We start from the raw sequence: 288,358 nt of genomic DNA on the forward strand, positions 1-288,358 counted from the left end.
CTCAAAGGGTTCAAACGTTACTAAAGACGCAGCAACACGTGCTGCCCCTCAGTGGAAGGCCCTCTGTAAAGCTTGATTGGTCACCATTCTGTTGCTTATTGCTATATTTTTGTGTTAAACCGGTGCTAATGAGGGTCCAGCAATGCCCAGGAAGTGTTAACAAGTGCAAAGATGACAAAAACATGCAGTAATACGATCGTAAAATGTGCCACATTAAACCACATCATTTGCGTTTTCTTGCCGCAAAATATGGTCCTTCCCTGCCGCATAATTCCAGTGGCCCTGATTACACATTGCGTCACAGGCTTTTTAGGGGGACCAGGGGCATAGCTGCCTTTGGTGTGGTGACAGGGTTGCCCATGGGCTTGAGCGGCCTATGCCCTGATAGTTGTTCACTTTTACTGCCCACTTGCAGCCAAATAGGTAGTTTTCCTTGCTTGCACCAGGACCATTGGCACCATTACTGATGGCATCATGCAGCTCGTCTCTATTTTTTAGACACCACATGCATATTTGTTGCTGTCCTCTCCGCTGTCTTGAGGGAGTAGGGTCCTCAGACATGCCCTCGCCTTGTGTGCTGCTTTCGCGTCCACGTAATTTTTTCGCATTTAAGTTGCTTGTTTCTGGTTCCAAGCAGCTTCACCTAAAAGCGGCTTTGGAATTTGTAAGTGAACTTCCTGACTGTGAGTGCGTACAGAGGTGGATATTTAGGTTTAGCATTGGGCCTGGGACCGGTTGGTTAACTGATCTGCATTAAATGGTTCTAAAAATCATAATGAGCTCTTGAAGGCAGTAAGGAATGGCGTGGCCGAGGGGGCCGCGGTGTCTACAGTCTACACACTTGGGGACAGAGGTGGGCTGATCTGTTTGCAAATGCATCGTGCGTCACGTACATCGACTGGGCTATAGGCGTTTTGGGGCTGGCCCGAGTCAAGCATATATGTCAGGCATGACTCCCTACTTTGGTTTCCTATGCGGTCTGAGACTGAGGTCTGGGGACGGAAGTGAGTCCGAGGGTGGCACGGGGTCGGGGAGCACTAGAATGGATAGATTAGGTCCTGGGTGTGTCTGGCAGGTCGGTTGGCAGTCCGAGAATGGATTGGAGGCTGTGGTTACCATGGATGGACTGGAGGTCAGAGTTCAGATCCTCTCAGTGATGGCAGGGGCAGGGCATATTTGAGAACATCACAGACATGCATTGCAGATTCTGGGAGCATCTCTCCCACACAGTATTTTGGAAGACCTCGCCTGCAGATAGTGGCCCGAATGTTCTCCTTTCGTATTCCACCAGTAAATGTAATGTAAATGTACAGGAATTTATATAGCGCAAATCACCGAGCGGTTTCTAAGCGCTTGCTTAGGGAACCCGTCCTGGTATTCCCCTGTGAGATAACCCCGGCAGGGTATCCGCAAGGTGAAAGCCAGGCATCCCGCCGCGAGGGGCCGTTGTGGAGATTAAGCAAGCTATTGCCCAGAGTCGCAGAGTGTGAACCCATGAATCGAGTAGGCACCGGAGCGAGAATTGGCGAGTCCATGGACATTTTAGGACTCAAGACCCCGCCGAGCCGGGAATTGAACCCTGGTCCCAGGCTGACCTCTGCTTCCAGGTCTGCCTCCTCTAACCAGTGAGCCACACTTCTCCACGTACATGGATAAGAACAGGTTATAATGTACGGCAGCTTTCTATGAAGCTCTGTTTTATAATGGCCTCCATTTATGTGCAAACCGGCTCTGTTAAAGTTATTTTTAAACACACGTAAAGGGCGGAGCTCGGTGACCCGCAGCATCAACAAACATACATCATTGTGACACTGACAGTTTTCCTAAATACACAGGAGAAAATAAAGGGCATTGCAGTTGAATCAAAACAGAAAGAAAATTATATACACCCCTACCCCCATCGTACTGTCTACCTACCATACAAGCGCTCTATTAAAGTTTGCCATGATGAATTCTGTGGTGAGATGGTGGTGCTCTCCTTATTGGTCCTTTTGAGGGTCTCTTCGTTCACGAAGACTCACATGCCTGTTTCTTCGCTTTCTCAAAGGACATTTCACTCACTGGTGATACGTGCGACTTCCAGTATCTACAGCTCTTTCATCTTCAACTCAACATGCGAACGTGGAAGTGGAAGTGGATGTGTTTGTCTTGGTTTTGAAATAGGGTTAGGGAGACTAGATTTCTCTGGTCGTTTGTGGGGGTGAGGGTGCTGGTTATCATTGAGTTCAAAGGATTTTTCCAATCTTAAAAAGGCAACTTGTAGCACTTGTAGGTAGTACTGGGCAATGTTGAGGTCTGCACTAAAACTGGTTTCACTTCAGGAAGACTGATTTTTACACTTAGAAGGTTGCAGATTTATCTGCCCCGCTCCTCCTTTTCCCCATACCCATCCTGGCTAGATTTAAGTCTGGAAGGGACTGTTAACGTGTTAATATGCAGAGTTGGTATTAAGATTTGTTTCTTTGCTTATCCGAGTCTTTAGAAATGTTTTTTGAACGGTTTACAAGAGCTCGCCTTAATCTCTGTATCTTGTCCATCTATACTAGATGGGACAGGAAATCTTGCAAAAAGTTTCGTTCCTGCGCTTTAGGTTGGGAATTTTGTGAGTAGTGTGCCTACTTGAAAACACTACCTACGTAACAACCTGCATGTCCGTTGCTTTTCGCTAAGCTACAAGTCTGCAGTGTATTGAGTGTTGGCTAGATATTTATTTGTGCCTATGCCAGTGCTGCCAACTGGGGATTCTCCTGAACCTTGGATGAATAATTAATATTTAAAATATTTTGTTACTTTTTACTGCACAGCCTTTTAACTGCAGGGCATCGACAGGAAGGAAGGTTACCGTTAAACCTGTAGAAAAGCAATCGGCCTCATTAAGAGACCTGCATTGAATTCTCAGTTTCCCACTAACTGTTCAGGCAGTTGGTGCAAATTAACATTCTGCCACGTCCTGGGCATAGTTCCCAATATCTATTGGCCCTTAGTTGCATTGCCCTGATCCCTTCAGAACAGCCCTGGTCTTGGGGTGTAGGGCAGGTTCATGCTGTCTCATATACTGTGTGGGTTCATGCTGTCTCATATATAGTCCCGGGACAGGAGACATGCTCTCACATATTTCACCCATGCATTCGCACCCTCTTCTCGCCTGATGGTCCTTCTTCCTGAAGGACTGCGAGTGCGCACCCCCTTCTCACGAGTGTGTCTCAAGCCCCGGGCCCGCAACCTCCCTGATTCGGTCACAGACCAGCGGCCCAGGCCGTTTTTCTCCTAAGCGCTGCAGGAGTCTGTTATGAAGCTCTGTGGTTATACTGAATTTATTTATTTATTTATTTATTTTATATTCTTCTATAGCGCAAGACTAGACCCCCGGAGGGGTATCTCCGCGCTTTGCCAGTGAGAATAGCCTTGGATGGTAGTGAAGAGTTGTATGGTGCGTTATGAGAGAGGGGGATCAGTTACTGGGGAAATAGGTGTGTTTTTAGGACCTTACGAAAGGTCAGATGGTTGGTCAATAATCTCATCTCAAGGGGTAGGGCGTTCCAAAGCTTTGGTCCAAGATAAGCAAGGGCTCGCCCTCCTTGTCTGGCCCTTTTTATTCTAGGCACCTGCAGAAGCTGCTGGCTACCAGAGCGCAGGGTTCGCCCAGGGGCGTATGGCAGGAAGATGTTGGTCAGATATTTAGGGCCTTTGCCTATCACACTTTTGTGGATTGTGCATAAGGTCTTGAAGTGCACTCGCTTCCTCACTGGTAGCCAATGGAGTTTAGTCAGCAGTGGGAGGGAGGAAGTCCTGGGGGGGGACGTTGAGGACAATCCTTGCTGCCGTGTTCTGGATTACCTGCAGTTTTTTAAGCTGCCCTTCATTTGCTCCCAAAAGAAGGCCATTGCAGTAATCCACTCTGCTGATAACTAATGCCTGCACTAGTGTTTTTCTATGGCAGTCTGGCAGGTAGGGAAACACTCTCCTTAGCATTCCGATGGCTCGGAAGCAGGTGCTCGCCACCTGGTTTACGTGGTCCTTGTAGGTAAGTGTTTGGTCTAATAACACTCCTAGGTTTTTCACTGTGTTTTTGGGACTGGGAACAGGACCTAGTTCCAGGGGCCACCAATCCGGTGTCCAATGTGTTACTGCTTGTCCAAACAGCATGACCTCCGTTTTTCCTATATTGCATTGGAGACAGTTTGCTGACATCCAAACAGATATTGCTCTCATTCCCTCTGCGAAAGATTTTTTTATCGCAGGTGTCAGTTCTTTAAAGGGAAAGAGGAGTTGGGTGTCGTCAGCGTATGACACTGGTGTAAACCCAAATGTTCTTGCTAGGTTGGCTAGGGGGGCCACATACACGTTGAAAAGTGTAGGGCTTAAGCAAGAGCCCTGTGGCACCCCCTTATTGAGCTCCCTGTGGATGGATTTATGGGAGCCCAGCCTAACCTCTTGAGAGCGTCCTGACAGAAAGCTTTCCATCCATGCTAGTGCCATACCCTCCAGACCTACGTCTTTTAGTCGCTCAAGAAGTACTTTGTGAGACACCGTATCGAAAGCGGCGGAGAGATCCAACAGCACCAGAATCATAGAATTGCATAGAATAAGCAGCTACCTATGTTATATGACAGCTCTTTAATAATGTAATACCTGCACTTTCACAATTGCTTTATTAACCTTCCTGCTTCATCAAATTTGCTTGAAAATGCTCCATTTTCCCACTATTTTTTCAAAATTTTCTCGCGGGGAAATCCCCCGCACCAACCTTCCTTAAGGGGTTCGGGCTCGCTCGCTACGGTGCAATATGATTATCACTTTCGGCCTCACCCCTTTCAAATGTCACCAGTCGCCACTGCACATGTGTAGAAAGCTATGCCATGTAAGGTGTCTTCATTGTGTGCAAGCTATGCCATGTAAGGTGTGTGCATGGAAGGGTGTGGCCTCTTTTTTTAGATCCTGGGAAGTGCTTGCATAGTGCGAGTGAGGAAGAATGGAGGATGCTGTGGCTTCAGGGTGGGATGCGGTGATGGCCACAGTGAACGCTAAGAGTGCTGTGGTCTTCTGGTGAGAGCGGTAACGACGGTGCAGGCTGGTGTGAGAAGTGACGTGGCGGATATGCGAGGCGGCGTGTGGTTGGCGGGCGGTGACGTACCATGGGCTGGCACGGACGGGAACCACGGTATGGCCTGGGGAGGCGTGGTGACTGCTTACGTCAGCGCTTCCTGGTACAGCCGGTTGCGGGGCTCAACGCTGGGCGTGTGCGCGTGACTCTGGCTGTGGACCTAGCAGGCGGCGCGCGCTAAGTGCGGCCCGGCTCCGAGTGACGGTTTCTGCGGTTGGAAGGGTTAGAGGGGCGCGCGAACAGGCACCATGTTTAGCTGGATGAATAAGGAGAGCGCGGAGAAGCCCGACGTTCTTCAGACGGTGACGGGCGGTTTGAAGTCGCTGTACAACGGGAAGCTGCTGCCGCTGGAGGAGCATTACCGCTTCCATGAGTTCCATTCACCCGCCCTGGAGGAGGCCGACTTCGAGAACAAGCCCATGGTGTTGCTGGTGGGGCAGTATAGTACGGGCAAGACCACCTTTATCAGGTATGTACTGTCTCGACATTACTGCCACAATCTCCGCCAGGTCCCTGTGCACATAGTAGCCAAATCGTGTGCCCTTTAAGGTAGCCCTGGTGTAAGATCCTATCACGCTGTAATCAGGGATTCGTAGTTTCGATTTTAACACTGTTAATCAATATACAGCTTAGTATGCGCAGCATTGGGTGAAAATGTGTCTTATGTCATGAGAACACTTGATGAGTTTTTATTTATTAATGGCCAGGTTCCCAGAGGCGGCTGGTGAACTTTTGAAGTGGAGTGGCATAGACTAGTATGTAGAGCGTGGAATTACAATACATCACATGATAATGGGAATGCCCATTCTTTATGTACTTTGTGTAATCCTGCCGCCATATCATAGAGGGTGCGTGGTTCTGAGCTAACCACTTAGCGATCTATGCTTAAAAGTGACTTTATAAAAGGAGATGCCTCATTTAATGCACATTGTCTTTGACAGCTATTTTGCTTATTTACTTTAGACATGACCGCTGACATATCTTGGGGTGGGGGCGGGGTCACGCCAACTGTGAATCTTAAGAACAATGATATTTCACAGCAAAACGTAAGGCTTAGATGAGGACGGGCAATAAAAGTTATCATCAAGGTTAAAGCGTTCCTGAGGATTTAGGGTTAAAAACCAAAACTTTAGATTGTGCTATATTCTCCTCAGTCAATAAACATGTACATAGTGAAAAAAAGCACTAAGACCTGAGAAACAACCCTTTAATTTCTACCCAAGACATGAGAACAGTGTAAAAACACTAACTACAAAAAACGTTTTGGAAAGGCTGTGCTGATTGTATACAGATTATCCTGTATCTCGCTCCGAACATGGCTAACAGAGTTAAATGGGCAAATTGAGGGGGGGGGGGAGAGTTTCAGCTTCAATGCAGTAAAGGAACGGATATCCCTTGCACTCTCCCTTAGGAAGACTTCCTAGCCACTTGAGTTCAGGAAACTGCTCAAGACATGGCTTTTTAGAAATTAGCTGTGCTTGACTCAGCATGATAGACCGTGAACGCCTAGACACCTGCGGGTATTAGTGCGCACTACAAATTGTTATAACATTAACATGGCTTTTCAAAACTATTGTTTGTTACAGCCTTGGCTAATTTCAATCAAGAAACTGGTGCCGCTATCATCAAGCATGCAGTAAGAGTTATATTTTAATTTCAGCTGCTTCGTTTCAATCCAGTTAAACGCACTCGCATTGTTTACGCACCTTCTGAAGAGGGAAAAAGGAAACGTTGGGAGTCTAACTGGAGTGACATGAAGCCTGACGCTGGGCTTCTCTCTGGAACTTCCGATGACCGTCAATCTGCTGTGCTGCTGCTTGTTAGCCTGCAACACCCACCCACTATTATTAAAGTGAAGGGCTGTAAAATGACGTCAATGCATCATTCGTCACTGGGCCCTGCGCACTGGCACTTCAGAGAATGCCTGGCCTTTACTACGAGTGAGGCTCAGGCAGCAAAGCATTTACCATTACTTTACATATGCCCACTGACTGTCAGTTATATTTATATAATAAAAATGACAATGGGATTGCCAAATAGGTGAGTGGGCGGAGCCCCAATGCCCTAATCAAGAAACCGCTGCTGGGCCAGGAGTATTCATCAAGTTTGCGCAGTTTAAAGTGTGTGGATCGAATGTAAGACTCGAGTCTGGTGACATTTTTACAGTATATACTTGTAACTTACAGCATTCTCCCCAGTGTTTCAAGTCATTGCTGCTCAGCCTTTATGAATGTTGTGTAGTGGCATGCTGCCGTGCTTGGTGATGTAATGAGATGCTTGAGTGTCTGGTGAGATTGAGGGTGTAAGTTGGACTGTGTGAGCTGAGCAGCAGGGAGGTTTCTCCTGGTGGGGCTGAACTTGGGTTTCCATAACAGCTTAGCTATCTACTTACTAACTTGTAACTAACATCTAATAAACCTTCTTTTGATAACCTACACTATGGGGCCTGGATTACTTCGTTTTACAGCAGTGCTGAACAACAGAAACCGTCAAAAGTTGCTACTAATAATGTGCATATCTAACTAAATATAAATCCACAGTAATCGGGTTTCAGCTGCCCAGACTTCGCCAGTGCTTTCTTGTCAGGCGCCAGTAATTTATTCAGCATTGGTTCTAATATTTGCATTCGTTTACTTTCAGTTTGCTTCTAACCTTAGTCCCAAAATGCAAAAGGAAAAATAAACAGAGCTGAATGAGTAACTTGAACCCATCATAGGCATCTTAAGGCATTTAACAGCCCTGAATGCCTGGTCAACAGGGACAAGCCAAGTTTGTATGCACGCATTGTCAAACCATCTGAAAGGGCCCGAGGTTCTTTGTGGTGGATGTGTGAAGGCTATAACTTTGTTGTCCTTGGCTGGGGCATGTGTTTAAAACATGGCATCTGTAGGAACAGTTCTGGTATTATGCTTGATGACCAGAGGAGTTCTTCTGTGGTGTCGTGTATAACTAGCGACAGTAATGTACATCCTTCAGTACCTATGTATGAATGAAACGAGCTTAATCAGGTTTGTTGAGCAAACGCATATTCACTGTATTGCCGAAAGCTGCAATCTGTTCTTCAGACAATAGTGCTGGCTACGTTTACCCTACGGTCAAGACATTGTTCACCAGTGATGCAAATTGACAGAAAGTTTTGCTGTAAATTATATTACTTTTAAGGCTTTTGCATCTGTTCCCTTGGAAATCAGGGCAGAGATACTTTTTATGCTTCTGTCATGCACTACGCTTACTTGATCGTTCAGTGACTATTGTACATGTTACTGTCAGACAATTGTTTAATTTAAGTTCTAATAGACTGCTACAAATCATCGGAGGCTTACAAATAGAGGCAATATCAGTATGTATTGTTGGAGAGTGTACGGCTAAGCAAAGGATTCAGCTGGTGCTTCAGCAAATAGAGGCAATGATATGCTCTCGTTGTCTGAGATGAAAAATTATCAGAGTATTAATTGGATGTTGGAGATGTCTGTTTGAGGGATGGTGTTCAGTATTGTCTTGTATTAGTAAAACCTAGAGATTATGTATGTCAATTGTGTAATAAAGTTTTTGGCATAACAATGCATTGTGGTAAAGCTGTAAGAGGAGAGTTCTCTGTTAAGGCTCATGGCTAACTTCACACCTTTTTCACTTCTGTTTGTGGAAGTCTTATGGATTTAGACCAGGTTAATGGACATGGTTATAGTTAATTGTCTAATTGAGCAATGTTTGTTTTCTGGTCTTTAAGACGTCATACATAACATGGAATATGCCCCATGGGGTTAGACACTTCTGGCTATTTTTTTTTTTAATATGCTGCCTTGAATTCAGTAACATCTAAATGGTATGGAATATCCGAAGTATGTAATTTATGCCAGAACGGTGTCCAAGACTTGAATCATGTTTTATTTGTTTGTTCCGTAGATGGTTGAGACTTGTCTTTTTGAAACTGTTGGTAAGACCATCCTTGGAAGTTCTAAAGCTCTTAACTGATCCCACTAATTAATTTTTTTGTTGTCGAATTTTGTAACTTTTTGAGAAGTTTTTTTAAATTTATAATGATCTTACTGGGAAATTCGGATTCGTGATATTAATACTTATATGCCTCAATGAATTTTTTTAATGATTGTATGAAATATTGTATATTAACTCGTTTGAAATTGTTTTATGTGGACCTCTTCAGAGTTTCGAAACATGAATAAATTAAACTTACCCCATGTTTCATATAATTGTAAGCTTCTGCTGCAGTGCAAAACCACAGCCATATGCTATAGAATGCGAAGCGACAAACATGATTTAATATTGAGGCATTGATTTTCTGAGTACGCACACATCATGTCTCTCTTTTATAATTCTGTGCATGATTCAGGTTTCTAATGAATATTCTGAATAGAATGTACCTTTGCCTCTATGTAATGTGATCGGTTGAGCTTCCTTCAAGCACCCACATTGCCTTTATTGCAGCATCACTATATAGAAGTGTTAAATTGCCACATGCCTTTTGATGCATGAATGCATACTTTTAAGAATAGACAGTAGGAAAACACACATTTGTTAACTCTAGCTTTTTCTTGTCGATAATTAGGATAAACAGATGCAGATTATGTTTGTTGGGACTGATAATTTGAAATAATCAGTTCTTCCTCAAAGGCATGATGGGTAATTACATCTTGGGGGGAAGTTTAACAACCTCTCCGAGTGCCTTATTGTGTCTTTCCAGAACCATGTCTACTCGCATACAAAAACACTGGCTTGCTAGTTCTTCACTATGGTAGGAGTTCCCTGATTGGATTATCTGTTTTCTGCCTCCACCCACCTGATGTATTTCAGCCCACACTTGAGGAGTAATGTTACTAGTATGATCTGGAAATATTGTATCTAGTGTTAGTATAAACACATCTCAGTTTATTAGGAGTCTATAAGGTAATCACCAGGACAAATGTCAATTGTGTGCAATTTAATTCATGTAAGGCATTTTTGTTTGGAATATATTCTGGAACCAACATGAATATTTCCACCAATGCTGACCAGATTTTTTTCTTTAAAAAAAAATGTGGTGGATCTTAAAATCTGTCTTTATTACTCAGCTGTTTAGAACCTTCCCCCACCTTGTGACCTGTGTGATCCAGTGCATTATGACACTTTTCACTAAGAATCTAGGAAACAGACTTCAATAGCTCTGCAGTGTGTGGTTTCATGAAATTCTCTGCCCATTCCAGGATGTTATACATTTCGGAATTTCCTCGGACATCACAAATCATACCCTGGATTATTAGGAACATTTTCCCCATTTTGGTTATGTAGGTAAAAGTCTTCATTTGTTATGTTATGTTAATTTCGATTTATATAGCGCCAAATCACCGACAGGTCTCTTAGCGCTTGCTTTGGGAACCCGTCCTGGCTTTCCATGCGAGATAACCCCTACTGGGCATCCCCAAGGTGAAGACCAGGCATCCCATCGCAGTGGGGCCGTAGTGGAGATTAAGCAAGCTATTGCCCAGAGTTGCAGAGTGTGAACCCATGATTCGAGTAGGCACCGAGGCGAGAGAATTATCTAGTCCGTGGACATTTTGAGCTCAAGACCTCTGCATCTGGGTCTGCCTCCTCTAACCAGTGAGCCACACTTCTCCTTTTGGCCGGTTTCTGGCATTCCAGCCGTCTTCAGCAAGCCGGGCTGAAGACGGCTGGAATGCCAGAAACCGGTCCTCGGAAGCTTGTTTCCGGTCCAGGGAAGACATGGCTTGGCAGTTCGGGCTGGACTGTTCCCATGAGGCACAGGGTCAGACTGATTTGCATATAGCCATGTCTGAACCGGGGTGGCAGAGTGGGCTAAAGAACGGTGATGGATCGAACCCAGATCTTTTGACTGGGTGTGAGTGTTTGATTGATTCAGATGCTCCGTCCATCACCACCCCCTTTTGTACCGCTTTGGCCGCCATAAGTGTGGCAGGGTATGCTCAGACGTGAGTCCCTTGCTCACTTTGCCACTGGATTCAAGCAAGCCGGGCTGAAGATGGCTGGAATGCCAGAAACCGGTCCTCGGAAGCTTGTTTCCGGTCCAGGGAAGACATGGCTTGGCAGTTTGGGCTTGACTGTTCCCATGAGGCACAGGGTCAGACTGATTTGCATATAGCCATGTCTGAACTGGGGTGGCAGAGTGGGCTAAAGATCGGTGATGGATCAAACCCAGATCTTTTGACTGGGTGTAAGTGTTTGATTGATTCAGATGCTCCGTCCATCACCACCCCCTTTAGTTAAAACTGTATAATGGCAAGGCCTTATATTGAATATTGTGAGAAAATATCTATTAGGCGTGGTTATTCCAATTTATGTGACTGAGGCTTCTGGTTTTTAAATTCTGCACATTAGAGCACTGCTGTCCAGTCCCCAGTTAATGTGCTCTGACCCCTAAACATGGTAAATTGGCTAACCCCCAATTTGGAAAATGTAACTTTCCATTCGTCTCGTACTACATGGTGCAGGAAATACACCAGTAGCTTGAAAATTAAACCACTTGTTTACTGTTGCATGTATTATCCCATCCACAAGACTGAACAGGCTTTCAGCCTACATGTGTATCCTGACAGCTGCAGCTTTTATTCCTACAATCATACCTGTAAAAGTACCCTTTTTGACAGCAATGAAACCCTACTTTTAAATATTATATTCACCACCCATTTGTAAGCCTTGTAGCCTACAAGATGTAGGCATAGCATTTGAAGGTGAAGCCTCCATTTAAGGTTGACATGTTTCTACAGTGACCAGCCCCCCAAAGCTATTTTCACTATGTAGGGATGTAGCTGTTCCTATGAGGAAAAACTAAAGTACAGTTGAAATGCTATTTTGTAACTGTTTAGTTTAGAATAAGCAACAAGATCCATTCAACCACTAAGAATATAGTTCAGTGATGTAGTTAATTTTTTGATCAGTCTACAGGAGAATTGGCTGTTAACAAGCTATGCTTTTTTTGCCAAAAGCTGTAGTAGGCTTTTTAGCATTAGCATATCTGCAGCTGTCCTTCCATGCTTTCCTCGTGATGGGGTGTGAAAACTTCTCCCACCACAGAGACATTTCCATAGTCGTTTGACAGAAAGACCTGGGTGTGAGATATGTACTTCTCTTCTCTCAGGATAGACAGTTGGAGAGGATTGAGAAACTTCATTAACTTAGAAGGGACCAGGGTGAAATATTTCCATTCATAGTTATGTGTAAAGTGGAACCTGGGAAAGAAAGCCTTTTTGATACCAGGGAACATTGTAGCCATCCTGGCTCCATCCAGTGGGAGGCAAGTTGGTCTAATAACTAGTTTGGAGTGGTTGAATAGGAGGGAACAGCTCATTTCCCTGACACACCTGTGGATGAGCCACTAGCCTCCTCCATGGAAAGAATGGTTCTGTCATGGTGGATTTCACTGAGAATCGTGCATTGCGGAATAGTTCAGCACAGTGCTTCCCAAACATTTTAGAACCACAAACCAATTTTTAGAACAATAAATATTTGCCTCCGACCTAGATTTTATAGACCTGAGGTGGGCAATTTTTTATGTAACAAAAGCATTGTCTGGTAGTACACCTTCATTTACAGACTGTACATTTTCCATTCAAATGACCACTACATTTGCACAGACATACCGTTTAACTGATAAAACTATATCCGACACAAATGGTAATGCACCGAAATCAGGTTTCTGTGAATATATATTATTTGTGAGTCACCAAGTAAAATGTCTAATTTGTTTTGATCCTATTAAAATCTTTGTTTCCATCACACTTCAGAATTACAAAAAAAAATTGCTTTATTTTTGCTATCCTAATTGCTGAATGTGTACAGTCATTTACAAATATTTACTTTCTGTTGTGCGTTACAAAAGTGACATCCTACAGCTGGAGTCTCCAACCTTTTCTGTAATAAGAGCTACTTATGTTCAATGAAAATCCTCCTAACCTACTATTCGAGATGTAGCAAGAACCACATCAGATAAGATTACATTAGTGGCCACCATTTGCAAGATTACAAGATCACCAACGTGCATCAGGCATGGTTGTCAGCAGTTTTGTATAAAATGCTTAGTCAATGTGGAATGTCAAAATGAGCGATACATAACCGCTATAACTGCAATACCCCTAGCACAAAGTTAATAATAATAATAGTCTCCTTAACACCATTTGATTTGTATCAATCAAATATCATCTTTAAATATATTTTGGAAATGTAACTGTTTTTCTCTAAACATCAGCATATGAATTCTGTAAATACATACATTTTATTGTCAGTCAGTCAAAGTAACATTTATCTAGACCCCAGGTCTTTAAACAACATAAAAACATAACATGTTATATAAATATTCTAAAATCATCACAAATTCATCAACAGTTACCATTACAATAGGCTGATTTCTCTACGCTTCATTACAGAATGGCAGGGTACTCCATGTGTAATCCTAGGCATGCCTGTGTATAAACACAAATACATTAGAAGTAATAAAAATTCACATAAAAAATCATCTTTCTAAAAATGTATATCAGATAAAACTATCTAAAACCCACTACTATCATAACTTTTAGCCTTCCATTTCGTTTTCCAAAAAAAACCTTTTTACAGCAGTCATATATCTCCCAATAGCTATTGCAGTTTCAAGGTTTGGCATATCTGTAAGAAGGTCAGTGGCTTGTGCACGTGATACGGTACCGTATTTTAAAAGGATGGGGCGTAAGAACTGTTTCCACAGAGCTAACACCAATTCAATTTCAAATGCATACTTCTCAATTTTGGGATATATATTTTAATGTGTGTAAATATATACCTGTGTATGTGTGTGTGTGTGTGTGTGTGTGTGTGTGTATATAATATATATATATGCTGCAAGACTCGTCTACTCCACAACTTCTCCAAAAGACTTGCAATGAGACGAGGTAGACCCTGTTTGGTGCTTCTTTTAATTTAATTTATTTTCCAATATGCGACCATATCATCACCATATATATATATATATATATATATATATATATATATATATATATATATATATATATATATATATATATATATATATATATATATATATATATACCGTATTTTCTGGTGTTTAAGACAACTTTTTAACCCTTGAAAATCTTTTCAAAAGTCGGGGGTCGTCTTATAAGCCGGGGTCATTTTATGAGCAAGCGAATAAAGCCCAAACCCTATATTTAAAAGGAAAAGTAGGAGGTCGTCTTATACGCCCAGTTGCCTTATACGCCAGAAAATACGGTATATATATATATGTCAAACTGTGTCGGCGAGAAAGGGGAATGAGATAGGTTTTTCCTGTTCTCACTAGCTTGGGGCATGGGTGCAGAGAGACGCTTGACACTCACTACTTTGGTAGTACCAGCAATATTTAAAATGAAGCACCTTGGAGTGTGCATATTTTCCAACAATGACTGCAGTGCTAAACATATTGGAAGAGCATTAACAACATGCACTGCTTCCCATTCCAAGTATTTACATTTTGCTCCGTGGTGCATTCCGGACACAGAAGGACCCCAAGACAGCAAAACTACAGAGGTCGACATGCAACAGCTGAGGTCACTTTAAATTGCTGGTCTATGATTAATATTGATTTAGATTCGAAAGACGTCAGAGAAACTGCCTTTTGAAATATGTAATAAAGCACCTGTGTTTCCCAAGTTGTTTCAGCATTTCTCTGTGTATATATATATATATATATATATATATATATATATTATAATTACACACTTTTCTTTCTCTGACTGCAAAGTGAGAGGAGTTTGTAAACACTAACCCCCATGTTGAAAAATAAGTAAAAATACACAGCAATTTGTCAGAAGACGTAGCCTGACGTTTGATCTCTGCCTTTGAAACCTAGCACGTGACAAGATGAATACAGAATTTAAAGGTATTTTTACTAATTACTTGGACTTTTGCGACTCACCAAAAATCGGCTCTCCCACCATCAGTGGGTTGCAACCCACAGTTGGGAAACACTGGTTTACAGTAAGTCGAACATGATGGTTGACCCGGGGAACTTATCGGATAGGGAGTGTCCAGGAGTCGCCCCACTTACTAACCAGTGAATTCTATAAATGTGGCACCTCACCCCTGCTCCTCAGAACACATCTGGAGCTGTAGATCACAAGAAAAGGAAAAGCCTACTGTCCGTGACCTGTATGGAGACCCGAACAGCTGGACCAGCTCCCATTCATAACCCAGACTAAGAAGTGGACCCAATGGATCAGTTGGCTGACCTGTGTGCCTCAGGAACATGACAATCTACAAGTCTTTCCCTGTAGTGCTCAGTGGACCATTTTTATAGCTGGATCCTTCTGGCTCCTAAGTACTTCTACCTGAGGTCATGGGAACTTTAGAAGCGATTTAAGACACTTATTCGACAAAGACGGGAAAAGGGATTGAGTCCAAGTCTAAATTGTTAAAGCTGTGTGTATAACCTAATAGGTTTGTGAATTTATTTCTGCTGGTGGGCTGACCTCTACCTCAATTAATATCCAACTTTCTTACAATTAGTGAAACATGCTGCAGCCAGCTCGGGTCACCACTGTATCATCCAGATATTTGCACAATGTAAATAAAAACAGCCAATCATTTTTATAATTTTCTGGCCTAAATACCACAGTGCAATTTAATGTACCCTCACACCTCAACTATGGGAATTCCCTTCACACCTGCCACTCGAGAAAAGTCTGGTTCCTTCAAAGTTTCTCCATGCTACAGCTAAGTCTGTAAGAACTATACATTTTAGAATATCACACCGGTCCTTTCCTCTCTAAAGCGTCTTTCAAATGATTCAATAACTGACCGGTTGACATACAAGGCTGTACACCTAAATACCCCTGAATATCTTGCCGAAGCTGACCATCTGAATGGTTGAGGTGCGGATCCTACAAGGCTAGAAGCAAAAGTAAATGTTGTTTAGAGAGCCACAAATTCAGGTAAACCTCCATGTCTCGTTATCACAGGCCATGCCCGAGAAGTATTGGCAGTCGTTAGACCTATCCATTGGCGTCGTTCGCTTCCTCAACCAATTTCAGCGAACCCTCAGAATGCACCTTCTGAAGTCCAATGTCACGACTCCTATTCCTCTTAACATCAGTTGCAAATCTGGATCACTAAATGTCACCAAAAAGTGAACTACCATATCACATTATCGTCAAGACTGTTAGTCGCATATTCTGAATATGTAGAATCTTGCAATGTCATTCAGAAAGGTTAACACAAGTCTAAATCTTTGGAAATATAAATTAACTGAACATGCAATCTCTTTTCTTTATTAATTGCAATCCCACAGTTATTTTTTTTTAGAATTGCTATAATTGTATCAAACTTGTCTCTGTAAACTTACTCACACTATTGCAAAAGTTTAAAAGCAAAATAAAGGAAATAAGGTTTCTTCAGATTTCACAGTTGCTAGTTTTTACTAAGGTTTTGATTTTCAGTCATTTTTTGCACTTATTTATGCAATTTCACTGGTGTGGTTTTATGTTAACTTTAAGTAACAAGAAAACATTAACATTTTAAAACAGTTTGTGTCAGCACTGTATTTACAAATGTGTGTAGAAAGAAGAAGGTGTTTATAGTGTGTGCATAAAAACTGTTATTCACCAGAATGTATTGTTTCGTGGTGCTGAATAACGGATGTTTGTTACCCAACTCAATGTTACTCATTTTATCAATCTGAGAAGGATGAAAGGCTGAGTGGACCCACAGACATTTGAACCTGTGACCGTGAGGTCAACACTGACCCCCACAGTGGATGCATTCGTCCACTGAGCCACCAGACACAGCTAATGCTCGTTCTTCCTTCACTTTGCCTATTTTGAAGAGTTCCTTCATGTTTGCCATTGTTTTGTCCCACTGTCCTCTTCTGGTATAAATACATTTTAATAATCGGTCTGTGAAAAATAAGTTGACGAAAACATGATTTTAAATGGAGATAAGGGATTTAAATTGGTCAGTTTGGAGGAAATATTAATATTGGTAAAACCATTATTTATTTATTTGATAGACAACACATTTCGAATAGCTTTTCCAGAGATCTTATGAGTACATAGTAACTCAGAGATGGTTGTCAGGTTGAGTATTGAAGGTGAACATAAACAAGCCATTTTCAAGCAAAAAACAGGTGTGTGTGTGTGTGTGTGTGTGTGTATATATATATATATATATATATATATATATAGTGTGTATATGCACAAAAAAAGAAGCAGAGAACTATAAGTAGTTCCCAAGTTTAGGTGGAGAGTAGCTCCAGTTTAGAGCACCCTACAACACCAGCAACACTGAATTTGCTCACCTCAAAAGCCTGCTTTTCTATCAAAGTTTTTTAAGCATAGGGTTAGCACATTGCCATCCACACCAAGCTGTAAAACGACAAAATCCGTTAATCACTCCAGGCACAGTATCACAGCTTTGGATTAGTGGTGTATTAGTATAGGGAAATATGAAATTAATTAGAGCGGTGGATATCTGAGTCTGTTAGTTGGATTGAAAAGGATAGAAGAGGAAGGGTCTAGAAAGTGTTTATTTGGAGATCATAGCAGTGGAGGGGTTTGGGATGAGTAAAGGAGAGATGGTGATGGTGGTGGGGGGGAGTCTCTAGAAATGAGTAAGGGAGGAAGAAGAGGTATCGGATGAGACTAGGAGGGATTCATGAGGGGAGGATTTAGAAAGACTTGTTTGGGAGATCTGAATAGTAAAAGAAGTTTGAGATGATGCACGGAGCGTAGAGGCGGGAAGAGTCCAGAAAGGGTTATTTTAGGGATCATAGTCCTAGAATGGGTTTTGGGATGAGTCTGAGAGTGGAGTTAGAGGATATATTGAGAGAGGTATGAGTGAGAAATAGCATGCATTGGAGAGAGTAGCAGAATGAGGTTTGGAGTGAGTCAAAGAGTGGAGGTAGAAGATATATTGAGAAGGGTATAGGGTGAGATGGAGAGTAGTGTATTGGAGATGCTGAAGTAGGAGTAGAGTAATACATATAAAGATACATAGAAGGTATTAATGTATAAATAAGGTAATAAAACTAGATTGAAGTTGTATTTAATAAACTAAGACTTTCAAGTGTTGCTGTGCTTTAATCCAATTTATTTGGTTTTATAATTGTTTTTAAAATGGAAGTATACTCAAACTGAGTCTTCAGGGTGCCTACCACTAATGTAAGGTGACTGATGACAATCAACTTGAGACGGGACATTTTTAGGCTGTGTCGGAGATACTTTGTGAGCTTAAGGAGGATGGAGAAGTGCAGCGATAAACTGTGCCACAAGCTGCGGATAGATCAAACAGTACAAGAACCAATGATGGAATGTTTTGATGAGCTAATGTGAGAGCCATTTGCTAGGGAGTCAATTATGTTAAGTTATGTAGAGGAAGAAAGTGGAAGGAGGTTAACGACAAGGTATTCTAGAATATTAGATATGGTAAGTTGCTGGGACACTAAGCAGTAGCTAGGATAGAATGGGTGTGTGTGCTGTCGGTGTTTATAGAAAATGTGCGCCTGGTGAAGGGCTCCCGAGTTTTTGTGTTATTTAGCTGTTTGTGTAAAAAGCACTACCCCTTTAAAAAAAATATTTCCTCATTTACTTGGACGGTTGTCCTTTTTAAAACCACTTAAATTGTACAAACTCACCTCGGACTTGCTTGCGTGGTCCCCCAGTCCACCGCGGTTGTTGCTGTTTGTGTGGAAGGAACGTTACGCATACAGGAAGCACCTGGGGGTAGCTTCCGGCAGGGACACAGAGGTCAGCGCTCTAGCGGGACGCCTCCCCCCATATAATGATGAGGCCTGCCTTAACGCGCAGCGGATACGCCAAAGGCAAGCCCGTCTGCGCCCGTCCGCTGCCTTCCGGGGCCGGGGACCAGACCCCCTGGTCAAACTCTGACATATTCCAAAGCCGACCTGAATGCTCTAACATCAGGCAGTCAATCCCTCAATGAAAGAGTGGCAAACTGTGCGCTGAAAATCTGCTACGGGTCATCCACACTAAAACTCCGGACTCACCCCCTTACGCCAATCCCATGCCCAAAAACATCCTTGGCCTGAAAATAGCAGTTCTAAGTACTCGTTGTCTACAGAAACACCACCTAGAAATATTCACACTCCTCCAAGATGATGAGGTAGACATTTTAGCCCTCACTGAAAACTGGCTTGAGGACTCTTCAGTCCCAGATATTATCGCCTCACTTCCAGAGAACTATGATGTCCTTTGGCATAATAGACAAGGAACCACCCAGGGAGGGGTAGTAGCCATTTTCTTTAGCAAACGACTACAGGCCACCAAAATAGTAGCAGAAAGTATTGACCAGGCAGACATTCTAGGGGCCAAGTCTCACTTAAATCATCTTGCTTCTTACTGATAGTTGTTTACCGTTTAGCTTTAACAAATGATTTCTGGGAATTGTCACCGATTTCTACTCTCGCTACAAATGGCTCCTTATCACAGGGGACTTTAACTTTCACTGGGACGTTGTCCCGAAGGAGTCACACGCTAGTCAGTTTGATATAGAAATGAACGCAATGGGGCTTCATCAAATTGTAGATGCCCCCACCCACCAGTAAGAGCACACCCTCGACCTCATCTGGACTTCACAGCCCGGGCCAGTCTAACAGAGGTTAGCCCCTGTGCCTGGTCGGACCTCACACTCTTAAGGTGCTGGGCCCCAATGGACTGCCTAATATCACAACAACCCCCAGAATGGATCAGGGGGCGCAACTGGAAGAAACTTGATGCCGCCAACCTGGCAGAAGCTCTACTCAGCTCCCCTCAGGCACCCGTGCTCAAATCAGGAAATCTAGACCTAGAGAGCGAAACCCTGACTAACACTTTGCACCAAGCCATTGATAAGGTAGCCCCAGAGAGAACAATCAGAGCTAGAAACAAAGGAATGGGAGCGCCCTGGTTCAATAAATCTTGAAGAGTTCAAAAACAAAGCCTCCGCAATTCCGAGTGGCAATGGTGGAAAGCATATGAACCAGAGCAGCTGGCAATATTTAAAATCCAACTCACCCTTTACAAAAAATCTATCACCGATAGCAGGAGTGTGGAATTTTTGAAAAACTGTACTTGTCCAAGGGACAAAGGGATACAATAATCTTCTAGCCCTTTAAAGAAATCCACTAGTCCCACACACTCTATAAAACTAAAAGCTATACAGACTAGCAAGGACTTGTTACTAGTCAACTATAAAACCCAAAGTATACATGACCATCTCTGCCTCTTTGCCCTTGCAAACTCTCTTATTATAAAGTATTACCTTCCACGCTGTTTTCTTGCTATCAGTAATCGTTTGCCTTTCCGCTAACTTGCCATAGGTCCCATACCAATTCCACATCTTCATCATAGGGTTCATAACCCGCCTGTTCTCTTTTCTCACAAGGGCTTCACACACTTACTGTTAAATTACACCACTCTCTTACTACAAATATACCTTCACACTACATACATTGGAATGGATATCCCTCTCACTACCCACCCCATGACCTTCTCTCCACTCCCTCATCACAGGCTCTGTACCCCTTGCACATTTCACTACAAGTTCTCCTCCCCTCTCATAAGAGGTTTTATTCCCTCTCCAGTTTCACCATAGGCTTCATCCCTTCCAAATATTTCTCTTGTCTACTGTTGCTACTTTGCCTCTGCTTATCACAGGCTGCTCAGCCTTCTTTACCCTCCTGCGCGATCTCATCTAAGCGCTCTGAGCAACTCTTTTACCTTAACCAGTTCACTTTGCTTCCTGCCTTCTATCAGCCCTGCCAACTGCCTCCACAGAAACGGAGGAAGGAGTCAAAATTGAGAAGCCGGGACAATACAGCTCTGAGAGTAGATATTTCAATAGCATAATACCCGAATCAATGAAGGGAATGTTATGAGACTCACAGATGGCACTGAGGTAGACCTCAAGGCAACTAGGCTGGATTGAGGTGGAGAGAACAGACACCCAAGCTGTGAATTATTGAAAAAATCACCAGGCAATATTCAGTGAGCTATAAACTGGCATCAAGCACCTGCATGTAAACTGCAAGACATGGGTTTAGAACCTTGATTGTTCTCAATCTGTTATTATAAGGCTGCTAAAGTTTTTTGAGCATTATTAATAGACCATCCCAAACACTGTTCAGTTTAAACCCCGACTTTCAATTTCTACCAGCCATACAATCGTGGCATGTAATCCCTACCAGTAAAGACTGTTTATGATACTACACACTTGTATGACTAATAGTCAGTGTATAATGTGTGTGTGATGTAAAGCTCTCTGACACCTTACAGTTGGATAAGTAGCGCTATGAAAGTATTACATTAAAAAAGTTAGGAATTGGTATTTAATTTGTTATTCCTATAAATACTCACACTTATACAGCTGAAATTTTTACAGTGCATGCATATGTGTTAAATATATAGGAGCTACAGAAAATCAAAAACCAGACTCCAAATCTTAGCTTTTTTTTCCTTAAGTGATAACAAGCTGTGTGCCTTTGTTTCCCCATTACTTTGGCTTTTAGGTGTTAGGATCTAGATAGATTCTACCCAGGATTATACTCGAACAGAAGGAGGGATGATGACACTTTAAATGTTCTCTTAGTTTTGGGCTCAAGCTGGAAGAGAATATTAGTAAAACCCTGGCAGGGCAGCCTCCGCCATTCAGCCTTCTAAGGTCGCTGATTAGCATCTGATTAAGTAGTGGTAAAGTCTGTATTTTTAGTGCTTGAAAAGAACACGAGTGGAGTGTGAAGCACTATAATATCAACAACCAGTACTGGCTAATAGGGGAGAACTTGTGAACGACTGGGATATAGCACTGTAGAATGTGGTGCTAAAAGTTCAGTGAGTGTGGTGGAAGGAAGAGACAGGCTGGGCACAAGCAACTGAAGGATTCAAAGCAGATATGTGGGCACTTGAGAACAGCTTGAGGTGGGCATTTATGATTATGGTGTGACATTAAACAAAGGAGGTATTTAGAGAAAAGGGTCCAAATACCTGAGGAAAGTGGGGGAGAGCACGCAGAGCAGGTCAGACTACTAGTGCTTCGCTCGGGGAGCCTGATAATCTCCATGAGAGTCTATGCTCGGGCTCAGGGTAAGCGAGCCACGTATGGTGAAACACAAATTGTAGCAGCTGATCAGATAGGTTACTTGAACAGGAACAGAAAACAGTGAAGTTAGAAAACTGGGGAAGACAGGGAGAAGGAGGAATGGGCACCTTAGGGGACACAGAGGGTGCACTTACCACCAACAGCGAGCTCCCAGTGAAAAAAGGTCAGTACCACCTCCATTGGAAAACATATGCCTTAAAGACAATGTAGTAAAAGAAGCATTGAGCATTTTGAAACACACCCAATGTCCCACTCCGTTGCTTGCTGCCTGCCTCTTGGATGGGATTTTGTTCCCACTAGTTGAGTTTTTAGCGCTTTCAGTAAGTGCCTCCTGGAAGCTCCTGCATTTCATATTTATCAACCTTGAATCTGTTAATCTCTAGCTGCCTGAGTTGGAGGCCCTCATCCTCCCACACATCACCTGCTGCTCCGTATAAGCCAAGCTGAATACCAGGCCGTGAAAACTGTTGGAGCCATAGATGCCAACAGACCCGATTCAGACAGGAGACTCTTGGTTTAAAACCGTTTTTTTTGGCAGTCTTCCACCTTCAAATAATGCATCTGCTTCAGTGAATGTCTATGAATAAAATACAGTCACACGATCTTTTTTTATTTATTTAATTTAAATCACCCTCTTCGGTGCTTACTATCGGCTCATCGTTTTGCCAGCAGGGGCAGGTGAAGAATGAGGGGACTCTTGTACTCCTATTCTTTGGCTTTGATGGGGGAGCTCAGAAAGACATGCTAAAAGTTTATTTGTGCAAATGCACATGCGGGGTTAAATACGCATGCGAAGGGGAGATCATCCCGATGGGGAGATTAAAACGACGGCAGATCTCCTAAAAAGGCGCATTCACTAAGATTTCATATTCTAATCGGATACTCTGGTAGTAATAGAGCGCGTTATAAAACAGCTAAAATAAATAAATAATAACTGGTTTGTGATTATATTAGATGCACAAGGGTTAAAGAGAATGTCTACTTGTCCGGAGGACTAAGTAGACATTAAAACTTCTTGTCCGCAACACGAATCCTCATGTCCAGGGCGTCGGGCGATACAAATTCCCCACACCTGCAATAGGAAGGCCGAATATTACGAGGCAAGGATTACCGCTGCTTCTAATAAACAGAAAGAGACCGTCAAAATATTGAGAGAACTAAGCCAAAAAGCAGAGATGAAAACGGCCAATGTCTCGTTAGACTGTAATACCTTCCAGTCCTACTTCCTGCAAAAAGTCAAAGACATCATCATTGAGATCGACAGCATCCCAATCAATCAAAATGTGACAGTCCACTTTCAGGCAGATCACCCCTCTGGCCATCAACTTACAGCTTTCCCTCCATTGGACCATACCTCACTAACCCAATTAATGAATTGCACTAAATCAGGTTCCCCTGCCGACCCCTGTCCCCCAAGGATCTTCCGTATGGCTGCCTCTGGCCTGGAAAACCAGTTTCTGGCACTACTAAACAAGTCCTTGGAGACTGGCTACCTTCCTTCCAATTTAAAGGAAGCAAGAGTAACTCCCCTCCTAAAAAAACGGAAGCGGACGCTGCCTGTCTAAAGTATTATAGACCAATCTCCCAAATTCCCTTCCTGGCTAAAGTGATAGAGCAACACGTTCTAAAAACTTTCACTTTTCCTGGAGGAACACCAACTACTCCAACTGCAACAAGTGGGCTTTAGAGCACACCACAGTACTGAACTAGTGATGCTCTCGGTCCTTGATGACCTAAGAATCATGACGGATAAAAAACGAGTGCCCTTATTCCATTAGATCTATCAGCGGCATTCGATACGGTCAATCATTTACAGCTCTTGGACCGTCTAACAGCCTTAGGTCTTCAAGGATCAGCTTACCAGTGGTTGGAATCCTTCCTCACAGGGCGATCCCAGAGGATTTAGCTGGCGGAACAGATATCAAACAGGGGTGCCCTCACTTGTGGCGTCCCACAGGGCTCTGCCCTATTCCCGCTCCTCTTTAACATCTACCTACCACCCTGGTAACAGCCCTGGCTCACATGGAATGTTGTGTCTTTAATTATGCAGATGACACCCAGCAAATCTTTTGAATTAACAACACCGCCCACGCCCAGGAAACGGCACAAAATATCCTCAGATTCACCACAAATTGGATGACCGAAAATTATTTGAAAATTAACCCCGAGAAAACTGAAGTTCTTGGGATCCCCACAAAAAGCAACCCATGGAATGATTGTTTTTGGCCCCAGGAGCTTGGTACTACTCCCACTCCCGCTGCCGCCGTAAAAAGCCTAGGCATACCAAGAGATCTCCATGACTAACCAAATCACCACGTTGGTAGGCACCTGTATAGGGCTTCTAAGACAACTACGGAAACTTGCCCCACTTCTCTCCACCACTTCCCTACAAATGCCCCTAGCCTCGCCTCCTCAAAGCGCTTAGAGACCTGCCGGTGATTAGCGCTATACAAATACTAATTCAGAATTGAAACATTCTATTGCATATGGCAGAACTAAGAAACTGAATGAAAGAGAAGTATGGCTAAGGAGCTCTTCAGAGGAGAGTGTCAAAGATTTAATAGTTTGCACTAAATGGATTACTGTGAGTGGTAATAAGGTAGGAAAACAATGCATGGGAAAGCTGAGAGTAGTTGGGGAGCAGTGAGTAATTTATCTAAGGGAAAACATACGGTCATGATTTCAGTTGAGAGGTGTGATACAAAGTCACTAGCCAAGATTGTCTGATTGATTCATGTGGTGTAGCTCGTGGACTTTGTGGGTGAGGTCGACTTGAGCATCTGAAACTTGAGAAATATCCATATTTTACATTATCAATGGCCAGGCCTTGCTCGTACCTATCAAAATTTTGACAGACTTGGTTTTATGGCATTTGCTGAGGATAGCTCTCGTTTTGGTCCGTTACTGTGCTGTTAGGTGTGGCCGAAAAGAAGCATGGGTTTCTGAATCAAAGGCATGTTCAATGGTAATGTTAAGTTGGTGAAGCGTGTAAAGTATTGTAAAGGTGATAGGTCTTTGTAGATTTAATTCAGGATAGTCGCTGATAGGAGTGTGTGAACTTTGGTAAGCGAGGGTAGGTGAAGTAAACAGAGTGTTTGTGGCAAATGGGATATTGACCAGGATTGCTATATTCAGTTATGTGCAGCCATATGCCAAGTCAGTCTGGTGCTGCTCAAATGTTTCTAGAGCAGCACAATCATTTTTTGGGTATACTTTGCTGTCGAGCCACACCAAAAAAGAAGCAAAGCGGTCTGCAAGACCTATTTTACCAGTTCTTTAAAATATACATATAGTGGGCTTTTGGCTCCACCCAGAGGAGTGTTGGCCTCTCACTTGATGCTGTTGCTTGTATTGCCTATCATTCCACCTTCCAGGAAGTGCTATCATTTAAATAGCTAAGGGCCTATTTTATATTTGAAGTACACTCAGTCATCATACATTGTCACAATCAGTTCTTTATCTCCTGTGCATTCTATACAGAAAACACTCCTTTTTTCTGATATTTTAGCTGCAAAGCCAATAGGGCAGGGTTCAATGACAAAACAGCGTTTGTCCATTCATTAAAGCCAGACCTATTTGCTTTGTCAGTGCTTTGTTGCTAATGCTGAGAGGAAATCGAGAAATATAAAGTTCATGCTGGTAGTACCCATACAAATCCCATAATGTTACATCGCGTTGTATTGCCGTTTTTTAAAAAAATACGACAGCTATGGCACTTCACTCCACTCTTCTCCTTTCCACTTTATGCCACTCTGTGCTTTCCGCCACTGCTCGGCACTCTCCTCCACTCTACTTTCCACTTCGCCACAACACCAATGTTTAGCAATGATGCCCAGCAGCCACACTGCTGTACAACATTGCTAAAAGACATTGGCAAAGCTAATATCTCTAACATAGGCACGACTGATTGGCTTTGCCAATGCTTGTTTGTTTTTGAAACCATGAGGACAGGGACTCAGGTAAAGCTGCACCTAAAACTCTTGGCATTGAGGAGGGGCAGATGAAAGGAAGCCTTATCAGAAAAGAGGGTGAGGGCTTTAACAATTGACAGGATTAGCAATGCGAAGCGATTAGTTTTGCAGCCTATTCTTTCTGAGATTTGTTATCATATGAGGCTACGTTGCTTTGTCTTTCGTAGTTGTGGCTTCTAGTACAGCTCTGAGGACATGACTGATCTATTCTTAAAGTGTCACTGCTAAATTAGAATCTGTTTGTAGCCCCGTTTCAAAGAAAAGTCATGTAAGAGCAGGAGAACTGGAGAGCAAACAACATTTGTTTTGCTGATGCAACAATGTCCGGCGAGCAGGGAATTGCTTTCGGTACTTGCTGGGGCTACACAAGTCTCATGCATACAACACATTATGAAACAACGGTTTAAACTATGCCAGAGCTACGTAATATCTTTTTACGTTTACAAGTCTGTTCATTTCCGCGCAGATAAAGTTCATAAAAACGACTTCATGTTGAAACTTAATCAGTTTCTTTTCATTTTAATTTTGTTAAACATCGATTTATCAGCTTAAAGCAAGACTTGTATATAAGTTTATGATACGCTTCTGTGGAAAATTTGCAGTCAAATGCCAAACACAATCTATTTTCTTCCAAATCTTCTTTTCGCTTGTTTGTGGAATGTCGGCATAGATGTGTTATGTTAACTCTTGTACACCATCGATATGACCTCGTAACTCTTTTGGTGTTAAAGGTGTCGGTATGTGGCAGGCTGGAATCTCACGTGTAGCAAAAGAGGGCATGTCTGTGAATGAATGGATGAGTTAATATTGGACTTGTAGAGCGCGAACTTAGCCCAAGGGCATCAAGGCGCTGTAAGCGGAGCATAAGGGTGCAGGCAGAAAGATATGCTTATACCGAGGGCTGAGAGAAAAGCCAGGTCTTTTAGGCTTTACGGAAAAGAGAATGAGACGCCTGACTCGAGAGCTCTTCTGGGAGGGAGTTTCACAGTTTAGCAGCAGCAGTGGAAAAAGCTCTACCTCTCCATTTGACCTTCTTAAATCTCGGTACTGTTAGCAGATTCTTATCTGCAGACCGGAGCCGCCTGCTAGGAACATAGCAATGGACAATAGCCTTAATCGCTTCAGGGCCTGAACCGTAGTAGGCATGGTGAGTCATGCACAAAGTCTTGAAAAGGATCCTACGGTCCATAGGCAGCCAGTGCAGCAACTTGATGGAGGCTGGACTGAATGAAATTTTGGTAAATTCATCACCAGCCTGGCCTCAGCATTCTGCACCATCTGCAGACGTCACACTAAACCTTTGTTGATGCCCAAATAAAAGGCATTACAATAGTCCAATCTGGACGTTACCAGAGCAATGACGGCCTGCTTACTTGCATCAAAGGAGAGAAAATGGGAGATTTTTCTAAGGATCCTAATGATCCCGAAACAAGTGGAGACTATGCTGCTAACCTGAAGACTTAGTGACAGTGAATTGTCCACCATAACCCCAAGGTTTTTCCCAATGGAAACCGGGCAGGGACAGACACCAAGCGCATCCAGCCACCAGTCACTGGACCAGATCTCCTGTTTACTCCCAAAAAGCAAGACCTCCGTCTTCTCTCCATTTAATTTCAGAAAATGTTCCACCATCCAGGAGGAGGCTGCCTGCATACAGTTCCTAAAATTGAGGGCTGAACCGCTTATACTGTGCGAAATAGACACCATTATTTGGGTGTCGTCCGCATAGGACAGCACCTCTAACCCAAAGGATCTCACAACCTTAGCAAGAGGAGCGTCATAGATATTGGAAAGAGTAGGGCTCAGGGAGGAGCCCTGAGGAACCCCGCACAACAAGGGTTTGAGGACTGAGTAGAATTGACCAAGCTTCACCGTCTGTGCCCACTCACTAAGAAAGGAAGCAAGAAGCCCCAAGCCTTGATACCTATCTCTCTAAGGCGATCAATCAGCCTGTGAGGAGACAGGGTATCAAAGGCTACTGTGAGGTCTAGTACAACAAGTAGGGTGGTGTGCCCTGCGTCCACTTGAGTCCGGATATTGTTAAATCAGCCGTCAGTGCTGTTTCCGTACTATGGTGGCTTCTGAACCCATGTTGAGAACCATCAAGTAGGTGGTGATCTTTTAGGTAGGTGCTAAGATGAAAGTTTAGGTAGGTTTCCAGGATCTTAGCTGGAACCGTGAGCAGAGAGATCGGCCGATAATTCTTCAGTTCACCAGGATCCAAAGAAGGTTTCTTCAAAAGTGGCTTCACTACAGCTGTCTTCCACTGAGTGGGATATTGCCCCTCTGAGATGGCAACATTCAGGACATTGGTAAGATGGGAAATTATGATTTCACGGCCAATTTTTAGCACCTTGAGGGGACAAGGATCCAGTGGGGAGCCCGATTTGACCTATTCTAAAAGCCGATCAGTCACCTCAGAGGACATGCAAGGAAAGGTGTAGCCTAGTGTTCGTTATGTCGCCAGCAGATACAGTCGCACACTTTGATCACAGTGCTAGTTGTGAGAAATCGTGGAGCAGGTTTATCCAATTGGTGCTAGGGTGTTTGTGTCCACTCAGAGTGATGTGTTGCATTACGCCGCATAATTTACCTTTTCTTGCTGCGTAATATAGTCGGCACTAGCACATAATTTAGCCCTACTTGCTGCTTCACTTTAGCTGCCCTGCTTACTATTCTGAGTTGGTACTGAACTGAAAATTGCTATGGAAGAGGTATGTAGAAGTGGAATAGAGACATGCTTGGTTTCTAGAGATGTGTGACTGTTTTGCTGATATCCTAGTGCTCTTGAAGAAGTTTCAGATAATCCTAATCCTGAAATGTGATGGTCCAGTACCTTAGGTTGGTCTGTCTGCCTGGTTTCTGTCCTCAGGTTAGCACCTGGAGAGATGGATTGAACCCCCGTTTTATTGCTTGCTTGAGATCTAGGGAATATTTCTAAGTAGTCATTTGAGTTGGAAGCCAGTTACATCCTGAGTATTTTAGGTAGAACACAGAGCGTTCATCAATCCTTTCATTGATGATTAGGGTACGTTGAACCGATCTGTGACTCGGTTCCCTTCATTTGTATCACTACTAATTGGTCCTTGACACACAACTAGCTTGGTGCTTCATGTTGCAAAATATATATGAATATCCATATAAATTCATTTGCATGTACTTCCAAAGATTTCATGCTTATATAAAATCACATTAACATGAGGCCTGGAGCTCAAAAGGGCTTCCTATCTGACCTTGACTGGAAAAGCTTCAACAAGCTATTCTGTACCCCCTTACAGGTCACCTTGCTTGTCTTGACTATATGATATGCAAGTGTTACACAGTGAAGAGCCTGCCTTTCTGGTCTACCCATATCTGGCTGTTTTGCATGGTGCAGACATTGCACATCCATGTCAGCCATATTTGGCTTGGTGCCTTATTCTAGTTCAGCTGACATGGCAATACTTTAGGTATATAGCACCTAGAAATCTGTCACTCTGGGAAGAAGCAGTCTGAGAGCCCCTAAGGTGGCAGATCTGACTTCTTCCTTGCTAATTAGCAATGATGCATGCTTTTGGTTCCATTAAATAAATGTCACTCTGTTTCTGAGCAAACCTGCTATGTCTGGTGAGTTTCATTCATATGCTCCTGGGAGGGTGCCTGTATTTCCCCATCAGAATGGTGTCAGAAGTGGGATATATTGGAGGACTGTGATGTCACCAGTTGGTAAGTAGGATGTAAGCTAAATAACTAACTTGCCTTACTGCAAGTGACCTTTCAGTCTTTCAAATATGTATTTAACACATAGTATTAATAAAAGGGGCATTGACTGGCATTTAAAATAGACAGGGGACTGTGGAGAATGTTTTAAAAAATATTCTCTGTATCAATAAACTAATTGATATGTGGATACACTGCAGGAGAGCCTGGGTTAGAGAATAATTTATGTGCACCTACACATATAAGAAGTAGTGAAGCAGGTGAGTGATAAGTAACTCAGTTACTTTATGTCAATAAATATTGACAAATGGCTAGACTCTTTGGGAGTTTTATAAAATCCATTTCAGGAGACCCTATGCTAGGAGGGGGTATTGATTTTACCCACAAAAAAGAAACCCTCCCAGAATATAGTGAGTGGAGCTTCGATTTGCTGGTTGCACCGGAACACAGGGAATAATTTTGAAATATGCATAGTTATGTCATGGATGAATGACTGCATTTGAATAGGTTATTGATCTTCAGTACTGAACCTCTGTGTTTCATGATTTATATAAAAATTAGGTGCATTAGTGCATGAGAGAAGGAAATTGACCTAACACTTTTCCCTTGCAGGAGATTTTTTGAATTTACCTTTCAGGGTGTAAGGGCACATTGTAAGTACAAAGCAGACATCACAAGACAGGATCTCAGATGAAAATCACGGTAAGCGCACTAGAAAGCTGTTTAAAAAACCGTCAGGAGAGAAAAATTCAAATGAAGTTTTAGGTGTACTGGAGCACAGACGGTGAACCAACGCCATGAATGGATTGAGGGGAGAAGATGCAAGGCTGCGCCCCAATGCCTGAGAGGACAGTACCAGAAAGTGATGACCATCTGTCACCAGAGGACCTGAGCAACACAGCGGTCAAGAAGAGGACAGACCAGACCATTTCCACGATCCATGAGGGACCCTCATAAAGTGTCAGAGGGACACGACATCTACATCTACTGATGCTGTTGAGTGAAGTACACATGACGGTCTGCATCTGCAGAAAAATAGACTGAAGAGGACAACGCAGGGCAGGTCTGTGCCACTTCCCCTGAACAAGACGACTGCGGACCAGGAGGAGAAGCAGATGACCGCTCACTGCAAACCTTTAAATTACTGACACGTGCAAAAAGTGCCCAGGAACTGAGTGACTAAAGTGTCACTGTAGCACTATGCATTGCACAGAGAAAATATTTGTTGGACACTTACTGCTGGTATCACAACAGCCTGCTGATATAATACTGATCTAATCTAGATGTATCAATGTGACAATACATGCATTGTATGCAAACACTGTGTAATGCCATCCAAAGATATGTAACTAATGTTTCCTTTTTGGTTTTACACTAATGTTGGATAGGTCTATCTAAAAGGGGGGATTGTTACAAAATATATATGAATATCCTTATAAATTCATTTGCATGTACTTCCAAAGATTTCATGCGTATATAAAATCACATTAACATGATGCCTGGAGCTCAAAAGGGCTTCCTATCTGACCTTGACTGGAAAAGCTTCAACAAGCTATTCTGTACCCCCTTACAGGTCACCTTGCTTGTCTTTGACTATATGATATGCAAGTGTTACACAGTGAAGAGCCTGCCTTTCTGGTCTACCCATATCTGGATGTTTTGCATGGTGCAGACATTGCACATCCATGTCAGCAATATTTGGCTTGGCGCCTTATTCTAGTTCCGCTGACATGGCATTTCTTTGGGTATATAGCACCTAGAAATCTGTCACTCTGGGAAGAAGCAGTCTGAGAGCCCCTAAGGTGGCAGATCTGACTTCTTCCTTGCTAATTAGCAATGATGCATGCTTTTGGTACCATTAAATAAATTTCACTCTGTTTCTGAGCAAACCTGCTATGTCTGGCGAGTTTCATTCATATGCTCCTGGTAGGGAACCCGTATTTCCCCATCACTTCAGACTGGGAGCTTATCCAACCCTCAATTACAAAAGGTGATGGGAGGAATTCTTGCAAAGAGACTAACCACTGGTAACTGCTCGCTGTAGCATTCCAACCCATCCTTCTTTTGCCCACCATGCAACGTCTTTTTGGACCTCCTGCTGCCAGGCCAGTCCTGTTTAACTTAAAAAAAATAATAATATTTACTGGTACAAAATTGGAGGTTCTCTTCCAGGGGATCCTCATCAATAGTCATAAGCACTGAATATTCCCGCCCATGTGCGGGACCCCGGAAACAATATAAAAATATATATGTAAAAAACACATATATCTCGCTCCACATATATGTATGTACATATATCATTTTTCTCACAGCAATGCAGCTCCACAACTGGGGCTAAAACAATGTAAACACCTATACATGCACTGCAATTAGTAAGGAAACAAAAAACACATTAGGTCAAATAACCCTTGAACTTTGTGTTTTAATGAGTAAAACCACTCATAAATCCTGAAAATTGCTTATGAATAGACATTGTTAGCCCTCAGGCTGCATTGTAAAGCAATAGCATAGAAAATGAAACCATTTTCAACAAAAAACTGGCACCGTGCGTTTAAGGCAGCCATGACCCCAGGCTTCCCATCATGCCTCAGGGGTGACAGTTAGGTCAGTTGTTCTTTTCGGCTCCTTCAGTCAGGACCCTGGTGAAACAGCTCCCTTTCTTTTTGACTTTTTGTCAAAAAATAATTTTGTTAATCTACAATTTTTGCTTTCACTCGACGTCTTTTAGACCTAGGGTGCTACTACTACCTTTTTTAGGCTTAAAAAAGGTGTTTTTTCTGTCAAAATGCCTTCCCTCTTTGACAAATGCCCTTCATGTGGAAGGAAGATGGCCAAGACTGACACTCATTCAGTGTGTATCCTGTGCCTACCAGACTCTCATTCTTCAAAAACCTGTGAACACTGCCAGGTTTTATCATCCAGAACTCTCAAAGACCGAGAGAGAATTCGAGTTTATGGACTTTCTGAGAGAGGAAGATCTCCTAAGAAGCAGAAAAGTCGGAAGGCGCGGTCGACGTCGAAAGAAGCCCCGACTTGTTCACCTTCGGCGTCGGGATCGGCGTCGAAGAAGCAGTTGACGGCGACGAAGAAGATGTCTTCAGCGTCTACATCCAAGGTACCTCCGCTCCAGACAGCGTCTAGGGATAGGTCACCGTCGAAGCAGAAGCGCTCGACTGCGAGCCAACTGACGTCGAAGCAGCATCGTCATGCTGTGGCGTCGAGGCATTCTCCGTCGACGCCTGGCCACTGGCGTTCGGCGTCGAGACAACCTCCGTCGACGACTAGTCGTGGTCATTCGGCATCGAGGGAACCTATGCCGACACATCGTCTATCGACGTCGAAGCAGCCCACGTCGACGCGCTGTCAACGGCGTTCGCCGTCGAGGCAGCCTCCGTCGCATTCAGACAGGCGGCATTCGACCTCAAGGCACCCTCCGTCGCCGAAGGAGCACCGGCGAGCGGCGTCAAAGCCGCCTCCGTCGTCGTCGAGCAGGCATCCTTCAACGGCGAGACGCTCTATGGCGCAGGACAGTCATCGACACTCGAGGTCGGCGTCGAGGAGATCACGGTCGACGTCGAGAGAGCGTCTATCTACTCGGCGTTCGGCGTCTAAACAGCCACCGTCGACGGATCAGCGGAGATCCAGGGAGCGGGGCGATTCGCAGCCAGTGAACATCTCTCCTTCAAGATTGCAGGAGAGGTCGCCTTTGGGGCAGGTGATGCAGGAGATGGAGAGTGAACCATTGGACCAGTCTCAAGTCCTAAGGTCTCAACTGGGTTCCCCAGGATCAGCATCGGCTGCGGAGGTGGAACAATCTCCATTACAGGACCCTCCTGCCAAGAGAAAGAGGGTCTCAGAACAGAGAGGTCGGTCGAGGTCTTCCTCTAGACGGTCTGTAGTGAGCCTATCCTCATCCTCCTCGGCATCTCGAAGTGGCAGATCCTCGGAGGGGGAACACAGCGATTCGGATAGGGAGAGGTCAAAGTCCCCTGCAAGGTTGCAGCAGGATCAGGCGGATCAGCCTCCTCCACGGTCACGTTCGCCAGAGAGGGGTCGCACCCAAAAGTCTCCTCCTGTTCGTCTTTCCCCAAGGTGGTATAAACCTCTTCACCACGGGGCCAAGGACAAGGAGACAGCAGATCGGTTGAGGGCGTATCGGGATCAAGCCTCCCGCCGCAAAGAACAGTCTTGTTCTAGAGGACATTCAAGTAAAAGAAGATCTAGTCACAGAGAGCGATCTCGTTCTAGAACGCGCTCAACTAGAAGAAGATCTAGGTCCAGGCGGACTCATAGCTCTTCAGGTTCATCAAGGACCCGATCTCACAGGAATTATTCTCCGATTCTAACAAACAGTCCACGCTCGAAAATATCCCCAACTGAGGATATTTTCTCGTTCCAAGACAACTTGGGCAAGGGAGCCCTGAAGTTAGGAGTGCCTATGACAGCTCCGCAGATCAAGACGACGGTCATCTTCGAAACCCTGCAACATAGAACGGCACCAAACCCTTATTGCCGTTGGTCCCGGGTATAATGGTTACAGTGAATGAAGTCTTCCTGATTCCGGCGACGGTGAAGTCAGTCCCAGTGAGGATTCTCAAGAAATATCGTCCTCCTGAAGAGGATCCTCTGTTCCTCAAGTCCAATCCCCCGCCAGATTCAGTAATCATTGCGGCGGCTAGAAAATCCAATGCGGTGGCTTCCTCATCCACGGTACCGCCGGATAAGGACAGCAAGGTACAAGACTCATGGGGGAGAAGAGTTTGTAACACCTCGGCTTTTTTCCTCAAGGTCTCCAATGCGGAAGCTCTTCTGGGCAGATATGATAGATCTCTGTGGGACTCTCTTCAGAGGTTTTGTGAAAAACTTCCACAGGAAGATAGAAAGGACTTTGAGGAGATTCTGATGGAGGGCGGTCAAGTCTCCAATCAGATTATAGGAGCGGTGGCAGATGGAGCAACGCTGGCTGCGCATGGTTATGCGATGGAATCACAGCGAGGAGATCCTCATGGTTGGGCCTTACAGCATTGAAACCCGAGGCTCAATCCAGAATACTAAATCTTCCTTTTTCAGGCACATCTCTCTTTGGGGCGAGTGCTGATGAGGAGATGCAACGGATGAAACCGGAGTTAGACACACTTAAAGCTGTGGGGCTTGAAAAGATGAAGGAATTCCGGAAGAAGTTCCCTTCTGACAACAAGGGCTCTTCGAAGCAGAGGGTTCAAACCCCTCACTGGCAGAAGGGCCAGAACCAGCAAGGCCAACAAAAATCGCAATATAAAGGCAAGCGCAATTCCAAAGGAAATGGAAATCAGCGCCAAGGCAACAACTTCAATAAGCCTCAGCAGAAGCAATGAGTCTTCACTTCCCCCGGCACCGTTGTCCACTCCAGTGGGGGGAAGCATTGCACATCATAGGACAGAGTGGCAGGCCATTACGAAAGATCAATGGGTGTTGTCTACGCTGCAGAATGGGTACTGTCTTCGTTTCCATCGTCTACCTCCACCCGTTCCTCCGATGTCAACGTCAAGCCACCAGCTACAAATGTTAAAGAAAGAAGTAGCGACACTCCTCGAGAAATCAGCCATCGAGAGGGTGCCGGTGGCTCAAAGGGGGAAAGGAGTATACTCGAGGTATTTTCTGGTCAGAAAAAAGGGCCAAAAGGCGGAATACAGGCCTATTCTGGACTTGAGAACACTCAATCTACATGTACGAAAAGAAAAGTTTCGCATGTTGGCGCTTCACCAAATATATCCACATCTCAGGAAGGGGGATTGGATGTGTTCGGTGGACCTTCAAGATGCGTATTTTCATGTCCCGATACGGCCCGATCACAGGAGATTCGTTCGATTTCGGGTGGGGACCTCCCACTGCCAGTTCAAAGTCCTTCCGTTTGGGTTGAAGTCGGCCCCCAGGGTGTTCACGAAGTGTCGCAGTGGTGGCGGCAGCTCTACGCCGCAGGGGAGTCTTCGTATACCCATACTTAGACAATTGGCTGTTGAAAGGTCCAACTTCAGACAATGTAAGGAATCCATTCCAGACATGCATAGAACTTTGTCAACGTCTAGGCCTGCATGTCAACTACAGCAAGTCTGTCTACCAACCCACTCAGAAGATTCACTTCCTAGGAGCTCTGCTAGACTCCAAGGTAGGAAAAGTGTTTCCTTCGGAGGAAAGACAGTTTTCGATAGCGCTCAAGTGCCAGCAAGTTCTTCGCAACAGGACTCAAAAAATGCGAAAGATAGCCTCCCTCTTGGGGGTCGATGGCTTCCTGCATATTCTTAGTACCGAACGCCAGACTTCGGATGCGTCCTCTTCAGCGGGATCTGGAGGCCAAATGGGACCAGCAATCGGATCGCTGGGACGATCAGATCACTTTGTCGGAGGTAGCTCGATCTTCCATCCTGTGGTGGACAAAGAAGCAGAACATGCAAGTGGGAGTTCTCTTCCATCAACCTCCTCCTACACAAACGATCATCACAGATGCGTCGTTGCAAGGCTGGGGGGCGCACATGGGGCCTCTTCAGGTGCAGGGTCTGTGGTCGTCCAAAGAAAGCACCTACCACATCAACTTGCTGGAATTGAGAGCAGTCCACCTGGCTCTCAAAGCGTTCCTTCCCTCACTTCAGGAGGAAGTGGTTCTAGTACAAACGGACAACACCACCACGATGTACTATTTGAACAAGCAGGGAGGAACCCGCTCAAGGACTTTATCACTAGAAGCTCAGTGCATCTGGCATTGGCTTCTGGCTCGCAAGTTGTCTGTTCAAGCAGTCCACCTCCCAGGAGAGCAGAACGTGAGGGCAGACGCACTAAGTCGGCACTTCGAAGACAAAGAAGACTGGGTTCTCAACGACGAAGTGCTAGAAGACATTTTCCAGTCTTGGGGTCGTCCTTCCATAGATCTCTTCGCGGACGACGTAAACAGCAAATGCTCAAGATTCGCCTCAAGGTTCTATCGACCAGGAACGACAGGGAATGCTCTTTTGATCGACTGGTCAGGGGAATTTGTGTACGCCTTTCCACCCCTTCCGCTGATCCCGAAGGTGGTGAGCAAACTGAGCCACTCGTGCACAACAATGATCCTGATTGCCCCCGACTGGCCGAGGCAATGGTGGTACACTGACCTACTTCACCTGTCCGTGTCTCCTCACAAGAGGCTTCCATGCAGGCCGGACCTGTTATCGAAGATGAATGGGAGGATTCACCATCCCAACCTTCCGTCACTGAACTTGGCAGCATGGCTCCTGAGGTCATTCAGTACTGCCATCTAGGACTGCCACAAGACTGCATGTCCATTCTGAGAGAAGCATGACGTCCTTCCACAAGACATTCTTACGCATGCAAGTGGAAGAGGTTCTATATGTGGTGCATGCAGAATGGTCACAATCCGGTGAAGAGTCAGGAAGAAGCAGTTCTTCCATACTTGTTGTACCTGGCTCAAGCAGGTTTGAAGTTTAACTCCATTAAGGTGCATTTAGCCGCTATTATAACTGCTTATAGGCGATCACCTTCGCAAACCTCTTTTTTCCAGTTGCCAGCAGTAAAAGATTTCCTGCAAGGTCTGAAAAAGGTGTACCCTCCTGTACGGCCTCCTTCTCCTCCCTGGGAGCTGAACCTAGTACTATCAAAGTTGATGGGCCCTCCTTTTGAGCCCATTCATAAAGCTACTTTACAGCATATTTCCTGGAAAGCGGCTTTTTTGGTAGCGATTACGTCAGCCCGTAGGGTGAGCGAGATTCAGGCCCTCTGTACCAAAGAGGCTTATACAGTGTTTCATTTGAATAGAGTGGTGCTCAGAACGCACCCTTCTTTCTTGCCGAAAGTGGTGTCAGATTTTCATGTTAATCAGTCGATCTCTCTGCCCACTTTCTTTCCCAATCCCTCTACTCCAGCTGAGAGGGCTTTACACTCTTTGGACCTGAAAAGGGTTTTAAAGTTCTATCTGGACAGGTCCAAGTCTATTCGACATTCTGATCAATTATTTATTAACTATGGATCGATCAGAACTGGTCATGCAGCATCGAAACGTTCTATTTCCAGGTGGATCGTTTCGTGTATCAAACTTGCTTACCAATTGGCGCAGAAACCTCTGGGGTTTACCCCTAAAGCGCATTCCACTAGAGGTAGAGCTGCCACGGCAGCTTACCTGCATAATGTGCCCATGTCTGAGATTTGTAAAGCGGCGACCTGGAGGTCTGTCCATACATTTACCAGACATTACTGTCTAGATTCGGACACGAGAGCAGATACCCAGGTGGGCCAGGCCTCCCTGAGGAATCTGTTTAACAGCTGAGTTATTGGCTGCTATGGCTTGGTTGGGTCATGTACTTCTCATTTACCTGCAGGGGGTTGATGGGCTTGCTATTCTATTCAGTGCTTATGACTATTGATGAGGATCCCCTGGAAGAGAAGGATAAGTTACTTACCTGTAATCCTAGTTCTCTTCCAGGGGTATCCTCATCAAAGTCATAAGCAACCCACCCGCCTCCCCAGGTAAATGAGATTCGGTACTATTACAATCTTGTGGTTGAGCCCTGTCTTCAGGGTTATGCAAAGAACAACTGACCTAACTGTCACCCCTGAGGCATGATGGGAAGCCTGGGGTCATGGCTGCCTTAAAGGCACGGTGCCAGTTTTTTGTTGAAAATGGTTTCATTTTCTATGCTATTGCTTTACAATGCAGCCTGAGGGCTAACAATGTCTATTTATAAGCAATTTTCAGGATTTATGAGTGGTTTTACTCATTAAAACACAAAGTTCAAGGGTTATTTGACCTAATGTGTTTTTTGTTTCCTTACTAATTGCAGTGCATGTATATGTGTTTACATTGTTTTAGCCTCAGTCGTGGAGCTGCATTGGTGTGAGAAAATTGATATATGTACATACATATATGTGTTTTTTACATATATATTTTTATATTGTTTCCGGGGTCCCGCACATGGGCGGGAATATTCAGTGCTTATGACTTTGATGAGGATACCCCTGGAAGAGAACTAGGATTACAGGTAAGTAACTTATCCTTTCTCGTCTTGGAAATTCAAACTGGAGATGCGGCAGGAATTGTAGCTTTAAATTGTGAGCCACAGTGTGCTGTGCTTTTTTGTCTATTTACTTTGCTGATAAGATGACAGTTTAAGTGCTGATTTATGTTGTTTGTATTTAGGTAGTGCATGCTGTAAGTAACCTTTCTAAGGCAAAGAGGCAAAACTCTAAACGATGCATCTGAAGCCCACACAGGTTATTAAAATGTCCAATCCTTTGCGTATCTCATCTCGTCATTCCTCACAATCGAAAGAACCATGTTGGAATTTTCTTGGAGATAAAACTGCAAGTGCCAAAAGTAAATGCTTTTAAAGTGATTGAAAGGCAAGCATTAGTAAATAGGTTTGTATCTGTAGTGCATAAACCACTGGCACATTTGTGGCACACAGCTCAATAGACTTCCAGCCCCACATGCAGGCAGACCAATAGATAAACAGATGCCCATGTGCACAGACCATGAGTAATTGTCTGCTGTACAACTGGTTGTAGAGGGTGATGCACACATGGGAGAGAACTGGTCTTTTGATTCCTGTCAGAGCACTGGCTGATGCACTACTGGCAGAGCATTAGCCAGTGCATTCCAGACCATTACTCCTCTGGGGTAGCACTGGCTGCTGCTCCTTTGGGGAACCACTGGTTTTGCTCCTGAGGGACGGCAGTGTGCATTTATGGGGCACATTAATGACTTGGGGCACAGGATGGCAGCAAAGGCCACATGGTCATATTTAGCAGGGGACAAGGGTTACGTACAATGATGTCAGACTCTGAAGGGTGGTACAAGGCAAAGTCTCCGGAGCATTAGAAAGGGAATCTTGGGCTAAGGTTAGTTTTTCTGTTTCAGGAACCATGTAGACCCTTTTCCTTTTGTTATACAATTCCTGGGAGATCATTATTAAGATATATTAAGAAGCAGTGCTTTTTCTAACTTCTGGTTGAAGTCAGTGGGTCCACAGTTTGACCCCACTCTCATGAAGCAGAATTTCAAAGGAACAGGTTTTACTCTGGAGACCAATATCCTCATTGATGCTTGCATCATGCCACGACCACCTGGCCACCCGCGAAAACAACCAATTCTCCCTACTTTGTGTACTCCTTCAACCGGAAAGTCCACACATTCCCTGCTCCCATTTCTTCTGTGAATCCCAGTTCTCAAAACTTTGACACCTTAAAGTGGAAAAGATTCTCCATTTGATGTCTGGGGAAGTTGATTTACCCAAGGAAGAGTCAAGAATTTGCATCCATGGTTAGGTTGGATATACAGAATATGCCTTGTAAGGTGGCTTTTGTAGTTGCAATGTAACATCTGCTAGCCCAATGCTTTTGATTCAAGCTTTAGGTGATCCCAAATCGGACACACTAATCCACCACGCTTGTATGTCTGTATTTTGCATACAGAAATATTAGGTGATAAATATTGTCCTAAATATCGTTAACAAAATTATTGTCCAATTAGGTGTAAATTTTATATTATTCATTCCTAATGAGTTCCATTTTTGTAGACGATATTTATGATATTTGGTTCCACACTTCACCACAATAGGGAGGAGTCAGAATTGATATCTTCCAGGGGCAGGGAGAATCATATTTTAAATTAATCAAAACATTTACATGCACATTTCCATAGTCTAATCTCTTGAGTGGAAGTGTCATGTGTAACATAAATGTTAATTTGGAGCACATGCTCACAGCCCATCCAGAGTGTTTTTAGAATTCTCAAGACAGCCTATGACTAAGTGTGTGGTGTTGTGCATTACTGCTTGCCTCAAAAACCACCATCCCAGTTCCTGATAAACACAAAGTTTAACTCACAAGACGTAGATCAGCCACTTGAGCCTGAAAAGTGTTTATATCTCTGCGATTAGTTGACCGACTGGTTAGAGATTGGTCCACACTCTTACCACACATTGCTGTGTTGGCTCTGACTCCAAAACTGAAACATTTGCTTTTCCCTTCTCGCTAATATTATGATTTTCCTCACTTCTGCAATATAGGGATGAGCTTGTTGTATTCTAAAGATGATCTATAGCACAGATCTTACAGGGGAGATGGGCAAGTTACTAGTAATTATCTTATACAGGTGATTTTCCTTGGAATGAATCGCCTAGCTAACCTAACGGTAAGTTTCAATTCTATTAAGGACACGGAGGCGAGGATTATGCTTTTCTTCCTTCGCTATTTATTATTAATTCAAAACACAGCAGCCTTGGAAAAGCTTCAAACAATGCTTACATGCAAAAAACAAAAAACAAAGAAGCATTTAGATTAACTCATCGAATGTCAACAGACAAACTACAACTCCCATGAGTCCACAAAGGGTAGATATTCAGTCCCTCTTCACTCTTCCTCCTCTTTCATCGCGCAGATTACGCTCTCCGTTCATTGGTCCTGTTTGGAACCGTCATTTCCTAGCAGAAAAACGACAGCTTAAGCGTTGCAAAATAACCCCACTTACAGCCATGCAAACCGAGGAACAGCATCAAAACCGGCATGATGCATGTACAAATTGTAAACCTAGTTACTTACTGCCATACGGGTGGGTTCTTAATCAGCGAACTCCTGGGTGGGACAATCCTTGCCTCCGTGTCCTTAATAGAATTGAAACGTACCGTTACGTTAGCCAGGCAAATTTCGATTCTATGGCAGGACCGGAGGCTCGGATTATGCTAGTTTAAAGCTTACTCACCACTAACTGAGTGAGATCCACCACTGGTTTAAAGTAAAACCTCTTGAACGTGGAATCTGAGGACCAATCTGCCGCTCGCATTAAATCCTCCAAACGAGCTCCTACAGAGAAAGCCTTAGAAGCCATGGCTCCCCTGGCAGAATGCGCTCCAAAACGCTTAGTGTCAATGCCTGCTTCTTGCATGACCCATCGCACCCACCTGGCAATGGTGGGGGAAGAGACTGCTCTGTGTGGTTTACGCAAGGCAATTAGTAATTGTTGTTCGCTCGGAGGACGAATCTCTAGAGTCATATCCTCGTAAGCCTTTAAGCACTGAACAACACACAACTTGGGGACGTCTACAAAGGCCTGGTACGAGATAGTTCGTGACGCGATTTTGTGCGGCGCCCCACTGTGAAAGTAACCCCCTCCGGGGGAAAAAACCCGTGCTGAAACGTTCAGGGCACGGACATCCGAGATTCTCCGGCAAGATACCAGGCACAAAAGCATAGCCAACTTAGCTGAAAGTTCTTTTAGAGATAAATACTTGTTAGGTTGCCAGGGCAAAAAAAGGTTCAAAACCACATTAACGTCCCAAAGGACCGAATACCGAGGTTTCGGAGGCAACGAAAGACGAATGCCCCGCAGGAGCCTACAAAAAAATGGATGTTCCACTACCGGTGATCCATCCACCGGATGGTGGCCCGCTGAAATCGCCGAACGCATAGCGTTAATTGTTATGTATGCGAGGCCCTTGGTTGCCAATTCGGCTAAAAAATTTAAGATGGGAACGATTCCTGTGACCAGGGGATCCAGGTCCCTTCGACGACATCAACGCATCCACTTAGTCCAAGCGAATTTGTAGCGCTTCGCCGTACTGGTTGCCCAGACTTTTGACAACAGGCCCTCAGCTGACCTCGAAAGGCCCGGGAGCGACCAGCGGCGCCAGAAAGTCTCTATGCCATGAGGCGGAGAGAACCCTGAATGATGAGAGGATGCGACTCCCGATCCGGATTGAGCAGGAGAGGAGGAAGCTGGGGGAGTCGGATTGGAGAATCCCAAGAAAGTTCCAGAAGAACCGGAAACCAGACTTGAGACCTCCAGAGCGGTGTTATCAGCACCATCTCCACCTCCTGACTGCGAACCAGGGCCGCCGTCCGCACCACCATAGAGAAAGGGGGAAACGCAAAGGGTCTCTCTTGACTCCAGTCCTGTAGAAAGGCATCCGTGGCCTCCGCTAGAGGGTCCGGCCTCCAACTGAAAAACCGTGGAAGCTGATGATCCATCCGAGACGCAAACAAGTCCACGGAGAACGGACCCCACCGACCGTTCAACCACTGGAAAACCTGAACGTTCAGCATCCACTGACTGGAATCTTGCAGATATCTGGAGTGCCAATCCGCCACTTGATTGGCTTGACCCTGTAAGTATTCTGCCGTCACAGATATGTGATGCGTGAGGCAGTAGTCCCAAAACTCCTTCGCCAAATTCGCCAGAGCCCGGGAACGTGTACCTCCCAGATGGTTGACGTATCGAACCGCTGAGACATTGTCCATTTTTAAGAGCACACAGGACTTCGCTGAATCCTTGGTCCAGCAGCGTTCTGCGAAAGACTCGACCAGAAGCTCCAAACAGTTGATGTGCATCTGCTGTTCTTCGGATGACCACGCGCCGCCTGTGGAGAAGCCCCCGCACCGGGCACCCCAACCCGACCGGCTGGCGTCTGATTCTTTGATCAGGTCCGGGACCGACCCGAAGATTGCCCGACCATTCCACGCTTCCATGTGGGATAGCCGCCACAACATTTCCTCCTTCACTTTCGCCGAGAGGGGTACCATCTGATCGTAGGACATGCCCCTCCGAAGATGTTGGGCCTTGAGCCGCTGGAGCGCTCTGTAATGCAATGGCCCTGGGAAAATTGCTTGGATAGAGGACGACAGAAGCCCTACCACCCTGGCCACTTGGCGCAGAGAAGTCCGGTCGTTCGTAATCGTCTGGCGTAACGTATGCCGGATCTTGGCCATCTTCCGCGAGGGCAGACTGAGAGAAGCCTCGACGGAATCTATGACAAACCCCAGAAAGGTAACTCTCTCACACAGAACCAGAACCGATTTAGAGCTGTCGATGACGAAACCCAGTCTCTGGATAAGCGAGACCGCTTGCTGGAGTTGAGAGTTCAAGATCATTGGGCACTGGGCCATCAGAAGGATGTCGTCCAAGTAGACGATCATCCGAATGCCCTGCCCACGCAGGTATTCCTCCACCGGATGCAACACCTTCGTGAAGCACCACGGGGCCGAGGAAAGCCCGAATAGAAGGGCGGTGAATTCGAACACTCTGTCCTTCCAGCAAAACTGCAGGAAACGACGATGAGGAGGGTGTATGGGGACCACCAGGTAAGCATCCTTGAGGTCCAGTTGCACCATCCAGTCTCGAGGAAGAAGCACGTCCCTCAGAAGGTGAATCCCTTCCATTTTGAAATGTAGGTAAACAAACCACACGTTGAACTCCTTGTGGTTGATCACCGGACGCTTGCCCCCATCCGTCTTGTCCAGCAGGAAAACGTTGCTGAGGAAACCCGAGGGGTGACGCGTTGATTGACGAATGGCTCCCTTGCGAAGCAACTCGGAGACCTCCTCGTCTATCAATTGCGCGTCGGAATCAGAAAAAACTATAGGGCGTGGGGACCCCACCTGGATGGGCATATCGTAAAACTCTATGTGAAAACCACGTACCGTTTGCAAGACCCAAGCGTCTGCAGTAAGCGACGCCCATTCCTCGTAAAAGGCCGCTAGCCGACTGCCAATGAGCACCTGATCCGCAGGGATAACACTCACCGTTGGGATTGTTAGATCCAGAATTCTTCCGGTAACCCCGAGCGCCGAAGCGTTGTCCTCTCGTGGAGTAAAAATTGTTGAAATTGGCTGAGGTTTGATATTGGCCTCTACCGGAGCCTTGCCCTCTATTATTGGCATTCTGTCCGCCACGGCTGGTCGAGCAGCCCCTACCACGACCGGCCCCTTGGGAGAAACGTTGCTGAAAAACACGTTTAATGTTGGACTGGGCTTTGTCCAAAGATGTAAAAGTGGACACAAATTTATCCAGTTCCTTGATAAATGGTTCTCCAAAGAGACCACCTTGTGCCACAGCGCCCGCCTCTGAGGAAGCCAAATCCCCCAACTTTGGGTGCAGTGGAGACGCTGTCAGCTATGCGGCGCTATCTGTCGTTTGTCTGGTGCTAAACGGCAGCATTTAATGGTTTTTTAACTCTGTGGCCAACTGTTTGTGTGATTTTAATTGATCTCATCCACCTTCACTCCTGGGCCCCGGTCCGACACGGCTGGTGCCGATTGCTCGGAGGGCCACACAGGAGGCAACAGCACTTCCGGCTGGGGTAGCGCTCTAGCTTTTGTGCTCCTACCGGTACAAAAAGGGAGCCTGAAGCGCACGTACAGCAGACACGCACACGGCGCGCCAAAGGCAAGCCCGTCTGCGCCTGTCCGCGCCTGGCACGGGCTGAGGGCCATAAACCCTGGCTCCCTCACTCAGACCCCTGTAAGCTATTACAGAGAGGACTTGTTAAGATTGGACCCTGGGCTGGCTTCCTCCTATTGCCATTCGCTTAATCCCTAAACGGAACCGCAGGCATGCGTACACTGCAAATTGAAGTTGGACTGTATGACCATCAAACAAGTTAGGTCCCCAACTGCCCCAGTGCTTCCCAATGCTTGGGAACTAAAAGCTATGCTACTGAACGCCCGCTCACTGATTAAGCATAATATAGAAATGGCCGAAATGATCGAAAGTCATAGTCTAGATTTAGTATTTATCACAGAAACCTGGGTCAGTCACTCCTCAGACCCGGATCTGCTTCTAGCTCTTCCTGCATGCTTTCAGATCAATAGGGCATACAGAGCTGGAAAAAGAGGGGGCGGGCTGGCCATTATCTCAAAGGAGGAAATATCCACTATAACATCTTCTTTGGGTACTTCACCGGACTGTGAGCTTCTATCATTTCAGCTACAACTTAGCTCTACTCAAGCATGGAACGGCCTTTTGATCTATCGCCCACCAAACGCCCATGCCCCGCTGGTAGATAAACGTAACCCTTTTTTGGAAACCAGCTATAACTATGCCAACTATACCATCTTGGGCGACTTTAACCACCATCTAGAGCTCACTTTGGATCCTAAAAACATCCATCTTATAGATACTTTGGCCTGCCTAGGGCTGGAATAACTGGTCAAAGAAAGCACACATAATGCAGTACATACTCTGGATGGCCTATTTACATCCAACCGTATGATCAAGGTACAGGAGATCTTGCCGGTACAATGGTCTGATCATAAGGCTGTCATATTTACATTTAGAGCCCCAGCCCATAACAAGACAGGGAGTAAGCCTCTCAATTTATCCACATATCGGGACTGGTCCAAGACTGACCCCCGACCTCCTGCAAACTGCTTTAAATATGAATCTACCAAGTGGAAAGGCAGAAATCAATCTGGCAGCACAAAATATCTCATTGTGGATCACGGAGGCTGCTAATATAGTAGCCCCCTTAAAAACCGTTACCACTAGAAGGAGTAAGCCTTTTGAACCTTGGTTCTCTGACAAACTGAGGTTTCAGAAACAACTGTGTAGAAGGACGGAAAAACAGTGGAGACGTAACTATGACAAGGATGCAAAAACGAAGTATGCCCAGACATTAGCTGTTTATAGAAGACTAATTATGGAAGAAAAAAGTAACTACTTCACTAAGAAAATATTGTCTGCTAAGAACTCGAGTAAAACGCTCTGTAATACTTTAAAAACACTTGCTAAACTCCCCATTTAGGAAGGGACAGATAATAACATAGAATTCTGCAACGTTTTGGGCCAGGCCTTCACTAATAAGGTGGATTCAGTATACAAAACATTCTCTCAGCTCTCTGCTGAACCTGAACCTATACCGCAAAGGAATATTCTCGCGACTCAAGCCCCAGGCTTCTCATTCCCCCCCCCCCCATTGCTGGACCAAATCACAAAAACTATAATGGGTACCAAGTATGGGGCCCCTTCGGACCCCTGCCCTCCTAGGGCCTTCCATCTCTTTCCAGAGACCCTGGGTAAACAATTGAGTGACCTATTTGCAGGAATAATACAGCAGGGAAAATTCCCTGACCCCTGGAAACTGGCATTGGTTCTTCCATTACTGAAAAAACCCCACCTGGACCCTGCTGAGCCTAATGATTACCGGCCCATTTCCAGAATTCCATTCTGCGCCAAGGTCTTGGAAAAGCTATTAAACACCCAGCTCGCCACCTTTGTCTCAGCCCATGATTTGTTGGACCACTCCCAATTTGCAAGGCTTCTTCAGGGCAGGAGGGCCCTCACCTGAGGGGCCCGGGAGACCAGTAGGTACTCCGGTATGGGCTTGCCCGAGTTTAGCGCACTCTTCTACAATGCGCGCTGAAAGCCGGTCCTCCATGGGTCCCACCACTTCAGTGACGCAACGATAAATCGAACTGTCCACCGCCTGGTAAAACTCATCATCAGTTAAATAGGAGTGTGACCCCTCCTCATAATAATCATCCTGGTCCATGGTCTTATTATGAATGCGCCACAAGTGTCCCCTTAATCACTACCCACAATAGAGGGTGTCGGCAGTTATGGGCAGAGCAATTATCTTTTGGGCCAACAAACTTGGCAATCAGGGCAACACCAAACCCCCAAAACGCGCCGACCCTCCTCACCAGGACCGGGTCTGGCCGCCCCATCGCGCGTTTTCCACACCAGAAGCTCGCGGTGCCACACCTGCCTGCCAGCGGTATACGCGGTCAAAAACCGCACTACAGACCCTGAGGTGCATACAACGATTCAATTCTGGGCCAGATACAGACCCGGTAACCAGGCGTTTAGTGGGGCGGTTGAGGGCAAGACTCCGTCTCGACAGGCACCTCAGCGCGGTTCCTCAGAGTGAGGAGAGCGCGCCGAGGAGCCGATGAGACGTGCAAGCGCCCTCTAGTGGGTGTTTATGCACCGCAACTTAAATGTGGCCAAAAGTCGCGTGAGGAGCAAACGCTCCCGCAACTGCGGGGCTCTGAAAAGGAAAACAACAGAGCCCCCGTCCCCCCGACTCCTTAAACGGACGGCGAGGACATAATAAAACAAGCAACAAGTCAAGAAAGTAATGAGGCACTTAACTGGCTGCGTGAGCAGCGAAGAAAGAGGAGGAAGAGTGAAGAGGGACTGAATATCTACTCTTGGTGGACATGGTGGAAGGACTACATTATGGACTGTTATAGCGGGCTCATGGGAGTTGTAGTTTGTCTGTTGACATTCGATGAGTTAATCTGAATGCTTCTGCATTGTTTGAAGCTTTTCTAAGGCTGCTGTGTTTAGAATTAATAATAAATAGCGAAGGAAGAAAAGCATAATCCGAGCCTCCGGTCCTGCCATAGAATTTCAAAAATGAAAATGTTATAGGTTGACGCATGTTTCAAACATGTATTTTTATTCCCAAGGTTAAAGTAACAGGGACCCCCTAATTCCAAATGGAGTTCCTAGGACAGGGTAAATACACTTGTAATAGAAAAATTCCTAGGCAACAACTGACCTGTCGAGAACCAGGTTGAACATGAGCCCTTGATAAGGAAAAGGCTCAATATACTGACCAGCACCACAATTTTTATATTACATTTTTTTATATATTTATTAAAGATATAAACAAAACACATCAAATATTCAAAAACATAATTTGTAAAAAAGGGGGTAGCAGCAAAACTTATGATATAACCACCTTAATTGATTAAAAACATTCATAGAAAGTATCGAATTACATAGGTACAGTGGTACAATGGTAATCCAGTGAATTTAATGTCGCAATCAACCTCGACGCGCGTTTCGGCGATGGACCGCCTTCTTCAGGAGAACCACTGGATGTTCTAGAATATTAGTAAAATAAATTTCAGACTGACCAAATACAAACTATAGTATATTGAGGCTAATTGACTAAAATTAGACAAAGGTACACAAAGAACCAAGGTGGGCAATATACTGTGATTTCACAATTTCATGCAGTCGTGTGTCAAGGATATAATGTGAGACATGAAGGATTAGAAATAAACGTGTGATATAGGAAATCACTGAAGACATAGGGGTGAATCTGTATGATAGATAAGAAATAAAAGAAAAAGAATACTATAGCCTCCGTGCTCATAGAGAAGACATAATACCACCCAAAGTGTAACATCCCAGCAGTTACAAGAAAGGGGTACATAGTCTTACCAGTACAGAACACTATATCTGTGCTCCAAGCGATGAAATACCAAATTAAAAGAAGCTGGATAGCTACAATCGTGTAAGAAGATAAAGAGATATAATTAAGGAATGTAACTAATTGAGGGAGTGTTCTATAACCCTAGCTATACTAAAAGGAGAACGCAAAATTAAAGAAGATACCTACTTAAATACTACAGAGCCGCCTTTATCGATGGAAAGACCATGTAGTTACAACCATAGAGATAAAAAACTAAGATAAAATTATGCAGATCTAAAAGGGAGATAACGACATGAAGATCAGCTTTTTGCAAATAGTCATGCTTTCAATCACGAGTACCCTAATGATAGTACTGGTACCTGAAACGATTATCGGTTCAGTGCAGTAGAGTTGTGTGGACAGGTAAGAGCGTGGCGCTGTATTAGCCCATATGCAGATAAGTCTATAATAAAGAGAAGAGAACGGCATAACTACGGGAAGTGACTGACTAATAATACAAAGGTAAGGCCAGTGAGCTTAAGAAAACAATAATTACTTCTGTTTAATTTACTTGTTACTTGTCCAAAGTTATAAAGTGTTTATTTAATAAACCGGCCACTGGCATACATGTACCTAAAAACGGAAAACGAAGCATGCTTAGTTTTAGGAAAATAACTAAGCTGACTGTGAATTAGACAGCAAAATTATCATAAACCAATATATACCTCGGTAAAAGAAGAGAGATTAAAGGGTGTTCAAAGATAGATGAAGTCTCTACAACTGACACAACATGCAGGTGGCTGATATCCTAGGTACTTGAAGTCGATGATCTACCAAAGAAACATACGAGGGATGAGATACATTAGACAGGTTTGCTCGTCGCGATTCAGTTGAAACACAGTTAACAAGTGAGAAAGTCCGTAAAAAAAGTTCCCTGCTTGTACTTACAGGGGATGAATATGACTCCAGTCATTCTCGACGCGATGCCAGCTCAAAAATGCGATCAGAGCTGGAGCGCCAGATTTAAAACAAGTAGAAAGGTACTAACGTGACGTGATGACGTAGGCAGCCGTCGCGTGCCGTAATGACGAAAAAGGTCATCATGTGACTGAGAAGCTACCAAGTTACAGTTTGCAAGCCCCATGGATGGGGGCACTAGAAGGCTAACCGACTGGGTTAGGATTAAAATAGAAATTAACAATATACTACAACCTAAAAACTATGGCTTTATATAAATGTGTCGGGCGCAATCGCTAAAAGGGCTGCAGCGAAGATGAACTGCTGCCCCAGAATTATAAATTCTTATAGATTCAAATTTTTACATGTTAGTGTGAACGCTGATAAAGCTACAGCACATAACCTTTTTTATGTGCTGTAGCTTTATCAGCGTTCACGCTAACATGTAAAAATTTGAATCTAATACAATACGCGGCAGCCATGCCGCGGGATTGCAGCACTGCTTGAGAAGCGGTCCGGAGGACCGGGACGTCTGGAGCCAGTCCGGTTCATCGTGTTGGCAAATTATATTTTACGACGCTGTTTTGCTCCCCCTGAATAGCCCACTTATGGCTGTATTGATGAACTATTTTAGAGTGACTCTGTTGTTGAAACTGAACTACGGGGTGAAATTCAAAAAAACTGCTGTTCCCACAATGCAATGCTGCTAAACTTACGAGGCTCCACCTATGGCCTATAAAAGTGACATGTGATACTCAGCAGCAGTCTTGGTCCTTTATTGGGGGTCGCTCTAGCCTGTGAGAAAGGACGATTATTTTGTTTGAAACGCGTAAGGCAAATCTATGTTTTCCAGTGAGATGCGGATGGTGTTGTTGCCTTACTCTTGGACCGATGAAGAGTGTATCCTAAGCTTTGGCACCTGTGAACCTTAACACAATACGCGTCGAGATTGATTGCGACATTAAATTCACTGGTTGAATATCTTGATTACCACTGTACCTATGTAATTCGATACTTTCTATGAAATGTTTTTAACCCCTTTAGTGCTGCCGTCGGCGAACGGTCATCGCGAGCACTACCTTGCCAGTGCTGTGCACGTCCGTTGGCCGACGCGGCCGCACCCGTTCCTTCGAACATTCAGCACTGGCGCAGAACGTTCGAAGCAACAAACGGGTTAATCAATTAAGGTGGTTATATCATATGTTTTGCTGCTACCCCTTTTTTTTTTTTACAAATTATGTTTTTGAATATTTGATGTTTGTTTATATTTTTAATAAATAAATATATATATATAGGCCGTCCGTTATTTGATATATATATATATATATATATATATATATATATATATATATATATTGTGGTGCGTCTCAGTATATTGAGGCTTTTCCTTTTCCTCATCAAGGGCTCATGTTCAACCTGATTCTCGACAGGTCAGTTGTTGCCTAGGAATTTTTCTATTACAAGTGTTTTTATTCCCAAGGGCCCTGCTTCATTGTGTCGCATGTTTTTCACTAGGTAATAAAATTGTGGCTTTCAGGTTCTCTGCATCTAGTATGAGCATTGCCTACTTGATACCAGGTTCTCTTTGGACCTGCAGCAGTTCTTTAACCTGTCTGTTTTGTATCCAGGATAGGGTTCTAATTGCTGTCAATGTGCAGGATCTTACTCAAGTGCGTAAGAAACCTTGTGCAGTAAATATTTGCTGCTACAAATGGAAATGAGTCTTCATTTGAGCAGTATATCAGGCCCTTGGTTTCTTCAGAGAATGTTATGTATGTTTGCCTACACCTGGTTTTTGAAGAGCTTTTGTAAGTTATTGCTGTGTTTAGGGACTAAATCGGTTAAAGTTTTTTGTCTTCTTATGGAGCTGTTGAAGATGTGAAGTTGTTGTTTCCACCGAATCACTTAACAGTTCTTAATGTCTTAGAGACTGTGAGTCTCTAATGCATCCACATTCTTGGCTGACAAGCTTGTCTTGAAAGTTTCTGACTTGCAAGACGACCTTTCTGGTTCCCACTACCCCTGTAATGAAGGTCCATGCATTTCACGCCTACTGCTTTAACTGCCATTCTTTAGAGCAATGTACTGTTTAAGCCTAAATGAGATTTTATTTGATGTGGATCCCCATTTTTATTACTTTACCTGTCCAGTGTCTTGGTCATTACTTTCCGTAGACCTCCTACTTACAATATGAAGATCAGTATCCTAAAACTATTTATGAGAAGAGCTTTACATTGCTGTAAAGTTTAACTGTATAGTGCTGTGTGCACTAATTGAAGAAAACAAATCAACGGTTTACAGCTTTTAGGATTATGGCCAGGTGAGAACCGGTTTCAAAGGAGATAATATGGAAATAAGTGTTAATATATATTACTCCTTGGTATCCGGAATATAAATGACGACCCGCCCGCCAGATCCAATGGAGAATATGCCCAGTTCCTCAGGTTGAACCCTGTAAAGATTGAAAGCTGCATTTTACTTCCACCTTACTTAGACACTACTTTAGGAGTCTCCGGTGCGAGAACAGGCACAAAATCTGAAGCAGAACCTTACATATAGCTGGATTACTTCTACATTGTTCCTACCACCCTGGTGGACCTCTATTCTGCAAGTTGATTCAAAATGATGTTGCTTTGTCTGAGATCCACAGAAGTTTACGAATATTCTCACTTTTTTTTTTAAAGGTTTACTTTTTAGATGTTCATTATCCTTGAGGGTTGAAAAAGAACTGTACTATGTATTTGGTTCATAAAGAAACATTATAAGATCAGATTGTGCAGGTCTCTGTAAAAGGTAGGCTACTTTTAACATTTTCCACCCTTGTGTTTTAGAAAATATAGGGCCCATGTATTTAATTGTTTATTTCTGGTGCTTTCACAACAATAAACTCGGTTGTGCATTGTCACAGAGCAAAGGTAATCTTTTGTTGGTGCTCCCGAGAGCTCAGCCAGCACCAACCATTTCATCCAAATACATAGACCTGGACATAATAGTCCTTGGATGTAGTAGTCCTCTTTGGACTTTATCTTCTCATCAGACCTAGCCATTATTGTGGGATCTCCACTAATGGACCTTTGCAGCTATTATGTATTTATTTTATTATGTTTAGTTTTGTTTACTGCGTTTGTTGTGGTTATTTATATAGCACACGTACATCAAGACACCGAATGTTTCTAATGACCACAACATTATTCTGATCATGTTTCAGTTGTAGCTTGGAAAGCTGTTCTGTCTAGCCACTTATTACAACAAATAACTCGCCCCAGAAGAGGCTGGTTGTTGGACTTGGCCTTTTTCCCCCAAAATTTTTTCGCTTTTGACCCCCTAATTTGAATGTCTCCCCCATGGGATTAAACCTGTATAGGCCATGAGTGGTGTGAGACATCTTGTGAAAAATGTAATTACCTGAAGTAATGTGAGCACTTGTAAAATCCCCCATTTTAAAACTGCACCCCCATTTTGGAAATGTACCTGACTGAAATGTATTGCTTTTAAAATGGATGCCATGGTCATGGGTTTTGCCACTGGACTGACATAGGTCAGCGGTCTAGATAATATTACCCAGCTACCCCTAGCTTTTGGAGGGAAAGCCTGGCACCCAGGGTGCTCACCCCCTCCCCTAGAACCAGTTTAGGCTAGATGTGCCAACATTCTAGAAGGTCCTGGCACTGCCTGGGAGGAGGGTATAAATAGGGAGAAGTGTCACCAGAGAGTCAGTCAGCGCAGGGACAAAGAAGAGAGGGGACCTGCTGTGAGGTGCTACCGCCACATGGGCCTGTGAGCTGGGCCCTGCACCCCTATAAACCCCCCCGCTGCTGTCCCCATGGGCCCCTGACAAGGAAGGGCCCCTACCCAGGTCCCTGACACTGTGGGAACCGGGAGTTACGCCAGCGCTGAAGGAAAGAGGTGCCAACATGAGGAGGAATGCTGTGGGCTTGAACCCCCCCAGGAGGTGAGGAGTGTGCCCCTGGGGCTGGCTATGGAACTATTCGCCCCCCTCCGTGAGGTGCGCCTGTCAGACGCTGTTTGGGGAAGTTGGTGCCCCCAGGAAGCTGTGGCCCCCTTTGGAAGTGCTGGACTGGGAGGAGCTGCCCGGGGAGGATTGTGCCCCCGAGGAACTGTGCCTCACTAATCTGCCTCAGTCAACCTGCCCCTGGACTGCTGAACAAGCAGTGCGCTGTGAATAGCGCCATAGCGCTGAGAAGATTGTGAGGAGAAATAGCGCTGTGGGGAAGAAAAACGCGTTGTTCTGAGGGCCTGCTGTGTTCCCCCTAGGAAGCGCTATAATCTGGAAGCGCTAATCTGCCCCAGAACTGCCGTGTGGGCGCAAGGAGCAGTGCGCTGTAAATAGCGCTATTCTCCTGAGGAGAATCATACTGGGAGGAGCCTACCCTCGCGTCATCGCGCTGTCGCTAAATAAATAATTAATAAAAAGGGAGCCTACCCCTTGTGCCACCGGAATCACCGCCGCAACCCGGCGTCGTGAGGAGACCGTCCCCCGCTGGGCAGCGCATCGTTGCAGCGACCCCCGGTGTCAGGAGGGGGCCGCCGAGGTGGAAAGAGGGCCGCGCTAGGCCCTGAGGCCGCTGTGTCCTGCATCACGTGACGGGGGCGCCCGGCCGCGTCATCGGCCCGCCCCCGCCAACGCCGCGTAGGGATTGGCTGCCGGCCGGCAGCCCGAGAACAGGAGGAGTCGAAGCCCCGGGTCCCCGTGAGGTAGGAGGGGGACCCGGGTGAAGCGCCGGTGCGGGGCCCCCATGTCGAGGGGGAGCCTCGAAGCAGGAGTGACCGGAGCGAGAGCCCACCCCGCCGGTCTGTGCCCCACGTGAGGGGCCGGTGGAAGAGGCGGGGCCGGGGCACACTGTCGGTGCCAGCCCCGCCGCCACAGAGGAAGTGCTGCTGCTGGTGGGGCTCTCCTGAGCTGAAGAGAGCCCCGATTGTGCCGCATGGAGGCCGCTTGGAAACCCCGGGCCCCCTGTGTCAAATAGGGGCCCAGGTAAAGACTCGCACAGAGTAGCTGCAGAGGGAGAGGGAGCGTCGAGGCACAGGATCGGTGCCTGGCCCCTCCCCCGCATCTAGTGAGACCCCAGAGGAGCCGGAGCCCCACCATCCACCGCAGGTCTTTCGGTGAGTGGGGACTCAGTCGCATCGTGGGTTGGGGGTGTGTCGGGGCTTATGGTCGGTGCCCGCCCCAAGGATCAGACTAACTTCCCAGGTGCCCCGTCTGGCAGTGGGCACCTGCAACGTTTGGCCCCAGCGGAGTCAGTGGCCCTAGTAGACTGTGCCAGTTGTAGGAGGCCGATAACTAGCCCATAGGGTCCCCCAAGGAATTATTGATGCCCCCCTGAGACACGGCCACACCTTATGTCAATGCTGGGTGCTTAGGTTACTGCGCCCCTGCTTATGGTTGATACTACCGTTATGTACTGCCTAGGTGGTTTTATAGTTAAGGCTTTTGTGCCCACCGGGCAGGTGAAGGTGACTTTTCTTTTGCAGGTGTGTGCCGAATGTTAAATGCATTTGGGCTGTTGTGATAAACCCACAGGGATGATGGAGTAGACCGGGTGGTGCCCTTTATTGCAGGTGAGCCCAGAGGTTGGCCTGACATGTTGTTCCAGGCCCCTAGTCCCATCCCCTGTTAAGGAGCAAGCCTTGCTGAATTGTTACAGGTGCTCCTGTCTATTCTGTGCCATGATGCCCTGATGTTTCCCTTACAGGGGTCGTGTTGGAGTGATAGGAGGTTACTGATGCTAATGCATATTAATGCTTCCGACTGATGTTTGATATCCCTAATCTGATTTATTGCAGGTGTTCCTGTATGTTGGGATTTACTGTGATGCCCTGAAGTTTCCTTTACAGGGGTGGGGATTGGCGTTATAATACATGAGGTGTATTTATGCATAATGTTGTATCTTACATTTCCAGCCAACCCCCTAAGGATGAGAGTCTGAGTTGGCCCCGCCAGATTGGGCTTCAGATCTAATGACAATTTTAACCCATCCTTTTTCCCTTACAGCATGGACTTTGGACTCAACCCTTTTTATCCCATGTAAATAATCCCCCTCTGAAGTACTTGGCTCTGGTGCCAGTTGGCGCCGTGTTATGATGACACTGTTGATGCATTTTTGCCTTGCAGGTTGGAGATACTAAACTGCTTAATTTTCCAACTCAAATTGGTGTCCTGCCTCTTTTGTGCTGTGCCTGGTGTGTTGACTGAGGGTACTGCGTGAGTGCTTCACATGTCCTCGAAGTTTGGCCTGCCCGCTTGATGCCATGCTACCCCCTTTGAGACTTGGGCAACCCCCATTTCCAACACTGGTCATAACCTCTCAAATAGAAAAGGGATATCCAACTTCTGGCCAAGCAACAAAAATATCCTTCACAGGCTCTCCTAGAGAATGTACTCCAGTTTTAATGGCCCAAGAGAAATGTTTCCACATTTTGCAGTGTCCTGAAAGAGTTATGCACCAAGACGAGCACCTATGTTCAATTCCAAAATTCAGATAATGAAGGAGAATAATATCGGCTTGGATTTAAACCTCTTTTAGTGATTTAGTAATATCTGATATAAGAGTACACAGGATCAGTATCCTTTCGTTTCCAAAGTACTCTCCTCCTAGAGATGGGCATATTTATTTTCACTAGGTTTCACTTTGTTTAATGGTGAACTTGCTATGCAGATAAAGAGCATGTGGTCCTGCTTTATGCCATCCTAAGATGTAAGGTGGCATGGTGTAGTAGTGCACTGGGGGAATATGGCAAGCATGCGTTGCCCTGGGTGTGTTGTGTATAAGATTTGTATGTGACAATTCACTGTTGGAGTCTGAGGACTGCCTAAGGAAGTTATCAATGAATGGCTAAAATTAAATGTCAAGATTGGCAGAATCTTTTGAATATTTGGACGTGAAATTGCATTTGTATAGTTATGTTATGTTATTAAAATCCTATAGAGCGCACGCACACCCAGAGGTTTCATGGCGCTGAATCTAGCAGGTACCGGGCTAACACGGATTAAACATAAACCTGTGTGAATAGCCTCGTTTTAGCAGCTTCCTGTAGCTTCAAGTGTAGCAGATTGTTACAGGACCGTATCCTAACCTCAACTTTAAGAAATCCTTTTTATGTATTTTATGTATTTTGATTACATTGTAACTTGTGTTTTGATATATACAAATGTCTTTTATCTATAATTTTTACTAATGTATATTTGAAATTTATTTAAAATTTGCTTGTTTTATACCATACATTCACCTCAGTCCAGTATTTTCTGGTGTTCTGGTTTACGTTGCTACGTTCAATAGTGGTTTTGCCTGGAACGTTACTTGTCAATATATAGGGACTTGAAAGTGATCCAGGCTGTTTTGAAAATGACCCGCTGGGGAATTGGGAGCCAATGGAGTTTTTTTAACAATGGTCTGGCAGACTGCCAACGCGGTTGTTGATGAATGAGTCTGGCAGCCTGATTCTGGACTAATTGGAGGCGTTTGCCAAGAAAGCGTGGGAGGCCTAGATAAATAGAGTTGGCATAGTCCAAGTGCGACAGTACCAAAGCCCTCACCACCTGAACCAGGGCAGAGGAGGTGAGCATCCGGCTGATCTTCCTGATTTTACGAAGCTGGAAGAAACAGGAAGATACAACCGTGCCCACCTGAGTTTTAAGGGAGAGATCGCCATCAATGATCACTCCCAAGCTTCTAGCCGACAAGGTGGGTGTGGGAGGGGGCCAAGTTCAAGAGGCCAGTAATGTGGGCCCCAGAATATTTGGCTCTTGCCATTGAGGACTAACTCGGTCTTCCCGGGATTTAATTTCAGGTGATTAAGGTCAATCCATTGGCGGATGTGAAGCAAAGTATTCTGGAACTCGCAGATGGATTCTGCCGAGTTGTCTATAGTGAAAATTAATTGAAGGTCATCTGCATAATTAAAAGTCATGGCTTTGAATTGCTTCAGGGAGTGAATCAGAGGGGACAGATGCAGGTTAAATAATAAAGGAGACAGTGGGGATCCCTGGGGGACACCATAGGATGTGGACAGTTTAGGAGCAGAGAAGGGGGTTAGGCGGACTGCTTGAGTGCGCTCACTGAGAAAAGACTACGGGCCAGATGCATCAAGCTAAAAACCGGTCGTAAAGGGGCAGATTCTCAGAATCTGCCCCTTTGTGACCGGTATTTTTGCATTTGGGATGCATCATCCCAAATGCAAAAATCGCAAATAGAGAATTCGCTAAATTGCGATGGTTTGCATTTAAGGAATCTCAAATTGAGATTCCTTAAATGCAATGCATGAAAGTTTCAAAAATAGCGAATTCGCTAATAGGGCACGCAAATTACCACGAAGTACAACTTCATGGTAATTTGCAAAAACTTTGAAAAATGCACTTTTGTGCATATTTCAAAGTTTCATGTTGCGCACATGCCCTAAGGGCATGTGTGTGCGCAACATATGTGAACAGATCAATATCAGGGGTGCAACAGGGTGTCCTTTGGACACCCCTGAACCCTTGAACTCGCAATCTCAATTTGCGAATCGCTAATAGCGATTCGCAAAATGAGATTGTCTTCCCATTCATTCCTATGGGCCTCTGGGCCCATAGGAATGAATGGGGAGGTATTCATTAATTGCGACTCGCAATTTGCGAGTCGCAATTAAGGAATTCTAAGGAATCGCTATTTTTGTAGTGATTGCTTGATGCATTCCATTTTGCTATTCCTTATTAGCGATTCCTTATTTTTCGCTAATAAGGAATCGCAAAATGGATGCTTGATGCATCTGGCCCTACATCCAGCTGTAGGCTGAACCACGGATACCGGCCTGTCTGACACGGTCCATCAAGATGGTGTGATCGACCGTGTCAAACGCGGCGGAGAGGTCTAAAAGGACAAGGGCCTGTGGAATTCCTTTATCTGCATTTCCTCGGAGGACATCCATTACCGCGGTGATGACCGTCTCTGTGGAGTGGGCGGGGCGGAACCCAGCTTGGTGAGGGGCTAGGTAACTGGTCTGTTCTATGAAGGAGGATAGATGAGTGGTGACGTGGGCCTCTAGGACCTTGGCTAGATAAGGGAGAAGGGAGATGGGGCGGTAGTTTGAGGGCTCTGACGGGTCTGCTCCCGGTTTCTTCAAGAGGGGGACAACAACTGCCTCCTTGAAGGCTACAGGGACTGTGCCTTTGTCCAAAGATTGATTGAGGAGTGACAAGACAGGAGGCGCAAGGGTCGGGAAGATATCTTTCAATATATGTGGGGGACAGCAGTCCCTGGGAGAGCCGGATTTTACCCTAGCCAATAGGGCTTGCAGGGTGTGAGTTTCTATGGATGGAAAATAATCCAGGGTGTAGGGGCTGGGTGTCATACCGTGGAGTCAGTCTGAAGTCCAGTAATAGAAATGCTGGCTTTGACAGTTGTTGAGTAGCCGCGGGTTTGGGGAGGATTCTCTCACTATTGGACAGCTCGTTAACTATGGTAAAAATATCCTTAGATTTATTGTTAGATTTCTCGATTTTATCAGAAAAATAAGCTGCTTTAGGTAAGTTAATGGATTTTTTGTATTTAGAGCGGACGCTTAGATATATATGTTTGGTTTCCGAGGAGTAAGCTTGTCTCCATTTCCGTTCCTTTTGGCGGACATCCAGTTTTTGAGCCCTAAGGTCGGAGGAAAACCACTTTTGAGCTTCACAGCGGCGGGAAATTTTAGGTTTTTTAAGTGGGGCGTGTTTGTCGCTCGCAGCTCGAAGACAGTTAGAAATATTGGCTTCGGCTAGGTCCACGTCTGGGGTTTCTTGAGGGATGGAGCTGTCTAGGCTGTCCAGAAAAGCTGATTTATCAAGAATGCTCCATTTCCTGACCAGGCCTCTCTCCGCTATCGGGGGCTTGCTGCAGGTAGGGATGGAAATAGTAAAGTTGATCAAATAATGATCTGACCAGATGCAGGGAGATATAGTGGGTCCCGAAACTATGATGTTTGTAGTCCATACCTGGTCCAAAGTATGGCCTTTGATATGAGTGGCAGCAGAGATGTGGTGACTGAAGTGCAGGTTCATTAGAAGTTCCATTAATTCTGTGGCCTGGGGGCCTCCAGCATCATCGTTACACCAGTAATTGAGGTCTCCGAGGAGGAGTAATTTAGCGTAATCATTAATCAAAGGGGCCATCTGCTCGCTTAGTGCGAGAGAAAACGAGAGCATATGTTGAGGGGGCTATATATCAAAACACAGATAATTGGGCCTGTGCTTGAATCAGGCTTAATAATCAATTTGTCCACTGCAGGGAGATTTAAGGGGGAAATGGAGGTAAAAATATGATCTTTGTGGATAATGGCTGCTACTCCGCCTCCCGCTTTCCCAGCAGGCCGGTCGGCATGTAAGATGAAATAATTATCAGGTACAGCTGCCAGGATATCGGGGGTGGAGTCTGCGTTCAGCCATGTTTCCGTAATGAAAAACATATCTGGTTTATCTGATAAAAGAAGAAAAATATCTAGGGAGCGGGTATTGAGATAGAGTATACGTAGCGTGAGATCCTTAGCTTGTGCCGTGGTGGGCTTCTGAGCTTGGCGAGAGGTAGTCCGTAGGGGGCCTGGGTATACGTTGCGCTTTTGGAGAAGGTCTACATTTTTAAGGCGGGTTTTGGTGGCAGGACAGAGCGAAAGGTCTGCCTGATATAGTCTTCTCCGATAGCCCGAGGAGTAGTGGATGGTACGTGCAGGGGGACTGGCCCCTGGGTTCGGACGGGCGCAGACGGGCTTGCCTTTGGCGCGCCGCCGGCACGCCCGCTGCGCGCGTCCGCTGCGCTCTTGCGTTATGCGTGCCATAAATACACTACACCGCCTCTAACTCCTCCCCCAAACTGCGTGATACACTGTCTTCCATTGGTGAGCATTAACCACGACTTCAGACACTTGTAGGCCCAGCCCGTCTGGATGACACACTTGGACTCACTATTTTCTGATGCACTACACAAACTATTTTAAACTGTGTGCAATTGCATTTAAAAAAGTCTCAGTAATCTTGCCAATCTTTGCGGACAACTAGAAGCACTTAGATGTATCTGGTGTCGCAGATTAGTACATACCCTAACTGATTTAGTTAGAACCATTGTTTTATTACTTTCTCTTACGATTTTAGCAACATTTATCTTTGTTCGTATCCTGTAACTATTTTAAGTAATTGAACATGAATAAAAGCTTTATTACACTGGAAAAGCATTGAGTAATTGCGGTTAACTTTCCAAATGGTTCTACGGTGTTTGTCGCAGACCAGAGTGCGGCTCAGCTTTAACTAGAAGTCTCTGCAGCAAATTAAGCTGCTAATCTTTCTCATTGGAATTGGCATATTTGTCTTGCATGATACAATAGATCTGAGCAGCAGGCACTTTAACCCCTGTGCTGAATGCGATCCATAGAGTAAAGAGTTCCATCAAGCATCTTATCTTCTGGATGTATTTTGTGGAAAATGGAACATCTGAAATGCAGAATACACGCAGCTCCCATGCAAGCACTAAATGTAGGACTAATGGAGCGCCATTAGCATCCGCACTGGGTTTTGAATCTGGGTATTCACTGGTATGCTGTAGCAACAGTGGGACATAAAGATTGTTTCTTGCTGTTGCAATGTCCTACGGGAAAGTGCTTAAATCCCCGGTGTGACTTCTCCTTCCCCAGGTCTTCAGAGATCTGGGCAAAGCAGTGCAATGGCATCTCACTTACCTGTGTCTTCCTCTCTCAGGTCTCAACCTAGGTCAAACAGGATTACTTTAGAAGTCATCCCCACCTGTGTTTTGTTTAGTCTTTTCCCACAGATCACAATATTAGAAAAAGTGTTAGGTAATGTCTTACACACAAATGAAGGCAATTTCTACTGAATATGAGGGAGTATCACAAGTTAAAAGCCTCCTTTTGAATACAGTGGGTTTGTATTCTTGCTAATTCTTACTTCAGATTTTTTTTATATCTCCCAGCCCCACCATTCCCTTTTATCGCGCAGAACAATAAAGTATTTTGCCAAAGTCTTATTTAAATTTTAGCTTCTTATTAGTTTCTTAGAAATCATTGGACTGTATAAACAAGGTACATTAATTTCTTTCAAGCACAGTTCCCTATTGTACAGGATGGTACATAGGTCATGCACCTCAAAGTACTTGTTTAGTAACAGATTAGTCGATCTAAAGTACTTGGTGGGCACTGAATTTGAGAAGATGTGACTGTAAAATAGTCATCCAAACACAGTAAATATGAATTAATAATATCTTTTAATGGAGCTTGTAAATCAGCATCCACATTCATCTCTGTGCATCTATTGAATGTCCCCTGTGTATTCCTTCAGACCTAACATTCCTTTTAGAACCAACATTATGATGTCATTTACACATCATTAGTGACCATAGAATGTTCTCATGTCATAGAATATGCAATGAGTATTACAACCCTCACTCAATAATAAATCATTCATAGGTTACCAACAGCCATCATAATAATTCCTGGAATCCTCCAGGAGCAATTCACACTCCCCCTGCAGTTGTCATGGTCATCCTATAGTAAGGCACACTCCCTCTAAAGTTGTCATGAAGTCATCCTGGAGTAATTCCTAGGTATCCAAAAGTTGTCCTAGAAACATACTAGAGTAATCCACAGTCATTGTGAAGTTGCAATGGAATCTTCCTGTAGTAATTAACACTCATCCTGAACTTGTCATTTGGTGTTCCTTGAGTAGTAAATGATCATCATGCATATTCAATTGAAGTGATTAGGCCACCACCCCAGAGTAGTTTTTGTGATGACTCTAGAGTCGTCTCATTTAAATATTTCAGCCTATACACATACTTTGGTTTGGGATGACTTCCCCAGATAATTAAAGGAATAGCCCAGCTAGAGTCATCTGATGACTGCCGCATGATCTTCCTTTATGACTTGGAAACAAACCTGAAGGCGGAGGAAGCACACAGGCACTGTTTTTTTAACCCACCTGCTAAATTCCAAGTCGGCCATGGGTCTCAAGCTGAGCGGGATAACATGGCATCCTAACAAACGTCTCTCAGAAAGCTGCTGATATTGCAGCGCCAGCTTTGGGCTCGCAAAGTGAGAGCAGAGATCGCAGCTTTCTGTAGGAAGACTGGAGACAATGTGGAGATGGAGACGTGGTAATGTAGCAGTGCGCCCGGTAGGTTTTTTTCTTTATAGTGGCGCGTGGGAATGGTAGCAGCAACATTAATATTTTAACAATGGGGTTTACGCCGAGGGTACATTGGGTGAAGTGGCATTATCTGGTCATATGTGGCTCCCCCCAGACTCTATTGCCCATGTGCGGCTCAAGTGAGAAGAATGTTTGGGACATATGTAACAAAAATATAGATGTCCAACAGCAACTAACAAGGTAGTGTTTCACCTCTGGATTCTGAGTCGCATCATAGACAACCCCAGCCTCGTTTTTGTTGCCTATTTGATTCCACTCAGAAAACCTGAGGGGAAAGTTTCCCCATAATTCTACTGGGGTTGAAATTTGTGACATTCGTTGGGTGAGGTGATGGTGTGTTAGTCTCACACACACACACACACACACACACACACACACATGCATACTTGTCTTTCGAATTGGCTTACTGTAAGCCATTTGTTTATGCTGCAGTCTGATGGTTCTATGCCTTAGTTGAACTGATGGGCTTCCTTAGTACCATACTGTTTAGTAATTGAATATGAATGGTTGTGGTTCACAAACTAGAAGACATTATTCTAATTTCCTAGCACTCATATACTATTGAGTGATGTATGACAGGGCAGAGGTGCAACATGTCAGCACAAAGGTGAAGTATAATAGCTTTTGAATGTTTTATCACCTAATGACCAGTGGTCGGTACATGCCAAGTCAGATGTGTACCGAAGGAGCTCTCAGGTGACTCACTACTGAGATAGTGACTGTGATGTGAGTAGTTAGACCAATGAACTGTATCATGGAAAGAGAACTCGCTATGGTTTAAAATGTCTCCTATTTTCAATATTCTTGGGTTTACTATTTTTTGTATGTTTTGATTGAAAAACCCTAAAAATTATTATTCTTTGTATTGCACTCTTTTTGGAGTGGCATTACAGACAGTGCCCCAGGGGTGCAACAAAAGATGGAGCTGCTCATCAGTCAGCCAGTCTGTCTTTCACTAATGGGCTGCCCCCAGAACCAGTTCACTACTGCCCTGGCAGCAGCACATTGATGGTAATAGGGCATACTGTCCCGGTCTGCACCATGCACCCCTTGTTGGTGAGTGTGCCATTACTATAATACAGCCCCTAGAATCTTGCTTTGGGAGAACAGTTTGAAAGAGTGATGGAGAGGCCTGCTTGTGGAATAATTATCTTGGTCAGGGCCGGGCTGGCCGTAGCGGGCTTCCGGTGTTTTCCGGGAGGCGGGAAGGGTGGGAGCTGATTTTGCACTGGTGGGGGGCGGTTTTGCAGCAGTGCTGCAATATCGCCCCAGTAACAAAAGGAGCGATGCTTCACAGTCCTGCCCGCCCTCCTCTGGAGGGGGTGGGGGCGTGGTCCTTTAAAATTGCTAGGGCTGCTTTGGGTTCCCAGTCCGGCCCTGGTCTGGTAAATAGTTAGCTAAATGCCACAATTTGTTTGATTTCTATTTCTAGCGAAATACAGCTTTAGGTTTACTTGGTAACCAAGTGGTAGTAAGATGCATACGCTTGTCACTTGTCTGTTTTATGTAGTTGTTCTACATTTAAGATGCCGACATCTGAGGTAATGTAATATGAAATGGGTGTAGTACATTATAGATGTTTTTCTTCAGACGTTTAGGTATTTTGCACTTGCAGCAAAAATGCAAAAAATGATATTTTTAAATGTCCAGCAAAATTTGGCAAATCCAGATTTCAGCTTTTACCCACCTGGAACTGATAAGTTTGAAAGGCCACCTAATTGTAATTGTGACTGCAAAGTGTCCCCATAGAATACAGTTTTATGCCACTTAATTATAGTTGTCTGCCTTAAGAACGGGCAAAGGATTGTATGCTGTACCCTGTGACACAAAGGTGAAGTAGAAAATATGAGAACCAAAAGATGAAATGTATTAGACCTTACATTGTTGTTGGTAAGCATTGCTTAGTTTCCCTCCCTATGGGATTGTGTCGAAGATAACATCTTCAACGAATGTAGGGAGAGAACTGTTTTTGGAACAAAAAATCATGTTTTGGAACGTAATTGAAAGCATTCGTTGTGGCTGTGTTTCTCCAATTTGTCACTGATCAAATCCCTTTTTTGAGCCTGGCAAGCTATGAACTAGAAAGAGAAATGGCACCAAGTACTTAGCCTAATCTGTTGGTCTCAGAAGAATTCTCACCTTCTTATTGTGAATCTTTCCAGATACCTCTTGGAGCAAGACTTTCCAGGTATGAGAATTGGGCCAGAGCCAACAACGGATTCCTTTATTGCAGTGATGTATGGGGAGAAAGAAGGCTCCATTCCGGGAAATGCACTGGTAGTGGACCCGAAAAAACCATTCCGCAAACTGAACAGTTTTGGAAATGCTTTCCTTAACAGGTATGATAACGCATGGCTTAAAAATGTGAACAATTTAAAATGTATGCTTTATTTCTTTCTCTCTCGTGCGCTCATGCTCTCTATTTTTACATGTAAATATTAAATATGCAGTTTACCCAGTCACTCTTACCAATGTATCTTTATTTTACTAATATACGTATTAGTTAAGCCCAATCCAACTTTTTAAATTGCCAAAATAATTTTGATGCTTCTGTATATAGTGATTGGCAAAATGATTGTTCAATCCTTAGAGATTGCAAGTGCGCTGTCATATTGCATGGTGTTAGCAAGCGCCTACATGGAAGAATTCATAATAGTTGGTTGAGGAGGCTAAGATTAAAGAAATGGTAAACATGTTAGATTGTTTCTGAACTGAAGGAGGGATGGAACGATCTCCGCTGTATAGAGGGTAAAATGTTACCAACTTTGGGTGTATGGTAAGAACATGCTTGACACAGAGTTCGTTCTGTGGTATCTCTGCCATTATGGTAAATGAGTAAGTAATACTTTATTGTTCAGTTAATTAAAATTTACAATACTTCACAGTATGATCACCAGATAAAACATCATCAAATAAATAACATAATAAAATCCGTTATCAGTCAGTGGGAATGCCCAAGATATACTTCATTAAAACAAAACCCATGTTTGTAAAGAGAAATCGTTAACCTATTCCTAAGTCATATGTCCCATAATAATAATAATAATCCACATCTTAAAACCACCAATTATGGAATATAATCCTGCTGACTTTGCCCAATTAAGTGTTGGAGAGAAAGAGCTGTAGTGTTCAAAGTAGTATGGCATGGGACATGTTGTTCCAGTTTAGTATAATTGCATTTAAAATATCCCAGCAGGCAAAGTTGTTACCTTCAATGTCTAAATTGTGCTAAGTTGTCAAAGCATAGTGCTACGTGCCTTTCCTAACTTTCATACTTCGTATTAAAATTATTCTTAAGATGGTAGAGCCACAGGTACAAATTTCCTATTTCAACATGATCAATCATACTTTAATATAAGCGTTTACAATTAAGGGTAAAAACCAATAAAATTCATACTTGATTAGGTCACCAATTCATATTTTTTTTTCTCCCCCAAAATAAATGGACACATAGGTATCTCCCGTGCACTACATGTACCACCGACAACTACCGTTATAACTCCGACTTTGATAGTTTTGACTCTGCAAAAGACTTAAACTTCAGGACCTTCCTACAAAACATCAAGTCATCCCCTTGGGGACAGACTAACTGCATGCCGACATGTACATATGGTATTTCTAATAAAAAACTGTCTCAACATTCTCAGTCCTTTACTCTAGCCTTTACCTGTCCAGCCCTAATGGCAATGTGACAAATGTCTTCCTTAAAGTAGTTACAAAGACGACATGAAGAATCTCCTCCAAATGGATGAATTAAAATGAGAATGCAAGTTATCAAGTCGGTAATGCTGCAGCTTTAATTTTGACTTTCAAACATTCAATAGCCCTAAGTATAATTGAAATTTAAGGGGACCATATGATACTATTACCATCCATGCATGGCCTCTTTCAGACAGCACATCACTATTCTTTAGGGGAGAAATCTTTTTCCTTGATCCATTTATATTGAATGCAGATTGAGAGAGGGGTAAGGCCTAGAGCTCATGTTCCTTGACGGTGGTTAGGGGCAAGTTGAGATAATAATGTGCTGCAGTGTTTCTTGGGGTCACTTATCGCTTCCCACAATTGAACCTAACTGAAATCTTGGATAATGTTTTCGCTTTTTAGCAGAATTTCAAATAAACACCCAAACTACTTATAAACTACCTCCTAAGCCCAAACTCTAAGCAAATTTGGGCAGGCAAAATCTGCCTCTGTAGATTAAACATGCAACAAAGGGTACCTATTATTTTGTCCACTTTTCCTATCCATACCTCAACTTCATTTTTCTGAGACAGGTCAAGTGTATCGGTCATTACTTGCAGGATTGGATGTAGGGGCAGGCCTTTTAAAAAGTTCCGTAATAAAGAGAAAGCGGCAGATAGTGTATTATTTCTTCCTTGTTTTGCAGAACTCTAGTTCCTAAATGAGCCTATAGAATCAAAAATCACCCCCAAATATTTATACTCTGGCACGGTTTCCAAAACTATCCCTCCTATATGGTGTGTAGGTGAAGATCTTCCTCTTGATACAAGCATGGTTTTAGTTAGATGAACTCTTAGCCTAGGATCAGCATACTGAGAGGTTGTGTTGATTAAATGCTGTAGCCCAACCTTTGTATAGCTAATCAAAACAACATCGTAAGCAGCGTAATATGTGAAGCGTTAGAATTGACCCTATTTAGGGCAGGAGACATTTCCGCAAGATACAAATTAAATAAAAGCGGAGCCAGTACTCAGTCTCGTTTTAGTCCATTTCTTGTGTAATTGTTTGGGGAAATCATTACCCGAACTGACCCTTGTCCAGGTGCCTATGTGCAGCAATGGATAGCTCTTAATAGGAGAGGATGAATTCCCCAGTTCAACAGCTTGGACCATAAGACGTTTCTCTGCACCGCATCAAAGCTGAATGAAAATCTACATAGCATAGATGTAGATTTAGAGAGCGGTACCTTGCCTGTTCTATTAGTAAGGCCATGTTCTCCAGTATAGTATCTTTCATAGATTCACATGCTTGTATCTTCCCCGTCGTCATGGTGGGAGTCTCCCGGTAAAAGAATAACCATAGCAGTAGAAGAAAAAACTGCCTGGAAACCATAGAGTAGTAAAACAATAGGCAACCTCTCTCCTCATTATGTGGACCAAACTACAGCCAATCAGCTGCCAGCACCAGCCTACACCATTCCCAGCAGAGCCACCATACCTCAGATTTCCAACAGCCCAAGAGTGAGCATTGTAAGAAACCAGAGATAAAGATGGTCTACCTAGAAGAAACGGGGAGGTGGGCGGGCGCTTGTGAATCTATAAAAGATAATACTGGAGAACCATAGTGTACAGGTAAGTAACTCGTTTTTTCTCCAGTATAGTATCTTTCATAGATTCACATGCTTGTATCAGAATAGATAGCAGTCCTTTTCTAAGAGCGTTTCTAGGCTAGGCCCTCTTTGTCTCAGGGCTCTGCGCCGTAAGCTCTCTTTTAAAAAAAAAAAAATGTATAAACTCATTAAGAAAAACATGCAACAACTTTTGTCATTAAGAAACCTTTGTGTATAACCAACATTACAGAAAAGTAATTGTACATTTAAAAAACATGTACCTTATTTAAAAAGGTGTCGTAGAACTGCTTGTCCCACTGCTGCATCTGCTTTCCATTCTGTGTCCAGACAATAATGTTTGGTAAATGTATGGACATTTGACCAAGTTGCTGCTCTGCATATGTCTGGAAGCGACAAGCCTGCTATCAATGCAGTTGAAGTTGCCATCTTCCGTGTACCATGAGTACCTACTTTTGTGCACAGAGGTTTTCACGCTTTTTCTTGACAGAAGACAATGTCGGATGCAATCCATCTAGAGATGGAGGATCTTGAAAGAGCCAAACTTTTTCTAGATCCTGAGTAAGCAATAAACAACTGATTTGATTTACAAAAAGATTTTGTCTTTTCATTATAAAACTTAAGACATCTCCCAATGTCCAAAGTATGAAGAGCTTTCTCTGCTGCAGTGCTCGGATTCTTGAAATACGTAGGCAGGATCACTGGTTCATTTAAATGAAAGGAAGAAGGATTTTAGGGACACATTTTGGATTAGTTCTAAGCAGCACCCTATCCGATCTGAATTGCATGAAGGGATCTTGAATTGAAAAAGCTTGAATTTTGCTGACTCTCCTGGCTGATGTGAGAGCAAGAAGTAATGCTACTTTCCATGAGAGAAATTGCAACTCAGCCATGTGAATTGGTTCAAAAGGTGTTTTCATGAGCTGTGACAAGACTATGTTAAGTTGCCAAGGAGGCGGAGGACGTTTAATTTGCTTATGCCCCTGGGATTTGGCCCACCCGGGAGCAAATTAATAACGAAGCGCAGAAGCCCGTCTGTTGTGTTGCCTTGCCACCTTTTTCCACATTTGTCGTTGTTTTTGCACCTCGCTGAAACATACTTTCAGCTTTCGTTATTCTACGCGCTGTTCTTTCCTCCATCTTGCGTTGTACTTTTTTTGTCGATTTTCAAGCTAAAACGTCTTGTGGTTAGTCACAGCTGTATAAATGTTACACGTCAATTTCACGTGGTAAAGTGTGTTACTTGTTTAGAACATTAACGGTTTTTTTCAAAGAGACGGGTGATGTTTGCGTTAGCCCGTTGCGCGATTTGATTCTCCCACCCAAGAAAGGTATTATCGGAAATGATTTTCTATTTTCGAAGCTGCAAGGCTTCTGGTAGCTGTTATTTTTGCATTCCTCCTCACTGCGGCATCATCAGCACATACTCGCATGCATGCTCTTACCTGGGAGACTCCCGAACGTGTCCGCGTCCTCCGACTCAGCACGTTGGTGCTCTACCAGGTGTTCTGCGAGGTGCCGCGTTGTTTGTTTCCTCCGATTCCCGGCTGCTTTTTAAGATCCTTTCCTCAATCAACAGCATTCGTAACTTTGTTCGGCAGCTTATCTTTACTTTCTCGCGGGTTCACGGGTCTCGATGGCGGGTTCTCCTCTGTCTGTTTGGTTACTTTCTCTCACTTTGTCCCGTCACAGAGGGAGCACTTTCAGTCGGTGCCCGCGTTGAGACCAGGACAGTGTCTCATAAGTATTTCAATACAAAGATAGCGCGGCACACTTCTTGGTGGTTTCAAGTTGGTTTATTTCAAATTGCAAGCAAAACTCCTACGCGTTTCAAACCGTAGTCCTTGTTCACGGCAGTGTTCTACAAGTGTCCCTTTTCTATTCCGCTATTTATACTCTTACACCTCATTGTGTCTTACGCTGCATTCTGGGCCATGTAGTTTATATTTCAACAAACTTTATTATACTAATGCAAATTGTGCATTTTGGTGTCTAAATGGTGTTAGTGTTTATCAGTGGGGTTAACTATAGTTTTACTACACTCGCTGCGCTGATCTAAGTTTAGAAAAAACGCGCTCCAAACGTTCCTGGTGTCACCATGAACATACTGCCAATGACGCAGTAGCGTTTGCATTGGCTTAGTGAGTAATTTGCGACTTAGTGTCTGGATATGCGCAGTGAGTGTAGTAAAACAATAGTTAACGCGGATACTTGGCCCACCCCATATTTATCAGGAGATCTGGGCGATGCGGGTGGTAGAAAATGTGTGTCTGCCCAGTGAGCCCACAACTTTCCCTCGCAGAAATATGAGGGAAAAGTGTTTTTTGTTTTTAGCTAAATTTGAAGTTTGCAGGGGATGCTGGGTAAGAAAACATCGGGGGATCCTTGCAAGCCAATCCTACCTCAACTATCCCTAGTGTCTAGTTTTCAGAAATGTCTGGGGTTAGTAGGTTTCCCTAGGTGCCGTTAAGCCCGGGACCAAAAACGCAGTTGACTCCCTTCCAAAGCCTGGTTGTTTTGTGCTAAATAATTATGATGTCTCCACAATACGTTTTAGGCCATATCCTGTTGCAGGCACTGGGCCTACCCACAGAAGTGAGGTACCATTTGTATCTGCAGACTTGGGGGGATTCTGGGTGGGTTGAGGTTTGTGGTTCCCTGCAGATTCCAGAACTTTACATTGCAGAAATGTGAAGAAAGTATTTTTTGTTTTACAAACTTTGAGGTTTTTGAGGGATTCTGGGTAACATAACTTGATTAGAACCACACAATTCACTCCATCCTGGATTCCCCTGGGTTTCTAGTTTAAAAAAATTTACAGGTTTGGTAGGTTTCCCTAGGTGCTGGCTAAGCTAGGGCCCAAAATCCACAACTAGGCACATTGCAAAAAATGGTTACGTTTTCAGTGGAAAACTTTGGCAACTAGGCCTACCCGCACAAGTGTGGTACCATTTATTTTGTGAGACTTAGGAGAACACAGAATAGTACTTATTACCATTTGTCTTTCTAGGCACTTGTGCCTTCCAGTTGTAAGACAGTGTGATAAAAAAGTCATTTTGAAAAATACCCTCTAATTCACATGCTAATATGGGTAGTTACAAATTCAGAGCTGCACAAATAACCACTGTTTTTAAACTCCATATCTTGTTCCTATTTCATAAATACATAGGTTTCCTTGAGACCTATTTTTTTTACTCTTTATTTGACCGAATTAATTGCTGTATACCCGGTACACAATGAAAACCCATTGCAAGGTTTAACTCATTTATTGGCTCTGGGTACCTTGGCTTCTTGGTGAAACCACAAGCCCCATATATCCCCGCAACCAGAAGGGTCCCCTTGACGTAATGGTATATTGCTTTGAAAAATAAAAATCTACCATAGTTAAAAGAAGTTACGTGTGAAAATGTAGGCACAAATTGCTGGGTTTTTTCAACTTAATTTCAATATTTCTTTATTTCAACTGTTACTTTCTATAGGAAAGCCTTAAAGAATCTACACAAATGACCCCCTTGTCTACTTTCAGAAATGTATAGCTTTCTGGCATCCATTATTGGTTTCATACCCATTTCTACCACTAACTGGAAGCAGGCTGAAAGCACAAAAATAGGCTATGTCCCAGTAAAATGCCAACACTGTATAGAAATTTTAGATTTCTGACAAAAGTCTGCCTGTTCCTGAAAGCAGGGAAGATGGTGATTTTAGCACCACAAATCCTTTGTTGATAACATTTGCAGGGGAAAAACAGATGCTTTCTTCTGCAGCACTTATTCTCCATTTTCTCCAAAAGCTCACGGTTTGGCAAATTTCTCATGTAAATAATACCCGTAACCCAAATAAAAATACCAAACAGTGACATCTTCACCATTTCCCCGACCATTTAACACCTCTTGACGTTAGTCTTCAAAACTTTTTCTCAACATGGAAATAAATCACAGCAGACCAATGTGTGTTGGACATTATTCAACATGGTTACTATCTGGAGCTCATTACTACTCCTACTGATGTTCCACATTACAAATACAAATTATCAATACAACACTCGCAAATACAAATTATCAATACAACACCAAACCCCAACAGGAAATATCAGCTCTGTTGCTAAAAGGAGCAACTGATGGAGACATCTAGCAGCAGATTCCTTAACTTTTGAATTCTCCCCAGGTGCCAGCCTAGATCTGGAAAGTTTTCAGCAGTACCTCTGCGTCCTGGGGGATGGCGTTGCATGGCTCTGTGATGGCGTCAACTCCGGTCATGATGTCAGTGAAGCCATATAAGTCCCCTCCGGTGTGCGGACGACAGTTTATACTTTTGCCCTCATCCCCCTCTGGAGCGCCTGCGGGCCCCAAGGAAATCGTCGGTACCATAACTGCGTCGTCACCAGTGGGTTTGCCTTCGGTGGCAGTTCCAGCCTCGGACTCTGAGGCACCGGTCCTTTGAGGCCACCGATTGAGTCAGTCTACTCTGGCACGGCATCGTTTGGCTCCAGCACGAATTCGGTCGCCCTTATTGTCCCTGTCGTTCCGGCGCCAGTAGACTCCGAGCTGGAGTCGTTGTGCACTGTAGAGTCTGCTTCACTGCATCCGGATATCTGCACAGATACCGGCTGACGTCTCTCCTCCTTCCAAGGTGGATGTAGGCATGGAGTCTCCTTGATGCCGTTCGTCATCCTTGGAGCCGTTTGAGGCTTTGTCACCTCTGTGGAGGATCCACAAGTCCGGTTAGGGGAAGGTTATGAGGAGATGACCCCCTTGGAGCAGCCAGTGGCCCCTACTCGGTTGGACAGCTGGATGAAGTGAGCGGGCTATATTTGCCCCATGCTTCCTCCCCTTTGTGCCCTTCTGGCCCTGCCTCGGAAGCCAGCTCCTCTTTAGCAGAGGTTTTGAGGAGAGTGGCTGATGTCTTGCATCTCACTCTATAGGATACAGACCCCCTTAGTGAGGTCCTTCATTCCGGCTAGTCGGGGGTGAGTCGGTGCTACCTTCTTGTGAGGCCATTTTATTTTATTGGGAACATGGCCAAAACCTGAGTCAAGTGTGCCAGTGGACCTCATTTTTACCCACACATACCGTCTTGCCCCTGGTGACCCCGCTTGCCTTGTTAGGGAGCCGATCCACCACAGCGCGGGGTCCAGGCCATTACCCAGAGATGGAGAACTTCCCACATTCCCCTCTTGATAAAGAGTCCATTGAACAGGATTCTTGCGACTTTAACGCCTTAACCGCGGCGGTTTTTCCGCCACGGTGCGGGCGTTCTAAAGGGTAGGCGGGGCTACGTCGGCCGTTGTCAGACGGCAGCACTAGGGAGGTAGTCCTCCCGTCGGCCAATGGCAGCACGGAACTGGTTAAGCTCCATTAATACGGTCTGCATCCTCTGATGTTTTCTCCATACCTTGTGGGAGTTTTTGGACCAATTCTTACCCTGGGGTTGAAGGGGCGAGTTGGGTCAGTTAATTTCAGATGGCGGTCGGGCAGCCAGACTGCTCTTCAAGTGTGAAATGGATTACACTGACTCCATTGGGCGGTCCATGGCATCTGCTGTGGTATTGCGCCGGCACACATGGCTCCGGGTGTCTGGGTTTCGGAAGTTGTCCAGTCTGTCCTAATTGACATGCCATTTGATGGGATTCATCTTTTTGGAGCCCAAGCGGATGCAGCCCTAAGCAGGTTTCGGGCTAGTCTGGGAGGGTCAGACTCTGAGCATGTCTCCTCCCTCCCTTTTCAATTTGCATTGATGAGTGTACCCTTTTCTGCAGGCTTCCCCCCTTTTTTTCCTGAGTTGACTCATCTATTGATTTTTACACCACCACCAATTCTATTGGTGGAGCCATGGTTCATTCTGCTGCTCTTTGCAGACACACTTTGTTGCAGGAGTCTAGTTAGCTTGAGTCTGTTCAGGTCAGTGTGACCTTTGATGGTGTTCGTTTGACAGCCGTGCGGCTTCAGCATTACTATTCTTCATGGCTGGTTGCTTGTAGTGTAGCCTTTTCATCCATTTTAACAGCAAATATTTATGAGTTCCACAGTTAGTGAAGATGCATAAGAAAGGAAGTAATATATCAGGATGGCTTTACATGTTTTGCAGTGTATCTTCTCTATTACGGCCAAACCTGTAAACATCGGTCTATCAATACATATAAAGCTCAAAGTCAAATCAGAATATAACCTGTTGAAATAAAATATATTATTATAAAGGAAATGGAGAAAACGCAAGGCACAGTCGTAAAAGAAGCCCACATCAGTTACCCCTCACCCTACTAATAGCTATCCTATGTTGTACCTATCAAACCTACTTCCAGTACAAAGAATCTGGCTTAGGTAAAAAAGTCATAAGCAATCTGTTTAATTCTCCAGTATTAGGGGTGTCTTTCATAGATTCACATGCCTGAATCATTCCCCGTCGTCGGAGTGGGAGTCCCACGGTACATAAAAAAGCAATAAAATGCTATAAATATATAGTAATACCAATAGAAATGAACCAGGAAGTAAAACAGCCAATGGTACAGTAGGCAAAAACTTCCACATCTATGACCCTCATAGTCATTATGTATAGTCCAAACTACAGCCAGTCAGGCGCCAGCACCCACCAGAATGTTCTCCCCAGAGGCTCAGGCTCTCAGATTTTCTACCGCACGTCATGTGAAGGGAGTCTCCCTGAGCTCTGCTCAGTTTTCTAACTTCTAACTTCATCTGTGTCTTCTCTTCAGGATGTCTTCAAAGAAATCTCTCTTTAGAGCCTGTGACTGCTGTGGTAAGCCTCGGCTTTTTGAGAAAGATCCACACAAAAAGTGTATCTATTGTCTCTACCCAGATCACCAGGCCTCTGACTGTAAGATCTGCAGAACCATGCCTCAGAAGACTCTCCGGGATAGAGAGGGTCGTTTACTGCTGTGGTTGAAGAGGCTAAAGGATTCTTCTAATCCTGTTTCTGAAGTAGGCAGTGTCACCTCTGCTTCCACTTCAGCCTCCAGGAAGAGACCTGCGCCTGAGGGACTGTCATCTCCCAAGGCTAAACTGCCTAAAAAACAACCACCTGCTAAAGGACAGGATCAGCCTTCCACTTCTCAGGCTGTCCCCACCTCCAAGGGCATGGAAGGCGCTTCTGCTTCCACAAAGGGGAAAAAACTCAAGCTTTCCCTATCTTCTGACAGGATGTTACCACAGACTTCATCTCCGCCTCCTGTGAAGTCCTCTTCAGCTTCCTCGTCGACGAGAACGACGACTTCAGTGACATCTACGGTAACATTTTCATCTCCTAAACCTAGTATGGTTATGTCCTCGTCTACGGTGTCTCCAACGATGGTTTTTGTTTCTGTGAGGCCTATTTCGTCGACGTCGGTCGTCGACGCCTCGTCGTCGACGCCTTTAAAGGCTTTACCACCGACGAAAAAGACTCCGTCGACGAGCTCGTCGTCCGGCTCTACGCCGTCGACGAAAATAACACCGTCGACGAAGAGTGTCCCGTCCACGAAGAGTGTCCCGTCGACGAAGAGTGTCCCGTCGACGAAGAGTGTCCCGTCGACGGAGAGTGTCCCGTCGACGGAGAGTGTCCCGTCGACGAAGAGTGTCCCGTCGACGATGAGTGTCACGTCGACGATGAGTGTTACGTCGACGATGGGTGTTACGTCGACGAAGACTATCCCGTCGACGACGAGTGTCCCGTCGACGAAAGGTGTCCCGTCGACGACGAGTGTCCCGTCGACGACGACTATTCCGTTGCCGAAAAGTGTCCCGTCGACGAGAGGTGATCCGTCGACGACAAATCCATCGGGAGTTAACCCTCCGACGACGCCGCAGTTATCCTCATGCACGGCACTACAGGTGTGGTCTCCGTCGACGGTGTTTTTAACACCACGGCAAGCAGCAGAACAACTGCGCAACACTGTAATGAGGCTTTCACCCCTTCGTGTTTCACCTCACAAGGTGTCATCTGAAGTCCCAGACCAACTGCTGGATTCTGACAGTGTCAATGAGATGGTCCAGAATACTTTTGGGCAAGCCACTAGTCCATCGGAGTTACATATTAAACTTCAAGATGATGAATATGAGGTTTCTCACTCTCCTGCTGAGGTATCGATGCCTGTGAGTACCCCTGTTGCTCAAGTGCCTTTGGATTTAATATCCAACTTACAGGTTATGCTGGACGATTACTATCGGAGGTTTCCCCCTTCGGAATCGGCAGGTTCTGGACAGGCAACTCCAATTTCGGAAACGCCTCCACCCGTGCTCCCATCGGTGTGTCCACCTTCACACCCACAACCTGCTCACGAAGAGGACCCGCAATCCTCGGAAGATGACGACCAACGGGAAGAAGGAGAAGTGGATGATTTATCGGAGTGGGAGGACTATCAGGTACAATCTCCTTCAACATCTCCTCAGACTGCGTCGGCCTCCCCTCCTGTTGATGTAGCGAATTTTCATTTGCTGATGGAGCGTGCGACCGCACGTTTTCATATGAAAATGGAGCATACTCAACAAGAATGTTTTCTTTACGATTTTAAAGATCAACCCAGGCGACAAATTAGGACAATACCCATTGTGGAATTCATCTGGAAGGAAGGTGTTAAGGTGATGTCAACGCCGGCTTCCATTCCTCCAGTCTTGCCAAGAATTGATAAGAAATATAAAGCTCCAGACAAGACGCCTGCCTGTCTCATTGGACAAGCAAAACTTGACTCGGTAATTGTCCAGGCGGCTCAGAAAAGGGCCAGAAATCCGTCCTCTGCAGTTACGGCGCCGCCGGATAGAGATGGCAGATGCCTAGACTCAATAGGAAAACGAGTTTCCACCATGGCTGCAACGACTGTCCGTGCTGCCAACGCATTAGCCATCTTAGGTCGGTACGACCGTCAAATGTGGTCTGACATCTCACCATTTATTGATCTACTCCCTGAGCCATCCAAGGCGGAGGCACTCCAAATTCTCCATGAAGGTCAAAGGACCTCTGAAGAGATAATTGATTCAGCTGTTGATGTTGCATCTACAGGATTTCGCCAATTGGCAGGAGCTGCGGTTCTACGTAGACAGGGGTGGTTACGTTCCACTACCTTCAGACAGGAAGTACAAAACCGAGTTCTAGACATGCCATTTGATGGCGAATATTTATTCGGCCCCAAGGTAGAGGAGGCCTTACAGACTATCAAAAAGGATACCGAAACAGCCAGATCCTTAGGCACTCTACAATTCCACAAGCCGCCCTTTCGAGGAGCGAGAGGACGAGGAACGTCCTTCAATAGAGGTGGATACCAGCAACAACATCAACAATCCTCATACCGGCAGGGTAATCAGCGCTACCAAACTCAGCGTTACCAGTCTTATGGGCAGAAAAGATCTCAATACACCCCAAACAGGGGTAAGGCTACCTACCGCGGCAAGGACAAGCGACAATGACATTTTTCACCTGCCACCACCGTCTTTCCACCCTCTCAAAAGACTTGGCGGAAGAATATCCAAATTTTACTCCAATTGGCAGTCGATAACAACGGACAAATGGGTCCTGGATATTGTCGCCAGGGGCCATGCCCTAGAATTCGAAAAATTCCCCCCGAATGTACCGCCAAAGGGCCCGCCTCCAGCTCACCTGAAGGAGCTGCTTACCCAAATCAAAATGATGATACAAAAAGGAGCTATCGAGAGCGTTCCTCAGAGGATGAGAGGACTAGGATTTTACTCCAGGTTCTTCCTGATCAGAAAGAAGAACGGGGAGTGGTGCCCGATCCTCGATCTTCGTGCATTAAACAAATATCTAAGGAAATTGACATTCCGGATGCTCTCTCTTCAAGAAATTTTGCATCTTCTAACAGCAGGAGATTGCATGGTCACCCTAGACCTCCAAGATGCATATTTCCACATCCCCATCCTACCTCGCCACAGGAAATTCCTTCGCTTCAGGGTGGCTGGCAGGGACTACCAATTCAAAGTCCTTCCTTTTGGACTACGGTCAGCTCCAAGAGTTTTTACGAAAGTTTTAGCTCCAGTAGCTGCGCACCTCCGGCTGGAGGGAATACAAATTTTCCCATATCTGGACGATTGCCTTATAAAGGCCAATTCTCATGGCACCGTTCAAAGTCATCTTCAACAGTGTCTCCATCTGTTTCAGTCTCTAGGCCTGACAATAAATTTCTCCAAATCCCAAATGCAATCGTCTCAAAGAATAGCATTCTTAGGAGCAATGTTGGACACTCACAAATGCAAAGCTTTCGTCTCCAAGGAGAGACAAATGAAAATAAGTCGGCTAGCACAAGATCTCATGCAAAGAAAGTCAGTTTCTGTCCGACTATACAAATCCTTTCTGAGGATGGCATCGGCTTGTATTCCATTACTTCCAAATTGCCGGCTTCATATGAGGCCGCTTCAGGAGGAACTAGCCTTGCAATGGCAACAGGTTTCAGGCACTTTCGAGGACCTCATTCAAATCACACCACTCATGAAGGAGTCTCTTCTGTGGTGGACACAGAGGTGTCATCTCAGTCAGGGTCATGCGTTCCTTCAAGAACCACCAAGTCTCACCATCACTACAGATGCATCCCTCGAGGGCTGGGGGGCTCATCTACAAGGCCTCACGATCAGTGGCAAATGGACTGTGCAACAGAAACTGTGGCACATCAATCGTTTGGAACTGAGAGCCATTTTTCTTGCCCTCAAGGCGTTTTGTGCCATCATTCAGAACACCAATGTGTTGATAAGAACAGACAACACAACAAGTATGCACTACGTCAACAAACAGGGAGGAACTCGATCTCTTCTCCTGTCTCAAGAGGCGCAGGAATTATGGACATGGGCTCTTCACCACAATGTACAGTTGCATGCGGTGCATGTTCCGGGAACGGAAAACGTGCTTGCGGACGCACTCAGCAGGACAACGATCACCAACCACGAATGGGAGCTTCACCAGAACACAGTGGACCACATCTTTCATCAGTGGGGTTGGCCAGACCTAGACCTATTTGCGACAAGTACCAACAGCAAATGCCTGAGCTTCGCCAGCTGGCACCCCCACAAGAATTCTCTGGGGAATGCGTTCTCCATCGATTGGTCCCTGAGGTTTGCGTACGCTTTCCCACCGATTCCGTTAGTCCCCAAGGTTCTGCGGAAGATGAGGAAGGAACCTTGCCGACTGATCCTGATCGCGCCCAGATGGCCGCGCCAGTATTGGTTTACGGAGCTCCTCCTACTATCAGAGAGCAAACCAATTCAGTTACATCCAATCCCGAACTTGCTCAGTGTTCAGGAGGGTCAAGTCTTCCATCCGGACCCAGCATCGCTGAGATTAGCGGCTTGGCTCCTGAACACCATGAGTTTGCACACTTGAACATCCCGGCAGACTGTAAAGAGGTGTTGGCCAAAGCTAGAGCACCCGCTACCATCAAGACTTACAGTCTCAAATGGAAACGCTTCTGTATCTGGTGCCGTTCAGCAGGTGTTCACCCTTTTTTGGCAAAGCCTGAGGAAATTCTTCCTTTTTTCTTGCAGTTGGCACGAACAGGTCTGTCCCATGCTACTTTAAAGGTATTTCTGGCTGCAATATCCAGATATCGACAGGATGGGTCCAATTCTCTGTATTCAGCAAGAATTATCCAACAGTTCTTTAAAGGCCTCTTTAGAATGTTCCCTCCCGTACGTCGTCCACCTCCTTTGTGGCATCTGAATGTGGTCCTGGGTCAACTCATGCGTCACCCATTTGAGCCCATCCATCGAGCTGACTTGAAGTATCTTTCGTGGAAGGTATCACTGCTTTTAGCCTTAACATCCGCCAAGAGAGTTAGTGATATCCAAGCTTTCACTGTTCATCATCCTTTCCTCCAATTCACAAGCGATTCTGTCATACTTCGCACAAATCCCAAATACATTCCTAAAGTACCTTCGGATTTCCATCTGAACGAACCTGTTGTTCTTAAATCATTTTTTCCAGACCCGCAAACTCCTGCGGAAAGAGCTTTACACTCGCTTGACATTAGAAGATGTCTTAAATTCTATCTACAAAGAACTTCTACTGTACGCACCTCTGACCAGTTGTTCATTACCTACGGTGCGATTCGTAAGGGGCAGGCAGTATCAAAACAGACTATTGCAAGATGGATATCTGCTGCCATTGCCTTTTGCCATGCACAGGCTGGGAGACCTTTACCATCTGCGCCCAGAGCGCACTCTACAAGAGCAGTCTCCTCATCTACGGCCTTATTTGCTGGAGTCCCTCTTCAGCAGATCTGCAAAGCGGCTACTTGGGCGAGTCGCCATACCTTTACCAGACATTACTGTCTAGAGTCCATCAGCGAGGCTGATACTTCTGTGGGTCGAGCTGTTCTACGGAATCTGTTTCATTAAGGTGAGCCTCTGTTTCCCACCTCCTTGTTTTCTGCTGTCAGACGCTTCTTATGTTATGTTTTCACATATTTTCATGATTGCATTATGTTATGCTTTATACGATATGTGTATATTCACTTTGCATTGTTATTTGCATTACTAACTGACAAGCTGGGTGTTATGAGCGTCTGTTCAGCAAAGATATGTACTGCTAGCTACTCTGATTCAGGCATGTGAATCTATGAAAGACACCCCTAATACTGGAGAAGAACAATAGTTACTTACCTGTAATCTGTGGTTCTCCAGTATTGGTGTCTTTCATAGATTCACATGCAACCCGCCCACCTCCCCTCAGAGGCTTTTTAGGCTATTATGGTTTACCTTCACTCCTTGCGAGAAAATCTGAGAGCCTGAGCCTCTGGGGAGAACATTCTGGTGGGTGCTGGCGCCTGATTGGCTGTAGTTTGGACTATACATAATGACTATGAGGGTCATAGATGTGGAAGTTTTTGCCTACTGTACCATTGGCTGTTTTACTTCCTGGTTCATTTCTATTGGTATTACTATATATTTATAGCATTTTATTGCTTTTTTATGTACCGTGGGACTCCCACTCCGACGACGGGGAATGATTCAGGCATGTGAATCTATGAAAGACACCAATACTGGAGAACCACAGATTACAGGTAAGTAACTATTGTTCTTCTCATTTAGCATTTAAATCTCTCAACAACATGTCAGCAAGAATCAGTCCGGGTCCTAGCATTACAACAATGTTGGCCTCGCGTAATGGTGCTACTCCATTGCATGACCACTAGGATGCATGTCCCCTTACCTCTCTGTCTCTCCCTCTCTCTCTTTCTCACTCTTTCCCTTTCTCTCTCTCCCACCCCCTGCTGGCAACTGTACGTTTCTGCTGCCGCTGCTGGTTATTCAGATGTTGCTGGTTGCCCTCCGGGTTCACATCTCTTGCTGAGTGTAGAGAGACCTGTTTCCTTATTTTGTCATTATGAATAGATTTATATTTTTTGATGGAACGGTTTAATTACAGAATGTGTTTGAGCTTGGTTAGAATGTTCTTGTTTGTTTGTAAGTCTGTCCCGTTGATGAGCTGCGTGTCAGGTCGCTAACAAAGCATCGCGGGTGCACATCAAATGCGGAGTCTGCATCCTATGGCATAGACCTAGTGGGTACCCGCTTGAATACCACTATCATCATAGGGGTTACTACTGTGTCTGATCCTGTAGTCCGTTTAGGTGCGCCATGTCTCTGGCAGCCATGTGTGTGACGGTGTTGGTTACTATGGCTACGATTGGCCATGTATACCACTTGCGCGTGCTCTGCCCAGCCTCTACCAGCTAACAAGCATTGGCATAGCCAATAGGTCTCTCCTTTGGGACCTTATAAGTATTTAGTTATGCAGCACAATATCCTTACTGCAACAACATTAACTGTTGCTTGGCTAAACACTTATAAGGTCCCAAAGGCGAGACCTATTGGCTATGCCAATGCTTGTTAATTGGAATGTCCGTTCCGCAACTGGGATATGTCTACTTACTTATATGCTCATTAAGAAGTTGGCAGTAATAGTCTCGGTGATCTCATTCCAGAGTGTGCTCTGCAACTTGAACTTTCTGTGATCTCTAATGTATTCTTAGTAAACAGTCATGTGACATTGCATTGTTCCTGCAGGTTTATGTGCTCTCAGTTGCCAAATCAAGTCTTGAAAAGCATCAGCATCATCGATTCTCCTGGTATTCTCTCTGGGGAGAAACAACGTATCAGCAGAGGTGAGTTTGAAATATAGCTTGGATTATTAAGGAAATTCAGTTTATATTTAAATGGCTGTCTGATTTTTCTCTCTGCTTACATGTACCCTAACATGACTCGAAGTCTTGAGATACTTAGATTTTAGTTACCTATAAAAAGTAATTTTGTTTGTTCTGAGGGATCATGTACATTTTAAAGTAATGGATCGCATTTACAGTTTCAAAAGTGATTGATACTTATGAATTCTGTGAGCAGTGAAAGCTGCTTTTACGCAGTATGTGATGGTTGACTACTGTGATTGCAAAAAAGTTTAAATATTGGTTCCCCTTATATGTGTTCTTCGACAGAATTGTTGATATTTGAGAACTGAATTAATGTACTGATGGGCACATACACAATATTTCTGGTCTAACGTTCTTGTAGGTCTGTTAAGTAGTTAATCTCATGCTGCATTATTTAATGCAGCCATACAGTTGGTGGATATATATATATATTTATATATTTATTTATTTATTTATTTATTTATTTTCTCTCAAACTGCTCGTACAAGTCCCCGGGACCAAGAGGGTTGGAGCGCCCAGCCGGAAGAACCCACCGGCAGATAAATGCGATACAAATCACTTTCTTTAAGAAAACTCAGTTCAAGCATGTAGCACTGGCTTTACTCTAAAACAGGACGTGTTTCGGCCATTGCTGGCCTTCATCACATTCCGAAAGACGTCTTGTTTACGAGTAAACCAGTGTTTCACTCTTGAACTGAGTTAGCATCTTTTCTTCAGGAATGTGGTGTGTGTGTGTGTGTGTGTGTGTGTGTGTGTGTGTGTGTGTGTGTGTGTGTGTGTGTGTGTGTGTGTGTGTGTGTGTGTGTGTGTGTGTGTCTGTCTGTCTGTCTGTCTGTCTGTCTGTCTGTGTGTGTGTCTGTGTGTGTGTGTGTGTGTGTGTGTGTGTGTGTGTGTGTGTATATATATGTATATATATATATATATATGTATATATATATATATTTTGCCGCTTCGCTCTCCATATAATTCAGGATTTCCATCCCATATAAAGAAAAGCACTCGTGGGGGCCGTTCGAGTCTTTTTATTGACACAAACTAACAGCAACAGACTCGTTTCGGTAGACACCTTTCTAACACCATTCCGTCCCACACGATGAACAAATCCTTAGATCTGTTGATTGAGTGGTATTATTCATTTTACATAACTGTGCATAGTAGATGAACTGCAGTACCTTCTACGGCAATCGATATGCGGATGCACCCCCGCATTTGAAACACCCGCCTGAGAGTGCTCCACTCTATATGTATGTGAGTGTGTATATTATATAATGGTTTTAAACTTTAAAAAAACACTGAAATTCACCAGTTCTAGATAACGTGTGCCCCCACCATGAACAATCTATTCATCAATGATTTTATTTCAAATGTTGCAGTGATATTGTGAAAGATGTCCTAGAATATGTATATGGGGTAATTAGCAATGGTGCAAGTTATAGTTTACCTTAGGGCACAAATTAGTTATTTGAGATAAATGTCTTTTTTTTATTTGTTTAAAATTTTACATTCTCACCTATAATTTTACTTTAACCTTAAGTTTTTGAGTGAATTTCTAGTTTTTTTTAACATTAATATTTTTTTACCATACGTAAAGCTAACTCCCCACAGCTTTTGGCCATGCGCGGTGATCTGCACCCTGCATCCATGCCGCACAAGGATTTGGCTCCTCTACTAGAGCCTTTAATAGCCCCAGGGACCTCATCCCCTGAGGCTGAATTCCTTAGAAAAGGGGAGGCAGAGCCCCTCGGGACCCTTCCCTGAGCCCTAATAGACTCCCACCTCAAAGGAAATATTAGGTATCCCTACCCCTCACCCTTATGTCTTCTTTGAAACTGTTTTTTAAAGACTCCTTGTTGATGTGAGGACATCCAATCCGAGATCTGCCTGCCCACAGACCCTCAGCGGCTTGAAATATACAACGTTTTTCAACATTTATTATTCAAAAACTACTGAACGGATTTACATCAAATCACAAAACACACTCTTTATGAATCCAAATCTAGCTATCTGCCAAATGTAGTGCAGTGTGCAGCTTTAGCAAAATCGCCACTTTGTTGCCTTGAAAACTCCTGTGTCTTCCCAAGCACACATCGAGCATGTTCCACGCGATAGCTTTTTGCCCCCCTGGAGAGACATACCAACAACTCTCTGAAAGGAAAACTGTGAGGGATTGCAGGCTAGGGGTGTGTCACTTCCCTCCTGCAGGAAGCAACTGGCATGTTAGCCACAAAAGGCAGGCTTCAAAGGTGAAGCTGCCTTTGAAGAGCAGATGTTTAACACCAGGCAGGAGGGCTGTCCCATTGTTGAGGTAGATAATCTGGTACGAGGAACAGAGCGGGAAAACTGGTTGCCAAACCGGCTTTCCCTGGGCGTGTAACCCTGCGGTAGCCACACTCCTGGGGTGGGGTAGGAAGGTCTGAAAATGGAGAGCGCAGACTTGCCAACTTGGGATTGAGCAGAATGATGCATCCTGGGATAGCCAGATGCCACATTCTCCGGGAAGTGGTCACCCAGGTGGGAGGGAACCAGGTAACCCATTGGCTACCAACCGCATCCTGCCGCAAGAGCACTTTACAAGCATAAATAGGGCACCCCTGATGCCCAGACCTCAGACCTCGACCAACTTGGAAGATGGACCGAATGAGCACCAAGGGATCATCAAAGAGAGGCTGCACTGACAGACTGCATTTGCTGCACCTGGTGGTCTTGCTCAAAAAGAAACTGTCTCCAGAGCTCATTCAAGCCAAGGCCAGAGAACTCTCCTGTTCGCAGCACAGGGACACGCTGCCAAAGATGTATGTATCCCAAATTCTTCAAACCGCTACCACCTCTGTCGTTAAGCACAGAGAACCAAGACCCGACACACAGAATTGCACCAGAGTCCGCTGAGTCTGCGAGTGCTGTCGGAGAGTTACCAGGACCCTCAGAAGACTAGTTATGGGTCAGGAAATGATTAGCCTGTGATTGTGACTGGTAGTCCAGTGGTGACTGGACTTTGGACAGACCAGAATGGACTTTATGGGGCATTGACCCTGCAGCTAGGCAGCTAGGACCCCCTCACCATTTTTGTGGACCGACGAATCTCTGCAGGAAGACTCCTGTTGACCTTGTTGCATCCACAACATCTACAGAGCATCTTCAGCATCCTTCATCCTTTGCATCAGTACCACTCCATAGCAATCCATTGCAGTGCGAATAAAGTATCTAGAGCTGCTGGAGCACTGCTTCTGTGAAAGTAACTGTTCCTTGCTGGTCCCCCTGATTAGCTCCCTGCCAGAGTTTATCGCCACATGTACTACTAACTGACTGCATTGACACTCGCGTACGTGTTCCTTGAAAAAGTGTCCAGTTCATTGACTTTGCCAATGCTTGTTCGCGGTTTAGTAAAATTGCTTTGATTAATATTGCTTGTAAAATCTTTATCACGAGAACCCTCCGGTGCATCTTTTTTGTTATACTGTCTAAATTCCTATAAAATACAGTCTCTTTTTATAAATTGGTGCCTGATTTCTTGAGTGTTACGTCGATTTCCTCCTCGTTTTTTTTGGTGCTGTTTAAATGCTTAACACTTGTTAATCTGGGTAAGCCTTGCTGCTCAGTGCCACAGCTACCAAGGGTTGAGCTGTGGGTTGGACTGGCGAAACCGAAGAGTCCTAAAGGGGTTGGAAGCTGGAAGCACGCCAAGATCAACGCCTTGCTCTAGAAACAAAAGGCAGACCCGAGGGACCTCAAGAACTTCCAGCCCATCTCCCTGCTTCCGTTCTCGGCGAAGGTCATCGAAAAAAACATCAACAGACACTGAAACGGAAAATAATCGTCTTTTAAAAATTATCTGCTGCTCGCATTCTAGCACGCATCACACCATACTTCAGATCGGTGTACCTTTGCTTAGGAGCCGTATCTAGGACCGCTGATTCGTCCCCCCTCTGATTGCAAGGGGGAGGACACCACTTCCTGTTTGGAACTGCTTGGCGGTTAGCGCTCTAGCAGTTGGTTCTACCGGGGCTATTTAGCCCTCGCCCCCCAGTGAGCGCGCAGTGATCGCGCGCAGTGGAGCCGAAGAGGAGCCAAAGAGTAGCCCGTCTGCGCCCGTCCGCGACAGGACGGGGCCGGGGGCCACCCTTCTTGCCTCCTTCCGTGCTACTCCCCTGTTTACAATGGCTACTTCTTCTGACCTCCCACTCAGGTACTCCTCACAATCTTTATTAGCTCTCCGTCCTCCTGGTCCTAGGGAATGTGCCCACAACACCTGGCTATGTTCAGAAGGCCCTTTTTCCTGCTCTTTCTGTGGTTTCCAAGCCACCTCTAATACTATTACAACAGGTTCCTTACAAAACACCACGCCAGGAATAATAGACTGGAAAAGTTTCCTCCTAAATGTACGATCATTTCCGCGTCATTGCACTGAAATATGGGACACTATCCTTAGCATTGATCCGGAAATATGCTTTCTCACGGAAACTTGGCTAAAGCCACACACTGTACCAACTGCCACGGTAGGAATCCCCTTAGGGTATAAAATAGTGCGACAAGATCGCCCGGTAAAAACAGGTGGCGGTACTGCCATAATATATAAAGACAGCCTCCACATTACAATAATAGAACAAACTTTAACCCCCTCTATGGAGATTATGATCTTTAAAATTAACACCGGAACTAAGAACAATTGGAAGGGAGCCTTAGTATATCGTCCCCCTGGCCCCTATACCAGCTTCTCACTAACCTTGACTGAAACACTTGCCCCACATATGAAGGATGGAGAACGCTTTATATTACTTGGGGACTTCAATTTCCATGTTGATGAACCAGAGGATTCTGATACTAAGCTCCTTCTAGCTGACCTTGCTCTTTTAGGCCTACATATGCGGAATAGTGGCCCTACCCACAGGGGAGGACACACCCTTGATCTTATTTTTACTAACGCCCCATTCATTCACTGCCACTCTCCCAGACCTGTACACTGGTCTGACCATAGCATGCTGGAATTCTCCATTATGCAACCCACCAAACTTTCTGGCCCTTCTGCCAATCTGAGTACCAAACGAAGACCATGGCATAAGATCACCCCAGAGGCATTCGCTGAAACGTGGAGTACCCCGATTTTTACCGACTCTGATAACTCCGAGTCGGCCCTAGCCAAATTCAACAACACTCTGCTTGACACTATAAACCTTCTAGCTCCTCAAAAACAGGTCAAACAATCACTGACTAGGAAAAAAGAAATCTGGTATACTGAAACGTTAAAACTAGAGAAACAACAATGCAGAAAGCTAGAAAAACAATGGAGAAAGAATCATTCCAGTGAAAGTAAAGAGCTCTACCTACAGGCTGCCTCCTCCTATTATAAAAATATCAAAAAGGCAAGGAAAACCAGCCTTCAATCTCAAATAGATGAGGCCGATAATTCGACTAAAGAATTATATAAAATCCTTCGAAATTTTACTAACCCTCTAGCATGTGAAAGTCCTGACACTTTTTCTCAGGAATTGTGTAATGAGATCTCACAATTCTTTGAAGAAAAAATTGACACCATCTATAATAAAATTTTGGACAACCATCCCAACATCATTGAGATTTCTAGTGCCTCCGGCACACAGCCTAACTCCGAGACTTTCACCCACATCCCGGAAACCACGGTAGATGACATAAGATCACTCCTCAACAATATAAAACCCGGATCCCCCCTTGACCTTCTCCCTCCCCGAGTAATGAACACTCTAAGCACAGCTCTCTGCCCTCTTATTCAACAAGTCTTGAATCTCTCTTTCAAAGAAGGCAAACTCCCGCAGCAATGGAAAGAGGCAGTAGTGAATCCCATCCGAAAAAATTCCAGCCACCCATGGACAGAGCTCCCCAATCTCCGCCCTATCTCTCTTCTGCCCCTCCTTAGTAAACTGGCAGAGAAACATGTTAACACCCACATGTCCAGTTTCATAGAGGCGACAGGGGGCCTGGACCATTCACAATCTGGGTTCAGGCCCAACCACAGCACCGAATCAGCACTCCTCTCCGTGACCGATAACATCAAGATGGCACAGGATTGAGGAGGCTCAATGATTCTGGTGCTGTTGGACCTGTCAGCTGCCTTTGACACTGTGTCTCATAAGATTCTCATGAGCCGTCTAAAGGGAGTGGGCATTGGAGGACAGGCCTTTTCTTGGTTGGAGAGCTTTCTGTCCGGGCGCTCACAATCCGTCAGCTTGGGACCCTATCGTTCCTCTTCAAGGGTGCTCACGAAAGGGGTGCCACAGGGCTCATGCCTAAGCCCCACATTGTTTAATGTGTACGTGGCCCCCCTTGCAGAGATCGTGAGGAAATATGGATTCACTCCGGTGTCCTATGCTGACGACACCCAGCTCCTCTACCCTTTCCATTCTCTCAGTGCCAATGTAAGGGAAAATTTTGCCGAAGGAATGAGGGCCATTTCCAATTGGATGGCGTCTAACCGGCTCCAATGTAACGTCGGTAAGACGGAAGTAATGCTTTTTGGAAAATCCTCCATACTGTGGTCCCCTGACTGGTGGCCTCTGTACCTAGGTCCTGTACCTTCTCCCAAATCCATAGTAAAAAACCTGGGAGTTAAGTTAGATCAAAATCTAACTCTGAAAGAGCATGCGAATGCAATCGCAGGGGCATGCTTCCACACCATCGGACTGCTGAGGCGAGTATTCCCCTACCTCCCAGACAACTACAGAAAGACCCTTGTACAAACTATGGTAATAAGTCGCCTCGATTACTGTAACGGGCTCCTGATACAAGCTAACGAGGATGCCATAAACCGTCTACAGGTGGTACAGAACACGGCGGCAAGACTGATTCTGAATGCCCCTCCACGAACCCCCTCCAAGCCTTTACTGAGAGAACTCCACTGGCTGCCGATACGGCAACGTGTCAAGTTCAAAACCTGTGGCACCGTTCACAAATGCTTGTTCGGAAACGGCCCCAAATATTTGAGTCAAATACTGCATCCCTACAAACCTGAAAGATCCTTGCGCTCAAGTAACCAACTGCTGGTGAAAACCCCTCTTGTAAAAAAGACCAGACAAGGTGGACGTGCCTTCTCCTTAGTGGGGCCCACCCACTGGAACAACTTGCCCTTTAGCTTAAGGCAAACCTTGAACCACTCCACCTTCAGGAAAAAGTTAAAAACCTTACTATTCCTAGAAGAATAATTGGATCGTTTCTGCTTACCAGACTACAGCTCAGCCATTACACCTCCTCTCTATATACATTCTACGAGCATAGCGCGGAGATACTCCGTAAGGAGTCTATTCCTGCGCTATATAAGAAATTAAATAAATAAATAAATAAGACAGCTGACCCGCTACCTCGAGGAAAACAACATCCTGGACCTATCCAAGTCCGCGCATCAAACACAGTACAGAAACTGCCCTCATCGCCGCCACTGATGACATCCGGGTCCTGCTGGACAACGTCGAGACCGCGGCCCTCATCCTTCTGGACCTGTCAGCCGCCTTCGATACTGTCTGCCACCGCACCCTATGCACTCGCCTCCACGACTCAGGAGTTCGAGGCAAAGCACTGGACTGGACCACCTCCTTCCTCTCCGGCAGAACACAAAGCGTCCGCCTCCCCCCCTCCCCCCCCCTTCCGATCTTAAGCCTCCAAGATCATCTGGGTGTACCCCAAGGATCATCCCCCAGCCCGACATTGTTCAACATCTACATGGCCCCGCTTGCCCACGTCGCCAAACTACACGACCTCAACATCATCTCATACGCTAACGACACAGCTCATCCTCTCCCTCACCAAGGACCCACTCACCGCCAAAACCAACCTCCAAGAAGAAATGAAAGCCATCGCAGAATGGATGAATAATAGCTGTCTGAAGCTGAACTCAGACAAAACGGAGGTGCTCATCCTCTGTTCCACCCCCTCAGCCTGGGACGACTCCTGGTGGCCGGCTGCCCTGGGAACCGCACTGACACCCACCGACCACGCACGCAACCTGGGATTCATCCTCGAATCAACACTCTCCATGACCAAGCAAGTCAACGCCATCTCGTCCTCCTGTTTCAACACCCTCCGCATGCTGCGTAAGATCTACAGGTGGATACCCACCGACACAAGAAAAACGTTCACCCAGGCCCGCGTCAGCAGGAGGCTGGACTAAGGAAACGCCCTCTACACGAGAGCCCCGGACAAACTGCTGAAACCACTGCAACGCCTCTGCATGCCTGATCCTCGAGATCCCTCACCACAGCCACATCACACTCCACCTGAGAGACCTGCACTGGCTCCACATCAACAAGAGGAGCACCTTCAAGGTCCTCACCCATGCTCACAAGGCACTTGTTTGATAGGCTTAACCAGCATGGAGATGCTGTCAAAGTTGTGTATCTGGGTTGATGGGGAAATCACAAACTACTGCAAGTTGCTCATAGATGTCTCACTTGTGATGTCCTGGAGAGAGACAGTTCAGAAGTGGGGCAGTTAAATCTCCTACACATTAGAAATGTGGTCTAGGAATCGTGACTGGTGTAAACAGGTAGAATGAGTGCCATAGAAAAATTAAGGTGGTCCTAGTATTATTATTTATTTATAAAGTTTTATATAGCGCGAACATGACCCACGAGAGTATCAGAGCGCTTCACAATATATAGTAATTAAACATTAGATGGCTGATGTAGGATATAAACATTTGGTATTCGCCATTCAGTACAAAAGGGGGAGATGGTATATGGATAGCATAGGTGGCTAGTAGTCAACAAAGAATGATCCAGGAGGGAATCTGTGCGCTTCACAATATATAGTTTATTAAACAGTAGGAGGTTAAGGTAGTATACATACATTCGGTATTCGCCATTCAATACAAAAGAGGTAGAAAGTAATATATGGATAGCATAGGTGACTATTAGTCAATATAGAATTAAAGTCTTAGGATGTGAACTTGTTCATGAGGTAAACGATGAGATTCCACGTACCACTGGAGGTAGGGAGTTCCAAATCTTTGGTGCGATCCCTGAAAAGCTCTGCAACTAGTTCTCTTTTTATGGAAGGATTGTGGTTTCAGTAGTAGTGACCTCGCACTTGGCAATTGTCTGCATCCTCCCGATCGCTCTAGCTTTAGTGCTATGTAACTTGGGGGTATTGCTGTGCAGGGCTTTATGGGTCATGCAGGCTATCTTTAGGTGTAGTCTTACCTTGTAGGGCAGCCAGTTCAGAGCTTTCAAGGTTGGAGAAATGTGGTTATTTCTTTTAGTTCCTGAGACTTCTATCTTCGTGAGAAGAGGTCGCACCCCAAGCTCCCTGGCCGGACACAGCAGCGCTTGGCTCTGACTGCTTGCTCGAACAAGATTGCTGCCTGGGTATCGTAGTTGTGACTGCTTGGCAGTATTAACAGTGCAGATTGGTTATTTTGCGCTCGCATTGCTGGATTTAAAAAACAAATATCATTGCCTGATTGCATCGTAGCTCTGACTGCTTGCCTGTATTAAAATTGATGCTTGGTTATTTCTGCGCTCGCATTGCTGGACTGAATTATAACTAGTATTGCCTGATTGTGCTGGTACCACCGCCCATAGCGCCATCCATCTGTCTGCCCCAATCTCGTCCTGTATCAGGTTTGTTTATCGCTGCCATTTTGCCTAGAGCGAGGATCCCCAGCCCGCACCCGCCTCAAAGCTGCTCCTCCCTCGCCCCTCCCCCTCTACTATCCACATATGACAGATGCCTTCGCGCGCAGCGGTCGTGCCCCATGCGCGCCGAAGGCGTGCCAAAGGTAAGCCCGTCCGCGCCTGGACCGCGCCCGGCGCCAGAACCCCTGGTCCCCGCAAAATCCAATCCACCCGTATTACATACGACGCCACAACCCTCTCAGCACTTAACCCTGGCCGACTTCCAAACTGCTATCAAGCCGCCCCAGGACACACCCATGGTCCCTTCACCTGCCTCTCCTGCAAATTCGACTGCATCAGGACCCACACCAAATCCACAAACTCCAAACAAAACTCCATCACTAACCACCTAAAGTGCATCCTGATCAACACCCGCTCAGTCCACAAACACCCCATCGAGCTCTGGAACCTACTCAAAACTACATCGCCGGACGTCGCCTTCCTCACAGAAACATGGATGAACGACGCCTCATCAGCGCCCGACATCGCCATAGCCATCCCAGATGCCTACAACATCATCCGAAAGGATCGCACCAACCAAACGGGAGGAGGCATCGCCATCGTCCATAAGAACACCATCCGCATCACGACCAGTTCCGACGACAACCTCGCTTCCGCCGAACACCTTCACTTCCAGATTCACACCGACCACAAAACCACACTCAGAGGCACCCTCATCTACAGACCCCCAGGCCCCCGCACGCAATTCAGCGAAGACATTGCTGACTTCATCAGCCCACATGCCCTCCCCTCCAAAAACTACATTCTTCTGGGAGACCTCAACTTCCACCTGGAAAAGAAAAACGACAACAACACCACCACCCTTCTGGATAACATGTCCAATCTAGGACTCAAACAACTGGTAGACGCCCCCACCCACTCTGCCAGACACACGCTTGACCCTATCTTCACCTCCAGCAAGCACATCTCCTTCGATCGCACCACAGCCCTCCATTGGATGGACCACAGCTGCGTTCACTTCAACTACAAAAAGCCCACGACACACAACCCCCCCCAACCCATTCCCAGAAGAAATTGGAACAAAATCACCACCGACCAGCTCTTCACATCGCTTCTCCAGAACCCCCCTGCCATTTCATCCGACCCTAACCAAGCAGCCACCAACTTCACTCAGTGGATCACCCACAGCGCTGACGAACTAGCACCCCTGAAAAACCATCTAATCAAGCAAGGCAGCAAAAAAGCCTCCTGGTTCAACGATGACCTTAAAAAATCCAAGAAGTTCTGTCGTACTCTCGAGAAAACCTGGAGAAAAAACCCAACCAATGACAACCTAGCCACCTTCAAGAACGCCACCCGCAAACACCATCGACTGATCCGATTCACCAAGAAATCTGCATTCAAGGATCGACTTGACAACAATGCCCAAAACAGCAAGGAACTATTCAACATCGTCAAAGAATTCACTAACCCCACCGCCGGCACAAACGACATTTCTCCCTCCCAAGACCTCTGCGACTCTTTCCTCATTCTTCCACAACAAAATCGCCGAAATACATAACGGCTTCGACAACCAGTCCGACGACATGCCCACTCCACCCATTTCCGAACCAACACCGCCCTCTAACATCCTTTCCGCCTGGAACACAATCACCACCGAAGACACCATCCGACTGATGAACTCCATCCACTCAGGATCGCCTACCGACCCATGCCCCCACCACATTTTCAACAAAGCAGACTCTATCATCGCACCCCATCTCCGCGACGTCATCAACAGTTCTTTCAACTCCGCTACCTTCCCGGCAAGCTGGAAAGTCTAGTAAGTTTGAGAATATCTAAAGGTCTTGCAGTAATCACCTAAGCTAGAACTAGCATGACAAATATTGTGTGGTCTAATATCGACCGACTCTTAATGGTAATACTTTTTTATCCCAATCGTGTACAGGCAAATTCTCTAAAAGCTTTGATGAAGTTGTTATATTGTGTAACTCTAAATGGAGCTGATGACTGCTATCAATGAATTGTTTATGCTTTGTATTTGTGTAAAAATGAATCAAAGTTTTTTTCTACCATGTATTTCTTTGTTTTTCTTCTTACTAGGCTATGATTTCTGTCAAGTGTTGCAGTGGTTTGCTGAGAGGGTCGATCGGATAATCCTTCTCTTTGATGCACATAAATTGGATATCTCTGATGAGTTTTCAGAAGCCATCAGAGCATTCCGTGGTCAAGATGACAAAATCAGAGTTGTGCTGAATAAGGCTGACCAGGTGGACACTCAGCAATTGATGAGAGTATATGGTGCTCTCATGTGGTCCCTTGGTAAGGTGATCAATACACCGGAGGTGGTGCGGGTCTACATTGGTTCATTCTGGTCTAAACCGCTCCAGATCACTGAGAATCGGAAGCTTTTTGAAATGGAAGCACAGGACCTTTTCCGTGATATCCAGGGACTGCCAAGAAATGCTGCCTTACGGAAACTGAATGACTTGATAAAGAGAGCAAGGCTTGCAAAGGTAAAGACTTGTTTGTTACATGCAATGTATGGGAACTGCCCAGTGCAGTTGTGTAAATGTAATTCAATTGTGTAAATATAAGTTTTAATTAAGATGTAATCTACCATACATACAATCAATTAACAAGAACGGCAAAGCAGTAGCTAAGGCGATGGGGGATGCCAACCCAAGGAGTGCGTGTTATCCAGTATTGGGATACCTTTCATAGATTCACTTGCCTGAATTCTCTGTCGTCGAGATGGGAGTCCCACTGTTCCATAATCGAGCAGTATTTAAATAATGCCATAGGCTATAATGAGCCATGTTCTGTATAGCCCATATATGTCCTTTTTAGAAAAAGGGCGAATGTTGAATGCAGCCAAGCATCTGCTAGCACTCTCTAGAACCTTCCCATCAGAGGCAGTTTCCCTCACATTTTCAGCGCAAGTCGTGTGTGAAGGGAGTCTCCCTGAGTTCTACTCAGTTTTCTTCTGCCTGCTAGGAGATTTTTCCAAAAAGTTTTTCATCATGTCTGATAAGAAAGAACTCTTCCATGCCTCTAAGATCTGTGGCAGGAAAAGGGTCCATGGTGATGATCCTCACAAGGACTACATTTATTGCCTCCACCCAGCCCAGGAGGTAAAGCAGTGCAAAATTTGTCACACTTTCTCTTCAAAAACTACAGAGAGGCGAGGCTGCTTTTATGGCTATAGTCCACTAAGCAGCAGAAGTCGTCTGAAGAGGACAGTGATGTTTCGTCCAAGCCTCATAAGAGACCAAGATCTCCGGAAATGGCAGGAAACACCTTAAACCCTCTCCAGAGAGCAAGAGCTCAAAATAGGAGAGAGATTCTAAATTCTCCAGTATTGGAGTGTCTTTCATAGATTCACATGCTTGAATATTCCCTGTCGTCGAAGTGGGAGTCCCACGGTACATAACCTAGCAATGTAGCAATAACACAAGTATATATGCATAAAAGAAAAAAAAACCATCGAGTTTTTCATAGATAGACAACATATCACTTCTATGATATATCATAGTCATGTTTTGGTCCAAATTCCAGCTAATAAGGCGTCCGCACCCTCTTAGAATGTTCTCCTCAGAGGCTCAGGCCCTCAGATTTTCTACCGCACGTTGTGTGAAGGAAGGGTCCCCGGAGCTCTGCTCAATTTTTTTCTCATTTCTACTCAGAAGTCAACTTTAAGGATGTCTTCCACCAAGAAGTCGCTCTTCGGACCTTGTGGAGCCTGTGGAAAATAGAGACTTCATTCTGAAGACCCTCATAAAAGTGTATATATTCCCTATATCCTGAACACCAGGTAAAGGACTGTAAAATATGTAGAACCTTCTCACGGAAGACGCAGAAGGGCAGAGAATGGCATCTCCTTCTGTGGCTACATAAGTTGAAGACTTCAGAGAACCCTCTCTCAGATGTGGAGAGTGTCATCAGTCAAGACTTCTTCATCATTGAAGAGAACCAATGAATATCAAAAGGTTTCTCCAAAACCTAAAGTGGTGAAGAAACATCATGTGGATAAGCCCGCTATCCAACCTTCAACTTCAAAAAGGGTGATTTCTCCCCCTCCGAGTCTTTCTTCACCCTCTACGTCCCCCGAGATCTGACTTTCAGGTGTCAAAGACTCAATCTAGGCAGTTTTTACCTCCGAAACTGCCTATCTCGTCGACAAGCTCGTCGCCGCTTCCCCCGTCAACGAGAGCTGCCGTTATCACGTCTACGTCAACGACTTCAACATGAAGCTGGCTATGATCCTGTCGGCGGCTTCTTCACCGTCGACGTTTGTATCCATTAAGGTGAGGCCTATTTTGTCTACGGTGCCTTTGACCTCGTCGACGGTGTCAAGCAAGCAGAAGAAGAAGATTTTGTCGACGCGCACTTAGTCGTCGTCGGCTTCATCGACTGCGGGTTCGTCGACAGCGGCTTCATCGACGGTGACATTAATAGCTGCTTCCAGGGATCTGGTACCATTGAAATCTTCAAGCTTTTTACTTCAACAGCGACATTCCTCTTTGGATACCCTAATGCCAATTCAAACTCCTTCTCAACCTCCAGCTAAGTTATTTTCTTCTGATGATGAGGAATCTGAGGATGATGAAAGAGTCTGGGCTGCTCGCTACTTATAAAATGTCAGGACTCTGAGAATGAGGACCTAGAAGAAGAAGAGGATTTTTCTACTTGTGGCACGCGGCCTGAACCACAAATTCCTATGGCACAGATGCCTTTAACTCTTATTTCTAATCTCCAATTCATGCTGGATGATTATTACAGCCGTTTTCCGAGTTCAATAAGGCCTCTCCAGCAAATCTAGCGCCTATTCAACCTCCTCTTAATAAAGAATCAGTTGCAACACCTTCTACATCGACGGCCAAGGATCAACAACAGGATGCTCATCCGGTCATAGAGGAGGACAATAACGATGATAACGATGACAGAGAAGAGGGTGAGCTGGATGACAGATCCCTTCTTTCTGAGTGGGACAACTACCAGATTCAAACACCATCTCCTACTCCAGCTCCGACGGATTCTCCACCAGTGGACATAGGTAGTTTTCATTTACTCATGGAAAGATCTGCAAAAAGGTTCCAACTTCCTATGACAACAAGAGAAGACAATTGTTTCTTATGATTTTAAAGATCAGCCTCAGAAACAAGTTTGTTCTATTCCCATCATTATTTTATCTGGCAAAAAGGTCTCCAGATCATGCAAAATCCCAATTAAATTCTAGCTATTCTACCGAGGCTGGATAAGAAGTACAAGGCCCCTACACATTCACCTGCTTGTCTCATTTCTCAAACAAAGCCTGATTCTGTTATTACGCATGCAGCACAACGTCGGGCTAGGAATCCTTCATCTCCGTTATGTGCACCGCCTGACCGTTAAGGTAGACGCATTGATGCTATTGGCAAGAAATGTTCCACTATGGCGGCAACTACAGTTCGTGCGGCCAATTCTCTGGCTATCCTTGGTTGCTACGACCGACAAATGTGGTCAGATATATCAACACTTGTAGATCTAATACCAGAGTCTTCTAAAGCAGAGGCACTAAAAATTCTTCATGAAGGAGAGAAGAATTTGTCCGAAATTATTGCTTGTGCTGTGGATGTGTCTTCCACTGGTTTCCGCCTTTTGGCTGGTGCAGCAGTCCTCAGGCGACAGGGCTGGTTGAAAGCCACGTATTTTCGTCAAGAAGTACAGACAAAAATATTGGACATGCCTTACGATGGAGAATCTTTGTTTGGCCAACATATCGACAATGCTCTTCAAGCAATAAAGAAAGACACCGACACAGCCCGTGGTCTCAGAACTCTCCAGTTTTCGAGGGGCAAGAGGTCGTGGTTCCACTTCTTCCTTTCGAGGAAATTCCAATCAGTATAAACAAGGGCAACAACGTTACTCCTCCCAGAGTCCACAATCATACAGGCAACAGCATTCTTCGTCCTACAGACAATATAGAGGTAAATCCTCTTGCATAGGGAAGGACTTCCAAAAAACAATGACTTTCACCACTCACCATTCCGGACTCCTCCTGCTTTTTCAAGTGTTGGAGGTCGAATCTCCCACTTTTACTCAAAATGGTCACTGATTACTACAGTTCAATGGGTTCTGGATATTGTGCGCAAGGGACATGCATTGGAGTTTCTAAAGATTCCTCCCAATTCTCCACCAAAAGGTCCACCTCTTGCCCACCTGAAAGAACTTTTAAACCAACTCACAATTTTACTAAGAAAAGGTGCGATCGAAGTGGTACCAAAACTACAAAGGGGCAGAGATTTTTATTCGAGGTTCTTCCTCATACAGAAAAAGTCGGGAGAATAGCGCCGTATTCTGGACCTACGTGCCCTGAACAAATACATAAAAAAAAAAAACTTTTTGCATGCTGTCACTTCAGGAGGTGCTTCCTTTACTATCTCAAGGGGAGTATATGACAACTTTGGATTGATTTGATTTGATTTGATTTAGGATTTCTAAAGCGCGTAGCTACCCTTGGGCGTCCCAGCGCTAAACATGAAGCTTGGCAGAACTCCTGGGGCTGGTTTATTGGGGGAACAGCCAGGTTTTCAATAATCTGCGAAATGCAAGAAGATTGTTTTCTTTGCGGATGTTGAGGGGTAAACTGTTCTAAAGTTTGGAAGCATTATAAGAAAAGTGGCGACCGCCAGCACGAGCTTTCCTTATTCTGGGGACGCTTGCTAGAAACAGGGTGTCCGATCTGAGCTGACGGGATGATTTGTGTGGTTTGATGAGGGGTCTCAGTATTGGTGGACCTTTGCCTTGTAGGATTTTATGGGAGATGCACAAGGCTTTAAAGGAGGTGCGTTCTTGTACGGGAAGCCAATGAAGAGCCTTGAGGGAGGGTCTGGCTGAACATCTGGATTTTGTTCCAGTCAGTAGTCTTGCAGCAGCGTTCTGAGTATGCTGCAGTTTTTTTATGACCGCTACAGGTGCCCCTAGGTATAAGGCGTTTCCGTAGTCTAATCTAGACAAGATGAGGCCCTGAATGAGAATTTTTCTGTATTGGGGGGGGGGGGGGGGGGGATGAGCGGTAGGATCTTACGGGCTGCTCGCATGAGCCCAAAGCAAGTGCCGGCTGTTTTTCTTGCTTGGGCTCTGAAGCTGAGGTCTTGGTCTAGCCAGAAGCCTAGGCTTTTGATTTCTTGTTTTGGTATAGGAGGGGTGCCCATGCTAGCTGGCCAGGCAAGGGTTTTGGGGAGTTTGTTGTTTGGGTTGCCCAGAAGCATGATTTCAGATTTATCTCCGTTGAGTTTGAGCCTGGAGTCGCCCATCCATACAGAGATGTTATGCAGTCAGGAGACTAGATTATCCATTGATTGATCAGCCTGGTTGATGGAGACGACTAATTGTGTGTCGTCAGCGTACATGACCACTTTTATGCCGAATGGAGAGGCGATGTCATCAAGAGGGGCCATGTAAACATTAAAAAGAGTGGGACTCAGGGAGGAGCCCTGAGGGACTCCACAATTCAAGGGAAAAGATTTATAGTGGCCGTGACTTATCGGCCACTAGGAAGGTCCTGTGTTCCAGGTAGGATTTTAACCACGCCAGAGCGGTGTTCGAAATGCCCGATTTTAGGAGGCGGTGGAGAAGGATGGTGTGGTCCACCGTGTCGAAGGCTGCGCTCAAGTCCAGGAGATTACTGCCACTGATCCTCCTGCGTCTAGAATGGACCTTGTTTCCTCAGTCACAGCCAGCAGGGCGGTATCAGTCCCCTGTCCAGGTCTGAAACCTGTCTGTGAGTGGCGAAGGAGGTTGTTAGTCTCTAGGAAAGTTGAAAGTTGTTCATTTACAATTCTCTCAGCCACTTTGCAGATGCCTGGGAGGAGGGAGATGGGTCTGAAATTAGAAGTGTCCAGTGGGTCTAGGTGAGGCTTTTATAAGGGTGCACGCACTACTGCACTTTTCCAGCTGGCGGGGACTGTGCCGCGGGAAAGGGAGGCATTTATCAGACTCGTGAGATGGGGAGCTATAGTCGGGGCTACTAATTTAAGTTTGCTCATGGGGACTGGGTTGTCTGGGGATCCACTCTTCACCCGGTTGAGAGTGTCCATCAGCTTCTCAGTAGAGACGGGAAGAAAGGCTATCAGAGTTGGTGCGTCTGGGTCGAAGGGCCCATCTGGGGGGACGGTTGGGAGGTGGGTGGTGGGGAAAGTCATTATGATTTTTAAAATTTTGCTTGAGAAAAACTCCGCGAGTTGAGTACACCTGGCACCGGTGGGATCAGCGGCAGGCTGCGGTTCAGGGACTTTCAAGAGACTTTTTACCACGCGATAGGTTTCCCTGGAGGAGTTGGATGCAGCCAAGATTTTCTGTTCATAATAGGAGGCTTGTGTCTTTTTGATAAGAGTTTTGTATTGTTTTATAGCCGATTTATTGGTTTCTTTGTTGTTGGGGGACCAGTCTTTTCTCCAGATACGTTCCAGTTTTTTGCATTTTTTACGGAGGTCTCGTAGTTCCGAGGTGAACCAGGGGGATTTGTATGAGTTTCTCTTAATAGGGAGCTGTTTGGCGGGAAGAACTACGTCCAGCGACGATTCTATCCAATCTCGGAATTGGATGTCTGCTAGAGAAGGATCTTGGCTCAAAGTAGTAGTGGAGGCTATGAGCTGGTGGGTCCAGGCATCAGTGTTGAGTTTATTCCACGGGCGCGAAGGCGCTTGGGGTGGAAGGCTGGGCCCGGTTTGACTGGTGATAGGGTTACTGAAGAGGATACGATGGTGATCAGTCCAGGGTATGGGTAGGGGAGAGGAAGTGAAGAGTTCTTGGATATTTGAGAAGATGAGGTCCAAAAGATGGCCCTTTTTATGAGTGGGCAGTAGGTTTTTCAGAGAGAGAGAGATTGCAGCGAGATCTTCCTTGAGGTCATCCGCTGTTTTGTTCCCTGGATCGTCAAAGTGGATGTTGAGATCTCCTAGAACTGTAAAGTTGGGACAATAGACAGGCTAGGGAAGTTGCAGTCTCTACCAGAGAGTTAGGGAACTGTTCAAGCGGTCCCGGGGGTCTGTATATAAGTATACCCGACAGAGTTTTTTCCGGGGAGAGATGTAGGGAAAATTGAACATTTTCACAGTTGAGGATTGGACTGTCCTTGAAATGGCAGGTGAGTTGGACTTTCGTGATTATTGCCAATCCACCTCCTGATCCTTGCGGTCTATCCAGATATTTAATTGTGTAGCCTGGCGGAAGTGCTTGAATTATATCTGGGTCAGATGCGGAATTGATCCATGTTTCCGTGAGGAACAGCACTTCAATGTCATAATTCAAAATTAGTGAGTTTATTTCGGTGCTGTGTTTAGGAAGCAACCTACAGTCGAGCAGGGCCATTTTGACTGTCCGTACTTTAGGGTTGGGCTGCGGCGTGTGTTTGTAAGTACAGTGGTTACATTTGTTATGATACTCTTCATGAGAGATTGAATAAAGACAGAGATCCGGAGTGTTTGTTGCCAGTTTTCAAAGAGTGTCTGCCGAGTAGGTAATGGGTGCTACCGTAATAGGAACAGGGGGACTGGGCTCTGGGCTCGTACTGGCGCGGACGGGCGCAGACAGGCATACCTTTGGCGCGTCCGCTGCACGTCCGGTGGAGGCACATCCTTATGAGGACAGGAGGGGGGGGCTGGCCTAAGGGCGGTGGGCGTGGCTCACTTCCCTGCAATATGGCGGCAATTAGTTGGCAGGTCCGCGGCAGCGTTCAGCTCGGCTGCGCGGTGTGGGAGCAGCTCTAAGAAGGGGCGAGTGCTCAAGGATAAAGTGCAACAGCAGGTGATTATTTTAAAAAACAGCTATTAATTCAGTGCTCTTTAAAAAATAAACGGCGTTCGTGGCTCCCGGCTTCCGCCTCAGGAGTGTTGTGTCCGGCTAATGCGGCTTGTTTACACAGCGCGTCTTAAGTAGTCTCAGGGGGGGGGCGTAGCCTAAGGGCGGTGGGCGTGGCTCACTTCCCTGCAATATGGCGGCAATTAGTTGGCAGGTCCGCGGCAGCGTTCAGCTCGGCTGCACGGTGTGGGAGCAGCTCTAAGAAGGGGCGAGTGCTCAAGGATAAAGTGCAACAGCAGGTAATTATTTTTAAAAAAACGCTATTAATTCAGTGCTCTTTGAAAAATAAACGGCGCTCGTGGCTCCCGGCTTCCGCCTCAGGAGTGTTGTGTCCGGCTAATGCGGCTTGTTTACACAGCGCGTCTTATGTAGTCTCGGGGGGGGGGGCGTGGCCTGAGGGCGGTGGGCGTGGCTCACTTCCCTGCAATATGGCGGCAATTAGTTGGCAGGTCCGCGGCAGTGTTCAGCTCGGCTGCGCGGTGTGGGAGCAGCTCTAAGAAGGGGCGAGTGCTCAAGGATAAAGTGCAACAGCAGGTGATTATTTAAAAAAACAGCTATTAATTCAGTGCTCTTTAAAATATAAACGGCGCTCGTGGCTCCCGGCTTCCGCCTCAGGAGTGTTGTGTCAGGCTAATGCGGCTTGTTTACACAGCGCGTCTTATGTAGTCTCGGGGGGGGGGGCGTGGGCTAAGGGCGGTGGGCGTGGCTCACTTCCCTGCAATATGGCGGCAATTAGTTGGCAGGTCCGCGGCAGCGTTCAGCTCGGCTGCGTGGTGTGGGAGCAGCTCTAAGAAGGGGCGAGTGCTCAAGGATAAAGTGCAACAGCAGGTGATTATTTAAAAAAAAACGCTATTAATTCAGTGCTCTTTAAAAAATAAACGGCGCTCGTGGCTCCCGGCTTCCGCCTCAGGAGTGTTGTGTCAGGCTAATGCGGCTTGTTTACACAGCGCGTCTTATGTAGTCTCAAGGGGAGCGTGGCCTAAGGGCGGTGGGCGTGGCTCACTTCCCTGCAATATGGCGGCAATTAGTTGGCAGGTCCGCGGCAGCGTTCAGCTCGGCTGCGCGGTGTGGGAGCAGCTCTAAGAAGGGGCGAGTGCTCAAGGATAAAGTGCAACAGCAGGTGATTATTTTAAAAAACAGCTATTAATTCAGTGCTCTTTAAAAAATAAACGGCGCTCGTGGCTCCCGGCTTCCGCCTCAGGAGTATTGTGTCAGGCTAATGCTTATTTTCATCTTCCCATTCTGCAGAGACACAGAAAATTTCACAGGTTCAGAGTGGCCAGGAAAGACTTTCAATTCAGGGTTCTTCTATTTGGCCTTTGCTCCGCCCCATGTGTGTTCACCAAAGTCCTCGAACCGGTGGCAGCTTACCTTCGCCTGCAAGGAGTGCAAATCTTTCCATACCCGGACGACTGCCTGCTGAAGGCACGGTCATTCGAACAGGCTTCCAAACACACACTATTCTGCAGGTCCCTGGGCCTTACATTCAACAAAGAAAAGTCTAATTATCTCCCTGCCCAGAACAGACTGTTCTTAGGAGCCATTCTAGACACCACGCTAGCAAAAGCGTTTGTGTCACATGAGAAACGTCTGCGACTTTACAATCTGACGACCTCCCTCCTATTAAGAGTCTGCTTCTGTCCGACAGTTGAAATCTTTCCTAGGGATGTTGTCCTCTTGCATCCCTTTTGTTCCCCTCTGCCGGCTAAAAATGAGATCTATCCAGGAGGAATTGGACAAACAATGGGCTAAAATCTCCGGATCCTTCAACGATATAGTCAGTCACATCTCGGATGAAAAAAGCTCTTTTGTGGTGGACTCTCGAGAAAAATGTCTCTTTAGGTCGTCCATTCCTGGAGGACGCTCCAAGTTTCACTCTCACAACAGACGCATCTCTAGAAGGTTGGGATGCACATCTTCAGGAACTAACAGTAAAGGGAAAGTGGAACAGTCAGCAAAAAACCTGGCACATCAATCTACTGGAGTTACTGGCCATTTTTCTAGCTTTAAAAGCTTTCCGCTCCATCATACAAGGAGCATCGGTGTTAGTTCGAACGTACAACACAACGTGCATGCACTACATAAACAAACAAGGAGGCACAAAGTCCATCCTACTGTCCCATCAGGCTCAGCAAATTTGGGATTGGGCGATTCAACATCAAGTCATCCTTTCAACAGTGCACATTCCGGGAGCGTCAAACAATCTTGTGAATTCACTGAGCAGGTCTTCCACAACCAACCATGAGTGGGAATTACATCAACCCACACTGGATCACATTTTTCAAGTATGGGGTTGTCCGAATCTGGATCTGTTAGCAACACATCTGTACCGCAAATGCCTGTTCTACGCAAGTTGGCTTCCCCAACCAAAGTCATGCGGAAATGCTTTTTTGATGAACTGGTCGAAAATATATGCCTACACTTTTTCACCGATACCTCTGGTTCCCAGAGTTCTTCGAAAAATGAGGAAGGAATCCTGTCACATTATACTAATAGCTCCCAGATGGCATCGACAAGTCTGGTTCACGGAACTCCTGCTCCTGTCACAGTGCGACCCGATCATTCTTCGCCCTCTTCCAAATCTTCTGACCATGGATCAGGGCCAAGTCTGTCATCCCGACCCAGCATCTCTATGCTTAGCGGCTTGGAACCTGAGCACTATGAATTTATAAATTTGGACATTCCTTTAGATTGTAGAAGGTCTTGGCTAAGGCTAGTGCAGCTTCAACTGTGAAAACATACAAACGCAAATGATAAAGATTCTGTCTATGGTGAAATGATGCTCAAGTACATCCTATTCATTCCACGCCTGAGCAACTCTTGCCTTTCTTTTTATACTTGGCAAAGACGGGCCTCTCGTTTTCTACCCTAAAAGTGTTTCTAGCAGCAATCTCACGGTTTCGTCAAGATGGCTCTAACTCTCTTTACTCTTCCAGAGTAATTCAACAATTTTTCAGGGGGCTTTTTCGGATGTTTCCACCAATTCGTCGACCACCTCCTCCTTGGCATTTGAACATTGTATTGGCACAACTAATGTAACACCCGTTTGAGCCAATCCATTAGGTCGATCTTAAATACATTACTTGGACGACTTCTCTACTTCTGGCTCTCACTTCCTCAGTGACATACACGCGTTTACTACTAAACCGCCTTTTCTTAAATTTACCAAGGACTCAGTCTTGCTCCGCACCAATCCAGCCTACTATCCGTAAGACTGACCAGCTTTTTGTGGCCTACGGGCGAATACGGAAAGGGCACCCAGTCACCAAACAAACAATTGCACGCTGGATATCTACTCCGATTGCATTTTGCCATCAGCAAGCAGGAAAACCACTTACTGCAACTGTCCGAGCGCATTCTACCAGAAAGGTTTCCTCTTCTACTGCGCTATTTGCTGGTGTGCCTCTTCATCACATCTGTAGAGCTGCAACATGGTCCAGCAAGCACACTTTTACGAGACATTACTGTCTGGATGCTGCTGACAACACTGACTCAGCCATGGTGGGACAGGCAGTCCTACGTAATATTTTTAAATAAGGTAATAAGGTACACAAGGTACTTTTTTCTTATATATATTTCAGTCTTTCGTACTGTGTATTATTATTATTATTATGTTGAATAATATGTACCTTGAATTTTTTTAACGCCACTGCTCACTATTCTTATTCAAGCATGTGAATCTATGAAAGACACCTCAATACTGGAGAAGAACAAGAGTTACTTACCTGTAAACTGTGGTTCTCCAGTATTGGTGTCTTTCATAGATTCACTTGCGACCCACCCATCTCCCCTCAGAGGCTCTCTTTATCTCTTGGCTCTATATTACTCTTGTGCTACGAAAATCTGAGGGCCTGAGCCTCTTAGGAGAACATTGTAAGAGGGTGCTGACGCCTGATTGGCTGGAATTTGGACCAAAACATAATGACTATGATATATCATAGAAGTGATATGTTGTCTATCTATGGAAAACTCTATGGTTTTTCTTTCTTTTATGCATATATACTTGTGTTATTGCTACATTGCTATGTTATGTACCGTTGAACTCCCACTTCGACGACGGGGAATATTCAAGCATGTGAATCCATGAAAGACACCAATACTGGAGAACCACAGTTTACAGGTAAGACACTTTTGTTCGTCTCTTCTGAGCCTTCAATCTCCTCTACTCCAGTGAGGAAAGACCAGAAGCACCATAAAGCCTCCTCATCAGATCCTAGAAATTCAGATCTGAAAAATCCCCATCAAAGACGCCTCCATCGACCACAGTCGCTAGATGATCGACGACAATAAATTACACTATTGCGTCGTTGGTCCCGTCGATGGCAGGTACAACGACAGCGGCCAACTCTGGGCTCATACTGTCGACAAGAGCATCGTTGACGCCTTCGTCAATGACCACCCCATCTGTGCTGTCAACAAAGGTTTCATTGACTAAGATACCGTCAACGACTATACCGTCGACATCCCTAGTATCGTCGTCGCTGACACCGCCGACGACAGCTCTGCTGACTGCAACATTGCCTACAACGACACCGTCGACGGCAGCATGGATTGCAGCAACACCGTCTGCTACCAACATTCCATTGTCAGTGGCCACGATTCCGTCTACACCACCGTTGACAATGACTAAAGTGATGAAAAAATATTTTCATCCACAAATGTCAGCATACAGTAAGATCTCCCCTTTGCCTTCTTCGCACCTATTGGACCTAGAGGAGTCGGAAGAAGAGGATGGGGGAATATATTGAGTGGCGCATAGTCCATCAGAGTTGCACGTTAAGTGCCAGGAAGATGACGAGGGCTATGAAGAACATTACTATCAACCTTATCTAGCACTGCCACGTCATTATCAACACAGTAAATATACTCCTGAATTTCGCCCTAGGAAGATCATCTTACGCCGGGCTTGATTCAGGACCTTCAGGCTAGGGTGGCACACTACAAAGATTTCCATCTCAAAATGTTCACAAGGAGCCGTCTCAGGTTCGACCACAGTCCCTTGAAACATTCGTTTCGCCAGTGACACCTACAGTACCACACCCATCTATACAGGAGCCTGATCTGGTCGACACTTCCTCCTCGGATGAGGAGACAGTAGGTGAAATTCTAGAATCTATGCCTGCAGATCCTTGGGAGGACTACATCATTCTCACTCCCCCGTCACACCATCCAGCGGATACCCCTCCAGAAGACATAGGGTTTTTCCACAACGTAATGGAGAGGGCTGTAATAGATTCCATCTACCCATGGCCGTTAAACATACGGACTAGGAAATCGGTGTGAATAATACCAATATTAGACTACATCTGGCAAGAGGGAGTGAAGATAATGAAGACCCCGGCCACGATACCACCAGTGCTCTCTCGCATAGAGAAGCAGTACACGGCCCCAGAGGATTCACCTTCCTGCCTGACGGGCCACCCTAAGCCGGATTCTGTTATTTCCCAAGCGGCACAAAGGAGATCAAAGAACCAAGCCACCCTGATATCCAACCATTCCGGGCAAAGAAGGGCGTAAGCTAGACATTATGGGGAAGACTTTCTCATCTATGGCTTCAACTACCATCAAGGTGACAAACGCGTTGGCTTTCATCGGCCGCTATGATAGACAGATGTGGTCGAACATGGCCTCCTTACTGGACCTTATTCCTGAGTACAAGAGGCAGGAAGCCAGAAAAATCCTCGTAGAAGGAGAGCGGGCAGCCTCTGAAACGATCAGTTGCGCTATGGACATAGCCAACACAGGGTTTCGCCAATTGGCAAGTGCGGCAGTCTTGAGGCGCCAAGGGTGGTTGAAAGTCACCACTTTTAGGCCTGAGTTTCAGACAAAGGTCCTGGATATGGCGTTTGGCGACAATTTGTTTGGGAAACATAGATGAGGCGCTTCTATCCATCAAAAATGACACAGATACAGCAAAATCTTTAGACTCCCTCCAGTACAGGAAAATACCATTCAGGGAAGCAAAAGGACGTTGTTTTGCCACCTACAGAGGAAACTTCCAGAGAGCTCAACAATATCAGCCCTACCAGCCACAATACAGGCAAGCTTACCAACATGCTAGCTACCGTCAACCTTCCACGGCTGGTTTCTCTCGTTAAGGGGGACGAAAGAGAGAATCGACCCAAGGCTGAGATAACGGGAGAAAGCAATGTTCCCTTCCAGAGGATACTCATCAAAGTCATGGTTTCATGTCAGAATGCCAGTCTTATTTAATAAGTGCCCTTCCTGTGGGAAAAAGATGGCACAGTCAGACTTGCACTCGGTCTGTATTGTGTGTCTACCATCTTCTCACAGACCTGATGAGAGCTACTACTGTCAGCAGCTTTCCAAGAGAACCATTCGGGAGAGGGAGATAATCAAGCTGCATGCAATGCAGGAGAGAGGAAAGGAGTCAACATGTGGCCTGGAAGGACATCCCTCTAAAGAGCCCTCCTCTCAAAAAAGGTCAGAGCACAAGGAAAAGGATGGAAAAAGAAGACACAGGTCAAATTCGCCGTCAATGGACAGATCGACGTCGAAGATACCCTGTTGCTCACCTTCAGCATCAAAGTCGACGTTGAGGCCTCCTTCGCCGCCGAAGCGAACAACTTCTGGTGCGAAGTCTAAATCCAGGCCGAAGTGGACACCACCTCTTAGACAGTCCAGATCCGGCTCGCCTACGACGACGGGAGTCAGACGTTTGATGTCAAAATCTCATCGTCAACAGGAAAGATCGCCATTGAGGATATCGGTGCCGGCGTCGAGATCACCACCGACGTCGAGAGCACCTCAGACAACGAAGTTTACGCCGAAGAACTCAACGCCGGTAAAGCACAGCCGTTCAAGGGCGTCATCGCTGGTGGGCAGGGCACAACAAATCACCGCTGTCGAGATGATCGCCGACGAGGAGGTGGCTGACGAGAAGGTCGCCGATGAGAAGGTCCACGTCGAGAAGGGTGCAAAGGTCGCCCGGCGTCAAAGAGAAGGTCTCCTTCGTTGAGAAGGTCCCCAGCGAGGAGATTGCCGTCCAGGTGGACGTCGAGACTTCCCTCCATCTACAGGTCTCCACCTGCCAAAAGACTGAGATCAGATCGGTCTCCAATACCGACTTCGAGAGGTGCGTCCGACGTCGAGGGAAATCCAGATGCTGAAGTCCAGGAGTGCTTCTTCTTCCCCTGAACACTGGATAGTACAGATCACTCCAGAGGCCTCTCCAGCTCCAGAACGTCCTACTAACATCTCCCAGAGATGGTTGGAAAAATAAAGGACTGAAAGATAAGGAAATTCAACTTGGCACATTCCCGTTCTCGTTCTCCTTCTCATTCTCCTGACAGACAAGAGAGACGTGCCACACCTCAGAGGTCATCAGTCTCAAGGAGACACAGATCTAGGTCTCCTAGAAGTCGGTCTACAAGATTTCGACACCGCTCTCCTAGAGAGCGAAGACGCAGGTCACCTTTGTGGTCCTCTGACTCCAGACTACTCACCAACTCTCTCAGCTACTCCACCGACTAGGGTGTCACCAGTGGATGATATCGTGACTTTTATGAGGTCTTGTGCAGAGGGGCTACAAAGCTAAACATTGAAATGCCTTATTCTGCACCTTCAACATCTGTGATCTTTGAGACTCTGTATCACAGGCCCCCCTCTAGACTTCTATTCCCTCTGGTACTTGGATTGCGAGAACCGGCTCTCCATACACTCCTAACTCTGGCTTCAGTGGGAGCAGAACCTTCACGGATAGCAAAGAAATATAGGGCACCACAATAGGACCCGTTATTTCTTAGGTCTGATCCACCACCTGACGCTGTCATCGTGTCAGCGGCTAGAAAGACTCACACTGGGTCATCATCTTCTGCTGTTCTCTGATAAGGACAGCAAAGCCATGGACTCAATTGACAAAATAATGTGCAACACATCTGCAGCTTACATGAAGGTGGCCAGCACTTCATCGTTGTTGGGCTAATATGACCACTCTCTTTGGGACTCGCTATCACGAATTGCAGAGAAGCTACTGAAGGAAGACAGGCAGGATTTTCAAGAACTCCTACATGAAGGGGGTCTTGTGGCTAATCGGGTCATAAGCGCAGCAGCAGACGCCTCATATCCTGTGGCTCATGGTTATTCTCATGGAATCTGCACCCGTCGATCCTCTTGGTTAAGACTTACAGGGTTGAAACCAGAGGCCCAGCACAGGATTCTCAACCTTCCCTTCAATGGACCATTACTCTTTATCTCTCATGCTGACGATGATATGTCTCGAATGAAAAACGAACTAGACACCTTGAAGGCTGTGGGGTTAGAGAAGAGAAAAGATTTCAGGGGTCGCTACCGACCATATGATTGGCGCCAATACCAGCAGAGGGTTCAAACCCCTAACTGGTCTTCACAGCACCATCAAGCGAGATCTTACTACCACTAGCGTAGACTTGGTAGAGGAAGAGGAGGCTCAAGACAGACAACCCCAGCAGCTAAACAACAGGCTAAGCAGTGAGTGCTTGCTTCCCCCAACTCCGTTACCCACTCCGGTGGGGGGAAGTATAGGTTTTCACTTGGACAAGTGGACCAAAATAACGCAGGACAAATAAGTGCTCAATATCGTGAGAAATGGGTACTCAATCAGATTCAAGTCACCTCCACCTTCGGGACCTCCTCGGAAAATTAAGGTAAATTGCATAAGTATGCTAAGAGTGGAGTTCTCCACCCTGCTACAAAAACATGCCATCAAAGAGGTTCCCTGGCACCAACGTCGACCGGGTATCTATTCCCGTTACTTTATGGTCCCAAAGAAAGGTCCAAACAAGGAGTTCAGGCCTATATTAAATCTCAGACTATTAAACAAATTTGTACTCGGAGAAAGGTTCAGAATGTTGGCATTACACCAAGTCAATCCACACATTCATCAAGGAGACTTGATGTGTTCCAAAGAGCTTCAGGATGCTTATTTTCATCCCAATCTCTTGGAAGCATCGGAAGTTTCTAAAATTCAGAATACAATCAGACCACTTCCAGTTCAAGGTCCTGCCTTTCGGGCTAAAGTCTGCTCCTCGCACCTTCTCGAAATGCATGGCGGTGGTAGTGGCGTTCTTGAGGAAAATGAAGTGTGCGGTTGGGATTGGGAAAGTACAATTGTGTCTCTCTTGCAAGAGACTTCTTGAATTTGATATAAAAAAACAGAAGTCTCACTCACAAGCGAATTTACAAAACTGGGCCTGCTTCTCCACATTGGTATCCCCCTATTTGTTGAAGAGATCACAACGGTCTTGGTCAGCGTTGTTGCCGAAGGTCCCAGTGGATAAATGTGCAAGGGCAGGTAGGTCAACCTTTTGGGTCTTAGATGCCAGACTCTAAAACTACCTCCAAATTGACCTCTGTGCCATATTCAACTTTAACACAACGAGGGGTAGAGAGGAAAGCACCCGACACAAATACATTAACAGACATGTAGTGACAAAACTAGTATGTTTTGAAAAATGCCCTCACTCACACACAAATGAGTGTGACATGCTTCATCATCGGGTCTGCTAACAAAACGCACTGGCGTAGCCACGCACATGACGGAGCATAGGGAGGGGGAAACACAAGACAAACACAAAAGTGACAAAAACAGTGATAACAAAGGGAGTGTTACCCTGTGACCGGGTACAGTGATAGAAGAAAGTGCAGTGTTAGAAAGTGCTTAAAACTGGCTCATGGATACCTTTTGGACCTTTATTCATAGGTTCTATGGCCAAGATTAAAATAGTGAAGGATGAGAAGTTTTTATAGAGAATGTCAAGTTCCCAAAACACCCCTCCCTAAACTGCCAATGCCAACATGTTTTGACCGTCTTACTGTGCCTCTAGTGAACAGCTCACGCCGGTCTTCATCAGGACGTTTACCAGTCCAAGTCCACTCTCCCACCTTGCCTAAGTCCAGTTAATAGATGGGGTGAAATGATCATAGTCGATCAGAAACGTGTGGAGGTAGATCCCGCCTGACACAGGATATATATACTGCAGAGAAACACAAAAACGATATAGCCATATGCTGTGACTTGTTTATCATGTTGTTTAGAACATCCAATCACATAGGTATGTTTTTTAGTATGTCCCTACCTCCTAATGAGTTTCAAACTGTTAACACTATCAATGCTAAAGCAATTCCCGCTTGGTGCTGCCCTTTTTTGAATCCCATTGTTCATGACGAGCTCAGCTCGTCATGAGCACACAAGCAGTGTACTGCATGACGAGCTGAGCTGAGCTGAGCTAAATAAAAACAGTCCCTCACTTCAGCTTGTTATATAATAATAACTGCCCTCCGTGCCACAATATGGTTCTCCTGTTAATATTAAAATGTATTGCTGCTAACAACCTCTACATCCTCTTTTAGTCAAACCGATTATTGTTGTAGAAAAGATTTGTACAGGGGAGTATAAGCAATGACGTCCCCATGTACCGGCAACTTACCGAGTTTAATAGTGAAGTAAACTCGAACAAGCGCCAGGAAGGGCGAACTCCAAAGAACACAACCTGTGTTCGGGAAGACAAAGGAGCAAACCTGTTAATGGTTAACAAAAGGAAACCAGGTTCTCATGTTACTGAGTCACCCCACGGTCTTCGCCGTGCAATAGTTTATTAGATCAAGACGGTAAAAACAATCAAACAGACCCCACCCTGCCTCCTTACTGTTCCGATGGCAGTCCGCACCGATGGTGCCTGCTCCTGTGGCGCCGCGTAGGGTATTTCCATGATGCTGACTCTGCCATTAAATGCGCCCCTTAATGGCAGAGGAGTGGTTTTCCCATTCCGGAGTGCGCACAGACTGTTTGTTCAGCCCTCTCTGGCTGCCCAAACAGTCATGTGCACTCTGCCCTTCTCCATCGAGGAATACAGCCTGCATGGAGAATATGCCCACCCCACTAGCCCCTGGATGGGTGCCGTCCCGACCAATCACAACTCTGCATGCAGCGTTGTGATTGGCTTTGGGGAGGGAGCCCAGCTGCCACTTTCATGTGCCTGGAGACAGGAGAGCAGGAGGAGAGAAGACGCGGGACCCACGGAAAGGTAGGTTTTTAATTTGTGTTTTTAAAATGATGACCCCCTTCATAACCCCAAACCCACCCACCCCCCCTTCCCCGGCAAGCCATGCTGGCCACTATTGGCTGTAGATGTGGAATATCTTAGGTGTCGGAAGATCTCAATCGATCTGTATCAAGACGACTGGGTGATGAAAGCCTCAGCATTGCAGTAAGCCCTGAGCATTTCCAGCATGTAGTTACTATCCTTAAACAACTGGGGTTGTATGTTAATCAGGCAATGTCACTTCTACCTAGTGCAGTCCTTACACTTCCTGTGAGCAGTGTTGAATATCCAATGAGCAAAAGTGTATCCTCCATAGGCAAGACTATTATTTTGCCATCTGAAGTGTTATGTTATGTTATGTTATGTTAATTTAAACTTTTATAGCGCACGGCTACTCCATTGGAGTGTCCCGGCGCTTTTATTAAGAAAACAAAACAGTGAAAACGCAACACAGTAAAATAAAACAGGCCCCGGGGGAAGAAGGAAGAACCTAAAGGGCGAACAGCCAAGTTTTAAGGCCCTTCCTAAAATTCAGCAGATTGGAGGTACTGCGTAAAGCCAGGGGCAGAGTGTTCCAAAGCTGAGGCGCCAAAAGCCTGAAAGAGCGACCTCCAATACGGGCCCTTTTTACTCGTGGGACCACAGCAAGGAACAGTGATTCAGACCTCAGAGATCTGGCCGGATGGTAAAAGGCAAGCCTCTTCTGGAGATATTTGGCTCCCGAGGCATGAAGAGCCTTATGGGCCAGGGTCAAGGCCTTAAAAACTATCCGCTTGCGGATAGGCAGCCAATGGAGCGACTGCAAAAGACCGGAAACTCTAGCTCGCCTGTGCAGACCAAAGATGGCCCTTGCGGCCGAATTCTCGACCACCTGCAGCCGTTGCAAAAGATATTCCGGCAGGCCAAGATATAAAACATTAGAGTAGTCCAGTCTAGAGCCTATTAATGCCTGCACCGTCGTCTTCCTATGCTCCTCTGAGAGCAAGGGAAGAAACTTACGAAGCATCCTGAGGAGGCCAAAACATGTTCCCGCGAGACCAAGGATCTGAGATCTTAACACCAGACCATTATCAATCTTGATCCCCAAGTTCTTTGCCAGCTGGGACGAACCCGCTGGAAGGAACATGTTAACCGGCCACCATTCCTGCCAATCTGGCTCGGATGGACAGCCGAAGAAGAGTACCTCAGATTTATCTGAGTTGCACTTGAGGCTGTTTAGCTGGAACGATTTAAAAACAGCCCCAAGGCACTCACGGATACTCTCTCCATCGAAATCTTCTCCTTTCCTGCACATAAAGAGGAGCTGGGTATCGTCGTGTGTAGCAGTCGTCTGACAACAAACCAACAAACCAACAGACTGCAAGACAAATCTCTCCCTTTCGGGGCTCAATGGCATCCTGCACTTTCCTGTTTCACAGCTAATTCCCATCTTCATATTGAAGCCATTACAACAGTGTCTGGAAGAACAGTGGTGCCGGTACTCAGAGACATGGGAAGACAAACTCATAATGTCTCCGCGTGGAGCCTAGTACCTCCTATGGTGGTAGTTGTGCCATCAAATGAAATTTCCTTTGTGGAATGGACTTCCATGAGGATATTCCAACTCAGACAATTGTGACTGATGACTCCCTAGCTGTTTGGGATACTTGTATGACTCAAGGCAGATTTAAGGTTCATGGTTTTCCAAGTAGATAGTTCATCATATCAGTCTTCTGTAACTAAAGGCTGTATGCATAGCCCTGAAAGTGTTTCTTCCTGCTTTCAAGATGGGCTGTCTGGTTGTTTAGACTAACAACACCACAACCATGCATTATTTGAACAAAGTGGGAACGAGATCCAGAGGGCTGCTTGTGGAAGCGCAGTTCTTCAGGAAGTGGCTGATAGCCAGAAATCTAAGGATAACTTCAGCTCTTCTTCCAGGCACCCAACATGCTCAAGAAGCTTCCCTAAACATTACATTTCAGGGAAGCCACACTAGGTTTTTCCTTTGTTAGATCTCTTCGCAATAGTAGAAGCCCCAAAATGTCCCATCTTCAGCTCCAGAAGGCTACCAGCAATTGAGAAGAGGAACACCCTGTGAAACTGCTGGTGCTGGAAATTTTTTACGCCTTTCCACTGATTCCCCCTAATACCATCACCAAACTAACATACTGAAGAGCCAGGATGATTTAACATCACCAGAGTTGCCTGGAAAGTGGAAGTTTCATTAATTGTCAGAGAATCCACAAAAGAGATTGTCGTCCGGGGTGGATCTCCTTCACATGGTCAGGGGCCAGATTCTCCCTCCCAAGCTGCCGTCTTTTAATTTGGCCACCTGGATCCTGCACTCATAAAAGTAGACACTTAAAACTCCATTAAAAGTGTATGGTCAATCTGAAACAAGGCAAAGACCATCAACAAGAGTTTCATATGCCTTCAAATGGAAAACATTTTGTAACTGGTGGTCACTAAAGAATTTCAATCTCACTTTGTAAAGAAGAAGCACTATTTCCAAGTCTTCTTCATTTGGCTAGGTCAGGCTTACAGTTCTCTCCCATTGAGGTTCCATTTGGCAGCTGTTTCTGCCATTAGGAAATGTTGTACACTAAGCTCTTTTTTGGAAACTCCCAGTGGTTAAGGAGTTCCTTGAAGAATTAGAAATGTTTTCACCACTAATAAGGAGAACATCTCCTTTGTGAGAACTAAATATTTTTCTCTCAAGGCTCATTGACTCTCCTTTTGTGCCAATTAGTTAAGATTCCCTTCAGCATCTATTGTGGAAAGCTGCTTTCTTTGTAGCTATAACATCCCAACACTGGCTTGGAAATATTCAGGCATTGTGTTCCCATAAACCCTACACAGTGTTCCATAAGAACATAGTGGTCATTTGGACTCGCCTCCGCATTCTCCTTAGGGTGTTCTCGTATTTTTAATTTAAGCGATCCGCCTCTGTTGACTTGCCTTCAGAATCTTACTTGGCCAGTTGAGTGATCTCTCCATATATTGGATGTAAGGAGAGTGTTTACATTTTATGTGGACAACACAAAGGAAAACTAAGCACTTGTTAGCCATGGGCCCTTACATACAGTGCTAGCCACTTTTTTATAAAATCACTTTCTAGATATATAGTCTGTTGCATATTTTTACCCTATGAAAACCTAGTAAGACTTGAGGGACTCTTTGTGTAGTTCATTCTATTTTCCTTCTATTCTTACACTGCTCTAAGTAGGGATGGACTTGCTTCTCTATTCAGTGCTTGATTATCAATGAAGATCCCCTGCAGGAGAAGGAATGGTTGCTTACCTGTAATCACAGTTTTCCTTGAAGGGAATTTCAATTCTAATCGTAAGCAAACCATTTTCCTCCTGGTGGAAGAAAGGAAGGAAGATAATGTTCTTCTGTAGTAGGAGCTTTGTTTCCATTGTAATAATAAGAACTGGAGCTCTACCATTTAGGGGTACCCCAGAGTGCTGGGAGTCCCTAAAGCTTCAGTTTGTTTTTGAGCCTTAAGCATCTACTGCCTATCTGGCTACATTGCCTTATTTTTTCAATTTTTTCCTTTAACAAGGTTTGTGAAAATGTTTTTTACCGTGTCACATATTTTTCTATATTTGTAATAGGGTTTACAGTTCAAGTAAATACATTGAATTTGCAGTTGTGGGTATTTTGACAGGCTACTAAATATTTTTTTTTGTTAGAGAAGCATGGCTTTTCTAATAGAAAACAAATATGAAATGTATTTTCTTTGGATAAAGTGTTTTTGATAGATACATCTGCCGTGTGGATTCCTCACCTTGTGAATATCCCCTTGCGTCAGCAACATTCGGAAATTCTTTTTGTAGCTTCGCGCCGACGTGGTCCCAGACGTCACAGAGGCACGGCACCGCTTGCGACTCCGCTGACGTCACCGACGCCTATAATAGGCCCACGCCGGCGTGATGACATCAGTTCCCTTTTTTCCGCGTCGTCGACGCTAACGGTTTTCTGGGATCGTACTGTAGCTTCACAGTAACTTTGTTACTATTATTCTATTACTGTGTCTTTCTTTAATTTCTTCGAGATGTCGTCGAAGAAGACTGGTTTTAAGGCTTGCGGGGAATGTGGCAAGACAATGTCTATAACCGACCCGCATGAATGCTGTGTCTGGTGCCTGAGTTCCGACCATGACGTCGAAGATTGCCCTTGCTGCAAGAAGATGACCCCGAAGGCTTTACGAGAGAGGGAAACGAAACTACTCGTAGCAAAACTAAAGAATAAGAGAGTTAAGAAGTCTTCGAAGTCTCGATCTCGACGTTCGAGGTCGAGGTCTCGTTCGAGGTCACGCTCGGAGTCGTCTTCGGCTCATGCTTCGAAGAAGAAGCATAAGGAGAGGAGCCATGAGTCACGTCATCACTCAGAAAAGGCCTCTAGTTCAAGACCGAAGTCCCAGGTCAAACTTCTGAGTAAGGAAGATCATAACTCTGTTGGTGAGGCTTCGCATCCGAATTCGCCCGAGTCTCAGAAGCAGGTCCATTCTCCAGTTCTATCCAATCCTTCTGGTCAGGAGGATGAAGGTGAGGAGCAGGGGGCTGGTGAAGTCGAGTTTCCGGTACCTGCGGGTTCGTCGCCCCCGGTTCCTGGACTCGATGAAAAGGTCGACGTCGTTTCGACTCCGCCTCCTCAGGAACAACCAAGAGGTCCATATCCGGATTTTCCGGCTCCAGGTCCGGATCCATCTCAGTTCCTGAACGCCATGTTTGGAGTTTATTCCAGGGCAATGTTCCCGTCTGGTGCACCTGTTGGTCCCACGGGTCCTATGGCTTTTAACTTGGGTGTTCCCCAGGCTTATGCCCCTGCGCCCTTCATGCCTTTCATGCCGGCTATACCACTGCATTGGCATTTCCCGCCGAGGCGTGCGACACCGACTCCATCGACGCCGGTTCCATCGACGCCGATACCTACGACTCCGAAGCAGGATTCTGCTCGACCTTGTATAAAACAACCTCATCCGACTTCGGGTTCGACGCCGGCCCCGACCCCGTCGGAGTCGATTCCGAATCCATCGACTTCTATTGTGAAGGACAGATCTCTGAGAGAAGCTCAGAGACTTCTAGAAGAAGAAAGATATCAATATTCAGATACTGAAGAAGGGGAGTTACAGGATTCTGAAGATCCTTTTGAGGACTTGGGTGAGGCTGAGTGGGATTTGACTACAGTGTCAAAGGTACCGTCGAAAGATGTGGTGCCTTATCACACCGTTATTAAAAAAGCAGCGAGTTTATTGAACATTACTCTGCCCACTGCTGATTATAAGCCAAATATTTTAACTGAGGTTCTTCATTCACCCTCATCTGTTATTGAACCTATGTTACCCTTCAATGATGCCTTATCTGAGCCCATCTATGAAGTCTGGAAGAAGCCTTTGTCTGCTCCTGCAGTTTCTAGGACAGTGGCGAGGAGGTACAGAGTTGCTCCAGGTGACCCTGAATTCTTGTCAACACACCCCCTGCCTGAGAGTTTAGTTGTACAGGCTGCCTGTTCGAAAAGGTCTGCTGGGGCTTTTCCGCAGGTTCCTGGGGATAAGGAATCCAGGAAGCAGGATCAAACCGCTAAGAAAGTCTTCTCCTCAGCCAGTATGGCGCTTAAATCAACTAACGCAACTTGTCTGATGGGGAGGTATATTCATGCATTGATGGATTCTGTCAAGCAGTTGGTTCCGAAAATCCCTGAGGATGAGAGGAAAGATTTTCAGGAGGTGATATCGGACACTCAAGCAGCTGCGAGACAAGTGATTCAGAGTGGTCTGGACACTGCTGATTCGGTGGCGAGGGTCATGGGCTCTTCCGTGGTCACTAGGAGGGCTGCCTGGCTTAAATCATCGGAGTTCTCTGCAGACGTTCAGTCTGTTTTGATGGACTTGCCTTTTGATGGCTACGGATTGTTTGGTAAGAAGGCTGATGCTGCCTTGGAACGTTTTAAGGACAGTAGAGCCACTGCAAAATCTTTGGGTCTCCAGTCCAGAGGTACTACTGGAAGACGCTTCAGAGGGTTTGGCAGATCTTCCTTTCGTTCTTACAGACCATCTCAGCAGCAGCCACAACAGCAGCAGAATACGCTGTACAAGTCATACAGGGGCAGGCAAAGATCCTGCCCTAGAGGTCGTCAAGCTTCCTCCTCCTCTTCCTCCTCCCCTTCCCAACCCCCTGCCAACGCAGCAAAGCAGCCCTAGATCCGCCATTCCAGATCATGTGGGCCCAGTGGGGGGTCGGCTTACACATTTTCTACAAGACTGGGAATTAATAACATCGGATCTTTGGGTTCTCAATCTTGTAGAGAATGGGTATGCACTTCCTTTCCAGGAATTCCCTCCCAATTACCCTCCTTGCCAGGGTTATTGTTCGGAGGACCACCTGCTTCTCCTGCAGGAAGAAGTCCTGGCTTTGTTCCAAAAAGGTGCGATAGAGGTGGTTCCAGAGCAGGAAAGGGGTCAGGGGTGCTACTCCCGGTATTTCCTGATCCCCAAGAAAGATGGCAGGCTTCGGCCAATCCTGGACCTCAGAATTTTGAACCTTTACCTGAAACAGGAAAAGTTCAAGATGCTCACTCTTGCGCAGGTTCTTCAAGCGCTGCTAGAAGAAGACTGGATGGTGTCGATCGACTTGCAGGATGCGTATTTTCATATTCCCATCTTGAAGTCGCACAGAAAGTATCTCCGTTTTACGGTTGGGTCACAACACTACCAATTTGTGGTCCTTCCGTTTGGTCTTACTACTGCACCTCGAGTTTTCACCAAGGTGATGGCAGTGGTGGCAGCTCATCTCAGGAGAACGGGGATACATGTGTTTCCGTATCTAGACGACTGGCTGATCAAGGCGGAGTCACCGGAGAAGGTGCTCCATCATCTGCAAGAGACAACTCAGTTGTTGCACAGGTTGGGTTTTTCGATAAATGTACCCAAGTCTCACCTGGTGCCCTCACAGCGCAACCTGTTCATAGGTGCGGTACTGGACACTACTGTGTGTCGTGCATTCCCTCCTCCTCAAAGGATTCGCGACATACAGGAAATGATTCCTTTGTTCTGCAATGGAGCGGTCGTTCCAGTTCTGAAGGTTCTTCGCCTGCTCGGTCTGATGGCTTCTTGCATTCTGTTGGTCAACCATGCACGCTGGCACATGAGGGCACTCCAGTGGTGCCTTCGCAGGCAGTGGTATCAGCACAACGGAGATCTCAGGGAGTCAGTGAGGATCTCCAGAGAAACTGCAGCGGATCGGTCTTGGTGGAGCGTGGAAGGCAATCTGTCTCAAGGGAAGCCTTTCCAGATTCCTCCATCGGTTGCCACAGTGATATCGGATGCGTCCACTCTCGGGTGGGGTGCTCATCTGGGGGACCTGGAGGTCAAGGGTCTTTGGTCTCCAGAGGAAAGGTTGCTTCACATCAACCTTTTAGAATTGCGGGCGATACGTCTGGCGCTCAAGGCCTTCCTCCCTTCCCTTCGCGGTCAGTCGGTTCAGGTCCTGACGGACAACACGACCGCGATGTGGTACATCAACAAGCAGGGAGGAGTAGGGTCGCAGTGTCTCTGCAGAGAGGCTCTGCGTCTCTGGTCCTGGGTTCAGGACCATCGGATTTGTCTAATGGCAAATCATCTGGCCGGAGTTCAGAACGTTCGTGCAGACAGTCTCAGTCGGCAGTTCTCTGCCGATCACGAGTGGAGGCTCCATCCGGGGGTAGTTCACAACATCTTTCAGATGTGGGGGACTCCTCGGGTGGACCTGTTCGCCACTCGCGAGAATGCTCACTGCCTGTCATTCTGCAGTCTCCAGTATCCGATGCAAGGAGCCTTGGGGGACGCATTTTCAGTTGAGTTGGAGCTCACAACTCCTTTACGCGTTTCCTCCCATACCTTTGATTCCTCGGGTTCTGAGGAAAATTCGCCAAGACCGGGCCCAAGTCATATTGATCGCCCCGGATTGGCCAAGAAGGGTCTGGTATTCAGACCTTCTCCACCTCTCCTCTCACCCGCCGCTCCGTCTCCCTCACAGGGCAGATCTCCTCTCTCAGATGGAGGGGCTGGTTCTACACCCCCACCTCCAGACCTTACACCTTCATGCCTGGAGATTGAACGGGGCAACCTGATTTCTTTTCTCTCCCTCCTGATGTAGTGGATGTCATTTTGTCAGCCAGGCGTGACTCCACTAAGTCCATCTATTCTTATAGGTGGTCTAAATTTGTTACTTGGTGCAGGGAGAAGTCTATAGACCCTTTGAGGGCACATTTATCTGATGTTCTCCAGTTTGCCCTTTCTCTGGCACAGCAGGGGCTTGCTGTTGCCACGGTGAAGGGTTATCTTTCTGCTCTGTCGGCTTTTATCTGTTTGCCTGACCAGCCTTCTCTTTTTAAATCTCCTATAGTTTTAAGGTTTTTGAAGGGCCTCACGAATAAGTTCCCTCCTACTCCTTTTATTGTGCCTCAGTGGGATTTAAATCTTGTTTTGACATTTTTAATGGGTGCTCCTTTTGAGCCTCTTCACAAATGTCCTATGAGGCTTCTGACTTTCAAAATGGTTTTCCTCGTTGCAATAACCTCGGCAAGGAGGGTAAGTGAGCTTCAAGCTCTTAGTCACAAGCCCCCTTTCTTGACCATTCATGCTGATCGAATGGTTCTTAGGACCAGGGCTGCTTTTCTGCCAAAGGTGGTGACTCCTTTCCACCTTGGTCAATCCATCTACCTTTTATCCTCCCCCACACCCTTCCAAGGAGGAGGAGAGATTACACAGTCTTGACCCCAAGAGGGCGGTGTCTTTTTACCTGGACAGGACTAAAGACTGTCGTTTGGATGACCAGCTCTTTATTGGCTTTGTTGGCTGCAAGAAAGGAAGAGCGGTCCATAAGAGGACTTTATGAAGATGGATCGTCCTCTGTATTAAGATCTGCTACTCTTTGGCCGGTAAGGAACCTCCAAAGGGTATAAGGGCTCATTCTACAAGAGCTAAATCATCAACCTCAGCGTTGGCTAGAGGTGTGCCTGTTGAGGATATTTGTAGAGCGGCAACTTGGTCTTCCCTCCACACATTCGCGAAGCATTACTGTTTGGATTCCAAGGTGAGGAGGGACGGTCATTTTGCACGCTCTGTCCTCCAGGATTTCCTGGTCTAGAAGAGTGGACACCCTCCTCCGGGAGTGGGGACTGCTGTGGGACTCTATTCACAAGGTGAGGAATCCACACGGCAGATATATCTTTCAGAAGAACAAGTTACTTACCTTCGGTAACGCTTTTTCTGGTAGATACTATATCTGCCTGTGGATTCCTCACTGACCCACCCGCCTCCCCGTTGTCCACTCTTCTATACCAGAGTTTCTATTATGTATTTGTTTATTTCAAATGTTTTGTTGCATTTGCTTCACACTGTGTGTTACCTTGGTATTTGTACTGCGTATACTGGGTATATGTCTACTGTCATCGGTCCGTCCGTGTGCCTCGAAGGCACGGAAAAAAGGGCGGAACTGATGTCATCACGCCGGCGTGGGCCTATTATAGGCGTCGGTGACGTCAGCGGAGTCGCGAGCGGTGCCGTGCCTCTGTGACGTCTGGGACCACGTCGGCGCGAAGCTACAAAAAGAATTTCCGAATGTTGCTGACGCAAGGGGATATTCACAAGGTGAGGAATCCACAGGCAGATATAGTATCTACCAGAAAAAGCGTTACCGAAGGTAAGTAACTTGTTCTTTAGGATGATGTATGTGGGTGGGACTATTCTGGGCTTGTGATTTCAGTGGAGATTCCCCTGAAGGAGAACCTAGATTGCAGGTAGGAAACCATTCCTTTTACTGTTGGCTATGTAATCTCCACTAACAAAAGAAGTGAGATTTGAAGCTGAACTATTTCATCTTGGACATCTTCCGTTATTACCAGGTCCATGCCTATATCATCAGTTATTTAAAGAAGGAAATGCCTGCAGTATTTGGAAAGGAAAGCAAGAAGAAAGAACTGATCAGCAAATTGCCTGAAATCTACGGCCAGCTACAGAGGGAGCACCATATATCACCAGGAGATTTTCCTGATGTCAAGAGAATGCAGGTAAACTGATAGTGACAGTTAGAAATACAACACTGTTGGGTCTCTGTGCAAAAAGTGAAATATTAAATAGCCGTTGGGCAGTGTTTGCAGTAAGAAATGTATTGAAAATATTTTTTTCTCCTTTTTGCCTACATCTGTTGTCTCCCCTACTCAAACATCTGGATGAAAAGATATTGTACATGCAGTCACGTCTTCAGGATTGGGCACTATCAGTCACTCTCGTAGTGCAGACAACATAGCCGACCAGGCCGTCCAATCTTGCTCAAGTTTTTCATCCTTGCACACATGGCGCATTCGCACCTCCTCCGCAGCCGCCCACTCACAATCTTATCTCAACCACGTTACAAAGGTGTGTGGGACTGAGCCATGCTAAAGTAATGCGTCTTGTTTCCAAAACCAAAGCCTTAGAAGGATACATTTTCTGCTTAATTTCTTTGACAGAGGGGCCAGGAGCAAACCCAGCAATATGTGCCTTATCTCCAACGGAACATATCAGTACATAGCTACTTAAAGACAAGCAACAATGTTCTGCCAGTTAGAGGTCAGGGAGGGACAGGTCCACACCATGTGAAAAATGTTTGCTGCTGGGACTCTGCAACCTGAAGGTGTCCGGGTGGACACCGTAAATAGCATTCAACATCCACAGAGTGAGAAGTCTGATGTACGAAATTGTATTGTAGGAGTTTGAAACGTGCATTGGAGCTGACTTTCAGGATCCCTCATGGACTTTCATCCACTTCCTGGCCAACTAGAGTTCCCCTAATAAGGTGTCACATTTGGTTTGTACACTGAGCTCTGCTCGGAGCAAGTCATCCCGAAGAGCATGATCGAGATGGGATATTAGTCGACAGCCCTGGGCCATTCCCAACATGACCACTAGAGTATTAGACTTATCCGGCTCTTCAGGAAAGGATGGCCACACCTCTCTAGCTGTACTGAAGATTTTCATATATTGAAGATATTGCCCAGTTCCTAAAGAGAAAGAAGTAATTGTGGTAAAGTGCTGCTCAACATATAGGTCCCCCATAAGGTTACAGTCCTTATCTCTCCATCTCTGAACTGAAATAGACTCGGCTATGCTCAAGAAGGGCCTGATCAGCCATAAAGGCATATCCGGCATGTATGGAGCTTGTTGGATGACCCACGGGAAGACACCGTTTCACACAGCCGCCACCTGTCGTATAATATAAGGAAACAATGATGGGACGTGGAAACCAGACATAAGATGTTGCAGGGATTCTGCACAAATGCTTAACCATGCACAGGAAATGGGACCTTGATGTATAGGGACTGAGTCTTCCTACCACCTTAGTACCCACAAACCCAGGACCGACTAGCTATAGTGTCTCACTTGCTCTCCTACACAGAGAAACAAATTAGATTAGACACCCCAGAACGCAACACTCCCAGATCTCTCATCAATCGCGGTAACAAGACACACCTTCTCTTCCAGGGGATCCTCATCAATAGTCATTAGCACTAAGCACTCATGGTTCTACCGACCAGGATCGAAAGGGAATGCCCTTTTGATAGACTGGTCAGGGGCATTTGTGTACGCCTTTCCACCCCTTGTGCTGTTCCCAAAGGTGGTGACCAAGCTGGCCCATTTGTGCACGAGGTTGATACTGATTTCCCCGGACTGGCCGAGACAATGGTGGTACCCAGATCTCCTGCACCTATCCGAGTACCCTCACAAGAAGCTGCCGTGCAGACCGGACCTGCTGTCCAAGATGAATGGGAGGATTCATCACCCCAACCTTCCCTCACTGTACTTGGCAGCATGGCTCCTGAGGCCCTCCAGTATGGCCACCTAGGACTACCGCTGGACTGCATGTCCATCTTGAAAGAAGCAAGAAGTCCGTCCACGAGGCATTCCTATGCATGCAAGTGGAAACTGTTTTACATGTGGTGTACGCAAAACGATTGTAATCCAACCAAGGGTCAGGAGGAGGTCATCCTTCCTTACCTACTATATCTGGCGAAAGCAGGGTTGAAGTTTTCTTACATTAAAGTGCAGTTAGCAGCTATAACTGCAAATAGACGTTCACCTTCTCAACCTTCCTTCTTCCAGTTAGAAGCTGTTAAGAATTTTTTGCAGGGTTTAAAGGTCTACCCTCCAGTCCGGCCTCCTTCACCACCCTAGGAGCTAAACCTGGTGCTATCAAAATTGATGGGTCCGCCTTTCGAACCCATACACAAAGCAAACTTACAGCATCTTTCTTGGAAAGCGGCTTTCTTGGTAGCGATCACGTCAGCTTGCAGAGTGAGCGAAATACAGGCTCTCTGCTCTAAAGAACCTTATACAGTCTTCCATCTTAACAGGGTTGTGTTGAGGACGCACCCCTCTTTCCTCCCAAAGTTGGTGTCAGATTTTCATGTGAATCAGACCATCTCTCTACCAACCTTTTTTCCCAATCCCTCCACTCCAGCTGAGAGGGCTATGCATTCTCTGGACCTAAAAAGGGTTTTAAAATTCTATCTGGATCGGCCCAGGTCTATAGGAAAATCTGATCAACTATTTGTTGACTGTGGGTCGAGCAGAACTGGTTTTGCAGCTTCAAAGCGTTCCATCTCCAGGTGGATAGTTTCATGTATCAAGCTTGCTTATCAATTTGCGCAGAAACCCCTTGGGTTTACTCCTAAAGTGCACTCTACCAGAGGAAAAGCGGCTACTACTGCTTTTCTTCATAACGTGCCCATGTCTGAAATCTGTAAGGTGGCAACCTGGAGGGCCGGGCCAGCCATGCTTTTACGAGGCACTACTGTCTGGAGTCAGACACCAGAGCAGACACCCAAGTAGGCCAGGCCTCCTTGCGGAATCTGTTTAACAGCTGATTTTGGCTGTTGTTTTTTGTTGGGTCATGTTATTCTCATTTACCTGCAGGCGGTTGATGGGCTTTCTATTCTGTTCAGTGCTTATGACTATTGATGAGGATCCCCTTGAAGAGAAGGATAAGTTACTTACCTGTAATCCTAGTTCTCTTCCAGAGGTATCCTCATCAAAGTCATAAGCAACCCACCCGCCTCCCCAGGTAAATGAGATATTTCTAAAGTGTTAAAGGATATCTTTGTGCCCTGACCTTCAGGGTTATGCAAAGAACAACTGACCTAACTGTCACGCCTGAGGCATGAAGGGAAGCTAGGGGTCATGGCTGCCTTAAAGGCACGGTGCCAGTTTGTTGAAAATGTTTTTATTTTCTAGGCTATTGGTTTACAATGCAGCCTGTAAGCTAACAATGTGTTCAAGGAATGTAGGCTGCTGAATTCATATATTAGCATAGATCGCCGCCTAGTGTTGGGTCCGGATGTTTGCACTTTGTTTTCCTGGAAGAGTCTTCGAAGTATCACGAGATAGGTGACTCCTCCCCTGGACTACAGTGCGCATGGGCATCTTCTCCATCTTCAGATTGTTTTTTTCCGCCATTGGGTTCGGATCCTATTCCTCAACTCCAACTTCGGAACCAAACCTTTTCAACTTTCTAAGGCCAAAAGGCCTTCTACCTCGACGGTATTGTTCTTGTTCGGTAAACCTTTACTCGATAACACTTTCCATCTCGATCCGGTCGTCGACGCGGGCCGTTGGGCCTTTTCCACGCCACTTGGGCCTGCTGCCGATGGAAAGGAGCCCGTTTAAAAGGTGCCCACAATGTCACTCCAAGTTCCCATATACTAATAAACATACAGTATGCAACAAGTGCCTCTCTCCCGAGCACAACGAGGAAAACTGTCCAGCTTGTCCTCGGTTCCAGTCGAAGAAGACTATCCGGAACCGAAGGGCCGCTAGACAAGAGATGCAGCATTAGGCACCGGAACTGGAGAACATTTTCGAAGACCAACATGACCTCCCAGAAGCGGCGGACTCCGACCTAGAAATTGTCACCGTAGAGGACCAGTCGGACTCCGATGACCAGATCACACCGGGGCAAACCGTGAGTACCAAGCCCCCTAACCCGCTTCCATCTCAAGACAAGGCTCCGGTCGAAGCATCGCCTAAAAGCCTTGGCCGAGATCGACAAACTCCTTCAGAGACCCCGCCTTCCGGCTCGACTCCAAAGACCAAACCCAAGCCTTCTGATACCCCGGGAATGACATACACTCTTCCCAAAAAGGCCGCCGAACTGAAAAAGGTTGTCGAGCCGAAGAAAATCATCGATACAAAAAAGGGCGTCTCAACAAAAAGGGTTGTCGATCCCAAAAGAATAGTCGACCCAAAAAAGTCAGTTGAGCCGAAAAAGAGTGTCGACCTCCAAAAAACAGGTCACACTAAAATTCCTGGTGACCCGAAGAAGGCAGCTGAGTCGACGAAAAAAACGGTTGATCCGAAGAAGGTTATCGAACCGAAAACACCAGTCGATCCGAAGAAGGTTATCGAGCCGAAAAACATGGTCGTTCCGAAAAAAGGTCGTCAAACCAAAGAAGGTCGCTGAACCAAAAAAGGCAGTAAAGCCAACAAAACACGTCGAACAAAAGGGAGTCGCCAACCCGAAAAAGGTCACCGACCCGAAAACAGCAGTCGAGCCGAAAGAAGCTCCACAGCCGAAGGCCTTTGAGCCAAAGACTCATACACAAGTGACTAAGCCAAAATCATCGGCGCCAAAACCACGGACAGTTGAGGAAGAACTTTTCCACCCTGATCCAGTGGACGAAGAACAACCTAAACTGTATATAGACCCTAAAACAGCACGGGTAACACTTTACCTCAGGAAGAAGAGACCTTTGGACACTGACACTTCTTCACCTGTTCCTCCAAAGAAGAAAGACTTTGGAACATCTCCCTCAAGGCCTTTCACTCCTCCTCCTTTCTTTCCTAACATGCCTTATGTACCTTACTCTCCTTCAAATTATGATGAGACAGAAAACATTGGGGACGATCCTCAAGATAACTTTGTAGAACCTGAGGATCAGGATATGACCAAAATGATCCTTATGATGCATACGACCCACAACCCATCCCTGACACCTCTACATATCCTACAAAGCCGTCGCCTACTGACGACACCATTGTCTTTAACCAACTAGTGGATAGGGCAGCTAAATATCATAATGTAGACATGCACACTGACCCAATAGAAGAGGATTTCCTATTTGACACTTTTCCAACTTCAGAAAAAAGCGTACGTACACTTCCTATGTTAAAATGGGTACTAAAACACGCGCCAGACATATTTAAAGATCCAGCCAGAGCACGTGTCCTCAATCCCAGAATTGAGAAAGTATAAAGCAGCCCTACAGACCCTTCTTATATTAAGTCACAGTTGCCTTTAGACTCATTAGTGGTAGCAAACGCTCGAAAGCGAGCTAATTCACAAACAGGAGATGCTACCCCTCCTGACAAAGAGTCAAAGATACTAGAAGCCTCAGGCAAAAGAGTGACATCCATAGCAGCAAATACTTGGAGAATTGCAAACACACAGGCTCTATTAGCACGATACGATAGAGCACATTATGACCAGCTGGAAGGTTTACTACAACACCGCCCAGAACCATTTAAATCTAAAACTAACGACCTAATACAGGAAGGCAAATTTATAACAAATGCTTCCATTAAATGTGCACTTGACGCAGCTGACACAGCAGCTAGGTCCATCAACACTAGCGTATTACTACGTCGGCATGCGTGGCTACGCAATTCCGGATTTAAGAATGAAGTGCAGTCAACCAGCCAGTTAACCAAGACTTTCTGTTTGGCCCTGCAGTAGATACCATCTTGGAGAAGATGAAAAAAGATACCGATACTGCTAAGTCTATGGGCGCACTTCAGTTTCAACAATCTAGATGTTCCTTTCGCCGCTCCTCCTTTCGAGGCTAAGGTAGAGGCAACACATCCCAAACTTCCTCTACATTCAAAAGTAATACCCAGAGCACCTTTAATAAAGGCTCCAACAGAGGAGGTTATAGAGGCAATAATAACCAGGGCAGAGGACGTGGCGGCAACAACACCAGAGCCTCCACCGCCACCACTCAACACCGGTAGGAGGCAGACTAACACAATTCCGACCAGTCTGGAACGCAATTACCACAAACAGGTGGGTGAGACAAATTATCCAGTATTGTTATTGCCTGGAACTCACTTCTACTCCACCCAACATACCACCCAAAGAACACATCACGCTGTTACAACAAGATGTAACATCCATGCTAGAAAAGGGAGCCATAGAGCCAGTCCCTTTTCAACACCAAGGGACAGGAGTATACTCCCTATACTTCCTTATTCCCAAAAAGGACGGCTCCCTCAGACCAATTTGGACCTCAGACCTCTGAACCAATACATACTCTCAGAGCATTTCCACATGATCACTCTTCAACAAGTACTCCCGTTACTCCAACAAGGCGACTTCCTCGCTACATTAGACCTCAAGGATGCATACTTTCACATACCTATACATCCAGCTCACAGGAAATACCTCAGGTTCACGATAGAAGGTCAACACTATCAATTCAAAGTTCTCCCCTTCGGGGTAACTACAGCACCAAGGGTTTTTACAAAATGCCTAGCTGTAGTAGCAGCACACCTAAGAAGGCAGCACATCCATGTGTACCCCTACCTGGACGATTGGCTCATAAAAGCCAACTCATACGCAGTGTGAAAACCACACATCTCAGAAAATCCAGCTGCTGCACAGTCTGGGTTTTTCCATAAATTACCCAAAATCACATCTGCAGCCCTCCCACATACAACAAAATCTGGGAGCAACAATAGATACCTCAGTGGCAAAAGCATATCCAAATCCAGCCAGGATAGCCAACATGCAGTCTCTAATTCAAAGATTTCAACCACAACACTCCTTGCCAGCTCGAGTGTTCATGCAGCTTATAGGCATGATGGCCTCCTGCATATTCATTGTCCCTCATACCCGACTTCAAATGCGTCCATTGCAAGAATGCCTAGCACGGCAGTGGAACCAAGCTCAAGGAAAACTAAAAGACCTAGTGTTGGTAGACAGTTGCACTTACAACTCTCTGCAGTGGTGGAACCTACAAAACCTTTCCAAGGGGCGACTGTTCCAAGAGCTGGTTCCACAGGTAGTGCTAACAGCGGACGCATCACTGACCGGTTGGGGAGCCCACCTACTTCAATACACAGTCCAAGGGCTCTGGACAGTCAAGCAGAAGACACTGCATATAAACCACTTAGAGTTGCTAGCAGTATTTCTAGCAATGAAAGCCTTCCAGAAACACTTGTACAACAAGGCTGTATTAATCCAGACGGACAAAATGACAGCCATGTACTGCATACAGTAACGGGGAGGGACACACTCTCCGCAGCTGTCTCACCTAGCTCAGAGCATATGGAGGTGGGCAATTCCAAAAAACATCTTTCTCCTGGCAGAAAACCTCCCTGGAATAGACAATCATATTGCAGATCTACTAAGCAGACACAGCCAACAGATACACAAATGGGAAATTCACCCTCAAGTCCTACATCCAGAGATAGATCTGTTTGCCACAAAAGAAAACTCAAAATGCCTTTGCCGCCAGGTTCCCACACCCGTTGTCACAGGGCAATGTGATATGGATGAACTGGTCAGGCAGATTTGCATACGCTTTTCCGCCAACCCCACTGATTCCATTAGTGGCACGCAAACTAAAGCAATAGTCCCTCACAATGATCTTGGTTGCTCACCACATGGGCAAGACAGCCATGGTACACGACACTCCTAGAACTCTCAGTAGTTCCACACCAAAGACTGCGCCTATCGCCACAGCTGCGAACGCAGAACCATGGAGAAATCAGGCACCCAGATCCCAATCAGATGAACCTAGCGATCTGGCTTCAGAGTTCGGATATCTTAACTTGCCTCCAGACTGTATGAACATTATCAAGGAAGCAAGACGCCCAACTACTAGAGCGTGCTACGCAGCTAAATGGAAAAGATTTGTAATTTACTGTAATGATAACCAAATCAATCCATAAGATGCCTCCGTCTTTGCCACAATGGCGAAAAACAATCTGAAGATGGAGAAGATGCCCATGCGCACTGTAGTCCAGGGGAGGAGTCACCTATCTCGTGATACTTCGAAGACTCTTCCAGGACAACAAAGTGCAAACATCCGGACCTAACGCTAGGCGGCGATCTATGCTAAGATATGAATGTCAGCAGCCCTACATGCCAAGAACAGATGCATACTGGTAAGTAGCATTTTTCCAACGTTATTTGCAGTTTTTACCTTTTATGAGTCCTTTGCTCATTAAAAAACAGAGTTAAAGTGCTACTTGCCCTCTTGTGTTTTTATATATTTGCAAATAGTCTTTATGTGCGTAATTACATTGGTTAGCCTCCTATTGGGAGCTGCATTGGTATGAGAAAAATTAATATATATATATATATATATATTTATCGCAAAACAGTTTACATTATTTATTTTAACTGACGTGCCCTAACATGCAGTATACGTGCCACAACAGGCAGGAAAATACACAGTACAAATATTGTCAGTATAGCAGTCCGTCCATAAATCATGAATTGAGAAGTCATCATAAAAAGACAATGGAGAAGGACTATAGTGCCTAACCTCCCTCCCCCTCACTAAGAATAAGTATTATTATATAATAGAAGATCTCTGGGCTTTGTCGGCAGATCCCATACCTTAGCCTATAGGTGGTGGAAATGTCATGGGTGCTCTTCTCTCTGGAAAGGTCCCTCTCCAAGTGTGTTTCACCTATTCATGCACCGCACTAAACACCCAAGTACGCTGTCCAAACAACAGCTGCATCGGCATGTTTTGTCTAAGGGCTAAGTACTGGCTAGAACAGGATAACAAGGGTCATTGTACTACCTTGCACATAATGTTCAGTCAAAATCCCAGGAACATGCAGAGAACGAACACAGCGATGAGTTCTCATGTGAAAGCAGTCGTTGAAATTATTGCCAAAAATAAGGACGTGCAGTAACGTGTGCATAGCAGCAGGCAAGGTGCAACGTGCTCATACTTAGTTAGTGGAAAACAACAATTTCCCCATGGGCCAAGTGACACCCTCCCCTTGACCAGGATGTTGCCCATATGCAACAAAATCAGAGGTAAGCAGAGGCTTGTCGAAGACCAATTCTTGTAAAAAAAAAAAATTGTGAAAAACTTTTTATTGGTTTTCATCCTGTCAGTAATTTGAATCAGTCGTATACATAGCAAAACTGTACAACACCTCATTTCATCAATACACAGTTCTGCACATAGCATATATACAATATCCTCCCGATTGTTCACAGCTTTCGTCAAACCTTGTCCCTCCACCCACCTCCTCATCCAGTCCCGAGTCATCACTTTCATTATCTGCTAGTGGATCACAAATACCTCCCCTGTATTCATTCCATGCTTCCCAGATTTTAGACCATTTTCTGGGGCATCCTCTATCAGTTATCATAGCCTCATCCATGTTTCTGCCCCACGCTGACAAAGAAGGCACTCCCACCCCCCACACACCTTTGTGCTATATTTCTTTTAGCTATCATTCCGAATGTGACCCAATTTTGCCCATGGCGCGTGAGATAATTGGGCTCCCATATATTTAATAGACATCTGCGTGGTTTTGGTATAAGCGAAACCCCCTGCTCCTGTGACACAGTACGCAGAACTTGCTTCCAGTACGCTGCTATTCTGCGACATTCCCATTTAGTGTGAAAGAAAGTTCCCTCTTCTCCGCTGCCCCGGAGACAAAAGGGGGGTGGTCTATTCTTTTCATCTTGTGTAAAACCAATCTGGTGTAATAGGAGCGGTGCAGAATTTTAAGCTGTACAAGTCTAAGGCGTGAGGGTATTCCCACCTCCCTCGGGGATGCCAACGCCTCCTGCCACTCCGAATCATCCATCTCTCCTATGTCCTGTGACCACTTAACTTTCAGGGGGCCTGTGGGATCAGGCAAGTTGTTTACTAATTTACGATAAGTAAAAGAGGTAGCCTTCTTCTGCATGAAATCTCTCAGTAACCTATCCTCCATAGGTGACGCCTCAGGGACCTCAGAGCCAGGTGGTATTGCAGTCATCAGGGCATGCCTAATTTGTGTATATCTAAACAGTTCAGAGGGCGCCATTTCATATAGTTGTTGGAGACGCTCAAACGGCACCATTTCCCCTCCCTGCCACAGGTCCCCCACTGTTGATATTCCTATGTCATCCCATTGTTCGAACCCCTTGCTGTTTCGAAGCTTTCCTAGTTTTTTGTTGTCCCAAAGGGGTATCAGTTGTGTCAGTACCCCCCCCCCCCCATCCCAGTTTTGTCTGCGCAATGTGCCACAACATCAGAGTATGCCGCGGTGGGCCAAACATTGTCAATGCCAATTTCTTATCATATAGGGAGAGAGAGCATACTTCTCGTGCCAAGTTGCGCTCTGTCTGCCTTATACGCTGGGTCGGATTGCGGGATATCTAGCCAGTGATTTATCACCTTGAGCTGTGCTGCCCAGTAATAGAGCTGCACATCAGGGAGCGCTATTCCTCCGTCATACCACCCTCTCACCAGTTTGGCCTGAGCGATGTGGCTTATTACCCCATAAGAGGCAGGAGACCTGTGTTGCGATTGCTTTAAAGTAAGTAGGCTGTACCTGGTATGGTGTGTTCTTCAGAACATATAGGAAGCAAGGTAAAGCCATCATTTTAAAAAGCGCTGCCTTTCCCAATAACGTTAATGGCAGTGTCTCCCAGTGATGCACATCTCTCCTAGGACGCTCCAGTGGGGGCTGTAGGTTTTTATTGGAATTTTCCCTGGAGTCAGCGGTGACGTAAATCCCTCAGTATTTAAAAGTCATTCCCACTATTGATAGCGGGCAACCATCAGGAAGGAGTGGTGGAGGGCCATGAAGCACGTAGAGTATTGATTTCGACCAATTAATGGTATATCCTGAAGCTACACCAAAGGCCGTACACACATCCAAAAGGGTCATTATAGATTGCCTCGGGTTGGTAAAATATAGCAGGAGATCGTCGGCATAGAGGGACACTCGGTCCTCCCAGTCTTCCGTCCATTTAAGGACCCGTATTGTTGGCTCCCACCGTATCCACGCCGCCAAAGGTTCAAGGACCAGTGCAAAAAGTAACGGCGACAGTGGGCAGCCCTGGCGTGTGCCCCTTGCTAGGGAAAAGTCAATTGATATATGACCATTAGCGGTAACATGCGCTAGAGGCTTGGTGTATAGGAGTTGCACCCAGGAGGTAAATTTAGGACCAAATGTTTTAGTACCACAAAGAGAAATGGCCACTTGACCATATCGAAGGCCATATGGGCATCCAATGAAAGCACCACCGCCTGTTCCTCTAAATACTCTGCACGGGCTATTACCCCGTGTAGTCTCCTTAAATTCAGGGCAGTGCTCCTGCCCGGCATAAATCCAGACTGGTCTGGATGTATGAGTGTTGTTAGGTGCGGCGTAAGTCGTGTAGCCAATAATTTTGCGAGGATTTTGGCATCAACAATTCGTGTAATTTTGAAGCCAAAAACTATTTTGTACTACCAGGTATTATGTTCCAAAATTGTGCCAATTGGGCGCTCAAAAACTGCTAACCATATCTAGTTACTCTTCAAAGTCAAAAAAGTTCAGAGAAAAGGGGCATGCTGTGCACTCCAGAACGTTGACTATTCCTTCCTTCGAAAAAATGTATGCCATCCAGTTCAGTAGGTCGTACTAGCACAGATGCTCCTCATATCCAGCAGCATCTCAGGGCAACCTGTGTTAACCTCAATAAAACTGTGGTCTATGAGGCGCTGCACAAGAGCACAGATACTCAAGTCTGCCATTGGTTCAAGTACAGTATCGCACAACAAAAGTCTACCCCTGGCACACACTTTAAATGCGTCATTAACAGATAGTAATCCAGGGCAGCGTGTGTGGTATTGGACAGGCAGACATCTATGGCCCATTGAAAAGGGCACCGGAGGCAGTGAAACAAGCTGCACGCAGGTAAAGTAGGCATAACAGAAGGTCAGCCAGTAGTCGATGACAAAAGACTGCACTGACATAGCACCAAAGAGCTGCCACATACTATCATGGTACAGTTTCAACTGGACCGGGTTTGGCAGCTCCACAGATCGAGCATCCATTGCGAACCAATAATAGGAGAACCAGCAAGCAGCAAACCAAGAGGAGCACCAGGGAAAACCCTCCGAAGGCGGTGGGAAAAATAGAATGAATAAAGGCCGGAATTACTCTAAAAATAGTCTTAAAGGAAGAAACAAGGTTGGATCCCACAAGTTTAAAAAAGTGAGCACGGCCCTCCGTATCAGACGCATTAAATATTTGGTGTATTAATTCTTGAAGATGGAGTAGAAGATTAGTGTTTAACAGCGAGTGTATCTTGCTTGCGGTTCTTGCTACCTGCAGTTCGAAGGTCTCTCGAACCGATGTGAGAGCCACTTCTTGTAGAAATAATAGCGCTTTGAGTCTTCTTAGTTTATTGAAATTTGTTTACAAAGTTGGAATGGAAGGCCGAAGCAAACTATGTACAATCCCATGCAGGGGTGGAAATAGGACATTGCTGCAACAAGTAACATGTTGAGAAACCGTTCCTTTACACAGGATGCCTGTTCTCAAGCCACAGCAATCATGGTTATTCAAAATAAGATAACTACAGTTTGAAAGCAGACGGGAATAATAGCCAAGACAGTGGTGCCTTTCAAAAAACAAGTCTGACAAAGGGCCGAAACGTTACAGGCTCTGTGAACCTTAACTTGTTTACAGACTAGGGAATGTCCTACTGTGGAAACACAGTCCTCCCCTGTAAGGAAAACTTCCTTTCCTGCGCGTTGGCATCTGTAAGCAAAAGGTAATGACCATAATTAGTGGACAAAAGTATTGCAAAGGGCTCATATCTCCCAACGGGATGATGTTTCATGCATGCTGTGAACTGAAAAAGAGAGAGAGACCGTGAAATAACCCCATGTATTAACCACACAGCTAACATTTTGTATGTGGCATCTTTCGTGGACATTAATCTCTGATTATCAGTCAAATTAAACGGCAAAAACAGTATAGAAGCATTCAAATAATCCCTTGGCACTTTGCCATTTTTGAGTGTTTGCGATGTCCAAGCTAACTGCATTAAAGAACGTAACTGATTTTGACCATGATACAAAACAGACACTTCATGTTGTACAATGTCAATGACAGAAGATACAATATTATCCAAAGTATATATATGGGAAGACATTGTATTAATGCTGTTATTGACAACTGCAAGCACCTTTTCTAAATTAGCCTGATCAATTTGGCGCAGACGCACCGCAGCTTCCATCTGAAACCGTTTAGAAAATTCATTATATACGGAATACATCAAGGGGACTTTGGACCTAAAGGAAAATCCGCCAAATTGATGTCACCTGACAAACGAGAGAGGTGTTGTTTCACAGACGATAGTGTGGAATGTTCCAAACATTGCTGACATAATTTACCCACTGAATATGTGGTAACTGTATGCGAATGTGGGAAACGTGGATCAAGTCGACTTTATTTAAAACCCTGTGTAGTATTTAGAAAACGTAACTGACATGCATTTGAAGTTGTCTGTCACACTAACCATCCTAAGGAGTCAATATTGGACGTGTTAAGAGTGCCATTTTGAAATAAGACAGCTAAGTCTTCGATTGTGTAGTTAGTGTGTGTCTGCCATGTATTATATGGAGCCAATAATGGAATGGAGGGAATGTTTAGATTTTTGGCTAAACCAAAACAAGTAGTCTGCTGTACCGTGTCATTTAAAAATAAGATTTGGTACGATATTAGACGTCCACTATGCAAAGCTTCTATGCCCTGCACTTGCCAATCTTTAGTATCCCAAATGGATTATAAATCAATTGTGTCATTTTAATGCTCATAACCCATCAGGGACAAACCATTCCTCAAAGACATAGAGTAAACCAGTTTAGTCTGTGTTAGCATACATTTAGTTTGGGGCGGCATCTTCAATTGATTAAAATAGGACTGTAGGTCCGACAGATTGTAACCGGAAAAATACACACATTTACTTTATTGGGTTTTCGAATTTCTCAGTAATGGTGTTGGGCAATGTTCCCATTGGGTATAATTAAACAAGCATTTGCAATGCAATCGGTCTCGCATTTTCGCGAGTTTGAGCTATTAGTATTGTAAATGGTAACGCCTTTTATTTTTGTTTTAAAACACAAAACACAAATAAAAGGCATTGTAATTTACAAAGCCAATGGCTCAAACTCGCGAAAATGCGAGACCTATTGCATTTCAAATACTTGTTCTCTGTGGCTGATGAGGACAACAGTATAAAAGGGTGTGTATTTTTACAGTCTCTCGTGCAGCACACATCTTTTTCTCTCTTGAAGCCACTTAGTCCCAATGCAATTAACCTTGCGGAGCTGGGGAAAGTGACGGAGGCGCAGGCACCGGCCCTTGGCTTTTATAACCGGCCGCAATGACTTCAACCCACTGGGGAAATGCCCGGCGGAACAAAAGGACAGTGCCCAATTGGTGCAGCCCTCTGTGACCTTCAGAGGTCGCTAAATCGAGCACTGTTAAAGTGATACGTTTTTAACACGTCACGCAGTGCTTAGAAATGTAAAAGAATATACATCGCAGTATAGAACAGTAGGTATAGAGCTTATGATGCCAATATGCCATTTCAAAGTACTAAGAGCTCTGCTCACGCTAAAGACAGACCTGGGAGGTTTCCCCACTCTAGAATCTGTTGCGTTTGTACGCCAATTCTAACGCAACCTGTATTATGGTGGTCTACGGCAATGTCAACCCCAGGCCTTCGGGTCACCAGCATTTTGACAAAGCTCCCTCTTTCCTTCCAGAGCGGCCCATCCCCTTGCAACAGATGAAAGTAGCTCCTCTAGAATGGATGGCCTTCCTGGGAGTTGCAGCAGAGAGGCCGAGGATCATATGGGCATGGAACGTGCTAATTCGATCTCTCTGTGGCAAGAGTTAAGTTTTTGCATCTCTGGTTCCAGTCTCGTGGGCCGCTGGGGAGCATTTACGAGCTACAAGGGCTGCTCCCGCCTCTGATGCAGAAGAAGCCCGAGGGATTACCGAAACAGCAGTGGCCGCTGCGGGCCAGGTGGAGGTGCATCTGCAGAGCGGTGCTAGGACGGACCCCACTCGGCTTTAAAACAGTAGAGAAAGCTTTCGTTTAGAAATGAGATGCACTGACGGAGCTGTGTGAGGATGGCAGGGGAGGGAGCGGCCAGGGGGTAGGGTATCGGCAAGCTATATGAGGGTACGGAATTAGAACGCAGGGGGCACTTAGGAATGAGGCCCACAGAACCGTATGAGGGCAACAGGGTTAGACCAGCAGCAGGGGTGTCAGTAGAGTAGTGTGAGGGCATAAGGGCTGTTGGAGCCGACGGTGCTACCAGTCCGGTGGCCTCAGAGTCTCAGAACTAGAGGAGCAGATTATGCAGATGTTTTAGATTTCATTTTTTGCCGTTTTATGCAGCACGATTAGCACAGAAAGATTTTAGTCGACTTGCCCTAAATCAAACTAAGTCGAGCCAATGCCGGGATTCAACCCTGGTTCTCCAGTTGTAAACTTAGCAGCTCTGGCCTAAGACAAAATCGCTGAAGCACTTTGTCAGGTTGCAAACTGCCATTGTAATGGCACACAGGAAGCAAGGGGGAACGAATCTCCAGATGGACTACACAGTCTAGAGGAGGTGATAAATAATTACAAAATAAATGGACACCAAGCACTTTAGTCATTACCTACAGTGGTTCCGAAGAACTCTGTGGAAAACAACCCCTCTAGAATTTCACCCATCTGATTCAGCTTCCCGTTGCAATTGGTTTTGGAAGGGGCACACAGCCTGGCCTCACCCAGAGCACACATATCAAGGCTAGCTTCACCACACAACAGGATGAAAGTTTTCCCAAGGCAGTCCCCTCCCCCCTCCTCAGCCCGACCTGATTCGCTGCATTCTTCCCCTCCCCCCGGCTGGAGACAAACCCTGGAATCTCCACTCGCACCCACACACATGCAAATGGTTTCCTTGCAAAAAGACGTGGCACGAGCCTACCTTCATCCCAAGAATGCGCTGATGGATCATGGCTACCTTAGTGACGTGTGCACTCCTGAAATGACATCTCGCTGCACTGGCGTGCAGTGAATCACCCAGTGCGGCGTCAAGAAGCGTGGTGCCATCTTAGGTTTGTACTGAGCCATGCGATCCGCTTCCGTTTCTGCACAATTTTTGCCAACCACTTTTTTTTATGTTGTTGCTGCTGCTAGCACTTCCTACAAGTCACCATGTCTCTTCTAATGCTCCATCAGTGCCACAATAATAATGAGACATAAACAAACAACTGCATTGTCCCTCTGCGCTTTGAAAGTGGGCATGCATGCCGAATGTAAGAGTATTGGGTCGTGTACTTCACGGCTGTCTAAAGACTTTTGTTATCTCCTTGTTGAATAAACAAGCAGGTAAGAAAAGTCTTCACGACAGCTGTGAATCAGGCGAGCCAGTCCGGGTGGGCCGGACGAAAAAGCCAAAGGGAGGCAACGAAAAATCCTCCTTTACGATGGGAAGCCAGCGTTTACCATAAACAGAAGCTACCCAATGGAAATGAGGAGCGTGCTCGAGTCCCCTTCTCGAAACTTACTTGTTTACTATAGCTCTCGCAGATGAGTAGCGCATGCGTGCTCCAACGCCAGGCGAGACCTAAAAAGGGTCTCTGTGTTTTTGTCTTGTGTACGAAATGATGGCCATAATGTTGATAAAATAAATCTGTGTAATTAGCCTAATTGACATACAAATCTTCAGTGTCAAATGCAGCATAATATTTTAAATCGGAGCATAACGTACACCTTAGCATTAGACCGCCACCTGGTGTTTGGCTCGGATGATTGCAGGTTGTTGTTGTCTTGGAAGAAGTCTTTGTAGTCATGAGCTAGGTGACTCCTCCCTTGGACAACAGTGCGCATGGTCATCGACTCCATCCTTAGATTGTTTTTTTCCGCCACTGGGTTCAGATAAAAGTTTCTCCGCTCCGGAAAGAAAAAGATTTTTCAGCAACTTCGAAGCGCAGAACTTCCACAAACTTCAAGAAACTACCTTCGACATCGAAGACAAGGCTTTTCGAAGACATAACTTCCATTCCGGTCATCGAAGTGGACCGTTAGGCCTATCGACGCCCTGCGGCCTACACCACATGGAAAGAACTCCGTTCAAGAAATGCCCGAAATGCCAGGCAAAATTCCCACATAGCGATCACCACGAGGTCTGCAACCTCTGTCTATCGCCGGAACACGACGAGTCGACCTGCACAGCTTGTGCGTCCTTCCGATCGAAGAAAACTATCCGGGATCGGAGGGCCCGTCGACACGAGATGAGGAGATCAGCCCCAGCACCAGCGGATATCTTCAACGAAGAGGTCCCCCTCATTCCCGAAGAGGACTCTCCTGATCTCCATATCGTATCAGAGGCAGACGACTCGGATGACTCCATTCTATCGGGTCAGCGCGTGAGTACTACAGCCCCTGCACCACATACTCTGCCCAAACCGAAGGCTAAGGTCAGTACTCCGCCCAAGGGGCCCAGTCGAGACCGAAAATCCACTTCGACAGCCCCACCATCGAGCCCGGCTCCGAAGAAACCAACAAAGCCTTTTAGTGCCTCGACACCGAGTAAAACTCTCCAGTCGGCACTGAAACACAAAGACACATCGGCGCCAAAACCAAAAGACCCTTCGGTACCGAAGCCAAAAATTGTACCGGTACAGAAACCGAAAGAAGCACCGGCTCAGAAGCCGTCCACTTCTACATCGGTGCCGAGGACAAAAAAACCTGATTCCGAGGTGCCCAAATCCTCGAACATGCCTATGAAGCCGAAAACAACTCCTTCGGCACCAAAAACTATGCCACGGGACATTACAACACCTCCGAATGCTAAAGAAAGACCACAACCTCCGCCGGAGCCGAAAAAATCTAAGCCCAGGAAGGTTGTAGAAGAAGAGGAACTTTTTACACCAGATCCTCCACAAAAGAAGATGTATATAGACCCAAAGACAGGACGTGTGGGTACTACACCTCAAAAGAAGAGACCAGCAGATACACCACCCACACCTGTGGTGCCTGCACAGAAGGACTGTGCAACATCTCCTATGCACCCTTCCTCTCCTACACCTCTTCTTCCTCTTTCTCCTGTACCTCCTCACATATCACCTCATATATGTCCTACACATTCTCCATTATCATCACATTCCTCACAGCAAAATGATGATGAATATAACTTAGAGGGAGGGGAGGATGAGGAAGAGCCTAGCTCATATCACATGGATGAGGATATGTGGGATTATTCAAACCCAAAAGATGTACCTATATATGACTTTCCAAACCCACAGGGTATGACTGACATTCCAGAACTGCACTCATACCCATCAAAGCTTTCCCCTCCAGAAGACCCAATTAGTTTGTCATCTGTTAAACAGAGCAGCGATTTATCACGGAGTCCCTATGCACTCTGATGATATTGATGAGGATTTTCTCTTAGGTGCCTTTGAGCACTCTCAGAGGACTGCTCAAATTCTTCCAATGATTAAGGGAGTAATCCATCATGCTCCAGAAGTATTTAAAGACCCTGTACGCATAAGAATATTGAATCCTAGAATTGAAAAGAAATATAGACCAGCACCCACAGACCCAGTCTATATTAAAGGACACCTACCACTAGATTCATTAGTGGTGTCCAATGCTAGGAAGAGGGCAAATTCTCAGACATCTGGAGAAGCGCATCCACCTGATAATGAATCAAAGGTCATTGATGCATCAGGGAAAAGGGTAGCTGCACAAGCTGCAAACATGTGGCGCATAGCAAATACACAAGCCCTACTTTCTCGTTATGATAGGGCTCATTATGATCAACTAGAAAAACTACTTCAACATTTACCAGATCAGTACAAGGATCAAGCAACTGACCTTATACAAGAAGGCAAGTTAACATCCAACGCCTCAATAAAATGCGCACTAGATGCTGCTGACACAGCATCTAGAGCCGTAAATACCAGTGTCAGACTTAGGAGACATGCGTGGCTACGTATTTCAGGGTTTAAACAAGAAGTACAAACTACCATTTTAAACCAGTCTTTCAATCAAAGCCAATTATTTGGTCCTGAGGTAGACACCATATTAGAAAAAATGAAGAAAACCCAGACTCTGTGGCAGAAAGAGCTCTACACACATTAGATGTTAAAAGAGCTCTTTTATACTATATAGATAGAACTAAAACATTTAGGAAAACAAAACCACTGTTTGTAGCTTTCTCTCCTCCTCATAAAGGCAACCCCATCTCCAAAGGTGGTATTGCAAGGTGGATTGTAAAGTGTATACAAATATGCTATGTTAAAGCTAAACGTACATTAACAGTTCCTCCTAGGGCCCATTCCACTCGCAAACTAGGAGCTTCTATGGCTTTCTTAGGAAACATACCACTAGAGGACATATGCAAGGCAGCTACATGATCTACACCACACACTTTCACTAAACACTATTGTGTTGATGTGGAAGCCAAGCAGCAAGCTGCAGTAGGCCAAGCTGTCCTTAAAACTTTATTTCAAACAACTGCAACGGATACAGGTGACCACCGCTAAGGGGAGACACTGCTGCACAATCAATGCTAAGATGTACAATCTGCAGCTCATATGCCTCGAACGGAATATGCTACTTACCAGTATGCATCTGTTCTTGGCATGTAGAGCTGGAGAGTTGTACACGCCCTCCCGCCTCCCCGGGACTTGTATCCGTTCCAGTTTTTCATCTTACTTAGATGCACACGCATGGACATCACTTTCTTACTGTATCTCTACTAACTCAATCATTTCCCATTATGGCGAAAAACAATCTAAGGATGGAGTCGATGACCATGCGCACTGTTGTCCAAGGGAGGAGTCCCCTATCTTATGACTACAAAGAATACTTCCAAGACAACAACAACCTGCAATCATCCGAGCCCAACACCAGGTGGCGGTCTAATGCTAAGGTGTACAACTCTGCAGCTCTACATGCCAAGAACAGATGCATACTGGTAAGTAGCATATTCCATATAGTGACAAGGGCTTGGTCTCTTCATTATGTGGGACGATGTGTGAGGTGCCAAAACTCCATCAACAAAGTTCATAGCAAAGTATTCAGGTAAATAGTGGCCATTAAGGAGTAGGAAAAATACAGTCACAAATCTGATTCACATGCAGAGAAATATCATCGTAAGTACCACCCAGATATACGTCGAGGGCGGGACCAAGCAAGTCTTTTTGAACCAGGAGATGAAAATGCTGGTACTGGTAGGTGTCTCTTGCACAGTAGATGATGAGGAAGACGTGCCAGAGAAGAAGCATATAATAACCACTGGACCCCAGCTGAAACAACATGGGATGTGCTGCATCAGATGTTTCAGGTATGGTACTCTCAGGAATGTCAAGTATGACTTAAACTAGAGGAGAATCATACTCAATATCCGCAGAAGTGGATGTAGAAGGAAAAACGGGTAATAAATCAATTGAAGTTTTCAGCTCCCCTTGTAATTGCTGGGGAGTAGTCGAAGAAACATAAGCCGCCATGTTCAGTGAAAGTTCTCAACATGGAATATTTTATGGCATACTATTCCAGATCGGTCATATGGTGTAACTTGACATGTTCAATTGAAATGTAACAATTCTCTTTACGACCAGGTAAAGGAGGTAGGAACACAGTGCAGGTGCCTTTCAAACCAAGGACTCTGACCTTTTCACGGACCAGACCTCAACATTAGGAAGTCAGCCGGAAACCGGAATCAGCCCCACTGGATCCGTCGAAGAGGGCAACTGGGCTCTTGCTTGTGAATCCCAAGCGTTTTGTAGATCCTGTAACATAGCACAATGAGTATCTACATCAAAGGTTGCGTCAGCTGCCACAACGTCTAGACCATTAAGTTCTGGCACAAACATTTTAATGACGAAGAGCATTTTGTATGGGGTCCGCCCACTCAGAGATCTTCTAGGGAGATATTTTAGTGCATGTTGGACTCCATACAAATTAGTCAGCCAACTCCTGCCAGTACCTAAGATTCTATAATAAATATAGACCAAAATTAGAATCTATATTAAATGTCCAGCTGGACATATTTAATAATTAATATATTCAAATGTAGTGAAGTTGTTCAACAAATTCCAAGTGGGACACAACCTGTGTCCAATTACCACTTGAATACAAACAAGAGGAACATTTAAATGTAAGGCAAAAGCAAAAGGTCTGTAAATTATTCACAAATAAAACAGACAATTAGATACACTTTTGGTGATTTCGTCATACACATTTACAAATCATCAAGTGCAAATTGTCGACGACGTTTCGATCCCCTTTGAATGTGGGATCATCATCAGGACATATACATTAATGCCTTTACTCAATGTGAAGTGACCTCAGTTCAAAATGCGTAGTGATCACGGCCAAGGCGCACAAGAATCGATAATACGATCCAAAAAATACGTAATGGTAAACAAGGTGGAACTGAAAAGCAGGTGACACCAGCCGTGATCGTGTTCCGCTGTTTAAATGAGTCCGTTGAATTTAACAAAACAGTTCCGAAAAACGGGGGTCTGTTGTTTGTGTGTGCTGTTGTGCAACACAACACCGATCAATGCGGGAATGGAACGGCAGCCGAGTCAGTCCTCGGTGGTGTAGATGCGGGCCAAGCCAGCAATTAAACTCGAAGGCTCCGGAAATCGGGAGTCTGGAGTGCCGAATGAGCTGTTGCACAAAACATCACCGAACAATGCGGGAATAGGTCGGCGCCCGAGTCAATGCTCGAAGGAGTAGATGCGGGAAAACCCAATCGATAAGAAGCCCTGAGGAGATGTCACATTTATTTATTTTATTTATTTACGCAACTTTTATAGCGCAACAAATACCCTGAGGTGTCTCGGCGCTGTGGAACTAGTGAATTCAGCTATCCTCTTACTGGTTAAACAACCATGTTTTTAAGAGCCTGCGAAAGCTCATCAGGTTCGGGGCAGTTTTGATGGCGAGTGGCAAAAGATTCCAAAGTTTTGGTGTGGCCACAAGAAACTGCCTGTCTCCCCAAGTGGCCGTTCTTGTACGTGGCACAGAGAGGGGACTGGTGTTAGCCGATCTTAATTGCCTTCTGGGGACATAAAGCTGAAAAGCTTCAGTCAGGAACCTGGGTCCTATGCCATGTACTGCCTTATATGCAATACAGAGGGCCTTAAATTTTATGCGGCTCTCAACTCTCAGCCAATGGAGCTGACGAATGCCATGAGTAGTGGATTTGCGGCGAGGAATGTTTAAGAGGATCCTGGCAGCCGCATTCTGGATGGATTGCAGCTTAGTTATGACACGCTTCTGGGTGTGAAGAAAGAGAGCGTTCCCATAATCTATTTTTGAGAAGACTAAGGTGGAGACCAGAGTCTTCCCAGCTGAAGGAGGGAGATAAGGCAATAGTTTCTTTATTTTTTTCAAAATAAAGAATGATGACGAAACAACCTTTTTGGTGTGAAGGTCAAAAGCCAACTTGCTATCAAATATCACTCCTAGATTTCTGGCTTTTTCCACTGGGACAGGTGGAAGGCCAAGCTTTTCCGGCCACCAACTGGAGGACCATTCAGGAAAGAAGTTTTCCGAAGGTCATAATCTCGGTCTTGTCCGAGTTGAGCCTAAGACAATTCGAGGTCATCCAAGTACTGACCTCAAGCATAGCTCTCTGGAAGTTGGCTGCCACAGCAAGGCCATCCCTATGGATAGCCAGGACCAGCTGGGTATCATCTGCGTAAGATGTAAGCCGTACCCCATAGGCCTTTATTACCCTCGCCAAGTCCGCTACATAGATATTAAATAGCATCGGACTTAGCGAGGAGCCTTGTGGGACTCCACAAGGGAGAGCAGAGATAGGTGAATAAAATAAAATGATCATGATCGTGGTCATGTGAACGTCAATTCACTAGATTGACAGTACCTAAGATTCTAGCTGTCAAAGATTGCTTTAAGTCACTGTTCATCCGCTTCACAACTGAATTACCCCTGGGCCGGTATGGAGAGGAATATTGCACCTGAATCCCCAGGGACTTCAATGCACCCCGGTAAGCCCTGGAGGCAAACTCAGGAACTCGGTCCGAATGGAAGGTGCCTCAAGCAAATGTCTCGAAAATCCTTAATGACCGTTCGTGCATCAAGACTACTTTGAGGCCAAAGGAATCTAGTGCACGAATCCACTGCAATTAAGATGTGTTTCAATGCAGTGTCAGAAGTCAAAGGACTGCATTGATCAAGATAAATACAGCCAGATGGCAGATTAGAGATGTAAAGCCGAGTATGTGGTGGGCGTGCAACAGTAGAAGGCTTAATTTGTTGACAAATGTCACAAGAAAGAACATATTTATGAGCCTGTTGATATAAAGCACACCACCAAAAACGTTGCTGCAAAAGGGAAACAGTCGCACTCACACCAGCATGTGCAGAAGCAACGCCTTTATGTGTGGCAATGATCAAAAAGTCTGTGGTCCTCGTTCGCAATCAGCCGATCTCCAATGGACGGAATAGTAGCAAATGGAATCTGATCCGACGACAAGTGGTATGTATAATGTGAAGGAAAACCTTGGAGAAATTATGTTCCCTCCTTTGTCGCAGCAATAGCTGCCAAAATATCATCATCAATTTTAGTTATGAACCTAGTGACTGCTGCGACTGAACAAGTGACTACTGCAGATTTGGCTGCCTCATCAGCCAGGGAATTACCAACAGTGTGTGCTCCCACACGTTGATGGCCCAAAGTATGGCTAACATGTGTGAGTGGCAAGCATTCCTTAAGAGTGGCCACTCTGACCCAAAGCGTTTTATGCTTAATTGTACTACCTTTAGAATCACAGAAATCATTTTTTTCCCAAAAGAATACGTTGTAATTGAAGGATTGTTTGAAGTAAAACGAATCCCACTCAATAAGTGTAGGAATATCCAGATCAGCAAATTCAAGAGCCAAAACTAAAGCACATAGCTCCGCTAATTGAGCCGCACAGTCACCTAGAGAATGTGTGTGTACCAAGGAAGATTTAAAATCCCCATCTACAATTTTGCCCAACACAATCGCGCACGCTGCCGAATAAGAGAAACTACGGCTGGCTGCACAGATCCATCAGTGCAAACAATGCATTTGTACTGATCAAGAGGAAGCAATGACTGAGGAGGAGGATGAACATCTTCATATTGTAAAAACTCTTGTGTCTGCAAAGAAGGATAAAAAAAAAGTTGACCTAAGCCGACGTCAATGAACTAGCCCATTGTATCCAACATGGATGCAAGGCTTTAGAGTTTGGAACACTAGCCTTCGTAACTGCTTCTAAAGCAAGTACTGGCGTACCCATGAAAATGTGTTTACCCTGAGCCAGAGAGCGTTCTTTCAGAAACTTTTCTATAGAAGAGAAACGCATCTCTGCCGAAGTGTACAAATGCAATTCATAGACAATGGTTACCGTGTCCCCTTCATTGAACGTCAAGTGTGTGAAGCCAAACGCGCCTGGTACATTCCTTATGACCAAATTTGTAGAGTTGTCATGTGTTAACAAGAAGTTGGTCGCAAGCAGATCAGGCTGCAAAGACCGATGAATCGCAGTATGTTCCGGAAGCCAATAGGACGCAGAAAAAGAAGGTTGTATCAAAGAGTAAAGCAGTTTGATACGCTGGGCATAATCAGGAATGTATGTCCTCCCAAAATTCAGAAAACCCAACAAACTTTTTAAGAGTAGAAGGAGGCTGTAATTGAGCACATTTAAAAAAAATATATATATTTTATTTATACATTTTCAAACAAGTATAAAACCATGAAGTTATTAGCAGTTGATTGGGCATACATAATACATGCAATTCTTTCAGCATGTTACAACGATCTCAGAGAATTGTACTATTTAGATGGGCAATTATGTGACATTGACAAAGTATAAAAAGGGAAAGAGCAAAGCAGAGCATTACAGTGTTGGCTATGGCCATCAAATATAATTTACAGTCAGCAAGTAAGAAGTAAGTGGACTCCATATGTCACGTGGTTTCGAGGCTCTGGGTAATTCTTCTGCATAGCAAGTGAGTTGATCACGGCAGTAAACCATTGCTTAGTGGTCGGCGCAGGTCTACCCCCTCAGCATATAGAAACGATTTGTTTCGCTAATAATAGCGCCACCGCTACCAACTTCCTGATTGAGGCTTTAATATAGTAACATTTCCCAACAGGCATATTTGGGGAGTGCATGCTATGGGCGTCCCCACCATCAATTGCAGAGTGTGTGTAACCTGCCCCCAAAAGGAGTTCACTTTCGGGCAGGACCATGCTAAATGGTGAAAGTCAGCATCTGGTGCACCTCACCTTTTGCAAATGGCATCTTCATGCAGACCATATTTCTAGAGCTGAGCAGGTGTATAGTACATTTGGTGGAAATATTTAAAGTGTACCAATCTAAGATTGCCATTCGCTGTCAGTTGCCCTGTCAGTCGGCACCAGGTGTTCCAGATTTCGTCTGAGAGCGGTTCAGAGAGAGTTGTGTTCCACATAACCATTGCAGCTCTCCCCATATCAACCCCCTCCTTCTGTGAAGCATGATCTAATCGTGTGACCAGCCTAGCACGTGATGGAGTAGTATAGAGGAGTTGCAGTGCCTCTAAAGTTGGTGGCTCTGCAGAGAACTGTGGGTAGAGCGCACATACAGCTGAACGCCGTCTTGTGTATACAAACATTCGCATTGCAGCATGTTTTCCATCAGGCAAGAATAGTTGCAGCCTCAACAAATTGACCCCCGGGAAACACATCCCCCATGATGGACATCCCAACCTCATTAAGAACTTGCAATGCACCGGTTTCCCCTGTCAAAGAGAGCGCATTATGGTGTAACAGCGCCATGTTTGGTGCAAAGAGTGGCAATTTCCGCGCACGCTTCCCCAGCTCTTGCCACGCCCTAGCTGTGTTCTGCACTGCGTCTATCTCCCCCTTTTCAAAAACGGTGTGTTTGTTAACTATCATGGCTTTAAATGGTATCAGATGTACTGCACCTGCTTCCACAGCAACATGTGGAATATAGGCAGGCGCTAGTTGCCAGTAGTAGGTATAGTGCGCTTGTGCGCAGAGATAATACAGCTGAAAATCTGGTGCTGTGAAACCGCCCAGTTCATAAAGGAATGTTAAGATTTCCCATTTAACTCATGGCTTTTTTCCGCCCCATTCAAGTGTAACTAGTAAGGAACTAAGCGTGTCCAAAAAGTCGTGTTAAGTGCACGGGTACATTCATGAATAGATATAGAAACCGCGGAAGCACCACCATCTTCATTAACTCTATCCTGTCAGTGAGCGACAATAGTAGTTATATCCAATGGGTCACCTGCTCTTCAAGGCGTGTGATTGCTTTACCATAATTAGTTTGAACAACTACCTGTGAATCTCTGTGAATCCAGATCCCCAAATACTTTACTGGGTCTGTGCACCACTCCAGTGGATAGTCCAAGTCTAACTGTGGTGTACTATCCTTGAGGGGCAAGATCATTTATTTAGTCCAATTTATCCCAAGCCCAGAGTGCCATTCGAATCGAATATATTCTCTGATAAGTTGTGCTAAGATTATTGCCGGTTCGTGCACATATAACACCATGTCGTCTGCATCCATGGAGACGGCCAGGGGGCGCTGATAAAAGCGTAGTGCTGCCCGCGCATAGCATTACCATAAAATACATGCCATTGATTCTAATACTAGCGCAAACAGCAAGGGCGAGAGCGGGCACCCTTGCTGCGTACCCTGTTGTATTGGGAATGTGTCCGACATTTGCCCGTTGACCCTCACGCGTGCCACGGGGTCTATGTATAGCAGTTTAACCCAGTTTGTAAAAATGAAAGGCACACCCATGCGAGGTAAAATTGCAAACATATATTTCCAAGAGAGAGAATCGAAGGCCTTCGCGGCTCGAGCACATGCAGCACTGCGAACATTGTGCGTAAATTGAGGGACGTAGATCTAGCGGGGATAAACCCAGATTGAACAGGAAGTACTATATCTGGAAGGAGCAGCCGCAGTCTATTAGCTAATACCTTTGCGAGAATTTTTACTTGAGTATTATTCAAAGACAGAGGTCTATATGAATCACACCTGTCCGGCGCCTTATCCGGTTTTAATAATGCGACAACCAATGCTTCACGCAGAGTGGGAGGAAGACTCCGAGCATCATACGCTTCCATGTACATCTCAAGAAGACAGGGGGCCAATATGTCTATGTATTCTTAATAAAATTCGACTGGTAGGCCATCTGTACCTGCTGCCTTTCCATTTGGCAACACAGTGATGGCCTCGCAAATTTCTTCTAGCGTTATTGGGTGCATTAAAAAATCTTTTCTGATAGATACATCTGCCGTGTGGATTCCTCACCTTGTGAATATCCCCTTGCGTCAGCAACATTCGGAAATTCTTTTTGTAGCTTCGCGCCGACGTGGATCCGGACGTCACAGAGGCACGGCACCGCACGCGACCTCGCTGACGTCACCGGCGCCTATAACAGGCCCACGCCGGCGTGATGACATCAGTTCCCTTTTTTCCGCGTCGTCGACGCTAACGGTTTTCAGGGATCGTGTAGTAGCTTACAGTAACTTTGTTGCTATTTCTTCGTATTTGTGTCTTTCTTCATTCTCTTCGAGATGTCGTCGAAGAAGACGGGATTTAAAGCCTGCGGTGAATGTGGCAAGACCATGTCAATCACCGACCCCCACGAATGTTGTGTATGGTGTTTGAGCTCCGACCATGTCGTCGAGGACTGTTCCTGCTGCAAAAAGATGACTCCAAAAGCCTTAAGAGAGAGGGAGACAAAGCTCCTTATGGCGAAACTCAAGAGCAAAAAAGCTAAGAAGTCATCGAAATCTCGATCTCGCCGATCGAGGTCGAGGTCGAGGTCTCGTTCGAGGTCACACTCGGAGTCATCGTCAGCGCACGCTTCGAAGTCATCGAAGAAGAAACACAGAAGGAAGTCCCATGAGTCACGTCATCACTCTGGGAAGGACTCTAGCTCGAAACCGAAGTCCCAGATCAAGCTCGTGAGTAAAGAAGTGGAGGTTTCGGAGTCGGAACATGAAGAGACTGTGCATCCGGTTTCACCCGAACCTCAGGAACAGGTCCATTCTCCGATTCCATCCAACCCTTCTGGTCAGGAGGATGAAGGTGAGGAGCAGGGGGCTGGTGGAGCCGAAGTTCCGGCACCCGATGGTTCATCGACTCCGGTTCCGGCACCCGAAGAAGAGGTCGACGTCGTATCGACTCCGCCTCCCCGGGAACAACCGAGAGGTCCGTATCCTGAGTTTCCGACTCCAGGTCAGGATCCTTCCCAGTTCCTGAACGCCATGTATGGTGTATATTCAAGGGCAATGTTCCCGTCTGGTGCACCTGTTGGTCCCACGGGTCCTATGGCCTTTAACCTAGGGGTTCCGCAGGCTTATGCCCCTGCACCCTTCATGCCCTTTATGCCGGCTCTACCGCCGCATTGGCATTTTCCGACACCACCGGTGTCGTCGACGCCGAAGCGCACGACGCCGGCTCCATCGACGCCGATCCCATCGACGCCGATACCCGTGACTCCGAGGCAAGATTCTGTCCGACCTCGTGTCGAGAAGCCTCGTCCGACGTCGGGTTCGACGCCGGCAGCGACCCCGTCGGAGTCGGTTCCGAATCCTTTGACTTCGATTGTGAAAGAAAGGTCTCGGAGAAAGGCCCAGAGACTTCTGGAAGAGGAGAAATATGGGTATTCTGATACTGAGGAAGGAGAATTACAGGATTCTGAGGATCCCTTTGATGACTTATGTGAAGCCAGTGGTCTTGAACTGTCACCTGAATGGGAGTTGGCTTCTGTATCGAATGCTCCATCTAAGGATGTGGTGCCTTACCACACTGTGATTAAGAAGGCAGCGAGTTTACTAAACATTACTCTGCCTACAGCTGATTATAAACCCAATATTTTAACTGAGGTACTTCATTCACCCTCATCTGTGATCGAGCCTATGCTACCATTCAACGAGGCGTTGTCTGAACCTGTCTATGAGGTCTGGAAGAAACCCTTGTCTGCTCCAGCGGTTTCTAGAACGGTAGCGAGAAGGTATAGAGCTGCACCGGATGATCCTGCATTTTTAACAACGCATCCTCTTCCTGAGAGTTTGGTAGTGCAGGCTGCCTGTTCTAAAAAATCTGCTGGGGCATTTCCACAGGTTCCTGGAGACAAGGAATCCAGGAAACAGGACCAAAATGCGAAAAAGGTTTTTTCATCAGCCAGCATGGCATTGAAATCAACCAATGCTACGTGTTTGATAGGGAGATATATCCATGCTTTGATGGACTCTGTCAAACAACTTATTCCAAAGGTTCCTGAGGATGACAGGAAGGATTTTCAAGAGGTAATCTCAGACACCCAAGCAGCTGCGAGACAGGTCATCCAGAGTGGTTTGGACACTGCTGACTCGGTGGCAAGAGTCATGGGTTCCTCTGTGGCTACTAGGAGAGCTGCTTGGCTCAAATCTTCAGAGTTTTCTGCTGATGTCCAGTCTGCTTTAATGGACTTACCCTTTGATGGTTCAGGTCTGTTTGGAAAAAAAGCTGATACTGCCTTGGAGCGTTTTAAGGACAGTAGGGCCACTGCAAAATCTTTAGGCCTGCAATCCAGAGGTACTACCGGAAGACGCTTCAGAGGATTTGGCCGATCTTCCTTTCGATCTTACAGATCATTCCAGCAGCAGCAACCTCAGCAGCAGCAGAACACGCTGTACAAGTCGTACAGAGGCAGACAAAGACCCCGTCCTAGAGGTCGTCAAGCTTCCTCCTCCTCCTCCTCCTCCTCTCCTTCCCAACCCCCGGCCAACGCAGCAAAGCAGCCCTAGATCCGCCATTCCGGATCATGTGGGCCCAGTAGGGGGTCGGCTTACTCATTTTCTACAAGATTGGGAATTTATAACATCGGATCTTTGGGTTCTCAATCTTGTAGAGAATGGGTATGCTCTTCCTTTCCAGGAATTCCCTCCCAATTACCCTCCTTGCCAGGGTTATTGTTCGGAAGACCACCTGCTTCTCTTGCAGGAAGAAGTCCTGGCATTATTTCGAAAGGGTGCAATAGAGGTGGTTCCAGAGCAGGAAAGGGGTCAGGGGTGCTACTCCCGGTATTTCCTGATCCCCAAGAAAGATGGCAGACTTCGGCCAATCCTGGACCTCAGGATTTTGAACCTTTACCTGAAGCAGGAAAAGTTCAAAATGCTCACTCTTGCACAGGTTCTTCAGGCGCTGTTGGAAGAGGACTGGATGGTGTCGATCGACTTGCAAGATGCGTATTTTCATATTCCCATCTTGAAGTCTCACAGAAAGTATCTCCGTTTCACGGTTGGGTCACAGCATTACCAGTTTGTGGTCCTTCCGTTTGGCCTTACTACTGCACCTCGAGTCTTCACCAAGGTGATGGCAGTGGTGGCAGCTCATCTCAGGAGAACGGGGATTCATGTATTTCCGTATCTAGACGACTGGCTGATCAAAGCGGAGTCGCCAGAGAAGGTGCTCCATCATCTGCAAGAGACAACTCAGTTGTTGCACAGGTTGGGTTTTTCGATAAATGTACCCAAGTCTCACCTGGTGCCCTCACAGCGCAACCTGTTCATAGGTGCGGTACTGGACACAACCGTATGTCGTGCATTCCCTCCCCCTCAAAGAATTCGCGACATACGGGAGATGATTCCTTTATTTTACAATGGAGCGGTCGTTCCAGTCCTGAAGGTCCTTCGCCTACTCGGCCTGATGGCTTCATGCATTCTGTTGGTCAACCATGCACGCTAGCACATGAGGGCACTCCAGTGGTGCCTCCGCAGGCAGTGGTATCAGCACAACGGAGATCTCGGGGAGTCAGTGAGGATCTCCAGAGAAGCTGCAGCGGATCTGTCTTGGTGGAGCGTGGAAGGCAATCTGTCACAAGGAAAGCCTTTTCAACTTCCTCCATCGATGGCCACAGTGATAACGGATGCATCCACTCTCGGGTGGGGTGCTCATCTGGGAGACCTGGAGGTCAAGGGTCTTTGGTCTCCAGAGGAAAGGTTGCTTCACATCAACCTTCTAGAATTGCGGTCGATACGTTTGGCGCTCAAGGCCTTCTTCCCTTCCCTTCGCGGTCAGTCAGTCCAGATCCTGACGGACAACACGACCGCGATGTGGTACATCAACAAGCAGGGAGGAGTGGGGTCGCAGTGTCTCTGCAGAGAGGCTCTGCGTCTCTGGTCCTGGGTTCAGGACCATCAGATTTGTCTGATTGCAAATCATCTGGCCGGAGTTCTGAACGTTCGTGCAGACCGTCTCAGTCGGCAGTTCTCTGCCGATCACGAGTGGAGGCTTCACCCGGAGGTGGTTCACGACATCTTTCAGATGTGGGGGACACCTCGGGTGGACCTGTTCGCCACTCACGAGAATGCTCACTGCCTGTCATTCTGCAGTCTCCAGTATCCGATGCAAGGAGCCTTGGGAGATGCGTTTCAGTTGAGTTGGGACTCGCAGCTCCTTTACGCATTTCCTCCCATACCTTTGATTCCTCGGGTTCTGAGGAAGATTCGCCAAGACCGGGCCCAAGTCATATTGATCGCCCCGGATTGGCCAAGAAGGGTGTGGTATTCAGACCTTCTCCACCTCTCCTCTCACCCGCCGCTCCGTCTCCCTCACAGGGCAGATCTCCTCTCTCAGATGGAGGGGCAGGTTCTACACCCCCACCTCCAGACCTTACACCTTCATGCCTGGAGATTGAGCGGGGCAACCTGATTTCTTTTTCTCTCCCTCACGATGTGGTGGATGTCATTTTGTCAGCCAGGCGTGACTCCACGAAGTCCATCTATTCTTATAGGTGGTCTAAATTTGTTGTTTGGTGCAGGGAGAAATCTATAGACCCTTTGAGGTCCCATTTATCTGATGTGCTCCAGTTTGCCCTTTCCCTGGCCCAGCAGGGGCTTGCTGTTGCCACGGTGAAGGGTTATCTGTCTGCGCTGTCGGCGTTTATCTGTATGCCTGACCAGCCTTCTCTTTTTAAGTCTCCCATTGTTTTAAGGTTTTTGAAGGGCCTTACTAATAGGTTCCCTCCTACACCCTTTGTTGTGCCTCAGTGGGATTTGAATCTAGTTTTGACATTTTTGATGGGGGCTCCCTTTGAGCCTCTTCACAAGTGTCCCATGAGGCTTCTGACCTTGAAAACGGTTTTTCTCGTTGCAATCACCTCGGCAAGGAGGGTAAGTGAGCTTCAAGCTCTTAGTTCCAAGCCCCCATTCCTGACCATTCATGCTGAACGAATGGTTCTTAGGACCAGGGCTGCTTTTCTGCCTAAGGTGGTGACTCCTTTCCACCTTGGTCAATCCATTACCCTTCCTACCTTTTATCCTCCCCCTCACCCTTCCAAGGAGGAGGAGAGATTACACCGTCTTGACCCCAAGAGGGCGGTGTCTTTTTACTTGGACAGGAGTAAAGACTGTCGAGTGGACGACCAGCTCTTCGTTGGCTTTGCTGGCTGCAAGAAAGGAAGAGCGGTCCATAAGAGGACTTTGTCGAGATGGATCGTCCTCTGCATTAAGATCTGCTACTCTTTGGCTGGTAAGGACCCACCAGAGGGTATTAGAGCACATTCGACTAGAGCAAAGTCTGCAACATCTGCTTTGTCTAGAGGTGTACCTGTTGAGGACATTTGCAGAGCCGCGACTTGGGCCTCCCTCCACACTTTCGCGAAGCACTACTGCTTGGATACCGAGGTGAGGAGGGACGGCCATTTCGCTCGCTCTGTCCTCCAAGATTTCCTGGTATAGCAGAGTGGACACCCTCCTCCGGGAGTGGGGACTGCTGTGGGACTCTATTCACAAGGTGAGGAATCCACACGGCAGATGTATCTATCAGAAGAACAAGTTACTTACCTTCGGTAACGCTTTTTCTGGTAGATACTATATCTGCCTGTGGATTCCTCACTGACCCACCCGCCTCCCCGTTGTCCACTCTTCTATGCCAGAGTTTCTATGATGTATTATTTTATTGTCATGGAAATGTTTATTTCAAATGTTGTTATTGCATTTGCTTCACACTGTGTGTGTTACCTTGGTTTCTGTACTATGTATACTGTGTGTACTTCTACTATCATCGGTCCGTCCGTGTGCCTCGATGGCATGGAAAAAAGGGCAGAACTGATGTCATCACGCCGGCGTGGGCCTGTTATAGGCGCCGGTGACGTCAGCGAGGTCGCGTGCGGTGCCGTGCCTCTGTGACGTCCGGATCCACGTCGGCGCGAAGCTACAAAAAGAATTTCCGAATGTTGCTGACGCAAGGGGATATTCACAAGGTGAGGAATCCACAGGCAGATATAGTATCTACCAGAAAAAGCGTTACCGAAGGTAAGTAACTTGTTCGTTGGCTGCGTGACAGCCACACTAGAGCCACATCGTCCAGTTACTGCGCTATGTCTGCCTCACCTGCTGTCTTTCGATGTTCATACATTGTGGCATAGTATTGTTAAAACTTTTTGAGTGTATCATAGTGTATAGTGTTGTCTCCTGTGATGGCTTTCACTATATAGATCTTCCCCCATGGGTCTGCTATGCTGCTAGCTAACGCTTTTCCAGGCCTGCCCCCTTCGCCATAGAATCTAGTTTTGCTCCTATGGGACATGTGACGTATTTCTTGATCGGCTACTTCGTTACATTCTGTAATTTTCCTTTAATAGATGCTAGTGTAGCATGGTCTGCTGTACTGCTATATTCGCGCTCTAGGCCACCCAGTTCACACTCTAAATTGTTCATAGTGCCACGTAGGGATTTCAGAACTCCGCCTGTAGACCTATACATGCACACCGTATGGTCACTTTAAATACCTCCCAGAGCGTCCCTACACATTACACCGATCAGGTGTTGTGCGAGAAATAATGCAAAAAAGCTTTGCGAACACCTTCGCAGAAGACCAGATCGAGAAGGGAAGAAGATTGTAGACGCCATTGAAACTGTGTAGGAGTGTGTGTTGGCAACAATATGTTAAGTAGAACCGGGGAGTGCAACAAACAAAGATAGACACATTTCAACCCTGAAGAAGTCCGTTAGCGGACGAAACCCGTTGGCTATTCCTTTTTCACAAACTTGAATAAAGAATACATTTTAAACTTAAAAAGCTTTGATCGACTTCATTTGGGAAAACAACTGTGCAGTGTAAATCATTTGCAAAGTGGACTTGGCTAAATGAGATATAAAAAAATTAACATTTGAAAAAGAATTATATTTGAACCTTTTGAAGAGTGCAGAGCTATTTTGTGTGTAGATCCGGGGAGTGAGCTGATAGGGTTCTAGGTATGTGTTGGACCTTTGTAGTCCATGTATTCACGTCACTTGTGACCAGCCAATAATCAATGCGGGACCAGGATTGGCACGCATACGAATGACATGTGCCCTCACTCAAGCGCGGGTGTCACAGCTGCCAAATATCTAACAGTCCCAAGTTTAGCATACCGTTCTGGACGGATAATGCTGCTTTTTTCATTGCAGGCTCAGCAGCTGACATCCGATCTATTTCAGGTGCCAACATGACGTTAAAATCCCCACCATACATTATCGTCGAAGGGGGTAATTTGTTTATTATGCCCCATATGATCTCATAAAAAGTTGGGTCGTCCATGTTTGGCCCACAGATGTTTACATTGAGCACCTTTGTACCATTTAGCATACCCATGTATCGTCCCATCTCGTCCTCACATGTAGGGGTTCAAAGAGGATACCTCTTTTGATCAATACCAAAACACCCCTCGCGTAAGAGGAGTAATTGGCAGCCAGGTGCACGCCCGGCCATCTAGTAGCCATTACTGAGACTGCTTGTTTAGTAAGGAGGGTCTCTTGTTATAGGGCTATCTGGATGTTGTGACGATCTAGGTATGATAGGACTTGTCTTAGTTTCTTGGGGTTATTAAGGCCCCTGACGTACCTGGTTAACCATGAGATCACATGAGTTCTAATCCTGGATATGTCCTGTGGTGTACAATATGATGTCGTCTCACAAAGCCTGTCCTTGTATGTGCCAAGTCTTGCTAATGCGGTGTGCCCAGTACAGTATCAAAGGTATATAGTTCCCTCAGCAATCCCCCCGCCCACGTCAGCAACTGAACCATGCTGAGGATCCCGGCCCCACGTAACAAAACAACATCCATGTAATTGCATGTCTTAATCTAGGAAATGCACCGCTATGGGTGCCTTAATGCAACAAGGAATTGGTGTGGAGTACTCCCTCTTACGGGGGTCACCAGTAGGCGTCAGCCCCCCGGTGGTACAAGAGAGGGTCAAGGCAGTTATTAACAAACAGCTCCCCCATAGGCAAAAGCACTAGTAGCGGATTCGGAGCATGGATACATCACATTCCCCAACATTGTATGCGTACCATCAGAGACAACCAGCAACATTTTTGACAACGCTCTCTATGCATGATAAACCTTGTAGAGTGCGTGGTAGTGTAGCTCCTGCAATATAGCAACTATAAACTGTGTAGGTCAAACATCATGACATTAACAACTAGACTCTGTATCATCAGTCTGTGGTCAGAGTTCTATCCCATCTCGCTTAACATTATGTGGCTCACGTGTTCAGTCCTCTGTATCAGCATCGGCTCCTGCCTCCCGTGTTGCTCCCTACTGCTCGACCTGGTGCACATATTGCATGGCTTCTTTGTTTGCCGTGAAGATACGGGGTTTTCCCGCGTGTTGTATGCGCAACCGCGCAGGGTACAACATTGCATACTGGATTTTTTGTGTTTGCGGTTTCTTTTTCACAGAGTGGAATTCACGTTGTGCCTGTTGTACAGCCATCGAGAAATCCGGGAAGAGCTCAACTTTCCTGCCTTGGTAGGTGCTGGTCCCTTTATCCCTGGCTAGCCGTGGCGCTGTGTCCTGATCTCGATAGTTGAGAAGCATGGCTATAATGGGGCGTGGTGGGGCACCCGGTACGGGCCTGGACACCAGGGACCGATAAGCTCTCTCCACAATCAGTACATTTGAGAAGTGTTCAGCTCCCAGTATGTCTTTAAGTAGAGTCTCGATGTATAACTTCACGGCGCCCGTGTTTGTCGACTCTGGGATCCCTGTATTTTGTAAATTGTTCCTGCGAGAGCGGGCTTCGAGGCCCTAGTTCTTCACCTGGATCACCTCCAAGAGGTTTTCCATGCTGGAGCACGACACGCTAATGACCTCCATTCCATCTTCAGTCGTTGAGATGCGTTGTTCTGCTTCTGCTATCTTCGACCCGTGTTTTATCAAATTTCGCTGCCATATTGTCCATTCACAGGTTAAGGTGATCAATCTTGGCATCAATGGATTGCAGACTCTGTTGCATATCAAGCATCATGTGCTCCAGTCTGCTAGCAGTGCCGACTTCCAGTTCGGGTTCAGTGTCTGATGTAGCTGGAATTTGGGATTTTGTTAGCCGTCGAGCCTCAAAGTTCAGCTTTGCTTGTTGATTGTCTGTCCTGCTCATGATTGCGGTTGCGTCTACCGGGTCTGCGGCCATGGTATCTTTGGCACACGGAGTCGCGTGGGCCTCTCGCGTAGCAAACTCGCCACTATGGAGTCAGCTGCCGACGTTGTCACTCTTTGCAGGCATAATTATCAACAACAGAAGAGTGTCCGCACAGGGAAACGTAGTATCCAGCACAGGATTTGAGAAGAAAAGGAAATCAACCTATGAAGGAGTCACTTAGGGATTTCTTGAGAAGCCCTCACTCACCACCCTGGGTGGTGACATGCTTCATCATCGGGCCCACCAGGAGAAGCCGAGTGCCTCCCTGGTGTGCTCCAACGCCAGATTACTGCGGAGCTGGTTTTGTGACAATAATGTGCAAAAAAGTGAGTTTAAAAATGCCAACAGGCTATACCAAGCAAAAAACTTTATTCCGTGGTTAGCTGGGCATAGAATAAAATATATGTGTCGGGAAATTTACCAACTAATGTGTTGGGTGTTTTTCCCTTTAGAGTGGGGTCAACATGTTTCTGCCCTTATGTGTAATGATTTTACGGGGATTTCATCAGGACCATGTAATCGTGTACCTCGGTGGTGTGGGCGCGCTAAGGCCCACCCTTGCCAGAGGACGTGAAAGTTAAAAGGAAGCTGTAAAAATTAGTGCAAAAAACAAACCAGAAAAAGTGGTGGTCCACACAAATTATGCGGAACATGTGGTTTGTTGGTTAAAAGATCCACACCTCATGGGTCTCGGGAGGGGGGTGGTGGCGACAATGGCACACCGCCCGCAACGCCAAACACCCGCTCGGCACCGAGGATGCCGAGCGGGTGTTTGGCGTTGCGGGCATTTTTAAACTCACTTTTTTGCACATTATTGTCACAAAACCAGCTCCGCAGGAATCTGGCGTTGTAGCACACCAGAAGGCATTCGGCTTCTCCTGGTGGGCCCGATGATGAAGCATGTCACCACTCAGGGTGGTGAGTGAGGGCTTCTCAAGAAATCCCTAAGTGACTCCTTCATAGGTTGATTTCCTTTTCTTCTCAAATCCTGTGCTGGATACTACGTTTCCCTGTGCGGACACTCTTCTGTTGTTGATAATTAGAACCTGGGGGACTGAGAGTGTCTCTTCCCTCTCTCTCTAGTTGTTGTTATTACTCTTTGCAGGCACCCACCAGTCTCGGTAAGAGCGATGCACTACCCCACACGCTGTCAGCGCTTCACCTTTCACAATTATGGGTTAGCGACGAGTGATGATATATCCGCAGTCAGACTATTGCGCAACACTCACTAGGAGCGATGTGACTGTACGTAGGGCTCTTAATCCTTGCCACCCCACCTTAATCCGGCCTTTGTGCAACAGCACTGTTAGCACCAAACCAGACGGGCCGCGCTTAGCAGTGTCCGCGATTCAGCTGCGGGACTCTTGAGCGGCGCACCATGGCTCTCAAACCAGGCTGGGCCTCCACAGCTTCCAAGGGAAATGTGCAGAGTCCTGGAGCCCTCCTCGGAGTGGTATACTACTGAGTATTTGGCGAGGGGTCAGCTATGAATGCCTTACTATGCTCCCCGCTTCTGCCGCGCTCGGCACCACATAGGGCAGCACTGCTGTGGATTTGTAAGTTGAAGTAATCAGGAGGGCGCCATTTTGCGCAAAAGCCCAGTGCCAGTGTAAGAATATCAGCAGCTTATCGGACAATCACTTCGCCGCTGGGCCAGTAGACGTGCAGCCAGGCATCAGCACAAGCGAAGATGAGAGCTCCCCAGCCGTGCTCTCACTACTTAATCACAGTGCCGCACCACGGGGAGGGCACCTGCCATGTTAGGAGTCTCGCATTGCAAAGGCGATCCGCTGTGGGAGCCTCACGCCGCGCGGTCTAATGTGGGGGAAGCAATATCTCAGCAGGATACAGGCGGGAAACCCCGCAACCTGCCGCATCACCCTAGGCCTCGATACGTTTGTGGTACAGTTCACTGTCTCTTGCGATGGAGGACATCCAGGGCACGGCAGCCAGATTTTACCACGTGTCGGGCGGATCAGCAGCAGCACTTCACTGTTGTGGTTCACCAGGGGGCAAAGCCAGCATCGCAGCAGCAGGATCAGCCACACAAGTATACTTCAGCGCCGGGACCCCTTCTGCACCGCCATTTTGCCCGGAGATGAGTTGTGCTTGCAGCGGTGTGCCTGGACATGAAATAGCGACATCAGAGGTATCTGCGTATTCATCACATGCAAGGGTTTCAGAATATGTGTGTTGCCCATGGATGGCGTCGCAAATGCAGGATGATTCGGGGATTGATTCCTCGACCAGCAGAGCAGCACTAAGGTGCGGCCATTTGCTCCGGGCTCTCTAGCGCCCCAGCAATTGAGCACATTTCTCCAGAGAGTGGGGGGCCAACCCCCTACCTTCATTGGTGAGTTCTTAGCCCAGAAAAAGAACTGGCAAACCGGCAATATGCGACTAGGCAAAGTTGAATTTGTATCCTAAGTCCACAAAAAAGACATTATGATGTGGTCCACATGCACAAGATGCGGTATCAATTCATCATCCGTCAAATAGATTTTCTACCATAGACACCGAAGCACACCAATGAAATGTTACTGTAATCCTCAATAAGTACTGTGGTACAGACCTGCATAGTCAAGCAATAAAGTTGCTAAAACAATGTCCCAATGAATGATGACAGCTGTTGAAATGTCCAGTCAAAACAGGATAACAGACGGCAGCCAACGTGCATTTCATCCTCTTGGACTTTCTCAAGGCTTATTTCCACAGGGTAAGCGCAGTATTATCATCGGAACCAGTCATGCGGGAATGGTTTTCTAAAGGAGATACAGACTCTGAAGATCTATAATGCAGCGCAGGCGTACCTTGGTCCGAGTTGCCATATCATAACCTGATAGTGAACAACTGGAGACGTTATTATTTTATCTGGAGGCTTTGCACAGAAATAAGATTGCCATTGTGACCTGCTTTACTCTGATATATTGAAAACTAAGGTCGTTGGATTTGCATTGAATATCGTGGGAACTTTTATCTTGGTCAAATGACTGGTTCTGACGACTATACTGTGCTTATACTGTGGAAATAAGCCTTGAGAAAGTCCAGGAGGACGAAATGCGTGTCAGCTGCTGTCTGTTATCCTGTTTTTAATAAAAGTGATCAACTGGACATTTTAACAGCTGTCATCATTCTTTGGGACATTGTCTTTGCAACTTTATTGCTTGACTGTGCGTGTCTGGACCACAGTACCTATTGAGGATTATAGTAACATTTCATTGGTACGCCTAAGTGTCTATGATAGAAAGTTGTATCTAGACCACGTTGTAGTTCTAGTGGATTAATACCCAAGGTGGATGGGTATTTTGGCACCATGGGAGCAGCTGACAATAATTGATATGACTGCAAATCAGTGTGGATTTTACTATTAATAGACACTTCGATGTGCAGATCAGAAAGCATATCACCATTCCTTTTGATATATCCGTCAAATAGATGTCATCGATGTAAGAGAATGCATCAGGGTCAATTTCATGTAAAACAATCCCAATGCAAGCCGCAAACGCGCCAAGACTATTCTAATACCTCATAGGCAATCAAGTATACCTTTTGTGATTGCCAAGGGCGCTGAATGCGGTCAGGTCACGGGTCTCAGGAGCCAAATTGTGACTGTAAAATCCATTGGAGATATCAAGAGTTGTTTTATATTTTTTACGAACAATGGTGTTGACTAACGTACAGCTGTGGATGTTCTGTACCGCAAAGGTACGAACACAACTGTTCAAATGACGGTAATCCAGAACAATATGATATGAACCGTCTGGTTTCAATATCTGAAAAAAAGGATTATTCATCGATGAAACACAGGTTTCAATTACACCATGATATTCCAATTGGGTCAAGATTTCACTTATTGTGGTTGAGGTATGGATCACAAAGCAATTTCATATGCTGGGGACTATATATCCCACCCCACTTTATTACGATACTAAGCCGGGGCAAACGCTAGCACCCACTTCGACACGCAAGCTTATTTAGCCTCCTCCGAGACATAATGCGAAAAACTCTGGAGAATAACTTCTTCCCCTTTAGAAGAAGCTAGAACAAATTAGGGAGGCCAATCTACCTCCGCCAACAAAATATAGGAAGAAGTAAGATTGTCCCATAAGACCTCCTTAATTGTGCGATTATTATCACCTTCGATTTGGAGGCCTATCTCATAAAGCACATCAGAGGGTGCAACTCGTGTGACCGCTATTTCAACCATAATTAATGTGTCAGTTGCTTTGGCCTCCTGACACTGTTGGAGTGCCTCCCTTCAATGGTCACTTCCACCGCGCTGTCGAGGAGTGTTACCGCCCATCTCCAATCGAGGAGCAGGGTTCTCACTGTCTGAGGCATACTTTGCAATCAAAGAGGCAACTTTTTTCTTCTGAAATGGGGCACGCTATTGAGGTGGTTCCTCCGGTTTGGCTTTTACGTCAAACTGGCGCTGCGTGTCACGTCTTGGTTGCATGGACTCACCTTCCCTGCGATCCTGACGTCCTTAGCGGCCGAATTGTTGATCCAACGATTCCTAAAAGGAACGAGAATGAGGATCAGGAACCTGAAACCTCTCGGGTGTTTTAATTTTAGAGATGTCACGCAGATCATATCTACTTTCAGAAACGACCGGTGTTGGTGAACCAGTACGAGAACTAGGTTATTGCTGTTGGTGATTTTTATTCCATGTCTTTTTAGGAAAGACTGTATGACCCTCCTTGTCCTGAGGGGGTTTATTTTGTACCCGTGTATAAGTTCTTATCCCAAACTATTGCGACCCAATGATGTACATACATCCACTATAATGATGCAAAGTGTTGACGCACTTCCAAGCTAACTGCTTCACCTTTGACTTTGGCAAGAATGATATCGGAGACAATAGGGAATATGTCCACTAATCTCATCCCCAATTCCAGGGCTGGACAAGCCCTGTGTTCATCTTGAACCTTCTTTAGAACGCTAGGTAGAATGCTCATGGAAGGGGTGCCAAAGCACAGTGCATACGCTTCAGAAGACACCATCCCCCAGGTGGTGCAATCAGCTAAAGCGGGAACTATACCACTCGATAAACTCATTGTTAGAATCCTGTGTTTTTCAACAGGTGTAGTATGGGGAAAAACAGCTTTGAGTTGCTCAAATTATTCTGCAAGCCAGTAAGGGAATTCTCCAGTATTTGGGGTGTCTTTCATAGATTCACATGCCTGAATCATTCCCCGTCGTCTGAGTGGGAGTCCCACGGTATATAAAAAAGCAATAATATGCCTGTAATAACCAAAAAACCTTGGTAATAACCAACCAGGAAGTAAAGTAGCCCTAGCTACAGGAGCAAAAAGCTCCCACACTCATGACTGTCTTAGTCATTATGTTAGACCAAACTGCAGCCAATCAGGAGACAGCACCCACCAGAATGTTCTCCCCAGAGGCTCAGGCTCTCAGATTTTCTACCGCACGTCGTATGAAGGGAGTCTCCCTGAGCTCTGCCCAGTTTTCTCTTACTTTGGTTGGTTTTTTAACCTTCAAAGAATGTCTACTTCTAAATCCGTTTTTATGGCTTGTGATTCCTGTGGGAAGCTAAGGCTGTTTAAGGAGGACCCACACAAAAAATTTATATACTGTTTGTATCCGGATCATGAGGCAAAGGAATGTAAAATCTGCAGAACCTTCCCTCAAAAGACCCTCCGGGACAGAGAGGGTTGTCTGCTCCTGTGGCTTCAGAGGATAAAGGATAAGGATACCCCTCTTTCAGAGGTAGGGAGCATTGCCTCAGGGTCTTCCGTCTCCTCAAGGAAGAGAAAGACTGAGGCAGAGTTGGCTTCTCCTAGGGCTAAAACTTTGAAGAAGGCCCAATCCTCTCAGGATTCTGGTTTGCCTACTACCTCCAAGAAGGTGTCTCCTCCTGTGACATCTGCGCCCTCAGGAAAATCTGGAAAATCTACAGTTTCCAAAGCACCTGCTCCTAAGGTTTCACCTCAGGTTACACCTATGGCCAGGACAGACTCAAGAGCAGCCTCATTGTCGCCGTCTCTTCATGTGGCCACTTCAACAGTGACCTTCTAACCAAAATCATCTATGGTGATGGCTTCAGCCTCCTCACCGTCGACGTTGGTTCACGTACAAATTAGACCCATTTCGTCGACGAAGATAGTCCCATCGATCGTCGACGCTCCACCGTCGACGGGAAGCCGGAAGGTACCGTCGACGGGCTCTTCGACGTCGACTCAGTCATCGACGAATTTATTGCCGTCGACGAAGAAGACCTTACCGTCGACGAAGCTACCGTCGACGTGGTCCTCGACGATGAAGTTACCGTCGACGACACCATCGACGACGAAGTTACCGTCGACGAAGTTACCGTCGACGAAGAAAGTGATAAATCCGTCGATGACCTCCTCGTCGACGAAGCAGACAATACCGTCGACACCGTCGACGAAGAAGAAAACATCCTCGTCGACGGTAATGGCCATTACCGTCGACGACGGATCTCGCAACGCAAGGGGAAGCAGGCTTATCATCAGTGATTCCGTTGACGCCCCCACTGTCAACCTGTATGACAATGTAAGTGTGGTCGGCATGAGCATCCACAATACCTTTGCCATCACCGGCACCACTGCTTCACTCCTACAAAAACGTGGTTCCACCTCCACAGCTTTGTCTCCTCTAAAACTACCGGATAAATTGTTGGATTCTGAGGAGGAAGAATCCTACGAGGATGATAATTTCCGTGCGGTCAGGAGCCCTTCGGACTTGCTCATAAAGGTACAAGACCTAGATCAAGAGGAGGAAGAAAATTTCCAGTAGCACGCTAGTCGGCAGACTGGGTCTACACCTGGCATGCAAATGCCTACAGAATTGTTCCAAAACCTCCAATATATGTTGAGCGATTATTATCGCAGATTTCCACCTTCAGAATCCGGTGAATCTCATGTCTCTACGCCTAGGCCAAGACCATCTACGGCAACTTTAGGATTTCAAGAATCAAATCCTCAAGTGGCAGCTGAAGAAGCACGGTCCGCACTACCTTCTTCACCAGCACCTTCCCATCAGGTAGAGGGGGACAATTCGTCAGAAGACGAACGAGAAGACGGTGAATTAGATGACAAGTCGGTATCGTCGGAGTGGGACGAGTATCAGGCTCAAACCCCTTTTCCAGCAGCCCCGCCTACGGCGGACTCTCCACCGGTGGACATTGCCAGCTTCCATAGGATTATGGATAGAGCTACTAAGAGGTTCCTCATCACAATAGAGGCTAAACAAGACGAATGCTTCCTATATGATTTTAAGGACTTGCCCCAAAGACAAAGTTGGTCTATTCCCATTATTGACTTCATATGGAAGGAAGGTCTAAAAATAATGAAAACGCCAAATTCTCTACCAGCTGTACTACCTAGGGTGGATAAGAAATATAGAGCACCTAGTTCATCACCTGCATGCCTGATTGGTCAGGCTAAGACGGAGTCCGTAGTCACACAGGCAGCACAAAGAAGAGCCAGGAATCCAGCTACACTAGTCTCTGCTCCCCCTGATGAGGACGGTAGACGTCTTGACTCGATAGGGAAGAAGGTGTCAACTATTGCGGCAACCACAGTCCGAGCCGCAAATTCACTGGCAATACTTGGAAGGTATGATAGGCAGATGTGGTCCGACATATCGCCTTTCATCGAGAAGCTTGCAGAACCGGATAGATCTGAAGCAAAAAAGGTCCTGTTAGAGGGCGAGAGTGTTTCCTCTGAAATAATTGATGCTGCAGTGGACGTGGCAGCCACAGCTTTTAGACAGCTGGCAGGAGCAGCTGTTCTCCGAAGGCAAGGCTGGTTAAAGGCTACATCTTTTCGCTTGGAGGTCCAGACAAAGATCATGGACATGGCCTATGATGGAGAGTTCCTTTTTGGTCAACATGTTGATGAGGCTTTACAGGCCATAAAGAAGGACACAGAGACGGCACGGTCGCTGGGCTCTCTCCAATTTTGAAAGTCTTCCTTTCGTGGTGCAAGAGGAAGAGGCAGTTTCTCGAACAGAGGAGGTTATTCACAGCAACGCTCCTACAGTAACACCCAAGGCAATCAGAGATACCAGCCATACCGTCAACAAACATATGGCCAAAGGAGAAATAATTACTATCAACCAAGAGGTAAAACCTCTTATCGAGGAAGAGACAACAAAAGCAAGTGGGAGTCACATCCTGCCACCACTTTGTCCCAGCCTGAAACAAATTGGAGGAAGAATATCCCGTTTTTACTCAAATTGGTCCAAGAGTACCACGGACAGATGGGTCCTGGACGTGGTTTTCAGAGGTCACATTCTCGAATTCGTCAAAGCCCCTCCAAATTCTCCCCCAAGAGGACCACCTCCAGCTCATCTCAAGGAGATTTTTTCCCAAATTCACTCTATGATTCGGAAAGGAGCAATAGAAAGGGTACCTCAACATCAGAAGGGAACAGGTTTTTATTCAAGATTTTTCCTGATCCGCAAGAAGTCGGGGGAATGGCGCCCCATCCTCGGCCTGCGTGCCCTCAACAAGTACCTCAAGAAATGATCTTTCAGAATGTTGACGCTTCAAGAAATCCTCCAGTTTCTCTCAGTAGGGGATCACATGGCAACACTCGACCTTCAGGACGCATACTTCCATGTGCCCATCTTTCCCAGGCACCGGAAGTTCTTGCGGTTCAGAGTGGCTGACAGGGACTTCCAGTTCAAGGTACTCCCCTTTGGGCTACGTTCGGCCCCCAGAGTCTTCACAAAAATATTAGCCCCGGTGGCTGCACGCCTGAGACTAGAGGGAGTTCAAATGTATCCATATTTGGACGACTGCCTTATCAAGGCCAGTTCCATCGACCTTGCAAGAACTCACGTTCAGAGATGTCTATCACTATTCCAGAGCCTGGGGTTTTCGGTGAACTTCAAAAAGTCCCACCTAACTCCATCTCAGAGAAAGTCTTTCCTGGGAGCCACGCTGGACACAAGACTCGCCCAGGTGTTCATATCAAAAGAAAGGCAAGCGAAGATTCGCAAGATGTCCTCATCACTGCTAGGAAGAGGGTGCGTTTCTGTTCGCAAGTTCAAGTCTTTCCTAGGGATGCTCTCGTCATGTATCCCTCTCACCCCCAACTGTCGCCTGCGAATGAGACCCTTGCAGGAGGAACTCAGTCGTCAGTGGGTGCAAATCACAGGTTCATTCGAGGACGTCATCAACTTAACTCCTCGGATGAGAAATTCCATCCAGTGGTGGGGGCAAGATGGCAACCTACAAGTGGGTTGCACATGCCTGACAGAAGGGCCCAGATTCATCGTGACCACGGATGCTTCTCTGGAGGGCTGGGGCGCCCATCTCCAAGGGATGACAGTCAGTGGCAAATGGAACATCCAGCAGAGAAAATGGCACATAAATCTACTGGAACTAAGAGCCATTTTTCTCGCTGTGAAATCCTTTCAGGTGATCTTGGAAGGCTCTACAGTGTTGATACGAACGGACAACACAACCAGCATGCATTACCTGAACAAGCAGGGAGGCACAAGATCAGCCCGTTGTCCCGTCAGGCGCAGGAGATTTGGAATTGGGCCCTGGATCACAACATCAATCTGTCGGCGGTCCATGTCCCAGGGGTTGCCGATGTCCTTGCGGATTCACTCAGCAGGTCCGCAGGGAGCACTCACGAATAGGAACTGCATCAACCATCCCTGGATCAGATACTCCGAGAGTGGGGTCACCCCGACCTGGATTTATTTGCAACAGCCCAGAACCGGAAATGCCAACGCTTTGCAAGCTTGATTCCCCTCAAGGACTCGTGCGGGGATGCCCTTTCGATGAATTGGTGTCGAATATTTGCATACGCTTTTCCGCCAATTCCGTTGATTCCCAGGGTCATCAGGAAGATGAGGAGTCAACCATGTCGTCTAATCCTGATTGCTCCAAGGTGGCCCCGGCAATATTGGTTCACCGAGCTTCTCCTCCTTTCGGAGTGCGAACCAATACAACTGCCTCGGATACCGAATCTCCTCACTGTTCAGGAAGGCAAGGTGTACCATCCGGACCCAGCTTCGCTGAAATTGTCAGCTTGGCTCCTCAGCACAATGAATTCGCCCACTTAGACATTCCTCATAATTGTCAAGAGGTGTTGGCTAACGCCAGAGCACCATCGACCATAAAGACCTACAAACTTAAGTGGAAGCGTTTCTGTGCCTGGTGCCAGACTGTTGATCTACATCCTTTTCATGCTAGACCAGAGCAAATACTACCCTTCTTCCTGCAACTAGCGAGATCAGGTTTAGCGCATTCAACCCTGAAGGTGTTTCTGGCAGCCATTTCCCGTTTCCGTCAGGACGGATCGAACTCTGTTTTCTTCAAGAATAATCCAGCAATTTTTCAAGGGTCTATTTCATGTTTCCTCCAATTCGACGGCCGCCTCCGGCTTGGCATTTGAATGTGGTACTAACTCAGCTCATGCGTCACCCCTTTGAGCCGATACATAAGGTTGACCTTAAGTTTATTACTTGGAAGGTCTCCTTGTTATTGGCTTTAACATCTACAAGAAGGGTCAGTGACATTCAGGCTTTCGCGTCTAAATCACCTTTTCTGCAATTTACCTCTGATTCCCATCGGACTTTCATTTAAATGAGCCAATAATCCTCAAGACATTTTTTCCAAATCCACAAACACCGGCTGAACGAGCTTTGCACTCTTTGGACATCAAGAGGTGCCTCAAGTTTTATCTTTCAAGGACATCAACATTGCGCAAGACAGATCAGTTGTTTGTGGCCTATGGCAGACTGCGCCAAGGCTGTGCAGTGTCCAAACAGACTATCGCCAGATGGGTCTCGTCAGCAATCGCACTCTGTCATCAACAGGCAGGAAGACCCTTACAGGCCTTGCCCAAGAGCGCATTCTACAAGGGCAGTTTCCTCTTCCACTGCTCTGTTTGCTGGGGTGCCTCTGCTGCACATCTGCAGAGCTGCAACGTGGTCCAGCAGGCACACGTTCACGAGACACTACTGTCTGGACTCAGCAAGTGATGCAGATGCTTCGGTGGGAAGAGCAGTTCTTCGCAATCTTTTCCAATAAGGTGAGCCTCTGTTTCTCCCGCCTTCCTCTATGCTCTTTTCTAGACGCTTTACCATGTTTCTTTTGCATTTTATCATTATGCATGTATACTATGATACTGTTAGCGTCTATGAGCATTAGGTTTTGTGTACTGCTATCTATTCTGATACAGGCATGTGAATCTATGAAAGACACCCCAAATACTGGAGAAGAACAATAGTTACTTACCTGTAATCTGTGGTTCTCCAGTATTGGTGTCTTTCATAGATTCACATGCAACCCGCCCACCTCCCCTCAGAGGCTCCCTCAGGCAAATTATGTTGGTTTCACTCCTGTGCGAGAAAATTTGGGAGCCTGAGCCTCTGGGGAGAACATTCTGGTGGGTGCTGTCGCTTGATTGGCTGCAGTTTGGTCTAACATAATGACTAAGACAGTCATGAGTGTGGGTGCTGTCGCTTGATTGGCTGCAGTTTGGTCTAACATAATGACTAAGACAGTCATGAGTGTGGGAGCTTTTTGCTCCTGTAGCTAGGGCTACTTTACTTCCTGGTTGGTTATTACCAAGGTTTTTTGGTTATTACAGGCATATTATTGCTTTTTTATATACCGTGGGACTCCCACTCCGACAACGGGGAATGATTCAGGCATGTGAATCTATGAAAGACACCAATACTGGAGAACCACAGATTACAGGTAAGTAACTATTGTTCTTCATCCCTATTCTGAGGACGCTTACCCATCACTGAATTAACCCTGATGGGACTAATGACAAGACCTTCACTATGTCCAGGTGGTTGAGGAGCGGGTCCAGCCGGAGCCTCTTGAATATTACGTTACATAAACTGTATGACCGTTCTATGTTTGAGTCAACGTCATATGTAATTGACGTAGCTCTGCGAGTGTGACATTAAGATAATTTCAGTGTGGTGTTAAGCCAGTCAAAACAGGCAATGTGGCCCTATCGACTGACAAGGGGCCTAACCGCACCACAGAAACAGGGTGAGGAAGGACGCCACTAAACCATATAGTATGCTCCCAGGCTGTCAACAGAACTTCAAGTAATCTATAAGGACGACAATTCGGCAGAACCGTTGCCGCAGTATATTCATGAAACAATTTCTCATTCCCATCCACAGCTGGAAATGTAAACCAAGAATAGAAAACCGCGAAGCGATAACCTGCATCCCCCTCGACGACAAAGATAATAGCAGCCCCTGCATCAGGGACTCCATTTTCAGTCAAGTGGGCAGTGACCGCAGCGCGATTAGGAGCCACAATAGCGACCGCCAGACTAAATGCAGATTAACAACTCAGAAGAACGGAAGCGCAAAAGAGGGTCAGAAATAAACTAAACCTTTAAAATCTCAAGCTTGAAAAACCTATAAAACTTAAATATAGGAGGGTAAGCCCTCATACCACGGACGTCTCCGGAAACCGGTGTGAGGGGATTGTGGACAAGCACAAGCACTTCTCAGGGGTCTCGTGAAAAATACCAGACCAGTCGTTGGTGGCGCCATGTTGCAGGGATTCTGCACAATACAAAACTATGCGCAGGAAATGGGACCTTGGTGTATAGGGACTGAGTCTTCCTACCACCTTAGTACCCACAAACCCAGGACCCACCAGCTATAGTGTCTCACTTGCTCTCCTACACAGAGAAACAAATGATTAGACACCCCAGAACACAACACTCCCAGATCTCTTCAGAATCGTGGTAACAAGACACACCTTTTCGCTCACTCTCTTGTACTCGTCCACAATAAGACCTGACGGAGACACAAAACAGTTTAAAATATTTATTTTAACTAGCGTGCCCTAACATACAATATACGTGCCAAAACAATCCGGAAAATGCATAGTACAAATATTGTCAGCATAGCAGTCAATCCAGAAGTCATGAAGGGAGAAGTCATCATAAACCGACAATGGAGAAAGTTCTATAGTGTCTAACCTCCCTCCCCTTGCTAAGAAGTATTATTATATAATAGAAGGTTTCTGGGCTTTGTCAGCAGACCCCATACCTTAGCCTATAGATGGTGGATCTACATCATGTGTGCTCTTCTCCCTGGAAAGGTCCCTCTCCAAGTGTGTGTCACTTATTTGTGCACCCCCCTAAAAACCCAAGTACGCTGTCCAACCAACAGCTGCATCAGTATGTTTTGTCTAAGGGCCAAGGACTGGTCAGAACGGTTGTATGTTCTTACAACGCATTCCGTTGCAACGCATGCCTTTTACCACGCATGCGTTACAACGGAATGGTATTTCAACGCATACCCTTTTCCTCTAATTCTTCCGTGGTGATGTCGTACGTCGTTAGGAGGAAGCGGAAGTTTCTTTCCGTTTCCTCTTACCAACGCCGATTGCCTGCACATTCTGACGTGATTTCAGGTGAGGTTTTTTTGGGGGTGGGGGGGGAAGACCTCCCCAAGCCCCCCTTTTTTAATTTGAACCTTTACCACATATGCCTTTACTACATACCTCGTAGTAAAGTTATGCATGGTAAAGGCTTTCGTGGTAACCACGCAGGTGTTGTAATGCATGTGTGGTTAATGTATTCGTGGAAACGGCCGCGTTGTAGTTGCCGTTTCCCGTCAGAACAGAATAACAAGGGGCATTGTTGTTAAACCTTTCACATAATGTTCAGTCAAATCCCAGGAATATGCAGAGAGCGAACACAGCGATGAGTTATTATTACCAAAAATAAAGACTTGTAGTAATGTGTGCAAAGCAGCAGGCAAGCTGCAATGTGGCTTTGTGACACAGAAGGGTCGGCAAAGGTTTCCCCTCATGAGTACCAAGTAGGAGCTGTTTGTGCCAGTTGTCGGCCTCATCCAGCCAATGCACTGCGTGCTGCAGCTGATAAACCATGCAATATAGTTCCAGATAAGGAACCTCAAGGCCCCCCTGACTCCAGGTCTCTGTAGGGTAGTTAGTTTAACCCTTCTGTGTTTGGAGCCCCATAACAATCCACGATTAAACTATCTAGAGTTCGAAAATAATGTGTGGGGGTCGCACAAAAAGTATTCTATAAGGCATAAAGACCACACAATAATATTATAATTTTAACAATTGAATCTTGCCAATAAGTGACTAGGCAGTCCCTCCAAAATCGAATCGAGGGGCTTATCTCTTCCACCACCTTTCAAATATTAAGATCTAGCCTCAGCGCTCCAGATTACAGTCGGGGCATTAAATATCTGGGGGTGTTTTTATCCGAGATCCCCGCTGTCTCCTGGGAGCGGAACGTGGCACCGGTCTGGGAACGGACCCGGGCAGATATTAAAATATGGTCCCGCATGCCCCTGACCATATATGGCAGATCGGCCATTTTTAAAATGGTGGCCCTACCTCGACTGCTTTACCAGCTGCAAAACCATCCCTATCCTATTTCACCTCCTTGGTTTAAACAAGTGGACTCCGTTTTAGGACAATTTCTGTGGGTGGGCGGCTCGGTCCGGGTGGCGCTGCGCACATGCTTTCGGTCAACGTATTGTGGGTGCTTGGCAACCTTTGACGTACTCTCCTATTACCAAGCTTCACATCTTCTAGTATTGAATGAGTGGTGGTATAGGGACAGGGGGGATCCGGCCTATGCCCTGGAGTGGTTTCTGATGGAGCCTCATACATTACACACTCTTTTATACGCGGCGCAGAGGCGTAAGGCGTTGCCACCAGTGATGCAGGTAGTGTTTGGCATCTGGAGGCAAGTTCTGCGTCGAATGGGGTGGTGGCAGACCCTGACCGAAGAAACTCCCCTATGGCGTAACGGCCGTCTACCGGGCCTGGCAGCACTACAAGGCTTTACAGGGGTGGGACGACATTGGGATATCTAAATTGGGGGATGTCATGTCAGGGACGTCACTCAAGTCCTTCCAGGAGCTGAGTACAGAATATAATATGCCCCATACTAAATTCTTTTGTTACCTACAACTCCTTTATGCTCTGGCTCCACACTTGGAGGGGTTGACCTCCCTTCCCAAGTTTAGTCCTCTAGAAGCTAGAGTTTTCATGGGCGATATTGCGACAAACAAAATATCGCGCATCTACCAGTCCCTGATTATACACTGCTCCTCCACATTGCAGAAGTTGAGGGAGACCTGGGCGGAAGATGTTGGGACACTGGAGGAGGAGGATTGGAATGAGGCTCTGGCAAGCCCCAGGGGCGCAGCCCTATCTGTCCGCCTTAGGCTAATCCAGTTTAAATACCTACATAGGGTGTACTTCACTAGGCGGAGGCTGTGGCAGGCGGGCCTCATTGTATCTCCAGATTGTGCTCGATGTGGTCGGGAGGTGGGAACTTTCCTGCACACGGTGTGGAGCTGTAGCCAATTAGATAGGTTCTGGAATGGGGTGTGGAATGAATTAGATGAGGCACTTGGGTGGGTGCTCCCACGTACGCCACGCCTAGGCCTTCTGCATGTGATGGATGGGGTGGGGGGGTAACCTCTACAAGCGACACTTACTGCTGCTAGGGCTCACAGTGGCCAAAAGAGATATAGCCAGGGCGTGGAAGGACCCGAGGGCCCCGTCACTATTAGCATGGAAGAGGTGGCTAGATTTTTGCATGGGGATGGAGAAGCCCATATTTCTTGCCCGGGGATGCCCTCGTAAGCACTATGAAATTTGGAAGCGGTGGGCTGACTTCAGGGGTATATGGCTCGAACCTCCGCCGTAACAAGACCCAATGCTGGACATGTGAGAGTGCTGTGTAGATGGATGTGTGTATACTGATTGCCGAAAAGTTAGTAACCATGCATGTGGGGGGTGGGGGGGGATCCGGGAGGGGCAGTTGGGTGGGGATGGGGAGGGGGGTAGGGCTGTTCACTGCATTGATTGTTATCTTGTTATATATCATCTACTTTGCCAATAGTAGGAAGCCCTGATGAAAGCCCGTGAAGAGTTTATACGGTGCTGGAAACGCGTCTGCATGTTTTGACATGTTGAAGTGCAGGAATCAATTAAATTACGTGTATTGATTCTGAGAGATTTGTACTTTTGGTGCTTTACAAATAGGCAATATTTATTTACGCTACGTATTGTGATGAACTATGCCGAGTAGTGTTTTTGCTTTTTGAAAACTGAAATTTGAAGCAATTGATATTATTATTTTTTGTGTGTTTATGATGTCTAATTAAGTTTGGCCGAAATGTATGTTTATATGTTGAATTAATGTTTTGTATTGTTTAAAAATTGTGTGTTCTTCCGAGTATCGGAGTGTTTATCCTATTCAGAGAAAATATTTAAAATAAAAATTGAAAGGCTGATCAGAATAGCCTAACCATCAAAAGAATATAGTGTGGTTGTCGATAAATTGAAAAGTGGGAATCCAGGTTCTTTTTGTATATATATTGTATTGTGGCCCTACCTGGTTCCCGTCAATGGGCCAACCCTCTCTTGTTGAAGTTTCCAAGGCAGCACTCGCTCAAATATGCTTTTAATCTTGAGTGGAACTCAGGCCTCCTATATGCCTTTCCGCCAATACCATTCCTGTCCAGAATGCTCAAGAAGATTTGGAGCGAACGGGCCAAAGTCGTTTTTGTGTCACTGGACTGGGCATGGAGAGCCTGCTACCCCAAGCTTCTCCAAATGAGCATCGGTCCTCCGATCAGGCTGCCCCTTCTGGAGGATCTTCTGTCACAGGGGAGGGTCTTCCACCCAATCCTGCCAACTCTATGCCTTCTTGCGTGGAGATTGAGTGGCGGCAGTTAATAACTTTCGACCTTCCTCCCGAAGTCTATAATGTTATTTTAGCAGCCAAGTGTCACTCTACCAAGAACAAGTAAGCCTGCCTGAGGCAACAATTTGTAAAATATTGTACAGGATGGTCTATTGATCCTCTTTCAGCGTCCCGTTTCGCTTATTTTTCTTTTAATTTTGACCCTTGCTCAGCAGGACTCCGCACTGGGCACTCTTGAGGGATAACTTTCGGCCCGTCTGCCTTTCTGTGGCTGCCAGTCTTTATTTAAATCTCCTATTGTAAATAGATTTTTTTTAAGGGGCTTGTACATATGTTTCCACCTGCCCCTTTCATCATGTCTCAGTGGACCTTAAATTGGTTCTCACCTTCCTGATGTGTGCTCCATTCAAACCTCTGTGCAACTGCCCCCTACTGCTGCTTACCATCAAACATCATTTTTTGTAGTGGCAATAACTTCTGCCAGAAGGGTGAGCGAATTGTAGGCCCTGTCATCCAAACCTCTTTACCTGACCATCTTCTCTTGATTAGTTGGTGCTTCGTATTAGGGCCTCTCTCTTAGCAAAAGTGGTAACATCATTCCACTGGGGCCGTCTGTCACCTTGCCCACTTTCTACGCTCCTCCACACCTCTCCAAAGAAAAGGAGTGACTCCACCATCTGTATCCAAAAAAGAGCGTTGTCGTTATACCTTGACAGCACTAAAGAGTTCCCGGTGGACGACCAACTCTGTGTGGGGTATGGTGGATCAAAGAAAGGTTGTGTGGTGCAGAAGAGGACTATCTTGCGATGGGTCATCCTCTGCATCACATTTTGCTATGCTCTGGCTAAAATGCAGCCTCCTGAAGGCTTAAGGGCTCATTTTCCTTAGTTAAGTCTACTACCCCAGCATTGCAACCTGGAGTTCCAGTCTGCGATATTTGTCAGGTAGCACGTGGGCATTCCTGCACACTTTTACCAAGCACTACGACCTGGGCAGTTAAGTCCGAAGGGACAGCCCTTTTGGCCGCTCTCTCCTACAGGATTTCCTGGGCTAAACTTCTCCGCAGCTCCTCCCCTGGGGTTGGTATTGCATGGGTATCTATTCAAAGGTAAGGAATCTGCGGCTCGATATCTCTATCAGATGGACTAGTTACTTACTTTTGTTAACGCCTTATCTGGTAGAGACATGATTTAGCCCCAAATTCCTCACTGGCACACCCATCCTCCCTGCACTGTGGAAAGGTTTCTAGGGTCAAGGCTAACCCACTTTCAGGGCCCTAGTTGATCAGAAACACACCAGTGTCTGTGTACTTCATGGCTATGTGCTTCTGGCGTGGAAAGTCGTAAAAACTAACTGACGTCAGCGGACAGAGGTGGCACCTGTATAGGTGACGCGGACGTCACAACAGCGGAGACAACACAGACGACGTCATGCTGTGCCAACCGACTCCACCTACCGGCACACAAGGATATTGCTCTAAGTAATATCTTTGGGATCCAGTCTGATGCATGGGAAATTCAAAGGGAAGGAATCTGCGGCTAGATCGTATCTCTACAAGATAAAACTTTACCCACAGGCAACTAGCTTGTCCTTCTGGTCAAATATAAAGCTGGGCGTATTATGTGCCTCCATTTTATTCTTGGCCGCTTTCAATTTAAGAATTGCAAAAAAAATTGGTATTTTCTAGGCCATACTTTTGTTGCAGTAGGGCAAAGGAGAGTTGATTTTCCCTTAAATCTAATTTTTCAAGTAATTAAATCCCTCTTTCATCCTATTCTTTCCAGTATTTTTGTTTCCCATTAGTGCACATGTTCCTGTTTTGCTAAATTGACTGATGAGTGAATAATTGTATTCTATTCCTCCGCAATATATGAAAACCGAGTAGGGACTTGACCATGCCCAAGAGCACCAATTTAGAGTGTGATAATCACCTTTCCTCCCAAAGGAGAAAGAACATTAATATGGTAGGTTCCACTAGTGAATTCTCTTTTTCAATTCACTTCGAGAAATTCTCAGCTTCATTGTGAAACCAATTAGCTGCCTGTTTTTGAGGAATTTCATAAAAGGTCTGTTCACATTTCAACCATCTTGTCAGTCAATCATGCCATTTGTATAGCGCACTACTCACCCGGGAGGGTCTCAAGGCGCTTGGGGGGAGGGGTATGCTACTGCTCGAACAGCCAGGTCTTGAGTTGTTTCCTGAAGGCGAGATGGCCCTGGGTCAGCCGAAGGTGGATGGGGAGGGAGTTCCAAGTCTTGGCAGCCAGGTAAGAGAAGGATCTTCCTCCGGCGGTGGCTCTTCGGATGCGTGGCACGGCTGCGAGGGCGAGGCTGGTGGACCGTAGCTGGCGGGTGGGCGTGTAGAAGGTCAGGCGGTCGTTGTGGTACTTGGGGCCCAGGTCGTGGAGAGACTTGTGTGCGTGGGTGAGGAGCCGGAACGTGATCCTCTTGTCGACAGGGAGCCAGTGCAGGTTCCTCAGGTGGCTGGAGATGTGGCTGCGTCGGGGGACATCCAGGATGAGTCGGGCGGAGGCGTTCTGGACGCGCTGGAGTCTTTTCTGTAGCTTGGCTGTGGTTCCGGCGTAGAGGGCGTTTCCGTAGTCCAGTCGGCTGGTGACGAGTGCCTGGGTGACAGTCTTCCTGGTCTCGGTCGGGATCCAGCGGAAGATCTTGCGAAGCATACGCAGGGAGTTGAAGCACGATGAGGAGACGGCGTTGACTTGTCTGGTCATCGAGAGGGAGGGGTCCAGGATGGAGCCCAGGTTGCGTGCGTGGTCGGTTGGCTTGGGTGCGGTGCCCAGGGCTGGGGGCCACCAGGAGTCGTCCCAGGCGGAGGGCGAAGATCCCAGGATGAGGACTTCCGTCTTGTCCGAGTTCAGTTTCAGGCGGCTGTCCTTCATCCACTCGGCGACGTCTTTCATCCCTTCGTGTAGGCAGGTTCTGGCGGTGTCGGGGTCTCTGGTGAGGGAAAGGATCAGCTGGGTGTCGTCGGCGTAAGAGATGATGTTGAGGTTGTGCTGGCGTGCGATGGCTGCGAGAGGTTTCATGTGGATGTTGAAGAGGGTGGGGCTGAGTGAAGATCCTTGCGGGACGCAGCAGATGACTTCGGTGGCCTCGGAGCGAAACGGGGGGAGGCGGACTCTTTGTGTTCTTCCGGCGAGGAACGAGATGATCCACTCCAGTGCCTTCTCTTGGATACCGATGTTGCTGAGGCGCTGGACTAGGGGGCGGTGGCAGACCGTGTCGAACGCAGCGGAGAGGTCCAGGAGGATGAGGGCCACTGTTTCCCCCTTGTCGAGCAGGGTCCGGATGTCGTCGGTGGCTGCGATGAGGGCGGTCTCGGTGCTGTGGTTGGCTCTGAAGCCGGACTGCGAGGGGTCGAGGGATCCGTTCGTCTCGAGGAAGGCGGTCAGCTGTCGGTTGACGATCTTCTCGATGACTTTAGCAGGAAAAGGGAGGAGCGAGATGGGGCGGAAGTTTTTGAGATCGGTGGGGTCCGCTGTAGGTTTCTTCAGGAGGGCGCTGATCTCGGCGTGCTTCCAGCTCTCCGGGAAGGTGGCGGTGTTGAAGGAGGCGTTGATGTTCCGGAGTTGGGGTGCGATGGTGGAGTCGGCCTTGTTGAAGACGTGGTGTGGGCAGGGGTCGGTCGGTGATCCGGAGTGGATGGTGTTCATCGTGCGGGCTGTGTCTTCGGTGGTCACCGTAGTCCAGGTGCAAAGGGTGGCGGTGGGGGGCGTTGGTTCGACGGTTGGGTGCGTGGGTGGGGCGCCGAAGCTGTTGTGGATGTCGGCGATCTTGCGGTGGAAGAACGAGGCGAGGGAGTCGCAGAGGTCTTGTGACGGAGTGATGTCGTTGGTGCTGGGGTTGGAGAACTCCTTGACGATAGTGAAGAGCTCTTTGCTGTCGTGGGCGTTGTTGTCCAGTCGTTCCTTCAGGGATTTCTTCTTGGTGGTGCGGATGAGCTGGTGGTGCTTGCGGGTAGCATGTTTGAGGGCGGTCATGTTGTCGGTGGTCCGGTCGAGGAGCCAGGCTTTCTCGAGGGTGCGGCAGGTCTTCTTGGAGTCCTTGAGGTCGTCGGTGAACCAGGATGCCTTCTTGCTTCTGGGTCTGCTGGGAGGGTTCTTTAGTGGCGCGAGGTCGTCGGCGCAGGCGGTCAGCCACTGTGTGAAGTTGCGGGCTGCTTCGTTGGGGTCCGTTGTGTTGGCGGGTGGGCTCTGGCTGAGGGAGGTGGTGAGCTAGTCTGCGGTGATCTTGCTCCAATTCCTGTGAGGTACCTGTTGCGGGTGGTGGTGGGTCGTGGATCTTTTGAAGCTGAAGTGGACGCAGCTGTGGTCGGTCCAGTGGAGTCCGGTGGCGTGGCTGAAGGTGATGTACTTGCTGGAAGAGAAGACGGGATCAAGCGTGTGGCCGGCGTAGTGGGTGGGGGTGTTGACCAGTTGCTTGAGTCCGAGGTTGGCGAGGTTTTCCAGCAGGGCGGTGGTGTTGCGGTCCTTGTTGTTCTCCAGGTGGAAGTTGAGGTCCCCGAGGAGGATGTAGTCAGTGGAGGGGAGGGCGTGCGGGCTGATGAAGTCTGTGATGTCTTCGCTGAATTGTGTGCGTGGTCCCGGGGGTCTGTAGACGAGGGTGCCTCTGAGGGTCGTCTTAGGGTCGGTGTGAATCTGGAAGTTGAGATGTTCGGCTGCGGCGAAGGAGTCGTTGGCGTCGGTCGTGATGCGGATGGTGTTCCTGTGGACGAAGGCGATGCCACCTCCGGTCTGGTTGATGCGGTCCCTCCTGATGATCTTATGCCCGTCCGGGATGGCGATGTCGGGTGCAGAGGAGGCGTTCATCCAGGTTTCCGTGAGGAAGGCGACGTCCGGTGATGTAGCGTCGAGGAGGTTCCAGAGTTCCACGGCGTGTCTGTGGACGGAGCGGGTGTTGATCAGGATGCACTTGAGGTGGTTGCTGCTGGTGTTTGTCTTGGCGGGTGCGGGGCAGGTTCGGAGGCAGGTGAACTTGCAGGTGAAGGGTCCGTGGGTGCGTCTCGGGGTGGCTCGGCAGCAGGCGTGGGTCCGGCCGGCATTGAGTGCGTTGAGAGTGGCGGCGTCGTAGGTCAGTCGGGTCGTCTTGCCTCGGCGTGGAGGGCCAGGGGTCCTGGCGCTGGGCGCGGACGGGCTTACCTTTGGCGCACCTTCGGCGCTCAATCGGCGATCCCGCTGCGTGCGTCCGCTGCGCGGTCGCTCTGGGGGCGTCATAAGTAAGGAGCCGGGAGGGAGGAGCAGCTGGGTGGCGGGAGCGGGGCGGCGAATGGAATCACAGGGGGGCGGGGCCGCAGGGAGGCAGCGGCGGGAAATTCCAAGAAGCAGCGGGCAGCGGGAAATTCCCAGGAGCAGCGGGAAATTCCCAGGAGCAGCGGGCAGCGAGCAAAGGAATCTGCAGGCAGGAGGCGGCAAAGGCAGGCAGGAGCGGCAGCAGTGAGTGGGGCGACCAAGCCCTGTGGAGGGCTGAACGGTCACCAGAATTCGTGGACAAACATAGAGGTGACATACTAGTTACATAGTGAATCACGGCAGTAATCATCTACTTTTTGCTTTAAAACCGCTCCATTGGGTCTAGAATTTAGGCAACTATGAGCTTATTATTTTCATGATTGTATTGAATATATGGCTTTCATTCTGTTTGAAAGATTCTACAAGTTGATCTTGAAACCATAATTACAGTTACAATAAATATTAAAGTGCCTTCGTTCTGATTTTTCCTATCTGAGGAATATCCAGAGATTTTGGTGTATTTTCTATAAAAGTCAGAATTGCCTGTATTGAGCTTGTTTCGTCATGACCAAGTTTCCACTGGCCTATGCCACTAATTTGTATATCCCTTTCTCCATGGTTATTATATGTGTCATGTTGTGATGGATATGGATTCCGAAAGAGTTTTAATCACTTAAAGTGGGGATAAGTGGGAATCACTGTCGCTTCCCTTGGCCAATTCCCAACAGCTGCAATAAGGTTTTATAGTTAACCCTTGCGTAAGGTTCATAATACAAAGTCATTGATAAATTTGATTAATTTCAAAATTAATAAATCTGTGTATTACTGATTCTAAGAAGAACCATGAAACCTTATCAACAGACTAATTTAAAGCTTTCTAGAAAATGCTTAACAAGCCTGAAATTACTCAAGAACATATACTTCATGAAATCTGGTGGTGAGAGATGAAACAAATGTGGAGTGCCCAATTCCAATCTCTCGCTAGAACCTTTGCATACTTTTTGTAGTGGATAAAAAAAGAAATTGACCATATTATCTTTTGGTAGGATATTTAGCTTTCTTTCTTTGGGAAGAACCACTACTGTCTCCTCAAAACAGTTCCCTGGATGATTGCACAACTGTGATAAAGCTTGTGCAGGAGGTCTGCTAAGGTACTAGAGGCCTGTATATATAGAACTGTAATTCCATTAGGTCCCGGTGCCTTTTATCATTGCTAGTGATCTATTAGCATTTGATATTTCTGTATCTTTAGTGGTCACCATAATCTATCCCTTTCCTAATCCGAGAATTTCTCCCAAATTAAGTGAGTTATGATAAAAAGTCCAAGCTTTAGCAGATACGGATCAATTTGTGGTATGAGGCTCAGCATAGTAATCTTGAAAACATTTGCAGTGCTTCTTGTGATAGTCTGGCTTAATCTCCTGGAGTATTTCATTGTTGTAATTTTGCGCTATTCTTCCTAAACATTATATATTTTGCTAAAGTTTTAGCTGCATTATTTGCTTCAGAGTATTTGGTTGTATTTGTGTTAAAACTGACTCCGTAGTATGTCTGCCATTCTTTCAGTTGCTGAACCTCTTATTCCAGTTGTAATATTGTATTGTGTATATTCTTGTTTCTCCTGTCCATAAAACCCATAATAAAACGTATGGTTGGTAAATTTATTGCAACCCCTAATATTTGCAGAGAAAAATATGAACATATATTAACCCCCTTAAGAACAAATTGATGTTCATTCAAAAGGTCATTCAGTCTTCGGAAGCCCATTTCAGGTCGGGGTTAGTCAAGAAAGTGACGTTGTTATTCCCCATGGCCAAATATTACAATTGGTTATAGCCCTGCATCTTGAAGCATAGGTATATTAATGGCATTGACGAGTAGATAATCTGTTCTCAAGTATGTCTGATGTGGATATGAAAAAAGGTAAAATCTTTCCCATCCAGATTAGAGTTCTTTTGCTGACCATGTTCATAATATTAAATTGTGAGTAAAGATCCTTCATCATTTTGTGAGATTAAGGATATAGAATATTTACTTTTATATTGTCTGTCTAGTATCCTGTTCAGAAGTACATTAAAATCTCCTCCAAAAATCAACGTAGACTCTGGTGGAATGTTGCTCATCTTCTCACTCTGCCCTGTCCAAAAGTCAGTACCTCTGTGTTTGGACATTGACATCATATATTTATCAGTTTTCTGCAGTTTAGTAATCAGCCATCTACCTTACTCATCTGTTTGAGCAGAAATCACTAAGAGCTCAGATTTCTTGGCTAGTAGTATTACTACACCATTCTTTTATCCTTTAGCTTCAGAAAGCCACCTCATCAGTTCAATTATTTTTCTGTGTATGAGCCTCCTGTGCACATTTAGTAACATAACCTTTTAGGTTAGTCAGGCTTTGTCCTTGACAAAAAATGAATAGCTATTAAATGAATAGCAGTTTTCCAACTATAGAAGGGTGGCTTAAAGATGTGGTGGACTACTGTGGAGGAATGTGAAAAATATGCGACAAGATGAGCGTTTATTTGAAGACCAAATGGCTTGGGCACCCATGATCTGGTTGTTAACTGACTGACCCGCCAGGCCCTCATGAACGCAAGTTATGGGGTACAACCCATCTTTAAGTGTAGATAATATTACTGTCAACACCATAATTTGATGCCTGTAAATCTCCAGGATTGCACTGGAACTGAGGTGGTGAGCTCATTAGTTTACATTCAATATTTAAATTGTGTATTAACTGCAATTCATTATTCTAGACGATCAGGACTGGTTGGGTGGTCCGGCACATGAAAAGTGAGACAAAAGCAGAATTCTTTGAACAATATTGAGGTGTTAAATTGATGACAATTATCATAGTATGAAGCCTAAAGTAGTTGACTTGTTGACTACGATATGTAATACAGAATATTTTCTTTTTTAAACTTTATTTTCATTTTTATTACAACAGCAAGTCCTTGTACATTCAGATCATTTACACTGTTGTAGTGCAAGGATAAGTGCAGCATATTCACAACAGCTAGTGCTAGCAGTTTCCCTTTACATCTAGTAAGGCAATGCGCCCTTGTGAAGGGACCATACATTGTTTTCTTAACATCAGAGAAGAGAGGTAGCAAACAGGGTAATAGCAATGCGAGTGATATTATGGTCCCAAGAAAAGACAGAGGCCACAATACTATTGTATTATCCAAATCGTACAACTAAACCATCGGACCATGATACGAATGGCCATAAATGTAATGGAGAATATTGTTATTAAAAGAAATACATGTCAATTGTATGATATAGCTGCTTTAAATATTATTAAAAACAGTTTTAAATAATCCTTTTAAGATGGTCACCGGATTCCTTTAAAATGTAATCACTTTAACAATTCGAAGCATAGATGTAGGTATTAAATAACTAGAGAGTGACCTCTTTATACTCAGTGTTGCATAACACACCATCCACGACTTGTAGGACAATTTGTCAGACTAACCCGAGCCTACCATAATCCTATTTAGGTTAGAACCTTCGTTACCACCGGTCCAGGTCTAGGAAAACTGGATAGAGACTCAGCAATAGAAAAGTATGGGAAAAAATCAAAATAAAAATCAAAGGAGAAAATAAACAAAGATCAAATTGCTCTACAATGGAACAAAAAAACCTACCCACCAAACAACCCTGTCTATTTAATCCCATCTCCCTCCCCCCAAACAACCCTACCAAACTGTTGAGTCCATAATCTTTGTAGATGTTTATCTGAAACCCCTTAATGATCCTAACTGTTAGTAACTAAACTGCTATCCTAACTATAGCCAATGTATAGCCATGTAAACACTTGAAAATCTGACTTTCGAAAGAGAATCCCCATTAATAAACACACCAAACGGCTCACAAAATGTGATTACGAGAGCAAAATCTTGCATTGCAGTTGAAGCCTATGTTGGTCTAAAATTCACATATAGTTACACCACCATTTACTTTTAAAGAACATCCTTCACTCATGGGGTAAATACATGCATCCATAATGCATATAATTAGCAGGTCCCGTCAGCAAAAAGATTTGAGATTGAGCAAGCAAGGACAGGTTTAGCTACCTAGTCATAACTCAGTGTCCTTGTAGTGAGATGTTTGCGCAAAATGGTTCCAATTCTGATGGTTCCTGAAAATTTTGAATTTGGTCTCTGATGGCTACAGTGCACCTAGAGGTACCTGCAAAGTAAAGGACAAGTAGTTCTCTCTTAGAAGTTGTCTCAAGGCCAGAAAGCCTCCACCAAAGTACTGTCATAATAGGACATTTTTAAAACACAGTCTCACCCTTGTTGTTTGGTCTGTATAATTACCCCAATTCTAGGTATCACAATGGCCATCTGCAAGGAGAATTTCGGAAATATAAACTGGAATTGCTCTGTATTGTTTCCAGTGTGATTGATATGAGGGGAAATTGAATTTTGTCACATCTCCGAAAAAGAGAGTACTGTAATGTTTCCAGGTGTGAATTCTTTTGCTGTGTAAGTGTGAAGTTAAATCTCTTAAAGAGACAACACAACAGACAACCAAATCCCTTCTAAACCACCCGTTGCTGTAGCAGAACTTCCATTTTCCATCTGTTGGCATTCTTATTAAAGAAGACAATTGAAAACCTCACATCAGATTATAACACATTCTATTTAGCAAAGTCATTGTTTCAGATCCCCAAGTAGATATGTTCTCTTCATTTAGCTTAAAACTGGTATTATGCTGTGTCTTAAAATGAGAAGTCTTAAAAACAATCTCAATTTCACTCGTAATTCCTACTATGGAACGATTAGGTAGGATGGTAATCTCAATTTAAACATGGCTGGTATTTTAATTCTTTGTAATTAACCAATTTATCTGTGTGTTCTACAGGCGCAATTGGAGACGTACGACTTCTCTAAATTCCACACACTGAAGCCAAAGTTGATTGAAGCAGTAGACAACATGTTGGCAAATAAAATTGCTTCCTTGATGAGCATGATTCGCGAGGAAGAGACCAGCATGCCACCTCAGATGGTACACGGTGGGGCCTTTGAAGGAACAATGGAAGGGCCATTTGGTCAAGGCTATGGTGAAGGTGCTGGAGAAGGTTTGGGAGAAGAAGACTGGGTGGTTGCCAAGGACAAACCTAGCTATGATGAACTTTTCTACATGTTGTCACCAATAAATGGCAAGATCTCTGGAGTGAGTGCCAAGAAAGAAATGGTAAATTCCAAGCTACCGAACAGTGTCCTGGGGAAGATCTGGAAGTTAGCCGACTGCGATAAAGATGGAATGTTGGATGATGAGGAATTTGCCTTGGCAAAGCACTTAATAAAGATTAAACTAGAAGGTTACGAGCTACCGAATGAACTGCCCGTCCATCTTCTTCCACCATCTCACAGAAAACCAGTCTATAATGTAGAGTGATGAGATCGGAGTTAAGGAACAGTGTTGTTCGGACATTTTAGGCGTAAATTAAATTCTGATGCTGTTTTAGGTATTTAAACATGACCAAACCTTGAAATCAGGCCTGTGCTAAGTGAGAAATCTGGGCAGCATTTCCAATAGTCATCATTTGCTTTCAATCTCAGAATATGAAATGTTGACAATATGATGTTTACATTAACTTTAGCAACCATTCCATTTTTGAAATCACCAGCATCCCATCATAGGTGTTGACTTATCATCCTAACCGTAGTTTTAAAAACAATATTTATTAGCATTCCAACATAAAGCTAAATTGACTTCAATATGCCTATATCTATGTTCGTCCTGAGTTGTTAAAGCTTTCTCACTTGTGCCTTATAGCTGCATCAATATTTCACAGCCACAGGACTAAATATCACACCCATATTTTCAGAGGTTCAATAAGAAAGATAGGGATCATTCTGAATTAGCTTCCTGCTCATTACTTCCCTCCCGAGCTAATAATTTATATATGATTGAAAGGAGGGGGACTGGTTCTTTAAACTTTCATCTTTTTTAGGTTACTATATGCTTGCCTTTATGGGACTTGAATGACGTGAAGGCGCTTCAAGTTTCAACAAATGTTTGTTATAGAATGGGGAAGTTGAAGGTTAGACGTATGAAGGTACAATGCTAAGGCAGGAAGTGAAAGAGGTCCCGGTTGAAACCTGGCACTACCAGCCGGCATTTCAAGCTTTGGTCTCCCATTGTCATTATTTTTTATAAATCATTGCCATTTGAAAATTGACAATTTTGACATATTTATAAAGTTGGTTAAAGTTGCAAGAACAGGTTTATCTTGCTTTTACCCATAGGATATTTATTACGGAGCTGCAAAGTTGTGTACATATTAGCAAATCGCATTTACAAATTCCCAATGGCATGGGAGGCAACTTATCATATTAAACATATTTCTAAGTGCATCCCCATTTGGAGTACAAGTGCCTCCAAGGAAGAAGGCTATGAATGGGTATGACCATTAGAGCATTAACCCACCTGAATGTGAAGACCTCAGAAAAGACAGAGGAGCTTATCAGATTGTGATGTAGGGGAACAGTTGTATGCATGTGCATTGGTTAGTCTAGGGGGCTCTTCGAACATGTCCATGTTTATCTAGAATTTCACACAACATGAAGAATCGAGAATGTATTGATTAAGCTTTTCATTTTAACAAGCTTTTTATTACTTTATGTATTAGTGTAATAAGATTTCATAGGTTATTTTTTCTGCTTTGTTACAGTGGTAACGTTACGTTTATTCTACTAGTAAAGCAGCTTTGTACAGAATGGCAATAAATGCTCGCTTGCTATTTCCTCACAAGTTGATTAGGTTAGCTTGAGACCCAGAGTCTATGCCTGGATGTGATGCTGCAGTTCTGTTTTCTTACATTACTTTTTAACAAAAGATATATATTTTATTGAGCAGTATGTATAATATCTCAGTGTATTGATTAATGCATCAATTCAAGTCCTCGATGATGTAAATATTTCTCACACAGACAGCTTTTTCTGTTTTTAGATTTGATTCGGAACACTTGCTTGCATTACTGTTCACCACATTAAGCATTCTTTCTGTCAGTATACCATTGTAGTGGCTCAATGTTTTCTGCATTGACCCACCTTTAACAACAGTTAGGATTGAATGCATAGACATGCTCTTGAGTAGTCGAACCGACCTTTTAGGATAAATGTGAATAAAAACATTTTTATTTTTACATTGAAAGCAAAATGAAAGGCACCAATGGGTTGCCTGGCCTCGGCATCCATACCTACAGTATTTTACACCTACAATGTACAGATAGATATACAATAGTCTGCTGTATCCATGAACACATTTTAATCGTATGTGTACATTTAACTCATCACTACCCTTCTCTTTCAGCCTTAGCTCTTCCTTTTTCTTCCTAGTACTGTCATTGACTGCACCTTTAACACATCAGATGTACTCCCTTCAACTCACCAACCTTTCAAGAATCACACTTTCCTATTGTATTTAGGGGAAATGTTTTTTCCTACCTGTCTTTTTCAAGCACCGTCCTCCTACTTTAGTTACATTTTCTTTTGTCCTTGGTAGTGTTGGTCTGTCTTGAGTTCGAACATATTTTACTATTCACACACTCCTTAAAATGGCCTTCTGAACTCTTGTGACCCATTAGAGCTTTACCTCTCACACAAATTTTATTTTTATTAGATTTTTAATGCTTTGAAAGGTGCTAGTCTCTAAACTTCCTATTTTCTTTAGTAGTATTTCAGTAGTTTAAACTGCAAACATTTTAGCAGGGGGAGGAACTTTCATATTTTGCCACAGAAGACAATATACATTTTCCTGGCTCAGAGCGAATGATTGTATGTATGTATGTGTGTGTGTGTATACATCTGTGAGATATATATATATATATATATTAATAAAATGTTAGCCCTACGTTCCTGAAATCCAGGGGAATACAGATTCCGTATAATGTAACATATCACCACACCTCTTTTTGTATGCCAGTTCAAGTGCTACTGTTTACTTTAACTTAAGGCTTTATTTGCCCTTGTTGCAGAGTTAAAGTTGCTAAGTTACTTTGATAGTTTGCTGCTGAAGAAGGCTGTTTCACTCTCCCTGACCTCTAACCACGCCACTGTATTCATTTTATAAGTTGGACTTCACAACAGATTTCAAACAAATTTCTGTAATATACCACTCACCTCCCGATTTGTGATATCTGAATTCTGAAATAACATTCCTAACACGAGTATTCTTGAACTTCTAGTCCTCTTTCTCCTCTGATTCCCTTTTTCAAAGGAGCCTAAAAACAAGATGCACACTTGTCTCTCCACTGTAGTATTCAATTTGATTGAACATAATTGAACCTCCGGTGCTTTCTGTTGGCTGTAATGGCTGCAAAGTCATACTAATCTACTCAGTGGCGTAACAAAGGCCCCTCAGTGCGGTGGAGCCCCAAGCTCTACGAGCCCCCCTCAGTACATTATTCTGGCCTGGGAGCTTCCGAGTATGTCCGGAAGGGTAATATATTTTTCATTGATCGTAGGCTACTACTTATTTACCATAGAATCATCCTTCGTAGTTGGCACAGTGCCTCAAAATCATAGCTCATGGGGGACCTTTCGATGTAGGTAACCTAATGATGAGGTTAAATAACTTCCTTAAACACATGGTGCACGTTCTGGATTTCACCCTCAACATATTAAGTGCAACAGTGCCTGAAGAGCCCAGGCAAATGATTGTAGTTCTAAAACTTTACAAATCTGCTCTACCTTATTTTTTTTGATCTTTAGTTTTTGGGATGGGTGTTGGGGGGCACCTAAGTGTATATACCTCTGCCAGACCAATAATGTTCAAGCTGTTTCCGCCTGCTAGCACCCATTTCCATTTGTTTTTGGGGGTTTTAGTTCAAATGTTGCATTGTTCAATTATCTAAGGTGTATTACCCTTTGCTATTGTAGCATTGAAAGCAGAGCTAGGTGCTCATTCCAAGTTCCTTTAGTGAGCTCTGCTCTGAGAGCAATTTCAGAAGATACATACTCTAGTGGACGTGGTTTGGACTACAACATGAGCACTCTATTTTTCTAGTAAATGTGCTATTTCACTTTGGAGGTGAGAGTTACTGTATTGATAATTAAAACATTAAGAAATTCTCATAGAAGTAAGGTATGCATGAATGATGGGTGATGGCATGAAATTTGGAACGCAGAATTACACAATACTGTGAAGGCTGTCTACCATATTACAGAACAGTTGAAAAGAATGGCTTCATTCACTTAAAAAAAGATAATTACAAAAGTGTACATGTTTATAAAACAGAATGCAGAAAACAGTTTACACCTCTCCCAATTTAGAAATGGATAACCATGTGATTGAGTGCTTGCTACAAACTCCGGAGTGTATCGCATGTTGCGTCCCTTAAAGACAGTATTGTCTTTATTTAATTCAACTTCTATGGAAATGTTGAAAGCTTAAAACATGGAGAAACTATGGTCAGAGAAGATAGAATTTTCTTTTCTATAACTGTAGATAATGTCTACTTTTTAGGGACATGGAGAATTGATGTTTTTCCTGGAATTTGATTTGAAAACTTGTTCTACCAATCACATTTTAACTGAAATGTTATATTGCTATTCTTTGAACACAGATATTTATTGTAAAAAAAAAATAGAAATGAATTATTGGCAAAATAGAGCATTAATAATTCAGATTGTGCAGTGTTATGTCATTGAAATATTAATAAACTAGCAGTGTGCCTTTTGAAAACAGTTTTTAATTTGAGAAACATTTTCCATATTTGTCTGTTATTAATTTGTGAATTTCTATTGCATATGTAAATTCGCAGTCAATGCATTTCAAATCTATTCAGTGTTTTAAATCTAAAGGTCATTTGAAATAGAATGTTATTGCTTATAAAATCTTGTGAAAATAGTACACAAGATTGTTGTCTTTCATTCACTAATCATTAGGAACTCCACTGCGCTACTAGGCAGGTTAGATTGGGAACTTTGTATTAAAAATATACAATAGCTTTAAAAGTCAGAAGTGGGCACTACCCACATGGTCTTTTCAGGCACAAAAACCCCTATACCTAGCAGTTGAGAACAATTCAGCAGTTGCGTTTTCTTTATTTCTGAGTATTTGTGATGCAGTTTCCCTTTCTTTTCTTACTATTTAGTCTTTATAAGGAGAAAGAAAGGAAACGCCTGGCACTTCTTGGAGGATCTGGATGTTTTATGTCCATCTGGAAGAACTCCACCTGAGCTCAGTACAACAAAAAATGGCTATGTTTGTTATTGGGGCTTGTCAAGAGACCAAACCGACGCTTTTGCTTGGTGGAAGGAGTCATGATGCTTTCTCAACATCTGATTGAATAAAGCATGCTATAGGGCACCTCCAGAACCTACATAGCTGCCATGTGGGCCTATCAAAACGAGCTCGGTGATATCTACTCCACTGCCACTGAGTTAATCACATGACACTCCTAGTATACTATGTGTTTTATTTTTGGTCAAGTGCTGCAAAGTCTACTGGGCCCTCAACCCTGATCCAGTCAGATTTATGCATAAACCTTTTGGATATATGGCCTCGTGTGAAAATGTAGTTTCTCTCTGGAAGGTTATGGCTATGAGCTCAGCCAGGTGCCCGAGTGGGATTTGAGTCATATGTGCTTCAGAATCTTAGACTGAATTGAGTGGTCTTGAGTGCCTACTCCATTTCTTACTTTGGAGTTCCATGTGAATGAAAGCCCCCTGTTGCCCCCACATTAGTTCTGCATCTGAATTTGTGCCCTGCTGAGCGAGTACTAGACTACTTAGACAGTGGGTGCATCTTGAGCTTTTGTCAATGACACATTTGTCGAGAAAGGTATTCATACTGGTTATGGTAGGTGTAAACTGCCAGAGGTGGCCTTTTCCTCCCCTCCCGCACTAAATCATTACATTGAAAAGAGCTAGGATGTAGCAGCTGACTAGAACTCCTTTGCTTATAGCCTGTAGATTCTTGCTCATTATGAACAGCTGTCTGCTACCCCCTCTGTCATTGACCGAAAACGCACACTAGTTGGCTTCATTTTTTTTTGTATAAAGATAGCTGACAAGGACATATGTGTAATAGCAGGAAGCAGTGTTAAAATGTGCATACGCCTCAACAACAGTGTTGTTTAGGGGTGCGTCCACCTCATTTGTAGCAATACGAATTTCAGTCAATGAGATGGAAGTTCCAACTGTCATACGCCCCCTAGAGGCCACCATACCTCAGATATCGACAGACTGTTGTGTGAGGGCCATGGCAGAGCTTTGCTCTAGCCTTTCTGTGACCTCAACCTGTTACCTGGTCTACCCTGACACAGCCCTACCTTCAGCTTTGAGACTACTGTAAGTTGAAGGGGAAAAGGTCTCTTTCAACTGAGGTAGGGAACCTTTTTCAACTTCCAGTCGTCACTAACTGTCACCATGGTTGACAGAGAAAATACATCACTTTTTAAGGCCTGCGCTACTTGTGGTCCCAAGAAAGTCTATACTGATGACCCACAGGTACAATGTATTTATTGCCTGGCCCTTGTCCACCAATGCCACATCCCAGGCCAACTCCATCCCCTCCACACCAAGAGCCCAACATCCAAATACAATAACACCAATTACATTGTGATGAAAGTGCCAACAAGTGGAATGATTACATGGCACCTGTAAGAAATGTGGTTACTGGTTCAGGGGTGTGTGAGAACCCTTCCATAGCAACAACTATAATTCTACTCAGGGTGACGTCCCAAGCAAACCCTAAATTAACCTGTGCTCAACCCACGGCTTGACACTGAGCAGTCAGGGTTAACTTGGAGGCAATGTGTAAAGTATGTGCAACACTTCAAACTAATAACGTGAAAGCACACCACAAAAGGATCCAGCACAGATTTACAACAAAACAAAGTTATTTTTAATAACTAAAACAAAAATTAAATTACAAAAATTAGATTAGTAGAACCAGAGATATTCAATTTTAAAGATATTAGTGTAAATAGTGGCACTAACTGTGTATATATGGTTGTGCCGTACCGGGACAAAGTCAGAAGTTCACACCGACCGCAATGGAGCGTGGGCTAGCTACAGGGACCCAGTTAAGCCAGCTGAACAAAGTACCTTAAATCGTGGTTTGCAGATCTTTGTGAGGATCCGCTTCGAAGATGCGTCATGCAGCGGAACCAGTGCGTCCGTTCTGCGATGTAGCAAGGCTGCGGTGCAAGATCCTGCATCATCGAGGATCCTGTCTTCCAGAATTTGTGAAGAGGAGTAGAGGGTGCGCTGTGCAGACGGCATGATGCGCCGGTTCTGAGGAGCTGAGATGCAGAGTTCTGCATCGTTATTGAGGCTGTGATGGTCTGCGCCAAGAATGCGATTCATAGTGGTGGTTCCAATGTGGTAATGGGCTGCGATGCCATTCTGTGAGACTGTTCTGATCCACACAGTAGCGGCGATGTGTTGGTTGCACTAGGGGTTGCTCCATATAGCAGAGAAGATGCATTAGTTCCGCTGGATTCAAGGAGGCTGTCAGAGTTATGTTATGTTAATGAAGCTTTTAAAGCGTACTGTTACCCAAGGGTGTCCTGGCGCTGAGCACTGCCTAGGTGGTTGCCAAGAAGATGGATATTCAGAAAACAGCTACGTTTTCAGCCCCTTCCTAAAGGAAAGGAGTTCAGTGGCTTTCCTGAGAGGCACTGGCAGGTTGCTCCAGGCTTTTGCAGCACAAACGATGAAACTCCTGCCACCCCAGTTGGCTTTTTTCACTCTGGGAACGGTCACTTGCTTTGCTTCCAGAAAACGCAAGGTTATTCCGGGGACATACCATTGTGTACGTTGTCTCAGGTAGTCCGGGCCGCTGCCCTTTAAGGACTTGAAGACTATACAAAGCGCGTTAAATTGTGCACGTTGTTTTACTGGGAGCCAGTGGAGATGTCAAAGTCCCTTTCTCACTGAGACAAACCTAGGTGTGCCAAAGAGCAGCCTAGCTGCAGCATTCTGCACAAGCTGGAGTCTGTTCAGATGTTTCTTTTGAATGTTCAGGTACAGACTGGACAGAATGAGCGCTGTAACTGGTGTCCTGAAGCTATCCTCTGGCAGAAAGAATTTTATTTTCCTCAGGATTCTGAGGAGAAAGAAGCTCGTGGAAACGACCCCGCTAACTTGATCGCCAAAGGTGAGTTTATTATCCATAATTACCCCGAGATTTTTGGCTTTCATAGAGTGTGCTGGAGGCATTCCCATTTCCTAAGGCCACTAGTCCGGCGTCCAGATGTTAGGGTTATTGCAAAATATGATGACCTCTATCTTCCCTGCATTGAGTTTCAAGCAGTTCGAAGACATCCGGTCTGCAATGGCTTTCATGCAATCATGGCATCTTGAACCTGTTCCCACTTCTTTGCCTCGCTGTAACGACAGCACAATTTGTGTGTCGTCCGCGTAAGATGTTAATTGAAGCCCGAAAGATCTTATCAGGGCGGCCAGTGGGCACACGTAGATATTAAAGAGGGTGGGACTAAGGGACGACCCCTGGGGCAACCCGCAAGGAAGGAAAAAAGGCTTACATCTATCCCTCCCCAAATCCACCTTGTGAGATCTTTCGGCCATAAAAGATTTCAGGAGTTTCCAGGCCTTACCCTGAACCCGTGCAGTTGAAAAACGGTCCATCAAAACTTTGTGATGGACCGTTTTTCTTTTTTTTCTTCCCTTTCCCATATTGAATCCGTTATTGCTTTTATGATATTTATATCGAAATAAAGCTTGATTGACTTGACTTGACCATATCGAAGGCTGCTGACAGATCCAACATAATCCAGATCGCAGCGCCTCCCTGGTCCACGGCCTCGTACTTCCTCCGTGGCTTTGATCAGGGCTAGCGCCATGCTGTGTTCAGCACAAAAGCTGTATTGCGTAGAATCTAGCAAACGGTTTACCTGAAAGAAAGTGCTGAGTTGTACATTCATAGCACCCTCTATCATTTTTGCCGGCAAAGGGAGGCATGAAATAGTTCTGTAGTTGTTCGTATTCCCTAGATCCAGATTAGGTTTTTTTAACAATGGAAGTATTGAGGCCGATTTCCAGGTCTTAGGAAACTGGCCTGACTTGAAGATGATGTTAAACAAAGGAGTAAGGATAGAGCCAATGACCTCAGGGATGCCTTTAAGCACTGACACTGGACAATGGTCCAGGGGAGATCCGGATCGGGTCACCATCCGAAGGTTAATTAAGTCTTGTGTCTCGAGTGGTGTAAAACCCTCTAATAGAGGTGATGATTTGGTGGCAATGGGCATTGTCTATCTGAGACCTCAGCTTCCTCTTTTTGTTGATAGCTGAAGGAGGAGCAGATTGCTTCCACCTTTAGCCGACAAAAGGAGGCTAACGATTCACAGTGTGCTGGGCTACTGCGTGAGTGGGGTCTGGCCGGGTTTGTAAGTTTGGTTCTGGTTTTAAAGAGTTCTTTTGTTGAGGATTTGGCCTCGTTGATTTGCTCCACAAAATGTTTTTTTGATTTCAAAGAGTAATTTTTTATAGTTAGAGAGACTTGTTTTATAAGCCTCTTTATTGATGGTATTGTACCCATTTCTCCAGACCCTTTCCAGGCTATTGCCCTCAGTTTTGTGCTTTTGTAAGTTTTCAGAATACAAGGGAGCTGAAGGTAGGGCTCGCTTGGGGCTATACAGTTTAACCGGGGCCAGTTTACTGCAAGCTGCCTCAATCATCCCGAGTATGCGTCCGTGGCCTCCTCCACTTTGTCTGAAAGACATGGGGCTGTTACTTTCAAAATATTCCCTAAGTCAAGGCTATTAACATTTTTCCAGTCCTGTATTGCAATCATCTGCTTGGGCTCTGGTTTATGTTGGTGATGTGGGGTCTGTGATAGTTTAAAAATAATGGCGGCATGATCTGTCCAAATCGAGAGACAGTACTTCGATGAGGGAAAGGCTGGGATTATTGGAAAAAAATTCCATCTAAAGTGTGCCCTGCTACATAGGTAGAGCCTTCTACCCGCTGCTCGAGGTCTCCTCCGGTCATAATTTGCTCCGGCCTCGAATTATCAGGGTCTGTGGGATCCTCCAGGTGAAAGTTAAAATCCCCTAATATTGTATAAGAGCACATAAGAAAAGAAGTTATTTACCTGTAACTGTAGTTCTCCAGTATTGGAATGTTTCATAGATTCACATGCTTGAATCATTCTCAGTCGTTGAGATGGGAGTCCCCAATATCTTTAAAAGTAACGTCCTAGTAGACCTAGAACATATGGCTTAAGGCCTCATTATTTAGTAACATATCCTTGTCCTTATTAAAAAATGACCAAACTTAGAAAACAGCCAAACTTAGAAAACAGCCAATCAGATGATACCACCCTGTGAAAGCTTCCTGAGAGAAGCTCCAGTCCCTCAGATTTTCCAAACATTAGTGCGTACAAAGAGAAATAACTGTGAAACCATAGGTGAGCTTCTTAAGGGGAGGTAGGTGGGTTCCATGTGAATCTACAGTTAAGTAACTTATGTTTTTTACTCGAAAGTCAAGTATAAATTCCCTTCAGGTTCACCTACCTTTCAACCACTCCATATGCACTCTACTCACATGCGTTAGACAAACAGTTTTAAAGGAGCTATGAATTCCACGGGGTATCGAAACAATTATAAATCCAGTTTAATATAAATATTCAGTTATAAAACACATAATTAGCAATTTGATAGAAAGATCATTAAGTCTGTGTATCAAGATGTGATTCTATATCGCACACATTTAACAACTGTTGTTAAATTTGTGCAATATAGAATCACATCCTGATCAAAAACATCACATTGCAGAAAAAAGTTGATCAGGATGTGATTATCGCACAAATTTAACAGGTGTTGTTAAATTTGTGCGATAGAGAATCCCATCCTGATAAGAAACCGTTTTCTGCAATGTGATGTTTTCTCATATCTTTACAAATTAACTTTTTTGTGACAAATTGACTTTCTTTGTGTTGTTCCTCCCATTTTTTTTTATTGTAAAATTTTGGAAGATATATTTTTAAAGATCTTTGTATCAAATTGCAAATGATGTATTTTATAACTGAATATTCATCATCATCATCAAATCACTTTATTCGATTAATTAAAATCATAAAAGTACACAGATGAATCACATTCAATATATACAATATAAAACAATAGAATAGTCGTAGAGAAGCCATATGATAGTTGCTAACGTATTTCATGTATGTACAGATGAAAAGGGCTACAATAAAATTCATGGTTCACTTATACTCCAGCCTCTTAGTTTCTTACATCTTATGGCTGCAACAAGATAACTAGCAATATTAAAAATGTTCCATGTATTGTTTAACAATTGCAAATACATTAAGGCGGGTTTAACCTGATGCAATGAATATTCATATTACGATATATCTGGCTGTTTCTTGGAAGAACAAGTAAATGTAAAACAAATTATTTGTTTCCATCTTTTATCCACGGTTCACATTTCCAGACAATGTATATTGTTCTTATTCAAGCCTTGAAAAAGTCTTGTGACTAAGACGAAACACGTGTCGGCTGATGTTTGCTGGATCATACAAATAATACGTGAATAATGGGAACATTTTGGAATCTTCAGAATTATTTCTGGCATGAGAAGAGAGAACATCGACTCTGGATCTCGGCTCTGAATTTGGCATATTGTGGACTACTATGTTCACATTGTTATGATACATAGGATTAAATGGTCCTGTGTTTTACCTCAAAGAGAGTGCTGCAAAAAAAGGTTCTAGTATGGTTATGTATCTAGCATATTAGTCTTCTAATCTTGCAAGTAGCACCTTCAGGTAGTAGGGTGGCTGAACCTATAGATTATCTCGTCCGAATCTAGATATTTTCACCCAGCCCAAAGATTGGCACAACTGGAATACCAGCTAGAAATAGTTATGCAGGACATTAAGAAAATCTTATCTACCCTTTCCACTGCCACCACCCAACGCCCACCCCCCACACACACAGGCACTCCCAACAAACAAATACCACCACAAGGCGCAACGACTCAGATGGAAGACAACCCCCCTTAGAATACAACAACAAAGACACAAAAGGACTAGCGCTGTAATGTACATGCAAGAGGCGAGGAATCTCGCTGAATCCTATAAAGCAGCTCCAACTGTCACCCCCAGCTCTGTGATACAAGTAATCACTGGATTTGGTAGAGAACATACCGCACCAAGTACAGTGAGACCTCCAGCTCACCTCACTAATATTCCTATGGCTGTGGTCCAAGTAATCTCTGGATTTGGTAGAGAACATACCGCACCGAGAACAGTGAGACCTCCAGCTCACCTTGCCAATATTCTTATGGCTCCCACAAATGAGAAGCTCAACAAATGTAAATGTTTTTGTACTTGTATAGCGCACAGCTACCCGCAGTGGGTTTCCCGGCGCTTGTACGAATACCGTAAGGGAACCCTACCTGGGTTTCCCTGTGAAGTGTCCACTCCTTGGCACCCCCATGGTGCAGACCAGGCATCCCTCGCGTTGTGGGGGCCATTGTGGAGACTAAGCAAGCTAATGCCCAGAGTTGCAGTGTGGGACCCATGATCAGAACAGGCACTGGGGCGAGAATATCCGGTCAGGGGAATTAATGAGCCCGAGACCCGCCGAAGCGAGAATCGAACCCTGGTCCCTGGCCAGAGCTCTGCATCGAGGTCTGCCTGCTCTAACCATTGAGCCACACTTCTCCACAACAACACGAGGGCGACTAACTGCATGCTTATAAACTGCAGATCTACGAACTAACACGCAACCAAACTGGCAGAAACCATCCTAACACACGACATAGATATCACGTTCATCACAGAAACCTGGTTGAACGAATCCTCACCCCGCATCTTCGATACGCTAGTACCGCCAGGGTTCTCAATCATCAACAAGGACAGAAAAAATCAGCGAGGTGGGGCGACCGCAATCATACATAAAAGGAACATCTCTATAACCAAAACCTTAAAATACAATACATTGGAATACCTAACCGCCACCGTTAAGACTTCATACAACAAAATGCTTCACTGTCAACTCCTCTACCATCCACAACCCACCAGTCAACACTCTCTCTTTTGGAGAACATCTGGCAGACCTGATCACACACTGCTCACTATCAGACGCGAACTACATTATTCTAGGAGACCAAAACCTTCACTGGAACGAGATAAACAACCCTCTGATTCAAACTTTAAATGAGGTCCTCTACAATACCAATTTGACCCAACACTGCACCGAACAAACGCACAACAAAGGCTCAATCCTGGATGCCATCATAGTTCACGACGTTGCAATTCCCATAGACTGTACCCTCCCCGTTGACTGGTCAGATCTTCATCTCATTCTCTTTCATATCAATCATAAGACACATCGACCGCCTAGCACAAATGATCCCTTTCACTGGATGAGAAACCTGAGACAGATCCTCCTCGAAGAAATAGAAGAAGGAATAAGTACACTCCCCCCCCCCCCCCCCCCCCCTACCGCAGGCAACAGGTCCACAACTGAGCTCACCTCACAGTACAATGCGGCTCTGACCGCCATGCTGGACCAAATAGCCCCCCTGAAACTGAAAAAAACCAAGACCCTTCTATCGAGATTGTGGTTCAACACTGACCTAAACCTGGAAAGAAGACAACTAAGAGCTGCAGAAAGACTTTGGCTCAATAACCCTTCGACAACCCACCTTCAAAAACTCAAAAAGGAACGTAGGAACGATAAAAAGCACATCATAAATGAAAACTCCACCTTCTGCTGCGGTGCACTCAATAATGCTAAAAATCGCCCCAAAGAACTCTTCAATATCATCAGACAAGAAACATCCAAACCATCACCTTCTGCAATTCCGGCCTCAAAAGACCTATGTAACACATTTGCCAATTTCTTCAATGAAAAAATAACAAAGATTAAGCTCTCACTTACGGATCACCTCTGTCCTCTCAATGAAGGCACGCTACTCTATAAAGAAGACATGAACCCACTCGGGCATTCCACAAACAACTAGATAACATTCAAACCCGTCACTGAAACTTAAATTATTGCACTGACTACCGGATCCAAGCCTTCATCACACATTAAGGACCCTCTCCCCGCTCAACTGGCTGCTAAAAATCTCATACTCTCTCTAGCCCCACGCTGGTTGGAGATTATAAATAGCCCTTTGAAAACAGGAATCATGCCTGACTGCCTCAAAATCGGTCAGGTAACACCATTACTGAAAAAAGCAGGCGCTGACCTTCACAACCTCAACAACTTCAGGCCTGTCTCCAATCTCCCATTCCTAGCAAAAGTACTAGAAAAATGTGTTCTCCGTCAACTCACCCATCACATGGACAACAACAATCTCCTTGACCCTCACCAATCGGGCTTTAGAAAAGGATGCAGCACAGAGACTGCCATCTTGACTGTCATTGATGACATCCACTAATCACTGGACATGGACCGCTGCTGTCTACTCATACTCCTGCACCTTTTGTCGGCCTTTGACACAGTTGACCACAATCTACTCATCAACGTACTCCATGAAAGGGTAGGAGCAGAAGGAGTGGTCTTACAATGGTTCATCTCCTTTTTGCAAAACCGCTCTCAAAGAATAAAAATCAGAAACTTCATGACCGATCTACACCCTATAACCAGAGGCATTCCCCAAGGTTCAGTTCTCTCACCCACACTGTTCAACATTTACATGGAGCCACTCACCATCATCTTCAAAAAAGCCAACATACCCTTCCACCTCTACGCTGACGACACCCAGATCTACCTTGAAACGTCTACCAAAGCGGACATGCAAAGACTAAGTGATACCCTAATAGAAGTCCAAAAATGGCTGTCTCAAAACCATCTGAAACTCAACCAAGACAAAACGTAAATCCTCCTCATAGCAAACAAAAAGCAGACCCCCCCCGAATCACGGAATGGTTAAAGTCCATTGATGCTCTCAACTGCACTCTCATCCCGGCAGACTCCGTGCAAGTCCCTGGGAATAACTTTAGACCCCAACCTTGACATGGTCAAACACATCAAGAACACCGCAAGATGTGCCTTCTTCAACTTAAAACTACTAAACAAATTCAAACCCTTCATCCCTCCTAAAGACCTTAAGCAAGTCACGCAATCCCTCGTGCTGTCCAGATTAGACTACAGGAACGCCACCCTCACAGGTACGGCTAAGCTACACCTTGCTCCTCTTAGATCTACCCTAAATGCAGCAGCCAGAATAGTGATGGGAGTGAAGAAAAATGAACACATCTCCCCCCGCTCTTAACCCCTTCGGTGCTGGTGACGGAACCGCTCCGTCACCAGCGTCGGTTGAGCTGTGCTGGTGACGGAGCGGTTCTGTCATGGCCCGCCCAGCTCGATAGAACGCTCATGCGCGGCACGAATTCCGCGCCTGCGCTGAGCGTTCTATTGAGCGGGGCGGGCCGTGACGGAACCGCTCCGTCACGAGCACAGCTCAACCGAAGCTCGTGACAGAGCGGCTCCGTCACGAGCATGCGGCCGCCGTGCGGCCGCCGAAAAACGTTAGCACTGCGGCGGAATAGCCGCCGCAGTGAAGGTGTTAAAGAGCTCAACTGGCTTCCAATAGAATTGCGTGCTAACTTCAGAACTGCTTCTCACCCACAAAGCTCTGCACACTGGCAAACCCACCTATCTAGCTGCCAAACTCAAATAATCGGGACAGACAAGAAATCTCAGGAGCACCAACACTATGCTACTCAGCCCCCCCGAAAACTTGTAAACAAAAGACCTTATCTCGGTCTTTCTCTTGAAATGCACCAAGATTTTGGAATGCCATCCCTATACATGTCAAGACGAACCCTTCCTTCAAAGAATTCAAAAGCCAGCTCAAAGTGCTCTTCCTTAATCGAGCTCTCACGAAATGACAAAGGCCTACAATTACTGATCCGCCATCAACTGAGGATCCAGTTAATACAATAAGGACAACCCCTTACAGCATCTTACTCTTGACCCGCACATTACTCTCCGACTATTCCCACATCCGCTACTACTCTGCATTCAATTGCTACATGACTTATACCTATCAATGATCTGTCTTTCAAAACTGTGTTCACTGTTCCACTCTCTGTTTACTCAACTGTTATTCGACAAATGTTGTGAAACGCTACGATACCTTCGGGTCTGGCTAGCACTATATAAAACTCCAAAATAAATAATAAATAAAACAGTACTGTTTAAAAAAAATACTTGTGACATTGTTTGTTGTGCGGTAAAATTCCCTTTTGGGAACCACTTCTACCTTTATTGTGAAGTTATTGAATAATACCATTGTTGGTCATAATAGTCTTGATCATCCTGGTATTTACCATTAAGCTCTGATGGGCTTTGCACTGCCCCAAAGAGGCAGTCATCCTCATCTATCATCATCCATAAGGAGTGAGGCTAACGAACAAGTTACTTACCTTCGGTAACGCTTCTTCTGGTAGATACATTATCTGCCTGTGGATTCCTCACCTTGTGAATATCCCCCTGCGTCAGCAGCATTCGGAAATTCTTTTTGTAGCTTCGCGCCGACGTGGAACGAAGTCACATAGGCACGGCATCGCGTGCGACTCCGCTGACGTCACCGACACCATATTAGGGCCACGCCGGCGTGATGACATCCGTTCCACCCTTTTTTCCGTGCCTTCGAGGCACACGGACGGACTGATGATAGCAGAAATATACACAGTATACACAGTACACAAATGCCAAGATAACACGCACAGTGTGAAACCAATGCAGGAAATTTAAACATTAGAAACATTTCCTTTGACAATAAAATTAAATACAATACAACAACTCAAGTATAGAAGAGTGGACAACGGGGAGGCGGGTGGGTCAGTGAGGAATCCACAGCCAGATATTGTATCTACCAGAAAAAGCGTTACCGAAGGCAAGTAACTTGTTCTTCTGATAGATGCATCTGCCAGTGGATTCCTCACCTTGTGAATAGAGTCCCACAGCAGTCCCCACTCCCGGAGGAGGGTGTCCACTCTCCTATACTATAAAATCCTGGAGGACAGCGCGCGCAAAGTGGCCCTCCCTCCTCACTTCGGTATCCAAGCAGTAATGCTTCGCGAAAGTGTAGAGGGAGGCCCAAGTTGCAGCTCTACAAATATCCTCAACAGGAACACCCCTAGACAATGCAGAAGTCGATGACTTTGCTCTAGTAGAGTGAGCTCTTATACCCTCTGGAGAGTCCTTACCCGCCAGGGCGTAGCAAATCTTAATGCAGAGGATAATCCACCACGAGAGCGTGCGCTTGTGCACCGCCTTCCCCTTCTTGTAGCCAGCAAAACCAACAAAAAGCTGGTCATCCAACCTGAACTCTCGTGTCCTGTCCAGGTAAAAGCTCACCGCCTTCTTAGGGTCCAAACGGTGTAGTCTCTCCTCCTCCTTGGAAGGGTGAGGGGGAGGATTAAAGGTAGGGAGGGCAATGGACTGCCCTAGATGGAAAGGAGTTACCACCTTAGGCAGAAAAGCAGCCCTGGTCCTGAGAACCATTCTTTCAGCATGAATGGATAAAAATGGGGGCTTAGAACTAAGAGCCTGAAGCTCACTTACCCTCCTTGCCGAGGTAATTGCCACCAGAAAAATAGTCTTGAAAGACAAAAGTCTCAAGGGACATGTGTGTAAAGGCTCAAAAGGAGAACCCATTAAGAACGTAAGAACAAGGTTCAAGTCCCATTGAGGCACAATAAAAGGTGTAGGAGGGAATTTATTGGTAAGGCCCTTAATGAAACTTAAAACAACAGGAGACTTCAACAAAGAGGGCTAGTCTGGCAAACAAAGGAAAGCCGACAAGGCCGACAAATAACCTTTGATAGTTGCCACAGCAAAACCCTGCTGGGCCAATGTAAGAGCAAATTGTAGTATATCGGACAAACGAGCCCTTAAAGGGTCAACTGACTTCTCCCCGCACCAAGCAACAAATTTAGACCATCTATAAGAATAGATGGACTTAGTGGAATCACGCCTGGCCGGCAAGATGACATCCACGTGACTCATGGCTCCTTATCTTATGCTTCTTCCTCGATGACCTTGAAGCATGGGCTGAAGATGACTCCGAACGCGCCCTCGAACGAGACCTCGATCTCGACCGCCGAGACCGAGACTTCGAAGCCTTCTTATCTTTTTTATTCTTCAGCTTCGCCACAAGGAGCTTCGTCTCCCTCTCCCGAAGGGCCTTAGGAGTCATCTTCTTGCAAGATGGGCAATCCTCAACATCATGGTTGGAGCTCAGGCACCAGACGCAGCATTCATGCGGGTCAGTCATAGACATAGTCTTGCCACATTCTCCGCAAGCCTTAAAACCAGTCTTCTTCGAAGCCATCTCGATAGAATACAAAGAAACAGTGAAAATAACACAGAGTAACAAAGTTACTATAAAGCTACTGTACGATCCCAGAAAAACCGTTAGCGTCGACGGCGCGGAAAAAAGGGAACTGATGTCATCACGCCGGCGTGGGTCTAATTTGGTGTCGGAGACGTCAGCGGAGTCGCGTGCGATGCCGTGCCTCTGTGACGTCGTTCCACGTCGACGCAAAGCTACAAAAAGAATTTCCGAATGCTGCTGACGCAGGGGGATATTCCCAAGGTGAGGAATCCACTGGGAGATGTATCTATCAGAAAGTGACGTGAAGTTGAAGCTGGAGTTAGTATCTTATGATTTATCTTTTGGTGGAAATGTATTTTGACTTTTTGCTGTTTGTGCCTTTTTTTTTCACAGTCAGATGTGCATGTTCCGTCGACGCAATTGCCGTCAGCGGCGGTGAACAGTCAGTGAAAAGAAGTTTCGTGGACGATGACAATGTGGCTGCCGTTGACGACAAAATCGTAGACATTGCTTTCACTGACGAGGCTTGCACCGTCGATGAGGAGGAAGACTAGGTTATCATCGAGAGCCCTGTCGTCCACAAGAGGTTTGCCGTTGACTGGATGGTGGTAGTCGACAGGATGGTTTTTCATCTACGACGATTTAGATGACGGAGTGATCTGCACGGTAGACGATAAAGAAGCCTGACCTATTGACGATGACGTCCTCGACAAGGAAATCGCCACCTACAATACAGTGACGGTGATGACTGTGGACTCCGTCGATGTCACTGAAACACTACCTAAAGAGGATTTTCTCGTCGTCGGGGATGTAATCAATAAGGTCTCCGTCAGCTGAGCTGATGTAGGCTTGTTAAATGTGTGTTTAAGCTTTGAAGGAGTAGAGGGTTCTGAAACTGTTTTTGAAGGGATTTTTTCGTAGATACTGTTTTTTTTATCCTGCTACATCTGGGAAGGTGGCTTAGGAGGAGTACTATGTTTAAGCGAGCTCTACGATGATTTTATTAGGTGCCTTTTTCAGTGGCTGAGAAGATGGACCTGCAGGGTCATCCAAAGTTCTTTTGTGAGGTGTTTTAGAGGAGGATCTTGAAGAGGCATTACTTGCCTCATCAGAGATCAAAGTATCTCTGTTCTTAAGCCTTTGCACCCACAAGAGAAGCCCCCCTCCCTGATCTTTCAAAGTTTTACTTGATAACGTGCGCCATACCTTATAATCCTTAGGTTTGTGGTCAGAATAAAGACAGTCCTTGTGAGGGTCGTTGATGTGCAATATTTTCTTCCTGCAGGTGCACAGGGTCTGAAGAGGCCTTTTTTAGGTGTGTCTGACATGATGGGTATCAGTTTACTTCACCTAAACGTAGATGTACAGGTCTGAATAGTACATCTGTGATGAGAAAAAAAAAGAGAAAAACGTGAAGAAATCTTTCAAGAGCTGAGGAAACAACTGAACAGAGCCCAGTGGAGACTCCCTAGCATGACGGACGGTAGAAAATCTGAGGGACTGGAGCTTCTCTCAGGAAGGTTCTACGGGGTGGTATCATCTGATTGGCTGTTTTATGTTTTGTCCTTTTTTAATAAGGATAAGGATATGTTACATAATAATGAGACCTTAAGCCCTATGTTCAATGACTCTCATCTCAACGACGGGGAATGATTGAAGCATGTGGATCTATAAAAGTTCCAATACTGGAGTGATGCCTACATCCAAGGGTCCTGGACTGGGGTGGCACCATTTGGCAGGATAGAATCACAGATGGCAGAGTCCAGGTGCTGGGTCAAGGTTGTTGGAGCCTTCTGTCTCTGAGGCTCAAGTTAGGAGACCAGCCAACTAGCCCTTGAAGTCACTCTGAGGTCTGGGTCCAAGAGATGCATTTCCAGTCCTTCTCACTGGCAGCAGTTCAGCGCAGCAAGGCAGTAGTCCAGCAGGGTCCTTCAGCTTGACAGCAGTCCTTCCTGTCAGAGTATCCACAGTTCCATAAGTGTACTGAAGAGTTGGTGTCTGAGGTCCAGTATTTATATCCAGTTGTGCCTTTGTATTAGGGGGAAGGTTTCTAGAGGTTTCACTTTGAAGTCCCCAGTCCTCCTGCCATCCTTGCCCTGACTCCAGACTAACTACAGGAGGTAGGCAGCCCTTTGTGTCGAGGCGGTAATTGCAAACACAACAGTGATGGACAGAATGTGGATCAATATCACACATTCACCCCAGTCCAAAGATCTGGGCCCAAATCCATCGTTTTTCCACTCCACACCACCCTGGGTTAGACAATGGCGATATGCAAATCAGCGCTGACCCTGTGCCCCATGGGAACAGTCCAGTCCGAACTACAAAAGCCATGTCCTTCCCAGAACGGAATCAAGCATCCGAGGACCGGCCCGGTTTCGAGGTAACACCTCTCATCAGCCCGGCTAGCTTGACCCCAGTGGTGTGGAGTGCCTGGGACTCGCGTCTGAGCATCCCCAGTACACTTAGAGCGGTAATTGCAAACACAACAGTGATGGACAGAATGTGGATCAATGTCACACATTCACCCCAGTCCAAAGATCTATGCCCAAATCCATCGTTTTTCCACTCCACACCACCCTGGGTTAGACAATGGCGATGTGCAAATCAGCGCTGACCCTGTGCCCCATGGGAACAGTCCAGTCCGAACTACAAAAGCCATGTCCTTCCCAGAACGGAATCAAGCATCCGAGGACTGGCCCGGTTTCGAGGTAACACCTCTCATCAGCCCGGCTAGCTTGACCCCAGTGGTGTGGAGTGCCTGGGACTCACGTCTGAGCATCCCCAGTACACTTAGAGCGGTAATTGCAAACACAACAGTGATGGACAGAATGTGGATCAATGTCACACATTCACCCCAGTCCAAAGATCTGGGCCCAAATCCATCGTTTTTCCACTCCACACCACCCTGGGTTAGACAATGGCGATATGCAAATCAGCGCTGACCCTGTGCCCCATGGGAACAGTCCAGTCCAAACTACAAAAGCCATGTCCTTCCCAGAACGGAATCAAGCATCCGAGGACCGGCCCGGTTTCGAGGTGACACCTCTCATCAGCCCGGCTAGCTTGACCCCAGTGGTGTGGAGTGCCTGGGACTCACGTCTGAGCATCCCCAGTACACTTAGAGCGGTAATTGCAAACACAACAGTGATGGACAGAATGTGGATCAATGTCACACATTCACCCCAGTCCAAAGATCTGGGCCCAAATCCATCGTTTTTCCACTCCACACCACCCTGGGTTGGACAATGGCGATATGCAAATCAGCGCTGACCCTGTGCCCCATGGGAACAGTCCAGTCCGAACTACAAAAGCCATGTCCTTCCCAGAACGGAATCAAGTATCCGAGGACCGGCCCGGTTTCGAGGTAACACCTCTCATCAGCCCGGCTAGCTTGACCCCAGTGGTGTGGAGTGCCTGGGACTCACGTCTGAGCATCCCCAGTACACTTAGAGCGGTAATTGCAAACACAACCGTGATGGACAGAATGTGGATCAATGTCACACATTCACCCCAGTCCAAAGATCTGGGCCCAAATCCATCGTTTTTCCACTCCACACCACCCTGGGTTAGACAATGGCGATATGCAAATCAGCGCTGACCCTGTGCCCCATGGGAACAGTCCAATCCGAACTACAAAAGCCATGTCCTTCCCAGAACGGAATCAAGCATCCGAGGACCGGCCCGGTTTCGAGGTAACACCTCTCATCAGCTAGCTTGACCCCAGTGGTGTGGAGTGCCTGGGACTCACGTCTGAGCATCCCCAGTACACTTGGAGCGGTAATTGCAAACACAATAGTGATGGACAGAATGTGGATCAATGTCACACATTCACCCCAGCCCAAAGATCTGGGCCCAAATCCATCGTTTTTCCACTCCACACCACCCTGGGTTAGACAATGGCGATATGCAAATCAGCGCTGACCCTGTACTGGGGTGAATGTAAGACATTGTTCTACATTCTGTCCATCAACTGTGTTTTTTGCAATTTTCACCCCGAGTGGGCTGGGTATGCTCAGACGTGAGTCCCAGGCTCTCCAAACCACTGGAGTCAAGCTATCCAGGCTGAAGAAGGCTGATAGCCAGAAACCGGTCCTTGGATGCTTGATTCCGGTCTAGGAAAGACATGGCTTGGTAGTTCGGGCTGGACTGTTCCCATGAGGCACAGGGTCTAGGCTGATTTGCATATAGCCATTGTCTGACCTAGGGTGGTGTGGAGTGCAAAAAAACGATGGATTTAGGCCCAGATCTTTGTACTGGGGTGAATGTAAGACATTGTTCTACATTCTGTCCATCAACTGTGTTTTTTGCAATTTTCACCCCGAGTGGGCTGGGTATGCTCAGACGTGAGTCCCAGGCTCTCCAAACCACTGGAGTCAAGCTATCCAGGCTGAAGAAGGCTGATAGCCAGAAACCGGTCCTTGGATGCTTGATTCCGGTCTAGGAAAGACATGGCTTGGTAGTTCGGGCTGGACTGTTCCCATGAGGCACAGGGTCTAGGCTGATTTGCATATAGCCATTGTCTGACCTAGGGTGGTGTGGAGTGCAAAAAAACGATGGATTTAGGCCCAGATCTTTGTACTGGGGTGAATGTAAGACCTTGTTCTACATTCTGTCCATCAACTGTGTTTTTTGCAATTTTCACCCCGAGTGGGCTGGGTATGCTCAGACGTGAGTCCCAGGCTCTCCAAACCACTGGAGTCAAGCTATCCAGGCTGAAGAAGGCTGATAGCCAGAAACCGGTCCTTGGATGCTTGATTCCGGTCTAGGAAAGACATGGCTTGGTAGTTCGGGCTGGACTGTTCCCATGAGGCACAGGGTCAAGGCTGATTTGCATATAGCCATTGTCTGACCTAGGGTGGTGTGGAGTGCAAAAAAACGATGGATTTAGGCCCAGATCTTTGTACTGGGGTGAATGTAAGACCTTGTTCTACATTCTGTCCATCAACTGTGTTTTTTGCAATTTTCACCCCGAGTGGGCTGGGTATGCTCAGACGTGAGTCCCAGGCTCTCCAAACCACTGGAGTCAAGCTATCCAGGCTGAAGAAGGCTGATAGCCAGAAACCGGTCCTTGGATGCTTGATTCCGGTCTAGGAAAGACATGGCTTGGTAGTTCGGGCTGGACTGTTCCCATGAGGCACAGGGTCAAGGCTGATTTGCATATAGCCATTGTCTGACCTAGGGTGGTGTGGAGTGCAAAAAAACGATGGATTTAGGCCCAGATCTTTGTACTGGGGTGAATGTAAGACATTGTTCTACATTCTGTCCATCAACTGTGTTTTTTGCAACTTTGTGTCGAGGCAGCACAAAGCCTATTCAACTGTAAGTAGAACTGGGTCCACCTCCTCCCTCCCATCCTGCCAGTGATGGCCCATCCAGGCACACCTAAGATCTCTATTGTGTGTGGCTGTCTAGAAGGAATGCACAAATCCCAACTAAGGCCGAAAAATACCAATTGTCCATAAATGCCATTTTCAAAATTGTAATTTGAAATCTGACCACAATAAGTTAGGGTTTTTCATTAAAAAAAATGTTTTTTCGTTACAATTCCATGGACACCAAATGAAATGAAATGAGGGCATTTGTAAAGCGCACAGCTACCTCACCCGAGGTGTCCCGGCGCTGTCCGTATACCGCTTAGGAACCCTTCCTGGCTTTTATCCCTGTGAAATGTCCACTCCTGGGCATCCCCAAGGTGAAGCCAGGCATCCCAGCGCTGTTGGGGCCGTTGTGGAGATTAAGCAAGCTATTTCCCAGAGTTGCTGAGTGGGACCCATGATTAGAATAGGCACCTAGGCGAGAATTATCAGGTCCGAGGAAATTGAGCCCAGGACCCGCCAAGGCGGGTATTGAACCCTGGTCCCGGACCAGACCTCTGCATCAGGGTCTGCCGCTCTAACCATTGAGCCACACTTCTCCACCAAACATGGGGCTAGTAGGCTTTGCTCTGCCTCTCTTTTACAACTGTTTATACATTGTTTTTATACTGTATGAATTTGAACTGTTCTTACCAGATGTACTACAATGTTATTCGTTTAAATGCTAATCTGTGTTTAATGGCATGCTAGCTCCCAGTGGGAACGCGAGGTGAAGGGTTCTTTTTAATCTTAGTGAATGTCCGCGATCCAGTACTTTTCCTGCACTTGGCCATTTAGATGGTGCCGCTCTCTCTCCACAGTAGGTGGTCCAGCTCCCACACTACAGCTCTTCTTAAGACGGCCGGGGAGCGGATCCCTCTATACTTTCTGTGTTAATGAGTCTCCTGAACGTCTCTCTGAAGAAAGGGATAGTCCCCCAAAGATGGAAACACGCAATGGTCCTCCCCCTTCTAAAGAAGCAAGCCTGGATCCTTCTAAGCTCTCTAACTTTCGTCCCATCTCTCTGCTCCCAATTCTCTAAAAAATTCTGCAGAAGCACGTTAATGGCCAACTGTCCTCCTTTGTCGAAAACCAGAATTTTGTTTGTCCCAGTCTGGGTTTAGAGCTTGCTTCTCTACAGAATCCACCCTTTTGGGGGTTACAGAGATGTTAAGGCACAGCTTGGAGGATGTTGAAACTGTGGCACTCAGCCTGCTAGATCTTAGCGCCACCTTTGACATGGCTTCGCACCATGTTCTTCTGGGGGAACTGCTGACACTGGGTCATGATGGAGTGGCCTGTGAATGGTTTTGCTCTTTCCTTAAGGACCAAACCATCCAGGTGTCCTCTTCTTCAGCCAGGTCAAACTCCTACGCCTTTCCCTGTGGAGTCCCACAGGGCTCGGTATTCAGCTCTCTTCTATTCAACATATATATTCGTCCTTTAGCTGGGCCGTATCTTTTTTCCTTTGCTTAACAATACCCTGATTATGGTCTCCATTTCTCCGGCAAATGGTCAGGGGCCCTCTGACCTTAGTTTGGGATTGATTAAGGTTTTTCCTTGGATGCAGAATAATTTGCTTAAACTCAACGAAGACAAAATTGAAGTTCTGATTCAATGCAAAAGGTCTGATCTCTTGGGGCCGCAGCACTGACACGCCGAACTGGGATCTCTTCTCACTCCTTCTAGCAGTGGTAAGAAGCTGTAGTTCATTGTGGATGAGTCACTATCCATGATACAACAAGAGACCAAGGTGACGTCTACCTGCTTTGCAGTCCTCAAGTGGTTAAAAAAGATCTTATGGCTGATTTCTCTTTCAGCACAGAGGACGCTGATCCAAGTCCTTGTGATTTTCTAGACTGGATTATGGCATTGTCCTGTATTTGGGAGCCGACAAATCCACTACCCACAAAATGCAACATGTGCAGAATACAGCTGGCAGGCTTCTTTATCGGCTTCCCATGATTAACAGAATGGTAAATCATCTTTTAAAGTTGAGATGTTAACACGTGGTCATCATGTTGGTTTTCTCAATACAATTACCCCTGAAGAAGGGCATCACTTACCCAAAATGCATTGGGACTAAAATCTCTATGTTGGATTATGAGAAATTTTCAACCTCCATGTGTCTAAGAGTAAAGCCTGTACAGGCACTCATTGAACTTTGGAAAGTTTGCTATTAGAAATGTTTAGATTAAGAAATTGATTGCTTGAAATAAACTGGTTTCATAATAGATGAAAATGTTTGAAATTTATTGGATTGTCTAAATGCTGTACCTCCTGGGGAACCTGACCAGGGTCCAGGCAGCAATCACAATTAACTCACATGCACGGCTGTAGCGCGTTTCAGGGTAGCACACGTCCATCATAGACTTGACATTTAAAACTGTGAAGGTCACCACACTTTAGTGTGCATTCTACCATTTTTTGAATTGGAAATAAGGTCTATTTTGACTGGGCAAAATGGCAATTTAAAACTGAACACTTGGACTTCGACTGGAACCGAGACTGCATCAAGGAAGGCTCCTACTGCTCCTGGTCTTGCTGTTCAAGTCTTCTGCGTGATCTGTGTCTATGGTTCATACAGGTTCTCCAGAAAGCCTGTGGGCATCAAGGACATCCAAAGTAATCCCTGTTAGAGTGAAGGAGTCAATTCCCTGCATCTGCAGGCCCCACAACGAAGCTGAGCTGTCTGCTGCTCCTGATGTCCCACGGACTTCCTGAGGCCCAGCACCACAGGTGGTGGTTCTGTAGCTCCCTAGAGGCCTGACCTGACTTCTAGGCCATTTTGAGGACAGTATCCCTTGCCGGAGTTGCTAGTGACCAATCCCCTATGCACTGTGTTGACTTGCCATTGCCAAGGCTTGTTGGCTGTTCACTCCAAAGCTCTTCGGGCTACAAGAAGCTCCAGCACCTCATCTTCTGAAGATCAGCGTCCTCACTCTGCACCCTGGACCTTCATCTTCGGTTAGTTGCCTGAGGTCCTCTTGCAACTCCTGTGCCTTCAGACTGTGGATCTTCCTGGGGATCTTCTTTTGCTTTGGTGGGCTCCCCTGCTTGCTCAAGGTCTACTCTGACTCTCCTGCACTTGGTTAGGCCCTTGGACCTTGCTGGTCCCAACAACAGCATCTCTTTGCTTTACTTGTCATTAGTGGCTATCCAGGCTTGTTGGTGCTCCTGCCGGACACCGACCTCCTAGACATCGACACACGACGTGGGACAGCTTGTGAACAGCTCCTGGTCTACCTCTGCATCACCTGGTCCTCACTGCTGCAGCAACAAGGTCACCACCGTCTCTTCTGAGCCTCCTGACATTGGTGGGCATTGTGCTTCCGTGCCTCCTAGTCACCTCTTAGTGGCATAGACTCTGTCTCCTCTGCTTGCAGGTTCTTCACTTCCAGACCCTTTGATTCCACTGGACTCCTCCACAGTCTTCTCCAGAGGAATCTTCTTCAAAATCTCCCATTGTCTTCTCCAGAGGCATCTTCTTCAAAGCCTCCCATTGTCGTCTATAGCAGGTTCAGATGTCACTTCACCCCTATGCACCCGGAATCCCTGGTGCATGTAACCTGGTTCCTGAGGCATCCATGGGTGGGATGGCTCTCCAACCTTCTGCCTACCAATGGGTTTCTACTGGGTCCTCCGGGAAGGGTCCTTCTTTAAAACCGCAACTGCGACTTCTCCATTGACTTCCATTGGGCACGCAGCTGTGATTCCAGTCGCCACACAGCCTCTGTGGGGATCCTGGTTACTTACCTTGGGTGCCATGTCGGTACCTCGTATGTCTTTGATGTCTCAAGCTTGACCACAACTCGAAGACGTGCTCAGACTGTCGGCCACGGCTTGGGCCTTGAAGGAGTGTGCTATGAAGCTCCTTGTGGCCCTGCAGTCGAAACCAGCCAGCGAGACTCCACGGAGATCATGGTCCCGATGGAAAAAGAGGAGGTTGAAGGACCGCTCCCGGAGCCCAAATTCCTCTTACTTTCACTCTAGGTCTTCAGGACACTCAGGGAAGAGGCACTAGAAAAAGAAGTCTACGTCGTCTGTCGATGAACGAGGTAAGGAACACTGACGCTCTAGGCACAGGTCTGTGGAGCCAGGGTCCCTCCTTTTCCAGGAGCCCGAGCGCCCTCCCCACCCCCCCCAATAAAATAATTTTACAAGGCCATGCATCGTGTATTTGAGTGGGTCGACCCCTCTGGTGAGCCTATGGCCCTGTTTTCTTCTGACAGTCTGGCATTGCAGTCGGTGAATACTGCATACTCATTGGGCTGTTTCTCCCACTCCCTTTAGGAGATGGTTATGCAAATGCTGCCACAGGTCTCGGAGGAGGCCAGGGCTGTACTCTCCCAGGCAGTGAAGGACGGGAGAGATGCATCAAAATTTACCATTAGGTGTGGCCTTGACATGACTGAATCGCTGGGCATTGCGGTTTTGTCGACAGTGGCCTTACGGGGCCATGCCTTGCTAAGAACATCTGGCTTCTCGGATGATGTCCAGGCTAACTTGATGGACATGCCCATTGACAGATCTCATCTCTTTCGAGAGAAGGCGGACTCTGCCTTGAATCACTTCAAGGACTCTTGTGCTACTACCAGATCCTTAGGCCTCTCAGTAACACCCCGTGGCCAAGCTAGCTTCCTCCCCTTTTGTGGCAAGGAAAAGGGTTTTCAGCCACGCTAACCGTATACCAGCCACCATCCTGTGTAGACTTCACAAGTTGTGCGAGGACGTGGTCACGGCTCATTCCGACCTTGGGATGGAAGAAAGAAGTCTTCTGTCACCCAGTCCTCGGTGGCAGCGGCCTCCAAGCACTCCTAGTCTGACACTGCAAGACCATGCTGCTCCAGTTGGAGGGAGAATACATCATCATCTGTTCCACTGGCGGTCTATAACATCAGACAAGTGGGTCTTGCAGATCATTTAGGAGGGATATTCTCTGCCTTTCCTTTCTTTTCCACCTCTTATTCCTCCACTTCATAAACGGCTGGCTGAGGATCATCTAATTTTACTCCAAGAGGAAGTTATAGCTCTCCTGGCCAAGGGGGCTATAGAGAGGGTCCCAGTTTCAGAAGTAGGCAGTGGTTGCTATTCCTACTACTTTCTGATACCGAAGAACAACAAAGGGTTACGGCCCATTTTAGATCTTCCGACCGTCATTCTCTTCCTGAAAAAGGAGAAGTTCAAGATGCTTACGTTGGCTCAGGTCTTGTCTGCCCTGGACAAAGGAGACTGGCTGATAGCGTTGGACTTGCAGGATGCGTATGTTCACATCCCCATCCTGCCGGGTCACAGATGTTACCTGCACTTTCCCCTGCTGCTATTGAAAACCACTGCAAATGTTTTTAATTCATTTTTAACTCATGCTTAGACTTTTTAATTCATTTTGCTCACTGTATGAATTTGATGCTTTGTCCGCGTAGTGGGTTGGCGACTTCCTACTTTCTCCCGCTCGACACCTAGAAACGCCATCTTGGGTAGTGCACTCTCTAGTCGGCGGTCCAGCCATATAATGCTGCGCGGAAGCACGCAGCTTGTGCGCCACGGGTGCTCCAAAGGCGCGTCTAAGGCAAGCCCATCTGTGCCCATCCGCAATCCGTATGCGGCCAGCGACAGCCTTCCTGCCCGTCCCGGTTCTCAGGGTGAGTCTCCTCAAATCTATAGTCGTGAGACGTTGCTGTCACTTCGTCAACATCCCTGCTCTCCTGCTCATGGGTGGGAGGTTTTATCTTATTCCAATATGGTCTGCCAGCAGTGCGAGTGCGAGTACCATCTGGGATTGGGTTTGGAAGGCTGTCCCCAGTGCCATATTGCGCTCAATGACAGAAGGAGTCCACCATCCAGGCAGCATTGATCAATACTCGTTCAATGGGGGAAACCCCATCAGAACATCTTTGACCTTCTCTTGGATAATCCAATTGATTTGCTATTTGTTACCGAGACCTGGTTGAATGAATTTTCCAACCCGGTTGTGGCGATGTCTATCTCATAAGGATAGATGATCTCCCGTGCTGACTGCCAGATCGGCAGAGGTGGTGGGGTAGCGGTTATTTACAGGGATAATTGGATCTTTCATCTCGGCACGATTCTGCAGTTGGGTGAGGGAGACATTTTGGAATATAGTATCTACATTTCCCCTCAATTCACAATGGGTGGTCTATAGACACTAAGGAATGGTTGGGGCCTTTCTCAAAACAATAGAGGACGTTATCAACCCTCTGGCCCTTTGGTTCTCCAAGTATCTCCTTCTTGAGGACCTTAATATCCATCGTCACCAGACTGATTTAGGGGCTACTCATGATTTCCTGTACTCTTTAAACCTTGCTCAGCTTACTCAGTGGGTTAGATTACTAACCGATGCTGGTGGTCATATTCTTGACCCCATTTGTTCCAATTTCGCCATTACGGTTGAAGACCGTCTCCCGGTGCCCTGGTCCAATCATTTTCTTTCCTACTTTTTCTGGTCCTCTAAAGGCAATAATTCTTCGACATAGGGCAGTTATGGCCCCGCCACCGCCAAAATTGATCCGATCATTTTTGGACATGCCTTGGCACAGTCAAGACCAGTTCCCCCTACTGACTTGGAGGGAGCTCTGACAAGCTTCATAGGGTGGATCACACAGGTTGTGGATACGTTATCTCCCCTTCTGTTGCATAAGCTGGCCGGGGAGTCTCCATCTAAGCCTTGGTAAAAATTGGAGCGTTGCTGGCAGAAGGATTATTGTCCACTAGCAAGGATAAAACTTTGAGAAGCCCAGAAAATATATTATACTACTATAGCACAGGCTAAAGGCCTTTATTATGCGGATCGTATTGATTCAGCTAAAAATAATTCTAAGGAAATTGTCTCTATAGTTCAATGGTTTTTGGTTCCTAGAGCGGAGTCTATCAAGCTCCCAGCTTCAGACGCCTGGTGCGAGAAACTTTCCAACATTTTTATTAATAAAATTCGCTCTATTCAGACAACGTTTACTGGTTGCAGCCAGTTCCCTACTGTAGTTACACACTTAGAGGCCTTATTGTCTTCAGCTCATTCGTTAGCGGCCTTTACTCCCACTGATCTACCGGATTCACTCAAGATTTTCATGGCCCTATAATCAGGCTATCCTTCGGATCCCTGCGCTGCTAGGCTTTTGGCTGCGGTAGTAGACACAGTCAATCCAGAGACCAGTAGGCTTGTTAATTTGTCCCTTCACAAGGCTCTTGTCCCGGCAGTGTGGAAACAGGCCAAGATTCTGCCACTTTTAAAGAAACCCCCTTTTGGTCCATGGGATCCTGGGAGCTATCGCCATATCGTCCTTTTACCTAGTATGGCTAAAAACTGCAAGAAGGTTGTTAATAAACAATTTACAGAATATATTAAAAGTTCGGCCCTACTTCATCCCGCCCAATCTGGGTTCAGAGCCTCGCTTAGCACGGAGTCTGCTTTAGTAGAAGTCGACAAAGCGATCTGGAAATCCTTCTCTATGGGAATTTCCCTCCTCTGTTTAAAGAAACACTCTGGCCACCTGATTATCCCTTGTCATCGTCTTCAGGTCAACCTGTTAAGAACCTGGGTGTCTAGTTTGAAGAGAATTTATCCTCTTCGACCCAGATTAAAAAGCTTGCCGGGGGCTGTTTAGGGTTGTTAAAATCCCTTTGGAAATTCCTCCCGCTTCTTCCCAGGGAAACAGTAACTCTCGAACGTGTCAAATTCAAAGCCCTGGTCCTGGCACACCATGCACTGTACGCCTCTGGTCTAGCTTATTTAAGGAAGTGCTTTATGTTCTATACTCCAGCTAGACACTTGAGGTCAGCATCCCAGATACCATGTGTTCGCTTTAAAATATGGGGTGCAGCTTTCTTTTATTGGGCTGCCACAGCCTGGAATTCTCTTCCATACACCCTGCGCAGTATTCAGGATCATGCTAATTTAAAAAAAACAGCTTAAAATTTTTTTTTTTAAATGATTATCATTATCTTATTCTTCAAGGCTCGCGCCAGGACACTCCTAGGAGTAGGTGCGCATGTTACAAACTGCCATAATATAACCTGCGGTTGAAAGTAGGCCACGAGTATTTTCAGTTTACTGTGCTACCTTTTGGCCTCACCAGCACCCCTCGTGTGTTCACCAGGGTGATGGCAGTGGTTGCGGCTCATGTGTGCAGGTTAGGGTTTCAGTCTTCCCCTAACTTGACTACTGGCTGTTGAAGGCCTCCTCACCCAGGCTTTTATCTCCCACCTTCAGACTATGGCGGACCGCCTGCCTTTGCTGGGGCTCTCTATAAAGTGCCGAAGTCACACCTGACTCCTTCCTAGATGCTCCCTTTCATCTGTGCTGTTCTGGACACACTGCAGTTTCGGGCTTATCCTCCCAAGCAGCCCAGGATATTCAGGTTATGATACCGATGTTTCAGTCTCTATCCTTGATTTGTGGTGAGACTGACTCTGAGGCTGCTGGGCCTCAAGGCTTCCTGCATCCTGTTGGTAAAACATGCCAGATGGTGTATGCATGCTCTGCAGTGGGACCTTAAGTTCCAGTGGGAGCAACATTAGGGAAATCTCTCCAACATGATCCAGATCTCGGAAGGAACTGCAACTGACCTGCAGTGGTGTCTAAAGAACCACGTCTGGGTCAGAGGAAGATCCCTCTCCCTTCTCCAAACAGATCACATAGAAGTGATAGATGTGTCACTTCTGGGATGGGACGGCCATCTGGGAGAGGTGGAGATCAGGAGATACTGGTCTCCAGCAGAGTCTGGGCTCCACATCAATTTGTTGGAGCTTCGGGCAATCCGGTTGGCATTGAAAGCATTTCTTCCCTCTGTCAAGGGGAAGTTTGTGCACGTGATCACAGACAACACCACTGGCATGTGGTACTGCAACAAACAGGGCGGAGTGGGGTTGTGGACCCTTTGTCAAGAGGCCCTGCTGTTATATTTAATATCGGTGCCCTAATATAGGTCCAGGGAACATCATACTCTTTCCCGACTTGATCGCCCCTTCATTTCATACGAACGAACCTTATAAGGATAGAACTCCTAATAAGGACAGAACGCCTTATAAGGACAGAACACCTTATAAGGATTGACGCCTTTTATGGACTAAACCTTTCACCTAGTTCCAAGCAGAGGGAGGGTTTTCCCAATCAATAATGCTAACACGTCATCCTTAGCACATATGAATAATTTATGAGGACCCTACCCAGGAGGTATACTTCACCTCTCCTATCTACGCATAAGGTTTAATCCTATACGCCTTCCTCATACTAAACAATGGCTAACACACGCACAAGACTGTATTAATACAGCACCTCTTGCTATCAGTAGTTGGAGGGAACCAAGACTTCAAGGCTGACACACTGACCAGAGACACTGAGGCTCCTTCATGCAGTCGCTCCAGCTGACAGTGGTCTAAACATCCCTTGCGGGGTGTCCAACTCGAGACCAGGACGAGGTCCCAGATTCGTTATTCAGGTAATGGGGTTTGACTAAATCCTAGAGGGATTCTTGGCTTCTAGGCTTATTAGCTCTTTTGCACCTACTCACATGCCAGGTACACCTAGGTACATCTAGACAGGCATCGTAGGAGTATGCGCTTTATTTTATAAATGCATTTTATATTCATGTATATGTTCATGACTATTGCAAAATGGTAGAACTGTACTCTTCCTTTTTATTCACTGTACTGCTGATCCTATATCCCTGCTACTGTGTAACAGTTGTAGCAGCACATATGGTTTACAATAAATTCTTACTGTAAATACGCTCAATTATTTCTACCATGTATCTCTCTGAGACCAAATGTGCAAGCACGAGTGACTGGGTGAAAAGTAGTATATTGTTTCCATGAATCTGAGGAATCAGGGTTTGTTATGTTCTGAGGTTGCCAAAATCTAATCTCTGATAAAAGGAGATTCTAGTGGTACTGTGAGCTAGCTAATGCAAAACACAGCTAAAATATGCGGTGGGGGTGCACAGAGTCAGTCTACCACCCGACCCACAGTGTATGCTATCCAAAAGCGCAGGTCCTGCAGGGGTACTATAGGAACTACACTACACTGAGTCTTTGGACATGGCTGGAACAGCAGTGCATAACCCTGGTGGTTCAACATCGTGGGGCAGACAAACTCAGCCTTCTGTTCGCCTATGAAAAGAACATGCAAGGTCAGCAGTTTTTGGTGCTGGAGATTCCAAGGCGACTATCACGCAGTGACGCTTTTAGGTGCGGGTGGAGCTCAGGCGTAGTGTAAGCCTTTCCACCCATACTACTTCTGCCCAGCGTTCTCACGAAGATCAAGAATGGCCAGGCTCAAGTCATTCTTGTGGCTCTGGACCGGGCAAGGAAAGTCTGGTATCCAGAGCTTCTGAAAACAAGCACCGATCAGGCTGCCCCTACGGTAGGATCTTCTGTTGCAGCAGCTGGGAAGTGTTCTCCACCCAAACCTGTCAACTCTCCCCTCCTTGCGTGGAGTTTCAGCAGCGACAGTTGATAGTTTTTGACTTTCCTCCTAAAGTATGTGAGGATATTTTGGCAGGCAGGCGGCATACACCTGCTGTTGGCAAAAAGTTTGCAAAATATTGTACAGAAAGGTCTATTGACCCATTTTCTGCATCTTTACCTACTATCCTTCTTTCCCTTCTTACCCTTGCCCAGCAGGGCTCTGCGTTGGATACTCTCAAGGGTTATCTTTCTGCTCTGTCCGATTTCTTGCACCTGCCAGACCAACCCTCTTTGCTCAAGTCTCCTGTTGTAATTAGATTTTAAAAAGGGGTTGTACATATGTTTCCACCTATGCCCTTTGTTGTGCCTCAGTTGGACCTTAATTTGGTTCTCACTTTCCTCATGTGTGCTCCTTTCGAGTCTTTGCATAATTGTCCCCTCCGGCTGCTTACCGTCAAAGTAGTCTTTCTGGTGTCAAAAACATTGGCCTGGAGGGTGAGTGAGTTGCTGGCATTGTCATCCAAGCCTTCCTATATGATGATATTTGCAGATAAAGTGGTGCCCCGCACCAGGGCTTCATTCTTGCCAATGATCTGGACCCCATTCAATCTGGGTCAATCAATCACGCTGCCCACCTTTTTTGCTCCCCCGCATTCCTCTAAGGAAGAGGAGCATCTCCATCATCGTAGTTCTACCATGATTGTACAAAAGAGTTCCGGGTGGACGACCAACTCTTTGTGGGGTACGTGTCAGCTAAATAAGGTTGGACAGTGCAGAAACAGTCCATTTCTCGCTGGGTCTTTGTCTGCATTAAAATCTGCTACGCCTTGACTAAGGAGCCCCCTGTGGGCTTAGGAGCTGATTCAACCAAGGGAAAGGCTGCGACCATGGTTTTGGCTCGGATGTCCCAGTTCTGGACATCTGCCAGGCTGCAAAGTAGGCATCTTTGCACATATTTGTCAATCACTACTGCCTGGAAAGTCAGATCTGCAGGTATGGGCATTTTGCCTGTTTGCTCGTGTAGGACTTCAGTGTGAGAAATCTGTCCGCAGCGCGCCGACTGGATGGTATGACTTGGGTATCTATTTGAAGGTAAAGAATTTGCAGCTAGAAATCTCTGTCAGATGAACAAGTTACTTACCTTCGGTGACACATTATCTGGCAGAGACAATATCTAGCTGTAGATTCCTTACACACCACCCATGCCTCCCTCCTGTGCGCACTCATTTGTTAGGGCTAAGGTTGCTCCCTTTTCAGGGCCCTAGTGATGACACACAATCAAGTCAGGCACTTCATGGCTCTGTGCTTCTGGTGTGGAAAAGTGAAAAGTACGGACGGCCGCACACCTGCGTGGCACCTAAATAGGTTACCACAATATCCTAACCGATGCTAACAATGCAGACGACGTCACACGGAGCCGTATGAAGCCACTCGACTGACCGTGCAAGAGGTATTGCTCATGCAAAAGTTTCCAGATCCAGCCTGGGGGATTGTAAGGTAAGGAATTTCCAGCTAGATATTGTCTCTACCAGATAATGCTTTACCGAAGGTGAGTAACTTGTTCGCTCATGATTCAAAGCACACATAGATACACCAGGCAGGACAACTCCCAGAAGTCCAGTGGAAGGAACTGTATACATGGACGTCTTGCCTTATCAAATTGGAATAGCTTGTGCTCTATGAGCGCTGTTATTTTTCCATGCCTAGCAGTACCCAGAGCTTATGTGGCCACTCAACATGAGTCAGTGTCTTGTCTGTGCCCTACTTTGACGAAATGACTTGCTTAGCCCCACAGAGCACTAAGGTTATTGCCTTCCCTGTCACAGAGCACTGTGGATAAGTCAGAGTATTGGGTAGCCCTAGCATAATGTAACTAGGAAATTTGAGTACATCAAACAATCAGGGGTTTATATAACCCGGTTACTCACCGGTGAGGGTCTCAAGGTGCTGATGGGGGCGTAGGGGGCTGCTGAGCTGTCTGGGTGTGGAGGTTCAGTCGAAGAGCCAGGTCTTGAAGTCCTTCCTGAATTGGGTCAACGACGTGGATTGCTTGAGGTGGAGGGAGAGGGTGTTCCAGGTCTTGGCAGCCAGGTAGGAGAAGGATCCTCCTCTGGTTCTGGTTTTGTGGATCCGTGGAAGGGAGGCCAGGGCGAGTTGGGCAGAGTGGAGTTGTCTGGCAGGTGTCTGGAATGCGAGGTGGCAGTTCAGATATTCTGGTCCTGTGTAGTTGTGTGCCAATAGTTTGGGGTTAAGATGCCTGGTTCAATGAGACATGAGAAGGCTAGGGAGGCTCAGAGTAAGCGGGAAAACATCAACACGTAATCTATCCTGGCATAGGTTTGGTGGGATGCTGAGAAAAAAAGTATAATCCTTTGTAGTAGGGTTTTGAGTTTGCCACACATCCACCAAACCCATCTCCTGTAGCCATAGAAGGCCTGCAACTGTGTAGGCACCAGTTTGCCATGCTCTGTGTGCTGAGCGTCTAGAAACATGACAGGGACTAGATTGAAGTTGCCTCCTATTTGAATGTCAGTGTCGGGGTGGTCAGCGTATGCTATAGCGAATTGCGGATGAATTCCTCTTGATGATAATTGGGTGCGTAGATGGTGGATATAAGTAAAGGTGCACATGTGTATCAAGAGTTTCTGTGAGAGAAGTCTGGTAGTTCTGCTTATGTCCAAATAATTTGGCCCAGGGAGTATGAAGCGAGTAGGATTGCCACTCCTGCTTTTTTTCCTGGTCATGAAGGACCAGCGGGGCCTCATATGCTTCCAGTATTCCATTAGTACGTAGTCTCCATTAGAAGGCAAATATCACAGTTGGAGACTCTAAGCATAGAGAGGAGCGTTGATGCCACAAACATTCAAACTCAGGATTTTGACCATGTACTCTTAGAGAAAGGGGCATTGCTAGTGGGTTGGAGATGGAGTGAGCGGTTGACAGTCCAGCCCAGGTCATAGCAGAGTCTGTCGAATAGCTTGGTCGTCAAGTGAGGATAAGGAGAGTGATAGGAGGAACTGGGGGACTTAACTGCTCTCATCTTGGGAGCAAGAAGAACGCTGCAGGAGAGTGAGTACTGGTGGAAGTGGCAGTGCCCGCCCTCCCTGTGTAAATCTGAGTTGATGGGCGGGTGTGGTTGATACCGGGGCTGCTGATTCAGGAGGAGGGACAACGTGGGTGCCACAAGCATCCCATTTGCCAACAATCAGTGCCAACCAATTCGCTAGGCGGAGTCTTGGTCTAAAGAAGGACCCTGTTGATGTAGCTGTTGAGGCAAGGCTGATCACTCTCTGCGGCTCTTGGTCGCCATAGGTTTGCTTTTGCCTTGATGGGTCAGGGAGGCCAGAGGTGCCGGGGACTTAACCACTTCCTCCTGTGGAGCCTCCAGGCTGAGGATCGACCGTGACTCTTCCATTACACTGATCATGTGCATCACTTTGTTCCAAACAATGATTAGGCAAAAGGGATGACCCCACTTGAGTGCAAGCCGGCATTGCATTGTAATGGTCGACAAGTGGTGATCCGATCCCACGGGTTTGACACAGTGTCGTATGCGGACGACACACAACTACTGGTCATCCTGGACGCCGATCCATCCGACACTAAATTCCGATTAACAAACTGTATGTTCCATATTAGCTCCTGGATGCAAACTAACCACCTCCAGCTAAACGGAAGTAAAACTGAGATCATCCACTTCGGGAAGGCCACTGAACACTGGTATACAGACTGGTGGCATCAGAACCTTGGCCCCTGTCCGTCCCCTAAACTAGTAGTTCACAACCTAGAAGTAATGATTGATAACAAACTGTCCATGAAAGACCATATTAACCATGTAGTAGGAATCTGCTATGGATTAATGCGGAACCTACACACGTTTTTCTAATGGATCCCAAATGATTCAAGGAAACCGTTTATGCAGGGCCTAATAATCAGCCAGCTTGATTACGGAAATGTTCTTATGGACTCTATTAATAAAGAGCTTCTCACTAAACTTCAGGTGCTACAAAATACAGCTGCCAGACTAGTACTAAATTTACCGTCCCGGTCTCCGTCGGCTCCAAGCATGAGAGCCCTCCATTGGCTTCTGATCAGGAAACAAATCCATTTTAAAATCCTCAGTCTGGTACATAAAACCATTCTTGGGAAGAGGCCTAGCTATTTGGCAAAAAACTCAACTGGTACTGGCCCAACAGAACCCTTAGATCAGGCACCAAGTTCCTGCCTACCCCTCTTAGGATACGCTCTGTGGTAGGGAGATTGTTCTCATATATTGCTCCCACCTTGTGGAACGCACTCCCCATGCAGTTTTGCATGGTCACTGATCATCGCCTATTCCGAAAAAGGCTAAAAACCTGGCTATTTTCATCGCATTCCCCTCTTCTGCTGTCGTTTCTGCCTTCCATCCATGGCTTCAGCAAGCACTTTGAGACCCTTAGCTGATATGCACGCTTAATAAAATCTTGTAACAAATAACAAGTCCCGATATAGCCATACTATTGCCCCTTTGAAGGTGATCGAGCTCAGATCTCGCATTGCTGGTAAAATGACTTCCTTCTGATGGTAATGATGTACCCATATCACAACAAAAAGAGAGACAGGGTAGTGGGATACTCTCGCACCCCAGTGTCAATCTCATAAACAAAACAAGAGTATTCCAAGGAAGGATAGGAGACCATCAATATGGAGCAAGGAACGACTTCACTTAAGGCGTTTTTTTTTAAAGAAAGCCCTCACTCACCACCTAGTGATGACATGCTTTATCATCGGGCCCCACAGAGGGAATCTAGCATCCCCTCTGTGTGCTGCAACGCCAGAACTACTGCGGAGCGGGTAGTGGGTAAGGACAGTGATGTGCAAAGAATATTAAGTGAGTGATGTGAGGTTTAAAATCAGTCTGTAGTGTATCAAAACAATTTTATTAGGATCACTAAGGACTTATCAATAAAATGATGTGTCGGAAATGCGTCCACAATTATTCAAGTGGTAGTTTCCTTAAGTCAGTCGACATGTTTCAGCCACGAAACGGTGTGAATTTACCTGGCATTCTTCAGGACTTTGTGTGAATAAACCCTGGCGGCATGGACTCGCTAAGGTCCACCCTAACCTAGGGACGTGAAAGTGAAAATAATTAATGAAAAAGTGCAAAAAATTAGAAAGAAAAACTGTCTTTCTAATAACTCCTGGTTGATAGCGTTTTTAACCCACAACCCTTGTAAATATCACGCGTTGTACATAGCACGTATAGCACTACGCACTACCTACCCATAATATTCTATACTCTGGGGACCAAGGTGGTGTTAACTATACTGTTATTCGACCACATGATGTCTCTGATACCACCAACTGGAGCACCTTGGACTGTAAATAGGCAATCAATAAGACAACTGATTGTATGTTTTGTTTTTATGTTTGTCTCTGTCCTTTCTTTCCCTAATAGGTGCAGAAACCGTAAAATCGGAAGCCTCCTAAACCAGGAGTTATTAGAAAGACAGTTTTTCTTTCTAATTTTTTGCACTTTTTCATTAATTATTTTCCCTTTCATGTCCCTAGGTTAGGGTGGACCTTAGCGAGTCCATGCCGCCAGGGTTTATTCACACAAAGTCCTGAAGAATGCCAGGTAAATTCACACCGTTTCGTGGCTGAAACATGTCGACTGACTTAAGGAAACTACCACTTGAATAATTGTGGACGCATTTCCGACACATCATTTTATTGATAAGTCCTTAGTGATCCTAATAAAATTGTTTTGATACACTACAGACTGATTTTAAACCTCACATCACTCACTTAATATTCTTTGCACATCACTGTCCTTACCCACTACCCGCTCCGCAGTAGTTCTGGCGTTGCAGCACACAGAGGGGATGCTAGATTCCCTCTGTGGGGCCCGATGATGAAGCATGTCATCACTAGGTGGTGAGTGAGGGCTTTCTTTCAAAAAATGATGTACCCATGTCAAGATGCACTGGTGTTTCTATGGAGCTCTGGATGTGCAGCCCGCTCTATACGTGCGGTCAAGGACAATGTCTTTCTCTGCGCGTTCTGGGAGAATATGACGAAAAGGCCTATCATGTAATTTCCAGAGTCAGCTTGGAGGGGGGCACCCTTTCATTCTTCCAGGTGGAGCTGTAATTCTGCGTTTCGTTCCCGCAGCTCTTGTAGTTCAGATCTGTGATCATCAAGTTCTTCCACCCTTGTGTCATTGGTATGCTCCTGGGTGGCAAACTGGTAGCCTATTTCCCCCACATCTTTTTTGATTTCTTTGATATCTAGGGCAGCTTCCTCTTGCAGGGCGGCAAAGTCAATCTGGAGCGCACCAAAGAGGATCTCCATAAAGACGCATGTCATTGGGGCCTTGCTCTCTGGGTGATCTATGCCTACTGCCTCATTTGATGCTGGCAGGGTGCGGAGGCTTTCTGAGGCTGGTCAAGCTTCTTGGTGGAGGGGTTGGTGAGCATATCTTTCAATGTATTGTCTTTCTTAGAGACCTGTGCTTTCATGTTGGCGCTTGGATCCCCCTGTAGGGTGTTCTGCAGCAGTATCGCAATCTGACAACTTGAGTTTGTAGAGCATCGGGACGGGCAGGCCTGCTTGGAGAGGTCACACTGATGTCATTTATTTCAGTGGCAGAAGGGGCATCTCAGTCCTGAAGGTACACCACGGGGCAGGCTCCGATGCCCTTGGACATACTGGTCCCCAGTGCCCCATTCATTAAATACTGGCTAGCTTTACAGACTATCCTGAGGGAGGGAGGTGGCATGCGCAGCAGCTTTTGTCTCCGTGGCCCCACTAGCCTCACACCTTTGGCTCCTCTCAACTCTGCTCTCACTTCTATCCTCTGCACACAGCCCCCCTCACCAACCAGGAAGACAAAGGCACTGCATACTGGTCTTCCACAGTGTTATCCTACAGCAACGGGTGGCCGGCAGCACGTTTTGGTCACTCCCAAACACACACAAGGTCGCTTGCTATTTTGGCTGACAAGAGGGTGTCCCAGCCAGCCTCAAGTACCGGTGGTTTTACTACTGCATTTTGCCCCGTTGGGGCTCCTGAAGCCTTTGTAGCATAGGTTCATCCAAGCCCGACAGGTAACTCTGCTGGGAGGCCTCCTGACTCTGCTGCTGCCGCCTCTCAGACCCTTGGTGCCCGGGGTATGGACTCAAGCTTCCTCAGCTTACTCAATCATGGGGATTGTGGTACTGCAGGTGGCCCCGGTATCCTCAAGAGGCACAGCTTCAGTGCCACAGCCTCAGCTATCGTGTTGCAGCTTCAGTCATTACAGCCCGGCAGGCAATTTAGTTTGTGGGCCCCACATCAGAAGCTATCTTGGCTCATTACTGGAGCTGCACAATATTGGCACTCGCCGCTCCTCGTCAGATCGCACCGGGGAAGAGCCAGCAATAACATCCGCGATCATCCACAGATCGCCCCGCGGATATCTGTGATCAGATCAGCGGGAGACCTGGCAGATCTGCCAGCTGCCATAGTCAGGCGACAGAGCTTCACAGATACGCTGCTAGTCAGGTGCCATATTGAGCATGCCCCTCAGAGCATACCTTAGAGTTTTTACAGAAACCTTCAATCTGCTCACCCAGGAAGGAACATCATCTTCATTTGAGGGATCTGGAACAGGAAATTATCATTCTCCTCCTCAAAGGAGCAATCAAATTGGTTTCAAAGGCGCAGAGAAATCAAGGCTGTTACTCCAGACTCATCGTAAAAAAGAAGACAGTTCAATGGCGACTAGTCATAGAGCTTAGGGAGCTCAACAAGTTCCTCAGAAAGCAGACCTTCCACAAGGTAACGCTTCAAGAAGTCCTCCTGATACTCCAGGAGAAAGACTACCTGATGTCCCTGGATCTTCAGAATGCATATTTTCACATTCCAATACACTGGCAGCACAGAAAATACTTTTGTTTTGCAGCGGGTGGAGCAACTACCAATTAAAAGCGATCCCCTTCAGCATAACATCAGAACTGCAGATTTACACCATGTTCCTAGCCCTAGTTGCTCCTTACCTCAGACGTCAGGGGTACCCATGTATACCCCGACTTTGACAACTGGGTGGTCAAGACCCAGTCAAACAAAAAAGCAAACATTTTGACTATTGTCTGCATCTCGCTTTTTTGCAGATTGGAATTGACACTGAACATAGAAAATTCATCCACAGAACCTCAAACAAAAACAAATAATTCTTGGGAGCGTTACTGGCCAAACAGCTGAGATAAGCTTTCCCCTCTGTGGAAAGATAATGAAAACTTCACTCCATTGCAAAGACTGTGTCTGCCAAACTGTCATTCACAGTATGACAATACAATTCCCTGCTAAGCTGATATCTTTATGCATTGGTTTATACTCCATTGCAGGCTCTGGATGAGGCTCATCCAACAAGAACTGGACAGACAAATGGAAAAATATCATAGCACATGAGACGGCATAGTCCAGCTAGCACAATGAACTGACAATACAGCGCTTCCAGGCGCTTGAGGGGTGCACCATTCCAGCCCCAGGTCCTTTTTGGCATGCAGCAAGGTGGGGGGGCAAGGCTGGGCCCAGAGCCAGCTCACAGGGTCCTCCTAGGCATGGAGGCAATCCCCAGTGGCGGTCCTTCTGGTGCCCAGCAGCAGCAGCAGCAGCCCCCCCTCAGCTTGGATCAGGAAGAGAACAAATTGCAAGGGGACACAGACCCTTTTTATACAGTTAAACCCTTTGTCTGAGGTGCAGGGTGAGGGGAAGAACCAGTCGCAGCTGGTCTGGGAGCACCCTTGATGTGCTCAGCCCCTCACTCTATTCACTGGCAGGGCTAGGGTCATTAGACGCATCACAGGGGGCGGAGCCAGCATTGTGTGGGGAAAGCCCAGCCCTATTCGGGACCCAGGTGCACTCCTCCCCAGCCATCAGCATGCTAATCTCCACACTCACCACCGGGCAGACCCATCATGACTCATGGAGCCTGGCATCCCAGCCAGCTCCAGCCAATCACACGCCGGTACCTTTACAGCACACACACAGCCATGTCTAGAAGTGGCACTTCCACACTAGACACATACACGCTGCATACTTCATTTCGCAGCAGTCAATCACACGAGTCCGCACATACCAGACTCGAGCCTGCACACCCCACGCATCAGGAACTACCAGGGACACAGACATTCCCCATGCATTCCTATGGGAGGGCAGGCCAACCTTACTCCACGCACTCAGAGTGCGCACGCACTTTCCACTGGGACACAGTGAAAGTGCGCAGAACCCAAAAATCACCATCACCAGGTCACCATTAAAAGCAAAAAGTTTAGGGGTGAACCTGCCTGAAGGGCCAAGTCCAACATGAAGTGTATGATGTCAGACTGTTAAACTCAATAAAATCTGTTTAAAAAAAAAAGAAAAATGAGACGGCATAGTCCAGGTCACAGGGTATTTTAAGCAAGCACTGGTATGGTTATGGATTCCTAGGAATCTCAACATAGGCCTACCTTACTTTCATCAGACAGAGTGATACTTACAACAGATGCCACCACGGAAGGCTGGGGAGCTCACATGTGGAATTCTCAACTAGAGGATTATGGTCAGACGAAGACAAGAATCTCCACCTCAGCATCCTGGAGCTCCAGGTCATAAGACTGGGGGCCAGATGTAGGTAGCCCAATACCGGTCGGTAACTTTCGGCCGTTACCGACCGGTATTAGGCATTTGAGATGTAGGGGCCTAATTAAAGGAATCCGTAAATTACAGAATTCTTAAATACCGATTCGGTAAAGTACCGAATCCGTAATGTAAGGAGCACTCAAGTGAGTGCATTTGTCATTTAAGGATTCATTATTTACCACCAACTACAAGTTGGTGGTAAATATCGAAAACCTGTGAAAAAGCAAATTTGTGCTTTTCCAAAAGTGCCATGTGGCAGATATACATGCCCTTAGGGCATGTATGTGTGCCACATGTGCACCCATGCACTATTCAGGGGTGCAACAGGGTGTCAATGTGACACCCTGCCACCCTTGTAACTCTTCCCCCTCTTACCGATTCGGTATTTACCGAATCGGTAATTCCCATTCATTCCTATGGGCCTCCAGGCCCATAGGAATGAATGGGGAATACCGAATCGGTAAATACCGAATCGGTATTTACTGAATTTTACAGATTCGGTAAAAATTACCGAATCAATACCTACATACCATTTACCGATTCTAAAATACCGAATCGGTAAAATTCGGTATTTTAGAATCGGTAAATAGTATTTACCTACATATGGCCCTGGGTCTCCAAACATTTCTCCTAAGGGTGGCAGGTCAAGCAGTTCTCGTAAGAGCAGACAACAAAACGTGAATCTTTTAGTTCACCAAACAAGGAGGGCAAGGTCCCGGCCTCTGTCAGATGAGGCCCAGTCACTATGGGACTGGGCCATCTCCCATCATGAGGACATTCCCATGGAGCATCTCCCTGGATGGCAAAACTGTCAGCCCAACACACTCAGTCGAACAATATCGGACTGTCATGAATGGGAGTGCCATTAAGACCAAGTGAATTGCATATTCCACAAATGGGGTCCATCCTTGGTGGCCACCCGGAACAATAGGAAATGCCAGTATTGAGCCAGCAGGTTTTGGCAACAAAGGTGCAAATGCAATACTTTTTCTATCAGATGGTCCAGCATCTTTGCCTATGCCTTTCCATCGTTTCCTCAATCCCCACGGTCCTGGTGAAAGCAAAGGTGGACCATTATACCCAATTCTCATTGCCCCAGCTGGGTCTCTCTGGTACTTGTTAATGGAACTCCTGAATCTCTTGGCATGCCCTTCAACACCATTGAAGATGCATCGCAAGCTACTCTCCAGATACAACAGAGACATTCTGCCCCCCAACTTTCATTTGTTGAGCATGCAGTATGAGCGCCGGTTACCTCAAGAACTTACAATGCCAAATGGAAATGTTACTGTGTCTGGTGCAAGACCAATGGATTCCATCGAATAGCAATAACACCTCATCAGATACTTCCCTATTTGCTGAACCTGGCAAAACATAGTCTAAAATACTCGACAATGCAAGTTCATCTGGCAGCAGTGTCACGGTTCATGGAAGACCCTCAGAGAATCATAAAGAGATTCATGAAGGAACTCTGCAGAGTCTACCCACCACCACTAGTACCCAGGATACAAAATGCTGTACTGAGCCAACTCATATTGCCTTCTTTCGAACGCATCCATAAAGTACATTTGTTCCTATCTTAGAAAGCATTGCTTCTCTTGGTGCTTACACCAACTTGAAGAGTAGGAGAAATACATGCATTTATTGAAAAAGAACCCTACCTTTTTTCACTAAGGACAAAGTAATTTTAGGGACCAATCCCGGGTTTATTCTTAAAGTCCCTACTGCCTTACCATTTCACCCGTTATAATTATAATATCACATAACCTATTATTCTGCAACTTTTTTTCCCAAATCCCACAACAACCAAGACGTTTTTGCATGCGCTTGATGTACACAGATGCATTAAGTGTTACATTTATAGAACGAAAGAAATTCGCTCTAGTGACCGTCTGTTTTTGAACTGCAGCCATCCATTAATTGGCCAAGCACTTTCGCAGGGAATAGCACTTTGGTTGCCTGCTTGACTCACCTTCTGCCACAATAAGGCTACGCACCCACCCAGGTGCGGGCGCATTGCACCAGGAGCATGGCTACGACTGCTCTACGCGGGTGTCCCTTTACCGAAACATCTACTGTGGAGCTACCTGGAAGAGCAGGCACACTTTCAGGAAGCACTACTGCCCTGATGTGAATGCAGAAGCCAACTTGGCAGTGGAACAGGCTGTTTTTTAAAATTTGTTTCATCAAAGGCGAGCCTGGTTCTCGTTTTTTTGTGTTTAATATGGTTGTTAAGAGTTGGTTACTAATCTGATTTAAGCATGCAAATATATGAAAGATCGAATACTGGAGAAGAAATTAATTACTTACTTGTAACTCCAGTTCCCCTCCTCCCCAATCAGAGGCTCATTTATTAGATACTTGTGTCACAGAATAAGAGCTATGGTGCTCTCTAGGGAGAGTAGGAGTACTAGAATTTCCACCTTGTTGGCTGAAGTACAGGTTGCTTCAAATAAAGACAATTTGTTATGGCGGTTTTAACATTGTTTACTGTTATTTAAGATTACCGCGGATTCTCAGCCTGGCAAAGGGGAATGATTCAAGCATATGAATAGATGAACAATACCCAAGCTGGAGAACTGGAATTTCAGGTAAATAATGTATTTCTTGTGCAAGGTTCTAGCATTCAATGCTCTACTTTTGCATGCATGTTAAACCATTTTCTGGTCCCACCACTAGGTGACTGGATACTCAGATAAAGAGAGGAATAACCTAAATACTAGGACTAATGGAGTCACCAGAATGGTGAATGTATCTATCTTTGTAGACAGAAAGTTGTCATCTCTCCATAGGTGCAAGACTAGCTAATCAAGTCAATCTCACAGAAAGGTGGGGGGGTGTAGGTCTGTCATGAGATTATTAGGATCCATGCACAAATGCTCCAAGTTTTAACACGTTCATGTTTAAAGTTGACATCTATTTAGACGATGACTTTCAGCACATTTTGCTTTGCATGTAATAGTGTACTCAGGTGTTCTGCTTACACATAATCTTCATAGGCACATTATCATACTATCGTACATTTTGTCCAAGGCCGACGTGCACTGAGAAAACTGTCCTTGTTTGTTGTTTGTTTGGCAACAGCTCTGGGCGGGTAGAATCAACAAAAACAGCCAGACCAGAGCTCAGGCAAAGAATGGGTACAGTTATAATATATCAACTGTTCCAAGCCTTTGTTCAGCAGAGGAGCATTTCAAAGGATTGTCGTAGTCGCTCCGTGCCTGAGTTCCAGCCCAGTTGAATCTCAACCCTGGACACAATATAGGCCCGCGTCAAAATAAAAGTGCGCCTGCTAGTAAATCAAATAACTAATAAAAGTGTCATCTTTGTAAACTGGGGACGTTTTTAACTTGTAAGGGCATGTTGTATGTGTGGTTTGCAATGTACGAAAGACTGCATGGATTTCTGCTTGCTGCAAGCAATGTTTGCCTTGAAAATCAACTGTAAAAACCGGCCAGCAGACCATTTACCAGGCCCACATCCATCCCAAACAAGCATTGGCATAGCCAATAGGACTCGCCTTTGGGACCTTATGTGTGTTTAGTTATCCAGCACAATATCCTTGGTGCAACAACATCGACTGTTGCATGGCTAAACACTTATAAGGTCCCAAATGTGAGACCTATCGGCTATGCCAATGCTTGTTTCTATTGGTCACATCAAGAAAATGCCACTTGGAGGCAACTGTGAACTTCTGATACTCAGAGGAGAAAGTGAATGGATACTCAAATTAGACACTGTTAAAACACAGCCTCAATGAGGAAGTAGAAATGCGCTACTGGTTACAGTATCATTGCCCAACAGTGTTGGGTAGTCCATGACCCTTTACCACCATACGGACATACTGATCACCAATACACATTGATTCCTCCTCTGTGACCCACTTCATATACATAATGAGGAAAAAGCGCTGGTCTAAATGAATAAATAGCACTAAGACAGTTGTGGAGAATATAGCATAGTATTTATAACTAATTCATGAGTGTCTTTATTTATAAATCTTAACATGTGCAAAAAAACACACAATTTTCTTTTACAATCTTGCTGAATGACTGTATCGATCCCCAAGTTATTAATGTGAACATATCCATCACACTTTTGCACCATAGTATAATATATGCTCTGCAAATTCCTTTTTGATGGGCAAAGATGATAATTGACATAAAATGTAATTTGACTTTCCATGTAATACAGTTCAACTGCATGACTAATTGTGTATGCATTTGTGTTACAGCGCACATGTGTTGTTTCAGATAATCATGTATTCGCACAAAAGCAAATACTGATCAGTCACATTTGGATGACGTGCAAATAATGTAATCTTGTTTAGAAACAAATGTACTTTTTGGGAACATTAAATATGTTGCTCTCCATGATGCACTGGCTTTTTAGAAACATAAACATGCTAACAGCGCCATTGGAAACTATTCCATGGAGACTGTAAGCGCAGCATTGGCTGCAGAGTGGCAAAGGAAAAGTGTGTGAGGCATTAGGAGCATTACCATTAAAGACCTGTATGCAGGTGTTGTCTGAGCCACAGACAACAATGCAACCCACAGGGAGAGCAGAATAACATGTTCAGGCTCCATCTTGCTGCGTGAACATTATGACATCAATGAATCATTCTATACAAGCAGTGTGACTATTTTGATATGAACACAGCACTGAGGAATTTACCTGGTAGCTTGACAACTGTGTTTCTTATTGAACACTGAAGTTCACGTGCATGGTTGCCATCTCAGAAGAATGAGGTGCTTGTACTACTGACTATGCTACCATAGTGCCACACTTCCAAATGACAGGAAGGAATGGTGGGGTCGTTTTGTAACATAATGGTGTACAAGGTGAGGGGGCCTGCAGCGTATTGTTTTGATTAACTAGTGTGAGTGCCTTACCATCCCAGAGCAGGAACTGATTAAACATGCATTGGTATAACTACCTTATTTGGGATTAGGGACAATCAAAGAGCATGCATAGGGGGCGTGGCTTGCGTGCCGCACAAGATGGTGGCGTAGTAGCAGAGCTCCGTCACCGACTCCCGGTTTTGGACTTCTCCGTGCGGCAGTACCTGACGATATCGGCGAAAAGGACCAGATTTCAATACCTCAGGTGAGTCCCTGGTTACCTTTTTTGACGTTTTTCGCGCTTACTGGGCTTGAAATTCAGCGCAACTTGGCCTGTCAGCTTACGGCCGCCATTTTTTTTGTTTTACAACGTCGCATCTCTCCCCTTCAACAATATTGCTTCCTCTTGTAATAACTCTGTAGAGGCGTGAAATCTTGTTTTCAGTCTGCATATGGTGTAATGCGGAGTACTTGCATTTGCCCTTGAAATTCTCTGCCTAATTCAGTATCTGCACTCTACAGTTCATTTTGGACTGCTGTTTCATCCGATTGTTTATGAACAGTGACGTCAAACAAGAGTGAATTATAAATCCGTCTCCTGAATCAAAATGTCCTTATTAAAGTGCAAGTTGGTGGCGTGGTGACGGTGTTCTGTCACCAACAACAGATTTCAGCATATCAGCGATCCTTTGCAGACCCGCTATTTTACATCTTCCTCAATGTTATTCTTCTTGTGAGAGTTTGACTCCTGTCTACAATATATTCTGTTATATTTATATGGGGAAATTACGCAACCTTAAACTATCTGCGTCCACTAAACCTACTGTGGGTTCTGACTCTGACTCAAATTTCCAAGGTATGGAAGTTTTACCTTCACAGAAATCCGACCCCCCTTCTGGTACTATCCCTAAAACTCATACCATGAGTAAATTACCAACAACAACTTCCACTAAACGTCCAAAGAAAGATCCTCCATCTCCAGGATCTTCCTCTTCTTCAACTTCTGCCACTATGGACTTAATTCTAGAGGAGATACGCTCTCTTAAGCCCTTCATGGAGGAGACTACTAAGACATTACAATTTTTACATGATATTGTTCCTCCTTAGATTCCCGGGTTCTTATTGTGGAGCAAACAACAGAATCTCTTCAGGCTTCATGTTCTCGGATTTCTGCTCTGGAGTCGGACATATCTCTTCTTAAGAGGCAGGCAGAGGATTTGGAAAATCGTAATCGCATTAATAATCTCCACCTTTATGGTCTTCCCGAACAGACAGAAGGATCCAATCCTATGGCTTTCTTTCAATCCTTTCTCCCGAAAATTGTGGACTTACCAGCTTCATCTTCCATCAACATTCAAAGAGCACATAGACTTGGTCCAAAACTTTCTAATAAACCTTGTGGTGTTATTATGCTGTTTCTACAATATACTGACCTCCTACAAGTTTTGGCAGCTGCCAAATCTAAAAAGCAAATCTTCTGGGAAGGTCACCGATTGTATCTCTCGCAGGACATGGCCAAAGTTACAGCTGATTGCGGAAAAAGTTTCTTGATCTTCGTCCACAGTAACATGCTCTCAATGCCAGATTTGGTCTTCTCCATCCCTGCCTTTTCAAGGTTACCTACAAAGACAAGTTTACAACATTTGAGGTTACAGCGACCCTCCAAGAGTTCCTTCGTCATCATGGAGCAGATGTCATGGACACTTCAAAAGTTCCTTAACTCAAATTTGTATGCCTCTTTGTTTGTAATTGTTTCCATGTTATGTTCCTTTATTGACTGTTAATATGTTACTATTCTTCATGTTGTTTTGCATAATTTGTTTCCATCATATGTGTTTTATCCTCATGTTTTTCCCCTTTATCCAGATTTTTTGATCCACTTATATTAATGTTCCTTTCTTTTTCTACATGGATTGCATCTTCTCAATACATTCTTTTTTTGTCCCTATAGTCCTGTGAAGTCTTTATGTATCTCAGCAGATGTTCGGTGCTGTTTTCTCTTGCTGCTGTCGTCGTCGTCTTCTGGCATCGTCACCCCCATTTTTTCTTCTCTCTTTTGTCCTTCTTTGCTCTTTCCTCATCTTCTCTTCTACTCGTTTTTTCTATCATCTCACTTTTTCCTTCCTTCCATTTTTATTCTCTCTTCTTCTTGTCTAACCTATACTCCACCATTTTCTCGAATTTCTTGAAGCATATTTTATTTTTGCTCTAGTAAGCATAATATTTGTTCACACTCTATTTCTCTCACCCACATTTCGGGTTATCACCTGGAACATTAAAGGTTTAAATAACCCAATTAAGAGGCAACGGGTGTTAACTCATCTTGCCAAGTTAAAAACAGATATTGCTCTCCTCCAGGAGTCTCATATTTCTGAGGTTGAAGCCTTAAAGCTGAAACGATGTTGGGTGGGTCATGTATTCAACTCTCTTGCTGAGGGTAAGAAGAATGGAGTTCTGATTTTGTGCCATAAAAAGTTACATGTTTCTAATGTTCATCAAGAATGTGATGTTGATGGTCGTTGGGTAATTTTTAAATTACTTGTTGATAAGATCCCTATAGTTATTTTTAGGTCTCGCTGAAGCTATCCCGGTAGGGATGCTTTGGGGAGATTAAATTAAGGGCTTTCAAAAGTGCACCCAAAGTGCGGATCGGGTACAGTGCATGTGAGCACAACGATGCGCATTGTGCACAGCTTCCATTTGCCACCAGACACATTGTGCGCGCGCTCTGCCTCTGCTGCCACATGCATTCAGCTCACCAGGCTGCACACACCCTCACCCCCATTTGCTCGCTCGCCCTTCCTTTGATCTCTCGAGTTCTCACAGGCTCCTCTCCACCCCCTTCCTTTAATGGCCCTCCCCCTCCCCGAGCACAGAGCGTGCATCGCTTGTTTTTTAATGCGTCCCCTGCCAAGTGGCAGGATTCCCACTCCTGCTTAGTTTTGATGCTCCCTTTGCCTCCTCCACCGTACTCGTCCTGTCCTTTTATTTCACTTTTGCGGATTCTTATGCATTCGTTTGTCTCTGTTTCCTACCTTTCTTTTCCTCCTAATTTCTCACCTTTCTGTGTTTCTTTCTTTGTGGATAAAAGGCTGATGACGAAAAACATGACCCACTCCTCATAAATGAGCGCAGGTACCCATCGCCTGCAACCCCTGGCATAAGCACTGTGTAAAGCGTCTTACTTCTCTCTTAATGTTATTTCCGTTTTTTTTTTCCTGCCTGGTACCTCCCTGCTTCTTTGTACTAGATTTCTGTCTCCTCTTGTGCCATGCAGTCTACAATGGGCTCTCTCTTCCGTGGACAGAAGTCTGTTGTCCCTTTCTGTCCGCAGTCCCGGGATTCACAGCTGTGCACTCAGTCACGCGGTCTGCTGACGGCTCTCTGCATTAAGATGCAGGGATTGAGACGGTACCCAGCAATGTATACACGAAAGGCAACTGCAATGCACTGTGGCAGATTTTTTCAGGTGCTTAAGTTATTTACCTATACACCACGAGATGAACTGCGTCGCTCTCTCTCTCTGAGGCACGATTTATTTAATGCAACTACAACATAAAGCTGGTCTCCAGAGCACTATATCATTCTATTACGACAATGTAGTACTATAAGCTGTGGTACTGTATTAATATAATAATACCATATTATTGTATTGCTGTAAAACAAATTAAGTCATGTAGTATTGTTTCAATTTAGTTAATTAGGTCAAAAGATTCAGATAAATGTTACATTGAGAAAAAAAATTGAGTAGTGGACACTAGTGAAACTGGTAGTTTAACTTGTAGTAGATGGCTTTCAACGTGTATTTATTTCAAGCTCTGATTGCTTTTTGGCTTCACCCAGAGCGTGGTAAAGCATTGGAATTACCGGTTAACTTCCTTCTTTCCATGCGTTCTCTCTTTCTGTTGCATCCATATTTTGCTGAAATGCGCCACTGCATATTTCACACATCAGCTCCCTCTTCTTCATCACGGTCTGATCACTAGGACCTTTTTCAGACTCTTACCTGTGTCACCCCTTCACTATGCCCTCGCACACACACAAAGACTAACAACACGTGCAACAGACTCGCCATGTGTCACACAATCGAACATCGGTCTGAGAGGCCAATAATTGCATGCACATGCAATTTGCACCCCTTCATGAAACATGCCCTTTCTTTTCCCTCGCTTAATAGGGGCCTTTGATGAACACCCATTCATGACCTGACATCATCTCAACATCTAGAGGTTCCATTCAGTGCAGGCTCTGTGGAAGAGTCATGCGTAGCATTAACAATCTACGGAAACAAAATATCTGTAAATTGTAAACAATCTGAGTGACTGCAAGATGAGGTAAACAATGTGAAATGGAAAGAGGGACTTCCTTACCCAATGACATGGGTTGCCCTAATGGTCGTGAATGTATTGAGAAACGACCCATGTTCTGGAGTGTACTATTAATGGCGCGTTTTGCTGTGCAGTTCACTCGGTGTGGGCAAAGGCATTTTAAGTCTAAGATGCACATAGCCACGAAAAGACTCTGAAATATTGAAACTGTTGCATATCAAGCAACTAACAGGTACTTACGTAGCCAGCTGACGCACTTTTTAATCCAACTTTCAATGCTCTTTTTCAAACGCTGAGTTGTCTAAGCAAAACAATATTGTAATCGTTCAACAAAAATATAATTTTGTTTAATTTATTAATCTAATGGTAGCAGATTTGAGATGTGACTATATTTTTTTACAAATTGAGTACTTATAAGCACAATGAAGAATTGCGTAATGCAGTAGAATTCTGTGAAATAGTATATCATACAGGAAATTGATGAATAAATCATTTCACTGAGTAATGGACTGTTGTAATTGGATAACAGAAGGAACAGCAGCGGAGAGTAGGATAAACAAACTCTCTCTACACCCCTCTCTCTCTCTCTCTACACCCCTCTCCCTCTACACCCATCTCTCTCTACACCCCTCTCTCTACACCCCTCTCTCTACACACCCCTCTCTCTACATCCCTCTCTCTACACCTCTCTCTCTCTACACCCCTCTCTTTACACCCATCTCTCTCTACCCCTCTCTCTCTACACCCCTCCCCTCTCTACACCCCTGTCTCCCTACACCCATCTCTCTCTACACCCCTCTATCCCCCCTCTCTCTACACCCCTCTCTCTCTACACCCCTCTACCTACACCCCTCTCTCTACACCCCTCTCTCTACACACCCCTCTCTCTACATCCCTCTCTCTACACCCCTCTCTCTACACCCCTCTCTTTACACCCCTCTCTCTCTGCCCCTCTCTCTCTACACCTCTCTCTCTACACCCCTCTCTTTACACCCCTCCCTCTACCCCTTTCTCTCTACACCCCCTCTCTACACCCCTCTCTCCCTCTCTGCACCCCTCTCTCTCTCTCTCTCTCTACACCCCTCTCTCTCTACACCCCCTCTCTACACCTCTCTCTCTACACCCCTCTCTCTACACCCCTCTACCTACACCCCTCTCTCTACACCCCTATCTCTCTACACCCCTCTCTCTACACCCCTCTCTCTCTCTACACCCCTCTCCCTCTACACCCCTCTCTCTCTACACCCCTCTCTCTACACCCCTCTCTCTACACCTCTCTCTCTCTACCCCCTCTCTCTACACCCCTCTCTCTCTCTCTACACCCCTCTCCCTCTACACCCCTCTCTCTACACCCCTCTCTCTCTACACCCCTCTCTCTACACCCCTCTCTCTACACCCTTCTCTCTCTACAGCCCTCTCTCTCTACCCCCCTCTCTCTACACCCTTTTCTCTACCCCCCTCTCTCTATCCCCTCTCTCTCTACACCCCTCTACTTCTGCACCCCTCTACCTACACCCCGCTCTCCCTACACCCCTCTCTCTACACCCCTCTCTCTCTACACCTCTCTCTCTACCTCCTTCGCTCTGCACCGCTCTCTCCACACCCCTCTCTCTCTACACCCCTCTCTCTATACCCCTCTCTCTACACCCCTCTGTCTCTACACCCCTCTTTCTCTGCAACCCTCTCTTTCTACATCCCTCCCTTTCTACAACCCTCTCTCTACACCCCTCTCTCTCTACACCCCTCTCTATACACCCCCCTCTACACCCCCTCTCTTTACACCCTTCTCTCTCAACCCCTCTCTCTACACCCCCTCTCTCTACACCCCTCTCTCTACACCCCTCTCTCTACACCCCTCTCTTTACACCACTCTCTCTCTACCCCTCTCTCTCTACACCCCTCTCTCTACACCTTTCTCTCTCTACACCCCTCTCTCTACAGCCCTCTCTCTCTACATCCACACCCCAATCTCTCTACACCCCTCTCTCTCTACACCTCTCTCTCTACACACCCCTCTCTCTACCCCCTCTCTCTCTACACCCCTCTCTCTCTACAAACCCCTCTCTCTACAAACCCCTCTCTCTACACCCCCCTCTCTCTACACCCCTCTCTCTACACCCCCTCTCTCTACACCCCTCTCTCTCTACACCCTTCTCTCTCTACACCCCTCTCTTTACACCACTCTCTCTCTACACCCCTCTGTCTGCACCCCTCTCTCTACACCCCTCTCTCTACACCCCTCTCTCTCTACACCTCTCTCTCTCTACACCCCTCTCTCTTTACAACCCCCTCTCTCACTACACCCACCTCTCTCTCTATACCCCTCTCTCTACACCCCCACTCTCTCTACACCCCTCTCTCTCTATACCCCCTTTCTCTCTCTACACCCTCTCTCTACACCCCTCTCTCTCTACACCCCCTCTCTCTCTACACCCCCTCTCTCTCTACACCCCTCTCTCTACACCCCTCTCTTTACACCCCTCTATCTGAACCCCTCTCTCTGCACCCCTCTCTCTAAACCCCGATCTCTATACCCCTCTCTCTCTACACCCCCTCTCTCTCTACACCACTCTCTCTCTACGCCCCTCTATCTGCACCCCTCTCTCTACACCCCTCTCTCTACATCCCTCTCTCTCTACACCCCTCTCTCTACACCCCTCTACCCACACCCCTCTCTCTACACCCCTCTCTCTACACCCCTCTCTCTACACCCCCTCTCTCTACACACCTCTCTCTCTACATCCCTCTCTCTTTACACCCCTCTCTTTACACCCCTCTCTTTACACCCCTCTCTCTCTACCCCTCTCTCTCTACACCTCTCTCTCTACACCCCTCCCCTCTCTACACCCCTCTCTCTCTACACCCCTCTATCCCCCCTCTCTCTACACCCCTCTCTCTCTACACCCCTCTACCAACGCCCCTCTCTCTACACCCCTCTCTCTCTACACCCCTCTCTCTACACCCCCTCTCTCTACACCCCTCTCTCTCTACACCCCTCTCTTTACACCCCTCTCTCTCTACACCCCTCTCTCTCTACACCTCTCTCTCTACACCCCTCTCTTTACACCCCTCTCTCTCTACCCCTTTCTCTCTACACCCCCTCTCTACACGCCTCTCTCCCTCTCTACACCCCTCTCTCTCTCTACACCCCTCTCTCTCTACACCCCCTCTCTACACCCCTCTCTCTACACCCCTCTCTCTACACCCCTCTACCTACACCCCTCTCTCTACACCCCTCTCTCTCTACACCCCTCCCTCTACACCCCTCTCTCTCTCTACACCCCTCTCTCTCTCTACACCCCTCTCTCTCTACACCCCTCTCTCTCTACACCCCTCCCTCTACACCCCTCTCTCTCTACACCCCTCTCTCTACACCCCTCTCTCTACACCCCTCTCTCTCTACCACCTCTCTCTACACCCCTCTCTCTACACCCCTCTCTCTCTACACCCCTCTCTCTACACCCCTCTCTCTACACCCCTCTCTCTCTACCTCCTTCTCTCTGCACCCCTCTCTCCACACCCTTCTCTCTCTACAACCCTCTCTCTATACCCCTCTCTCTACACCCCTCTGTCTCTACACCCCTCTCTCTCTCTGCAACCCTCTCTCTCTACACCCCTCTCTCTCTACACCCCTCTCTATACACCCCCCTCTCTACACACCCTCTCTTTACACCCTTCTCTCTCAACCCCTCTCTCTCTACACCCCCTCTCTCTACACCCTCTCTCTAACACCTCTCTCTCTATACCCCTCTCTTTACACCACTCTCTCTCTACCCCCTCTCTTTACACCCTTCTCTCTCTACACCCCTCTCTCTACAGCCCTCTCTCTCTACATCTACACCCCAATCTCTCTGCACCCCTCTCTCTCTACAACTCTCTCTCTAAACACCCCTCTCTCTACCCCCTCTCTCTCTACACCCCTCTCTCTACAAACCCCTCTCTCTACAACCCCTCTCTCTACACCCCCTCTCTCTACACCCCTCTCTCTACACCCCCTCTCTCTACATCCCTCTCTCTCTACACCCCTCTCTCTCTACACCCCTCTCTTTACACCACTCTCTCTCAACCCCTCTCTCTCTACACCCCCTCTCTCTACACCCCTCTCTTTACACCCCTCTCTCTCTCTACACCCCTCTCTTTACACCACTCTCTCTCTACCCCTCTCTCTCTACACCCCTCTCTCTACAGCCCTCTCTCTCTACACCCTCTCTCTCTACCCCTTCTTACACCCCTCTCTCTAGCCCCTCTCTCTCTACACCACTCTCTCTACAAACCCCTCTCTCTACACCCCTCTCTCTCTACACCCCTCTCTCTACACCCCTCTCTCTCTACACCCCTCTCTCTCTAACCACCACACCCCTCTCTCTCTACCCTCTCTCTTTACACCCCTCTCTCTCTACCCCTCTCTCTCTACACCCCTCTCTCTCTACAACCCTCTCTCTACACCCCTCTCTCTCTACACCGCTCTCTCTACCTCTCTCGGCACCCCTCTCTCTACACCCCTCTCTCTCTACACCCCTCTCTCTGTAAATGTAAATGTAAATGTAGGTGTACTTATATAGCGCAGACCTGTCACCCAAAGGGCATCCTGGCGCTTGCTTAGGGAACCCGTCCTGGTATTCCCCTGTGAGAAACCCCGGCAGGGTGTCCACAGGGTGAAAGCCAGGCATCCCGCCGCGAGGGGCCGTAGTGGAGATTAAGCAAGCTATTGCCCAGAGTCGCAGAGTGTGACCCCGTGAGTCGAGTAGGCACCGGAGCGAGAATTGTCGAGACCGTGGAATTTATGAGCTCGAGACCCGCTGAGGCGGGGAATCGAACCCTGGTCCACGGTCGATCTCAGCTTCCGGGTCTGCCGCCTCTAACCACTGAGCCACGCTTCTCTACACCCCTCTCTCTCTACACCCCTCTCTCTCTGCACCCCTCCCGCTCTACACCCCTCCCTCTCTACACCCCTCTCTCTCTACACCCCTCTCTCTCTACACCCCTCTCTCTCTCTACACCCCTCCCTCTCTACACCCCTCTCTACACCCCTCACTCTCTACACCCCTCCCTCTCTACACCCCTCACTCTCTACACCCTTCTCTCTCTACACCCCTCTCTCTACACCCCTCTCTCTACACCCCTCTCTCTACACCCCTCTCTCTCTACACCCCTCCCTCTCTACACCCCTCTCTCTCTAAACCCCTCTCTCTCTACACCCCTCTCTCTACACCCCTCTCTCTCTCTACACCCCTCTCTCTCTCTACTCCCCTCTCTCTCCACACCTTTCTCTCTACACACCTCTCTCTCTCTACACCCCTCTCTCGCTAAACCCCTCTCTCTCTCTGCACCCCTCTCTTTACACCCTGCTCTTTTTACAGCCCTCTCTCTCTCTACACCCCTCTCTCTCTACACCTCTCTCTGTACACCCCTTCTCTCTCTACCCCACTCTCTCTGCACCCCTCTCTCTACACCCCTCTCTCTCTCTACACCCCCTCTCTCTCTTTACACCCCTCTCTCTACACTCCTCTCTCTACACCCCTCTCTCTCTACACCCCTCTCTCTAGCCCCCTCTCTACACCCCACTCTCTCTACACCCCACTCTCTCTACACCCCTCTCTCTACACCACTCTCTCTACATCCCTCTCTCTACACCCCTTTCTACACCCTCTCTCTGCACCCCCTTCTCTCTCTACCCCACTCTCTCCACACCCCTCTCTCTACACCCCTCTCTCTCTCTACACCCCCTCTTTCTCTTTACACCCCTCTCTCTACACTCCTCTCTCTACACCCCTCTCTCTCTACACCCCTCTCTCCCTACACCCCTCTCTCTCTACACCTCTCTCTCTCTACACCCCTCTCTCTCTACACCCCCCTCTCTCACTACACCCACCTCTCTTTCTATACCCCTCTCTCTACACCCCCTCTCTCTCTACACCCCTCTCTCTCTACACCCCCCTTTCTCTCTCTACACCCCTCTCTCTACACCCCTCTCTTTACACCCCTCTATCTGAACCCCTCTCTCTGCACCCCTCTCTCTACTCCCCGCTCTCTATACCCCTCTCTCTCTACACCCCCTCTCTCTCTACACCACTCTCTCTCTACACCCCTCTATCTGCACCCCTCTCTCTATACCCCTCTCTCTACACCCCTCTCTCTCTACACCCCTCTCTCTCTGCAACCCTCTCTCTCTACACCCCTCTCTCTCTACACCCCCCTCTCTCTCTACCCCTCTCCCTACACCCCTCTGTCTACACCCCTCTCTCTCTACACCCCCTCTCTCTCTACACCCCTCTCTCTACACCCCTCTCTCTACACCCCTCTCTCTACACCCCTCTCTCTCTACACCCCTCCCTCTCTACACCCCTCTCTCTCTAAACCCCTCTCTCTCTACACCCCTCTCTCTACACCCCTCTCTCTCTCTACACCCCTCTCTCTCTCTACTCCCCTCTCTCTCTACACCTTTCTCTCTACACACCTCTCTCTCTCTACACCCCTCTCTCGCTAAACCCCTCTCTCTCTCTGCACCCCTCTCTTTACACCCTGCTCTTTTTACAGCCCTCTCTCTCTCTACACCCCTCTCTCTCTACACCTCTCTCTGTACACCCCTTCTCTCTCTACCCCACTCTCTCTGCACCCCTCTCTCTACACCCCTCTCTCTCTCTACACCCCTCTCTCTACACTCCTCTCTCTACACCCCTCTCTCTCTACACCCCTCTCTCTAGCCCCCTCTCTACACCCCACTCTCTCTACACCCCACTCTCTCTACACCCCTCTCTCTACACCACTCTCTCTACATCCCTCTCTCTACACCCTCTTTCTACACCCTCTCTCTGCACCCCCTTCTCTCTCTACCCCACTCTCTCCACACCCCTCTCTCTACACCCCTCTCTCTCTCTACACCCCCTCTTTCTCTTTACACCCCTCTCTCTACACTCCTCTCTCTACACCCCTCTCTCTCTACACCCCTCTCTCCCTACACCCCTCTCTCTCTACACCTCTCTCTCTCTACACCCCTCTCTCTCTACACCCCCCTCTCTCACTACACCCACCTCTCTTTCTATACCCCTCTCTCTACACCCCCTCTCTCTCTACACCCCTCTCTCTCTACACCCCCCTTTCTCTCTCTACACCCCTCTCTCTACACCCCTCTCTTTACACCCCTCTATCTGAACCCCTCTCTCTGCACCCCTCTCTCTACTCCCCGCTCTCTATACCCCTCTCTCTCTACACCCCCTCTCTCTCTACACCACTCTCTCTCTACACCCCTCTATCTGCACCCCTCTCTCTATACCCCTCTCTCTACACCCCTCTCTCTCTACACCCCTCTCTCTCTGTGCAACCCTCTCTCTCTACACCCCTCTCTCTCTACACCCCCCTCTCTCTCTACCCCTCTCCCTACACCCCTCTGTCTACACCCCTCTCTCTCTACACCCCCTCTCTCTCTACACCCCTCTCTTTACACCCCTCTCTCTGCACCCCTCTCTCTGCACTCCTCTCTCTACACCCCGCTCTCTATACCCCTCTCTCTCTACACCCCCTCTCTCTCTACACCTCTCTCTCTCCACACCCCTCTCTCTGCACCCCTCTCTCTACACCCCTCTCTCTACACCCCTCTCTCTACACCCCTCTCTCTTTACACCCCTCTCTCTCTACACCCCTCTCTCTAGCCCCCTCTCTACACCCCACTCTCTCTACACCCCACTCTCTCTACACCCCTCTCTCTACACCACTCTCTCTACATCCCTCTCTCTACACCCCTCTTTCTACACCCTCTCTCTGCACCCCCTTCTCTCTCTACCCCACTCTCTCCACACCCCTCTCTCTACACCCCTCTCTCTCTCTACACCCCCTCTTTCTCTTTACACCCCTCTCTCTACACTCCTCTCTCTACACCCCTCTCTCTCTACACCCCTCTCTCCCTACACCCCTCTCTCTCTACACCTCTCTCTCTCTACACCCCTCTCTCTCTACACCCCCCTCTCTCACTACACCCACCTCTCTTTCTATACCCCTCTCTCTACACCCCCTCTCTCTCTACACCCCTCTCTCTCTACACCCCCCTTTCTCTCTCTACACCCCTCTCTCTACACCCCTCTCTTTACACCCCTCTATCTGAACCCCTCTCTCTGCACCCCTCTCTCTACTCCCCGCTCTCTATACCCCTCTCTCTCTACACCCCCTCTCTCTCTACACCACTCTCTCTCTACACCCCTCTATCTGCACCCCTCTCTCTATACCCCTCTCTCTACACCCCTCTCTCTCTACACCCCTCTCTCTCTGCAACCCTCTCTCTCTACACCCCTCTCTCTCTACACCCCCCTCTCTCTCTACCCCTCTCCCTACACCCCTCTGTCTACACCCCTCTCTCTCTACACCCCCTCTCTCTCTACACCCCTCTCTTTACACCCCTCTCTCTGCACCCCTCTCTCTGCACTCCTCTCTCTACACCCCGCTCTCTATACCCCTCTCTCTCTACACCCCCTCTCTCTCTACACCTCTCTCTCTCCACACCCCTCTCTCTGCACCCCTCTCTCTACACCCCTCTCTCTACACCCCTCTCTCTACACCCCTCTCTCTTTACACCCCTCTCTCTCTACACCCCCTCTCTCTCTACACCTCTCTCTCTCCAGGCCCTCTCTCTCTACATCTACACCCCAATCTCTCTACACCCCTCTCTCTCTACACCTCTCTCTCTACACACCCCTCTCTCTACCCCCTCTCTCTCTACACCCCTCTCTCTACAAACCCCTCTCTCTCTACACCCCTCTCTCTACACTCCCTCTCTCTACATTCTCTCTCTCTACACCCCTCTCTCTCTACACCCCTCTCTCTCTACACCCCTCTCTCTCTACCCTCTCTCTTTACACCCCTCTCTCTCTACCCCCCTCTCTCTCTACACCCCTCTCTCTCTACACCCCTCTCTCTCTGCACCCCTCCCGCTCTACACCCCTCCCTCTCTACACCCCCCTCTATCTACACCCCTCTCTCTCTACACCCCTCCCTCTCTACACCCCTCTCTCTACACCCCTCACTCTCTACACCCCTCCCTCTCTACACCCCTCACTCTCTACACCCCTCTCTCTCTACACCCCTCTCTCTACACCCCTCTCTCTACACCCCTCTCTCTCTACACCCCTCTCTCTCTACACCCCTCCCTCTCTACACCCCTCTCTCTCTAAACCCCTCTCTCTCTACACCCCTCTCTCTACACCCCTCTCTCTCTACACCCCTCTCTCTCTCTACTCCCCTCTCTCTCTACACCTTTCTCTCTACACACCTCTCTCTCTCTACACCCCTCTCTCCCTAAACCCCTCTCTCTGCACCCCTCTCTTTACACCCTGCTCTTTTTACAGCCCTCTCTCTCTACACCCCTCTCTCTCTACACCTCTCTCTCTACACCCCCTCTCTCTACCCCACTCTCTCTGCACCCCTCTCTCTACACCCCTCTCTCTCTCTACACCCCCTCTCTCTCTTTACACCCCTCTCTCTACACTCCTCTCTCCACACCCCTCTCTCTCTACACCCCTCTCTCTAGCCCTCTCTCTACTCCCCACTCTCTCTACACCCCACTCTCTCTACACCCCTCTCACTACACCACTCTCTCTACATCCCTCTCTCTACACCCCTCTCTCTACACCCCTCTTTCTACACCCCTCTTTCTACACCCTCTCTCTGCACCCACTTCTCTCTCTACCCCACTCTCTCCACACCCCTCTCTCTACACCCCTCTCTCTCTCTACACCCCGTCTTTCTCTTTACACCCCTCTCTCTACACTCCTCTCTCTACACCCCTCTCTCTCTACACCCCTCTCTCCCTACACCCCTCTCTCTCTACACCTCTCTCTCTCTACACCCCCTCTCTCTACACCCCCCTCTCTCGCTACACCCACCTCTCTCTCTATACCCCTCTCCCTACACCCCCTCTCTCTCTACACCCCTCTCTCTCTACACCCCCCTTTCTCTCTCTACACCCCTCTCTCTACACCCCTCTCTTTACACCCCTCTATCTGAACCCCTCTCTCTGCACCCCTCTCTCTACACCCCGCTCTCTATACCCCTCTCTCTCTACACCCCCTCTCTCTCTACACCCCTCTCTCTACACCGCTCTCTCTCTACACCGCTCTCTATCTACACCCCTCTCTCTCTACACCCCTCTCTCTCTCTGCAAACCCTCTCTCTCTACACCCCTCTCTCTCTACACCCCCCTCTCTCTCTACCCCTCTCCCTACACCCCTCTGTCTACACCCCTCTCTCTCTACACCCCCTCTCTCTCTACACCCCTCTCTTTACACCCCTCTCTCTGCACCCCTCTCTCTGCACCCCTCTCTCTACACCCCGCTCTCTATACCCCTCTCTCTCTACACCCCCTCTCTCTCTATACCTCTCTCTCTACAGCCCTCTCTCTCTACATCTACACCCCAATCTCTCTACACCCCTCTCTCTCTACACCTCTCTCTCTACAGCCCTCTCTCTCTACACACCCCTCTCTCTACCCCCTCTCTCTCTACACCCCTCTCTCTACAAACCCCTCTCTCTACACCCCTCTCTCTCTACACCCCTCTCTCTACACTCTCTCTACACCCCTCTCTCTCTACATCCCTCTATCTCTATACCCCTCTCTCTCTACACCCCTCTCTCTACCCTCTCTCTTTACACCCCTCTCTCTCTACCCCCCTCTCTCTCTACACCCCTCTCTCTACAAACCCCTCTCTCTACACCCCTCTCTCTCTACACCCCTCTCTCTACAACCCACTCTCTACACCCCTTTCTCTCTCTACACCTCTCTCTCTTTACACCTCTTTCTCTACACCCCTCTCTCTACACCCCTCTCTCTCTACACCCCCTCTCTCTCTACACCCCCTCTCTCTCTTCTCACCCCTCTCTCTCTACACCCTCTCTCTCTACACCCCTCTCTCTCTCTACACCCCTCTCTCTCTACACCCCTCTCTCTCTACACCCCTCTCTCTACACCCTCTCTCTACACCCCTCTCTCTACACCCCTCTCTCTCCACCCCTCTCTCTCTACACCCCTCTCTCACTACACCCCTCTCTCTAAACCCCTCACTCTACACCCCTCTATCTCTACACCCCTCTTTCTACACCCCTCTCTCTCTACAACTCTCTCTCTCTACAACTCTCTCTCTCTACACACCCCTCTCTCTACACTCCTCTCTCTACACCCCCCTCTCTCTCTACACCCCTCTCTTTCTCTACACCCCTCTCTCTCTACACCCCTCTCGCTCTACACCCCTCTCTCTCTCTCTCTACACCCCTCTCTCTCTACACCCCTCTCTCTCTACACCCCCTCTCTCTCTACACCCCCTCTCTCTCTCTACACCCCTCCCTCTACACCCCTCTCTCTCTACACCCCTCTCTCTGCACCCCTCTGTCTACACCCCTCTCTCTCTACACCCCCTCTCTCTCTACACCCCTCTCTCTACACCCCTCTCTCCCTACACCCCTCTCTCTCTACACCCCTCTCTCTCTACACCTCTCTCTCTCTCTACACACCCCTCTCTCTCTACACCACTCTCTCTACACCCCTCTCTCTCTACACCCCTCCCTCTACACCCCTCCCTCTACACCCCTCTCTCTCTCTACACACCCTCTCTCTCTACACCCCAGTCTCTCTCTCTACACCCCTCTCTCTCTCTACACCTCTCTCTCTCTACACCCCTCTCTCTCTACACTCCTCTCTCTCTACACCCCTCTCTCTACACACCACCCTCTCTCTACACCACCCTCTCTACACCTCTCTCTCTCTCTACATACCCCTCTCTCTACACCCCTCTCTCTTCACCCCTCTCTCTACAACTCTCTCTCTCTACACCTCTCTCTCTCGCTCTCTCTCGCTCTACACTCCCCTCCCTCTCTACACCCCTCTCTCTACACCTCTATCTATCTATCGGCCTCTATCTATCTATCTATCTGTCTGTATGTCTGTCTGTCTGTCTATCTATCTATCTATCGATCTATCTGTCTGTCTGTCTATCTACCTATCGCCCTCACTCTATCTATCGCCCTCACTCTATCTATCTATCTATCTATCTGTCGCCCTTACTTTATCTGTCTATCTATCACACTCACTCTATCTATTACCATCACTCTATCTATCTATCTATCTATCTATCTATCTATCTATCTATCTATCGCCCTCAATCTATCTATCGCCCTCCCTCTATCTATCTATCGCACTCACTCTATCTATCTATCGCATCACCACAGCATCACTCAGCACCACCACAGCATCTCTCAGGGGCACCACAACATCACTCTGCGTTACCACAGCATCACTGAACGCCACAGCATCACTCGCCGCCACCACAACATCACTCAGCGCCACCACAGCATCAATCTGTGCAACCATTCATAAACAACAGGTTGAAATAGGTTCTCTCAATGTTTTCAAGCATTATTACAAATGTCACAAACAGATGTTAATATTTCACTTCTGTTCTTGGATTTTCTTCACAATAAAATACGCTGAACATAATCTTCACAAAAGTTATTTACAAACATTTAAGCTATTGCCATTATATATTACAATAACTTTTATTTAAGTATTAATTATTGAAAAAAATAAAAGTCATTGTTATTTGTAATAACAATACATCTAAGTCACGTAAATACAACACATATTGCATTGCAAATGCTATAGGTGTCACATTTGCGAAAGTTAAAACTATTGGCATTGTAAATGACAAAGCTATTAATTTAGCTATTTTCAAAACCAACACATAAATACAAAATTTGTCATTTACAATACCAATAGCTCAAACTTTCCTAATGCGAGACCTATTGCATTGCAAATGCTTGTTAATGTTTATGCCCCCACTGGTGTTGATAACACTTTTTGGCCTGCTATGTCTGATAAACTGTATTCACTTGATGATGATTATATTATTTTTGGTGGTGACTGTAATCAAAATCTTGACCCCATGTTAGACGTATTGACTATCTTTTCCTAAGTAGGGGCCAGATGTAGGTAATTTTATTTTACCACCTCTTAAATACCGAATCATACCGATTCGGTATTTAAAAGAAGTGGTAAAATAGAAGTACCGAGATGTAGGTAAATCCAGATGTGCATTTACTGAATCGGTAAAATTCGGTATTTACCGATTCGATAAATACCGACCGGTAATGCCCATTCATTCCTATGGGCTTTGAAGCCCATAGAAATGAATGGGCATTACCGAATCGGTAATTACCGAATCGGTAAATACCGAATTTCACAAGGGTGCAGGGGGTGTCACTTTGACACCCTCTAGCACCCCCAAAACGGGCTCGGGTGCCATGTGGCAGGCATACCTGCCCTAAGGGCAGGTCTGCCTGTCATATGGCACAGGTGTGCATGCACACATGTGCATGCACACCGGAATCGGTATTTTACCATCAAATAGGATTTGATGGTAAAATACCGATTCGGTAAGGCTTGTGGGACTCAGAAGAGTCCCACCTACATCTCAATTTTATGACATTCCATGACATGAGTTGGTGGGCACATAAAGAAGAACACTGTCAATCTATTTTTAATCACAGAAACATAGTTTAATCCCTCTTTGCAAACTGTTATGGACTTCTCTTTTCCACAGAGATTTCCCATAAGATATCATAGACCGCAGAGGCAAATTAGTGTTGTCCTGATCCACAGAAATGATCTGAAAAGCACTTGGTATTTCTCTTCATTTGAATGACTGGCAATAGGAGTGAAAGCACGGCCCTCTCCAAATCTTCTTCCAGAGTTCTGCATCACCAGCATTCACCTATATTTCCAATGCTAGCAATAACGAATCTATTACTCACTGGTTTGGGTTTTGACCTATTTTGCTAAACAACCCCAAGAAGGCTAACTTATGGAATTTTACTTCACCCAGGGTTGACTTTAAAACAGCTTTGTGGTCCTCACCCGAGCAAAAATATTCAGCCAACACAACTTTTAAATAAAAAATTTGAAGTACAAATGTGGATACTTCCAAGGGTTTTAACAATTTTTACAGTTTTAAAGCGGATGCCCTTGAGAAAGAAGTTTTTTCGGCTAGATTGGCAACGTGCGTTATGTTACATTACCAGATATTTGTATAACACAGTGTCTGCCAATACCTTGTCTTCTCATCAATTTAGCATGCAGATTTCAGTCTGCAGTTTTGTTTTTTCAAAGCAGGTGTCCTCCTTGGAGGGATGATTGGGTTTTCAGGCCTTGACTGTGACCTGACCTCAGCTGGAGTAGGTGATGTGGTCTGGATAGTGCAGGCTAGCCGCTCTGTGATATTCCATAGAAGGATGGTCTTGCCAAACTAACCTACATGAGTATTGTATGTTTGCTGGGTTTTCTCTGCATGATGCTTATCAGAGGAGGTTTGGATCTTGAAATAGTCCCTAACATGGCCAGTGCTTATTTGGTTTTTGTGGACCTTTTATGTGAGACAGTGTGTGATGTATTTCCTATGGGAACTGTATCAATATTCCTGCTTCTGACCCTTGTCCGGTTAATAAATCAATAGTGGCCATACAACGGCACAGAAACCCGCTTTCTGATTAGGTCATAGCGCATGCTACCACATTAAGCAAGCACTATTCCTCCAGCCCCCATAGAAAGCATACCGAGTTCTCAAAACAAATCAAACCTCCAGCAACCTGGGAAATCCCCCGCACCTATTGTTTTGATTTAGCCAAGAACTCCAGTAAAGAATGTAAGAACGACCAGTTCTTATGACATCCTTATTGACGTATTTATGTCCATCCTTACGTCAATCTCGGCACCTTTCAGGTATAAATATTACCGACATTGCCCTAAGCAACACACGGTGGTGGTGACGAGATTGGAGCAGCGCGACTTGCCGAGGAGCCCAGCTGATGCAGAGAAAGCCCACGGACGCTGCCCCTCCCTTTTGACGCGCTGAGAGAGACGCTGCCTTTTCTCCTGCCGAGAAATCCGCTCTGGCGTTTCCAGCCGCCCTCGCAGGCAGCTGGGATATCAAGTCCTGAGATAGAGATACCAGCCCTCCAGCCTTCTAAATCCCAGGTACTGAACTGAATAACCCCTTACAGAGAATTCTTGAGTCAGACCCTTGGCAAAGCAAACTTAACTTAAACTGCTACTTATCTACTCCCGCCCACGTATTAGGCTTAGGTCAGGTACACCGGGGTAGGCGTAGTTAGAAGCACCAGTTGAGTACGATTAGTCAATGTATATATGTATGTATCTATTTTATCCATTTTAAAGTATCATATGGCTAAGAAACCATATCAATGCTTTTACAGTATTTTTTTATAATTCTGCTTTTACTGTATGCACTGTACTTAACTATAAGTATTGCAATAATAGCGATTCATTTCTCTTGTATGAGAAAAGAGACTGATCAAGAAATAACACCTTTTTATTGAACACGCCCGTCTCTTCCTTTTCTCTACAATCTGGTGAAACTAAGACTGCACGTACTGACTGAGTAAAATAAGTTGTCTTTTGTTTTCACACGACTCTAGAGATATACTCTTGATTAGGGGAGAGCAAAGTTGTCATGTTCTATGGTTGTCAGAAACTAAATCCCTTCTTGTCTATCCAGGGAGGTTAAACTCCTCCTTGCCTATTCGAGAAAGTTTCTAGTGAACTCTGAGCTAGCTGGCACACATAAACTTTAAGCCTAATATCGTCAGTAGAAGACCTAGTTAACCCCAGTCCTACGTCTATACTATTGAAGATATTATTCCAATGCGCAGAGCCTATTGGGATAATAGGAACTACACTACATGGCGCCCAACTGTTTGGATAGGCGATAAATCTAACGCAAGGCATTAGAGTAACTCAGTCGTGCTTTTTCACACAGACCCTTTTTTCCCATAATACTCCAAAGACGTCTGGAGTGGGTGAAAGGTTAAATCCGCCAAACTTAGTAGGAGGAGACTCCTATGTGTGGTTCTTGGTTTATTCAACGTTGAAGGATACACTGTTCCAAAATATTGTGCATCTAGGGCCCGATGTAGGTAAAATAGATTTACCGATTTTAAATTACCGAATCATACCGATTCGGTAATTAAAAATCGGTAAATCTAAGGGGTTGAGATGTAGGAACATCCAGATGTTCCTGCTACCGAATCGGTAACAATCGGTATCGTGTCCCTACACTTACCGATTGGGTATCTACCGAATCGGCATTTGCCGAATCGGTATGTCCCGAATCGGTATTTTCCGATTCGGTAGATACCCAATCGGTAGATACCGAATCGGTAATGGCATCCCATAGGAAAGCATTGTCAAAACCGATTCGGTATTTCCCGATTCGGTAAATACCGAATCGGTAAACACCGATTCGGTAACCACGTGATCGGGGAAACAAGGAAGTGAAAGTACTGAAAGCAGCCAATGAGGTGGAAGCACCCTCCCCCACCCTAGCAGGGAGTGGCTACCCATGCAGGTGCAACTCATCAGAACTTTCTGGAAAGGAAGCCAGAGCTGAACTGGGAGACTGAGCAGCAGAGAGAGATTTGGGAGTACTGAGTACACAATCAAAATGGAAAGCAGCTCAGAGAGCCAGAAGGCTGACAGGAAGAGAAAGGTGAAGTTCAGCAGCTCGGAGCTGAAAGTATTAGTGGAGGAGGTGGTGTTGGTACACAGGCAGCTGTATGGGAGGCTGTCCCTCAGTGTACCAGAGTCAACAAAGAGGAACCTGTGGAGTGCCATCAGCGAGAGGGTGAATGCAGTTGGTGTGACCCCCAGGACAATGGATGACCTCAAGAAGAGGTTCTATGACATCAGGAGCCTCACCAAAAGGAAACTGGCGGAGATCAGCAAGCAGGCAGGACTGACCGGTGGCGGCAGGAACCCTGCGCCCCCCCTCACGGAACTGGAGGAACTGGTATCGACAACTATCGAGAGGGAGAGTGTGGTCGGAGTCGGGGACCTGGACAGCTCAGCCAGAGCCAAAGCTAAAGGTAAGAAGCATGCACAGCATGACACACCCTACCAGACACCTCCCCATTGGCCCCCGTGTACAGCCAAACCCCAGTCCAGTACTGCTAGCAATTTAAATGTGCAAAGCATGATGTGAAATGTAGCCAGCTAATGTAGGAACTTTTCACTTTGCACATGACACAGCAATGCACCTTAAGAAATGATCTGAGTAATGAACTTCACATGTGCAATGCATTTATTGTAGTGACAGGAAGACATTTCCACTCAGTTGACAAAATCTACTTTATTCCTAGGCCCACCATCAGGCAGTGGAGCAGCAGCTGCACAGGCCTCAGCACCAGCACCAGCAGACAGTGTGGTGGCAGGGCCAAGCAGCATGCCTGAGTCGCAGGAGGTGGAGGACAGCAGCGAGACTGCAATTGAGGATGACTATGGACATTCCCTCTTGTTTCCCCACTCCCCCCAATTGTCCCAATCCCCAACACTCCAGTTCTCCCCTGAGAACTCACCCACACGATCCCAGCCAGCACCTGCCACAGCCACAGCCAGGAGGATAATAGTGGCCCCATTGTCCATCATGGAGGGAGATGCGGGTCAGGCACCAGATCCCACACCAGTCACACCTGTGGCACAGCAGCCCATACAGCAGACCAGCACCGAACGCCGCCGTCCACGCACTTCCAGCAGTGGCAGTGCTTTACCATCACGGGAGCCCAGCGTCTTCCAGGGGCTAGAGGGGAGCATGGTCCGGATACAGCGGATGCAGGCTAAATACATCCTTGCCTGTCACCGGCAACTGCGACAGCACAACCTGCAGATGGGGGAGTTAACAAAGGGGATTGTTGACTTAGTTGGAACCACCCGGGAAATAGGCACAGGTATGGGCAGAATGACAACTGCCATGACACAGCTGTGTGCAAAGTTGGACCAACATGAACACATACGGCGCAGGGATGCCCGAGTACAGAACCGGGGAATCAACAGGCTTGCGGCATCAACAGCCCTGCTATGCCGCCGTGGGGCAAATATGGAGGAGTGCCTCACTAATAACACTGCTGAGGTGACCAGGGGCATGGCCCGCATCACCAGTGCCATGGAGGCACTAATTATTTCAAACACTGTAGTCAATCCTGCCCTGGACGTGGCAGAGGCTGGGGACAGCAGCAGCCGCAGCAGTCCTGCCAGCACACTGTCCGAGCCGCGCCGGAGCACCAGGCGCTCGGCAGAGGCAGCCGGACACGCTGAAGGGGGGAGGCGCATCCCAGTGGGTCAGCCAAGCGCAGCAAGAAATGAGACTGCCAGTGTGGGTGATGCAACCATGCACAGTTCCTGACCACCTATTGTTTTCTTCTTGTTCAATTGTTGCACATCAGTGCTGTCACGTTGTTCCTACATTAAAACATAGCATTTCTTCACTTTCACGACATGTTTGTGCATCTGTACTCACTCAGAAATAGTTGTCTGTGATCTCCTCACGTCTGTACCTCCCATCACTTGGTGTAGAGACTCCTGCAGGTTGTGTTAGTGGCACAGCTGTGTCATCGTCAGGGTCCTCGTAGTCAGACAACTCTACCTCTGTGCCCTTCTTGACCGCAAGGTTGTGCAACATTGCACAGACAGCAATCATCTTGCAGCAGGTGATGGGGGTATATTGTCTAGCACCTCCGCTCTTGTGCAGGCATCTGAACCTGCTTTTCCAGATGCCGAAGGTCCGTTCTACTACATTCCTTGTGCTTTTGTGTGCACGGTTATACCTCCTTTGGCTGAGTTTTGAGGGGTTGAGGTAGGGGGTGAGTATGAATGAGCGGAGGGCATATGCACTGTCGCCTAGAAGGAAAAGGGGTAACATTACTCACATGCATACATGTACTTCACACAGCTATTTGGGTCATGGGGGTCTGACACTGTGTCTTACCTAGGAGGTATCCTTCACCAAATTCCCCTGCCGTCAGCCGTGCATAAATTCCGCTATTTTGAAAGATGTAGGAGTCATGGGTACTCCCTGGGAATTTTGCTACCACGTCAGTGATGACACACTTGGCATTACAAATCACCTGCACATTTATGGTGTGCGTTGACTTCCGATTACGGTATATATATTCTGTGTCAGCAGGGGGACAAATCGGAATGTGTGTGCCATCTATGCAGCCAATGATGTGGGGGAATCTTGCCATCTGATAGAAGTCTGCTTTTGTCTGTACCAGTTCTGCATGGGTTGAAGGGAAGGAAATGTAGTGGTCCATCCTTTGTATCATGGCGTCTAGGAACTTATGGAAGAACCTTGACAGGCTGCTCTGGGTCACCCCTCCTGCCACAGCAACTACACTTGATAACTGCCAGACGCAAGCAGGTGTAGGCTGCATAGCACCTGCACGTGCACTGGGATTGCGTGTGCCCTTGGGGTGGGGTGCTGCAACAGGGGTTTGAGGTCCCTAATGAGCTCCATTATGGTCTCTGGGTCCAGCCTGTACCTCTGTAGGATCTCTGCATCTGTCAGCATGAACAGGGTGATCCGCTGTCTATACACCTGCTCCTGTCTCAGCCATTCCCTCTCTCCTTCCTGCTGTAGCCGTAGCCGTCTTGCTATGACATAAAAAGCTGCCATGGTGCAAGCAGCAATGCATTTTGGGTCCTTTTTTGTAGGTTGCACCTGGTTACCACCTGATTCAAATCCATGGTAAATACCGATTTTTAAATACCGATTTTGACGCTAAATCGGTATTTCAGAGCTTTCCTACATCTCACTCTTCAGTTTTTCACACAGAATCGGTTTTATACCGAATCGGTAAAATTGCCGAATCGATAAATTTACCGATCGGTATTTTTATCCGGAATCGGAGTTTTTCCGATTCGGTATTATACCGATTCGGAGATGTTTCCGATTCCATGATTTTTACCGATTCGGTTTGTTACCGATTCGGTATATTTGCCGATTCGGGGATATTTCCGATTCGGTATTCTACCGAAACGGTTACCTTACCGAATCGGAATTTTTCCCGATTCGGCCGGTTTTCTGACTGCTACATCCTGAGGGCTCGATACCGATCGGTAACGGCCGAAAATACCGATTTTCGGCCGTTACCGACCGACCTACATCGGGCCCTTAATCTTTGTTTCCGTAGAAACCTGATCTGCAAATAAACAAAATAACCTTCCTGTCAGTAAAATGTCAGACAGTGAAGATGGAAGGGAGACGGCTAGAGTAGCAGCTCAACTCCTAGCAGATGACAATAGTCTCCTACAGCAAGACCCGGGGGTAATACTAATCCCGGTCAACATAAGGAAAACTATAACTTTAAAACTTATAGAAAATGGGCTGACACCGAGAGGTGGTACAGTAATATTCTTAATTGAGGCACACGAATATCGGCAGACAGAGGTATTCTATTCATGGATAAACTTTCCAGCAGCAAACGCTGTAACAAAGGACTTCCACTATTACAAAATAGAGGAACCTCCGAATGAGTATACTCCTTTCGAGGAGGTGGAAATACCACTCAAATATCAAGAGCACTTGCTCTTGTTTAATGGCGCCCTAAAACATAATAATCACATCACCAGGCTCGGTCCACTAGGTAGACCAGGAGCAACGTGGCCGGTCCTAGCCGGATACACACCACATCCAGACATTGAAGAAATGTCTGCACCAGATCTTTTAGCACAGCTAAAACAACTAATTAAAATACATAGGCAATTAGTCCAATATGTAATGCGGACTTCAACAGTCCAACCAGCTATTAAAATTCCACAGCTGACCCCTACTCAGGGGAACACAAATAAAATTACACCACAGAACACACAGTCCTGTCTAGGAAAAGTACCCGCAAAACGGGAACAAATTCCATTCTGGTTAGCACAAAAAATCACTCAAATAGAGGCGGTATTTCCGGATACCACCCCTGTTGAGAAACACAGGATTCTGACTATCTGTCTTCCAATGGGAATCGCACCACATGTGGAGGACTGTGACACTTGGGGTACAGTCTTTGCTTCCATTTACACAAAAACACATGGTGTTCCATCCATGTCAGTAATACCAGATGTGCTAAAACAAATTCAAGATGAATACGGTCCAGAACCTGCTTTAACTCTTGGTATGAAATTACTAAAAGACTTCAAACAGGTCTCGGCAATATTACTAGCCAATATAAAGGGAGAAGCAGCAAATGTGGCGATCCGCCAGAGGTTGAAAGAGACAAATATAGCAGACCAACCATTTGAAATTGCCAGAATCATAGAAAAATCCTATGAAGAACTAGGAAGAGATAGTTTGGGTGGGAAACCAGTGAAACCCCAACTAATTGAAAATCCTGAAAAGGTATTTATTAAAAATAATCTAAACACTCAAAAAAAGAGCTGGGATGGAAATAAACAATCCACTCCAAAGGAAAAAAGATTCCAAACCAGAGGAAGGTCTCCTCGGCAGAGAGAAAGATCTCCGGACCAAGGACACAAGTCTCCCCAAAGGGATCCCTCGGGGAAAAAATACAACCTTAGAAATAGGGATAATATAAAAAAACCTGACAGATATCAAGATATTGATACACGTCCCTCTCAATCTTTTCAGACTTCCTCGCAGAAATTGGAAAGAAGAGGACGATCAGAACACAGGGAAGAGCACGTCAAGTCCAAAGACAAGGAACCTGCTCATCAAAATAAAAAATTACAATTCCCAAAGAAGAAGGTAGCCAGTATTAAAGTAATCAACCATGCCGAGAATACTGAGGACACAGCTGAAAAACGGAGAATGGCCTCAGACAATGCTAGACAGCGCAGCAGAAGTGAGCATAGCTCGCAAGATCCTGATGAATCATCTGGAGACAGTGGACACGAATGAATACATTCAGGTGGAAACTGCAGATACCAGAGTTAGCAAACCTCATAAAATATATGAAATAACATTAAGTATAGAGGGGGATAAGACTAGGAAAATAAGGGGTCTATTTTGAGATAATCTCTCCAAGGGCTATGACATCCTTCTAGCTGAAAAAGACTGGCCACCAGAGTTTGTCAGGGAGTGCCCTCATGGCGAAGAAATAATTATGCCTGCCTTCTCAAATCATATTCCAATACATAAAAAATATACACTTGCAAGAAAGTGGGCAGTAGCCCAAGCTCCTGCATTATATAAAAACCATGTGGGATGGGATGAGGACTCTCCTCCTCACAAAATCCAGTTAAAATCACAACCTACTGCACAGAGGCAGTACCCAATTAAGTAAGAAGCTAAAAACAGGTAAAAGAGATCCTAGATCAACTTGAATACCAGGGGGTGATTGAAACTTGCACCTCACAAATGAACAATCCTTTGTTTCCTGTCTCCAAACCAGATGATTCATATTGTCTTGTTTTGGACTACAGACACTTGAACTCATGTTGCAAAACTTTTGCAGTGCAAAACTCACACAGTGCAGCACTAATGAATAACATAGTGCGCAAAAAATACAAAACAACATTAGACATCTCTAATGGATTCTTTTGTCAAAATATAGCACCAGAAAGCAGATATTTGACCGCGTTTTCAATAAATGGCGCGCAAAAACATTTCTGTCGTTTACCGCAGGGGTTCAAGAACAGCCCAGGATTATTCTCTTTTTTTTTATTTTTTTTATTTAGAGTACGTGTATATATAATACAAAACAATATCCATTTGTTTCCAGATTTGAACATACAATATAGCAAAAAGTAGCAAACCTAAACAAATTATAAACATGTATAAATAAAACATGAAATCCAATGGGAGAAGAACTTTCATAGTTAAGTCATTTTAAATCTTAACCAGTACTTATATTAACTCTCATTCCCCTGACCACTCAGCCTCATAGTTCTCCATCTGGCCACTGGTGCCCACAGTCGTAACCCCATCTCTCTTGTTTTTAAACCCTTATGCTCGTATAGAGCACCCTCAATGTTGTGGATGCCCAACAGCCTACATATCCACATTTGAAATGTTGGGGCCTCTAAATCTTTCCAGGCAGCTGTTATTAATATCCGGAGTACTGCTACTGCTATAAAGATTAAAGCTTCCTCCTCAATCCTTAATTTTAAATTAATATCGCATCCAAAAATAAATAGGGTTGGGGATAAAGTTATTTTGACTTCTAGGAGCCCCTCTAAGAAAGCCAATATCTCCGTTTTAATAGGGTTGAGTTTCTCGCAACCATAGAACATATGAATAATGTCTGCAGGACCTTTGCCACATCTGGGGCAATCACTATCAGCCCTCATCCCCCAATCAAACAGCTTGGATGGGGTATAATACAAATGAAATAGGGTTTTAAAATGTTGAGCTTTAAGGTTAGAGAAGCGCAAAAATCTCTTATCAAAAGTAAGAGCTCTATCCAAATCAATCTCTGGATTCTCCAATTTCTCAGCCCAGGCTGCCTCGGTCTTAAGCATGTCATCTGGAGAGTTTTCCATAAGGATTTTATAGAGTCCATTAATTTTCCGCCCACCTCCCTTCAGATAATCCAATAGATTACTCCTTTTCCCCAAAATAATTCGTGGTCTTACTGATCTGATTGTGTTTACCACCTGAAGGTATTTATATTCTTGCCCTTCCTGTAATGTATATCGCAGCCTTAAATCGGACAGTGATCTGCATGCATCCTTCACCATTATTTGCCCAAGTGTTACAATGCCTTGCTGCTCCCAGTGTCTCCAGGATCCATCCATGCACAGGTTTGGGAAGAGACCAGAGTTCCATAAGGGAGTATGGTGGTTATACCTTGGAATACCCATTGCTTTCTGCACAGATGCCCAGAGCCCAGCTATACCTTCGAGTGTTTTGTACCGTGGTTTCTTATAATGCCTTCTTTCCGTTTTTCTCAAAAGTATCCCAAATGCTTCATCACCCAATGCCAGTTGAAATATCGATGGAACATCATCAGGGCCCCCTTCCTGAGTCGCCCTCTCCTGATCGAAGAGGATTGCCATTTCTGTAAGGAGGCAGGACCAGTGATAATTCCTGATATTAGGCATACCTAACCCTCCCCTTTCCTGAGGTAAAGACATATACTTGTTTGATCTTCTAATCTTACCATATTGCCACAGGAATTTCATGAAGATTGCTTCAATTTCCTTTATTATTTTATCTTCCAATTTAAATGGGATAGATCTAAGTTTATACAGAATCTTGGGGAACATAGTCATTTTAATGACGTTAGCCCTGCCTATTATTGATAAATGAAGTGTATTTAATCTCCTTAGCTCTTGTTCCATTGATTTCAAGAGGGGTGTAAAATTATCTCCAATTATGTTCCCTGGTTGTGAATTAATTGTTATGCCAAGATACACCACTGAATTGACATACCTAGCATCCTTTTTAATTATATTCTTAGAACACAGAATTTGGGTCTTAGCTTCGTTCAGTCGATATCCTGAAAATTTCCCAAACAAATTTGTCATGCTCGCGATTTCCCTCATAGCAGATTCCGGATCGTTCGTAATAACGGCTAGGTCATCTGCATATGCAAGCAATTTTGTTTGAAATCCTTTTATAATTACTGGTTGTATCTCTATGTTGGATAATATCTGTGTAATTAGTGGGTCTATGTACAGGGCAAATAGGATAGGAGAGCAGGGGCAACCCTGCCGAGTGCCTCTCGTTATATTAATTTTCCCAGAACTCCCACCCATCAACTGAATCTTGGCTGAGGGAGTAGAATACATTGCCTGTAAGGCCTGTCGGAACCCTGGCCCAAACCCCCTCTCCTCTAAAACCTTCCATAGGAAAGACCACCTCACCCGGTCAAATGCTTTTTCTGCGTCTAGGAGGACCATCGCGGCCCCCTCTCCCCGGCATCGCAGATGTCAAATATGGTAATCGCTCTTTTAATATGATTCGTCGTCCCTCTTCCTGGGATGAACCCATGCTGCCAGGGTAAAACCAGGGGTGCGATGCTCCCAAGACGAGTAGCCAGTATCTTGGCATACAGCTTATTATCAGCATTGACCAGGGAGATAGGCCTGTAAGACCCTGGATTTTCTTTGGGCTTGCCCTTTTTGTGGAACACCACAATATTGGTGCTCTTCCATGACTCGGGTATCTTGCCAGTGATCATAATCCCGTTAAATAAGTCTAAGAGAAGAGGGGATATTTCCTCCCGCAAGCATTTATATATTTCGAGTGGTAATCCATCCGGGCCCACAGCCTTCCCTGCTGCCAGACCTTGTAATCCACTTATTACCTCCTCGATGGTTATAGCCTGTTCCAACTCCTCCCTCTCCTGCTGACCCAATTTTTGACCTATACTTTCCCAGCTATTAATTGGGGTATCTGTTACCACCTCCTCCTGGTATAGATCTTGATAAAACCTTCTGAAAACCTCCAAGATTTCGGCAGGCTCCTCATATACTCTCCCTTGTTCCTCTATTTTTGTAATTATATTTTTTGACGTAGCTTGTTTGATACGCAGCGCTAATGCCCTTCCAGCCTGTTCCCCGGTCTCATACAGCCTGGTTCTGTTTGTATGATATTCCGCCGCGGATTTTTTGGCCAGTTGAGTCTGTATACCCGCTTTTATAGCATTAATCCTCTCAAGAGTTTCCAGTCCTTGCCGCCCCTGACTTATATCCCTTTGGTGCTGCCTTTCGGCATTACTCAAACTTTCCAGTAATAGCTCCCTTCCCAACTTGATTCTTTTCCATTGTCTAGTAGTGTAGCTAATAGTTTCCCCTCTTAACCCGGCCTTATACGTGTCCCAGACTATCCCCCTGGAAGCTCTATATCTGTTGGCATCGAAAAAAGCCTTTGACCAGTTTCTAATATGTTCAATATAGGTACTGTCAGTTAATAATTTCCTATCGAAAGTCCATGGTCTTGGTCCTTTTGTAGGTCGATTAACATCCATTATCATTACCAAGGGGTTATGGTCAGACATTATCATTGGGAGTTTATTGATTTTGACCTTATTTATTTCTGTGGCTGAAACAAAGAAGTAATCTAATTTGCAATATTTGTTAAAAGGATGTGAAAAGTAATTAAACCCAATATCCGATAGGTCCTTATTGCCCCAGACATCTCTTAGCCCATATGATAGCAGTAACGCGGATATTGCTTTATATACCCTGGGTTTGCGTCCGGTATATGGGATATCATTAACAAAGTCTGCCGAAATATTGCAGTCTCCACAGACTATTAGTGGAGCTGGCCAGTCTATCAGTTCTTTCTCGATAGAATCAAAAGTGCCAGGATCATCCGAGTTAGCTCCATAAATTGAACAGATAGTACAACCCAGGTTCAGTTCACATATAGCCCACCTACCGAGGGCATCTGCCTTACAGCGCTTAGCTCCACCGAGGCCCACCTTCCCAATAATAGCCACACCCCTTATGGTAGACGTTTGAGAGGTACAGGACAGGATCTCAAACCCTTTTAACTTGAGCCAGTGCTTATTCTTCCATGGCAGATGAGTCTCTTGTATTGCCAAAATATCTATATCTATTGCTTTAAGGTATTCCTCGAATTGTTAAACAATGGTGACACTACCAACCAGAATATAAGATCCTTAAGTATTGCCCGGCGGTGTCGCCTCTTGAACCCACAAAGAAATTAAAGTATTGAAGAGGCAGGCGCTGGAGACTGGAAGGCAGGAAACAAGGTTTTTATTCTCTCCGGAGGAGAACACAACAAAACGGGCAGAAGGTATCGTTCTGAGGTGCTCTAACTGCATCCCTGAGGCCTGGCCTCTTATACACAAGTTTATCTCTGTATTGCACGTAACACATTCTCGTCGATACTTTGATGTACGGAAAGACATCCTCAGAATCCCCCCTTCCCAGCCCGTTCCCACGCAAGGTTACAGTGGAAGTCCCTGCCCCGTTCACAACAGGTGATGATCCTCGCGCAGCTGGATATTCCGCCGATTCATGGAGTGTGTGGGGTTCGATCGGATCTCGTAGGGCGGGGGGCTTTGATCAACCCGGGGATCCCTTGCTGGGGGGAAACTTTCTATTGCACGGGGAGGGGCAAGGAACAGTATCGGCAGAGCTGGGTGTCGGCCTGGGAACGAGGAAGACGAACGGGCACACGGGGAAAAGGGGGTTTGCATCAAAGGGCGGGGGATCATAAATGGGAAGAAGGGAGGTGTTGCGCTGGGAACAGGACGAGGGCCCGGGGCAGAGCAGCGCTGAAGAGGGGTTTTATGATTCGCGGCAGGTGCAGGCAGGGGGGTTGTCAGTATGCGGGGGATGCCGGCGAAGCTAGGAGGGGGAGAGAGGCGCGCTGGCTCTCGGCGAGAGCAGGGAAGCCATGGTGTTCAAAATGGCGGCTGTTTTACGCGCACAAAAAGGTTAAGGAGAGCAAGAGGGCGCCGATAATGTTGATGGTCTCAGCCCAACTTTCAACAGTCCCCCCTTTTCAACATATCTAGCCAACTTGCTTTACTCAATGTCAATTTTCATCAAATTCCTAACTTCGGTATCATACAATGCTCTCATGTGTTCGCTTCCAAAGTCCACAGTTTTGGGAAAAATACAACTCGCACATAAAGAACACATAGGTGGCAGACATTGAATTCCTAAGCACAGGCCACATATTACAACTACGGGAATCAGGATAATGGTGAGCAGTCTCCAGCCCCAGCTTTTGACGGTGTCCCAGAACCAACCACCAAGCGACCATTCTTCTTGCTCTTGGTGAACTTCCGAAGAGAGTCTGTGAAGATGTTCGATGGCTTTGTACACTGAGGGTGAGTTGTCCGGTATGTACGTGCAACAGCTGGACCCAATAATGCGGCATGCTCCTCCACGGTCCGCCAGAACCACATCTAGAACGAGGCGGTTCTGAAGAGCCACCAAACGGACCGCTTGGAGCTCGGCAGTGTTGTTGGCAAAGATGCCCGCTGTGATGTTCATGGTCGTCTCGACTGCCTGAGTCAAATGTCGGATGGCACGGCTGTTTGCCATCGGGCCCCAGAGGGGGACGAGTCCTTTCATAGCATCGAGGAACTGCGCCCCTGTTGAGTCGGCTTGTTCAATGTCTTTGGCTCGTTTTTGCCTGTGGTGATTCGCTGGGGCTACATAAGTCGGAGGAAGGACGAAGGAGATGTAGCAAGTGCCCCCCCAGCCTTTGGGGAGCCAGGTGTAGGCCTTCGTGCCGCAGATGAAATACATGTTTGGGGATGACACAAAGGAAGGTGGATCCGTGGAATCCAAAGTTCTGGTAAAGCGGCAAGCGCTGCGACCCACCAGCTGTGTCCCAAGTCCTTCTACACACATGTGGCCTGTGACGTTGATGACCGACAGGGCCACAGTCAGAGTGGCAGCCGTTCGTTTCCGCAGATAGGAGAAGGTGGGTCTGGTTGGATTGTTGAACACCTGCATTTCGATTCATTCTTTAGCCGGGATGTCCATTTGGATCGAGTCGCTGGGGGTCAGCGGGCAGAAGTGTGTCTTTGTCTTGTTTCGCCCGGCCCCGTGAGAAGAATGTGCTGCAGTTCTGCTGGAGGTGGCATTGCCCGTATAGCTCTCTTGCAGGAGGATCAGCCAAGCAAGGCAGGAGCCGTGGACAGAGAAGGGTGAAGGGATGAATGGTATTGAATGTCCAGTGGCATGGGGTAGCAACCCACAGATCCAGCAGTTGGTGGTATTGGTGGCAAGATTGTGCTGGTGAAGTAGCTGCACGAAAGAGTTGTTCCAAAACTCCTTTCGCCTCTCTCTTAGTTGAGGAGAGAGCGAAATTAGATAATGTTCCTTCATGGTGGTAGGCTGAGCAGTGGTTAGGAATGTTTCGTGAGCAGGTGCATGTTCTTCCAAAATCCAGAGCGTGGTCATGAGGAGAAAACAGAAGACGATTGTGATGAAGAGTGCAATTGTCTTTGAGCTATGTAGTCTGTCTGTTCTCGGATTTCTGTAGTGGGTATTTCCTGCTGTCCCCGTCGGCTTCTTGTTTGGCGCTTCCATCATCTTCTTATCTGGCGCTTCCATCATCTTCGTTTTCAAGGTGCTCGGTAGTGGGCAGGACCACAGACTTAGTTTTAGCTTCTCTCCAGGTAACCCTTGGTAGTTTGGGTCACCGTTCTGAGATCCTTTAACCTAGTCCGTGGCCTACTTAGCCGAAGCTCCCTCCTTTCGACGCAGGAAATACCCTTCTCGAGATGGCACAGTGGGGTCAGGATGTTTTGAAAGTTCAAGTGTCTCTGTGTCAGGATAGCAGTTCACCGATGGTCGGTCCTGGTTCAGGAGCTCTTCTTGGGTGTTGACGGTGTCTGTCGTGGCCAGGGCTGGAGAGACCTTTTTGCAGTGATGAGCGTGCAGCCAGTGTTTCTTCCCATCCACTCGAAGTGCGGTCCGAGTGGTGATCAGCACTTGCCAGGGGCCCGTCCACCGGGGTTCCAAACTCTTTGATCGCTGAAAATTTCGGATCAGCACGAAGTCCCCCGGCTGGATGGCGTGACCCGGACCCCTGGAAGCATCGGGGATGGCCTGCTGCACCTGCTGATGAAGGACAGACAAAGTTTCAGTCAATTTGTACAGATAATCAGACATTAGGACGTCCGGAACGTCATGAATGGAAGTTGGTTTCGGGGCAGACCAGACGCTCATGGGTCGACCGAAGACAACTTCATAAGGGGTTAAGTGATGTCGGGTGGGGGTAGAGCGCATCGATAGCAATGCCAATGGGAGGGCGTCTGGCCATTTCAGGCCCGTGGTAGCCACTATTTTGGCCAGTTTAAGCTTTAGTGTGGCATTGTGTCGTTCGACAAGCCCAGCAGATTGAGGGTGGAAGACTGCGTGGAATTTCTGTTTAATACCCAGCCCATTTAGGATGAGCTGGATAACTTTGGCTACGAAGTGGGGGCCATTATCACTCCATAAAACACGACAGAGGCCATAACGGGGGAAAAACTCCTTTAACAGAACCTTTGCAGTGGCCATAGCGGTGTTGTCACGGGTTGGATATGCTTCCACCCACTTGCTAAATGCGCACACCACGACGAGCACATATTTCAAGCCTTGGCATCTGTCTAGCTGGATGTAGTCCATCTGCAGGACTTCAAATGGGTGGTTTGGGACCCCAAATCCCCCCCGGGGTACTACAGTTCCTTTCCCGGGGTTGTGTTGCAGGCATATTAAGCATTGTTGGACCAGGCGTTTGGCGGAATCTGGGATCTTGTCATTGTGCCAAACCCTGGAGACAAGTTCGATCATGGGGGCTGATCCTATGTGGGCAGGGGAGTGTGCCATGGTTAATATGGGAATCAAGTATGAATCAGGTAGCAACCATCTGTTCGTGTCTTTTGTCCGCCAGCAGCCTTCATCGTCTTTCAATCCCACCCGTGTCCATTCAGTCAATTTGTGTTGTGTGCTAGCCGTTTGTATGTCTCTAATTGTGTCCTTGGCGTCAGTCCAGTTTTCTGCTTGTGACCTGGTCACGTACATACGTGTTGTCGTTCTATTTTCAGCTGTCGTTCGGGCGGTGATGTCGGCTAGTGCATTTCCCTGTCCAATAATGTCTGTCACTTTCTTGTGTGCCTGGCATTTGATAACGGCAAGTTTGTTGGGGAGGAGGACAGCTTCGATTAAGGCGGAGACTAGATCCCCGTGCAAAATGGGTGTGCCGTGTGAGGTCAAGAATCCTCTCTCCCTCCAGAGGAGCCCAAAATGGTGAACCACCCCGAAGGCATACTGGCTGTCGGTGTAAATGTTCGCTGTGGTTCCTGTTGCCAGGATGCAGGCTCGCGTCAAAGCAATCAGTTCCGCTGCCTGGGCAGATCGCTGGGTGATGCGGGCTGTTTCGACTACAGTTCGAGCCGTGGTGACTGCATAGGCAGCGGAAGTGGTACCATCGGAGAGTTTGATGCAAGAACCGTCCACCCACAGCTCCCCGTCGGGGTCAGGGAAAGCCGTGTCTCTGAGATCGACCCTACTCCTGGTCTGTTCGTCCGTAAGAGTCACGCAGTCATGTACGGGGTGCACATTGGGATCGTTCTCTGGCAAGGGTAACAGAGTTGCTGGGTTCAGTGTGGTGCATCTTTTCAGGGTGATATGGGGGGCAAGCAAGGTCAGTTCGTATCCAGTCAGTCGTGCACTCGTCAGATGTTGCGTCTTGGTTTGGTTCAGGAGGGTGTCGACTGCATGGGGTACCAGTACCGTGAGGGAATTCGAGAGTACAATCCCCTCACTCTGTCGGATAGAGATTGCAGCAGCAGCTACAGCTCGAAGGCAGGCAGGCAAGGCTCTGGCGACAGGGTCAAGAGTGGCAGAGAAGTAAGCGCACGGTCGTTGCTTAGGGCCGATGGCCTGGGTCAGGACAGATAAAGCGCACCCCTCCCTTTCGTGAGTGTAAAGGGAGAAGGGCTTTTTGTAATCAGGGGTACCTAGGACAGGGGCTGAGCAAAGGGCATCTCGCAGTTCTGTGAAGGAAGTTTGACACTCAGGGGTCCAAGGGAGTGGGAAAGGGACGTCTTTGTTTAGCAGAGAAAGCAGTGGTTTTACAACGAGGCTGAAGTTTGGTAACCATTGTCGGCAGAAGGAGGTGAGGCCTAATAGGGAGCGAACCTGCTTCTGGGTCTTAGGGACAGGGGTATCTAGAATGGTTTGGATTCGATCAGGGGTGAGTTTTCTTCCATCTTTGGACAAAAGGTGGCCTAGGTAAGTGACCTGGGGTAGGCAGAATTGCAACTTCTTCTTGGAGACCTTGTGGCCATTTACCGCAAGGAAGTGCAAGAGTTGAATGGTGGCGGTAACCGCTAGAGGGGTGGTGTCGGCCGCCAAAAGGATGTCATCGACATATTGTACCAACACCACTCCGTCGGGTAACTGGACTTGGTCTAGTTGTCTTTTGAGGGCCTGGCTGTAAATGCTAGGGCTTTCCGTGTAGCCTTGAGGCGCTCGGCAAAACCTATATGAGCGGGCTTTTAGGGTAAAGCCGAAGAGATATCGGCTGTCTGGGTGGATGGGGATGGAGAAGAATGCGTTCTTGAGGTCGATGACGGAAAAGGTGGTGGCAGTGGATGGAATCAAAGTCAGGATGGTGGTGATGTCTGAGACCACAGGGTACTGGGGTACCACCACTTTGTTGATCTCTCGGAGGTCGATGATAAAACGGTATGCTTTCTCATCTCCCTCTCCCTGCTTCTTGATAATGGGCAAGATAGGGCTGTTGCAAATGTTGCTAACTACTTCCTCTACCACTCCTGCGTCTATCAGTGACTGGATAATCATTACCAATGCCTTCTCGCCCTCTGGCGATATCCGATATTGTGGGAGTTTTGGGAGTGTTGCGTCTGGTCGGACAGTAATGTGCACTGGGTCAATTAACATACGCCCTACGTCCGAATCCGCTTTGGCCCACAGATACGGAGGTAGAGTGTCAAGCAGGGATGCGTCAACGTCGGTGATGGAAAACATGTGTCGGGGAGAGCAATGTCTAAGCAGAACGGGGTTGTCGTAAAGAAACACTCGAACTCCATCTTGAGAACACCTGATCGTCGCTCGGAAGTGTTTCAGTAAGTCAAGTCCCATAATGGCGTCAGGGCTATTGGAGGAAAGCAAGAACGTGGTGTCGGTGGTGTTGTTTTCTACGTCAAAGAGAATCGGGGCAGACAAAGGGTTGGTGGAGGGCGTTCCATCGAAACCTGTCGATGTTATGAGTGAGCCAGACAAGGGTGCCCTCGGAATCAGTCGTTTAGATAACGCACTACGTGTTGCGCCAGTGTCTACCAGAAATGGAGACTTGGTACCCAGGACCTTAGCAGTGACATAAGGGCCCTGTTGGTCAACATAGAGCTCGACTGGATCCCTCCCTCGCCCTTGGCTGTCCTATGCGAAGGTGTGAGTGTCGTCATAGTCAGATTGTTGATATTGGTTCTGCCTGGGTCGATCGAACGTATTTGGTCTGCTTGATCTGTCGTTAGTCGCGTCATTTGGGGGCCCTCGTTGTTGTCCCTTAGGTCTCGGTCCGTTTGCTACATCCCTGGGGTCTTTGTTTCTGATCATTTCCAGAAGAACTGGGCACTGGGATTTCCAATGGCCAGTCCCTTTGCAGAAAGCGCACTGGTTTTCTCTAAGGTCTGTGCGTCCACTGTAGGAAGTCAGAGTGCGGTCCTGGGGAAATGTAGTCTTAGGGACGTTCGTCTGGTAGTTTCCCCGATATTGGTCTCGTCCTATAGTCACCCCTTGCAGTTTGGCAATCATCACCCTCTCTTTTAAGTCCTTCTTCTTTTTCTCTGTTGCCCTATCGTTTTCATTTTTCTGATGCTCATAATATTGGGCCATTTGGAGAATCGCCGTAGGTTTGGAGGCTGCCCAACTACTCTCGCTGGCCTGTAGTTTCTGGGAGATTTCCGATGATAGGCCCTTAACATAATTCTGGACAAACAAATGGTGTCCGGTTGCAGTGGTCATGTCCTGGCCGCTGTAATCGGAGAACACCGTTTCAAACCGGGAGAAGTATTCCGATACATCCTCCTGGGGTTTCTGGCGACAGGCTGTTACTATCGACCAGTCCACTTTCTTTTCTGGGATCAGGGTTTTTAGTTTCTCTACGATTTTATCTGGAAGGTCTAGAATGGATTTCAAAGGCTTTTGTCCTGGTCCCCGTTGTTTATCCAGGTCATTGAGTTGTGACCAGGTATGTCCAAACAGCTCAAGGTGGTCGACTTTCCGGATTTGCTTCCACACATCAGCTGGTAGACATAACCCGAAGAACAAGTCGATGTCAGCCAGGGTCATAATCGTTGAGCCCAGGGCTGTACCCAATTCAGTATAGAAGGCAGTGGGGTTTTTACGTAGGTCGGGTAGAGATTTCCGGAATGTCAGTATCTCTTGCCGGTCCCATGGCTGGTAGACCCAGTTGTACACTACCCTTCCCTTCGCATCTTGGTTGTTTGCATCATCGTGAGTCCCTGTACCCCGGGGAGGAACCCAGTAAGGGGCAGCTTCTCGTATCGGCATCATGGTGTTAGATTGCTCGGTTGGTGGTTCGGTCACTACGGAGGTTGCGGATTTAGCTCCCGGCTTTCGTTCAGTGAGGTGGCGGAAAACCTCAAGCGTACGCGTAAGGAGGTCCGACACATCACACTCGCCTTCATCCCCGATATCGACCTTCCGGTACAGAGTCCTTAGGCTCTCGGGACCTTTGTCTCGATATCGGTCCTCGTATGCATTCAAGACATGATAACACAGTCGTACGGTAAAATGTCGTCTGTGACTCCCTGTATACGAGCTGAACATATCTGTGATGTACTCTTCATCATCCTTCCTTTCTACCAGTGTCCTTGCTATTTTGTCGATCCCCGCTCGCTCATCTTTGTCTAGTCTGTTTGTTCTTGCAGGGCCAGCCCCTCGAGTCTCATGCTCGTCTAACGTTGTTGTTGATGCGGGTTTTAATACAAGGGGTTCGGCTGGCACAGAGGCCATTGGGGCCGACGCTGTGGCGGTACCTTCGTTTGTACCTGGGGGTGGCGCGTGCTGCGCCAAGGGTTGAGAAGGGGCATATGGAGGGGGCATGTAGATGATAGGAGGACCTAACAGCAGGTCCTCATTGGCTCGTTGTTTCGAGGGTAAATCAGGGTAGAGCATGGAGGGAGTTCTAACCGGACACTGGCTTGGCGTTTCCATCTCTAGTTTCTGTTTAGCTTTCTCTCTTTCCTTTATCTCTTTTTCTAGGTTCTGGGCAGCTAGGTGGGCTGCTTTTCGCAGCTCTTTTTCCAACCTACTCTCAGTTTTCCTTTTACGTTGTTCAGTTTCTTTTCGCCACATGCCGAAACTGTCAAGCATAGTGGGTGTTGTCTTGTTTTTACCCAGGGCAGTTTCTAGCGTTTTTATTTTATCATCATCGAAGGATCCTATCAGGGGCCACTGACTTTCTTGACCCTTTTTCGTATATTTATGCCATAGTTTACTATAGGCTATAGCGGTCAATCCATGCTTCATGAACATGTCCTTATTAGGGGTGCCTTCCAGTGGGGCTGGATGGTCCATCTCTAATAAGCGGTCCGGGCTAAACAGGCTACTAATCAGTGGGGAGAAGACAGACATGACGGCTCGTAACGAGGGACTAAAAAGTCAGCACTGCCTATCTTATCACTAGGTGCAAAGACTGGACAGAATATTTCTATTCTACGTTGTTTGCAGGCAGTGAATACCTCATGGATCAAAATAACAAAAGACCAATAAATAACAATGGGGAGAATGAGTAGGTCCGCAAAGATCTGCGTTACCTACCCTTTTCACTGTCTGCAAAAAGGGTGGTCTCTTCCCGGTTTGCAGACAGGGAATCTCCAGGAAACAATAGTTTTGCGAACAACAGTTCAGTTTCAAGTAATTATTGAGTGGGGGAGAAAAAATAAGCACGGCTGCTGCCCTACCTATCCTCCACTGCTTGCAAAGAGAGAGCCCGTTGTTTCTCCGTTTGCAGACAGTGAATCTCCAAATAAATAAAAAGAGCAATACTAGTATTTTTAAACAATCAAGCAATCAAGCAATCATTTCGCAACTTGTCGTGATTACACGACCTTACCCGGACCGCATGGACAGTTTCTTGTCTTCCGAATCCAGCGCCCGATCGTCCTCTCTTCTCCGTTATCCTCGCGGCACTCCTGATGGTTCCCAGTCAGGACCGTAGATCACTCGAGAGAGGTCTGTTCGGAACCAGTGAAGTTCGGATGATCGGCTGTCAGACGAGGGTCTATCGGACAGACGCGTTCCCGATCGTTGCAGTCGTTCACTTTGTCGTCAGGACCTCTCCCACTGGATCCATGGGTCGCTGATGGGCCCCACGCTTGGGACGCCAATTGTTAAACAATGGTGACACTACCAACCAGAATATAAGATCCTTAAGTATTGCCCGGCGGTGTCGCCTCTTGAACCCACAAAGAAATTAAAGTATTGAAGAGGCAGGCGCTGGAGACTGGAAGGCAGGAAACAAGGTTTTTATTCTCTCCGGAGGAGAACACAACAAAACGGGCAGAAGGTATCGTTCTGAGGTGCTCTAACTGCATCCCTGAGGCCTGGCCTCTTATACACAAGTTTATCTCTTTATTGCACGTAACACATTCTCGTCGATACTTTGATGTACGGAAAGACATCCTCAGAATCCCCCCTTCCCAGCCCGTTCCCACGCAAGGTTACAGTGGAAGTCCCTGCCCCGTTCACAACAGGTGATGATCCTCGCGCAGCTGGATATTCCGCCGATTCATGGAGTGTGTGGGGTTCGATCGGATCTCGTAGGGCGGGGGGCTTTGATCAACCCGGGGATCCCTTGCTGGGGGGAAACTTTCTATTGCACGGGGAGGGGCAAGGAACAGTATCGGCAGAGCTGGGTGTCGGCCTGGGAACGAGGAAGACGAACGGGCACACGGGGAAAAGGGGGTTTGCATCAAAGGGCCGGGGATCATAAATGGGAAGAAGGGAGGTGTTGCGCTGGGAACAGGACGAGGGCCCGGGGCAGAGCAGCGCTGAAGAGGGGTTTTATGATTCGCGGCAGGTGCAGGCAGGGGGGTTGTCAGTATGCGGGGGATGCCGGCGAAGCTAGGAGGGGGAGAGAGGCGCGCTGGCTCTCGGCGAGAGCAGGGAAGCCATGGTGTTCAAAATGGCGGCTGTTTTACGCGCACAAAAAGGTTAAGGAGAGCAAGAGGGCGCCGATAATGTTGACGGTCTCAGCCCAACTTTCAACAGTATCTAAGCCTCTTTTTCCAATCGTTCAGACCATTAATGTTTATGGAACCTATCTTGAGTTTAGGCATTTTCCTGGACCATCCCTTCCCAGCTTCTCAGACAACAAAATTACTATTTTGAAACAAAATTACAACATTTCTTCATTTGTCCTTTTCGGATTGAATTTATATGTAAGTTAGTAACACGTGCTATTTTTTCTTTTTTGTTTACTCCCACACCCCCCGGACCCCCCCCACCCACTCTACCCATGCACCCCGCCCCCCTCCCCTACTGGCCCCCTGGCCACATGCCCACCTCTGTGGGGTGCTCAGACTAAGTCTGTGCATATGATGGGAGCAGCGTTGCAGCGAGGACTCAATTTAAACAGCTTAGTAGCCTAAATGGGCTTGACCACAGAGCTCATATTTCCTAGATCCAGATACAAATTAGCTTAGTATAACGGAATACCTTGGTTGACAATTCACTTCATTGCCTAGACCGTAAAGACAACCTTGCGATACCTACATCCATTAATATGCGTTCACAAATACCAACTCCTTTCGTTTCTTGGTACCTACTAATACATACTAATAGCTGTCAGTCTACCCCCCCCCAGCACCGTACTGCAGGGGCAATGGATCCGCAGGCTGAAATCTATATAGAGTTTAAAAATTCTTTAGCCTTAATTTCTGATGGGAAATATAAGGTCTTTCCATGATGAATTATCTTGAGTTGGGCTGGGTTAATAAGATAGACTTGCACTTTTTTGTCCTGAAAAGGTTTGATCAATTGTCGTAGCCTCCAGCGCCTTTCCACCGTCACATGGCAGAAGTCGGGTCTGACAAAAAATGAAAACCCCTCAAATGTTCTCTTAGCGTCTGGTCTAGCCTTCTCTGCTATAGACTGGCGCAAAAGGAAATTCCCCAGGAAGATCAAAATTGCCCTAGGTTTATCTCCTTCCCTGAAATTTCGATTTCTCTTAAACGGGGTTCTATGTGCTCGCTGCACCTCTGAATCCCAGCACCAGCTCTCCAATTCGGGAAATACTTTAGCAAATACTTTCACAATGAAGGCTCTCGCGTCCCCCCCCCTCCAAACCTTCCGGAACTCCCAGGACCCTAAGATTATTTCTCCTAAGCCTATTCTCAAGGTCCTCGAGCTTCCACTGTATGTCCTCAGCTTGTGCCCCATATGATTCCACCTTACTGGTGGCAGCAGCAGATTCAGCTTCAGTGGAAACCACTCTTTCTTCAAGATTTGAGACTCTGTCGTCCACTGTCGCGCATGCCTTTGAAAGTTTCCTCACGACAGTCTTAATCTTCCTCATGGCCGCTTGGGATTTACGATTGTCCTGCCTGGTCTCTTCCCGATGCGCTATTATTTCCTGGTGGATTGCTTCCAACATGGAGCGTTGGGTGGATTCGAAATCCTGAGTTTGGTTCGGTGACCCCTGGAGCAAAGTAGTGGGTGAGTGATCCCAAGTTAACCCCCTTTGCTCGTTTTTTTTGAAGGAGACTGCTGGTTTCACTGTAGTTGTAGGGGTAACCTCCTCTGGATCAGTATCTGACTCTAAATTACTGCCGTCTATATCTGAGCTGTTTCCCCCCTCATCTTCTGACCAATCTGCCTCCTCGGCCACCGAATGGAAACATTCACTAGAAGTCTTCTCACTTTCAGTGTTACTCGTTGCCTCCAACCGCTCAGTAAGAGTGTTGGCATCGAGCGTAATGTTAGCTACAGGAGGAATAACCTCAATTCCCTCTTGCCTTTTACTGGTGCTTCTTTCCGTGGCCTCTTGTTGTTCCACCAGAATTGCCTGATCTGGGTCAGCAATAACCACAGGAATGACTGCTTGCGTGTTACTTTTATCTGGAGTAAGATCTGTGGGCAGGTTAGATGGGCCCCCTGCTAAAGCCATCATTGCATCTGTGACAATAGCATTCGTAATGATGTCAACCTGGGTGCTAGCTTTGTTAGAATGGACATCAGGTGGCGTCTCAGATGCGCCCACGATCTCAGTCATTGTTGCCTTTTTCGAGCCAGAGGAACCCGTTGCACCAGACCCATTTGTACATTCCTGATTTATTGCTCTGGCTTCCTTGCCCTCATGAGCGTTTTGGGCGCTCTGCATTATATTCCCCACAGGTACCTCAGGTACATCAGCTGCAGCTATTACTGTGTCTCTTGATCTTACTTCCTTGCCCTCGGGGTTGCCTTGAGTGCCTTGCAATGTCTTGCCCCCCGACGCTCCCCCCGGTGCTTCAAGTACATCAGTCGCTGGCATATCCAATTCAGCAGGCAGTTTCCCCCCTTTCTCCTTACCGCCTCGTAGCATCTCTACTATGCTGATGTTAGCGGTAATGGCGGTGTTCTGGCGAGTCCTGGCCGCTGCGGACTTGGTCTCCTTCTCCTTCACTGGGGGTTGAGCTCGCCCTGGTGTTGAGCCTTTCGATATCACTACCGGCTCTTGAACCCGTCCAGAGCTGCCATCAATGATTTCCGTGGTTCCGCCTGCATTTTCACCCGCATTCTTCTTCCTAGTGGTCTTCCCGGCATTATTAGCTTTGGGAGCCATTTCGCTACAACGGTATACCGCCCTGATGCAGAGCGCCTTCACCTTTCTGCTTCTTGCAGTCAGGCACGGCGTCCCTCTTCCACCGAGGACGACCGTGCATGCACTGGATTTGCTCCGCCCACTGCCACCGTGCACTCCGCAGGCAGCTCCGCAGACAGCTAACTCCGGCTCCGCTTCCAGGCAGAGCACAGCACCCGTCGCCGCAAGCCGTCGGAGCACAGCGGGAGTCAGCAGCAGTCGGTAAGCCAGCGTCTATTCTCCGTCTCCGTAAATGCGGGGGGATTAATTACGCGGTAATCCGATATCTAGAGGAGCTCCATCAAAAGATCCGTGCCCTCGCTCCTACTCCGCTGCTGCTCAGCCACACAGCGCGGCCGCCATCCCCCAGGATTATTCTCAGCGAGAGTAACAGAGCTACTACAAATATATGATGATGAGGCATTATCTTATGTCGATGACATCTATCTAACAGATGATGACTTGGATACTCACTTGAAAAGAGTGAACACCATAATACTTGGGTTCGCAGCAGAGGGTTAAAAATTCAACTTTAAAAAGTCAAGAATTGCCCATCTAACTGTCCTGTTTTTAGGATATGAATTATCAAGTGAAGGCAAAAGCCTGGCTGACAATTTCCTAGAGAAATGTGCTGTAATCCAAGCACCCAGAACATTAAAAAACCTACAATCAATTCTAGGTTTCCTAAATTTCGGAAGAACTTACATTATAAATTATGCAGAGAGGGTCAAACCCCTCTATGATCTAATAAAACCAGATTTTAAAAGAATCAACTGGACTCAAAAACACACAGAAATTTTGAGATCTTTACAAACAGACATGTTAGTTAAAACAAAACTACAAACACGTGACAACACACGCAATCTTGTGATTCGAGTCATCCCAGGAAGATGCGGATTCACATACCTGACCTCTAATGAGGGAGAAACGGTACCGATAGCATACAAATCACACTTGTACACAAAGGCTGAAATGAAATTTAGCCCAACGGAAAAAATTCTGACCGCGGTACAAACTGCTGTAGCGAAAGAAAGAGCCCTAGCACAAGGTAAACGAATAATCATCGTGACACCAATACCAGCCCTGGAGGCGGTAACAAAGGCAAGCATTCCGAATGCTAAAGCCCTACATCCGAGATGGATACAGTGGGCCAATTCCCTTGCTGCAACAGACGTGGTATACGAATTTGATCCTAATTTAAAAACACAAGAATTTCTCCAATATGAATTTGAATGTCCTCTGCCGACCGAAATTCTGTCTCTAGAACATTACGGCTGTATAATATACACAGACGGATCAGCACAACCCGCAGTCAGGGGTAAACATGCTTACAGTGCTGCGTGCGCGATCGTTAAAGGTCGCTGGCACGAAGGAAAATTTAGACCACTGGTCACTAAAACGCAATCTCTAGGAGATTGTACAGCTCAGCCATCTGCCAGGTATAGTACCACTCAGGCGCGTAGGTGCGGGATCCCAGGCTCGTCACACTACTCACACACCGGCGGTGTCGCCCCTAAGTAGTGTGCGACCCCACCCCCATTTGTAACTTTAAAGCTCCCTTGAGCAGCGGGCTGACGAGCCTGGGATCCCGCACCTACGCGCCTGAGTGGTACTATACCTGCCAGATATTGGCAGCCATCGGCAACCCCAGTACACGGCCTATCCCTGCTGATGAGGGGTAATACCCCGAAACACGTGTCCAGGGATGGCGAAGACAGCGAAGATAGCAGAAGATCGAAAGATGATGCATCGCGAACACTTTACTACATTGACCAGAGTCCTTAGGGGCGACACCGCCGGTGTGTGAGTAGTGTGCGACCCCACCCCCATTTGTAACTTTAAAGCTCCCTTGAGCAGCGGGCTGACGAGCCTGGGATCCCGCACCTACGCGCCTGAGTAGTACTATACCTGGCAGATATTGGCAGCCATCGGCAACCCCAGTACACGGACTATCCCTGCTGATGAGGGGTAATACCCCGAAACACGTGTCCAGGGATGGCGAAGACAGCGAAGATAGCAGAAGATCGAAAGATGATGCATCGCGAACACTTTACTACATTGACCAGAGTCCTTAGGGGCGACACCGCCGGTGTGTGAGTAGTGTGCGACCCCACCCCCATTTGTAACTTTAAAGCTCCCTTGAGCAGCGGGCTGACGAGCCTGGGATCCCGCACCTACGCGCCTGAGTGGTACTATACCTGGCAGATATTGGCAGCCATCGGCAACCCCAGTACACGGCCTATCCCTGCTGATGAGGGGTAATACCCCGAAACACGTGTCCAGGGATGGCGAAGACAGCGAAGATAGCAGAAGATCGAAAGATGATGCATCGCGAACACTTTACTACATTGACCAGAGTCCTTAGGGGCGACACCGCCGGTGTGTGAGTAGTGTGCGACCCCACCCCCATTTGTAACTTTAAAGCTCCCTTGAGCAGCGGGCTGACGAGCCTGGGATCCCGCACCTACGCGCCTGAGTGGTACTATACCTGGCAGATATTGGCAGCCATCGGCAACCCCAGTACACGGCCTATCCCTGCTGATGAGGGGTAATACCCCGAAACACGTGTCCAGGGATGGCGAAGACAGCGAAGATAGCAGAAGATCGAAAGATGATGCATCGCGAACACTTTACTACATTGACCAGAGTCCTTAGGGGCGACACCGCCGGTGTGTGAGTAGTGTGCGACCCCACCCCCATTTGTAACTTTAAAGCTCCCTTGAGCAGCGGGCTGACGAGCCTGGGATCCCGCACCTACGCGCCTGAGTGGTACTATACCTGGCAGATATTGGCAGCCATCGGCAACCCCAGTACACGGCCTATCCCTGCTGATGAGGGGTAATACCCCGAAACACGTGTCCAGGGATGGCGAAGACAGCGAAGATAGCAGAAGATCGAAAGATGATGCATCGCGAACACTTTACTACATTGACCAGAGTCCTTAGGGGCGACACCGCCGGTGTGTGAGTAGTGTGCGACCCCACCCCCATTTGTAACTTGAAAGCTCCCTTGAGCAGCGGGCTGACGAGCCTGGGATCCCGCACCTACGCGCCTGAGTGGTACTATACCTGCCAGATATTGGCAGCCATCGGCAACCCCAGTACACGGCCTATCCCTGCTGATGAGGGGTAATACCCCGAAACACGTGTCCAGGGATGGCGAAGACAGCGAAGATAGCAGAAGATCGAAAGATGATGCATCGCGAACACTTTACTACATTGACCAGAGTCCTTAGGGGCGACACCGCCGGTGTGTGAGTAGTGTGCGACCCCACCCCCATTTGTAACTTTAAAGCTCCCTTGAGCAGCGGGCTGACGAGCCTGGGATCCCGCACCTACGCGCCTGAGTGGTACTATACCTGGCAGATATTGGCAGCCATCGGCAACCCCAGTACACGGCCTATCCCTGCTGATGAGGGGTAATACCCCGAAACACGTGTCCAGGGATGGCGAAGACAGCGAAGATAGCAGAAGATCGAAAGATGATGCATCGCGAACACTTTACTACATTGACCAGAGTCCTTAGGGGCGACACCGCCGGTGTGTGAGTAGTGTGCGACCCCACCCCCATTTGTAACTTTAAAGCTCCCTTGAGCAGCGGGCTGACGAGCCTGGGATCCCGCACCTACGCGCCTGAGTGGTACTATACCTGGCAGATATTGGCAGCCATCGGCAACCCCAGTACACGGCCTATCCCTGCTGATGAGGGGTAATACCCCGAAACACGTGTCCAGGGATGGCGAAGACAGCGAAGATAGCAGAAGATCGAAAGATGATGCATCGCGAACACTTTACTACATTGACCAGAGTCCTTAGGGGCGACACCGCCGGTGTGTGAGTAGTGTGCGACCCCACCCCCATTTGTAACTTTAAAGCTCCCTTGAGCAGCGGGCTGACGAGCCTGGGATCCCGCACCTACGCGCCTGAGTGGTACTATACCTGGCAGATATTGGCAGCCATCGGCAACCCCAGTACACGGCCTATCCCTGCTGATGAGGGGTAATACCCCGAAACACGTGTCCAGGGATGGCGAAGACAGCGAAGATAGCAGAAGATCGAAAGATGATGCATCGCGAACACTTTACTACATTGACCAGAGTCCTTAGGGGCGACACCGCCGGTGTGTGAGTAGTGTGCGACCCCACCCCCATTTATAAATATATCATGGTCGCAGTGGATTCATGCACGAGATTCATATGGATGTGGCCCCAGCGATCGGCTGACGCCAGAACTGTTATAAAAGATTTGCGAGTCTTTATCGGCACATACGCAATTGGCATGCTGCATTCTGACCAGGGTCCTGCTTTTAGCTCTCGAGCTTATAAGGAGGCCATGACCAGCATGGGCATTTTTTTTTTTTTATTTGTTTATTGAGGTAAGAGGATCAATGCATTTCACTATGCATACAAACAGAGATCACAGGGTAAACATAGTTAGTGCTAGGGCCTACATCCATAAATGGCCGGCCACCCGCACTTTAAAAGCAAAAGCAACAGCATTAGTGTTACACGGCCCATCAGCCGACATCCAGCGGATCGGCGGCGTAATGATCGATAGCCTCCCTGTGTTCGGCAGTGCTAATTTCGCAAACTTATAAATCAATAATCTTACATTTTCAACTTTTTGTGCTTTTCTTCTCGTATCATAACTTAACCTAAACCAAATAACGTAGTCCCCAACTTTTAATTCACATCCTGCAATTATCATTCTGTGTCACAGCATTCTCCCTCCTCAGTGCCGATACTACTAATCTTGTGCATATTGAGTTGTCAGAGTCTCTTCCGTAGATTCCTTTATACCTCCGTCTCCGATCCAGAACCAGCATGAGCCAGTAAGTATACTCGCAAGTATCCCCAATAATCCTTGGGCCTAGAGCCCCCTGGCAGCTCTTCTTCATATGTTACAAGCGTGTCCCGACAATATACCATATCATTCAACCATTGCTTCACCTCAGGGGCCCTTCTACCATTCCAGTACATAGACACCCTTCTCTTAGCCAGTAAAAGTGCCACAGCACAAAATTTACGTTTCAGTGCTCTCAATTGCGGGATAATGCCCAACAAGCAGATTTTCGCATCGCAAATCATAGTGGTCCCCAGCATCTCATTCAGGGTCTGCATTACGCCTTCCCAAAACCCCGCCACTTTACGGCAGTGCCACGCCAGATGCATGAAGTCCGCATCCTCTTGCTTACACCTACAACATTGCGAATCATCTCTCAAACCATATCTATGCAACCTCTGAGGCGTGTGGTATATCTGATGCAAATACTTGTAATGTATTATTTTCAAGTTCCCGTTAGGGGTTAACATACCAGTGAGCGCACATGCGGAATCCCACTCCAAATCAGTGAGAGGTTCTGCTAGTCCTGCACTCCATCTGTCCCTAGCTTTGTGGGTATTCGCCCCCGCCGCCTCTTGTACAGCGGCATACAATTTGGACACCAGATGTGACGCAGTCGGTGTAGTGAGGAGCAATTGTAGGGGTGCTAGTGTTGGAGGTTCCTCCGGGTGTGTCGGAAAGTGTTCCCTGAGCGCTCTCTGCAGTCTATAGTAATTGAAAGTGAATAATGGCGTCGGGTTTGTGATGTAGTGTAGCTTGTCCAGCTCCAGAAAGACCCCGCCATCATAGAGATCCCCAAGAGTGTCGAAGCCCGCTCGCTTGAACAAGTCTATGCCCACCTTCTCCTGCGTTACCGATAGAGCTGGGTGATGTGCCAGAGGAAGTGCTGGTGCATATAGTGGTAAGCTGCGTGTCGTTTTGCCTATCAGCCGCCATGCCTCAATCGTGGTATTAACTGGATTTATGTCTCGTTCATGCCGTTTAGTGCGTGTATGTGTCAATATGCTGGCTAGTGGGATAGGATCAGTATCACCCGCCTCTACGGCCACATGTGACAAGAAGGGCACCTCATGGTACCAGTGGTGCGCATATTGCGCTTGCGCGCATAAGTAATACATGTAAAAGTCCGGCACCCTAAAGCCCCCCCTAGCATATGGCAGCGTCATGGTACGTAATTCCATCCTTGCTTGTTTCCCGGCCCACAATAAGTTAAGGACCAGTGTGTTAATATTACGGAACACGGCAGCGGGTGGTTTGATCGGGATATTGTTAAACAAGTACAGGAACTTCGGGAGGAGCACCATTTTTACAACGGCCGCCCTGTCTGCCAGCGAAAGGGGAAGCCTGTTCCACCTCTTAACCTTGTCCTCCAGCGACGATATGGTCCGCCCGTAGTTCGTCCTTATTACCAATTCCGGGTCTCTGTGAAACCATACCCCCAGATATTTCGTAGGTTCCTCCTGCCAGTTTAAGGGATAGTCTAATTTTGTCGGGTGGGTGCTGTCCGTTAACGACAGAACTAGGGATTTATACCAGTTAATCTGCAACCCGGACTGTAGGCCAAACCTGATGTACTCCCTCAGTAGTGGATTAAGGTGCTGCTCAGGATTCTTCACATATAGCACCATGTCGTCTGCGTATAGGGAGATATGTATGGGTCTAGAGGGCATTTGTATCGCTGAATAATGATGATGCTGCCGGATCTTACACGCCAGCGGCTCTAGCACCAACGCAAATAGCATCGGCGAGAGCGGGCACCCCTGCCGAGTGCCTCTGCATATTGGAATGGGTTCTGACACGTATTTGTTTATTCTGATGCGTGCAGACAAGCCAGAATACAACATCGTTATCCAACCCAGAAAGATCTGCGGGAATCCCATACGCACCAGTACTGCGTGGATAAATGGCCAGCCAATCGTGTCGAAAGCTTTAGCTGCGTCCAATAACACAGCCACCGCCTTCGATTCCGGTGTTAGATAATGGGCCAGTGCGAACAATGTACGAGTGTTATGTGTAGTTGCCCTGTCGGGGATAAAACCTGATTGGTCAGGCCTGACCAGCAATGGCATGAGGGGCTTCAACCGGTCCGCCAATAAACTGGCTATAATTTTAGTGTCCACATTCAATAAAGAGAGAGGGCGATATGAGTCGCATTTATCAGCTTCTTTACCCGGTTTTAGCAACGCCACGAGCAGTGCTTCTCTCATGGAGGCTGGTAGCGTCTGAGCTTCGTGTGCCGCCCCATAGAGTCTCACCAAATATGGTGCTAGGGTATCAGCGTACTTTTTATAGAATTCCGTGGCAAAGCCGTCTGGGCCAGGTGCTTTGTTATTGGGTAATCTTCGAATGGTATCAGTCACATCCTCCACCGTTACCGGGCGTTCTAGATATTGCCTGTGTCCGTCAGCGAGCCATGCCAGCTCTATATCTGCCATGTATTGTAATAATTCATCTTGAGGTGGCGTTGGACGCGCTGTGTAAAGTGCCCCGTAAGTTTTCATAAACTCATTCAATATTCCTTTGGTGTCCGTGATCACCTCCCCTGCGGCTGTGCTAACGGACGTTATGTTTTGTGGGGCTCTACCCGCGCAAATTTTTGCGGCCAATTCTCTACCCGGCCTCCCACCTTCCCCATATCTCCTCGCTGTCGCACGTTTTGATACATATTTTAGTTCGTCCGTCGCGAACTCATTGTATTCGGTGAGGAGTGTTTTTATGTCCCCCAAAACGGCTGTGTCGCCCGTTTGGGTGTATGTGCGTTCCAGGGTTTGTATAGCTCGTTCTCGCGTGCGCAGTTGGTGTCTGATGTCTTTGAGGATGCCAGAGGTGGTGCTAATACAGATCCCTCGTATTGTGGCCTTAAATGCCTCCCACAGCAGACCAGGGTCCTCAGTAGTGGGGGCGTTGAGATCGAAGTAATCTATTATTGCCTTGTGTATTGTTTCGACATAAACAGGGTCCTGCAGTGCAGTCGCGTTGAAACGCCAGGTAAAAGGTGGTGGGTCATAGTATGGTATAGCAATGTCTAAAAGTACTGGGCCATGATCCGAAAGTGTGCGCGGTAGGTGAGTTATGTCCCTGACCCACGAAAGTACCTCCCGTGTGCCCAGCCAGTAGTCCAGCCTAGACCAGCTATTGTTAGCTGCATTTATGTGTGTCGCGATAGTCTGCGCTGGGTTGCGTGTCCTCCACAAATCTACCATGTGCAGGTCTTCCATGGCGTCTCGCAGCATCAACCTCGCTTTGCCGTGTTGTTCCAGCGTATGTGTCGCCCTGTCTAGGGTATCTTGTAGGGTGACATTGAAATCCCCGCCCCAAATTATGTGAGTCGTTTGCATGTCGACGACAGTGTGCCAAACCTGTCTGAAAAATTCCGGGTCATCCACATTGGGCCCGTATGTGTTCACTAATAAAACTTTTTGCCGTCTCACCACCCCAGCTAGTATGACGGTCCTCCCTTCCGAGTCTCTATGTGTGCTCGTAATCTCAAAACCCGTTCCCTTTCTAATCAATATGCTCACTCCTCTAGAGTACGACGAGTAATTCGAGTTGGTGACAGACTCAGCCCATTTAACGCCTAGTGCAGAAGTGCCGTCTCGGGTTAAGTGCGTTTCCTGTAGGAATACAATGCTAACTTGTAATCTGTCAAAGTAGGCAAAGAGCCGCCTGATCTTTTTCGGGTCGCCTAGCCCCCGTACATTCCATGTTAGAAACTTGAGCGTATTAGTACCTGTTGTGTGTACGAGCTTGGACATTAATGACATACTGCTTACATTTATAACTCTGCTTGTTCAGTTCGTATGGACATATACATTTCACAATTGCCGTCACTGACTTCGGTACGTTCCGCACACCGACAACATTCACATCATGATACACAGCCAAGGAGTTCGCCATGCGTCTCAGACACAGAAATTGCAGTTTGAAATATGTAGAAATTCCCTCCCTCCCCCCACCCACTTCAGCCCCCGAACTTTGCCAAAGCCATCCCTTAAAAACTTTCAACTGTAATGTCAAACTCTTAGTGGGGAACACCCACTCGGGGGTATCACCAGGTTCACACATCTCCATCCACATTGTGGACGTGGACGGTCGCAATATCATGCTGGATTGTAGTACATGCGCTCCAGGTCCCCCAACCCCCCTCCCCCCCTCAGAACAAGTTGGGCCTCTAGTCCGGCATTACGCCAGCACTCCAAGTTCCCCATTAGCAGCCACATCTGCGTAGTCACTTGGCCGAGTGTAGGCATGTACTAAGTGCCGTACATCAGTCTATCTATGGAAGTCATACAGGTCACCAGGAGTGTCAGGCACTAGATCGTGGCTACGCAATCCTCCCAGCCAAGTGGCAATGAAGAAGACATCCCCACGCCCTCCATTGCAGCGATACTCACAGTCATGGTGATTCTGGTGCGGCGTAGCTCCATCATGGTCTATACTTACAGTGGAATCGCGAATGCCACGCCGGACCACCATTCGCTACTAGTACATTCGCTCAGGGGTGTGTGAACATCCACTCACTAATGCAGCGTCTGTCGCCTGCGTCTTACCACCAGGCACCTAGATGCAATCCCGCACTCCCCTAGATTGAGACGGTCACTCCACGTCGCTCGTGGCCGCACTTTGATCTTGCTGCTTGCGCCTTTTCAATTGTTGCCTCACGTAGTCCTGCGCCGCCTGTACCGTTGGCAGTATGACCGGCTTCCCACCAGTGAAAATTTTGAGTTTCGCCGGGTAGAGCATCGCATATTCTTGACCGAGTTCTCTCAGCTTCTTTTTAACTGGAGCGAATTCCTTCCGAGCAAGTTGCACCGCCATGGTGTGATCTGGATAAAACTCCAGCGTGTTGCCCTGATGGGTAACCTTGCCCATTTCTCTGGCCAGCCTAAGGATCGTGTCGCGGTCCCGGTAGTTGAGCAAGCGGGCTACGATCATGCGGGGTGCAGCACCAGGTTTCGGCACGGGTGCCAGTGAACGGTGCGCCCGTTCAACCAGGAAGACTGAAGACATTTTCTCAGCTCCAAATACCTCCTTCACCAGCGTTTCTACGTATGTCTCCATTTTTCCCGTGTTTGTGGATTCGGGCAAGCCCGAAATCCGGACGTTGTTGCGCCTGGACCTGGCTTCCTGGTCCTCCACTTTTGCGCGCAGACTTTCCACTGTCTTTTCCAGAGTTCCGCAGGACCTGGACATTGCCTGATGG

At 46.5% G+C, this 288,358-nt stretch overlaps 1 protein-coding gene across 1 annotated transcript; it reads left to right on the top strand.

The window, feature by feature from the left end:
• Window positions 1–5,179: 5,179 nt before the first annotated feature.
• EHD4 (EH domain containing 4) lies at window positions 5,180–188,356 on the top strand. The gene is made up of 6 exons (XM_078659642.1): window positions 5,180–5,573; window positions 65,109–65,285; window positions 82,252–82,349; window positions 94,091–94,503; window positions 122,743–122,907; window positions 186,199–188,356. Exons 1-6 carry the CDS (start codon window positions 5,353–5,355, stop codon window positions 186,733–186,735), a joined length of 1,611 nt encoding a protein of 536 aa, XP_078515768.1. The 5' UTR covers window positions 5,180–5,352; the 3' UTR covers window positions 186,736–188,356.
• Window positions 188,357–288,358: the final 100,002 nt, after the last annotated feature.

This window comes from Lissotriton helveticus, chromosome 9 (genome assembly GCF_964261635.1).
Source record: "Lissotriton helveticus chromosome 9, aLisHel1.1, whole genome shotgun sequence".
Taxonomy (NCBI): domain Eukaryota; kingdom Metazoa; phylum Chordata; class Amphibia; order Caudata; family Salamandridae; genus Lissotriton; species Lissotriton helveticus.

Excerpts from the sequence above, each read along its gene's own strand:
- EHD4 (XM_078659642.1), top strand. The coding sequence starts at position 5,353 with ATGTTTAGCTGGATGAATAAGGAGAGCGCGGAGAAGCCCGACGTTCTT. Across the intron at positions 82,350-94,090 it reads GAAACAACGTATCAGCAGAG|GCTATGATTTCTGTCAAGTG; the intron begins GTGAGTTTGAAA and ends TCTTCTTACTAG. Across the intron at positions 122,908-186,198 it reads CTGATGTCAAGAGAATGCAG|GCGCAATTGGAGACGTACGA; the intron begins GTAAACTGATAG and ends TGTGTTCTACAG.